Genomic DNA, 288,358 nt, shown 5'->3' with positions numbered 1-288,358 from the left:
GGTATTGTTCCTGACGTTATTTCAGTAACAAAACATTTTCCCCATTTTGTTATATTTTAATGTTTTATATGGACATTCTCAAACTTATACAATATTTAATTATTGTATAAGTTTGAGAATGTCCATATAGAACGAAACTGCAGTACCTACCTTTAGTTACAAATAAAAAGTGGTAAAAAACATAGAAATTTTCATTTCTCTTTTCATTATAATCCCCTACCACATAGTAACGGCTACATCCATCAATTTAATGTTATATTTTGAAAATCATTATCTAGTTTATGCACCAGAAATTATAGATATAAAGTATTAACACTGACAGTTGATCTATCAAAAAGCTAAAGAGCATTTTCACACGTCTTTTGTCAGTATTGATAGATACGTCAGCTCAGGGTTCATCAATGTGAAAACTATCACTTTTGAAAATGAATCAGCTAGTGTTGCCAACATCCCAGCGCGAAATGTTCTCTGTGTGCCACTCATTTAAATTTTACAATTTTCTGACAAGTATTAGATACTTTTTATGTTAATTTGTTTTTCGAGCAAGAAAAACTTTGACCCATGCACTCTTCGTGGACATATGTGTAAAAAGCCATTCGGCTTATTACACATTACGTCCACGAAGAACTGGCGATACTGAATTTTTCTGCAGATAATAAATTTAAAAACAAAATTCGCCCAATGAAATGAAAACAAATTCACGATATCCGAAACATGTAAGATATATGGGAAAAATGGGAATTCAATTGCAGAATTCTAACCAAACTTTTGCAAAGCAACTTCTGGAAAAAATGAGATATCCACTAGAATGGCTAATAGGGAATACGGTATAACCTAGTCTATATACAAATGTAATAATATTAAGAAATAATTGAAATGAGCATGTTACCATCCATGGTCGTATCACGTGCAGTTACCTCATAATGATATCATTGTTTGGCATTTATATTCATTTCAATATGTGTCCTGTGATATTTTTAAACTTTTCTTTGTTGTCTCGAATCTTTGCATCGCCATCTTCTAGGCAGTAGCTAAACTAGAATTATACTTGACACTATTTTCCACTTTCTCGATCTAAACAAAGGGTGCGACATCTAGTAATTACTTTTGAAGATGTATAGTGGTGAAAAGGAAATAATGTTTAACCTCTGGTCTGGTAGAAGTCCATTGTATCTCAAAATGGAGTGCAGTAGATTTGCAAGGAATAAAACTCAAAGACATCTCAACAATTTAACGTCACCACGCGGTGACATTAAATTGTGGAGACGACTATGAGTTTTATTCCTCTCAAAGGAAATGTATAAGCATTGACAGTGGTATAAGCTTTTAACTGTGATGATGATGAAGTAACCAAAAACCTAGCGAGAGGGTTAGGTAAGAAATAAAAGTACTTATTATCTACTATGTATGAGTGTAATATACAATGAATGAATTCAAACTAATATTTCGCATGTCACGACGGGAATTTATCACTGATTACCTTGTTTTCCACAAGGGAATTACCGTGATATTTCGATATTGGCTAGGAACAGACTACCCATTATGTAGAGTAGAGCATTTAACAGGTTTTATATCCAACAGTACGTGGTAGGAATCGCACTTTAAAAGGTAAGACCTCAGTGATCCGTAGCTCACACAAGTTTCCATTCATGAGGGTTGTTATTCGTGAAGGGGCATCAGCTGGTTAACAGAAAAACAGGTTTTACCAGGAATTATCTGGCTATGTATATAATTGATTTCTTGGAAACAACTGAAGTGAAAAATGCAAATTTTGATGGTTTCAAACGTACTTTAATAGTTGTTAACGGTACAAGGTCTATATGTAGCAAATAACGGATGAGGTTGAATATTGTAAACCGAGGCGCAGCCTCGGACGGTTGTGCGGACGCTCGTCCGCACGATTCACAAATCACCTCACCCATCACACTCCCCAGACCTCGCGTCATCCAACTACCCTCTTTTCAAGTGGAATTAATCCACAAGTGCATTGATTCGATTGATTATTTCGATTAAATTGAATAAGTTGGGGAAAGTGGGGGAATCACGGACGCGGGGTAATCGCGGACGTGTATGTTTCACTATGTTAGAAAATAATGAAAGATATTCCGATTAACACAATCGTGAGTACATTCCAGACGTAGTGCAGCGCAGTAAGTGGTGAAATGACGACGCGCTCGTTTTACAAGGTATGTTCGTTTAAAGATTTATCAACAATTTCATATATATTTCTACTAAAATTGAATAGGTGTATAATATTTCAGGCACTACATAGAAATATCACATTATTTTTTCGAATTAACGTATCATTTCACAATGTTGTTAGGGCGTAACCGCGTGCACCACGCTGTTAGGGCGGTAATACCGGCCATCCACAATTACCCCTACACACCGTATAGTTCACATAGTTTATTGTATTCCCTTTTTTCTATTATATATCATTTATTTTCTGTCCTGTATCTATATGGAAATATAATAACCAGTACCCCTATGAAAGATATTTTGAAAAAAAAAATAAAGAGTCAAAAATTGTAAGTACCACTGAAGGTAAAAAAGAAGTTTAGAATCTTAAATTATTTTCCGATGATAGCATTCATACAAAGGCTCAAGAAAAGGATGTACCGTGCAAGAAGAAAAAGGCCAATGAAGGAGATGGGAAGGAAAACGAGTATTATTGCCTAATTTGTGATGGAAAGTATGAAGATCCACCCAATGAAGACTGGATAAAATGCTACAAATGTAATTTATGGACCCACGAAAATGTACAATTATTTGTTAGTTATTAATATGCTTAAACTTAGATACTTCAGTTAAGTTTTCTTTGTATCATTTCTGTCGTTAAGTTTTACCTTGCAAGTAAATAAAACCGAGTAATTATCATTCTGTGTTTTCTTCATCAACTCATCACAGCAATAGTAACAACAATTAGGTAATCATTGGCTGTCGCGGGCCAGATTGATGACACTGGCGGGCCGGATTTAGCCCGCGGGCTATAGTTTGGAGACCCCTGCAATAGACCATCCGCAATTACCTCATGTATTGTGGCGTAATCTCAGACTCCAATGTTTTGTTTTTCTATTAATATTTTATGGAACATTTATCTACGTTGATTATGAGAACATAAGATTGATTAGTTATAGTTAAGTTTTAGTAATACCTTAACTGGTTTTGTTTAATTTGAGTTTTTCCTTAGGTGTTCGCAATTACCCCGCTCTCCCCTATTCATTGATATATGACAGTTTGAAGTATATGTTACCTGATATTATCTTTAGAGCTACCTAAGTTTGTAAAGAACAAACTAAGTATAAACATTGTGAACATCTATTATTATAATTTAGATTAGATTTTGCTTTTGTTGAAAGTCCCGAACATAGTGCGTTGGTTTGTCTATTGTTTAATTCAGTATTCTACAACACATGATGAAGAGTCAATTTCAAATGGTGCGTGAGTAAACTGTGGATTTTCCAAGTGATTAATTGAGTTTAATTCTCGGGCATTTTTCCTCCGTTTCTCTGCAAAATGAGCACCCTCTCGCTCCCGAAAGAATGTTCAATTAAGAACTTTTTAATTTGTCTTCTTACAAAACGCCTCTTCTGTCATTTAAGTATTTTCTTTAATTACACATTTTACGTTTAACTCATTTAATTAGTAATCAAATAGTCGTCTTCTTCTGCTGCATTACTAAGGGCTACAAATTATTTTTAATTAGACTGTGATCAGGTCTTAATAGGGGATCGGAGGATTTTATTACAGTGTTGAAAAAATATATCGAGGAAGTAGAAGATAAACGAATGAAGCCTGGAATATTTTATGAAGATTCATTCACGTTTTTTGTTGAATTGTGGATACCCTCCATTTATACAAAGTTGTAAAACAATTAGTTTTAATAATTATTTTAATGAGATTTAACTGGATGGTTACAGTGAGTGGAGAAATTATTCTGTGTTGTGAATTGTGAGTTATTTTTTGTCTTTGAGAACGCTTTCCAACAGTAAACTGAAAAACAAAAATCTCATTTATAGTAAAAATTATACAATAAACTTATTAATTAGTTTAAATATGGATTTTCATCAAGTATCGGCCAGTTCTCTTTAATTGCCAAGCTGTACTTGACGCGACTAGATACATTAACTGTACGTCGCGTATTCTTTTCGATTTCAATGAAATTGCTACTATACATTCAGAATGACGTTTCGATTTGAATTGAAAATATCTTACTATACCATTAAGGTATTGATATTTCTGAATATCATATATAAATTGTTGGTATTCAAAGTGGAGTTTGAACTGAAGGATTGTTGTCTTATTGTCATGAGGTTACTTGTATGAATCAGTGAAGTGTGGCAAATTGATTTTTAATTTCGGTATCTTGTATCTGTTCACTGTATTGGTTTATTTCATTTCATTTATATTTTCATTTGAGTTGTCTCCGTAGAGTTTGGCTCTTGTCACTGACATAATCATAATACCTATCAAATCAAACCTGTGAATTTCTATAGAAGCATTTGCAAAGTTTTGATATTCAGTCAAAATCATATTTGAATATTTGATTCCATTGGTTCATATTTCATAAGGACATTAAAATGGGTACAGTGACCTATCTTAAGATATGCATATGTCATCAAGAAGTCGTAAGGGAAGCATCGCTGTCCCGCTATCACACTGATAACATTTTCATATTCCAATCAATTTATACAAAACATTGATAAAATATGCACATAAATTTTCCTTTTGAATCAGCACTATCTATTGGTGAAAACACGACCTTTCGTGAGTTTGTTTCTACAGTGAAGTTTGTTTCTACAACAGAACTGTAATTTAGAATTTTCTTTTCAAAATGGAACCATAATATCCTGAAAGATGATGAATATTGACGAACGAGAGCCAAATATTTCACCACAAGTTATTCATTCTGCAGAAAATACCTAAACCTCAACCCATTTTTTCAATATGACAAGTGACAACTGAAAAATCCATACGGTCCTAACGTTGATTTCGGAGAAAACCGATCACTTTTTTTTTCGCTTTCGTAAGTACCAAACACAGAGAAGATCTGCATTACCTATTGAACGCTTGCTGAGCGAAGCAATCTAATCGAGCGTCCAGATATGTATTAATCGATAATAATAATAATAGGTGCATTCGATTTAACACACGGAAAGCTAGAGAAGTGCTCTGAATGACAATTTCTTTTGAAACTCTACGGGCCTGCCCTAGTTTCACTCTTTTTCTAATGGGCACTGCGGGTGGCGACCATAGAACATAAAATATATTTTAGATTTGCGGTGTTTTGAGAAATACTGTAATGTATTACAACCAAAGTACTTTCATATTTCACATTAAATTTCATTGATCGCAAATTAAAATAATTTATACTCGAATGGAGCTCATGACTGAGCAAAAACAAAATGGTAAAAAAATAAATAATTAGAAAGCAAAAAAACTAAAATTAGACAAATGAAGAAAAAGAAAATATAAGTTGCAGATATTGTGCAAAGCAAGACGATCTGTAACAAAGGATGAAGCTGCTGTTACACAACACTCAACGGTGTAACAGGAGGAGAACTGGCCAAATGCGTCGAGTAGGAAGAGGGTAGAGAGAGAAGGAGAGACTGTCATTTTCAAAGTGTTATTGAGGTTATGTTCGTGATTGTAAACATTTGTTGTTAAATATAGGAATACACTACTTACTAGTATTCCTTTACAATATTTCAGGTGTATCGATACTCTATACACCAAAATAGTGAACTTTTATGACATGACAAGCAATATCTAAGTATTGTAGAGAAAAATTTTCCCTAAAACTCTGACAAGATGAAGCTGGTAGGAACAAGTAAGTACCCCCTGAAGGTATTTTCTAACGGATTCTATTGTTTCAGTATTGCTTGAGTAATGACCCAAATAAACCGTGTCACATTCTCACATTTCGAGAGATAACAATGATGTTAGATTGCGGTTTATCTATGCAGTCGTTGCTGAACTTCCTGCCCTTATCCTTCGTTCCATCAAATAAGCTCTCAAATTTGCCAAACTGGATGCCCAGTGATACTTCAGATCCCGATTTGGAAGGAGTAAGTACTAAAGAAATATATTTACTGATTCATCTAAACTGTGCGTGTTTAAGGAACTCAAAGAAAACGGTGACCGGGTGTTTGTGGACTCGCCTCCTGAGTTTTGCCCTCCGCTGGATAAATTGATTGACTTTTCACAAGTCGATGTTATTCTCATATCCAATTATTTGTGTATGATGGCTTTGCCTTTCGTCACAGAAGGAACTGGCTTCAAGGGACGAGTTTATGCCACTGAACCTACACTACAAATAGGAAGGTAAGCTAATATTATTAAGGTAAGCAGATATTAATCGAGTATGTTTGATCTGAATCAAAAAGAGGAAATCTCGGGGACATAACACTCAATAGTATTCCTAGAAAACATCTAACATGACCACTTAGATAAATAGGAAAGCACTCGTCCGACCGTTAACAATTAGAAGTATTTTCTATTATTTATTGACTTCACTGATACAATTTCCATATTTTTACTAGAAATGAGGTAGCTTGTATCATCGGAAAAAATAATTGCTTTACTATGTATAGCATTCGAATTGAAATTATTCACTTCAACATGTTTTCTGCTACTCAAGTTACTACTAAATCATTGAAGAGATGTTCCTGTTATGTCATATCCGTACCTTTATAATTTCTCTAAATGTTAGCATGATCTACCAAAAGAATTTGCTTAAATCCACACTTATTCCTTCAGTCAAGGTTTTTTAGAGAGTGTTGTTGAACATTTTTTTCTTGAATCCAAATTGATTTTTATTAAATATGGTATATATATATATATATATATATATATATATATATATATATATATATATATATATATATATATATATATATATATACATTTTTCAGAAAGTTTAGATATGGAAATCAACCGTGTTAGAGGTCTATAGTTCTCAACTTTAGCTTTATCTCCTTTTCTTATATAGCTTCCAGTAATGGAGGCTTTGTTACTTATTTCCAATAATTTAAACTTGATGTAATTGATACACTTTTCCCAACAAATTTATCCTGATTTTATCATGTTCAAAAGATTATGCATTTTTCATGATCGAAAATGGTTTTATTAGGAAAGTTAACAACACTTAGTAAAGATTTCACTGTTTTTGAAGATTTTGGAGTTACTAATTTCCTTATATTCAGTTGTAGATTTATATATTTCACAACTATTGTATATCAGAGTCATTAAAAAGATTTGAGGTTGGAATTAATTTAACTTGACGATCACTACAGTTCAATTGGATGACTTCAAAGCTACTTATATGTTTACTGGCTAGGCATGTTCACTATGAATATAGCCACTACTGTCTGAATTTTATACTCAATGAATAATCGTCGATGTGAATTTAGATTTTTTTCCTGCATGATTTTTTCTCTTTTCGTGGGATTTGAATGGCCTCCATGTGGTTGTTGGCAACCCCCAGGAAGGCAATGCCATATTTCAAGTGAGATTCAATCAATGATTAATACATCATCTTTGCATTAGATATCAACTGAACTGCATAACGGTCAGATGCTACTTTGCTTTTGGAGACCTCGATATGATTATCAAAATTCAGCCTACCATTAATGTGTAAGTTCAGGAATTTTGTATAGAATTTGCTCTCAAAGATTGGCTTCTTTTAGTGACATAGTTTCAATCTGGCCTCTGAAGCAAGTCACTATGAATCACTTTATCTAAGGAATTTGTGCCCGAACTGTGCTATATTATGGTGGTATGACGGCGACAGTGTAAAATGTTCTGATATATTGATATTTGGCAAATCTTTAATATATGTAGGGTATAAACATTTCGGGCCCATTAATGAGCCTTGAGGTATGCCAGACTTTATGTGAGCTTTTTCATAGATTGTTGTTGTTTTCACTGTATGACTTCCTCCTGACAGGTAGTTATTACACCACTGGAGCGTAACAAATTGTTTTTGTCGCTTCTCATTTCTTTTTTTTTAATATTTTCTATTCAATAAATTTTCATTCAACTCGAATTATTTCATTCAGCTCATTTCAATCTGTATAATAAAACCACATTGGTTTATTTGTTTATTCCAGACTTCTGTTGGAAGAATTGGTAGTGTACATTGAACAGTGTCCAAAATCTACCTTTGCCTCTCAGTGGAAGAATTTTGTACACAAATGTCCATACCCATTGAACGAATCATTCAAACCGAAGTCATGGAGGCATATTTATAACATGAAGCAAGTGAACGCTAGCCTATCAAGGATACAAATGGTTGGATATAACGAAAAAATTGCAAGTGTACCGAAAATGAGAAAATGAGTTTTTTTTTCAATGAAATATTTTTCAGGATGTATATGGTGCCCTACAAGTCATTCCAGCCAGTTCCGGTCTGTGTTTGGGATCCGCGAATTGGGTGATAAGTACAGAACACGAGAAAATAGTGTACCTAAGTGGGTCGAGCACTTTGACTACTCATCCTAGGCCTATGGATCACCACGCACTGAAAAATGCAGATGTTCTTATAATGACTGATCTCACCCAGACCCCCATAAGCAATCCCGATTCCATGTTGGGGGTACTGTGTGTGGTTGTTGGTGAGATTTATTTTCATATAGTTCATTCATTGCAATGTATTGTTTCTGAATTTTTGACATGTAAATGCTACAACCACATATAGAACGAATAAGTAATAGAGATTTCAATTGGTTTACCTAAAAATTCTCTGAAACTAGTATTACTAATAATAAATAATAATAATAATACTTTATTTTCCATGTAGACAATATTCATTGTATAGGAATAGTCAATAAAAAAAGTAAAAATAAAGACAGAGTATAAGAAACATACAAGTAGAAAACATCACCTTAAAACTAAAATACCCTACTTATCTAATCTAAAAATTCATTCAATGAATAAAGACATTGTTCAATTAAAAAACTCTTCAAATTTCTCTTAAACATCACAAAATTATGTTCTTCCCTTAAATGATCGGGCAGTTTGTCGAATATTTTTATTCCAATATATTCTGGTGCAAATGAAGTCACTCTTAGTCTTGCATATGGCACATGAAATCTATTTTTTGCTCTAGTGTCATGGTGATGAACATTTTTATTCATTTTGAAATGTGTTTTGTTTTTGAATATGTATATGCATATTTCAAATATATAAACTGATAAAAGTGTCAAGATGTGATAATTTTTGAAAATTTGTCTGCAATTGTCTGCATTTGTCTGCAAATGTCTCTCCTTGAGACATTTGCAATGCACCGTATAATGCGTTTTTGAGCAATGAATACATTATGAGTCATGGATGACCCACCCCAGAAGCAGACACCATTCCTCAGTCTTGAATCAACTGCTCCTGGTTTTTCTTGAAAATGTTCTGAAGTAAACTCTACCAAAAAAAATAACAGTTGGGTTGAATAAATATGTACATACTGTACCACAGTGGCAAATAAATAAATAATATGTATGTGTATTGAAGTGTTTGTACTGAATATCTTGATGATCTCGCTGTAATATTTTAACCTTATGATTACCTTCTAATTCTCAAACTCTAACATGTTCGTAATCTAATTTTTAGATGTGTTAATTTATTTTAATGAGTATATATTCATATTTTTTACTTCTCAATTTATGACCACCATTGATTTTGGAATCTTAAGATGTTTGTAGCCTGATTTCAATTGTGCCATTTGTTTTGACATGTCTATAAACCTTGTGTTTCTCAAGACGAATAAAGATATTATTATTATCATTATTATATTATATGGATTCAATACCAGTGTGTTAGTCTACGATATTTTCAGCTCATCTAGTTAGTATATTCTTCCTCCACAATATTATCTATATTAAAAAGAACAGTGCTTTGAAGTAATATGTCAAACAGAATTTACCAGCCATGAAATTGACTTGCAACCACATGACACCTCCTTTACTATTGTGGATTTATTTAACTCCAATACGATGAGTATGTTTTATATAAATATCCAGTGTATTTCAAATGAAATTGAACAATTGGAATTCTTTTTAGATAAATTGAATTTTAATGCACTTTGTAGCTTTGAACATTGAGTCAATATTTTATCTACGCAGTGGCTTCAGAGCCATCTTACGGAAATAACGCAAACTGTAAAGGTTAATCATTACTATTCTCATAACATCGCAGTTACATCGGGTGTTCCACAAGGATCACATTTGGGACTACTGCTGTTTAACCTTTTTATTAGCGATATAATTTGATGCTTCCATGAAAGTGCAGCTTTGCCACTTTCTGACGATTTAAATTGTTTTAAAATAAATGAAAGTGAGGCCGATACAATGATTGTACAAAACTATATAGATTGCCCTTTTTTTGTAGGACTAACTTTAAGAGGAGGGGGTAACGTTTTAATACCGTGTTATCCGACAGGAGTAGTATATGATCTCTTCGAGTGTTTATCTGGTAAGATGCAGGAATTGGGCGTATCGAACTGTCCGATGTTCTTCGTGAGCCCCGTGGCAGACATGTCCTTAGCCTACTCTAACATATTAGCTGAGTGGTTGTCGTCTGTTAAACAAAATAAGGTCTACGTTCCAGACGAACCTTTTCCGCATGCCATGCTGGTCAAAAGCAACAAACTGAAACATTTTAAGCATATATTTTCTGACGGCTTCAGTACGGATTTTCAAGAGGTAAGGTCAAGAAGATGGTGGCGTGCGCTTTACTGATTTGAAATGATTTCAGCCCTGCGTTGTTTTTTGCGGACATCCTAGCTTGAGGTATGGAGACGTGGTACAGTTCATAGAGCTGTGGGGGAATAATCCTAGGAATTGTATAGTGTTTACAGGTAAATATGCTCATTTAAATTATTGTTGGTGTGTAAAAAAGCAATAGAATAGATTTATTCATCAATATAACACACAGTGTTTTTAAGTCAAAGAATAGTATATTACAATACAATATATGTATTGTTTTAAATTATTTAGTTTCATCTTCTGACTGATGTGTTTTGTTATGTGTCTATTTTTTTTAACTATTAACATAAGATACACTTTGTCAATAAGACAATAAAGACAAACAGACAATAAAGAATATTTCTCTCTCTCTCATTTTGTCCAATTCTTATGAAGAAAGTATAAATGGAAAATGAACGGTTACCGAATTAATTAAACATCTTAAACTCTAAATTTGTATTTGCAGAGCCAGACTATGACTACATTGAAGCCTTGGCTCCCTATCAACCTTTACAAATCAAGGTTGCCCACTGTGCCATAGACACTTCTCTGAATTTCACCCAAGCCAACAAACTCATCAAGGATCTGAAACCGAAGACGCTCGTTGTTCCAGAATGTTACACACAGCCGCCGGTCTCGGCACCAAATTTGACTGAATTGGTTATCGGGAACCATATTGAAAACTGTTCGGTAATCCCGTACAAATGGGGCGAGGTAAGGATTTGATGCTGAAATTTTGCAGTTTTAGTTATAAAATTATCTAGAGCTTAATATTCCTTTTCCTTTATAAGAAGCTAGAAGAGAAATTGTCAAGTTAAATTATTTCATAATTGTTATAGTCGAAGTAAACGATATTGTGCACATTTAAAGTTGGCGGCACGCTCGAATGTCAAAAAAACCAATGAATAGAAATGAACCGGCTGCAAACTAGTCCACGTGGACTGTAGAATTGACGGTTCATATGGAATTGAATTGAATTTATTTTTATTAAATTAGGATTCCCTAATATACAGGTTAGCTAACTCAAAATATAATATAATCAACAAAATTTATATAAATGATACAATTTTATATAAATAATACAATTTTATATATGTACATAATTTTAACTGAACAAAAAGGAATTTTTCAATTTCCATCCTGAATATATTTTAACAATTCGCTCTTGAAAATCTTTAATGATAGAGTAGATTTAATTGAATCAGGTAAATCATTGAATTGGACAAAACCTTTAAAAAATAAACTGCTCATACTATTTCTTGTATTTGTTCTATTTATATGAATGTGGCTGTTGTGCCTAGTAGAATGGTGATGAATGCCCTTATTGAAAGTTATTATTGATAGCAAGTATGGTGGGATCATTTTATTTAATATTTTATAAATAAAAACCATGGAACAATTAAATAATCTTTTGGATACTGAGAGCCATTGTAGAGCAGATAGCATGGTAGAAATTGGTGTATATCTATTACATTTTAAAATTATTCTCATTCCTCGATTTTGTATTTTTTGTATTTGTTGCACTTTGTTCAAATTAAAAGAGAATAAAATAGATGCACAGTAGTCAAAATGGGGTTGGAGCATATTTCTGTTTCACATTCAACTTTCTGTATACAGAGTGTATCTTTATTAGGCTGGTCGCTTTGAAGTATTGAAAATATTTTAAATTTAGTTTTATTGATGTTCAGGCTCAACAAGTGGTAGCTTAGGCATACTTGGATATTCTGCTTCACAGACTATTGAATATTCCACTGTTATAAAGTAACTAGTTATTGCCCACGTAAAATTTGGTAGTTGTAGTACTAATTAGTACCATGTTGCTGTATCGCTGCTGTTCCAATGTCTTGACAGAATTAGAATCAACAAAATTGTTCTACAGCCCCATCTAGTGGCTAGTTACAGAAACATTGATAGCCTAAAAACATTCTCTACGAAAAATTACTTATACGTATCAAGATCGGTTGAGCGATGTAGAAGTTTACCACTAACCAACCAACAAACATCCATTTTTATATATTAGATTTTCAGGGAGTTCCATCAAACAAATTGCTGACAATAACGGTTACAAGGAAGATATAATCAACGTTTTTTTATGGAGACGTGGCTTACAGAACAAATAATAACTAAAGCAATTTTATTAAAAATAAGACAAACTTTCTGTCTCGGATAGATCACGATTATATAAGTTGAGTTGTGGCCAAACAGGATGAACCTTTACTCAAAGAATAAAAGAGCATATGAGTAGTTTCTTGAATGTGAAGATCAACTCCACATTGGCAAACCATCTTTCACGAGAGGGTCATGAATTCAAACACGTGACTTATTAAATTCGGAACAGAAAGGTTTGAAAGTAATCTTTTGGAATGCTTGGAGATCATTAGATTTATGAAAATCTGAATGACCAAATGGAATTGAATTCTTGCTCTCTTTTGAATCTGCTTTCTAACTTGGAAATTGGTAACTAGTTCATTACATATCTATTTAATGAGTTGGTATTTCTTTTTAATTTCGAGTTAATTTATATCTGGTAAAAACATCATATCATTTTCCTTTCATTTTATACTACATATAGCACTTCGATAACTTTTTTGATATGTTTTACTTTCCAGCTAACAAACTTAATTGACATATCATTATTTCAAATAAAACAGTGTTCTCTTTCAAAAGTTCTTTCTTATTTACAGGTGATCAACTTACCTCTCAAAAGAAAACAGGGACAGGTTTTTGTTGAACCAAGCGTCGCTCAAAAAATCGTTCCTGTTGAGATTAAACCGGGAATTAGTTTATCTACTGTGACTGGTACCCTTAGCGTAAAAGACAATGTGCACAATATTGAGGTTAGTATACACTTTATGCGAGTTTTTTGTAGAAGATAAATAGATAGATATATCCACTGTTTCCAAATACCACAACTCCAACATTCTTCTCGAAAGCGTGTTTCATCAACCAAGTTCGAGTCTTCAGAAGATGCAGTACATCACTTCAGCTGTAGTAGAATGTATACAGTTTCACTTATTTACGAGGTCTTTACAAAAAATGAAGTGAATTCTCATTTTCTGTGGAAAGCTTATACCACTTGTAAACATTTTACTGACTCATAATCGTACATTCAATTAACACACGAAATTTGAACATTCACTCTCTGTCAATAAAATCTCTTCTTCCAACAATAGAGATTATTTATTATTATCATTATTATATTACATATTCGTAATAGCACTGCTTGTTGATTCATTTAATTCATTTATTCAAGATTTGTTGTTGAGGTTTCAAAAATAACATTTGTGTGAAACCCCCTCTGCAGGAAATTTCTTCAGAGTCAAACACCAATAATGTGATAAAGTATGAGTGGGGAACTTTGAACGCTAAGGATTTCGTTCATAAATTGTCACAAGAAGGATTCTCTAATGGCAAAGTGGAACCTTTGGGAGGGAACGTTGTGGTAATTCATCTGGTAAGTAATTGTTGTATACGTATCAATTCCAATGATTTAATTACATTTCTCATTTCAGCAAGATGATGACGCTTTAATTCAGTTAGAAGATAACAGTACTCATGTTGTGTGTAATGGTGATGAAACCCTAAGGACCAAATTGCGTAATGTAGTTATGCAGTGTTTAAAGAATTTTTAGTGATTTATATTCATTTTATTTATTTGTGTTATATTCAATTCAAATCCTTGAATATTAATAATAATGATGAAATATTATATTAGATCTGAGGCAGTTATCTCCTCTTTAACCATAGAACTAAAAACCAGTTTCAGTTCTGTTTTCAAAGCACAAACAACACAACAAGCATAGGACACAAAAACATTAAATTGTCGAAAGTGTCAATACAAATTTGTCGTTCATAAGTAAAAATGGCGACCCTTATGTCACTTGTCAAGTGAATTGTAAAAGTATCAAACCACTTAAGTCTTATTACTTAGAATACAAATAAAAAAGTGTTTAATTAATAATATTACTAATGAACTGTTATATTTGATTGAAAAGGCAATCATCTCTTATTCAACCTTAGAACTAAGACCCAAAGTTTCAGATCTGTTTTCAACGTATAAACAACCACAAAAATTGAGACGTAGTCCAATAGGACACAGAAACGACATGGAATTGTTTATAATGTAAATAAAAATTTGTCCTTCATAAGTAAAAATGGCGGTTTTTTTATATGAACGTCATTTGGTCAAGTGAATTGTGAAAAGGTATCAACAGACTTTAGTCTTATTATTTAGAATAGAAATGAAAATGTTAATAATCTTACTGATGAAATGTTACATTTGAATTAGAAGCCATAGAACTAAATCCCATAGTTTTGGACACCAGTATTTTATTTCTGTTTTCAACAGTAAACAAGCAAATATGGAAAAAGGCATTTAGTCCCACAGAACAACGACATGCAATTGTTTAGAATATCTACACAAATTTGTGGTTCATAAGTAAAAATGGTGACTCTTCTAAGTGGACGTCATTTGTCAAGTGGATTGTAAAAGGCATCAACACACTAGGTCTTATTACTTAGAATGAAAATAAAAAGTGTTTAATTAATGATATTGCTGTTAAAATGTTATATATTACATCTAAAAGGCAGTAATCTCTTTTTTAACCATTGAAGTAAAACCAGAGTTTTCGACAGCAATGTTTTAGTTCTGTTTTCAACACATCAACAATAAACAAGCACAATGAGCAAATATGAAAAAAGGTACCGCAGAATAGAGAAACGACATGAAATTATCTGAAATGTCGATTCAAATTTGAATTTCAATGTGAACGTCATATGTCATAGAAATAAAAAATGTTTGATTGTTAATATTACTGATAGAATGTTATATTCGATTTAAAATGCAATCATATTCTCTTTAACCATAAAACTATAAACATACAAGCGAGAATGCTATAGGCTGCAATAAAAGATCAAATAACATACGGAAAAAAGTTATTGGGAGTATTATTAAACCAATTTCTCTTATAATCAATAGGTTACTCCTGTGACATTTTTTTTCATTAAAACAAAACTGGCACATGCGATTCAATTGCAAAAAGAGATGATGCTGAGCAAACACCTAATTACAGTTTTCGAGCTTTTGTAAGATGCTTGAATCAATCATCACCAAACCATCACAGCGGAGTCCGTCCTATTGTGAGGAAGAGTTCCGATCCTGCTCCACGACAATGCCCGTCCGCACGTTTCACAAATCACTGTCCGAAAATTAAACAAATTGAGCGTCAGGGTGATCACATGCGGTAGATTTCTACGTTTTCGGTATATTTTCAACACAAATTGAAAAATTGCAGTAGATCAATTTTCGCCGGTAGATTTGGATGAAAATTCTATCGCCAAGGCGTCTTGCCTTGGCGATAGAATTTTCTACAGCAAATAACATTAATTCATTGTTTTTAGGTTCTGCCCGCTTCGATACACAGAACACAAATTGGTTACAGACCATAAAACATCCATTTCCCGATTGCTTATTAGTTTTCTGAATATCTCCGACCTCCGAATAAAGGAAGAAGAAGAAAATTATACATAACCCCATTTCACTGTTCGTTTTCAAACACGGAAACATTTTGAATCTTGAAATCTGTAGTACCAAGTGTTCAAAATAACCAACTAGAAAGTAACTTGCTATTGCCAGTGCCTTCTATATTCAGTCATACTATTCAAATGTCTTTACAATCTCCACCTAGTGGTCGAAAACTCAAATTTTAACTATATTGTTGCCCTTCAAATATATTGCAGTAGATTTCAGTAGGTTTTCAATGACACTGTAGGAAGATTTCTCAAGTAAAATGTGGTCATGCTGTCGAGTCTAAGTTCTAAAAATTAATTTCTAACAGACTGAAATTTGCTCAGATGACCAAGCATTGGCATCAGTGTGAATCCAACTGCAGCATAAATAATCCACTATTTCAACACCTTTCACAGGCTGTGTTTATTTTCTCACATTTTTTTTGCGGATGTTGGTGGGTCCTACTTATTACTACTATTCTGAAAAATAGTTTCTTCTTCTGAAGAAACCAACTTGGTTGATGAAACTCGCGTCGAGAAGAGTATTGCAGATCTGGTGTTTGTGAAGAGTATATTTTGAAGAAGTTTGTTCAGCATATAAATATTAAAAAAATTAAAGGAAATAATGCAATAGTATATTCAGAGTAATGAAATGTATTCAAATATTAAAATCTATTTTCTATGAATGCTTCAGTGGCTTTCTCCTTTTTTCCCTGTTACTCTTTTGAAATCGCCCATGTTGGTAGTACTTATCGGAGAACCAATGAGGACCAGATGATTGATTCGGGTTACATCTCCACCACCCAGGTTACTCTTGACATAAAATTGAATGTTCTGTACATTCTGGAATTTGACATACCGCAAATTAACTATTGACCCACCTACATCTTCTGGGGTTATCCTGAAATAAAAATATACATTATGTCTATTTAATAAGAAAAAACATGAAAACTTTTTTTCAAACACACCCCAATTCAATTTATCGGCTGGAACTGGTACCAATATATTCTACAGGGGCTATAAAAACGTACATATGAAAATATTTCAAAACCATTGCAAGTAAAATAATTTTCATTGTGAAAGTAATATACTCTGTTCAAAAAATACATCGAATTGTCATTTTTCTCAATATATATTTATTCATCAATTTATATTTTGTCCCCTTCAAAGTAGCCCCTCTCAGAAATAATACACTTGTTCCAGCGTTTTTCCAATTCTTGAAGCAGTTCTGATATGCACTTTTTGGTATGTCCTTGAGTCCTTTTAGCGATCCATTTTTCTTCTCCTCGATCGTCACAAAACGCCGTCCTTTCAAGGGTCTCCTCAATTTTGGGAACAGGAAAAGTAGCGGGGGGGGCAAATCTGATGAATATGGTGGCTGAGGCAAGATAACGGAGTTACTGGGCGAGCGTCATCATTCACATAAATACTTGAACGTCAACAAATTAAAACTAAACGTGTCTAAAACAAAAGCCATGATTCTGACCACAGTATATAAATATATAAACATAAATTCCTACTCTTTGGAAATTAATAATGAAAAAATAGAATTTGTAACCGAAATTAATACCTGGGAATAATGTTAGACAACTGTTTATCTTATGATGCACATTTCAAATACATAACTGAAAAAATATCAAAGAAACTTCACTTTTTTACTCGAATATCTTATCACTTGTCAGTTTCTTCCAAGGTCACTATACACAATCATTCAGCTTCATTTCGAATATTGTAGTACATTACTATATATATATGGATGTGATCAAAACAAAATTTCGACTTCACAAAAACTACAAAATTGTGGAATGAGAGTCATATTAAAATGTAATCATAATACAAGCATAAAGTTTATGCTTGACGCATTACAATGGTTATCAATAAAAGAAAGGTTCTATAGATCAGCAATGATATTTATTTTCAAGACTATTAATAATATGTTACCATTTTCCATCTTATTTTGATGAATTCATTACTTATCGTGATAGTACTCACAACTACGAGACAAGACAAAGTTATTTTTTTCACTTGCCAAGATGCAGATTAACCAGCTCAATGATTATATTGTTTTATAAAGGTTTAAACCATTTTAATAAGCTGTCAAGAGACAAAACAAAGCGAAAGTATTTATATATTTGAATCTAAACTAAACAACTATATTAAAACAAACACAATTTTGTAGGAAATGATTGAATGATGCAGAACATCAGTAGTCTTAAATCTCAACATTTATTATCATGTATCAGTATGTTTTAAATTGTTAATATAGTCTTATCTAGGTTAGTTAACTTTGAATTTCATTTCCTTTTCTATTTTATTTGTCAACATTTTTAGGTTATAGTCATATGTATGACTCTAGTTAGTAGTTGTTATTATTGTTGTTCATGAACATATTATTATTGTTTACTGATTTATTATTATTATTATTGTATATTATTATATGTTATAGTCATACGTATGACTCTAGTTAGTAGTTATTATTATTGTTGTTCATGGACATATTACTATTGTTTACTGATTTATTATTATTATTGTATGTATATTAGAATTTCCTAAATAAACATATTCATTCATTCATTCACATTTTCTCGACCTTCTGTGTAAAGATTGTACCACTTGTAAACATTTTTCTAACTCAGAGTACAATCACCGTATGCCACTGTCAACATACATAATTTTTAGCACTGAATTTCATTTTTTGAAAGCAGAACATCGCCGAACATGCAAAACACTTTTAACCAACCTCTCACCAACAAACTAACCATACTGAACAGCTGTAACTGTGAACATATGTTCGAGACATGTTAACCAACATTAACAAAATGAAAATCGCGCGCGTGTGAATTATATTAAAACCTAGCCAAAAGTTTGAAAAACTCTTTGGATGTTAATTTTCCAGAAGTTAATAAACACGTGTTTATATGTATGTACTAAAATTGTATACCACATTGAATACTCACTCTATATCTTGAACACTAGTTGAACTATCTGCCCGATCAAAATCCAAAGTTCTTGGTTGATTGATGAAAATTCTAATAGCCTTAGGACCCTTATCAACTGGGGCAGTTATTTTCAAACTATGTATTTTAACAGCCTGGTTGAAAGAAATGGAAATGATCAACTGAAAAAAATAAACTGTGTAAGTTTCAACATCTTGTGATAAATCTGTTTCACAATCAAAACAGTGTAATAAACCAAATTCTAATTGATTCACGCCTTCTATGAATTCTTACCTGTTCATCACAGTCAGACTCAAGATATCCTCCGCCGGAACTCAAACAGTTGGCAAAAGGATGATCATCACTTTCGTTGAGACATTCACATTCTGATTTGGAAATGAAAGGAAGTAAATCCATCTGCCATATGAAACAAAGATGAGATAATCAATAAGAACACTCTTGTGAAACCAAAAAATACTTACGTGACCCACTACTGCTTCTTCGCTATCTTCACTTTCTTCAGTACCATAAAATTGTTTAATTTTATTTTCCAGTCCTACTGGATCTGATCCTTGCAAGCGGTCAATTTTTATCTGAAAGTAAATAATGAGAATGATAGTGTTCCATGCGAGTAAAATTTTATATCAAATAGGCATAACCCATTCAGTTACATTAGTGTACCCTACTTCAGCTTGTTTTATAGCATTTGAAATATTATCTGTAACAAGCAGTTTAGTTAGTTACTTGTTCTTGCATGGAGTCCAGTTAATCATATACATAAATTAAAAGCGAAGTGGGTGCCAAAATTGAGTCTTAATAGACGCCAATATCTATGGGACTCGATTCTGAAACGAAATTGTTACATTTAACCTGGTGATATCTAGAACTTATGTATGAGGCAAACCACTTTAATGCAATACCTCTGATATCATATCTTTCTAATTTATATAGTCTGCTACAGTGGAAGACATCATCAATGGTATGTGCACTGCCACGAGTACAAAGACTCACCAATGACTGACTAACTTTTCTTTCAAGACAAATTTCCGACAATTACAAAAATATTATTTTTAAATTTTATTGCAACTGTCTGCTAACTTTTGAAGAGGTCAATTAACTTCATAGTTAACATTATATAGAATAACAATCCATGTACATCTTCATGTTCTGACTTAATGTACAGGAGAAAAGTCTTTAAACTATGAACTACATACCTTATTACGATAAAAAATAAATGTTGGCATGGCAGAGACACCTTGAGCAGCCGCAGTTTCCTGACACTGATCAACATCAACTTTCAAGAATACTGCTCTAGGATATTTGGCGGCAAGCTGATTAAATATGGGGGCTATTCTCAGGCAAGGTCCGCACCTGGAAGTAAATAAGAGTTGAATGATTTGGGGTTTCCTGATAGAATATCAATATCAACATACCATGTTGCAGTAAAATCGACAACTACAAGTTTTGTAGAAGCGTTAGCCAGTTCAGATTGGAAATGGGATTCGTCTGTTATGGCTTTAACGGATGCCATGTCTGCAAAATTTCATACGCGAGACAAATACACTCCTAACTACTGGGGGCAAAAGGAAACTGTCAAGTTGGTTGTCTCTGCTGTCAAAAAAAAAGAGGTTATGAATTGGACAGAAAATTTGCCCATTCATTCACTACTGTGAACTGTCGAACTATAGCCAATACAAAAGCCACAAAATTCCTACTTTACAGCCAAAAACCAAACAAAAGACAAAATACAAAATCATAGATACATTGTATATTATAGACTATATACAAACATCCCCAATAACAAAATACTTTCATTCGACGCACATTTCACTAACCAACTTATTAGCACCATCTTCTGATAATGTTAACTTGGTTAGCGAAATGCTCGTTGAGAGGAAGTATTTTTGTTCTGGTATGGTGGAGTTTTTTGAGTAGATTCATTTTACTCCAGAAGTTCTAATTGTACCTATCAATCGTGTCATTAATAATTCAAAAACTGAAGTGTTCTCGAAGTGGAAGCTGGAAATAATGCACTGTGTCTGTACATTCTATTATATTCTTAAAAATGTATGAACATGGCTCGTACGAAACTTTTACATTAGGTGTGTTTTGTTTGCGTTAATTTGGTTCTAGATCTGTCATTTTGCATTTTGTCAAAAGTAATTCGCTCTCTCTGCTCGATCAAAATACATTGAGCAGAGATAGCGAATAATTTGTGGCGGGAATGACTTTGGGTGCCAACAAAAAACATTTATATTTTGTGAGCAAAAAATTACCTGGTTTCAAATTAGTGCCAAGATTATAGTTTATTGATTTTTCTACAGTGGCAATGGAATGATCTTTTACTCAATAAAGACTTTTCTAGAGTTACAATTAACTCAAATGAAAAACATACCAAATTTTCCTAGAGTTATTAGTATAGAATTCATAAACTTCAAAGACTTTTTTTAATGCTAACAAATGTATCTTGGATATTTCCACTCTACATCATTGTATAGGTTAATAAATCTATCAGTGTATATATTTCTATTTTCGTAAGGACTTATACGAGTTCACGTTTATAATTCAGGTGTTTTGTAATTGTAATTCATACATTACACTCGCGTACAAAATATCGATGATGCGAATCCAGAAAATTGAGTAATTTCAATCAAGTCATTTAAGTGTGGTGATTTTCCTTCATTGAAGAGAATCGTAATCGTATAATCCTCTAATCAAACATAAAAGACTCATGTCTTTTCCCAGTCACTCATAGACTGGAGTATAGGTACTTCTGAGAATTGTTGGTCGGCTGATACAAATACAAATTGTCTCACATTCTTATCTGGAAGAGACATTCCTCAAGTTTTATGCATAGCTCAATAATTCATAACAGAAATGAAAATAATTTTAGACGGATCATTTAAAAATGCATCGAATAAAATTGTATATGAATAGTTTGCTATATAAACTATAGGCCAATTGCACAGATGACTTTTCTCTGGCCAGAATATAAATAACCCTAAAAACATATAGGTTAGGTTATGTTTACTCTTTTTAATTTTAAGATGTCCCATTACTTTTCAATTTCTTACGGACTCAAATTCTCTAGGGATTTGTTTACCACCAAGAAGCTCTTATTGCGAACAAGAAAATTTACCAAGAAAGGAATTGTTAGAAATTTTTCTGTAGAAAGTGAGTTAATATGATGGGTTTTAAAGGTATCTCCAAGTTGACTCTTTTCAGGAACCCAAGAAAATGACCAACAATCTGAAAATTTTGTTCCATTTCTTGAGAGGATTGACCTGAAACGTTCGGAAGCTAAGAAAAGTATAATAGTACAGGTTCAGTCAGCAAACTCATTCAAAGAATTGCATAATTATTGTAGTTCAATAGGAAAAGTTGAGGGCATGTTTCATTATACATCAGGGGTCGAGCCGCTGGTACTTTATCAAATGAAAAATTATATTTGTTGATTCTCATTGTATTTATTTTTAGCATTTTATTATTGTAGAATTCGAAAAAGAGCTGGACGCGAAGAACATTATGGACACCAGTAATTATTTGAAAGAAAATATGGCCATTCCAACACACTCCCATTTTTTGTGGTTCAGGGCTGCAAATCGAAAATTGGCTAAATTGAAACTGAACCAATCGCCTAAGATTTTTGTTAAAGATGGAACTAAAATATTAGAGGAAGCAGATATAAGAGAGGCTTTGAGTAAATGTGAAGAAGTAAGTATAGTACAGAGCAAACCCTGAGCTCGCAATTTACTACCCATTTAAATTGAATTCAACAGCGGCCATGCTTTAATTGAGAATTCGAAAACTTTACCTTTTGATCAAATATTAACAATGTTTGAAAGTGACATAAATTTAATTTTATTATTTTTCATTCCATTTTGTCCACTAAATAAAGGTACTTTTCAAGTGATATTGTTGAAGAAGTATCAGGGATTGAAATGTTCACTTTTTGCTAATGATCTTAAGATTTACCGCTTCCTCAAATGGAAAACTGAACGGAGTAGCTCTTTCGGTTTATGAAAGATCTTGGTATTCTTTTGGATAGGTAGCTGTCTTTCAAAAACCATATACCAAAGAGGTGCAACCATGTTACAGACTCTGGTTACATTCCAAGAATTGACACAGATTTCTCGCCTACTACTCTAAAGATCCCATATTATAGTTTAATTTGTACTAAACTTGATTATGCTTCTGTCATCGGGTACCCATCGTATTACATATATAAGCAACATCTTGAATCTGTTGAGGACAGATTCTTACATACCATTGCCTTCAATTTGGGTTGTTAAATAGGGAACTATACTTTTTCTGATATCAGAACCAATATTCTATTATCTCCAAAAGAAAATCGACTTCTTGGGAAAGAAAAGTTTTGACTTTCTACTTCTCCATCTGTATCCAACAAAAAAAATGTGGTAAGCTTTTTACATATACCATTTTTCAATTTTAGATTTCAGATCAAATCAAAGTATTGCACAGTATCACCAAATTAAATGAAGTTGGTACTAGACTGAGGTTTCTCACTGCCCATCAAGTAGAAAAAGCTGTTTCTGGTATGTTTCCTTATGCCTGTGCTTATCCATTCGGCTCAAGTGTGAATGGTTACGGTAAAATGGGATGTGACTTGGATCTCATTTTGAGACTAGAAGATAAAAATCTGGATGACAAAAATGTATGTACTGATTTATAAGGAGTGGGATAAACGGCCCTTAAAAAGCTGTATTTTTCATTTTTAGACAGACACAGACAGTAGACTCGTGTTTCATTGCAAACCAGTTACGGGAACAGAAAGATCAGTGACACAAAGGCACATAGAAACCCTTGGCGATATAATACACTTATTCCTTCCAGGTTGCGGAAATGTTCGAAGAATTCTTCAAGCTAGAGTCCCCATAATAAAATACCATCAACAGCTGACCGATGTAGAATGTGATGTATCAATGACGAATATGTTAGTTTCAGTTGAACTTTATTTTAAGCCTTTATGTCAAATTTTTATTCTATTTTCATAAGTTAGAAGGTTTACAGGAATATTAAAAGAATTTTTTAAATGTTTTAGGTCTGGGGTTCACATGTCCGACTTCTTGTACATAATGGGAGAGATGGATGATAGGGTTAGGCCTCTAGTTTTCTGTATCAGAAAATGGGCCAACATAGTAGGAATTACAAATTCTTCTCCCGGAAGGTGGATTACAAACTTTTCGTTGACGCTCTTGGTTTTAGCCTTTCTACAGAGGCCTATAAATTCACCGCCAGTATTGCCATCTTTAAACTATTTAACAAAGTTTGCAGGTGATTGCAGAAAACGTAGACTTTAATTCTTCCCAACTGTTTTTTCAAGAAAATTGTTTCTTTCCAGATTTTTGAAAATGTGAAATCACATTTAAAATTATTTAACATTTATAGTTGTAGGATTGAAATATGGGAGTCTGGAAAATTCGATCGGATCAGTAGGCAGTACAAATTGTATGAAAAGACCATTAAAAAAAAAGATAACTTTGTTCAATTAAAAATCTCTCAAAATTTCTCTTGAATCTCTCAAGCGAAAGCGTTATGGTATTGAAAGATATTTGATAGATCTATGGCAGGAAAAACTAGTCAACTTGAGATATTTCGTTGTGTAATATTTCAGTGATTATTTATTATTCAATTTAATCAAATAAGTTCCATTTGAATCTGTCGGGAGTGGCGATAAGTGAACTATTAATCAGTCGGACACAGCGTTTACCAAAAATAAAATTTATTAATAACACCACCAAATGAACAAACAGAAAATAACAGTGTAACTTCGTGGCTAGGAGAATCAGAGTTAGGATTATTTCCCGGCCGAAATCTCAGAACAGAATGACGGCATCGGCTAAGAAATGTGTTTTGAAATAACTTTCTCACTGACAAAAAATCGAGTCATAAATTTAGTTGAGAAGGGTCAACCACTTGGGCCCTTGTCTTAATCTATAAAAGTGTTAACAATGAGTACCTACTCGAAACATCCCAAGCGGCTTCGTTCTAAAAAACCCAAGCAGATGGATATTTTGTAGGACTGCTCGATAATAGAGTTATGAAAAGTTAACTTTCGAACGAGAATTTATAATACAAAAATTAAAATCAATTACGAAACAAAATGTTTCTAAAGTAAGTAGTTGTAGGAAAAACCCTACATATCATTGCACTTTTGTCAACTTAACAAAAGTCGAATAATTACTTCAGCGTAAAAATCTGGTGAATGGAATACGATGAAGTCGACGAAGGCCGTTTCTGCCTTGGCTAAGATAGTAGTCGGTTGGCGAAAGGTCTGGGGAGTATGGTGGCTGAGGAAGAACTTTGCTCCACGTTGTCGTAGAGCAGGATCGGGCCTCTACTGTTGACCAGTACAGGCTGTTGCTGACGCAGTTTTCGGTACAATTTGTAACAAACTTAACTTTTTTAGTAACGTATTCGTGATTGAGGAAGTTGATTATTTGATTAACGATACCCAGCTATGCTAATCTTCAATCATTCCAGTTGCCAGATATTTTTATATAAACGCAAATTTGAGTCTTTTTTACACGTATTTAGTTGATATATTTGTTGAAATCAGTTCAATTTAAGTTTAAATTAAAACTTGCTTTCCAATTTCAGGATCCAAAGATGAATTTGAAATTGAAACTGGCATCACCTGCAAGTTTTTACGAGATATAAGACAGTTGAAATACACGACACAAAATAAAGAATCAATGGAATCACTATTGTTGGAGTTTTTCGTGTATTATTCCCAATTCGACTTCTCCAACAAGGCAATCTGTCTGAACGAAACCATCGACATCCTCAAACCAGAATATAGCCCTCTGTACATAGTAAACCCACTAGAACGGGGTTTGAATGTTAGCAAAAACGTCAGCCTGGAAGAAGTGGAGAGATTTAGAGCCGAAGTCAAGAACGCGGCTTGGATTTTAGAATCACGAGAAAATAATAAATTGGGGCTTTTATCTATCTTCGAGCACAAAAAGACAACATCTGCAAATACTTTCACGTTCCAGACAAAACCTAACAGGCTCATGAAGGTTAGTGATTTGTTCGAAATTGAAAACGAAGGGGATTTGAAAGAAACAAATAGAAAACAAAATTTCGGTCTCAAGAAAAAATCACGGAATGATAGCATAATTTTGAAAAACAGACAGAGGTAACAGCAATGTTGAATGGATTTTTTTTTATTTATTGAAGTATATATCTACAATAAAGAGACATTGTTTTTTTTAAGTAAGAGAGACGCTGGAGAATTTACAGAAACTTGTCTTGAAAACGATAATATTTACTTTTGTTAACAGTATAACAGCGAGGAATCGCACGTTAAAAGGTAAGACCTCGTTAATCCTTAGCTCGCACAAGTTTCGTCTTTTGAGGGTTGTGGCTCGTAGGGGGGCGACAGCTTGTTAACAGAAACCAAATTTCAACAGTGGAACATTTCCCAACATATTTCTGAGGTTCGGCAAATTCCTTGAAAAATTAAAATATTGCGTCAAAGCCATTTTCTGAGTTTGTTGGACGTGATTTGCAGGTTTTTGTGCCTGACATTTTAACCATGACTGCAATAGACATTATTAAATACCTTGAGGCAATGGACCAGAATCTCTAGTTTTATTTCATCGGTAGTGGATAAAAACACCATTTCTCAGCTTCGCTAAATAAATAAAATTCCTGTATGTCAACAATACATAAACTCACTTGTTCGATTGATGACCTGTTCAATTTATAAAAATTCATATTAAATATACGATAATGAAAATGACTTTTCTCCAATTTCTACTAGGATTTTTATTTGTCACAACTGGTTTCAATTTATTAACCCATTCTCAAGTGAACTGATATTGGTTTAATAACCAGTAGCCAGCTCTGTGAACACAAGAGAAATTGTCATCTGGGGCATACCTGGAACATGCACTTGGAGAAGGCACAATTTCAACCGAAAGAGAAAATGAACATAAATGGATGTTGGCTACCTATACTAATTTGTACACGTAATAAGTCAATTAATGTAACCAATACAAACGAACCACCAGCGATGAAATGAAACCAGAGATGTAAACCTTCAAAGATGTAGTATGTGCTGTCAGGACAACTAGAGCTCTTCGTTCTAATTGTCTATGTTTTGATGGGAAAAATTTTTCTATATATTTTTCATTTTATCTACCAATAACCATTATTAGGATGTAGAAATGTGAAAAAAAAGTATACTAGACGCTTCCATAAAATTCTTAAAAGCCCCACAACGATTCTCAAAAATAAAGGTTGATGATGCTGAAACACCAAGATTTAGCATTATTCTTTTATTTACTGTAACAATTATGCATTTGAATAATTAACTCAATGACAAAAATACATAAATTTCAACAAATGTAAAAAAGCGGCAAGGTAAACAGTGATAAAATTTATGCTGTAATAAAACGACAGAAGTATCACAATATATGTAAAACAATAACTTCACCTAAACTTAGTGTACCAATTTCACTTTTAGTAATAAATTACACATTAAATCACATATTCATTTTGTACCTACAATCTATAATATGGCTGCAGAGTCATTTCACAAATAAACATTTATTGGTGATGATGAAAAAACTAGATCATGAAAGTGTGTCTGAAGACTGTATTAAGGAAAGATACATACGCACTAGTACTGATGTATCTCCCCCGATACAGACACGGTTTGATCTCTGTTAGAGTATTGGTACATGGGATGTTTCTTTCCCGCTTAGGGCTTTGCTCACGAGATGGAGCTGTTACTAGTTAACGATCTTTCTTTTATTTGAAAGTTTCATACATGTAGTAGAGCCGCATTGAAATCAATCAAGTCCCAGACGGTTGGCTCGGATCTTTCCTGCACTGATGAGAGGTAATACGTCGAATGCGGTCTGTAGGTGATCTACTGGAATAATTTTAGCCAGTCCTGCTGCTGGATGAACGAGAAACATCTGCGAGACTAACCTCTTTGGGGTACCTTGCATAAATGTCTGTCGGATATGATTCAATGCCCAGCGTCGTATAAGCCGGGGAAGTAGTTGTTTTCCAGTAGGCATTTACCAAAACCTAAGGCGTAGGTACTTTGGAAGAGATGAATGTTTCGAAATTTCATTTCGAAATATTAATTTTTTCAAACAATCATTTATTGGTGATGATGATGAAACTAGATGATTATTAGTGTCGAATAAAAACAGTTCCATATCCACGCAAGTATTAACACTTATCGATGCGTATTTTAGGGATAATTTTCCGAAAAAATTTCTTTTTCACAATTGCCGATTTCGTGATGCGATCATCTTTTGTGGTAGCTTGGCCGTTAACTTTCCCAGAACTCGGCTCAGGTGACTTTGTCATGACTGGAATAGTCGGGCTGGTAATGTTTGGTCCAATGTGTATGATAATTGGTAAAGCGGGTGACATTGAGGGGGCGATTTTCTTTTGTTTCTGAGAATCAGGCTGTTTGATAATTCTACTTGGGACTGGAGCAACATCTGCAAAAGTCACATAATCACCCTCAATTATTTGTAAATCAATATACAATTGGAGATATTTGAGTTTGTTTTTATTAAGTGATTCAATGATACAATAAAGGTTTTTTCTTAATTTCAAATTATATATTATCAAACCTCAAGTATTCCCATGATTGGTTTCGAATCATTTATATCAATCAGTCAAAACTGTACTTTAATGTTCAAGAAATACAATTTTTGCTGACAAAGTTTTCAGATTAATAAATCTGCAAAAGATATTCAGTGTCTACACGTGTCTACACCGTCATTTGAAGAATAAACAGGAAGTAGATGTGTTATATACGCAGATTTCTCCCAAAGTATTGGATACAGTTAATCACAGGTTTCTTTAGAGGCAGAATTGGAGGCAATTGATTTCTATGGACACAAATTGGATTGGCTTAGTATGTAACACAACACAAGTTGAGAAATTGAATGGATTTATTTATATCCCACGAAATCTATGCCAGTTCAGGGATACCGCAAGGACTCTTTTTAGGGCCATTTCCATTTGATATTTTTGTTTATGATATCAAAAACAAGATTGGTAATTCTGAAGTATCAATGATTGCTGATGAATTGAAAAAATTCAGAACCATTGAATCCACAGCAGACTGCGAAAATATTCAGAAGATTACATCTTTTGCAGAATGGTCTATAGACAAAAAGGAAGTTTCAGCGTCTAATATAAATATGGAAGAGTAGTAAAACATAAAACTAGAACCTTTGGCGTAGAATAAATTCAGAACAAGCACTCTTCCCAGACACCAGAACTGCAATACTATTCTCGACGCGCGTCTCACAAACCAAATTGTTTTCTGCCTATTAGGTGCTTATGAAAATTGTAGTGAAATTATCACATAATCATCAGTGTTTTTGGATTACAGAAAATGCACACCATTAATTACTGACTAGCCCAAAAAATTAAAAATAATTTTTCCACATTTTACTGAACAACTAAGTAAAAAAATTTAAATTTCTATTGAATCACAGAGATAACACTTTGGTGAACATAATGTACTTTTGAGTAAAAACTAAGATATTCATTTATATTATATTTTTTCATCCAACTGGATTATACAAAATCTCACCTTTGGAGTTCTTTCCCAAATCTTTGAGGAGCTGGCATTTCAATAATTCATTCTCCACCTTCAATCTTTTATTTTCCTCTCTCAAGGAACAAATTTCCTCTTCCATCTGCCTCAGGCGAATCTGTTTACGCTTTCGACACCTTGTTTGAGCAGCTCTGTTCATTTCACGAATTTTTTCTTTGGTTTCATTAGTACTGGATCTGTTTTCTGACCCACTATCAATATTGATGACATCTGAGCGTTTCTCTGCCGTCAGGTCTCTAAAAGGTACAACTGATACAAAACGTGATGCCAAAACGGCTTTATCATTTTTCAATTTCTCTTTATTTTGCAGAGTCTTTATTATTTTGTCTTTAACAGTTTCTGTTAAGTTATTGTCTTTCTCGGGCGATTTCAGAGAATTTTCAGGTGTGCTGTCTGAATATATTCCTCCAAGTGTGAAATCACAAGACCGATGTGTAGCATCTTGTTTGGTTTGACAAACAGTAGTTTTCGCTTTACTGCTTTCGATATGCGGTAAAATATGCGGCGTATGTAATGTGTCGTCTGAGTTGTTTGCCTCCGCTACATCCAAAGTTCCACCGCTTTTAACTATATCTGTAGCTTTCTTGAAAATTTCGTCGAAAGGATTCACGTTTTGTAGATCTTGGAAAAGGCCGACCTCTTCGCAATTTCTAATGAATCTTGTAGGAGTTGGAGTCTGATCGGCAGAATCGTTGTTTTTATTAACTAATCCCAAATTCAACATCATATCATGCTTTTTTTGATGACACTCCAAATGATCTTTATTAGTAAAAGTCATTTCACAGCCTTTCACTGTGCATGCAAACGGTTTTTGTTGGGTGTCATTCATTTCCTTCAACAGCTCCTAAGTATTTATGATATTTTGATAACAATATTTTGGAAAAAAATTGAGGTTTAATTTAATATTTACAAATTTTATGAAAACATTTCCCCCGACCAGTGGCGTCATACTATGGACAGGCCATTAAAAACATATAGCAACGGAAAAAGGATGGAGAGATTCACGTTTTGGCATTACGTCACTTAAATTTGACACCATGTTTCACGTGTTGCATATTTCCATTATAATAATTTCCTTTTTTCATTATAGCAGTTCTGAATGAATTGTTAATACCAAAAAAATGTGACGAACATGAGTAAAATGATTCAGTGTGCTTCATTTCATTATTGTTTAATTAGCTACATATAAACGACTGCCGAGTATGCAACACCGATGACGTAGTCACAAGCACATTTTTATGTGCAGTGACGTTATTTCCAAAACTTTGTGATTCGCAGAAGAATGTATGTAAAAGTGAGGTAACGGCCAGTCCATATTGTCATACCTATGGTCCAGACAGGGATTTTTTAAACAAAGTGACAGTGGCTTCACAGAACATCATTCTTCAGAGTTTTCAACACAGAACTCATGTTTTCGGTCTAGAATGCGTTTATGTGTTTATTCTTGATGTTATTTTAGACATATCATTGCTTGACGTAGATAAAAGGCAGAGAACAATTCATTTTGGATATTCTGACCCCAGAAGAACGATAGTTTCCTATTCCATATAATATATGAGATACTGTCTGAGACACAAACGTCGAAAATTCAAATTATTTATTTCTCTGAAACCCGACATGACCCTTCGATATTGGTTCCTTGTTTAGTTCTCACAAAATAGCGGAGGTCACCTAAAATGACTTCCTACGTCCCGAATGTCCCTCTTCTGATTGTTTACTCTTCTGTAACAGAGTTTGAGAGGTCATTAACAGGTTGGTATAATCGAACGACAAACGACACTGAACAAAAGCTGAAATGTTAACAGAAAAAGTTACGTATTTTTTTTGTAAATCTTGATCATTACAGAACGAACATAACTTACTGCACTGTATTATAAATTAGGAACTGCCTAAAGCACACAAGTGTTGGAGGTCCCATATTTTCTCTACCTCTATTTTGATTGGCTTTTGCTTCCTGGTGAGGCGCATTTTCATTTAATCCGACCTGCCCCTTTGAGATAGGCAATGTACTTTTCGTCTGCACAAAATAGCCGGTCGAAGAAATTGGATTATCAGGTCAGAGGCATTGCTCTTCAGTGTCTCTTCTGATTCTTTATTCTTCTGTTGCCAATTTTTTGTGACATTCGTTATTTTAGCACTGATCTCATTCCTGCCAGAAGGTATTCTATACTTCTGCTCGATGCTTGATCGAGCAGAGATAGCGAATGACTATTGACGGAAAATATTGAATCCAGGACAAGTTTAGTGTCAAAAAAACACAGCTGTTCTGTGCCTGGGATGCATAACCACAGGCATAATGCCATTTTTAGTGGCAAATTCAAATGGATACTAAAAGCTATAATTTGAAGATTTTCTTGAATGGTATGATATATGAACCTATAAATTATAGAGAACGTGAAATATGCCGAATTCGAATATTTGCAATGACTCGAGTTGTTATTGATATAGAGCTTATAGAAATGTACCGAACTATTCACGTAGTTGAATATTATTTGGTGAATATAACCTAAAAAGGTTACAGTGAAATAACATTGAAAGTCAGTGAATTATTGTGACATTTCAGAAGCTCTTGCAAGCGGGAGTTTCTACTACAAAGTAGGTTCAATCTCACTTTTCCCGGAGTTTTTGACAAAGTAAAAGCGAATTGGGTTTAAACACCAAAGCTTCTATGCATGCATCTTTAGTTTGGGTAAAGAGGTAACTGGACAAAATTCATTTATATAATATAAATTATTTATTGAGATATAAATTTACAAATTATTTTTCGAAAGTTTTGATATAAACCTTTGATTTGTGATAATCAGCTCACTTTCCTATGACCTGTATCTAGCAGTAGCGTTTCTAATTTTAAATTTATTCCACTTGAAATGTGGGCCTGTAATGTCCAACAGGCTGCAAAAAACATCACTTCGTCTTTGGTTCTTGAATGAGCAATATTTTCCAGGACTAGCTCTTTAACCTGTTTCACAAATAAAAAAATTAGTGAAAATTGAATAATATGTTTATGTTCATTTTGCTTAATTTTGCACTCATTTTTACCCCATTAAATTTGAATGACAAAAAAATGCAAACTTCAGTTTGGTGGAAGTGCAAGATTGTAGTTTAGTCAACAATTTGTCATTTAACATAACTTGAACTATCCACCTCAAGAAATAAATTTGTTTATATAAGGTATTTCAATAAAATATATAAACAACTTACCAAAACTTTTTTTTCAGATAGTCAAAATTAATAAGTGGCCCAAAAATAAAAATTAAATTTCTATAATGGGAGTCGATTTCTACAAAAACCAATTATTTTTTCAGGAATTTCTCTAAAAATTTTGTATTTTTTATTCTTTCTAGTAAGTTATTATGAATAACAATATCCTGGCTTGGTAATGATCTGTTGGTTTTGATTTTTGAATAACTGTACTTATCTGAATGTTTGAGAGACCTAAGTCTGCTTCTAATTTTTGAATTAAAAAATCATCTATATGTTGAAGTTTTCCTTATAAAGAGAAGACATGAAATACGGAATATGCTGAAGTTGTTATTGACTTTCGAGGAGAAAAACTGCAACATATAGTTGATTTTTCAATTCTAAAGACAGAGGCAGATTTTGGTATCTGAAAAATTAGGATAATTATCAAATATAATAAGTTACCGATTAACGGCACATTTTTCTATGTGAAGAATATACTGAACTCACAGAGTAACTTATTAGAGCATACTTGAAACTTGTCCCTTTTACATCTGCAAAAAAATCGTAAACACATCAAATTGATGTGTAAGAATTTAAACAGGTTGTATAACATGAAATGCAATTTATTTTTCAATTGCTCAGAACAGATTAGGCAATTATGATTTCAAAAGTGAGGTGAATATATCTTTTTTTGCTACCTGCTATTCAATAGAATTTTATATGCAAAAGTCATACCAAATTAAATACCTTGAATTCCTCTAGATATGCATCAACTATGTTTTCGATCAAATTAGCAATTCCGTCCATGTTGAGAGAAAGAAAGAGGGTTTCCGAATTTTTATCTACTTTCTCTAGTGCCCTAATCTGTGTTTTAAAGATTCTAAATTGACCTTCTATACTTTTCAAATTCTGAACTACTTCGTATAAGTTAGTAGTTAGTTCTTCCAAAGCAGGTGAATATTTTTTAGGATCAACAGCTTTTTCCACTGCAATCATTTTTACGAACTGAGCTCCACTGATATGCAGAGTGTTCCAGCGTTGAATTGTATTGTAAATATCCGCTGCAATGTCCCTAGCTATACGAATTGAACCTGTCAAATTTTTTTGAGGGGAACATGCCACAGGACTTCTAGTAACTGAAATTCATAGTTGTTATTCACTACATTATTTGGATTATTCATTTCAATACCTTGTAATGGTTGAAACTTGGTCTTTGCCTCTTTCTCCTTCATTTTTACTGTGCTAGTATTGACGTTACACTACAGATTCTTTAAAACTACTGCCATTTTAAAACATTACAATCATTTCATACATAACCACAATAAAGGTTCGTTTACAAACAATCCATCAAACTAACATAACCAAAAATGGGCGACATCTAGGTGTAACAATTCGAACATCTAACTCAGGGAAAACATGTTTCCAAACAGTTTCGGATGTTAGAACCAGAACAAACCAAGAGTGAAAACTTTGGCAGCCCGAAATAATTGTGTCAAAGCTCTTTTCCGGGTTTGTTGGCGGTGATCTGCAAGTTTTTATGCCTGACTGCATATCGGTAGACATCAAAAGCGACGAGACAACGGATACGGTGCTACAGTTGTCCCTAGAAATGTACTAGATATAGTGAAAAATCTGGTTTCCAACCCCTCATTAGCCGTTGTTTAGAAAATATGGGAGTTAATGTGATAAGTGAAATTTATTTAAAAACTCTATTACTTTTAGTGGTGTTTTCCATTTATTTTTTCCATTAAAATAAAATGATTTATTCAAATACTAGTATTTTTAGTTCGTTATTGTTTTAAGATATTTAAAAAAACATTTTTAACTTTTAGTTCGATGTTCCTTAAAAGCTTGTTTTTAAACTATATTTATTATATCTAAACTTTGGGATCAATCAGCCGTATATTGTTTAGAAAAATGGCCATTGATATTTTCCGATTCCGGCGCGCGTTTTGATTTTCAAATAAAGAAAAACATGTAAAGTGAGTTCGAATTATATCAAGGAGGTTACGTACAGCGCCATCTGCCCGCGAGTAGATCAAGCAATAATGTCGATAATTCTATCAAACGGGAATAAATATGAAATTAAAAGGAGAGTTACAAACAAACATACATGTGAAACTAATAATAAAATAAAAAAGCGTGCTAATAATATACATTTTCAGATATGTGAATATGAAAAATCTCTGATGATTTTTATTGATATTATTACACATTAAACAGGGCGTTTAATTGTGAAATATAATATTCCATTCTTTTCATCACTTTGATTTGCTAGTCAATTTCAATACAGATTAAATATTTGGAAAACAATACAAATTTCAATGACCAACATACAAAGAATTTGTTTGCAAAATTTAGTTTTCAAATAACCCCAAATATGGAAGTCAACTGGGTTGAAGTCAGGCAATCTTGCAGGCCAGTTTGGACTTCCCTCTTTTCTTTTTCAATTTTTTGGAAAAAGATCAATTTGAAAATTATTTTGACATTACCCTGTAATCAGGTGAGCCCCCATAATGTTGGGACATATTTTACCACAATATCAAGATCTGCATCATTGAACAAAATAGCTAAAAATCTACTAAGAGTCAAAATTAACTGGTGAATTTCATTTAATGTAGTTTCAAAATTCTGATGTACGGTGTTCAAGTTTTTATAAATAGGATTCTGCCAATAATAACACAAACTCTTTTCAAGTCTTTTTAATGTAAGGTGTAATGTAACAAATCTACGCTATACTGCTTGCATTTGAAGCTATCCTCGGCCACAAATCTGCACATTCCTTAGCTACAGGTCCCGTGATTGCTGATCCTTTCATTTCTCCTTTATTGTTCACGATCACCCCTGCATTATCCTCGAAGTATATAAACACCCCGTCTTTCCTTCGAAATTGTTTGCGCTGCCGTATAACTACAGCTGGCATGACTTTTTTTCGGAGTTCTGGTTTACCTTTCTTGACGGTGGCCACAAACATGTCTCCGCATGCCGCAGCTGGAAGTCGGTTCAACCGACCACCAATACCTTGAACGGCTATGACATAAAGGTTCTTGGCACCTGAAATAGAAGAATCAAGACATGAAAATTGTCAAAAAAAACATTCAGTTTTTGAAGAGAAGAAAATTGTGTCTCTATTTCTCAGAAAATGATCATTTTTACTATAGTGTAGTAAACTAGGTCTTGAGAAAAGTTCATAGCGTGAAATGTCAAGTAATCATCAAATCATTCAGAACATTATTCATTTACTGATTGCACAGGATTATTCCTTTTATAATATCAATATGATTTATATGATCTACAAATCGTGATTGCTTGTCAGAGAAAGCTGATAAAACTACATTTGCTGATCTTCATGTGTACATTGCTTTTAATACACCACCTATTCAAGCTACTTAAATCATGTTGTAAGAGAGTAGCATCGTCTAATGATTCTCTTGGTATGAAAATTTCAAGATCATCTGCTAACGTTTGAAGGTTTGAATTTTCAAAAAATTCTGTAGTCATTTTAACAAAGATGTTGAACAGAATATGTACACAATGAGACCCTTGTGGTACTCCCGACATATGAATGATAGTTGACCTAGCATTTTTTAGTTCATTTAGTTATCAAGCTATCCGATAGTTTAAATAGGGAAGCCTGGTTACATATACAACAGTAGTTCTTTATGTCTTGTCCATTTCCTGATTTATAGAATATTTGAAAAGGAGATATGGACACTCATTTTTAGAGAGTAGTCGGGAATGCCATCATAGCCACCGACTCAACTTTTCCGATAGGAATACTATTTTACTATTTCATCAAAAACTTTTTTAATATATATTGTAGAATTGGGTGTATCCTAATCTATATTAAATGGAAAATGAGAAATAGAACTTGTTTTTTACTACTTGTCTTTGTAACTAATTTTTCTTCATGATCTCCTACCACGTAGTACCGCTACATCTATTAATCAATATTAAATGGGGTGTTATAATCAATATCAGAGGGTTTTCATGAATATACTGTTGAGAAATGATTTGCAAAACAATTTGCAATCTGTTTACTATTTGCTCCCATCACGTTACCATACGACATAGTATCAAGTAAGTCATTTGATATTTTACTATTTATTGAAAAACTACACCAAACTGCAAGTAACTTTGGAGATGATCTCCATTATTTTTCTGGTACTCTTGAACAATTTTGTTACTAAAATACCACAATGAAAACACTCAAATATGTAAAATTGAGCAGGAATGAAAAAAATTAAAGGTTACCTTCAGTTGTCTCTAGCGAAGGGCAAACATAACCAAAAATACTAATAATAAAATCAACACTCACCTGTATTATCAGCACAATTGATAACTGCGCCTACTGGTAACGCCAATGATATTCTGAAATGAGCTCCCGCGGAACCACCACGTCCTAAAATTCAAAACATGTATAAAATTTCCAAAAACAATCACATAACCTAGAATATTTTCCCCAAATATCTTTTGAAGACATTGAAAATAAAGTAAAAACCTCGATCATCCTTTTGTTCGTTTAATATTTTTGAGAAAAATATCTAATGGCAGTAATTGATTACACAGATATTTAGAAAATTATTGAAATATTTGTAGACATACCTCTCTTAGACATCTTGTATTTGTGAAAGAACTAAAAGACAACTGACACAAAACCGCAATAGTATTTCTGAAAAAGTTTGTTCGTTTGTCGAATTATTGTAATCCGACTACCTGTTAACCTTGACTAGTACCACGGATATAAAATACAAGATGATTTCAGGACTTCTTTCTCTCCGATCGCTACAAAGGATGTTTGTGCCGATAATGACGATAATGACTAGAGATGGAAAATACTGTTTCTTCAGTGGAACGTTCAGCCGCGAACGTGACTGGAAAATATTGTGATATACAGCACAAAATAGTAAATAACTATTCTGTGACAAATTGTCACAGATTTCATTCGAATGATATTTCGATTTTTGGGATCACTCGAGTATTCATCATTCGATTCTCAGAATCATTCGATTATGCCTATCACTAGTGAAAATAGTTCACAGCGAAACTGCACGAGAAGGAACGACCTAAAATTGCAGTTATTGTCAATCTGATAATATAATTTCTATAAAGAGAACGATCCTTGACATTCTAGAATATCTCGACTTATCTACCCCTAAGAAAGTTTGAAAATACAAGGTTTCTTTCTTTTAATGGACTTTTTGAAAGCAGGTAACATTCCTGATGAAAACATTATCCATTTCATAAAAAAAAGTTATTGATTATATTGTTCACGTCTTCAAAAATGAAAATGTTACGGGTTGGTTTTCCAATGACATATTCTATCAGCTCAGAGCTACTTCGAAAAGAAACTCACTTATACAATACTAGCTGTTCCCCGTTTTACCCTCATTACCGTGGGTTATTACCTACGTACGTACCTTATGTGTTATTCCAGGTCATGATCTATCTTTATACCAACTTACATTTGAATCTGTTGAGCTGTAAAAAATGTAAATACATACAGTACGCTCATCCATCCTCACAAACTTTGCGCATTTATAATATTAGTAGGAGTAGTATTAGTTGTATTATCAATGTATTTCATTCTAATCCTTTCCGTTTTTTTTTGCCGATGCTATTAATTATTGTATAAGCGAGTACCTATTATTTGTCTGACATTATCATATTAACGTATAACCGAAGCTACTGAACCTAGAATCTTGAAATTTGCAGATAGGTTCTTCGTATGGCGCAAATAAGCATCAAGAAAGGGAATCAGGAATTTCCATTCCCAAAGAGGGAAAATAGGTGTTCAAAGATTATATTGCATATTGTCAGTTTTGAAGTTGGAAACCTGAAGTTTTGGGTTAATAAAAAAAATGTTTTAACTATTTGTTTAAAATGGTCTGTTACGAAACTTGATGTGACAAACCAAGTCTACGAAGCCGCGGGCAACAACTAGTATAATATACATGTGATGTATTCTGTACTTCATAACAATTTGCGGTAATTACGATTTCTATGTATGTGTATGCGAATTTGAAGCCCATCTAACGTCACTCCAGAATTTGGTTAAGAAACTTTGTTTTGAAGATATGGAACGCAGCCTTAACCACTCCTAATTCTAATATTCTTATACTGATACCCGTGATACCTTTCAATACATAAAAGTTTAAAATCAGCCTTCCATTTATTTATTTTTATTTGTATAATGGTTTTAATGGATAAAATATCATTGGAACTTGGAGGTTCGATTATCGATATATCTAAATAAATTTTAATTTAATCAATTTTAGCTCAGGAGCCTTGGCCTAAAGACGTTAAATTATATCAGCCCTATGAAGTTGAGCAAATTTTATTGCCTGATAATGCAAATTGTCTAGCTGTTCAAGCATTTCTGAGAATGTGCCATTTAAACTATGTTGTTGAACCAAGATCTAATGCAGAGGCAATGTCCCCATCCTTGAAAGTCCCCTTTATCAAAGCCGGTAGATTTGTCATATCCGAGTTGGAAGAAATCGTGCAGTTTGTGAACAGAAAGGGAATTACTTTGACCGAAAAATTAGACACTGATCAGAAGGCTGACATGCGAGCTTTCATGTCTTTAATACACAACGTCATGGAAGTTTCTGAAGTAATTGAGACATATTATACATCGTGTCACAGGATTGATGTTGCAAGCGATGTGATCGACTGAATTTTCTTTAATGTCGTTATGTGAAGCCACCATTTTCTTCAGCAATACCACAGTTGACTGAACTGATGGGGACAGCTTTTTCAGTTAATCCATTGACATCTAAAAACGGCCTGCAGAAAAATGTGTGCAGGGAAAATAATTTCTATGGGACATACTTTGTTTTTTCAATTTTGATACAATGTATGTTCTGCTGCAACAGAATTTATTGCACTATTAGTTACAAAACTCGGTGATTTTTGAGAAAAAAAACACAAGCTGAGTAAAAAAAGGTTTTGACTTTTGTCCAACACATCTCTTGTATCATTAACCCTGGGATACACGATATATAAATATTAGTTGAATAGATGGATAGATAGATAGATAAATAGTTTATTTTAACAGTTTGAACGTAAACATGTATCATCAGTACGAAAAAGGCACGTCAATAATAAAGGAGAATTCTCACATTTCAAAGGCATGAAGTAATTACAGAAATTATAAAATGATGTGCTGACAATAATATCTCACAAAAATATATTAATAAGTTTTTTCAGTTTTTCAGAGAAGTAAATTCCTCAATACTGTACGATTCTGCACTTCATAAGAATCCTTTATCTAGCTTCAGAAATCTGCTATATAGTAGCTTCAATATTTCTTGAATCCTTCAGAATACTATTGAAAAATTTCATAGAACTGTAACCGATTTTTTATGTATTGGATAAAAAAAAGTTTTTATTGCTTGTTGTGTAGGCTTGGTTCTTGCGGTGTATTTCAAAATGCTCTAGTTGAATGATCAAAAAATTTTATTGATTCAAAGATATAGATTGCTGGTATGGTCAATAAGAGGTCTGTAAAAAATTAGGTAAATTTTCATTTTTGTCAAAAAGTACATATTTATTCTTCAATTTCTGTGATTTTTGTCTCTATTTTGTGAAAGGTGTGATTGTTTGCATGAAAAGGTGATTTATAAAAAGTTCTCCACAGAAAAGGAAACTTTTTTCTGCCGTTCTTTCTTTATGATTCAAGTTTTCCTGAATATTATAAGATAGTATATATTTTTTTAAGCTATTTCATCAATCTAGTTATTTGGAAACTTTGATTTTTGTTTTTTAGATCAAAAATCTTATCAGTTACTTATTCCCAAAATAAACATGCATACAATTTTGTAACTTGTATTTTCGTCAATACTGTTTTTTTTTTGTCGAACGTAAATCTTTTGAATTATTTAGCATTTGGGTTTAAACTGTGGTTTGAACTGTAATATTGCTTTGTGTTGATTCATATAACGATTTTCTTAAGTATTTCAAATGACATATAGTTTTAGAATTTGCCGAATGGATGATTTTATTTGTATATACTTTTGATGAATTTGACAACTAGTGAAAGAAAATAACGAAAATAATTTTCAGCTTTACATTTGCTGGGTCGATCAAGAAACCTATAATGAAGTAACAAGCTTGAGACACGGTTCGGTTTACCCGTGGCCTTTGAATCATTTTCAGAATTATGTAAAAAGAAACCAAGTGATAAAGAAATTGAAAGCTATTGACTGGTATAAAAAAACCCTGGAAGATGTTTACACCGAAGTAGAGTCTTGTTGTGAAGCTCTCAATATTCGACTCGATGGAAAAATGTATTTTTTTGAAGAAGGGTAAGAATGTTAATGTTTCCCTTTTTGTCCGGATATATCTTAGGTTCAGATCAATGTGGTGAATTTTGAAGATCCCTATTTATTTCCGAAAGAAATATTGTTGTTCAGGTTTCATTATTGTGAATTGTATTTTTATTAAGTAATTTGTTTTTCAATATGCTTCATCGAATGAAAATAATGTCGTTTTTGCAACACTTCCGGTTATACCAGAAGTTGGTACCAACTTCCTCAACTCTGGGATAATTCTTATGTGACACTCCAAAAATGAACCCTTCTCGAGATATTCATTTTCTTACTCAAAAAAACTAGGTATTCGGCTCTCAAGTGTTTCCCCCATAAAATTAAAAAGTTTGACAGAATACATTATTAAGCTATTATTGATTCATCATAATACTTCATTCCTTCATTTTGTAGAAGTAAAATTTCCAAAATGTTATACAAGGTGTTCGGAATCGATGACTAATTCTGAAGATATAAAAATGAGTCAAAACTCAGGTTTTTCAAATGGAACATGGATAGGATATATAAAAATATAGCCCTTTCAATTTATAAAACTGTACTTTATTCTCTTTATTGTCAAAAAAATACATTTTGATTGATGAAGCCTGTAAAATACAATGAAATATTAATAAAATAAGTATATAACATTGAAACTAAAATAAAAGCCAACATAGTAACCTGTTGAAAATAAACTCATGATAATCAAACAGGAAGAGAAAAAAAATAATAGATTTCCACTGAGAAGCTTTTATAATGGGATCAATTGTAATCTGTCACTTGAAATATTTTTTAATAAACTTCTATAAATGAGGAATTCTGTGTTTAATTCTGCTCAAATTAGTGTAAAAAATATTTTTCTCAGGTTATTTGCGAGTAACTAAGATAATAATAATGAGAATAATAATTTGTTTCCATAAATATAATATAAAGTTGTATAGGAAGCTGTCAACACAATAAAATAAAGATACTAAAAGTTAATTATAAAAATTAAATGAGGCGATAGTAAAAGTACAGTCCTGAGATTATTAAAAAATTCTGCTAGTGTATAATAAAAACTTTGTAACAGGTATGCTTTCAATGTTCTTTTGAAATTATACAGTTGCTTTGAAGCCTTCACATATTCAGGAAGATTATTATAAATTTTTAGACCAATGTATTCTGACCCAGAATAAGTCACTTTTAGTTTCGCAAATGGCACATGGATCTGGTGTTTGATTCTCTTATCGTGATGCTGGATACTCTTATTTGATGTAAAATTTGACTTATTTTCAAACACATACACACACATTTCAAATATATAGTCTGATGTAACAGTTAAAATATTATATTTCTTAGTTTTTATTAGTCTGTTCATACTATTTGACTAAGAACTATGTCTAGCCAGGTCTTTTTCGAATAAGATTTTGATATTTTTCAGTATTATGATTTCCTTATTTTATGTCACACATTGAGAAAAAAATTATGAATAACGAATTCACATGAAGTATTTATATAATTATGGTAATGATGATGATAGGAATGAATAGGATTTTGTAGTAATTTCATTTTCTATTTTTAAATTTCAACATGATTTTTTTCAAATTGATTCATATTCATAGTGTCGTGTACAAAATGTTGATGAGATCATGAGAATATTTTCGAAGATTTGACAATTGTCATCGGAAAAGTTCATTTTAGTTAGTTAGACGATTCTAACGAATGTTAAATGAGAATGAATTTGATCTGAGAGCAGTGCCTTGAAAAATTGATTTATGAATGGGACCAGCCACTATATGCTGATAGAAACCTGGTTTTGGTAAAAAAAGAGTATCATATAATATGTTGACTCCTAGAATTTTATGAAATAATCAATATTTTAGCAGTTCTGGTGAAAAGAACTTAGAATGACTAACGTGTCTTGAATATCAAAGCATTATTTTAATACATTTGAAAAAGATAGTGAAGTAAATTGTGTAACAAGGGATGTTGAACCACCCCGTTCATATTGTTCCAAGATAAAAATCCATGTGATTCACGCAAATTTTTTTTGTAGGCCTACAGAATTGGATGCTCTAGTATTTGGCCACCTTTTTACCATTCTAACGACTCCATTACCTAGAAGTGACCTAGCAAATATAGTGAGGAACTATCCTTCTTTGATAGAACTTGTGCAAAGGGTTGAAAAAGGATTTTTTGGGAAAGATGTGAAAGAGTAATTTAAGTTGATTTTATTGTTCATGAATTTAGAATTATATAGTATATTGGCGTTCTTGATGTTTGTCTTCCTTTTTAAAAAATGTTCCTACGTAAACTCCAAATTTCCAGCAAATATCTCAAAATTTAGACTTTAATCGTATAGTTTCGATTTTTTCATAATTTTGAGTTGAAAAGTTGTAATTTCAAGGACTTATTCAACATATCAGTCTTTGGCAGAATCCATGATGAGATATGGTATAATAGCATGGGGTGGTGCTTTCAATAACTACATTAATAGCTTACAAATAGCACAAAACTCAGTTTTGGAGATAATGAAAAAAAATATGGACCTTTTCCAACAGATCATCTATATCAAGAGAATAATTTACCTAATGTAAGATCATTACATAGTTACCAGTGTCTAGTATAGATGTTCTAGAATTTTAATACCACAGTATGAACTAGAGCCGTCGAGAATTTAAATATTGAAATGCCACTCTACAAGAAAAGTCAATACACAAAGATTCTTGTTCTATTATGACCCAAAAATGTACAACCTACTCCCAGTAGAGTTGAAAACAACGAAAAAATTAATGAATTCAAATATGCCCTCAAGCGATTTATAATCAAAAAGTCACAATTCGACATATACTGAAAAAAAGAAATAGATTTCCTGCATTGAACAACAGTTCCTATACCATTTGCATCTTTTCTCATACAAGCATAAAGGTACTCAACTTATATCTACTTCTTTTTGTTTCCTCTATAAATTTTATTTTTGGTCAATGGATTACTATAGTTCATTGTCTTGTGATTGTCATATTGTTCCCATTAAAAGGAGTAATATATAACACAACACAGGCATTCCAATGCCTAGGTGAAAGTTGCTCATTCAAGATAATTGAAATTCAATAACTATGTCATTCAACAAATTTTATATTATCATGAAAATAAATTTGATTTGATTCAATATTCCCAATAATGGCCACCATCAAATAACTACCCCTTGCCGTAATGAGTCAGTTATTTGATGGTGTAATGGCGTTACATGACCTATTGCCTCATTTATAACCCTTACCTCCAGATTCCAGAATAATTTGTAAGATGATGTGTTTTTAGAGAAGATGAAGTGTTTATCTCAAGTATTTCTCCTTTCAGCATTATACATGCATTTCATATGCCAATACATTAGCTTATCTATTTAGGTTTCTCCAGAAAGTGAATGGATGACTATAAATGTAATTTGTTTATGATAATTCCATAAATAAGTTTTTTTCTTGTTAATTTCTCATAATCATTTTTGTTAAAAATTCGTAAAATTCTTATTCAATATGATTAGAGAGTGATGAGAAGGTTTTAAATTGAATCCCAATTTATATATTAGTGTGAAGCTTGATGCATAGAACAGTATGGCCCATACATTAACGATCTCTACAAAATACGCGCTACAGATTTTGATTCTCGGACATGCGTACAAAATTCCCATTTCTCGCCATTTTGTCAGAATCTGTAAAACACAAGAGTTTCTGTCTCAGAGTAACCTCAGGGGTCTCTGTGCATCACTGGTGTGAAGTTAGCCACAGTTTCTGAAATTCTGACTTGCAGGCTGTCAATGTTGAGATGGCACCAGTGTTGTTCCTGTTCGAGGAAAAAAAACAGATTATGTTCCAAAAAGTAAAATTTGACAGATAATTCTATACTTTTGTTTTGAATGAGTAGCTCACAAAAGATCACACTGAAAGGTTGTTAATGGTCATTAAAAGTGACTGTTGACTGAACTAATAACTGGGTTTGTGTAATTGACGAATAAAAACTGACAGAAGGAATGTGCACATGGTCTTCAACTGTCGTTTTTGAGACGTTAACTCAGCGTTCGATACAAAACCCGAGATTAACTATCGGTTTAGCTAGGTCAACTGTCACTTTTGGCGTATAAACAGTACAGGTTACGAAATTTATAAAATCTTTCAACTTTGTAATTTTAAATGACAGAAAGAAACTTTTTTTCACTAAAGTAACACTGGGAACAATCCTGAGCGAAGGTAAAATCGTAAACAGTCTTATCTTCTGCTAATGTTGAAAACACTGGAAAATCAGTAGACTTGAAACTGAAGTTTTTGAAAATATATATGACCCCACAAATTGGGAAATTATATAAAACATGTTTTCTAGACATTTAGTCCCAAATAAATTGGTAGAGCGATATTCCTCAAATACAGAATTTTATCACAGAAAAATTCCCATTTTTGAAACTACAGGATGGTTTTACTAACAGGGCGGCGAATCATTGAATCATCGTGAAATGCCTTACCCAGTTTGATACGAATTTTTATATTTGAGAGAATGGAAAATTTACATTTTTCAAATTACTCTGTAGAATTTGGTGTAATTCTTCTTGATTATCTGTTGTAAAAGATTGAAATCATAAAATTAGCGCGACACACACCGTATCGACTTTGATACACACCAGTGAACTCTTGTTCAAGTGTTCTGATACGGATTCGAAAAAATTGAGAATTTCTATTTTCCAAATTACAATGAGTAACTCCATGAAATTTTGTTTAAGTGCTCTTGATAGGCTATAGTTACAGAGAAGAAGCCCGAAAAAGTCATTATATGGCGAAACACGTGTTGAGTTCTTGAAAAACTGTTTAGTGAAAATTTCACAATAAAGTGTTTTGATGAATACGTTATGGATTTTCATCAAATATCGGCCAATCCCATCCTTTAGTTACAGGGTCATTCATTAAATTATCGTGACTTGTCCTAGATACATTTTTACATTCAGGATAATGAAAAATTAATAGTTTCAGAAGTCAGAACGGCAAAAATAATAATATTGATTTAACGATTCACCCCAAACAACAGCCTATCAAGCAGACTTCCACAAAGTTTCTGTGGAATAATTATCGTAACTTGGAAAATACCATTAATATATTTTGTTAAGTGTTGAAATTCAAGTCGGTACGGTATGTCACCCTAATTTGATTTTTTTTCCAATGAACCCATTGTAATTTGGAAACTACGATTCTTTTATTTTATGACGTATAAAAATCCGAATCAAAGTGGGTGTAGTATGTCACACAGTTTGATGAACTCTGTACCTAGGTCTTATCATGGAGACTTCCACAACATTTTGTGAGAGTAGGTACACATAGATTCGGGAAATACTACATTTTCATTTTCTCGAATATATCCTATCAACTATTGGAAATTTAGATAATTATTTTGAAGATTTTACCTGCTAGTAAAACTATCCTGTAGTCAGTCCTCACATAGTTCAAAAAAATAAGAATTTTCTATGACTGAAATTCTGTAGTTGGACAATATCGCTAACTACCAGTTCATCTGCGAATAAATGCTGATGAAATGCTTTTTTGATATGTTTTTCTCAATTTGTGCTACTATACGTTTACCAAAGAAGTTTTATTCCATTTGAATTAATTTTCGTGTGCAGTTGTCCTATTTAACCTTAGAGAAAAAGTATTTACGAATTTTGGGTAAATATTAATTGTTTAGTAAATCTCATTAGACGAAATCAATAGGTACCTTCTACCTGCCCGTATATCTTGATTTCAAATGAAAACACAGGTAACAGAAATAAACTTACAATGGGAGCTCAGATTTAGTCTAGCCAAGGGTTCTATTTTTACCTAACATTTTGATATTACTTATTAGAAAGGTATGCTAATGAATCTATTCACCCACTGAATCTATGAACAAGAAAAACAATGCAATATTTCGTCAGCAATGTATCCATACTTGCTAGTTAGAAATTATTCCAACGTCAGAATTACTGCTTTTAATAAATGGGATTATGCTTAGAAAGTGACGATGAAGGTAGCTTCGGATATTTAGGTATTATCTATTCTTGACCGTTCGCAAAAAACTAAAATTTTCAACAGCGCGATATGTGACGTTAGAACATTAATTAACATATCTATGCCAGAAGTCTTTTTAAAATCTGGAAAAGAATGGTGACCTAGGTGTACGTTTTTTATGATGAAATTTTTTTGGGTACATTAGGTCTTTCCTATTCTACAACAGTTTATTTGAATACACCGCATTGTAGGATAAAAAAAATGAATGTGACGGTGTTACCTGATTTAATATTTTATCCTTGGAGTTGAGACGTATCAAAATGGAATTTCATGTAATAAAAGTCATATGAAACTAACGAACGAACGAAACTAACTAATGAATTCGCAGATATGAAAATAAATCTAAAAAATTACACAGAAAACTCATTTATTTATCTTCAAATACAATGCTGTGAACGTGAATTTAGCTACAATGTTATTTCGCTACATACAACTTACATAAAATAAATTTTTCATATGTTACATCTATCAAACAACTTAAATATAGATATAAAAAGAAAACAATTCAAATATATTAATCTACGCTAAAACTGTAGAACAATGAAGATATATTCGAAATTTTGATCGAAAAGATCGAAAAATAAATTTTACAATCGTCATTGATTCGGATATTTTCTCTCAGATATGTACATAAAGGCGCACATAGATGTTTCCGTTATATCTGAATTCAAAACGAATTTGAACTACACTATGAAGCAATAACTTGAAGTTTAAATCATATAAAAAGTATGTTCTACAGGTACCGGAACAGTATCCGCTTCAGTTACTTGACCAGAAAGAACAGAGGCAGCGATTAGCATTACCATAAGAGTTAACGCCAAAACATCAGAAACTCTTTCCGTCCTAACCATGAGCCCTGGGGTGGCAACCGGCGTTCCTTCAATGCTCGTTTGTGCAATAATAGGAACTGCCATTACTACAATAGGTTCAGGAGTTTCTTCTGTAATTCCAACTGTCAAATCGTCAACCGGGATGAGATTTAAGGACACCATATTGAACGACTTGTTTATCCAACAAAACACTACAATGATTCAGTTTGAACAAGTCCAATGCTCACTAACACAAATCACATCAACTGGTATTTCTATGAAACGAATGCAGTATTTCATAAACCTCTCGATCACTACTGCTTCAACTCTGTCTGATGGAGATTGAATACTGCATCCCCCACCCCCGTGAGACTGTAGAAGGAGAACTAATTCTTTCATGTATATTGTGGATGCCAACCTCGAAATTTCATGAAAAATTACTGCCTCTCTTACTGCCTTACGCATGGCGTAAGCTTTGGCATCATTTCGCTTTTATGAGTTAGCCTTTCGAATTTTTATAATTTACAACGGCGTTACGTGACCTATTGCCGTATTTATAATTCTTATTTCTAGAATAATTTGTTTCGAAATTACCGGAACTTTACATGGATGTTTTTGTGGGGTGCTCAAGAATTCCAGGAAGGCGATAAAGTACTTTTTTTGTATATATTTATTTGAAAATAATAAAACCGATTATTATTATTATTATTATTGATAAGGTCTTTTATCAAGCGCTTTCTATCCTCAAGTTTAAATAAAACTAAGTGTGATGATTGTCATCACCCGAAAACGGTTGTGGATAGTAACAATCGAAACGTCGCGAAGTAATTTGGCTTGAAATCTCTTAACTTTCTATTTTCAGTTCAATTGTTCTATTTTCACTTGTATTTTATTTCATGATTATTTCATTTCAGGTTTTTTTGCTGTTGTAATTTTCAGCTATTCATTTTTATTTCCTCTTCTTTAATTTTTAATTCTTCTTTTTTAGTTCTTTCAGGGATTTCAAATCATTTTATACAAAATCAGACAATGGAAGTCCGAACTATTGAAAATCATCATGAAACATTGTCAAACACCTTCAAAAAAACATAATCGAATTATTTTGATATTCGAATTGTTTGGATAACCAAATTATCATTCGAATCATAAATCATCGATAATATAGTAGTTGTTCAGTATGTGAATTTAACTTTTTGGATTAAACTGCGATTTTTACTATGAACTAAGAACAAATGTTTTATTTCATTTTTATACATTGAGAATTTATTTTGAGTTTGTGAATTTGTTGTCAAAACAAAAGCTAATCGGTAAAGACAACGGTCATCTTTGCATCTTTGTTGCGAAGTTAGCCACAGTTTCTGATATTCTGACTTCTGACACAGAATGGTAGTGGTAGTGTTTTTCCTGCTAAAAAAAAAACAGTTTGTGTTGAAAAAAGTAACATTTGACAAAAACATTTAACTTGTGAATGAGTAGTACACGAAGCGTTACAGCGAGAGGTTATTAACAGTCATCAAAAGTAATTGTTGACTGAACTAAACTGGGTTTGTGTAGTTGACGTACAAAAATTGACATATAGCATGTGAAAGTGCTCTTCAACTGTCGTGTTTCATACGTAACCTCAGAGTAATGAAGAGAGAGAGAGAGAGAGAGAGAGATATCATTTCTCTGAGTATAGAACACGAGGTTACCTATCGATTTTGATACGTCAACTGTCAGTTCTGGTGCATAGTCTGTCAATTAAAAATTTTGAAAAAGGTAACGAAATTCATAAAAACTTAACTTTGTAGTTTCAAACGACAGAAAGGAACTTTTTGTTAAAGAAGTATCACCAGGAACAATATCGGGTTGGATGAAATCATTAATTAGCATATTTTCTGTAACTCTTCTGCTGATGTTGAATAGGAAAACACACGAAAAACTATTGACTTGAAACTAAAATTTAAAAAAATATATGGCCGCACAAATTATTATAGAAAAAATCGTATTTTCCAAATTATAATGAGTGATTGTGATGTAATGTGATGATTTACACCCAGAATACTTTCAGTGAAAGTCGCGGACGTAGGTTATCACTCATCGTTTTTTGAAAAATATGAATTATTAATTTTCTCATGTATCAAAATTCGCATCAAAGTTGATGCGGTATATCACGCCCATTTGATGATTGAACCTGTAATTGCAGATTGTCAACAGCTGTTTCACACATTTTTTTGAAATGAACTCATCGTAATTTGGAAACTACGATTTTTTTATTTTATGATGTATAAAAATCCGAATCAAAGTGGGTATAGTATGTCACACAGTTTTATGATTCACCCTGAACCTACGGCTTACCATGAAGTCTTTCACAACATTTTGTGGGAGTTCACATCAATTCCGGAAATACTATATTTTTATTTTCTCGAATGTATCGTATCACCTTGAAACAAGAACTCATTCTGAAGACATTCACAATATTCAATAGAGTGTGGTTTTCATAGTAATTTGGAATATATAAAGTTTTCATTTTCAGGAGTGTGAAAACTCGTATTAAACTCGGTACGGTATGTTACTCTAATGTGATGATTTGGAAAATACGATATTTTCTTCATGCCGAATGCAAAAATCCATATCAAAGTAGCCACGACGTTTCACGCTAATTTATCGTTGTAATAATTTTTTTATTTTCGTGAATGTAAAACTCTATCAAAGTATTTATGATTTGTCACGATAAGTAAAACTATCCTGTAGTTCTCACAAAGTTTCAAAAATAAGAATGTTCTAGTAATCCAATTCTGTAGTTGAAGAATATCGCTAAATATCTGTTCATCAGCGAAAAAATGCATAGAAAATGTTTTTTTGATGTTTTTTTTGAATTTGTGCTACTATATATTGATCAAAAAAGTTTTACTTCATGTCAATTAATTTCCGTGTGCAGTTGTCGTATTCAACCTCAGAGAAAAATATTTTTTGTGAGCAAAGGGTAAATCTTATTTGTTTAGTAAATCTTATTAGTCGAAATCAAGCTTTTTCTACCTGCCCGTATATCCTTCCTTATTCCAAATGAAAGCACAGGTATCAAGAATAAAATTCCTAATGAGACTTCAGATTTAGTCTATGCCAGGGGTTTCACTTTTACCTATCAAGTACTTTGTTTGATATTGTATATTAGAAAGTATGCTGATGAATCTTTACCCACAAATCTATGATAAAGAATAATAATGTAATATTTAGTCAGCAATGTATCCATACCTGCTAGTTCGAAAGCATTCCAACGTCAGAATCACTGCTTTTAATAGATGACATTAATCATGCTTAGAAAGTGACAATAAAGATAGCTTCTGGTATCTATCCGATTACTAGGTATATATTATTCATTCTTCACCCTTAGTAAAAATTTTAATAGCACGATATGGGACGTTAGAACTTTAAGTAACATATCAATGAGAGAAGTCTCTCAAAAATCTGTGAATGGGTGGTAAGCCAGGTGTACGTTATTCATCATGAATATTTTTGGGGTTATATTAGGTGAAATTGAATCATTTTGAATTGTCAACCTGTAAAAACAAAGACTATAATGGAATTATTGAGATGGAATTAAGTATATTATTGTTGTTGATTAAACAAAAGCTAACCTGTAACAGCCGAAGTTAGATTCAACTAGTGCGACTTGAACTTTTTAAATGACATACATTATGCATAATGGTGCCGTGCATAAGGGTAGATGTGAGAAAACTGCTGCCTTTAGACGCGTTTTCTAATTTATAGTTACGACTGTGAATTTGACGATGTACAGTTGTGTAACTGTCAATTCACATTTATAATTAGTGTGAATCCACAGTTACAAAAAAGATTTTTGCAATTTACAGTTCAACGAAATTTTAAATTAGTTTCGACAAACAAATAATAATGATTTTAAATATTGAATGATACAGTAACTGATCTTTAATTGAATCTACCAAAATTAAAGGAGCACTATAAAATTTATTTTTGCTTAGAGATATTATGCATAATTGCCAAACAAAACACAATATGTAGGTAGGTATTAGCCATTGAGAAGATTCATAAAACGCTTGTTTCGTAAATATCGTTTATTAAAGCACCTTGTCGATTATTCAGTAAACATTTGAAACCATCTTAGTAATAAAATGTATTCAAAAGCGATTAAGAACCAGAGCCCCATTGTGAAATATGTACACCACAACAATGAAGCTGTGATTCAGAATCTTGGTACAAACCAATGAGTCATTTATTCATTGGAGGGTTTTTCAGAATGGAAAATATACAGGGTGTTCACATAGTCCTACAGTCATAGTTTGAAAACAGAAAATCTCAATTCAATTTTGATATTTAATGCCCAGTTCAGAAAAAATGGAAGTCGTATATCATTTCAAATACTTATCCAATCCTTTATTTTAGTTGAGAATTATTTACGATGTAACAATGCAATTTCCAATGAGCTATGATATTTAATGCAGCATTTCCCTAAATTGCACATGCGCATTCATCATAGTCCATACTATATTATCATGAACAATAAATCAACCTAAACATGTTTAGAGATATCTCTAACACAAGCTGAATTTTGCCAGTTGTGAATACTTTGTACAATACAATTATTTCAAATCATAAATAAAACATATGTAATTTTCAGAACCTGGTGCTGCAGGTTTTTCCGGGTTTTCCTGCAGCTGAAAAAGCAAATGCGCCACTGGAATCAATGAAGTCGCCTTGGAGCGCCAATTAATTTTTATTGTTGTATTTATTTTATTTTTGAAATAATTAAATTTCACATTTTCAGAAACCTTTCAGAATTGACAGAGTGCGCATGTGCAAAAGCAATTTACATTTTCACTAAAAATAGTTGATTGGAATGAAAAAAATAATGAAGGGATTCGCTTCACAAAACTTAGATGCTCTGTGATTTTGTTGCATTAATTGCTTTACTGAAAACCAATAGTAGAAGTAGAGAAAGTCGAAATGAAAATGAAAATTGCATAAAACAATCTTTAGCCATATTCTTCCTATTATTACATGTGTGGAATTAGGGCATAACGACTGTGAACAACCTGTATCAAATTATTATCCTAAGCGTTGTTTCTAAATTTCCTCTGAAACTATTAGTTATAGAAAGTTTCAGGAAAAGATTAGAATTCCTTCAAGGTCATTTCCACAGTAACTAGACTGTTTCTCAACTTCGGAAAATAAAATGAGTCTAGTCTACAATAAGTTATTCCGAACAGCTACTAATTAAAAAATCCGTGTATAGGTTTATGAAAAATAAAATGAATTTTGAAAAAAAAAAAACACGCCGCCCATGCCAAATAAAGAAACTGCCGACGTTCGGTAACTATCCAGTTTTCAAGCAATTTGAATTGACTTCTTACATGCTATAACTTATTCACAAACTGTGGAAATGATCTTGACTGACAGATTAAATAAATACAATATGCAAAAGGTCTTTCCGTTTCATGACCTTTTGGATATCATGATAGAAAAATAGTTTGAGGTTTTAAAATATCCCATCACCATCCCAATCTAAGAGTTATAAAATTGTGTTCGATGAAGTGAAATTCACCGTGATCATTCGAAAATATCGTCGCTCTTCGTTATTCTAATTACATTCTAATTTCACTAACGTTGGTTCACTAATGAAATGATAAATGAATAGAAGAGTTGAAACCTTTGATACACCAACAAAATTAACCTACGTATTAAATCTGAGCAATATGAGCCAACTATGGCACTTGAGCTGTGATACAAGGTTTTTCCTGAAAAAAAATGGCAGTTGATCTCCGAAAGGGGACTTCACAGGAAAAACTTTCGCTGAAAATGAATGACTCCTTGAAAAGGTATTGGAAATTCAACAGTCTATTAATTGTTTTGGAAAGTTCTTCCCCGGTCCCAGATAATTTTGAGGTTTCGAAACAATCTAACTAGTATTGCTGTAAGCAGTATTCGTGTATGGGCCGCTGTATATAGAGCTGCCGGAATTCGAGGTCGTTTTCTTTCTTCTTCTCGCCAAAAGACACAATATTGCTGCCACCACGCACAACATGAGGATGAGACCAGCTATGCAGATGCCAATAGCGAAGCTTCTTTGAGATATGCAAATGCTGTCGGAAGTCTGAAAAATATATTCAGATATATAGATTCGTATGCTTGGAATCGAACCAAATGCGAGGATAACGTTTTTGTGAAAAAATATCACTACTGGACAAAGTTGAAATTAACAACAACCAGAGAGCGTGCATAATTTGAGATTGGATTTTTAGAAAAACATTTATGGGATGAGGATTTCATTATACAGTGCATTAAATTTTTAACCCTGAATAACTTTTGGTACAATGATTTGCAGGAAAAATAAAAAATACGTCAGCCATAGTATACAGGGGCACACATTTTGACATATTCACATTTCAGGTTACTTTCCCTATCGCACCCTCAGAGCATGTCACCATTTTTTTTAATGGATCACCCTATATTGTTTCGCATTATCAGATGCTCCATGGTGAGCAGATTTCAACAAAGTATGAAACATATGGTCTAAAGCTTATGGTTCGGGAGCTACAAATTATTTGAGTTGAAAACCGAAGCGTGATGTTCACGTGATCGCCCAGTGTCAGATGGAAAGGGCAGCGTTCATTGGTGAATTCGCCTTCTTGGTACGAGTTCGGTACCAGCACAGGGTTGTAATCAGTCGTTTGCGTGTTTGTGTGGCGTGCGTTATAGTATATTGTTTAAAATTGTTTTCCAAGATGTCCAGTACAGACACTGCTGATGACACTGTGAGCTATTCTCTGAGTCCAGCCAGGAAACGATCCAAAAAAAGACATTTGAGTGTTGAGATGAAAGAAGTGATTTTAAATGTGTTCAAGAAAGAGATGGAAGAAATTGAGACATCGACTGTCGACGAAGTCGTATCGAAAGTTTCCGATAAAATTGTAGTTGTGTTGCGCTTCGATTTACAATGTTTTACGAAAATATAAACAAAATCATACATTTTCCAAACCGAATACAAATCAGAATCGTCAAACCATTATGAAATCAATAGATGATGCTGATAAACATGCAATCAGGAGGAAAGTGCATGAGTACTTTTTCAGAAATGAAATACCCACGATAGACAAAGTACTCACAGAAATAAATGAAGATGTTTAATTGCCAAGTTATAAGCGGTCAACATTCCATAAAGTATTGAAACATTTGAATTTTGTATGGGAAAACGAGGGCGCAATAGTTTATTATTGGATAGAGAGGAAATTGTGTTATGGAGAAGAGAGTATTTGACCAAAATTAAATATTATAGGGAACAACAGAGAACAATTTATTATATGGATGAAACCTGGGTTAATGCTGGTCATACTACCCCTAAAGTATAGGTCGATGAAACTGTGACCTCATCTAGGAGGGCATTTCTAGATGGACTATCCACCGGATTAACAAATCCATCAGGTAAACTTATATTTATATTAAGACCTGCCTCAATCTCAATATATAAAAAGTAACCCTCGTATTTGTTTTATTTACTTACATACCTGTTCATAATTTCAGGTAAAGGAAAACGGCTTATTATTTGTCACATCGGCAATGAGAATGGGTTTGTTGCTGAAGGGCTGTGGTGTTTCGAGTCGAAGAAAACTGGAGATTATCACGAAGAAATGAACGGTGAATCTTTCGAACAGTGGTTTTCCAAAGTTCTGCCCCATCTGGAGGATAATGCTGTGATTGTAATGGACAATGCACCTTATCATTCGCGACGGTTAGAGAAGATTTCGACAACGTCTTCAAAGAACACCACGTTCAAATTTGCAGATCTCAAAGTACTTTCTGATGAGGCTTTGAAAAGAGTCACAGCGGAGAAATGGGAGACGTGTGTTCGGCATGTGATATCGGAAGTCGAGACAAAGATGTGGAAGCTTGATAACATAATAGAGGCACAAATCGAGCCACTGATAATTCAGGTTGGTGAGGATGACACTACTGATGAAGAGACAAATTCATCCAGTTGAATAATTTTGATTAATATTCCTTTTGAATTTACATAAAATATGTCAATAAAGAAATAATTACGTCTCTTTTCATATAATGCTTGAGTGCGCTGTGAAAAATCCAATGAAAATCTTTTTATATTACACATATTATCTGCATTTTTTCCGTTAAACTGCAAAACTTGTGCATTTCACTCGTTATTATAAAAAAGTTTTCCTAAGTATGATATAGCATTTGCGATCAACAAGATGTTGGTTCTGAATACGACCCTGGCCAATTCTTGGGATTTTCAATATCACGTGCGTAGGGCATGTCAATGTTTACATCAACTCTATCTTGGATATGAATTTGCTTTAGTTAAGTTTGAATTCGATTTTCTCTTCATTTTGTATTTGTCTCATTCTACAATAACGATTAGGGGAACGCGGAGTAATGAGAGCGGTCGGGCAATGGGAGCTATGGTGATTGAACTGAATGCAGGCACATGGCACATTTGCGCGATCGTAAGCACTCGGCTGCTTCCGTCAACTATCTGCAAACTTCGCCTGACGCGCTCGAGCTCGAACCGTTAGTGCCATTCGTTTAGTCACTAGGAACGTTATTATGTTTTTTGCTCCACGCTTACAAGAAATTGCCGATTGCCAGCATCAAGGTAAGCATGAAATTATAGTCTTATATATATATATATATATATATATATATATATATATATATATATATATATATATATATATATATATATATATGCTTATGTTTATTTTGCAGGTTTGTCAATAAGACCTAATGTTCTTTGGGCAATGAATCATATTATTATTATTATTATAACGCTTTTTTTCAATGATATGGAGATATTGATGAAACAACATAATTTCGTGCCTCAACTGATCTACAATGTAGACGAGACTGGTATAACGACCGTCCAGGAGACTGAAAAAATTAAAGCTCCTAAAGGACAAAAACGCGTCGGATCTGTAACATCATGGGAAAGAGCTCAGACGGTCACAGTAATATGTGCTATGAGTGCGTCTGGAAAAAGATGGACCAGCGGGATCCGTTTACACATGTTCACATAATGGCTGGACTAAAGTAAAACATTTGTATGGCTTTATCATTTTATTAAATACACCAAACCTGCTGCTGAAACACCCGTATTGCTAATTTTGGATAATCATAACAGTCATGCTACTCTTGAAGCTTGGGAAATGGCAAAAAAGAACCATGTCATAATTCTAACCATTCCTCCTCATTCATCCCACCGTCTACAACTCATTGACGTTGCATTTCATTCCCCGCTTGAATGAAGCAACGGGAATATTCCCAATGAATCCTGGAGTTTTTTGCGATGATGACTTCATTAATGAGGAATCCAGATCAACTGTGCCGGTGGCTGACGCTCAACAGCAGCCAACGAATATCACTTCTATTCCATAAACGTTAAATCAGGCTGAGTAACCATGTGCTAGCCCTGTAACAAGTCCCTCTATTTTTTGTGGTCTGGAAATTTAACCAGAAATTATTCAGGGAAGTTGCTGTAACTCCATCATCATCAACATCATCAACAAACAGCATTCTGTAATAACAAGTACACCAAATAAAGCAGTTTTTGAAGAAAAAAAGAGGAAAAGAAATGAAAAGGAGAATAAGACATAGACAATTAAGAAAAATTAAGGAAACTGAGATAAAAAAAATTGTGTCAAGGGAAAATGTATCAAAGGTAAATGTATTCAAAAGAAACATACCAAAGATAAAGAGATTAAAAGTAAGAAGACTACAACCAGAAACACAAGGATCAGAAGGGCAACAAAATATTTGTTTGAAAGTGATGATGAAGACTCATCTATTGATCAAGTAGATGAAAATACTATTTGCGATGATGAGTCAGAATATTCTGAAGAGGATAATTTATGTGCAATTTGTTTAGGTACAGGAAAATGTGGAGAGATGTGGTACCGATGCAGAAGTTGCGGAAAATGGGCCCATAAAGAGTGTTCTGGCAGTGATAATCCATATTATACTTATATTTGTGCATTTTGCTTGGATCCGTAAAGTCTACATTTTTTGTTTTCTATTAATAATTTCATATTTTATCTCCGTTTTGTTCGAATTAATTTTGATTTTAATTTGAGTTACTAATAGTTTTATTATGTTGATAGGTATAATAAGTAAGGTGTCATTTATAGTACGTTTTGTTGATTTTTTTTCTTCAGTAATTATAATGGCTCCCTTTTCCCGAATGAGCGGTAAATGAGCTCTCATTAGCCCCATTTATCGGGTAATTGGAGCGACTGACTTTGTAAAACTGTGATTGTACCTTATCTACATGTCTGTAGTTGATTATAACTATGATTAAAGTATTCTCTTATAACAAGGTGAGATTTTATAATAAAAAAATACAAGAATTTTGCGAGGTTTTTATTCAAATTTCCACCTAGGCTCTCATTGCCCTATTCTCCCCTACCTACCAGGTGAAGTTACAATTGGTATTTCTGTTTTTGTGAATTCTTAAGAAGCAATAGTTTATACGCTTCGAGAACGGTGGGAGAAATGGTGGGAATGGAAATAGTGCTAGAGCTGCTGCCTGTATACTCAATGATAATCATCCAGGAAGAAATGTACGACACAAATAGGGGAGACTGGGGCGAGATGAGATAGCTAAGACAAAACTCGTTATACAAGGAAAATTAAAATCTTTAATAACATTCTTTAACAAAAGAGGTAACCATTATACATTTCTCTCTTATAATTAAACGTTGTAGCATGCAAAATCTCAGAATTTTTTTGGTAAATAATGAAAAATTAAACTTGGCAAATTTCCCGTTTTGCCCCATAACTGGGGTAAGATGGGAAACGCTGTGGGGCAAAACGAGTACGCTTTTTAATCGGGTAGACAGCGTTCACAAATGTGTGCCTCTTCATCTTCCTCATCTACTCCGGCACATGAATTATGCGCCCAACCGTTGCACACGCCGCAGATGACCCAACCTTCGGCTGAATCTGAGTATAAGTACCCACAATAGATGCAAGCACAGTCATCATTCTCTTCTTGGGATGAACTATCTTCCGATTCAGTTTCTTTTTGCACCTTTTGGTTTGACGCTTTTTCTGCAGGTTTTCCTTGTCAGTTGTCTTTTTAATCTTCTTTGCAGTCTTTTTTCCAGGCTTCTTTATTTGTTTTTTACTTTTTTCAGTCACTTGATTATCAGTACATAGAAAATGTTATTTTAATCACAAGGGCGGGGCAAAACGGGATAGTATCCCATTATGCCCCGATCATCTTGCCCCGATCCACACGTAGGTAAAAAATATGACGCAATTCTAACCTCAAACTTTACCGGCGAAAAAATCTGGTTTGAATTTAATGTTTTGGACTACTATTATGAGCTCGGGATTGAAATAATACATTAACACAGGTACTTACATGTCTGTACATCAGTTTTCGAATCAAATATCGCGTAAAAACACTTGCAATATTACTTTTTTCTCTCTGCAACGCAAAAACGAGTTCTAACCTGTTCGCTTTGCTTGGACACACTAGCGGAGAGTGGAGTTCGTGCAAATGGCGCTGTCGCCGCTCCGAACATGATTACTATTCAAGCACACAAGCTTACTTCCCGTGCTGCCCCGAACTTCATCTTGCCCCGGTCTCCCCAAGGTTTCGGAATTATTGAACAAATTTATGGAAACCGGATCTGTTAACAATAAAAAGCAATCTGTCTGTTTGAAATCTGTTCATCAAATTTTCAATGAAGGTTCAATCTTCGTAAAGTTTGAAAAAAATTTAAAAATTCATTGATAATATAACCTATGAAGTCGTATGAAAGTCTAATATTGACAGGATTTATTCTAATACCCTGTGTAAGCACCGAGAGCAAATTGGTGTTTGACCTCTTCCCTCTTAACCGAGTTTCACGCGAATCTGCGAGTTAATGAGCCGTGAATATTCCATCATTCCTACGAAGACATACGCACCTTCTCGCTGTACACCGAGTCATCCTCTTGTCCAGCTTTGGCGAGGTCATTGGCTTCGTTCACGTACAGGCCGCTATAGACCTCGATAGTAGCGGGCGTTCCCTCGCCGAAGGCGTCTGAAGAAGGCTGCTGGTCTCCGGCTTGACGACGGATTCTGTTGCTCCCGTCGCCATCGCAGTCCGACGCCTGAGGACAAAGAACTTGTTAATAACTGCCAGACGGTTCAGGACAACGCCCTGTATAACGGTCTAGCCGAATTCCCACCTACGTGGTGTAGATAATTTTTGTGAGACAATAAAGATTATTCATTATTACCATAATTTTAAGTAGTCATGTCGTGAATAAAAATCGGGGATAGTCATTAATGATTTTCGTAACCAACAGAAATTTCTGTTCCCAACTATTCCAGAGTTAATGATAACGCAAATCTGCAACAAAAAAGCTCTCAGAATGTTTTCAATTGATACGTATGTATTTGCTTGTTCTGAGAACTGAAAAAAATACTCAAAAAATTCCAGAACGCCAGGTTATTTTGCAAAACGCAAAATTGTATTATAAAAAAGGTTTCTTGGGCTAACTTGAAGTTACAAATAAATAGGTACAATTCAATTTTTATTATTATTATTCGAAAACCACTATTTCTGTCAGTCAGCAGGATCCTTCTAACATCAGTCCACTGGGAAATAGCATGATAACTGCAGTTGCCAAGAGGCCCACTAGCATCTTCCAAATCGATTTCTGCAACATCAGAGGACTCAGCTCAAATATAAACTCAGTGCACCAACATCTGCAAACAAATAGTCCTCATATTCTTGCACTCACAGAAACCAAAGTCAGTGCTTCAGTAAACCCCGTCAATTTTCTATATCCAGGCTATGGTTTCCACTTCCGATTCAGACGTAACTTTGGAATGTATTTTTATCCGAAGTGATCTCTCATGTCAACGAGAGGAAATGCTTGATCCCCAAAAGTTTAATGTTATGTGGTTCAAAATAATACCACAGAAAATCACTAAATTCATGTGCTGCGTTTATCAACCATCAAGATATACAGAATATAGGGCACTATTCTCTTTACTTGTAAACACCATTGATTTTCTGTAAATCAATCATTTCCATATTCGGTAACTTCAATGTCTGTGAGTGGTTTTGAGATCTGTCAAGGTAAAAACTGACTAAATAAATAAACATTTTTGCCCAGAGTGATATTTGAGAATGGGGAATGTTCCTCAATTTGAGTTATTACAGCAAATGCAAGTTTGAACAAAATAAAGTTGAGTTTAATTATCGAGTTTTTCAAATTGACTTCGAAAAGTATTCAAATTGATGTTTCAAATGTTGGGTTTCAATTTTTGAAGGGATTTGTTTCTAATTCACATATTGGCAACAGCGCCTATATCAAGTTGAAATAATTTATACGTACTTAAATATTCTACTTTGAAAAAGGAAAATTATCTTTATAAATCAACAACTAAGGCAAAATATAAATTATAGTTCAATACCAACACCACAAGTCACATAAACAACAGTTGTTTTGTTATTTATTTATATAGAGGAAGATAGGTTAAGTACATAAAATGTCATATGTCACAGAATGTCTCGGAACTCGGAACATAAGTAAACAGAACAGCACGCCTCTGAAATATGTCCTCTCTGTTTGTCTCATACAGGTATAACAGATTCATTGTCCTTTATTAGCTATAACCGATGTTGCCAAATGGTGAAATAGAAATGAATCCCTTTAAACGTTAAATGCATTACTACATTCCTCTTTTATTTAAATAATTTTTTAAAGAAAAAGGTTGAAATGATAAGTTTAAAATGTGTTGTTTTAGAGCTCTTTTATGAAAACTACTTGATTTTCGTCAGGAGGAACATTCCCCATTAGGCCTGTTGACGAATATTAAAATGCGTTGTTTTAGAGCTCTTTTATGAAAACTACTTGATTTTCGTCAGGAGGAACATTCCCCATTAGGCCTGTTGACGAATATTACCTCTTTAAAGATGATCACTTGGTGATCGAAACACGTGTCGAGGTGTTAAAAATAACGATTTGGTGTTGGGAAAAAACTCCAGTAATATTCATTACTACAACAAAGTTTCCAAACAGTGCATCATAAGTAGGCTTGTTGATTTGTTGAAAACCAGTTATAACTACTAAAAATACCACTTACTTCTTTGTAGATTATATTACGGGGAAAGTATAATTGTTTTGAACTGAAACACTTTGCTACGTACGATACCATAAGAATTTCGAAGATAGACAGCGTCTATAAAGTTTCGAAAGTATTGTTCATGTAAAGAATGTTACGCTTCAGTGCCCAGTAATAATATTACACAACTTCTAACACGAACAAATCCAATCGATTACAAATTTTATTTAATAGGATAGTAGTGATACATTGAAAAAAATAACCTAGAAATGATTGCCCGTTAATGACGTCCACGAACATTCTTTAAAAAGGCAGTAAGGTCAGAATTTATTTTTATTGGGTGATGCGTTGACCGTTATAAGTTAGGTAATTCTACTGGGATTGCACAATGTGTTCGTTACGAAAGAACTTGCAGAGATTCTTCGAGATTGAATAAATACTTTTATGAGGCAGTTTCAAAAGTTCTGTTCAACCGAAATAGGCGCCATTTGAATAAGTGTACTTTTGCGAACGTACCATAAGTCGATTAATTTCGTCAGCATGGAAATATGCTTGGGATTCGATGAAGTCGATGAAGATCGTTTTTTTGCCTGGTTCTGATTGGCGAAAGTTCTACCTGTGAGAAAGCTATCGAAGTGCTTGAAAAGATACTATACAGTGACCATGGTCATTTTTGGTTGGTTTTCGCCTCCAGGAAGTGCCCGGGTGGCTCATCGGTGTCCATCAACTGCCTTGAACGACTCCTGTTGTCTATTAGAGTTCTATGGGTTTTATGTTCCATGTCGTATGACACAATATCGTTATGTATTAGAAGTGATGTACGTTTATAATAAAAAGGAAAACCACTGCGGTATTTTGTCGTTTATTTGAAATATAACGTTCTCCATTTCATGCACAAATAACATTGTCCACCTTTCATCACACGTGACGATCTGATCAGCGAAAGCAGAGAGGAACAGACTTTGAAACGTGACAATTTATGTCGATTGGTCCAATCGAACTTTTTGACCTTTTCAATGTATTTTAAACCATCAAAAACCGCATGGTTGCTGACGCCCAGTTTTCCGCCATCACGCGTACCGTTTGTGATGGGTTAGTCTCCACCAGGGTCTTCAAATCCTCGCCCTGGCAGGAAAACAAAAATTTCCATAGCTCACCCAAAACATTTTTGGTGATCCGAAAATTTAACTTTCAACGTCTACTCATGGGTTAACTTAAAAATCAAGAGAGTAATGTAGAGTTGTTGCATTTAAAAAAAATGCCCTAGTTAGATTTTCATATATTATGAATTCTCACCGTTTTAAAGCATCTTCGTTGATGATAATGATTTCCTTCATGTTTGGATTATGTGGAGAAAGAATAAAGTTTTATGGCCTGATCCTTGACCCACTACTTAGAGCTGATATTCTCTCATTCAACTCTTCAAGAAATGATTTTGCCACTATAAAGTTCGTTCCGCGATCTGAGTGAATAATACAACTCTTGTAACTTTACATCTTTTGAAAGCTTGTCAAAAATGATAGGTTGATAAAGATCTCACCAATTTCAAAGGATTTCTTCACCCCCATACAAATAAATAAGCTTACATAAGCATTATGAACTGATGCATTTCGCTTCCTACCCATCATAGTTTTGAGTAGTTCGAAGTAATGGACCCTGTATGCAAAAATGCACGAGCTTCAGCTTCTCTAACTCCCCCAGCGGGTAAGTCAGCCGCAAGAGGTTCTACATTCTTAGGCTTCAGGCGAAAACAATAATAACACTTGTGTAATTACATTTGTATGCCAAATTGACTTCATTCGATGTAAAGAATCTGTTTCCCAGTATTCTACCGATCCTGCAAAGGTATCATAATGGGAAACCCACTTAGTCCCATCCTGGCAGATATTTTCATGGAACATTTGGAGAGAAAAATATGTCGTGCACCTTTAATAATGTTATTATCCACCGAGGCTTTAGCTAAATCTAGGTGTCACTCTAGTACTAACCCTGAGGTTACACGTTGTCTGTTCAAGGCTAATAGGGCTTGTCTGCTGTCAGTGCAGATAGTTATGTTTTTGCCAGAAATTCCTTTTCTGGTTATTTCTTTTGTGGCGATTGAGATACCGGCCAGTTCTGTTTGGACCACGCTGGTAATTTTTCCTTTTCCCCACTTAATCCTTAGGCTTAGTGATCTGGAGAACACTCCACATCCTGAGCCTTCTTTGGTTTTTGAGCCGTCTGTATATATGCGTATTGCATTTATAGCATCTGAATCTGTGTAGCACATACAGATAATATCATTCATAATTCTTCCACCCACCCGTATCAGCACAAAGTAGCAGCATTCAACAGTATGATCCACAGACTGATATATGTTCCCTTGTCAGAGGCGAATTTCAATAAAGAACCGAATATAATAAAACAAATGGCCGTCAACAATGATTACGATAGTACTCTAATACATTCTTTATTATCAAAAAAGTTATACAGCCAAGCTTTGAAGGAATTAGAAGAGAAGAGGATAAAAGTCATAGAACCGTAAACTACCAAAGTCAACTCGCTACAAATATTTCAGATTTTCTGCACAACAAAGATGTAAATACTGCTTTCAAAACCAAGAACAACTCAGGCATGCACGTTAAGAATAACAAAGATAAAAGTTCAGTTTCAGATGAATCGGGAATGTATAAATCATCATGTGGGTCATGTCCGATGTTTTATATAGGTAAAACTGGAAGAACGTTCAAAACCCGCATAAAGGAACACACAAATCGTTTCCAGAATAGAAAAATAAATTCCACATATGTCACTCATTTAATCACAGAGGGACATGAGTTCAACCCCTCCATTTTCAGAAGTAAGGTTTGAAACTCAACCTGTTGGAGAGTATGGAAATGAACAAATTCAAAAACCCTCAATATCTTATGAACAATCTAACTGAACTAAATAATTCGCCATTATTGAATCTGTTTATTTCCAGGTAAGAATAGTTATGCTTGAGGAAGCTATTGCACACGTGCTAAACAAGTGTCGTGGTTTTTGTGAAACCCTTTATAGGGAAAATAGTACAATAAACTGTATTGATTAGTTTTTTTATCACATTTGTATCCTGTAACTGTCAACTATAACCCACTTACCATCATTTCGCATCCGTTATCAGCCTTCAGACACAACTTGACGTTGCACTGGTAGTACACCGAAGCCGTGTAAGGAAACTTGTGCGCCTGGAAGTGTACAGAAGCCTTAGTCTTGTCTTCCGAATACCGGAACATCCCCATAATTTCCGAGTCCGTAGGACAGCCTTGGTCCGTGATCAGTTTCTGTTCGCTCCAGCCGAGCCCATCGCGGACCAAGCAGTCGGTGACTCGGATTCCGTACGTTTCTTGCTGGTCCAGTGTCACCACCAAAGTCAAGGGGTCTCCGATCTTGACGTTTTCTGCGACCTCTTTCTGGGTGGGATCCCCCGAGAAGATCTTCATGCTGCAACCCGGCATGGGAGCTAGGGCGGTTAGAGGTTGAGCGGAGTGGAGACTGCAAAAGGAAAGGGGGGTGAGTTGTTTTAGAATGTGGAGATATAATAATATTGCCATGTTGGTGCATTCTCCACTCTAATACATTATTGGTAGACAGCTTGAAGATTAGAGGTTTAGAATTGTCAAAAAATATTTGTGTCATTGAGAAAGAAAATTTGAAGGGATTTAGAAAGAAAACAAATGAAGGTGATATTGACAAAAAAAAATATCAAGAATAACAAAATAATCAGATAACTTAGTTGAACAATTGATGTTATTTGTGGATTCCACTGCCCTTAAAGGAAGATTCTGAGTAAGTAAAGGCGATGTCATCTCCTTTTAGGTTGAGTTATATTAGGTTGAAAGTGAGTTGGTCTATTCGACCTTCCACCGCAACCCGAAAGGGTTCATTGTGGCTTATATCTATTCAAACTCGACCAAATAAACCCAGCTTCTTAACGAAACCGATTAGTTCAAATGGTGTAGTTCATCTCTACTCTAGTCTAACAACTATTTAGTTTCAAGCTTCGAATGGTGAATGAACTCTTGAAGTGAGCAAATTCTGAAAGATTTTGCCAGAAATTCATAAATCTTCTTGTCATTCAGGTGTTCAATCTTTGTTTGAAGGTGATTGACAAAGTTACATGATGAATTTCACTAGTTCGGACTTCCACTGTCTAATACATAAAATGATTTGCAATCCTTGAAACAACTAAAAAAAGAAGAATTAAAAATGAATAGCTGAAAATAACAATTATATTTACCAAAATAAACCTGAAATGAAATAATAGTGAAATAAAATACAAGTAAAAATAGAACAATTCAATAAATAAAAATAAAGAAATGAAGAAAGAAAATAAAAATAAAAAGTGGAGAGATTCCAAGTTACGTTAGTTCACGAAGTTTCGATTGTTAGTATCTACAATCGCCTTCGGGTGATGACTGGACTGATTCCTCCGAGGGATGACTATTTATGGGTCGTTCGAGTACTTTCATTTAACCGCGCTTTCCATTTTTTCTTCAGTGGTTCAGTGGGAAATGACCGTTTGGCGGGAGTTGGCCATTTTTCGATTGATGATGGGTTTCCATATGTTGCGTATCTTTACGCTAGCTTGGCTGAATGTTGGACAACATGTATGCGGGTTCCTTGAATTTTCTCTGAGACCAATGTTCCTCTCTGTGTACGATCTCAGCTTGGGACCAATCGATGTTGTCCAAACATCGTCTGCTATTCCTGATTTACTGATTTCCCCTCGCTGTGTGTGTTTCTTGTGCTCGGCAATGCGAACATTCAATGGCCTCTTAGTTTCACCAATATAGGATTTTCCGCACTCACGGGGTATCCGGTAAATGAATTCTTGGAATCGCAGTCCGCGTTTGGTGGCCTGGTTTTCGTGAGGCTGCTACGGATAGTGTTACTGGATCTGAAGCAGGTTCTGATGGTGTACTTGGAACCAATTCTTCTTATCCTCTCCAATAATCCTCTGATGTAGGGAAGTGCAAGCACTGGTTGTATAATTAACTCCTGCTGTCTTTCAGCCAAAGTCTTTTCTACTATCGCTTTGGAGTAGCCATTCCGTTGAAGATCATTTTTGATGATGTCTAGTTCCTTCTCGAGACCTTCCTTCGTATTACAGAGCCCGAAAGCACGGTCTAATAGAGTCTTGATGATTCCTCTTTCAGTCGATTGATGGTGGTTGGATTCGTGGTTCAGATACTGTCCCGTGTGAGTGGGTTTCCTCATCTCGTGTAAAGAATTCGTCCTTCAGTTGGAAATAACAGTTTTGTACACAGCATCCTAGTAATACCATAATTACTATGGGTAGATTCGTTCTCTCTTTCAGGTTCCCGTCTTCGGATAACTTCTTCTGTATAATTTGGAGTGCTTCTTCGACCGGAACGTTGATGTAAAGGCTTTCCACGTCGAAACAAATTAGTTGATCTTCCTGTGTGACTTCAATTGACCCTAGTAGTTCGACAAAATGCCTTGAATTCTTCACAAGAGACGATGTTTTTCCTTGTAATGGTTGTATTACACATATCACATATGCTTACTGCTCAGTGCTAATTAAAAAAAATTAAAATTCAATGTATGGTAGTGCAATGAAATTGGTAAATTGACCAAAATAATGTTAAGAATATTAAGAGTTATCAGCAACTATATGATCTATTATTTTTTCTTTTCTCTATCATTGCTATGATAGTAAATAAGTATTTTTCTAATTATTATCTTACACTAACTGTATAATTTTTGGGAGGGGTGGAAGATAGCCTTTGGGTAACCCTTTTCCTTTTATGTATAAATGTATTTTTTATGCACGATAAACGATACTATTATTATCAGTTTAATGATGCGTATTATGCTCTGTATTGGGTTTTCCTATTTGAAGATAATCGATTGAAATAACTCCATGACTATCTCAAAAAACAGTCGTCATCACTTTTCCAGCCGAAAAAAAAGTTTTTGCTTTTTTTGGAACCTGTTCCTCCTTTGCAGTCCACTGTTTGGACTTTATTTTTGTGTCGGGCCTATCTGAGTTTCATCTGCAGTAATTATTCGGTGCCTAAACTCCGATTTATTGCGCCCAAACTGCGCCAACAGAGCGCTGGAAATGTTAATTTGAACACGTTTTCGGTCTAACGTGAGCAAACGCGGCACTCAAAGCGCAGACAACTTATTCATGCCTAAATGTTGATTCGATATGTGAAAGTGAAGTTAAATGAAAAAGTCAGAATTGAACTCAAAATAACACAAACTGAACTATAACAATAACATCAGTTAATTTCCTAACTACTGCAAAATATATACTTATAGATCGAAGATCGAGAGTTTACAATAACAATATGATGAGTCAAGAACGTATTATCAAAAAGGGAGTCCCACAAGGCTCCATACTAGGGCCTTTTCTGTTCCTAATTTATGACAACGATTTACCTTCATATATGCATCTCAAACTTGAATTACGGACAATATTATACGCTGACGACACGTCATTTTCTGTACATATAGATAGAACCCGTGATGTTGATAACATATCGGCAAATATTTGTGCCTCTGCTAAACAGTGGTTTGACTCTAATAAACTGTATATGAATGAAACAAAGAAATTTGTGTATTTTCAAACTATCGCACTGATGCCATTTCTACATCAGAAAGTATAAACTTTTTGGAGTTCATCTTGACTCGTCTCTTGCCTGGATCACCCACAACAGTAATCTTTGCAACAAACTAGCAAAATCTGTTTATGCCATCAGGCGAATAGCTACAAAGGCTGGTCAGAAAGCAGCTCTAATGACATACTACGCCTTGTTCCACTCAGCAATGAGTTATGGGTTGCTGTGCTGGGGTAATGCAACCTACACCCATCTTTAAAGAGTATTTGTCTTGCAAAAAGCTGCTGTACGTAGCATTGTAAAAGCTGAATATAATGATCACTGTAAGCCTTTGTTTGAGAATACAGGAATCATGACTCTATTCTCACAAATTATCTTTGACAATGTTCTGCATGTCAAAGAAAATTATCACACACTCACAACACACTCGGATATTCACTCCTACAAAACACGCAATGGAAATAATATTGTGTCCCTCTTAAGAAGATTGGATAAAAGCAAAAATCAATTGGCATCACTTGCTTCAATTTACTTCCTGAAAAAATCAAACATCTGCCACTCAGACTTTTCAGAAATACAGTGGAAAAACTTCTCACTAAAATGAGCCTGTATACTCTGAGTGAGTTCAATATTACTCGACTTCAATATTCGTTTGGAGATACCTAGTGCATCTTTTCCACTTTTTATTCCTGTTTCTTTATACGTTAAGAATTTTGAAAATGCATTTCATACTCTACATTTAATTTTATTGTTACATTTACAGCTTCTTTATGTAACGTGCAATGTAATAGGTGACTTGTCCAAAATATTTGTATTTTTTATGGTCGCAATAAAGTTCTATTCTATTCTATTCTATGGGGTGGGCTGTGCATATAGCTGGTACATGCACTCAGCGACCAGCGCATACACAGCAGAATAGGAAATATGCATAAAAAATAAAATGGCCTGATTTTTTTTCCTGGAGCTTTTAAGGTCCTAGTATTACACTCAATTCGTTATTCTCTAATTTTATATGTATTTCATTATTTAAAACATAAATCAAAAAGTGAAACATTTACGAGCGAAATTCAAATTTGAAAAATGCCCCACCATTGGTCGAAATGAAACGTGACGTCATACGGCATGCCATGTCAGTCACCTGTGATTTATTTTCATACATTCAGGTTGTGTTGGAGAGAAAAATTGGTTGTATTGCTATTCTAGCTTAGTTTTCTAATATTTTAATGTCAAGAAATACTAAGCGTCATCAACAGCAATGACGGACAACGGTTTTGTTGAAGCACAGTCGGATAATCTTCCAAAAATAGATGAATTCATGATGACCACATATTTTGAGTCAAACCCGGATTTTACATCTGCTGAGGTTAAGGAAGTAAAAGCTGCAAGGTAATTATTGTAAAACATGGTATTTTTAATCGAGTAAATCTGTTTTTATGCATACATGCACTTATAAAATTATATCCCTCAATATAACCTCAAATGTTGTTTACATTCATTGTATGACATACGTAAATAAGGTTATGAACTTTAAGGTTATGAAACTTCATCTGGTGTACTTTTTATAGTGTTCGGACACATTGGTACCATGCAATATCTATAAAATGGCTTTTTTTCTTCTTCCATGATTATTACGCCATATTTAAACTAAAACACCTTGTTAACTATCATACTAACTCTCAATGTAAACAATAAACTGACAGGACATACCCTATGACGTCACGCCTCAAGCGCGCGAGAAATATGAGCGTTTGAAGTTGTCAAAGTAAACCAATATTTCAAGATTTTATGAAAAAATAATTATTACTCTTACAGAAATGTTTATTTTTTTTTTCTATATCAAAATGAAGTGAATATTGAATAAAAAAAATTAAAAAATTGTCTGCATATTCCCTATTATACGCTATATACCAATCTTTATTATTCTGTGAATTCACAGGAAACGAAACTCCTAATCTGAACGGACTCGTTGAATTCCATAAGATCATCTCAAAATAAATTTACTCTTGACCCCCTTGCAAGGATTATTCTTGCCAGAATTCATATTATGAAGGAAAGCGGTAGAACTGTCAGCTTCATGCATGAAATGCACGAAACCAAGTGTGAATAAGCGAATCTCACCACTGAAATTGACCAGGAAAGCACAAGTTCTTCTCACACGACTGCGAATCGGCTATACAAAAATGACACACCTTTACTTGCTCTTAGGAGAACAACCTCTATGTACTACATGCTAAACAGTACTAACAGTACAACATATACTTGTAGAATGTCCAGAATATGAGGAAACCAGGAGACAGCATAATATAACAAGTCCGCGGCTAATAACCTAGCAGTTGATGATGCAAAAAAAAATATATGTATTTGACAAACACGTTATTTTGACATGTTCATAACCTCTGCTGTCTCTCTCACACCAATTCGGTGGACGTCTAGCACCATTTGGTGAACTTTAGCGATGTATTTGGGATTAGTAGACTACTTACTTTATTCAGAGCTTAACTTGCAACTTGACAAAGTGTTCTGGGGTTTTTTGAAAAAATATGTTCCATGGAAATTACAGTTGCTTAGGTTTTGTTCGTGAAAAACAAATGACACCAAACATAACTCAATCAATCACACTCGTTTTAACATAAATTGTATCATTAACAACTGTGTTATTATTTAATCATTTTTTCCAAGTTGTTCAAGCGTGCAGCAGCATTAAACGTTTTATAACTCGAACTAGTTTGTTGTATAAACCAAATAAATAATTTCAATTGAGAAACTTGGAACGCAACTTACTCGACCTTCAAAGAATCATTCAATACTGTATTATTCCTGGTGTTGTATCTGCATCTGATGTGGAATCCTCTTCCTTGGTTGGTGACCAACTTCAAATGGGGCTGAACGACGATTGTATTGAAATATTCAATGCCTCCGTCATCCTGAAATAAAAAAATTGGCGTAGGTAAATTTGTTTTGAATGGGGAATGGTAAAGAATCAGTCTTTGTTGTTGCTTTGGTTATATTCCTGTGTAAACAGGAAAGTTTTTGAACAATTTATGAGTATTCCTCTCGCTAGGATGATTATGGCGACCGTAAAATGGGCGAAGCGCGCGGTACGTTGCGCAATTATTGGCACTGGCACGTGTTGTTGAATGCTATATCCACCCATGGTGATTCGGTAGAACAGAATGAATAACTTACAACTAATTTGACAGATGTAGCTTCAACAAAATGGCCGTTATGAATTGTCATAGTTGGGAAGTCTCTGTTGGAAGACCCCATATAAAAAGTTGAAACTTCCAAAAACAGAAAAAAAATATTCTTTGAAAATACTGTGACAAATTAATGAACTAACTGTCTTAAACAACAATATTTCACTAATCACAAACTAATTTATTTACAACACTTAGCAACTAACGTTGCAACTAACGTTTATTTTCACCATTTGAATTTCTTGTTTAGCCGCTTGATCCACTTTCTAAACTGCCCTCTTGGGTTGGGAAGCCGTGCTTGTATCGGGAACGGTCCTTTCTAGAAATCTGTAGTCGGTTCGGTTTTGGAGTTTTACCGGCGATTCTCGATTGCATTATTTCGCTAGTTGCACACACACCGATTTTGGACGGCCAGTACAAAATCGGCCGATATTTATTTGGTAGCGGGTGCTTGCACGCTCACCGGATTTTTATCGGTCAAACAATCAGTTGCTTTGTTGTCGTAATTAGCACGCACCACCAAAACGAAGTTAATGCGTAGTAATTACAATTTCACCGAGCATTCGAGACTGGAATGGTCGGTAAAAAACCGGTGAGTATGCAAGAGTGTATTTAGTCAACAATCGCAGCTCTATTCAGTATGGAGTACCTCAGGGAACAATTTTGTGACCACTCCTCTTCAATATTTACGTGAACGGAATGTTTTTGCTGAAGGCTAGGGGAGATATCCTAGGTTTCGCTGATGATACAGCCATTTTTTACGGCGGTAATTCATGGGATGAACTTAGGGACATAGTTGCATCAAACTTTCATATAATCTGGAAATGTCTGAATCATAAATTACTCACAATTAATGTTGATAAAACACACTTCCTACCATTTTTCCGCAATAGGACAACTTCCCATAACTTTGATGATAAAATTCGAGTTAACATTCCAACAGAACAGTTCGTTATCAAATCAGCAACATCTTCGAAATATTTGGGCGTACATATAGATACGCATCTCAAGTGGAACATTCATATCCAATCTCTTTGCCAAAAGCTGAGATTCACTCTCCACAAGTTTAAAGTCCTGGCATCCTCACTACCATGAAAGCAATTGTTTTTTAGTATTATTTTATCACTAACAAGCACGTTTAGAGCTTCTGTGATTTCTTGTTTATTCACACATTAATCTTATATAATTCATGTAAATTGGCAGGATGAATAAACTTTATTATTATTATTACTATTATTATTATCTGCAGATATTCTTCAAAGAGTTGGTTGTCATGAAAGAAAAAAATATTAAAGCGAATAATATTCACATGCAATACCTGTAAAGAATCCTTCTGTTACGTCTAATAAACGAGATTCATGCTGTATGTAAAATGAAATTTATTATAATCGATGAATTCTTTTACTGTGTTCCTCTAGGTCACATGTCTAAACAATCCATGAGCACTGACTAGCAGCAAATAGTTTCTAAACCCATATTTTGTGATGAGAGCCGTACGTAAGATCACGTGGCCTGATAATAAACTAGTTCCGTGAGCCACATGTTAGTTCTCAAGTCAGTTAACGTGTTTAGGAAAGAAAATAATGAGTATAGTGTTAAGGTTCAAGTGTGTTAATAGCAAGACTTTTTTCATTGAACTAATTATGAATCTGTGTGTACAAAGTAACATATAAGTATGTGGCAAAGCTATATTATTATTTCAACTTGATTATTGTTTTTCATTCACGTTGTTACGTTACTTCTTCGTTTTAATAAACCGTGAGAAACCAACAGACAATCACTAACGCGTAAAAATCCTCTGTATATGCATGCATCAAGTTGATTTGCTCCTCGATTTCCTTTTCAATGAAACGGTACCATCAGTATTCTTCGCACTACTTTCCGTGCGTGCAAAACATTTCAATTGACTAATTATTCACAGATGAGCGGTTGTCACGTATACAGTGCATCCTTAAAGTTTTATAAAAATTCATTGGTCGTTTCAAGAAGGTAAATAGAATTGGTAGTGGACAACAGAACCCAAAAACAAAGTCGTTCTCCTCGCTTATCATAGATATTTGGTTCGAGTTTTCTGTCAATCTCAAAGACGGCGACTGAGCTACTCAAGAAATTGGTTGTGTTTTTACGTACAGCAAAGGGTCAGCCAAGATGATGAACTTCCCGTAATTTTCTTAAGCTAGACTGACTTTCCGTCGTGGAATCCAATTTCCACTATTAGATAACACATTGTATAATTTTTGACTTTGATTTGATATCTGCTATTGGATGTCCAGATTCCAAAATAAAAGCATTCGTGGTCCAATACCAGACAGCTCTGTTTCGACCCGCCTGAGTCCCATCATTGGTGCTAGGCTGAACACCATATGCATTGCTGAACGTAATTGTCCCTAAACCTGAGAAAGTAAAGGCGATGAAACTAAAATTTTCTGCTATTGCTATTGCCGTGCGCTATGTTCGGTAAGTTGTTTGACTCATCCGTATCTAAGTTTTGAAATTACATGTTGAATCACATGTGGAAATTCCCCAGAAAATAAACTGACAGATCTGCAAATTTACATTTTACATTTTACATACTTCCAGAATGGAATATAAAATGTTCAAGAGAGAGAATGATGTAGATATAGGTTGGATTGACAAAATGAACTGCTCTTTCAATATTTCCCAGGAAGCTGATAAGGAAGATCTGTACACTTGCTCAGAGCAAATGTGTTTTGTGAGGGATTCTATAGAATGAAGGTTCTTAGCACAGCAGATCGGTAACATAGAGCTATTATATCTACATACAACGACCACTTAGTCGGAGATCAAACCTGGTGAAATGAAGACCTGGTACGGATGTGATGAAAAATTATGAAAGCCTTCAGAACAGTAAATAAATCAGGTGTGTGGACCCAATACTAAATACCCGTAACTATGAGAGGCTCGAGGAGGAGACAATGCAGGAAGGTTGAGTAAACTCAAGTGCATATACTTGCTAGACTCTACTCGCGAAACGACCTCAGGTTTCAATAAATGATTTAAAACAAATGAGGCGAAAAACACATACATAAGAGGAGAGAGTTACATTTGCACTTCCTCATTCTCGTATTGAATTGACAACATTAAAAGAATCCTAGAGATGAATGTTAGGGGTGTATTACTGACCAATTGATCAGTGCTTTGCCATCAGGTGAAAATACTTGATGACGCCTCACCGAACAAGGAGGTACTTTTACGTAGTCTTTTGGATGTTAAGAGCCCTTTCCAAAATTCCTTGAGATAAATAATCCAGGCGTCGATATGAGGATCAATGATACAAGCTGGAGGTGGATAAACTGCATTTCAAGAAGATTTGTCCATTAGGTTTTTTCCAGGACAAAACACAAGCACTACAGGATAATTCTTAAGGCGCTCTCAGAGCGGTGCCTGTGCGAAAGTAGCGATTCACATTGGCTTTGAATCGCTGGAGATTGAATCCATTTGGAAAAATGTTCTCAGGTAGTTTATTCCATACAAACGAAGTTCTTCACAAGGAAGAGTTCTTGAACAAGGAAGTTCTCGGTGTACTGAGTTTAACCTCAAAACAATGAGCAGCCAGAGTCCGTCGCGTGTTTCTGATATGTAGCACTCTTGGTGGAATCAAATGTGCCAAAACACTTGAACACCTCCCGTGAAAATATCTATAGAAAAGAGACAAGTCTCCAACATTTCTTCGATGTTCCAGATTATCGAAGTTGCACGCGATGTCCACGTCTCCAATCAGGCGGATGGCTATTTTCTGAATATATATGAGAAACATATATACATGAGAACAGTACTCATTAGAAGGTCTGTTCTTAACTTTATAAAGCATCAAAAGTTGCTGGGGTGTGTACAGTTTTCTGGTTCAGTATTCCAAGCTTTCGAGAAGCAGTCTTTGCCATTCCAGCCAAGACATATTGGTGTCCATTTTAACCCCCAACAAACTTATCGAAGCAGAAAGCGGAGTTGTCTGATCAGACATTATTATATCCGATTCGGAGACATTAATCTTCTTGGAGAAAACTGATGTCTGGGTTTTTGTGGCATTGAATTGAACCTGGTTAGTTTCACCCCGATTCAAAATCACTTCAAGATCCTCATTAAGATATGCAACCTCCTGCTGCCGGTGAAGATGTGCCTCCATAGCCGATGTCTTGGAATCCAAATGAAATGACGACACAAGTGTGCTGTCGTCAGTAAAGCAATATATTGGATTTTTGGTTTTCTCCAATAAGTCGTTGATATACAATAAAAAGAAGGTTGGAGATAATATGGATCCCTGGGGAATACCAGCGTTGAAAATGAAAGTATTCGAGAGATATCCAACGACGGCCACTCGCAGGGAAGGTTCTTTCAGGAAGCTGAAGTGGAAAATAATAGGGACAGGGTGAGCCTTAGAGCCGTGTTCAAGGAAGAGGTCTTATCTCTAGCGTTATGGAACCTTGTAACGAACGAGTTACTATGTATATTGAACCATAGTTAGAACAGAGTCCAGAAGCATATGAATAACACCCTAAACTGGAATTTGCAAGTATGATATGGTCAGGTGAATATCGGCTACCAATCAATGCAGTCGAGAAAATAGAAAATAAATTGCTCAGGTATTTATAAATGCACCAGGAATCCTATCATTTCTGAGATTCAATGTCCCTTTCCGTAGAACTCGGACAACTTATGCATTCAATATTTCGTTGGTGGTTACAACGAACAGATGCCCTCTCGTGACCATGCTACGTCTGACCAATACATCTAGTGTGCTTGTAATGAGAGATTCTTTTGCTGGTACCTTTTTGGCAACACTGGTTTTGACAGATCACGTGTGAATCGACTTACGAATGAACAACGCTTGCAAATTATTGAATTTTACTATCAAAACTCATGATCGGTGAAGAAAGTGCATCGTGCACTCATTCCAATTTATGGGCAGTTTCGTCGGCCTACTGGGGGAGCTATTTGGAAGCTTGTGACTAAATTTTAAACCCAGTTTACATTATTGGACATTAAACCACCAGCACGCATACGTAGAGTGAGGACCGAAGAAAATATTGCGGCTGTAACCGCCAGTGTTCGTGATGACCGTGAAATGTTGATTCGCCGCCGTTCGCCGGCCCAGTTACTCCACTGAGTGGAAAATTTTGCGAAAGGATTTGGGTGTAAAACCTTATAAGACACAGTTACTGCAAGAATTGAAGTCACACGACCTCCCGCAACGTGTAACATTTGGTGAATGGGCGCTAGCACAGTTGGAGGAAGATCCACATTTTTATCGAAAAGTTGTGTTGAGCGACGTTGAATAGATACGTTAACAAGCAAAATTGCCACATCTAGAGTGAAAACCAGCCACAAGCATTGCAAGAGCTACCGATGCATCCTGAAAAAGTCACTGTTTGGTATGGATTATGGGTCGGTGGCATCATCGGGCCGAACTTCTTCAAAGACGACAATGGCCGGAACGTTACTGTGAATGGCGAGCGCTACCGTGTGATGCTTGAGGACTTTTTGCCCAAAATGGAAGAATTGGACATGCCTGACATGTTGTTTCAACAAGACGGTGCCACATGCCACACGGCACGCGAAAGAATGGCCCAATTAAGAGCCGCCTTCGGTGAACAGAATATCTCACTTTTGGGGACGGTCAATTGGCCGCCTAGATCGTGTGATTTAACGCCTTTGGATTATTTCTTGTGGGGTCATGTTAAGGCTCATGTCTACAGGGATAAACCAGCAACGACTGACGCTCAGGGAGCCAATATTGAAGAATTTATACGTGAAATACCGGTCGATATGTTAGAGAGAGTGTGTCAAAATTGGACCTTGTGCATGGGCCATCTAAAGCCAAGCCGCGTACAACATTTGCATGAAATCTTCTTCAAACATTAAATTATATTGATCGTTCTATGGATTCCAATAAAGATTTCATCAATTTTTTCAAATTTTTTGAGTTGTTTTGGACTCTACCTCAGGGAGTACTTCGTAGAGCAATATTAGATTATTTTTTGAATAAATGTGTTTGATACGGTATACATATTTATTATATTTAGTATTTTCATCTGTTCATGCATATGTTTTTCTATCCATACTTTATATATATTATTATTATCGATTTTATTGCACTATCATATTCAATATCAGATTACATATAGTTCATTGATATTCAACCTCACAGCTTTTGATTAGGTACACAACTAACTCTCATCTTCTTCTTCTTTTCGATTCAATGCAACTAAGACTATCCGGCCAATTACCTCACATGATTTATAATTATTGAAATGTGAAGATTATTTTATATTCATCATCTATGTTATTAGACCTTTGGTCTGTTTGGATACAAATAAATCAATAAATAAATTACATCAAAGGACAAAATATCCTTAGAATTGTGCAAGGACTAGCCCCTTAAATTTTTGCCACATGTTTAATAAACACCTCGTATAGCGATGACAAATTGTAAATTAGATTGCGTGTTCAGAGAATGAATTCTCACGGTAATACAATCCGTTCAAATTATCAGCCATCATTCAAGTACTTATTTATACACTGTAAAAACGTATCCATCCGTTACATACACTTCCATGAGTGGTTCCGAGGAATCGGCTCGTCTTCAGTTGGTTAACCACGCTAAAAATAAAACAAACTGTAAACATTTTTTCACAGAAGGTGGTATCCGCTATCTTTTCATTCGTTACCTTGATGATGATGTCATGCAAGTCATGGCAAGGTAAGATTCAATTTATGACTAACACGACTGTCTATGCTCGAACCTTCATGGCATGTTTTTAATGATTTTAATTCTGTTACGAACAATACAATTTAGGAATTGTAATGGAGGAAACAAAACATCATCGGAGGATGGACTTCAGACCTGATTGCTTTTAGTTAATTTCGAAGATGATCTTTAATAAAAGCCCCCCAAGGTTTCAATTAAATTCTACTTGAGCGGAAACTGGTTTCCTACGAAATAGCTGGTGGTCGGATTTGTCATTAGTATTTATTATTAATATTGAATATACTTGAAAAACACAGTTCAAAATATTTTAAATATTTTCTATTTACTTTAGACGATATATCTATTGACATTACGTACAATGATAACTGATGTGGATCTACTTGAAGTTCCAGTGGAATACCTTTACTGACATAATTACTCCAAGTGAATCAAATTCCTAATAAATGGACAGACTGACCCGTTATTTGATTATATAGTTTGTGTTAAGAATCATCTTGAAACAGAAATATGTGCTATTTTGATCCAATTTCATTTTAGAACTATTTTTTCTGGGCTCTTATAGTCTATAGACAGAATTCATTCTTTTTGTCAGCAAAAAAGTGAGGAGTCAGATTAATTTTTGTTTATTCAGATGCGTGAGATTTGATGCGTCTTTCAATCGGACACAAAAGCATATTTATTTACTTCTCTACCCCGATGAAACTCAAGCTGCCCATAAGAAATACTGTGCTACACGTACACGGGCGTTCACAAAAGTCAAAACGGGCGTCTGGAGTCAACTTGCTGCTGATCTCCGCCGATATGTCATCGCGGCATCCGCCGTACACTAACCACAAACTTGTAGTCGTACCCAACCGCGTACACCGTCGTGTACTTTTTCTCATATTGGTTTCACAGCATTCAATTTTTGATGTCAGTTGCCTCAACTGCAAGTGCGGTTTATATGACCGCAAGTCGACCACAAAAATAATGTAGTTGGGTCAACCGCGAAGTGCAGTCAACGTGGCCACAATGTTGTGGTTGCCTCAACTGCAAATATGTGGTCGGTGTACGGCCGGACTTAGTCCGGCCGTACGCGGTTGGGTATGACTGCAAGTTTGTGGTTAGTGTACGGCGGATGCCGCGATGACATCTCGGCGGAGATCAGCAGCAAATTGAGTGCAGAAGCCCGTTTTGACTTTTGTGAACGCCCGTGTACTGACCAAGCGTCCTCAGTTCAAACAGGATGGAGCCCAGCTCCCTTACCCTTTTAGCTGATTGTTGTCAAGAAAGGACAGATGGGGTAATGACTGGGAGGATGTTGGCGGCATGAAGTTCCAAGACATCAGTGCCGCACTTCACGGGAACGCCCGTGTATGTGTAGTACAGTATTTCTTATGGGCGGCTTAAGTTCGCTGGAACGCCACTGCAATTGTGTGGTCGATCCGACCGCAAAATGTGGCTCGTGTACGAGCGCTCTAAATCGCAGTTGCTAAAATTCTTGAACATTTTGCTTAAAGGACCTTCCGAGATAATAATAAAAATAATTTATTAAACCACTGTGGTATAATATATACATATGGTAAGTCAATTAAATCAAACCATTTACCCTTGGTACATAGTTGAAATGAAGTAAAAAAAATTGTGAACTAATTAAAACGATATGTAGTTAAAACACAAAAGAATAAAAACATAAACATACTTACAAAATCAATTGTCAGTAAGATATATCTTATATTATAATACTAAAATGAATAGTAATTTATTTTCGTCAATGAACGTATGTACATATGGCAGGTTAATTAAAAACAAAAAGCATACTGTAACACTAATAAATAACTTTTATGACATTCACATTAGACTTATTCAGAAAATAACTACATTAAATTATCGTTTAGGTATTCCTGGCGACTATAGTAACACTTTTAAATGAGCAAGGATTTAACATGGAACACTTTTCAATGAGCAAGGATTTAACATGGATATAGATCACATTCTCGAATTTCAGATTTTTAATCGAAGATGGCAGTTCATTATACAGGATGATCCCATTATATAGTGCTGATTTTTGGAATTAAGCTGTCCTGTCGAGGGGTATTCTCAATTGATCAGCGTGACGTGTATGAAAATGTTGAGAGGATCTATTAGTTGTGAGAGTTGTAAGATTTTTTCTAATAAAAACTACACTTTTAAAAATATACAGTGCTGGGACAGACAGCAATTTCATTCTTATGAACACTGGTTTACAACTTTCACGATATTCCATGTCAAAAATTAGTCTCAGAATACGTTTCTGTCCTATAAACACCCTGTTGAAATCCGAACCGCACCCCCAAGACATGATGTTCAAGAAAATATGTGAAAAAGCCATTGCATAATAGATGCTAATCAGACTTTTTTGATCTACACAGTTTTTCATCTGCTTTATTGCAAAAAATGCTTTATTGAGTTTCTTGCAGACACCATCAATATGAGAGTTCCAATTCAAGGCTTCATCCACAATTGTTTACTTCTTGTGACATATCTATTTCATCAATAGAAAACACTGCATTTTGAGTATCATTATTTCTGTTATGAAATTTCATTGTCACTGATTTTGAAGAGTTCAAGACTAGTCCATAGTATGTCCAGTGACTGTAACAGTGGTGTCATCTGCAAACATCGTTATGTGGCAGTCCCTCACATATTCAGGCAAATCATTGATGAATATATTGAATAATAATGGTCCTAAAACTGAGCCCTGAGGAACGCCCATTTTAACAGCATGTTTATCTGACATGTTGCCTCCATATTTGACTGACATACAGCGCCCCTCCATATAAAAGCCTAACCATCTTAATACATTGTTTGGAAGACCAAGTTCAGTCAATTTATTAGACAGAAAATTCCATGACACAGAATCGAATGCCTTTGACAAGTCGAAGAATACACTCATAACAAAGTAACCAGCGTCCAAGTTGGAATATAGATAGATAGATAGATAGCTTTATTGATCCTTTTTGCTACATAATGTGTAGATGGGATAAGTCATAATTGTAGTTATAAACATGCATACATATAAACATACAAAGATATAAACAAACATATAAATAAAATTCTAGGTCTAGATAGAATGCAAGTGAACTACGTTTAACAATAAAAATAATGTTGTCCAGGCATCATATAAAATCCTATGTAATAATATCAATAACATGCTTAGAAACAATAAACAAGGAGAGGTAACAAGGTCATTTTGAAATAAAGTTTTCAAAAGAAATACGATCGCTCATTGCTTACTTCAAGTGTAAATTCGTCTACTGTGTAAAAACCTTTTCTGATAAATTACGTTTCAATTTTTTTTGAAGTTATGAGGAGACAGAGTTTTTATATCGTTTGGCAGTAAATTATACATTCAAATTCCGGCATATTTAGGAGATTTTTCATATTTTGCGTGATGGTGTTTTCGTGTTATGATCATATCTTTTCTTCTTATATTATAGCTATGCATCTCTGTTTTTGTTTGGAAAAGTTCTTTATTTTCATGTACATATGTCAATGTTTTTAAAATGTACAGACTTGCAACTATCAATATTTTATTTTGTTGGAATATATTTCTACATGAAGTTCTAAAGTCTAAATTAAATATCAACCTCAGCAGTGCTGTTTGTTTTATAAAAATCCTGTCTGATCCAGTAGCTAGTACCCAGACCGAAATGTTCTGATACATGACCGAGTGAAATTTGGAATAATAAACTGATATCAGTGAATTTGTATCTAACTTGCACTTAAGAGATTTTATCAGATAGTATGATTGATTCAATTTCTTACATATATAATCTATATGTTCTTGCCATGTGAGGAGTGAGTCAACCATAGTTCCTAAGAATTTTGTCGAGCTGGTCAGTTCTAAAGGTTTATTTTGGAAACTGAGATTGAGATTATGTTGACTTCTCGATGAATTCGCGAATTGCATGTAAACCGTTTTGTTCTGGTTGACAATGAGTCTGTTCTTGTTACGCCACCCATTAAATTCGATTAGAATAGCATTTACCATTTGTGTCATATTGTCAGATGTTTTACTAGAAAGAATGATAGACGTGTCATCTGCATAGAGAAATATTTTTCCATGACTTACATTAAGAGGAAGATTATTTACATATGATAAAAATATTAGTGGCCCAAGAACGCTGCCCTGAGGGGTACTTATTGTAACTGAAAATTTATCTGACTTGATGTTATTCTGCTTTACCTGGAAACATCTATTCGCCAAAAAAGAAACAATTAATTGATTTACATTACCACGAATCCCAAGGTTGAAGAGTTTGTCTGCTACAAATTTGGAGTTTAAAGTGTCGAAGGCCCTGCTCAAGTCAAAGATATGTTGCTGAGAAAGTGATAAGAGGCTGTTTCTATGGAACGATTTTTCCTGAAACGATGCTGGTTGTTACATAATATGTTGTTGATTTCTACATACTCCCTTATTCTGAAGGCTACAATTTTCTCATACAATTTTGAGAGCGAGCATAGTAGAGAGATCTGTCGACACTGGCGAGAGTGGCAAGTGTATCAGGCCGGACTGGTAAATCGGAAAGAAGTCGGAAGCATGTATGACAATTGTGATTACCCACTGGCGATCCTTCACCGATCCTCTTTTTGGACAAAATCAATCCGGAGTCGGATCGGAGAGGTGTATGAAGAAGTGTGTCTCGCCCTTAAGGGTGTTACAGTGAAGATAACATTGAGTCATGAAAAGAACAAATAGATATTTTATATAGGCAGTTATAATTGAAAATATAATGAAATACCCGATTTATTCTCTTAATTTTATTGTTTTCAATAGAGCAATTCTGCAGAAACTCTTTGAACAATTCGCCTTCGTCAGAGGTTTGGTTCTCGCCCAACTCGGTGTAATAATTTTACGTCACGATGTCGACAGGATTCCTTTTAAGAGCATTGCTGAATCTAAAACGGCTTCGCGTAGGATAAAGCATTGTGGGCCGAACTATTACATTCTCTCTAACAAAAAAAGAAATTGAAAAGAAACGAAAGTGGAATGAAATGAACTTGAACAATAGGAGAGCAATGTGACAACAGCAGCAAATTTATCCAGGATGTATTGTGTAATTGCCTTCAAACATAGTGAAAAACAGAGATTTGAATAAACGTTACTTTCAGTTTGCGATATCGAAGTGTGGAATGAAATTCAAATGTATTCCACACTTTCAAGGAAACATATAAATTGGTGCTTGCTAAGGGAACATTGAGATTCAAAACGAGTACTCATCCGAAACACCAGAACTGCAATACTTTTCTCGACGTGCGTCTCACCAACCGGGTTGGCGCTATCAGTACATATTTGGTCTAATTTTTTTCTTTATGAAGTCTAGTTGAAGAAGTTCATTTCATGTTTTGGAAATGTACACCTTCTTTCAAAGAGAAGCTAAGTACAAAAACCACTTATTCATTAATTTTATCTATAATTCTCAGGAATAAAGTATTTTAGCTAACTACTTTTCCATTATTAACAATAAAGAGGATCTTTCAAAGGAAGATAACATAAAGTCGTAATACTATGAAAGAATTGAGTCGTGATACTATGAATGAATCGAGTGCTTCGTCTTTTAATGCATACCTGATGAGGTGGAGAGACAAGTGTTTTGTCCCGAAACGTCGAAGGAAGAAACGTCGTGGAAGCGTTTCATGTAAATATCATCATACGAGTATGTCAATAATCTTTCATATATCACATTTTGTAACATTCCTCTTCATTATAAACAACAAGTCATACCCTACAGAGCCTTTTGGGAAGTCCAAAAGACAAAGTCGAGAATTCGGAAAAGTCTGGAACTTACGAAACTGAATGAAAGGACTGCGATGGAAAATATTATGGACAGACAAAAAGATCTATTAGAGTAAGATATAAGGAACACATAGCACACTTAAAATATGGAAGACCTGAAAAATCAGCAGTCACCCATCATATTTTGCAACAAAACCATTCCATAGACTTCAGTTCATTGTGATTTGTTAGACATGTTAACAACAACAGGCAACTAGAGGCCTATGAGAGTGTAGAAATAAGTAAACATAATATTATAAATAACGATGACGGACAAATACCAAATAGCATACTATGTAGCTTGTTGAAATAATATTATTGGATTTACTGATTACTACATAAGGACACATTGTAAAAATAAATTTAGATAGGCAATATTGTGAAATTAATTCTTTATATGACTGAAAATTGTTTTATATATAGCTATAACATTTAGACATTACATAAGCACATATTGTAAAATAATAGGTAAGGCAAATTGTAAAATTTATTTAGGTGTGGTATACCTGTATGTGTGGTATACCTGAATAGCATAAATAGAGTTAGCTTAGGGAAGTTTTCCAGTTCAATCTTCCTCTTGGAGATGGTCACTTGGTGATCGAGAGACGTGTCGAGGTATTAAAAAAAGATTTGGTGTTGGGAAAAAACTCAAGTAATATTCTTTTATTATAGGCAATTATAATTGAGTATGTACCTAAGTAGATGCCCTAGGCTAGGTAATTATTACTGAGTATGTACCTGAGTAGGCAGTTCTCACTGGTGATTCGAAAGAAACAATTTTTTATCAAACATCAATTTACTCACCAATTCTGTACTCATGGTATTGCACCCTCTGAGAGGGAGACTGTATTTGATCGGGACCTTCCTCTGTAACCATTCGCCCATGCAGGAACTACTTTTCGATAAGCCTCTGGGATAGATCATGCCGTTGAACCTCCCTGATCTGGTGTTGATGCTGATTATTATTTCATCGCTGTTACATTCCACCCGGACATCTGACGCAACTTCTGGGGCGCCTTAAATAAATGAAAAACCAAAATAACTGTATAATCCTTAACTGCGTGTGTGGTATATTGATATAATTAGACACGGCGATAATCTGAAACTTAGCTAGGCCTGTGACTTATGAATGAGGGGAATCAGGAAACCTTTTTTGTAGTAGCAAGGGAAAACCAAAACTATTTGCTCATTATTATTAATACCCTCAAAGTCACCTCAAAAAATCGATACTGATAATTCACATCTATGACCTACTATATTTTACTCAAACCAATCTTTTAAGATAAAAAAGGAACCAAATGGAAGAAGAGGACCTAGTCAGTGGTCGACTAGATCACCGGATCTTATGCCTCTTGACTTTTTCTTTTAAGAAACATAAAATCAACCCGATCCAACAGGCTATGCATGACATAATAAATGCTTATTTCTAAAAAGTGTGGAGAAAGTCTCATTTTCATTTTTGTGAAAAAAAAATAAGTTCTGACATGAATTTAGAGGAGTGAAAAAAGTGCAGTTTGCATTCATCAAAAATTATGACTTTCAATGATCATGTAGTTTATGATTTGATTTATTTGACTCATGTTGCGCCAACAAATAGTTTGAAAGTTTATAACAATTTACTTGTACAAAAAGAGAGGAGTTCGATTTTTTGCGAATATCTCACGAGCTATAGTAGATATCCAAAATAAAAAAAAACTTTGGAACGGATAGTTTTACTCACGCATATGTAGTCGATTCGGCCGTTTCAACAATTTTTTTATTCCGTTGAATATGAATGTTGAGGAATTAACAAATTTGGCACTTGGTGGATGGTTGAATGAATAATAATCCAACAAAAAAAGTTTAGCGCAATTCTTTAATAATAATGCTTTTATTAATTTTTCCAAAATTGAAGGTTTCCTTAAAGACCCCGACAATTTTTGAAATTGGAGACTGGATTTTTTTCCTATTTATCTAAGGCTGTCCAAAAGATCCATCCACAAAAATGCAATTGAATTTCATTTTCAATTTATTCATGAACAATCAAATACTCAAAAATTTTGAAAATATAAATCAGTCATTGATTTTTTTTTCAATATTTCAGTTGATTCATTTTCTTATTGATTTATTTAAAAAAATGTTATGAACAAATGCATTATTTATAAGATAAACGAATCTGATAATAAAATTGTGATTTTATAAAAATTGTTCATTTTTCAAAATCCTGCATAAAAACGCATTTATAAGTTTACTATTTACATTTGCTACTAAATATCAATATAAAAATTCATTATTTTCATTCTGTATTCTGAAAAAATAATAATTTTTTATTTGTTTATTTGACAAACACATTTTTACACTTTCTTTATTTTGCAGAGTAAAAATTATATTGATATAACCATGTACCAATTTAAAAAAAGGAAAAAATGGAAAAGTGCAATAAATGTATTTCAAATCAATACATTTTTTTTTCGAAAAACGATTTTTCAATACTAGTGGTGGTTCGATTCCCAAAAAAATATTTCAATTATCTGATGAACAATCAGTTGTTTATAATAAAGTATTGATGTATCTTTTATAGAGAAGGAAACAAAAAAATTGTTCAATGCTTTATTTATATTTCTAATATAACATTTTTGATTGTTCATAAACAAATAGAAAATTATAATTATTCAACTCTTCAAGCAAGGACCTTTTCCAAAACCAAAAAATCCAGGTTCCAATTTTAATAATTAGGTAAACCTTCAATTCGTGAAAAATTGTTATTTAATAAAAGCATAATCAAAAGGAAAATTCCGAAAGAATTTTCAAAATTGGTTAAGTAGTTTTTGAATCCATCTATTACAAACAAAGTAATCTTCCTTCTCTATAATATCAATATTAGGCTAGAAGAATGTTTGAGTGATTTGACCTTTCCTGCAAAATTCCATTTATAAAAAATCATCGACACGTTTATTAATCGGACTTGTTGATAATCATGTAAAAACGAAGAATCATTTATAAAAAATAATCCTTTCACTGATGTTCACGATTAAATCAGTCGATGGCAACTACAGGCCAATCATTAAAAATAAATTGCTATGACGCATTTATGATTTGATATTATTAGGTTGTACATGAAAAAAATTGTGACAAGTGTGTGCGAACTTAGAAGAACTAATAAATTGTTGGATGTAGCCGTTACTACGTGGAAGGAAATCACACCTTGTTTGATGTATACTCAAAGCATTTTTTTCTGGCTGATCAATTTCTAGTAAAGTGAATGTTAGAAACTTTGTTTAATTATTATTTAGACTTTAGGTTATAATTTAACGATAGCCTTACATTGCCTAATACCTTCTGTGAATATTTGTATACATTTTCCAATGAGTCCCCTTTAAAAACAATGCCAGTGTCGTTTTAATTTGATATGAGATGCCCTTTGAACTTTTGTATTGTACTTAAACTTTTTATATGAATAAGAAAGAGAATCAGTCCCAGTACTGTTCCTTGGGGAACTTCTATTTTGACTTCTGCGGCACTATTGAATTGATTGCCGAATTTTATTTTGTGTAGTCTATTAGTTGAATAATCTTCTAATAAAAGTAGAGTTGGTCCCCGTATACCGTATGGGTATAACTTATTCAAAAGCTTGGCATATGCTACGGTAGCGAAAGCTTTGGCAAGGTCCAGGAAAATCATGAAACATTTTTCAGAGCTAGCCAAGGCCATCACGATTTTTTCAATCAGATCTAATACAGCACTTTCAGTATAAGGGTTTGCGATGAAACCGAATGGACTTTATGATATTACATGATTTTTATTAGGGAAATTATTCTTTTTTTCAATTGTGAGTTCGAAGATTTTCCCAAATTTGTTAATGACAGAGATGGACCTATAATTTTCTACACAATCGTGTTTGGTGGCTTTATAAATAATAGTCACCGATGATTATTTCCACTGATGTGGTAGTTTTTCTTGTCTGTAAGTTAAGTTGATGATGTGTACTAATTGTTCTATCAGATACTTATTTTTTTTTATGTATATGGAGGATATGCTATCGATGCCTGATGAACAGCTATTTTTGAGTTTTGATATCATTTCAATTACTTCATTTTGCGTTACGGCTTCAGAAATATTGTTGATTGTATGGTTGGGTCTTTGAGGAAATTGTTAGATAGAGATCCAACGAAGTCCAATTCATGCAATTTTGCCATCGTTTTAATAGATATGTGACACTGTACATTGTCTTGATGAAGCAGCACTTTCTTTTTTTTAAATGATCCCGTTTTTCCGTTCTGCGATTTTGTCCTTCAAAGGCCCCAATAACGAATTGAGCAAGATGCATCTTTTGGTTTGGTGCAATATTCAGAACAGATCGGATGGTTCCTCTTCGCCATTGGACTGAATGTTTGCCTATAATCGGTACCCTGACGCTGATTGAATCCTTTAGCAACCAGCCTGACCTTATAGCTTTCAACACCTCCATCTGGGATTGTTTTAATTTGAGTGAATCGAGACTGTCTTTCCCAGCTGCTTCAATGGAACAGGAACTCTCAAATTGTTCAAAACTAACAAACATATCCAAATAATTTGTAACATGCTTTGTTACTCCATTATCTATCCACCATTCTAGTGGAATTGTTTCAAAAGAATTCACTTCGTTACATAAACTCATGAGCGCTACTGTTGCACTATCATTTTTTGAATTATCTTCTTTGTTTTTTAACGGTCGTCCGTATGCTATCCACTTCTTACAAAATTTCACCGAGTGTCCTTTACATTCACCTACAAAAGTTACAGATATCGTCCTTCTGTGAACACTTCTTCTTGAAAATTTGAAATTTTCTTTCTACTTTCTTGAAATTTTCACCTTTAGCAATGAGTGCCTCTTATAGTTCTTCATTCTTCTCTATATCTGGTAAGAAATTTCTTTCGTACATACATAATTGTAACGCAATCTCATCAAAAGTTTTGTCATCTTCTTTAGTCAGCAACATCCAACTGGATCTGAATGTTTCAAAAGTGGTAATACATGGAGCGTTTCACAAACCAACATCAAATCTGGCAGACTTGGCTGATTCTTTGCTTTGAGTTCATTATTGAGTTCATTCCACAAGCTCCGCAACTTTGCTATGTGAGTAGAAACATCATCTCCTGACGTCCAGACAGATGCGAAAAAATCGGTACAGATTTTGAACAACTGATCTTTTGATGTAGCTTCACACTGTTGTTTTAGCGCTTCCCAGGTTTCGAAGGCTGTTTCCTTATCCATGATCTTCTGATAGACGGAGTCACTTATTGCAGATGTTATCATTGACTTGGCATAACTGTTGGCTTTATGGTACATATCAAATTTCTCTTTATACTTATACGGTTTTACCAGTTTTCTATCAATAGCATCCAATGCACTTTCATGATAGTCTAGCAGATCGCAGATTTTCTTTTTCCACATGGGCCATTCCTACTCACTGGTTAGGGGTTTAATATGCTTCGCTAAATCCATGTCAGCAGCTTACGAATACCAGCAAATACATAATTGTTCACAAACCGAATTATCATAACCTATTGAAGTTATCTATTTAAATAAATCGTTTTGTTTTGTGAACAAATAACTTTAACTCTTTTGTATTTCTGTAAGTGAGCCTTGGCTTCAACAGTAGTTTTTATTAACATACGAAGTTCCTTTTTATCCATTTTCTTCAAGCCAACAAAAGTTGCTTCACTCAAAATGTTCTATCTCGAAAACTAGTAATCCGACAGCTGTGAAATTTGTACACGTATCTTTTGAAGGTTAGGGTTAACTAAAAATCATATGGATTCAATACTGGTAGCGGCATCTGTGAGTCAGCCTACGAACTTTCCTGCCAACCCAATAAAACTGAACTCATTCCATATTTTCTAGAACAAAGAAGAAGAGAAATATTCAAGACGGAAACTTTTCATAAAAACGGACAATTTGAAACCTTGAAACTATTTTTCAGATTTGAATTATGTCTACGATCATGTTACATAACGAATCAAGTGACTGCAATCGAACCCTCAGTCAACGAAACAAGTGACCCGATGAAACTCATGAACCGAAAATTTACCGCTACCAGAAGTAATCAAGTACCTGATTGGTATAGCAGCTTAGGTACCGCCACTGATTATCACAATATTAGCATTTGGAGGCCACCTCAGGAGTGTGACATAATGCAACGAGAAAAGTGAAATCATTCTTGAATTCGATTGGCGACTATAACATACGACGAGTGTTTTATTTTATACCTACAGATATATCTTGACCCGAATTTCACTTTCGTTTGTGTACAACTAGAATTTTGAAGCAAAATAAGAATGGGTGGGCTTGATTGATCTAGGTTTGCGCAATTTTCTACGTAGAATAGAAGAATCCTCTTTCAACACCTTCATGAAGATATATCTGACTTTCAGTGATATATCAAATAGTGTAAGTAAAGGTCGGAAAAATATTTCATTTCGACGGTATATCGTAGAAAATGTACCGTTGTTCTTGTCTATATTAAGTTATTTGTTTTGAATATTTGTTACGCAATTCAACTATTCTTCTGCTTTCCATAACTGCTTGATGTTTGTTTATTAGATATTTTAAATCTAAATCCTAGTTTCTTTATCCAATTCTGAAGAGTTTTGTCACAGCAGCTCACGTTATGGTCGGAAGTATTCAATTTCTTCATTATGATTTCAATTGAAGGAATTTCATTGCTTTTGTAACAGTTGTATATTGTTTTTTCCATGATTTTATCAGATGAATATCTAAAGGTTTTGGTAATCCTGTATCACATCGCGTCTTGCGTTCATAAGGTTTTTGACTATTGTACATACAGTTACAACAATATCGAATTTCAATATTCAAATCGCGATCAGTTCCTGAACTGAACACGACGGCGATAACCAAGGCCGCATTCCCCAATTTCTATTTGCCACCGTAAGATGACTTCCAATTCAATTCTATGACTCTTCAGCCAATCATAAAACTCGGCTAGTAAAAATTATCCAATGCGAACCGCCAATTCTACAGTCCACGTGGACTAGTTTGCTGACGGTTTATTTCTATGTATTGTTTTTTTTGGCCTTTGAGATTGCCGCTGACTTTAAAAGTGCACAATATCGTTTACTTCGACTATACATAAACACACAAAGTACACACCATACAGAAGTTTTCTTCAATACATTCAGGGTGGACTTTCGAAAATGTAACATAAATCATAACTCTATTGATGATGATAATTAAATAAATTTCACAAACATTTTCACAAACTCGGACAATTTATCTCACTCAATCACTCATTGTTGTATATGAATTGTACTATTACTACCGATGAAGCTACAGTTTTAGCGAACTGGGTTTAGAAATAAAAAAAATGTTTGTGAAAATTGTTCAATTATTTTCTTGGATAGTGCTAAATGGACAGTCTATTCATAATATGAATCATTACTACCAGAGAAAGGACTTTTCGCAAAATTCCAAAAATACGTGGGTAAGTTTTGATCCAAAACCTTCAACTCTCTAAGTGGGGGGTGTCATTCCCAATTTTTTTTAACAGAAGTGGGGGTTTTCGAAAGAGATTTTCGATTTCTTACCTACTTCATAGGTAGAACTGGAAACTATGGCGCCATATGAATCTATTAATTACACACAATGAGTAAAATGAATCTAGTAAAACACTTTTCTCACACCAAAACAAAGTACTGTCTCTTGAGACAATATGTGAAATGGATCTATTGAAAACACTTTTTCCACAACAGAACAAATTACTGTCTCTTGAGACAATATGTACATTAAAATCACTTTTCTCACAACAGAACAAAATACTGTCTCTTGAGGAACAGTAGGTAAAATGAATCTAGCAGAACACTTTTCTCACACCACAAAAAACACTATCTCGTGAGACAATATGTATAATGAATCTATTGAAACCACATTTTCCACGACAGAACAAAATACTGTCTCTTGAGGAACAGTAGGTAAAATGAATCTAGCAGAACACTTTTCTCACACCACAAAAAACACTATCTCGTGAGACAATATGTATAATGAATCTATTGAAACCACATTTTCCACGACAGAACAAAATACTGTCTCTTGAGGAACAGTAGGTGAAATGAATCTAGCAGAACACTTTTCTCACACCACAAAAAACACTATCTCGTGAGACAATATCTATAATGAATCTATTGAAACCACATTTTCCACGACAGAACAGAATACTGTCTCTTGAGGAACAGTAGGTAAAATGAATCTAGCAGAACACTTTTCTCATACCACAAAAAACACTATCTCGTGAGACAATATGTATAATGAATCTATTGAAACCACATTTTCCACGACAGAACAAAATACTGTCTCTTGAGGAACAGTAGGTGAAATGAATCTAGCAGAACACTTTTCTCACACCACAAAAAACACTATCTCGTGAGACAATATGTATAATGAATCTATTGAAACCACATTTTCTACGACAGAACAAAATACTGTCTCTTGAGGAACAGTAGGTGAAATGAATCTAGCAGAACACTTTTCTCACACCACAAAAAACACTATCTCGTGAGACAATATCTATAATGAATCTATTGAAACCACATTTTCCACGACAGAACAGAATACTGTCTCTTGAGGAACAGTAGGTAAAATGAATCTAGCAGAACACTTTTCTCACACCACAAAAAACACTATCTCGTGAGACAATTGAAACCACATTTTCCACGACAGAACAAAATACTGTCTCTTGAGATAATATGTAAAACGAATCTATTGAAACCACTTTTTTCCACCACAAAACAAATTACTGTCTCTTGAGACAATATGTGGAATGAATCTACCAAAAACACTTTTTTCACAACAGAACCAAAAAACACTTTCTTCACACCAGAACGAAGTACTATCTATCGAGGCAATATGTAAAATGAATCTAGTAAAATAATTTTCTCACACCACAACAAAATACTGTCTCTGTGAAATGGATCTACCAAAACAATTTTTCACAATAGAACAAAAAACACTTTCTTCACACCAGAACAAGGTACTATCTAATGAGGCAATATGTAAAATGATTCTACAAAAAACAATTTTTCCACAATAGAATAAAAACATTTTCGTCACACCAGAACAAATTACTATCTATCGGAGCAGTATGTGAAATGAATCTAGTAAAATACTTTTCTCACATCAGATCAAAATACTGTTTCTTAGGACAATATGAATCTATAGAAAACACTTTTTCCACACCAGAACAAAACACTACCTCTTGAGACACAATATTTTCTTCTAGTGTGGCAAAGTATTTCAATAGATTCTTTCCACTCCAGAGGTTCCAATTCTACCCAAAATTTAGGATGTCTTTCGGGTCAACGAAACCAAATCTATACTGCGAATACGCACTAAAATTATGTTATAACATGTCTTTCTGGTTCTTGAAGACATGTTTCCGGAGTTCAGTTTTCCCAAATTTTGTTCAAATTATTGTCAACAAAAAAATATATGAGATAACAAATATCTTTTCATGTACCTATGTGATCATATACATTGTCAATGAAGCAAAACCCATAAAAAATATTTGGAAACGAATAATCAAGGATATTGGCGAAAGTTGGTAAACTTTGAACGGATCTTTTATCTAAGTAGATTGCGAAATACGAATAAATTAAAAATTAGTTTTAAATCCTACACTAAAAAAACTAATATGCATCAAATCTTGAAAGGTAGCATTGGAACCACTGGTGATGCTGATTTAGTTAGCGAAACGCGCGTCAAGAAACAGTATTTCTGTTCTTGTGGGAAAAGTGTTTTTGATAGATACTTATGAAATGTTTTTCTGTTGTATTAGGAATATTAAATTTCACTTCACTTTCAATCAAACAGGGAGCGGTGTGCGAAATGAAAGGTATATAATCGAATGGTGATTAACGCCATGTGTTGTCACTGAGAAATGCACGAAATAAAATCGTTAGAATGGATTTTGTTCACTTCCTGGGTTTTACATTATCTTTACTTTCAAACGAGTGAATTATGAATAGACTGACCCGCTACTTGATGATAATAGATAATAATTAAACTATTTTTACTAATATATTAATTCCTTTTCGATAACCAAGTTGGCAACATGAGGAGATGATTGGTTACATAATTCGTTGAATTCATATGAGTAAGTAACGCTCTTAAGCAGACTTGCTCTTCTGTGTTTCTATATTTATTTCATAAGAAATACTTGTTGATTTTTAAATATTTTTGGAAACGTATATTTATTCTTTACTTAATATTTATTATTGTTGTGGGTACTTACTTGTTGTTTGTGGAATGTTTGCTGCTTGTACGACTGAACTCGTGCAACTCTGAAATTTAGAAAGTTGAGATTCATTAATCAAAAGAAGAGAATGATGTCACATGCATTATGTGAACATCTTATTGAGTGAAAAATACTTTTCCTAATTGAACAGATTCTGGAATGAAATTGAAGCCAGTTTGGTATTGACAGAGGGAATAAATCATTCTCCAAATGTTCTTGTTTTTCAAACATTTTGAAAACTGTTGTTTTACCCCTCCTGAAAAATATACTACAACCGGTGGGACTGTCGAAACGTTAATTTTAAATTCTGTGGTTGTGCATTTTTTACTTTCGTTCATTCTTTATTTGTATTTTTAGTGAACGTTAACAAAGCTGATACGATTTACGTCACTGGCATAATGGGTTTGTTTCATGTTATTGAAAACGATACTGGTTCGCTTATAGACTGATCGAGTTAGGGGTATATTATATTTATCAAGCGTAATCGGTCCCAATATCTGTTTATATTTGCAGAAAAAAGAACAATTCGAAAAGCAGAGTTTAAATTGGCCTCGTCTGTGTTCACCAATAAAATTCATCATGTCTCCAACGGTGTTGCCAAGTGTATTGGGTTTTAATGTCCAATCACAGTTATCCAATTTGACAGACGCCATTTTTGTTGTTATTGTTGTCAACTCAGTGTGAATACAACTGTTATAATCCGATTTGTTTGTTATAATTTTGTAATTAAAGAACGTTTACGTTATTACGTCATTTCCAACCATGGTTTTCGTGTACATTTTATTTCATGTCGAAACTTTTTTCATTAACATAAAAGTTAACGGGTTCATATACACTTACTTCCATTTCTGTGATATCAACATAAAAATATCTACTGCCGTAGATACTATGGAAACACTGTTTTTATTGCGTTTTGTGTTATTTGGATCCCATGCATGATTAATTTTCTCTCCCAATGCATTTCTTGAACTTGTTTTTTAGATTCAGTTGTCGAAAGTGGCTGTGATTTTACTATGAATCACGAATGAACCCGAAACTGTTTATACACTCCGTGAATTTTAAGATTTGGCAATGTTGATTATTTGTATTGGTCAATCGAACAAGACGCGGGAGTAGGCCCGTGACGTCATGGGCCTAGAAAATCCCATTTTCAACAATTAATTATGGGAGAATAACGGTATTTAGAAAGCTGCAACAAAGTGCACTCTTTTTTAATTTGAAATTACTATCAACTGAACTGTAAACCAAATATCATGAAATAAGTCCATTGCGCCTCTGTAATTAGGCGAGATTTTTACAGGCGCAGCTTGTTCGCTGTAAAAATCTTTTGTCGTTTGAATGTTGGTTTATTGACAAAAAGGCACCCATGTCTGATACCTGATGGAAAAACTGCAGCAAATTCCGTCAAGCATGTATGCAAAAAATCGTGGCGATTATATATATTCTACCCTGATATGAAGCTGATAACTATAATTTTGTCGATGTATAAACAGTAGAAAGTTGAAAGGTCTTTTAAAAGAGGTATTACACAGACGTGTCCATTCAGAATTTGTATATATGAAGCATGAAGAATGAAAAGCAACAAAAGACAGTAATTGTTTGTTATTCACTGAAGTCAATAATCATAAATTTACAATTTTTTGACATGGCGTATTGTTGTTCATTGAAATGATAAAAAAGTAACTCACCAATAGAAAAACGAGAGCAACTGAGGTGAAGGAGGCAACGGAGGCAATGTTGAGTTTTCCCATTGTCACCTGAAAATAAAATCAAGCGCTATGAATTTATAGAGATATGTATTTTTGATAAACACCTCACAAGTGAACCAAAATATAGTGCTGTTCATCAGAAATTAATTACTACTTAACTATTCTTGGTCATACAATAAGTTATTCTGCTATAACTCATTTCCATGAAAAAAAAATCAACGTTGTTTGAAGGTGGTTGACAATATTTCTTAGTGAATTTCATTAGTTTGCACTTCCAGAAATTTCTGGAAAATTTCATAAACGGGCCAATACCCCATATAATCAATAACAAATTCATTAATAACTTCAAATCCAGATATGACGATGATGATTATAGTCAGCTAGTCCATTATCAAAAAGTTTAGACTTTGATTCCAATTATCGTTTTAATAATCAGCAAAACACCAACAGCAGTGGCAGAACTTTGTGAAACTAATATTTATGACATGTGAAACAATAAACAAAACACAATAACAAGCTAATAAACCTAACAAGCTAATGAGCAAGACGATATTTGTCCTGGCGAGACAAATATCGTCAGAAAAGGAAGCAAAAACGGATAAAATATCGAGATTTTCTCTTCGAACTCCGCAGACTCTATCCAGATCACTCTGTCAAGATGGTTGTTCTGATTATTGGAGTCCTTGGTGATGTTCTCTCCACTCTGGAATCTTAAAATCATACCGGCTTGCCGTACTAAGGCAGAAATCTTTCTTGGCTCACTGCGCTTGCTCAGGGCATATGATTCTCGGACCCAATGATCATTTATTGGCATACTATGGCATACTATGGAATGTTCTGGTTCTGGGGAATATTAGACCGTAACTGTTACCTGAATAAGATATTCATGATACATAAAAATCATCAGAAGCATGGTGGGAGTGAAGCCCAATATATTTTGTATACCGGGTGTCCCACATTTTATGTGACAGGCAATATCAGGTTTGTTGAAGGAGATACACAAAAATGTTTCATACAAAAGTTTTAGGAGTTCATGAGAGCTATATTTTGATATAATTTTTAAATATACAGGGTGTTTGGTGTAGGTGCTACAGACCAAAATTCCATTTTTTTAAATAGAACGCCCTGTATATCATTACATATTCAGATGCTACGTTAAATTCTGATATCATTTCATATTTGGCTTTTGAAATTCGGTTACGGCGTTGTTGAGTTATTGCACTTTTCCTTAAATATAAAGTTTCAGAAAAACTTATTTACACGAATCCAGTCTATATCTTTTATTAAATTGAACTAGACTACTACTGAATACAAACCATTATTCTCACCTCTACGATACGATATCGATATCAGTTGAATATAATATTGAAATTCTTGAGAATGTGACTAACTTGAGGGTGAATTGCTTTATATTGCACAATTTCATCAAGTAGCTTATGCTTGTTGATGCCATAGTAACAAATGTTGTTGAATTGTATCTACTTGTCAGTTCGATTCAGTGATTCTTTGCAAAACAGTAACTGTGTTCTTTGTGCGAAAACTCCAGTATGCCTTTCGCGTTTAGTCCAAGTGATTGCATTGATATGTTATTAATTTTTGGGGAATGTCAGAAAAACTGCCGTCAAGCACAACGTCTATACCAAGAACGTTTTCCAGACAGACCCATTCCGTCACGAATGACTTTTTCGAGAGTTGCAGAAAAATTGCGAACTGGGTCATTTCCTTCTACTATAAAGCATCGTCATCATACGAGATCTGTTAGAACTGAAGATTTAGAGATCAATGTGTTGGCTTATATTATTATTCATCCACATGTTTCTATCCGTACTCTTGCAGAAGAAGTCGGTGTGAGTCAATCTAATGTACAGAGAATTCTGAAAGAAAATAAATACCACCCATTCAAAATTCAGTTGGTACAAGGTTTGAAACCCACGGACTTTGAACGACGACTTGAATTCATTGCTTGTATTCAGGTAATATTACATGAAAGTCCTAACATATTCAGTCAAATTTTGTGGAGCGATGAATCGCGATTCCACAATAATGGAGTTGTAAATCGACATAACAGTCACTATTGGTCTCAAGAAAATCCCCACTGGGTCCGCGAAAGTAATTTTCAAACTACTTGGGGTATTAATGTATGGTGTGGATTGTTCAATGGCCGCATCATAGGACCTTACTTTTTCAATGAAAATCTCAATGGATTGCGATATTTACATTTTCTAGAAAATGATTTGATCCAGTTGATGGAAGATATTCCCATAGCAGAACGACAAGGAATTTGGTGGAAACAAGATGGTGCTCCTCCTCACAATTCACAGGTTGTTACTGAATATCTGGATAGAACGTACCCAAATAGATGGATTGGTAATAAGGGTCCAATTCGGTGGCCGGCTCGTTCCCCAGTTTTATCACCGCTTGATTTTTTCCTATGGGGTTATTTAAAAGATATTGTTTTCACTACTCCCCCTTTGAATGTGGATGATCTGAAAATGAAAATTCGACTAGCGTGCAGTGATATTACGCCTGATATTATAAGAGCGACTTGTACGAGAGAAGTGATTCGACGTTTCGAAGCCTGTATAATATCTAATGGGCATCACTTTGAACAATTTTTATGACTTATTTCTAGGTACCTACCATTCTTATGAAATGATTTATCAAGTTATATTATTTACATTGTTATTAATTAAAGATTTGTTTTCGAATACACCTCTTTCAATTTCGCAATTGTTTCATATTCAAAATGATTCCTGACTGAATTCCACAACTCAAAATTGAAACCATTACTTCGAACACCCAAAATTTTGACTAATTTTCATGTGATCTGATGCAGAGAGAATAATTGTATGAGATATTTTTAAAAATAATAGTCGTTCTCAAGACTTTACATTTTAAGCAATAACTCAACAACGCCGTAACCGAATTTCAAAAACCAAACATGAAATGATATCAGAATTTAACGTAGCATCTGAATATGTAATGATATACAGGGCGTTCTATTTTAAAAAATGGAATTTTGGTCTGTAGCACCTACACCAAACACCCTGTATATTTAAAAATTATATCAAAATATAGCTCTCATAAACTCCTAAAACTTTTGTATGAAACATTTTTGTGTATCTCCTTCAACAAACCAGATATTGCCTGTCACATAAAATGTGGGACACCTGGTATAATCAATTTTCTCAAAGATAGATTTTATAACATATTTGTAACATTTCAAACATATTTCAAATAACTCTCTATGTAGAAACATTACATTCTTAAAAATAGTTTTTTAGACATGTACAATCGATGGAAATGAGATAATCTACATAAACTATATTCAAGATTAATCATTGGTTAAATCTCCCATATACCTATATTTGAAAGTATCCCATGGTAAAATTGCTTTAGAGAATTGTTCAGTTACAGAGTAGACCTGGTAGATCCGAGGGTTTTAAAAAACTTTGGGTTTAAAAATTTACAATCTGGGGCCGTTTACTTTTTAGACTTTTTTTTGTTGTTAACCACAACCCATAAGGCGTTTTTGCCTGGTCCTGGTTGGTGAAGGTTCTACCGGTGAGAAAGTTACCGAAATGCTTGAAAATACGGTAGTCGATTGGCGAGAGGTCTGGGTGTAGGGTGGGTGAAGCTCTATTCCTTTAATTTTCGGACGGTGCGAACCGGCGTTGTCGTGGAGCAGGATCGGACCCTAATCTGTTGACTAGTGTCGGCCGCTGTTGATGTAATTTTCGGTACATTTTGTCGATTTCCGGTTGATGAAAATTATAATGACCAGCCGCAGACCACCTTATATATAGTTACATATAGTAACTTGAGTTTTCGCCTTTGGGAAGTTTCTAGGTAGCTCATTGGTGTCCAACTACTTTCCTAAACGTCTCCTGTTGTCGTAGAGGATACAGTTTTCACGTCATGATCAGATCTAAAAATGATCTTCTCAGGCTTTTTGATCTTTCTAAAAATTGAAAAAATGAACAGCATCAATGTATATATTACAAACTTCCCTAACGATCAGTACTCGTAAATATACCACCATGGTGATACCATATGGTGATATAAAAACACATGACATTATAACGGACAAAACTTCTGAAACAACCTAAAACTGTAAAAAGTAGTAGATTTTTTGACGTTTGTTTGAAGGTGATTGACAATGTTTCGTGATGAATTTCACTAGTTCGGACTTCCATTGTCTATTATATAAAATGATTTGAAATCCCTGGAACAAGTAAAAAAGAATAATTAAAAAAGAATAGTTGAAAATAACAATTATATTAAGCAACAATAAACCTGAAATGAAATGATAGTAAAATAACCTACAAGTAAAAATATAATAATTGAATAAATAAAAATTAAAGGAATGCAAAAAGAAAATAATAAAAATAAAAAAGTGTAGAGATTCCAAGTCACGTTAGTTCACGACGTTTCGATTGTTGGTATCTACAATCGTCTTCGGGTGATGACTGTCATCACCCGAATCTCTACACTTTTTTATTTTTATTATTTTCTTTTTGCATTCCTTTAATTTTTATTTATTCAATTATTATATTTTTACTTGTAGGTTATTTTACTATCATTTCATTTCAGGTTTATTGTTGCTTAGTATAATTGTTATTTTCAACTATTCTTTTTTAATTATTCTTTTTTACTTGTTTCAGGGATTTCAAATCATTTTATATAATAGACAATGGAAGTCCGAACTAGTGAAATTCAGATTTTTTGACCTCTATCTCCGCCAGACTGGCAACATATTTGTTCAACTTTTTTTTTGTGCTGTGCATCAAGAAAAACTGGTTCTTGTTTTTGGTGTTAGTATACCGTTGTATAAACTGTGATATAAACTGAGATCAGATTTATTTTTGTATTCTAAGGCTGATGTGGTGATACCGTTTGTTTGTGGAACCAAATACCTTTCACAGACATCAATACATAAACTTGTTTTCGGTATCTTGAGAATGAATTTCGAAGTAGTTTCCATAGAATTTAAATTTTACTGGGTGTTTAAATGCTTCTACTCAAATCAGTTTCTATTAATAACGATCAAGTTGATCAGTGAGCGCTGTTTTCTTAAAAACAGTTTCGATGTAATGGAACAGATGAGAAATATACCGGGAGTCTGAAAAGTCTCAGAACCTCTGACTTAAAATGAATCTATTGAAAACACTTTCCCAACAGCAGAACAAAATTATAACCAAGTTGGCATCCTCAGGAGATCATTATGACTAATGACATTATGAAAAATGATCTCCTGAGGATGGTAACTTGGTTAACGAAACGTGCGCCGAGAAACAGTAATTTTGTTCTGGGAAAGTGTTGGGAAAGTGTTTTCAATAGATCCTAATCGAAACTTATTGATACGATATGCCAATTTTAATACAAATCGAAACATTAATCTGTATAGTAACAATTTCACTGAAAACGAAAAGAATACGCGATGTATAGTTAATGCATCTAGCTGCGTCAAGTAAGTCAGGTGACTTGGATCTGCGATCTTATGTCGAAGCACGATAGATTTTGTTAGTAACTAGAATTTATAAAATTATGTATCATCTGGTGATGTTTTGAAGACTATCCATTTTCTTTATCCAACCTATTTAAATCAAAACATTATAATTTGTAATTATAATTCGTCTGTATAGGCATTTATTCACTTCACACAGTTTGAAGGTCTTATTTTTCCTTGCGATGAATCCTTTAACTTGAACCCAAACCATGGACAAAGGAATACTAGAGACGGAGTGTAAAGTATCGTTATCGGTGATGGGACTTGCTTTGTTCCATTGGACATTGTGTCTATGAATATTACTGGAGTTTTTCAGCAACACCAAGCCATTATTTTAACACCTCGGCATGTGTTTCGATCACCAAGTGATCATCTTCAAGAGGAAGGTCAAACTCATTGTGTCTATGATAATTGTACTTTCAAATAAATTTGACAATTGATATTTTGTTTTCATATCGGTGAATTAAGCTGTGATTATTGAAGGAAATGAAATTTAGGAATACATAGAACCTAAAAAATCTTACATGAATATCCACTTTTTTAAAACTCGAAATATTGCTTGATAACAAACTTTTAGTTGAAAAATGGAAGTTTATCGATGAAATTTTGGGATTTTGTAGTATTACTTCAAAGGTTAAATACCATATAAACTAACATCTGAGGTTCGTTTGCGATGAAAACGTGAATCTGTTTTTTATTCATCAGTGAATCTTTCAGTTTTTTTTTATAATTACGATATTAATTTTTTTATCATGTGTTGAATTCGTTATTTTATACGGGTGAATATTTATGCGAGGCTTAGAACTATCAGTTCTGTTTGAGAATGTATGGAACCAATTTCAGAATCAGTTTTGTTATTACTTTTTATTTTAACACTATATCTTCCATTATGAATTGTGAGATTGTGATGTGTCTGTAATTATGCAGTACAGGAAACTTTTTATCAAGATGATTTGGCACGAAGATTGCAGTTCTTTCAAAAATCCATTAGTTTCTGAATAAATTATTTCGACATCTTCAATTATTCTTACAAAAATTTCACGTCAAGAAATAACCGGTTTCACCGAGATATTCAGAAACGTTCCAGCAAAACGAAAGGAGACAATGGTTCCACTTTGGAGAATCGACAAGACATTTTTCAGTTTCGTTTCAACAGTAGGTATTATTACTTTGAAGAACTAGAAGAACTAATGAGTGATTTTTTGCTGGTATCTTTTTGGCAACATTGTTTTTGACAGATCACTCGTGATTCGTGTCTTGTGTCATTGTCAAATTTGTTCAGTTTGGTCTATAATTTAACCATGAATCGACTTACGAATGAACAACGCTTGCAAATTATTGAATTTCATTTTCAAATTCATGCTCGGTGAGGAAAGTGTACTTCTTTCAATTTATGGGCAGTTTCGTCGGCCTACTGAGGTAGCTATTCGGAAGCTGGTGACTAAATTCCGAACCCAGTTTACATTATTGGACATTAAACCACCAACACGCATACGTAGAGTGAGGACAGAAAAAAATATTACGGCTGTATCCGCCAGTGTTCGTGATGACCGTGAACTGTCGATTCGCCGCCGTTCGCAGCAATAGGACCGCTGTTACTCCACAATGTGGACAATTTTGCGAAAGGATTTGGGTGTGAAACCTTATAAGATACAATTGGTGCAAGAATTGCAGCTGTATCTTATAAGGTCTAACATTTGGTGAATGGGCGCTGGCAAAGCGCGGAGGAAGATCCTCATTTTTATCGAAAAATTGTGTCTCTTTTGAGCTCAGTAACCTCGAAAAACCTGGGACTATTCCAAATGAAAAACCAAACTTTGACCGAAAATGTATTTTACGTTTTGAATCGATTGACGAGCAACTTTGTGAGAAAAGAAGTGGAATTCTGGACACGGATCATATCAATTAGAATTCGAAGTCATTTTGGCTGGCAAAAGTACAAGCGTTGCTTCTTGATAATTACTCTTCAAGGAATCAATTAGCTACATAATTCAGAAAAGAATGTGACCTGAATCAAGTGTTCTCTCAATTTTATTTAGCAAAGAGTTTCTGTTCATGTCTCGAGAGCAGTTTGTTAAAAACATCTATTCAAATAGCTAAGTAATATGACTTCAGCTTTGAAAAACGAACATACTTATAAATTTTGAAAAAAGAACCCGAATACTTCATATTGGTTGACACAAGATAAGAATTAGTCACATAACATGATAAACAGTTCATTGAATTGAGTATTCTCTGGGTTTCATTCAAAAGATACCATATTGATCAGCTGATATGATACTATGAAACATTCCATAGCAGGATACCTTGCTAGTCAATTACTGGATGTGGTTTCTCCAACTCAGACTTGGAAAAATTGTCATGTTTCGAAGTCTGTTCTTCTTTGCTCTTGCGCGACCAAAACGACCCTTTTTTGGGTCGGATCGTCACATGTTATGAGAAATAGGTCCTCTACGACAACAGAAGACATTCAGGACAGTGCCTGGATACCGATATCCAGGCACTTCCCAGAGGCAAAAACCCACCAAAAAGCCATGGTTATGGTGGTCAGCGGCTGGTTTGATTCACTATATCTTTCTGCAATCAAGCCAAATCATCACAGCAGAGTCCTATTGTGGGGAAATCGACGAAATGTACTGAAAATTGTATCCGTAGCAGTCGGCACTGCTCAACAGAAGAGGTTATTTTTCTTATCGTATATTTTCACAAGAGTTATTGTAATTTTTGTGTGCAATAAGCATTCATGCTAACGATAAGATAATCGTGGGTCAAAACATTGGTCCTTCGAGCCGGATATTTTTAAAATCAATTAAAAATACATGATAATTTTCAAGTTTTTACTTGAAACTGTAAGTGAACAGTAAACATCGTACTATCGACATCAGTGAAATCTTGCACAATCCGAATCAGCAACATACCAATTCCAGGATTTCAAGTGCTGAAAATCCATTGCGTACAAGCAGCGATTTATTAATCTTTTCAACGAATTCACCGCCAGCAGCATCAATATCTTGTCATAATCGTTAGTGGTCACATTAAATCATTTGGACTATCCTGTCTTATCCTACTCACAGATTGTTTCATTGTTCGAATTATCGTTTCAAACCTTGTAGAGTACAGTAAGAATTAAATCTTGTCCTGTCTACAGTACATCTTGCCAGTTATTTTTCTTATCCTATCTTTTCACGAGAGTTATTGTAATTCTTGTGCATTAAGCATTTATACTTACGATAAAACAATCGTGGGTCGCATTCACTGAGATATTACCAGTTTAAAGTATACTCATGAAAGATAGAATACTCAGAGAGAAATTGGATGATCGTAAAACCAGTGAAGTTCAGTAGTGTGTTGCAGATCCTCGATGTCTTATACACTCGTAGATACGTCTGGGCATTGTCCTGATAAGGTGGTCTATATCTTGTTGGGGTATTTCATTCCACTCTACTTCTAACTCATGTCTAAGTGCTGCCATAGTTTGTGGGGGCTGTAGTAAATTCAGCAGTCTGCGACCCACACATGTTCAATCGGTGAAAGATCGGGCGATCTGGGTGGCCATGGCAAGCGGTTAATATCATGCTGATCCATGAAGTCTAGAGTTACTCTAGCCACATGCAGTCTAGCATTGTCTTGTAGAAATATGGGGTTCTCCATAGCCTCAAGATATGGAAGGACTTCGTGAAAGTAACGAACAGCTATCATGTTGCCTCTAATAAAGACTGAAGGTGTCCTGCTACCATATGCAATGGCACCCCATACTATTAAACCAACAGTATGGTGAAAATGCCTCTCCACTATCAAACTGGGGATCTCGTTTTTCACCACGACGCCTTTATACTCTTGCTCGTTCATCGTGCATACCCAAACAAGAGCGATATTTATTGCTGAAGACTACGCGGTTCCCAATTTATTCTGTCTCTGCACCATTACAATCGGTTGCATCGATGCTCGAGTCAGTGGCAACTGAGAGTCCAAAACTTCTTATTCGCCAATATACTGTACGCATTCTAGAACCTTCCGTGTCTTCAAACCACTGACTAGCAATTGCGCCCTTGTTCCCCTGCGACGATCAGTGACCCTTGCTCTGTGTCCTTGGCCTTTTTCGGTCCATGCCTGATAACATCATAGAATAGTACGCAAAGATCGATTGGTTCTTTTTGAAATTTCTCTAACTGAAAAACCTGCCTCACGTAAGCCAACAAATCGTCCTCTCCCGAAATCACTAAGTTGAGGAATACGAGGAATACGACTAAGGCTTCGCGCTCGAGGCATAGTGTTAACAATACGAAACACTTCACAATAAACTCTTCAATAGTTAAAGCACAAATGAGAATAAAAATTCGAGGAATGGTAACTGCTCACACAAAACAAACCGTTAAACACTGGTCAGAATAGCTTCCCATACGGCTGGAATTTTACTGGCCTCAACATAAATACACATGCAAAACATTATTGAAATGTTTTCAATATAAATGGGTGTTTTCCTTTCTTTGTCACTTAGTATGATATAAAGTTTTAACATTTTATGAGGATATTGTGGCAAACAATCAAATACTTTGCTGAGATTTGGAGACGCCTGTATCTGATGTAGATCTATTACTTCTAAAACCAAATCGTTATTTAGATACATATAATTTTCCGCCATTTTTGTCTTGATGGGCACTTAAACAAATTGTTTTATTTACAATGTTGAAATTGAGTAAAGCATTTAAGATAAGTTCTGGTGTAGTTGACATTTTTCGGAATAGTTGCTCCAAGTTCTTAAGAACGAATGGCTGACATCTTCAGGGTCGCCATCTCGAAAAACAACAATCCATAGCAAGTAATTTCTTCAATTTGACAGAAATATAATATTTTCCAATTGAAGCTTGTTATTTCAATTTCTTTCAGACATTCTGTATGTATAATAGTTTTCAAAGTAGCGTATTCATATCGGAAAAAGAACCAAAACATGAAACATATATCGCGAAGGTCACTAATGAGAAACAGCAATCACCTCATTAACACACGTACATTAATAGTAATAACATTATGTAAACCCTGCCTGGTAATTAATAATTAATGTCTAGTTACTTGGTTGACACAAATACATCGGCGATCAACTCGTAATGCGCTCTTGAAACGAGTCTTCCAAACAAGGCGATGCAATTTGAACCAAAAAAACAACAGCATGTCCAGGGTGATGTCAACGACAGCGTAGGCAAGTAACAGAAATTCACGTAAGGTCATCACACCAACGAAACAGGGATCCACGCAAGCGCAAAAAGAATCAAGGTTCGCGTCTGTGAATTCCCAAATAAAACAAAAACCCGAAGACTTACCGCTGGAAAGTTCCTACGAAGAAAAGAATTTTCAACCCGCAGAAGTTTCACATGTAGGTATACCACGGGAGGTGCTGCTTAATCCCACCTGTTGATTCGAATCCACTGAGCGCACAAAACACGAAAACTTCAATTCACGAACCGAGCAGGGGTCACCATATTGCCGATCGAAACTCTTTTGTCGGTGTCAGCTCTTCGAGAAACTAAAATCACGCGCACCTTCGCAAAGTCGCCGTCCACCGCGATCCGCGATCGAAAGGAAAAGTTGTTTCAGGTGGGCCGCGGGAGACCAGGTAGGCTGTGGATGTTGTCACTGAACTTGAGGTTCGGGTAGAGTCGCGCCCCGTCGTCGGTTCGAATGAAAGAAAAAGTTGGTGGTTTACCAAGGTGATGAGATGAAATCACGTAACCGTGTGTGTTGACAAAGTTGAAGAGGCGACTCATCTTTGTTCCCCTTCCTTCGGGTCGCTTTTTTATAGTTTCCGCTGGTAGTCCCTGTATACTTGTTTGGAGTCCTTTTTTTATTCATTCTATTTTTATAAGGTTATAATAAATGCCTTTGAAAAAGACACGAGGTTGATTCTATTCTCACCAATTTTTTAAAGGCATTCGACCGAGTAAATCACAATTTGTTGTTGCATAAACTAAACGTTTTGGGTATTCAGGACAATATTCTGAAATTGAGTAAACATGATCTTGCCTGCAGAGTCTAATATGTAAAATATGATAACTCAATATCTTTCTCAACCACAATTCCATCTGGGGTACCGCAGGGATCTCATTTAGGACTATTACTTCTCAACCTTTTTGTAAATGACCAGAATGATGTTATTCTCTATGGTGAATTATTACAGTACGGTTTATCTAACTATGCTGGTGTGTAATAAACTTATTTCAATTGAATATAGACAAATTTAATTGACTTATTTTTTTCCGAAACGAAAATCTCATAAATATTCCATATAAAATCAAGTAATTTTGGAAACAACTGGAAACAACAAATACAATCAAAGATTTAGGAATCATTCATGACCCAAAAATGTTATACAAATCCCATATTGCAAATGTTACTTCTGTAGCACCACAATTGTTAGGTTTCTCTCTTAGATCTGCAGAGGAATAATACCGCTCTCTTCCTTTAAAATCATATATTTCTAAATTGTTTGATCAATAATCGAATGTAACTCCGCAATTTGGTCTTTTCATACAATGTTGTTATTGATATGCTTGAAAGTGTTCAAAACAAGTTTTTAAGGTACTCTGCATACAAACTGGGATATCATATTGGTTAATATAACTATAAAACTATATTGGCCATTCTTAACTCAAATACTCTTGGCTCATAGAAGATTAGAATAAGATCCTACACTAATTTACGAAATAATCGATGGTAGCATTATTTCTCCGGAACTTGTTGAACTTATACCTTTGAATATGAATCCAAAGAGAGCAAGAAATACAGAAATATTTCATCATACCATTTCATCTCACCAACAATGGCCAGAATGAGTCTATAGGTAGAATTTTGAGACTTAAAACAAACATTTAAAATGTGGATTTAGAATTTTTAAATTCTTCTTTGGAGTCATTTCAACAGACTGTGGAAAGATTGTAATTTATTGGCTTATTTTTGCCTTCCTTGTTTATATTTTTTCCTTAGATCTACCCAATAGTTATAGTAGGTACATATGAGTGAATTTGTTAATTATATTATAAAAATAGGCAAATATGGGAAAAACTTCATCATGTGGAAGTTCATTCGACGAAAAACGGGAACTTCAAGAATACCAATTGAATTATCACTAGGCGATACATCTTGTGACTGACTACAGGTTATAGTCAATGGTTTTACAATTTTTCTGAATGGTGGGTTTTCTCTCCAATCAAACAAGATAACTCAAGATATATTTTGATACTTGGAGCTACAAAAACACATGACATCAAAACAGATAACACTTTAAAACCAACCTGATGAAATGACATCCGAAATTGACCCTGTTGTTTTAGAATGGACTCTGCAAACATGTTTTTTGATTGAAACAATCTGACTTTCTTGGCCAATAAAAACGAGCAAAGACTTTTTCAATTCTTCAATCGGGCTATCTCTGAACGACCAATTACTTCCGCAAGTCTAATCATGTATTTCCGTTTACCAACACGTATTTTTAAGAAAGCAATAATGTGGTGCTGCAGGTTTTTCCGGGTTTTCCTGCAGCTGAAAAAGCAACTGCGCCACTGGAATCAATGAAGTCGCCCCGGAGCGCCAATTAATTTTTATTGTTGTTTTTATTTTATTTTTATCGTTGTTTTATAATAAAATTACAACTGTTAGGTACACGGTAACCAATCTGTCAATAATCAAACGTTAAACTATCGGATGTCATGGATGCCAAAAGTCAGGTTGACGTAATATACGAAGATTTCGCGAAGACTTTCGATGAAATTATTCCATTCTATTGAAGAAAAAAACAGTCAAGGTTGTTCTCAACTCTTCTCTTATCCAACTGCTCCAATCATATTTGAATTCCAGAACCAATTCATTTTTCAATATAGACTTGCTCAGCACCATATATTTCAACATCTGGAGTGTCGCAAGGGTCTAACTTGGGGCCCTTCCTTTCATAATATTTAGAAATGATCTCACTTCTGAGCTTCCATGTGGAAATTTGCTTTTTTCAGACGATCTAAAGATATTTACAACTATTTCTTACTATGAGACTTGTGTATAGCTACAATTTCAATTGAATATTATAGAAAACATTCGTCAGTCACGTTGATAATGTCGCGGCATCAGCTCTTAAAGCACTTATATTTGTATTACGCAATTGTAAATCTTTCTCTAGAGTTCTTGCTCTGTTACTACTATATTTTCCACTTTGATTTGATATCCTCTCTACAGTGTCCACATTGAAACATTGGAGAAAGTTACAATTTGGCTTCATTACAGTTATTTGTATCAGTTAAATCTATTCTATATAATTTATATTGTCTTGTGAATGAAGAAAATCGCGAAAAACTGATTTTTGCGATTTTTGATCTTAAATAGCTTTGGGCACAGAAAGGTACTTTCGAGACAACTTTCAGAACACCAAACTGAAGGAATACACGAGTTTACAGGTTATTATCTCTCATTTCGAGGTGAAACTCCTAATATGACTGCATTATCTCGACATGTTTCCCAATACAAGTATGGTTTTCGAAAATATACATATCAACATGAACCACATCGTGAAATTTCTTTTCGAGAGACCAAAATTAGTCTTTTCGTTTTATAGGGGAAGCTTTAATAGATTTTCTCGTGAAATGGTGAGATCTGAGGAATCAGCAAATGAATTTCAGAATGATAATGAAAATAATAGGCAAATGAAATTTGGTCTTTATTTCAGAAAAGGAGATAACCAATTGCTGACTAACTAGTTGAATTGCACTCTTTTATGAATAATGTGGTTTGATAAAATAATTTGATATTCGCCACTTGTGTGGGATTGAAACAGAAGATATATTTATTTCACTTAGATGTCTGCAGCGTAATAATTTTTCATAGATGTGTTTGTTTTTCCGCCTAGATATACACATATACATTTTTCTGAAACAACAATAAACAAATTTGACTCAACATTTCAAGAATAAATATTACTAGAGTTTTTTCCCAACACGAAACCGTTTTGTTTTTTTAACACCTCGACACGTGTTTCGATCACTAAGTGATCATCTTCAAGAGGAAGATTAAATTTCCTCTTGAAGATGATCACTTGGTGAGTTGAAATAACGGTTTGGTGTTGGGAAAAAACTACAGCAACATTCATTACTACACCAAAGGTTCCAAACAGTGCATCACAGTGTCAAGAACAATTCACATTCGTCAATAAATGTCTTCTTCTATTAGTTTTCCATCCAGATACAACTGATGAATGACTCCTTCTTTCTTGTCAGTTGAAACGGCTTTGACGGTAGCTTTAGAGGTGCCCAAATCAAAATTCATTTCGGCTCCATCAGCAACGAAAATGTTTTCAGTATCCACCATTTGTCCGTTAACATAAACGTTCAATGCTTGTTTTTCTGAAAATTATCGTTTATTATCAGGATATTTTGAAAATAAAGAAGGACAATCAGTTGACAATGAGAGGAATCGTGGATATAGGGGGTCTTCCAATAGGAACTTCCGAACTTTGACAATTGATACCGGCCATATTGTTGAAGCTACATCTGTTAAATTAGTTGTCATTCATTCTGCTTGTTTTGCCAAATCACCAAGGACGGATATAGCATTCAACAACACGTGCAAATAATGAAACGGTTTCATCAAAGTTGGTGTTCTATTCGGGAAACGTACCACGCGCTTCGCCCATTTTACTGTCGCCACAATCGTCTACCGTGGAGGAGTATTCGCAATGTGGTGGATAAATTCGAATCCACTGGTTCAGTAAACAATCGAACAACACCCTTACATCGACCAAATGCGAGATCTGCTGAAAAAATCGCAGAAGTCTGTGACAGTGTGTAAGATAATTCCACGCTGTCGATTTCGCGTCGCTCATAAGAACTGCCTTTCGCAGACCACACACATGACATCCACATCCACAAAAGCGTTCAATGCATTCTGAAAAAATCGCTGTTTGGTTTGGATTTTGGGCTGGCGGCGACATCGGTCCATATTTCTTTCGAGAACGACGTTGGAAAGGTCATCACTATCAATGGCGAGCACTAACGGTCGATGATTACCAGTTTATTTTGGCCTGAATTGGGTGATCTGGATACCAACGACATGTGGTTTCAACAGGATGACGCTACGTGCCACACAGCTCATGTCACATTGGATATTCTGCACGAGCGCTAGGGCGTGATCATCTCACGTGCTGGTGATGTAAACTGGCTAAAGAGATCGTGTGATTTGATCCCGTTAGACTTTTCCTTGTGAACCAACATATATCATGCCATCGGTAAAATTCATCCTGATTTATGTGCCAGAGTCATGGAAAATTGGACGTTTCAGAGGCGCTACATCCATGCAGAGAAGCCGTGGCGAACATTTGAACGATGTTATATTCCACACATAATGGCATCAACAGGTCTTCTGTATCTGTATCTGTAGAGTAGGGAGGGTGAGTATATGCCCACAGCACTTAGGCTACCTGTGTCCGTACATCCTCCCGAGGAGTTGTCCTCCCAGGTCATCGTCCATCCTGTATTTTCCAGGAAGGTGGACAGGTCGCTGGGAGACATCTCCTTTATATCGGCAGGTGTAGGCCAAAACTCGCCGAACACACACTCTCTTATTGTCGATAACTCCGGACACTCGCATAAGACATGCCCCACAGTTTCATCTTCCTGTTCACATTTCCTGCATAGAGGTGTTTTCACTAGTCCCATACTATGGAGGTGTTTCCTTAGTTGACAGTGGCCAGTCAGAAATCCTACTGTTAAGCGTAGGTTTTTTCTGGTCATTGCCAGATATTTCTTCGGCACCAGCTTCCCAGGGTCGCCCAAGGTGATCCTGGCAAAAATTCATCCATTGATTCCATCCCATCTCTTTAGGGATTGAGCATGGGTGTGACGTTTGCATGAGTTTATTTCGTCAATGAGAAATAATGTGTCCTCCTTAGGTGATATTGGTCTCTTCCAAAAATTATACCAAATGACAAGTGCAAAACAAAACAAAAAATCAGTAAGAATGAATTTCATACTCAGGAATTTCTTTTGGGGTGAACAGGATTGAAAATATTCATCGCCTCTTAAAACGAATTAGACAAAAATTTCTCGAAGATGCAAAGCATCTATCAAAGGAAGATGTTTCGAGTACAAGCTTGAACAATCGGGAATTTTATTGTGAATTGAAGTTTTTCACCAGTTTCACCCCTAAAGTTCAGTAAATTTTGATATACTCACCAAATACCACACGATACCTCATTCCCCCCGCAATAACGGCCCATGATCTGATGGTTTGGGATTGTTTTTCTGTGAATTTTCGTAAAGGCGTTCCATCTACGTATAAACTATAAGCAAATGCAAAATGTGGCAGTGGATCAACTGCCAAGACACATTTGGCTTGCTGTTTTCCAAGATAAAATATTTCTTCTCCAACTAATTTGAACATCCATTCTCTTCGGAGAATTTCCTGAAAACCCCGAAAATATAAATAGTCATACCATTTCATTGGTGGAACGGACATCATTTCATCAAATAGTAAATAACACTCCAGTTGAAACCATCGATTTTTACTATGACATCCAATACGGTAAGAAGTGACGGCATATACCTTGAAACATTACTGTTGTGAACATATCTAACACCTATTTAAACGTTCATCGTTTACAAATGTGCAGAGAATGAAATTCTCCTAATATCTAGAAAAAATCGACAGTATATTCTATCATATGCGGAGAGATTGGAAGAATCCAACACACAAGTCAATAAAAATATTCTCGGACAGTCAAGCGGCGTTGGAAGCTCTTGGCTCCTACCGAGCAACGTCAAAATTGGTAGCAAATTGCCAAAAACGACTCTCTTCGATAGGAACACTTAACAGATTGTCTCTGGTCTGGATCCCAAGCCATACTGGCCTGGAAGGCAATGAGGCATCAGACCAGAACCTGTCATCGGCATCGCTTTACGCTTTGCCAAACAAAGATTGAACACCTAGATGGCAAGAAGATTTATGGCCTTCTGGCAGAATCTTCCAGGATCAAAGTGTTTATTCACCCTTCGAAGCCTGATACCAAACAGTTGTTGGACTGATGAATTACGATGTCTAACAGACCATCTTAGGGGCCACTGTCATTCGAATCATCATATGCAGAGACTTGGACTGTCGGAAGACAGTGTGTGTCACAATAAACCCTTGTGGGTTGCGGTGGAGGGTCGAATAGACCCACTAATTTTGGACCCAACCTAACCTAATCAGACTTTCTATCAATAACATATCCATCACGCATAGAATGCTTCCGCGGTTTTCGGGCTTTGTTCACGAGATGGAGCATGAAGCTGATACTAGTTATCAAACCTTTCTTTTAGACAAAGGTTTCATGCTTATATTCGAGTCGCGTCGAAGTCAGCCGAGTCCCAGACACACAACTGGTCGGGTCGAATCTTTCCTGTACTATTGAGTGGCAAATACCTCGAAACGGGACCGTAGATGATCCACTCACTGAATGAGACGTGGTCTTACTGCTGGATCGATAAAAAGAATATGTGAGACTATCCCCTGTGAGGTTTCTTGCATAATTGTCTGTTGGATATAATTCAATATATAGCTTGGTATTAGCCTGGAAAGTAGTTGTTTTTCGGCAGGTTATTTACTGGAACCTTCTGTGTAGGTACCTTTGAAGAGATTTCTAGATTTCATTTCAAAATATTCATTTTTTATACTTCTGGCCCTTTTTTAGTGACTATGAGGAATTTTTGTACTGCTGTCTGTTTTTGAAAACATACAAACAAGTTTTGAATAAACACAGATGGTATCATTGAAGTGAAAATATTTTTGGAAATATTGCCGACTCTTCTTTTTCCAGACCAGTTATACTAATCCCTCACGCATTTTTTGCCAATGAAGGTAAACAGGTAAAGTATATCAAAATTGGGGGTATGTCTGAGAATCCTCAACTGAAAAGATAAAGAGTCCAAATGACTAATGAGATGTTCACATTCAGTTTTTCAGGGAAAAAGCACAAGCGGAAGAATCAATTCATTTGGAAAAACAATCTCAGTTTATTTCACATTTCTGAATGAAAAAGTTCTCAAACAGTGAAGTTCGAGGTGTACTGAGTTGAAACTCAAAATAATGAGCGGCCCAGTCAGTCGTGTATTTCTGATATGTACCGCTCTTGGTGGAATCAAATGTGTCAAGTCACTTGAACACCTCCCATATATTTTTTTAAACGTGTGAAACAAGAGGCAACTTTCAATTCATTAATAACATTGAAATGAAAAAATACTAGTGATATCAAAACTGACCTTTGTGAAATACCAATATTGATGTTTCTTTGTTGAGACGATTCATCATTTATGTACCTAATGTTTGATTTTGAATGAAAATTGAGTTTGAAGGCCAATAGATCACATCGGAAAAGGATTTCATTTGGAGCACATATATTTTGTCTAAGTTGGCTACTGTGTACTAGTCACTATTGACAGTTGTCATGTCAATGTTTTACGAAGTTACCTCAATCAAATATTGTAAAAACTAAATCGAAAATGAATACAAAGAAAATAGCGAGTGAAACTCAAAAATGGACAATGTAAACAACAACTATAAATGACAAACAATAGTGACATATCCACAGGGTAGCCAACATAGAAAAAATATATGTGCTCTGAAGTCATTTTGTTCCAATATGGATCATTCAATGGTACATTCTTTATCGAGATAGTTTTTCTTCTTTGGTGAATACCAAACTGGCAAAACTGAAATCATTTTGCTCATTCACCAATACTGGATTCTGATACTAATTTGTATACCAAGCTAGGCTTTTCAGATGCACTTGAAAACGATTGCTTTTTCAAATCAACAATTTCATTCAGTAATTCTATCATTGAAATTCCCTCATAATGGATGCTGGAAAAGAATCACTCACATTTCCATCAACTCTGAGTACCCTTTTTCCACTAGTGACTCCGTGTTCAAATTCGACCGTGTGGACGCCATCCAAAAGTGGAACGCTCCAGTATGCTACTAAATCTGTCCTGTCTTTTGAAGTCGAAGAGTTCGAAGATATATTTTTGGCCATTGTTACTGCTGCCGTACTGAGAATCATTTACTATAGATCTGAAATGAAAAGTTGAAAATAAAAATATTTCTGAAGAAAAGATAATTGAAACTTTTTATGTTTTTTACCACTTTCATTTGTAACTAACGTTACTGCAGTTTCGTCCTATGAGGACATTTTCAAACTTATACATTAAAATTTCAAAGAAGTTATAAAGATAAGTTTGAAAATGTCCTTATAGGACGAAACTGCAGTAACGTTAGTTACAAATAAAAGTGGTAATAAACATAGAAAGTTTCAATTCTCTTTTCTTCATTATGATCCACCACATAGTAACGACTACATTCATCAATCTCCACAAATCTCACTTCTAGGGTTCTAACTACAGAATGCTTGTATTAAAGTTGGTGTAATTTCTAGTATGGCGGGTTGCCTGTCTTTGTTCATCTGTCACTGCCTGAACCACTGTCCATGCTGTTTTTGGCTAGTGCATTGGCTTGGGATGTGGCGGTTGAGCAAACCGACCATCAGATGCCTGCTTCCACGTAGCCCCGCTGGATACAGGAATGACAGAATCACTTGTGGTCCTGTTATTCCCTAACTAAATGGCATCCGAACGATGTCTTAATCCAGAGGTGTGTGTATCCGTGCCAAGAGGATGAATGATACTGAGCCTATCAGCTGAGTCTACGGAACCTTCAAGATACCTTGCGCCCTCTCGTCGTAGCATCGCCTTGTCACGGTAACTGATTGATTGATTGATTGATTGATAGCACTTTATTTCCAACAGGCATTCACCCAATTACAGGAAATGTACAAAGGTGTTGATGAAAATATATGCAATAATTAGTAGTATAATTAGTAAAACAAAAAGATTGCTACAACTAAAAGAAAAATAAGTAGAAATAGAAATATATCACAAGGAGCGAAAAGAAAAAGGGATCACAGTTAAAAGGTTCTAGTGAGAATACATTTTAAAATAAGACTTTGAGAACTGTGATTAATATGGCACATATCACATATTGAATTATAGTTGTTACAAAGTATTGACACTGGTGCTTTCAAACTGTTATTTGTTCTGACAAGATCACAGTAAAATGTCGTTTGATATCTGGAATTAAGGCGTGGGGTGCGGATGTTGATCATTTGTAAAAGAGGGGACACGAGATCTTATTGTTTAGCAGTTTGTGAAAAAAAAGGAGATTGTGACAAAAAGTCGTCGTGTATTCAGAGATATTACATTAAACTGATTCAGCAGGATAGAGTAGTCGGTTCCCCTCTGAGGATATATTCCTGTGACCTTGAAAGACAGATATTTAAACAATTTTTTGAACAGCATCAATATGATGTGTGGCAATTGTAAATTGGATACCATATTTATACGCTGTATTCTAGTTTAGACCTCACACAGGCATTAAACAGTGTTATATTCGTATTATTATTTTTGAATTCTCTGGTACTCCCTATAATAAAGTCCAACATTCGATTCGCTGATGAAATAGCCTGGTCGATGTGGGAAGTGAAAGTGAATTTATAATCAAAAGTGATTCCAAGATCTGTCATCTCATTTACTCGACTAACTGGGATGCTGTCAATAACATAAGAAAATTCTATTATATTCTTTTTTCTAGAAAATGATAAAATGTAACATTTCGATATGTTCAAACGTAAATGATTCTTGGAACACCAGTCGAACACTAAATCGATTTCATTTTGTAAAATTAAGCAGTCTTCATAATTGTCAATTACTTTGTATAGCTTTAGATCATCAGCGTAAAGAAGTTTTGGGCAGTTCATCATTTTCGCCAGGTCATCAATGAAAAGCAGAAATAAAAGGGGCCCCAAGTTCAAGCCTTTAGGTACTCCTGAGCTAGGTGTGTACAAAGAGGACTGAAAACCTTCATGTTCTACGTATCTATTGCTTTCTGTCAAAGAAATAGCTTGTAAAAAGATCAATTAAACTTCCAGAAAAGCCAAACGATGATAGTCGCTGAATGAGGATGTAAAAATCAATTTGGTCAATGCGGGGCTCTGCCGTGATTGACTTTCTTTCCCTAGCTACTCGTGGGACTTTTATGGACAGAGTAAACTCAAAAATTCTTTCTGACGCTCAGTCTACAGAGGAGATGGATGTCGAGCTTACGACTCCAACTGACCTCCCTGTTAATTTAGATCAGGAGCGAGAGATTCTCAACTCTTCAACTCCTGATCCAATAACGGAACCTTAAAAAAAAGGTTTGGTGGTACAGCTAGGAAACGACTGAGTCGTCTCCTCAAGAGTGGGGTACATTATGAAACCGTCTTGTACCAAATTCTTGAGCGGCGTATGCAGAATCTGTCTCAAGTGGAGGAACAAACCTCCCATGACCAGGGGCGAAAAAGCCCTGCATAGTTGAATGTAAGGCATCGTCAGGTGTAGCTGGCGTGCAAAAAACCCTCATATGGGAAGGTTGTCGCGGGTATCAAGGTGAGAATCTTGCACCTTGACTATCCGACTACCTCATTATTGATGAAACAGCAGCGCGTATAATTTGTGCCTGCACCGCTGGGAACCGAATCAGGTTTTTAGAGTTCGGCAGAGCCATACTATTACCATCTGAACTGAAAGACCACTCACCATACAAACTAATGCTTCGTTAAGAAGCTGGGTTTATTTGGTCGAGTGTGAAAAGGTGTGAGCCACAATAAACCCATGCGGGTTGCGGTGGAGGGTCGAATAGACCCACTCACTCTAGACCTAACCTAACCTAACCTAGCTCTTTGGTACTAATGCCACGTTTTGACGTCATTGGTGGATTATGGCGGCCACTAGACACGATTTTCTTTTCGAAATCTTCAAAGCATGTTTTTCATCTTCCACGTCGGATTGTGATTCAACTCTTGTATTTTCAATATTTTGATGTTGTTAATAGAGAAAAAACTTGCAAAAAAATCTATCAAAAAAAAAAAAGGAAAAGTATCATCTTCAATACATTTATCCCCCGATTAATTGTAATTTACGTAGTTAACGCGCTGTTTTTCAAACTTTCACAATGCAGGGCTTGGAATTAGATGCTAGGAATACAAAAAAAGTTTTTGCCATCCTCCGTTGAAATTCACGTGGACATCAGTTTTTCGGTTTTACCAAATTTTCTTACAGCAAAAAGTTCTCGTGTATTCGTCCATATCCAATCAATGGGAAAATCGTTTCTCAAATTATAGATATCTATTGAAAACTCGAATTTTAGCCAAATCGACTGAACAGTATTTTTAGTACTTTTTTCAACAAAAGTTTTACATGATTCTTCAACCTAACATAACTTTTTCATCTATGAACCGATTGATATGAATCAACAAATACATGTAACGTGAAGTTACGTCGTCTGTTCAGACGGATAAACAAACAAACAGACAGATAGTCGAAAAAACAGACGTTCAGAACAACAGACGAACAGAAAAACTGATAAACAGGCAAAAATTCGTGATGGAATTGGCCAATACTTGCCAACGTAACACAAGTCGAATAACTCATCAGCATAGAAATTGGTCGATCTGGATTCGATGTAGTCGACGAAGGCCTTTTTTGCCTGGTCCTGATTGAGAAGATAGTAGTCGGTTGGCGAGAGGTCTGGGGAGTATTGTGGGTGAGACAGAACTTCAACGCTCAATTCGTTTAATTTTCGAATGTTGATTTGTGCAACGGCCGTTGACGTGGAGCAGGTTCGGACTTCTCCTGTTGACCACTGCCGGCTGTTGCTGACGCAATCTTCGGTACATTCTGTCGATTTCCTCACTCTGCTGAGTATCACACCAGCCGCTGACCACCATAGTCTTTTTTTGGGAGTTTTTGTCTTTGGGAAGTGCCTGGGTGGCTCAACGATGTCTATCCAATTTTCATCACACGAAACGATTTGATCCAAAAAAGGATCGTTCTGGTTGTGTCGATCGTTTGAATCGTAAAACACCCACTTTTCCAGCATTTTGACCTTCCCAATACGTTTTAAACAATCAAAAATCGCATAAGAGCTGACGATCAGTTCTTCCGCCACCCCACGCACTGTTTAAGATGGGCAAAAATCTCTCAAGGACATCATATAGTTATAAGTTGAAGAGAGGCAAAAAAATTAAAATGTTGAAAGAAATTGTTATGTTGGTATCGGTTTCCAATGGGGTTTTGATATGAACCCAAAAACATATGGAACTATGTTTTATTAATCACCATAACACAATAATGCTCATATCTACAATCATTCCAAAGCCGAGAACAGACAAAGCTACGGACGAAAAACATTGACAAAGCGCTCACTGCGTTTTCAATGTTGCCAACATAACAGAAATGAACAGTAGAATAGTTGAATGAATATCTATAGAGATATGGAGCAACAGAAACAAACGGACAAAACACTTGAAACAACCGTATACAGGGTGTAACTGAATAAGTGTAAAATATTCAAAGAGGTGATTCCTCATCGAAAAAAAGGAAGGATCTTTCATATAAAGAAATTTCATTGCAGCATTCCTTGTTGAGATACAGCCCCTTAAAGGGGGTACATAAAATTTGTATAACAATTTTTTTCACAAGCACTAAAATAGTTACAATATTGAAATCAACCTGACGTTTTGTACTACCAAAAAGACACTTAGCCAGAAATTTATTTGGTTTATCCTATGGTTGTAAGGGGTGGAAAACGCAACCCCTAAAATTTATTTCCAATGTAACTTTTTGTCTTATTATTTTTTTTACCATTTAAAAAATTATTTCCGAGAGCCTGTTTCATTTTGAACAAAAAATGTCTCTTGGGTTTTTTGCAAAAAAAGAACCAGTTTGTAGCAAAAAATTATTTCAGGAACAACTACAGAGATACATCGTAATAAATGCGAAAATACGAAACTAATCTAGTAGGTCGCTATTAGCGATAGTGACAATTAAATTGGTATGACACTGTCAGCTTGTGAATTTTCTAAATTGAATTAATATTTATTGTGTGTTGTTGTTCCGATCTTAGTTTGTTACTTTAATAATTCACTTGTTATTAAAATGGCATACACAAATGAGGAAATGGCTGATATGCATTACGTTTACGGTCTGTCGCAGAGGAATGGGTTTGAAGCTTCTAGAAGATATGCTGAAATGTATCCTCAACAGCAGCATCCTTCACATAGAATGTTTGCTCGACTTCATCAACGATTACGAGAATATGGTTCATTCGACACAAGAACCCAGGATTGTGGTCGCCATCGAGAAGTACGAACACCACAGCTTGAGGAAGCAGTAATTAATTTGATTGAAGAACAACCTACTACCAGTACTAGAAAGATTGCTTTCCAGATAAATGTTGATCATATGACGGTATTTCGAATTTTGAAGGAACAACTCTTATACTCTTACCATCTGAAACGAGTACAGGCACTGTTACCGCGAGACTTTCCGAACCGTCTTGAATTTTGCAATTGGATGCTGGAAATGATTAGAAGAAAATGTGACGATAGAATTCACAGAGGAATGTAGTTTTTCTCGGGACAAGATTATTAATTTTCATAATAACCACATATGGGCTGATGAAAACCCTCACGCTATTGTCGAAACTAACCATCAAGAACAGTTTTCTCTTTACGTGTGGCTCGGAGTTATTGGGGATGATTTAATTGGGCCTCATTTTCTACCTCGTCGATTAAATGGTGAGGCATACGTTCAATTTTTAAGAGAAGTGCATCCAGTACTGCTGGAGGAAGTTCCTTTGGGCATCAGAAGGGATATGTTTTTCATGCATTATGGGGCTCCCGCCCATTTTAGTCAAGTAGCACGTCAGCATTAAACTGAAACATATGTAAATCAGTGGATAGGTCGAGGAGGACAGAAGAACTGGCCCGCCCGATCCCCGGATCTCAATCCTCTCGATTAGGTGAATAGGTGTGAGCCACAATAAACCCTTGCGGGTTGCATAGGAGCGTCGAGTAGACCCATTCACTTGGGACCTTACCCAACCTACATGAAACAGAAAATGGGTTTCAGATTTTTCAATAAAGTATTTCAGTATTATCATAATCTCTTTTCGTGGAGGCGACGTTTGAAAATACGTCATATTTTTAGCTATAGGTATTTCAATGTGACACGGAGAAAATAAAATTGTCGAATTTTGATCAAACGAATTTTAACCAATACTTTGTAACTCATAAGTGAAATATTTCAAAAGAAAATGCAATAGCGCAAGTGATTAGAAAAAATTCTGGAAGCTAGCAATATATAAACTTCAATCATTTCGACGTGACTCTGAAAATACCTTAATATCATATGAAGGGTCACAGTTTTTCAAAACTCGCATTGTATATCTGTCAGATTAGGTTTCAACAAAAATATTGAAAATTAATCCGTGTAAATTTAAAAATTCCTTCTTGTTCCTACAAAACAGTACAAACTGGTTGCTAAGGGTCACTGGTATGTAATCGAAATTGGAAATTCTAGACATTTATTCAACAGTCAGTGCCAAAGGCTTGAACATTTTTTCTCAACTCATCCTTATTTTGAACCGCCCCCTTTACCGGCCCTGTACTTTACGAACGGGCCAAGTCAGGTGTTGCAGAATAACTCGAAAAAACTAAGAAATGTATGTTGCATAGTCTAATAGTCTAAGTTTACCTTGAAAATATCACATAGCACTATTTTCGTACAATACGTTCAATTCTGGCCATGTAATTGTATTCTTATGTTTGTATTGAAAGCCACTAAGTATATCGCTGGGTATCGTCCACCGACATCTAGTTATCAATGCAAACTTTATTGAATTGTTTTCAAGGAAAAATCAATACCTTGAACTTCGTGAATACGATTGTTTCGTTTCAGTGGAATATAATATTTCTGTATAAATTGTAATTTGGAACTCAATATCATGACCTCGAGGAATGAAAGTACTGAGTGTATGTGTTTCAATTTTTGGCTTTCTATCAAAAGTATCAATTAATTACTCAGACTTTTATTTTTTCCCAGTAAACATTTTTTGTGATGAAATGTTATTTCAATTCATTATTTGCCAAACAACCATCTGAGAGAAATCGAAGATATCAAAGTTGCACTCCAATAGATCATTTATTCATACCTCTTAATTCAACTTGAGAGAAATTTTCAGGAAACAACAACAATAAAAAATAGTTTATCAATTTCCTACGCAAAAACTGGCTGAAAATAATATTGATTGGAGTCAAGCAGGGGATAATGAAGTGCTAGGGATTTTTAAGGTTTCACCACTTCATATGAAAGGACTTTTTTTGTACCACTCAAAACTAATTTCAAGTAATAATATTGAGTATACTAAATAATTCAATAAATAATACAATATGAATCATCTTTTCTTAATTTATGCATTTACTGGATATGAAACTCATCCACTTAAGTTGAAATTTTCAAGGTTGAAGAACCAAGTGAAGAAGTATTTTTGAATTGAGGAATTGATTGTATTTTCACAAAGTACAGTGAAAAAAACCTAAATATCTCTGAAAAACACTACACAACTCAGTTCGTTAGCTCCAATTATAGATGCGGCAAAATAATATATGCGAGTTCAATAAAAATTATTGAAGAATGGAGTTGACAGAAATACATCTATTCAACAATAATCAAAATGACGAAATCATCAAAATAGAAGCTATTTTCGAGGAGAATACTTCTCTAATTAGAGAGGAGAGAGTCCGGGCAGAGATGTCGTGGTCAAAAGGAACTTGTAGTGTTTCGTTAGTCACTGCGGCAGACATCTTCACTGGTGTATACGTTGACTTCGAGGACGAAAATTATACGTCGAAGTTTGAGCAACGTCTAACTGGCAAGCACCACCATGCCACCCGGGGTTGAATTCCAAGAAATTTAACCTGATGTTTGGCACTTCAGCGAGAATTGTAATCTAACCTCGTATAGTTGAAAGTCAGCCTCCGATACTTATACTCCCTTTTCATATGTTTTGTTTTTTTTACCTACTAGCGTGTGTAGCGTTTGCACTGTGAGATCCAGGTCCCTGTAGATGTGCTATTTGGTTAAGTATCTGGGAGCGTTAACGACCATCCGCAAGCAGATGTTCATAAACTTTTGGATCTGGAGTCTACATGTTCCTGGACACTGGCCCATGCAGTGGAGGCATACAGGATGACGGGGAGTAGGATTGTCTTCATTAGAACCCGTTTTCTTTGTCACCCGCAGCTTCTGTGTGATATGGGGCCTGAATGTTAGTTTCTTGTCTAGGGTGACCCCAAGGTCGTTCGCAGCCTGTTGAATTTGCTTCCTAGCTTGGGCACATCTGCTGTGTCCACCGAGAAAGCTTGAGTGAGAGAACCATGCCTTGAAGAACTCCTTTTTCCAAGAATCGCCTGGTGGAAAGTTCTTGTCCTACTCTGCATTGGCATTGCTTGTCGGCTGGAGAAGAATCGACTAGGTCACCCGTTGGTTCCGTCTAAATAAAATTAGCTATTTTAGCCACGTGCCCGTCATGCCAGATTCTGCCGAGAACCTTCAAGTAAAGGAATATCGCTCCGGTGTAGTATCCTTTCACAAAATTGTCTTTCGCATAGTCTACTACTCTTGAGGTTGCAGTTCCAGTGTTTTGGCCGGAATCCAACTGTTCATCCAGTAGGATTTTCCGTTCTTAAGTCCAGTCCTCGAGTTTTTCCAAAATGACGAGCTCCACCACCTTGCTTATCGCTGGGATCAAGCTTATCGACCGATAATTGTCAGGTGACGTGGGGTTCTTGTTGGGTTTCATGATGGGGATCATGATGACAGCAAATGGATACGGGAAGTGTTGCAGTCAGAGTATGACACTGATGATGTTCGGTATCGCCGCTATTCCCTTCCTGAGTAGGGCTTTCAGAACCTGGTTCAGAATTTGGCTAGGTCCTAGGGCTTTCCGGATAGCGAGATCTCTGACGATGTCTTCGGAGATTTGGAGTTCAGGGTTTGAGCTGTTGCTCGATGTTTTCCACTCCGTCGATAGATTGGACATCATTATCTTAACACTGTCTCCAGAAAGAATTAGCGGATGCATCGGCTCACTCCTGATTGGAGTAGACGATGCCTTCTTCTATGTGTATTGAGAACCTTCTGCTCTGGAGAGCGTTGTGTTATCTCGTACTCTACTAAGTCTACTGATATATAAATACGAATGAACACGTTGCTTCTCATCAACCAACTCACCCAAAAAGGTGGATAGAAGCAACGAAAAAGCCATTAGAGGACAAAAACAGAAATTCGTTAGTCACCTCGAGATTGACGACAACATCATATCCAGTCCACCAGATAAAGTAGAAGCCTTCCAAGAAAACCTAGAACGCACGTTTCAACTTCCTAAAGATATCCATTTCGACAATCGACACTTAAACCTCATTCAACAACAAGTCCACGCCCATTTGGGGAAACATCCTGGTCAAATCCCCCTTGACCCAAACTGTCCCCTAAGATCCCCCTTCAGTGAGGAAGATATCCTCCAAGCCATCTACCACGGAAAAATTACAGCCCCTGGACCCGATTCTATGAAACGTCGGATTTTGAAAAACCTCCCCGTTTTCGCCCTAACACATCTCAAACACGTCCTGGACACATGTTTGGAACATGCATACTTCCCACTTGCCTGATCCTTAAAGCCCATAAAGACCACACCAATCCTGACTTCTATAGGGCCATCAGTTTTCTCAATGTCCTCGGCAAACTCTTAGAACGTTCAATCACAAACAGACTAAATCACTTCATCCACAAAAACAATATCATCCCTCCACACCAACATGGATTCAGACTAGAACACTCTATCCAAAACGCGCTAGTCGAATTGAATACACACATCTCCCAGAACATCAATTCTTCCTTTGGTACAGTCGCCATCCTCCTAAACACAGAAAAAGCATTCGACAAGTTCTGGCACGCGGGCCTGATCTGGAAACTAATTCAAATCCAACTACCTCCTCACTTCATCTTACCAACGCTTCCTATCTTACCAACCGACAAATCCGTGTAAAAGTCGGTGAAACTCTGTCCCTACCATTCACTCCATTCCATTCACAAAGCCGGAGTCCCCCAAGGTCCTATCCTTGTACCCACCGTATTCTTAATTTATGTGCACGACACACTCTCCACCCAAAAAATTCTGCAATATGCAGTCGATACAACCCTATACACATCAGCAACCAGTACCCGCATCCTACAAACAAAAATCCAAACAATGATTGACCACTATGAGCAATGGTGCAACAAGTGGCGAATCAAAATGAATCCCTTCAAAACCCAAACAATCCTATTTAGACACCCAAACACCACCACCCGTCCCAAACTTAATACCAACGACTTGAACCTCAGACTGTTGGGAGAGAACCTCCATCTCCAAAACTAGGTGTCCTACTTGGGGGTTACCTTTACAAGTACCCTCAACTGGGAGACCGACCTCAGAGAAACTCTTGGCAGAGTCCGGAAAATGGTTGATCTCCTAAAAGCGCTGATAGGCAAGATCGGTAGATGCAACAGTAAGACTCTCTTACACACATACAGAACCTTCATAAGACCGGTCATGGACTACAAAGCCACGATCTACAGCACCCTCTCCCAAAGACAAATCCACCGAATAGTAAGAACCGAGAGAAAGATCCTAAGAAACCTCCCCTTCAGATATCTCTCACACGACTTATACAAGCAAATAGACATCACCCCGATCAATTTGAGATTTCAGGAACTCCAAAGTAGATACGCTACGAGAACTATGAGAAGCCAAAACACCGCGGCCTTACCACTCCATGGAGGCCCCGCGGAGGTGCCAAAAGGATACCACGGAAAAAGCTACCGTTCCCTCCAGCCAGACTCCTGGGGTTAATGGAAAGCCCAACGGAGCAGATCCAGAATATCCTTGAGGAGTATCCATTAGCCATCAGATAGCGGAAAATCACTGCCTGGAACACCCTGAGAACTCAAATGAAACCAACAACACCTCAGACTCTACACAAATCCACACTCCCATGAACACCGACCACAGCCAAGAACCAGGATAACCGATTTTATAATTTATAATACATCTAATATTTCTAAGATAAATATACACTAACACAGATAGGATAATAATTGTAAACCCTGAAGAGGCATAAGCCTATAGCAGGGTCCCAACAAAATATTAAAAAACATCGTTAATTACTAACCCCTAAATAATGAATAAACGTTATCAAGCAATCAAGCAAGGTGCTTTCCAGGCAATCGGCTTCGCAGTCAACGCATACACCTCTAAAGAGTTCCTTTCGACTAAGGCCTACTAGCCAGGATTCTGTATCGTGCATCTGGCCGTGAAAGTCTAGGTTCTAATTATTTATAATTAACAAAAAATCCATCCAATAGGAAGAATATAAGAATTTAATTCAAAACAATACATCGTTCAACAGTAATCTGGATCCACTAAAGCCAGTTTAACGTTTTGGGGGCAGCAACATTCCTTCACAAGTCCCGAATCCTATACTGAAACCATCTCCTTGACAAGAAGCTTTCATTGTAACTGTGTCGCCATCGAGTAGGAACTTCCTCTGAGATCCATCCAGTAAGGTCAAAGGCTTGGTCCCTTTCCAGGAGAGCTCCAGCATGGATCCAAACGAATCTGATGTCTAAAAATGGCACTATATTACAATATGATCAATAAAGCAAAGGGGGTGGAAACACCCCCCTAAAATTTGAAGTTGTAAATCGATTTTAATAATTTTTTTTTTAATGTCAAGTACTAAAAGGTCTACCTTGGAACAAAATTTGAAATGTTTATTAAAGTTTCAGGGCATACTACCATATTTTTTCTTAGTCGAAAATAGGGATTTTTCATTAGCGATTTTTTTATTGAAAAAATCACTACGCCACTGGATTCAGAGTGCCTCTAAATAGGTGTGACTAAAATTTCATGAAAAAAATATTCATTATTAACAAAGTTATGACAACTCAAAAATTCGAAAACTCACACAGCTAACAGTCACAATATATCATTTTTTTTATGATTTCAACAATAAAGTGCCACCAGATGAAAAAAAAAACAAATAGCGTAGATATTTTTAATGAAAATAACGAAATTACATTCACACAATTCAACTAACAATGAAGCAAAAAATTTTAATAAACGTAACTAATAACTAATTATTGAAATGTTTCGATTTAGTGCAACAATTAATTCTAACTCATATCCTAGTAGCCTCTACTAATCCACCACGTATTTCGATACATGTGTCGTAGCGCTTACGAATGTTTCTGAGTACGTTCCTTAGTTCTTTCACATTTATTGCTGCTGAAAATTTGAGTTCACGAGATATGACATTTATGACAAACCAACCAGAAGATAATTTCTTTTTTAAAGCAGTAATATGCTTACCAAATTTTAAATTACTGTCAATGAATATACCAAGAAATTTAGTTGAAGGCTTAGTTTCAATCATGTGTTCATCTAGTATTACTTGTTCAAGTCCCACTTGAATGTTATCAGATTTGTTTTAGAAACATTTTAGCGATAGCATATTCGATTCACACCATTTTTTAATTTTTTCTAAATCTGAGTGGACAGACCGAGTCAGGATCTTTATTACGCCAAAGTACCGTAGTGTCATCCGCAAACAAGGTGAATGCTCTAGATATCAAGTTTTGCTATATCGTTGATATGGAACAGGAATAAAATTGGGCCTAGAACTGACCCCTGAGGAACACCGCGTACAATTTTTCCACTATCAGAAGTGTTGTTGCTCAATGTTATTTTTTGACTTCTACCAGTAATATAATATCTGAACCATTCTAAGGCTGTTCCCCAGAATCCATAATGGAAGGGTTTCTGCAGCAGCAGTTTATGTTCCACGCAATCAAATGCCTTAGAAAGGTCCAGAAATACTGCCGCGCTGCCACTTTTTTATCATTTAGGGTCGTGTAGACGTTATCAAGAAAATGAAAGACGGCGTCATCCATGTTTTTTGTGTGTCGGAAGCCAAACTGTACGGAAGCTATAATTTTATGTTTTTCCAAGAAACCCACTATCCTACTTATGACTAGTTTTCAATGATTTTTGATAACGTTGATAAAACCAGTCAAGAAGCTTCGGAATGGTGCCTTCCAACTTAGTCGAAACCGAAAACACCTCGTCAACTTTGATCAAACGTGAAGGTGATCTTGCGGTGTAGTGTACTGGGTATCTGAGCGTTACGCGGCGTTTAAGAGAGCACATTCGTCGAAAAGTACCAAATAAATCTTATGGAGCAGCTACCTTATTCACCTGATATGGCTCCGGTCGACTTTTATATTTCCAAAACTCATAGATAACATAAAAGAGAATTCGCAGCTAGTGCGAATGCGCGTGCCAAAAAATGCGTTTGAAAAATCTTTTCATGATTGTGTTCTTCAGTGGCGCAAGTGTATTTCAAAGGAAGGAAATACAATAAATTTGGATGTATACTTCATATATTGCGATATATTGACCAATTCCTGGACCTTTTTTTGACAAAGTAGTATAGTTGTGATTCATTGCTCAACGGTAAGTTATAATTAATTCTCACCTCTCCGCTGATGGTTCCACTAGCCATCAAATCTCCAGGATTCACATTACAGCCGGTAATGGTATGATGAGCAAGTTGCTGTTTTGCAGTCCAATACAAATATTTGTAATTTGAACGACATACGGTGGTCGAAACATTGGAACCTTTCGCTAAAACAACAAAAAGTTGGTAAATCCTCTAGAAATAAATAGAAAAATTCAAATGTTTTTGAAGAAATTGATATCTATCGATGTTTCCATAATGAGAGAGTTGTGACAAAATATTTACATCAGTAAAATGTATCTCTGAGTATATATGTTTCAGAGCAATACATAATATCCGATATTTTTTTGTACAGGTACAGTTAATCTCACAAAATTGCAGTTTCTCAATAACTCATTCCATGAGCAAGGTCTGACACTATGGCATTCAAGAACAGTGAAAACTCCCAAAAAAAATCATAGTTCATTCATTCATTTTTATTATTTTTAGTCAAACATATTTTCGATTGTTCTGAGCCCACTTGAAGGATTTACATTGGACATTCTTGAAAGATTGTAGTTTGCCTTATTATAGAAGACAACCCAGCAACCACGTTACATCGCTTGGAGATTTTGTAAGGTCGCATATTACATACAGGAAGATCATCCGAAACTGATGGTCCATATTCATTCATAACGATGAATTTGAAAAGTCGCTTTGTTCATGAAAATGAGATACTGAAATTTTATATTGGGTATATATTTGAATGACCACAACGCGATTACTATAGTTCATTATATTTTATACATTTAAATTCGCCACAAAATAACTTCGCATACAATTTTTTCCTGAGGACATCGCAATGTAAATACGAATTGAATGTTAATAATAGTCTCTTTTGAAACCGTTACTTGGATATTATTCACCTTCTTGCTTTCAACGCCCTCCATTCTCAAAAGTAAGAAGTTAGCAAATGTTGGTATTTTGGAGTACTGGATTCTGGATATCAAAAAAGTCTCATTATTTCTTTGTTATTCATTTAGGTTAGAGCATCTAAATGGAAGTTTTTCGAAACTATCATTCCATCATTGAAAAGAGGCAGTGTTGCCAACTAGTAGAACTATAAAGTCGCTACACATGAATCAAAATTCCGCTACACTGCATCATATTCCGCTACGCTTGTATATCTGACGCAATCAGTTAGATCATGCGCCCTATCCAAAATAAAATACCACAGAACTTACAGTTTGTAGTTTGTGAACCGTTCAGATACCACCAAACTGAACTGTCACTAATGTAAGTAATCAGGATCATGCTAATTTTCAACCGCGCAACTCAGTAGATGGTACCTAATTTTCTAAGTTCACAGCAGTTAATTTTTGAAAGCTGTCGTCTCGACCTGAAATTTCTTAGCTTGAAAAAATGATTTTGAAAAGTAAAAATAAAAATCTATTTGTTCACGTACGTATAGTCACACTGAGCTCTTGAACGGTCATTCGCGATAGGTCTAATCCACCCTTTCAAGTTGGAATCAGATGAACAATGTTGAGAACAAGTTTGTTTTCGAGACTTTTTGTCTCGAAAGAGCTATCAAAGTTGGAATTGACGGGAATGTCCCATTCCCGTCAATTCCAACTTTGATAGCTCTTTCGCTTGAGTCATAATCAGATGAACTATCTTCTATTTTCACTGTAATTTGTTTCATATAAGTTATAATACTTGAGACAATATTACTGAGAAAATATTACACGTGTTTCGATCACCAAATGATCATCTTCAAAGAGGAAGATTAAAAAGAGGAAGATTAAAAGTTTTTAATCTCTTTGAAGATGATCACTTGGTGATCGAAACACGTGTCGAGGTGTTGAAAATAACGATTTGGCGTTGGGAAAAAACTCCAGTAATATTCATTACTACACCAAAGGTTCCAAACAGTGTATCATAAATACTTGAGACAGTCGAGACTTTTAGTTTCAAGATATTGGAGGGTATATAGTTTATGATATGAATGTCTCAGTTGCTGAGGCCATTGAATCGAAAAGAAGAAGGAGAGTGCTGTCCACTGCCTCTTCTTCTTCCATATTTTTTCAATATTGATTAAAGAAAATTTCGCTACTTTATGTTCAAATCCGCTACGCCGCTCTCATCGAGTAAATTCCGCTACAGTAGCGGAATTCCGCTACGGTTGGCAACTCTGAAAAGAAGGGTTATGTACATATGTTATAAATAACAGGTAATGAAATGTGTTTCAATTGATTAAAATCAAAAGGCATGTTTTATTTTGGGGTATATACATTTGTGCGAATTTTATTTTGTTATTGATGAAAAACTTTATGAACATAAAAGTTTTTCAGATAAAAATCTCAAAATTTAATTGAATAACAAATAGGGCGTATGGGTATGAATGTTTCATTTTATTTTTCAGTCTTAACGATAGGAAGAAATGGACACAGAGATTTTTATACCATCTTGGACATTGAACAGATGAAGTGATTGAATTTAGCTCATGTATCAGCCAAACAATTAATGAAGGGAAGGAAGAAACCATGCTGGAATAAAAAAATGTTTGATTTTGATTAGGAAGTCTCAAAAGCACTTCCTATTTATTGTTTTAAAGCGCCTACATGGGGACGTTTCGAATCGATGATTCTGTCAACAGCACATCTGAAATAAATCAATCAGTTACTTAATTTATAGACAAAACGTGGCAAACATTCATCAGCATAGTGCGAGGGATATTTTTTCTGGGTACAGACAATCGCTTGGGGTATTTTCCATAGTACTTAACAGTTAACAAGTTTGCTGGATCATATTTTATCTTCCAAAGGTTCAAACCATGTTGATGATGGATATGAGATATTTATATTCTGAATAAATTGTTTTAATCGAATGCAAACTTACGTGTAATATCCACTTGTAGCTCAATATCGAAGTTGAATTTGTCGGAATGCTTCAAATATGGAAACGGTTCTGGATCTTGAGGATAATTGTCAGTTTTGAACGGTTCCAGAGCAAGTGTTGTGATCACCCAGGGTGAAATTGAAGTACCCAGATTTTTAGCCAAAAAAGGCCCAAGAGGTACATACTCCCATTTCTGGATGTCCCTCGCTGAAAAGAGTTGTGAAAAACAGTTGTCAAACGTTACATTGAGACAAAATCACTTCTACTGAAAACTCACAACGCATGATAATGAATTTTAAAGTTGCAATATATTACTATTATAATGTCTTTTCTGTGGAGAATTTGAAAGCAGAAAGAAATAGTAGGTATATTTAAAAAATACCAGTTATGCCTCAAGATTATATCATCAACCTAACGAAAAAGAAGAAACAGGAAGGATTGGAAAATGTGAAAGAAATGGAATTATTGAAGAGTTAGCAAGTTTTCGGGTCACTCCAATTCTATAAGTGCTATTGGTTGCTGAATGATGTCTCAAAAAGCATCTGCTTCTAGGATTGCTGATATCCTGAAATCCGAATCAGATTACACATCACAGACGAGTATTAGCAGGGTATTAGCTGAGAAAAGCAACATATTTTTCTGTTGGGAATGGGAAATTCAAGTTTTTTCGATTTTATCATATCAATAGACCAATAGACGGAAGCATTCAATAAACAACAATAAAAACCAAAATAAACTTATCAGACGATTGAGAGAAAAAGACGTTTTTTATTTGAAAACCGACAAAGGTAACAAAGTAGTAATTCTGGATAAATCAAACTACTACAAAAGGGTCAATACTCTCATTACTAACGGACATTATGCGAAATTGTCCAGGAACCCGTTACCAAAGACGATTGCCGAAGTAAAAGACGTCCTTAAGAAATGCGACAACATACTTACCCCTCAACTGAAACGGAAGTAACAAGTTTCCAACCCAACGGTTTCGAAACTATATTGCCTCCCAAAAATCCACAAACCGGGAAAATCAATGCGCCCCATCGTGTCAGCTATTGGAGTTCCTACCTACCAAATAGCAAAGTGGCTCACTAAAGAATTTGAAACCTTGTCTATTGCGGAAGCAAGTTTTAGTATAAAAAACTCTTTAGAGTTCATTCAACATACAAAAAACGTGGTGAGATTTTGGTTTCTTTTGATGTTAGTTCCTTATTTCCTAGCGTCCCAATTCCACAGACTTTGCAATACCTCAGGGAATTACTAGAGAAAAATAATTTCAATAATAAAGAAATCGATGAATTCGTTTCTCTTACTAATATGTGTATGAAACAACATCGGTTCCAGGTAGAAGGTTGCTTTTATGAACAACAGGAAGGAACGGCCATGAGAAACCGCTTGTCCCTCTACCTGGCAGACCTGTTGATGAGCAGATTCGAAATGGAAACCAAAGAAAAGTCGAAGTATTTTCCTAGGATTTGGCTAAGGTATGTGGATGATATTTTCGCGATATTCGATACCAAAAAATCGAATATTGACGACTTTGTTTCCATTGTAAATAATGGATGTCAATCAATAAAATTCACGTATGAGTTAGAAAATAAGGGACAACTACCATTTCTTGATGTTTTGGTAATGAGGAGCCAATATGGAGGGTTAGAATACGATATATTTAGAAAAGAAACAAGCACGTACAGGTATATTCCTGACAGTTCACATCACTGTGGACAGCACAAACGTGCTGGGTTGAATTTTTTAGTGCATGTTTGACTTTCCCTCTAACACATGATAGGTTCACAAAAGAAAGACGTACAATACAGGAAATAGCAGCCACTAACGGTTTCTCGAGCGGTATTGTAGATGCCATAATAAGGAAAAAGAAGTTTAGGTTAAGAATGAACGAAATCTCGACTTTCAGAAAGAACAAAAACCAAGATAAATACATCTCAGTTCCATACCACCAATATACGAGGAACTTTGGAAAGATTTTCAAGGAACTAGGTATGAAGGTGGTTTTTAAAACAAGTCATACACTACAGAGCCTTTTGGGAAGTCCAAAAGACAAATCGAGAATTCGGAAAAGTCTGGAATTTACGAAATTGAATGTAAGGACTGCGATGCAAAATATTATGGACAGACAAAAAGATCTATTAGAGTAAGATATAAGGAACACATAACACACTTGAAATATGGAAGACCTGAAAAATCAGCAGTCGCCCATCATATTTTGCAACAAAACCATTCCATAGACATCAGTTCATTGAGATTAGTCAGACAAGTTAATAACAGGCAACTAGATGCCTATGAGAGTGTAGAAATAAGTAAACACAATAATATTATGAATAACGATGACGGACCTATACCAAAGAGCATACTATATAGCTTGTTAAAAAATGATATGAAATAATGTTGTTGGGTTTACTGATTACTACATAAGGACACATTGTAAAAACAAATTTGGATAGGCAATATTGTAAAATTAATTTTTATATAGCTAAAAATTGTTTTACATACAGCTATAACATTCAAACATATATTGTAAAATTATAGATAAGGCAAAATTGTGAGATTAATTTAGGTTGGTATACCTGTATGGTTGGTACGCCTGGATGGTTTACCTGTATGGGTTACCTTTATAGCATAAATAGGATTAGCTCGCAGTAGTTCTTTGTTTTAATCTTCCTCTTTGAAGATGATCACTTGGTGATCGAAAAACGTGTCGAGGTGTTAAAAATAACGATTTGGTGTTGGGAAAAAACTCCAGTAATACTCATTACTACACCAAAGGTTCCAAACAGTGCTACATAAATAGACCTATTTTTAACATATTGAAAGGATTGTTTTTCAAATGTCACACATAAAAAAAATATCTCATAGCCTGAAATATTAAACCAGTGTGAAATAGCACTGGCAATAAATTTATGAGGTTAAACAAACATTATGATATCATAGTGGAAAACTTGTTCTAACAACCGATTGGTTTCAGACTATTCATGGATTCAGAATGAAATGAACTATTTTAAACTCACCACTCCAGTCATTCATGATGACGAATCCAAAAATATGTTCATGCGCTTTCTCAACAGGGATTGGTTCTCCAAGTTTGTTCGATCCTCCTACGAAAAAGCCCATTTCTAATTCAAAATCCATCAATTTGCTTGTCCCAAACACAGGTGGAGTACCTAGAAGTTAATAAACAGGCCGTTATTAAGCTGATCCCCTGTTGGATATCTTGGAAACGGTCGGTTGAATTGGACAAAAGTTTTCGATTTTGGAGCATTAGAAATTTTTTTTATATCAAGAATAACAGTGGTCGTTTTTGAAGTATTCGCCAAAAACTAGAATTGTCGAATTTCGGATGATATGAAAAAAACAGAGGAACTTTCCATACTGTTTCATCAATCAATCAATCAATTTATTTCATAAAAAGCAATGGTTACATTGGAAATTTACAAAAAATAAAGAAATTACAAGAAATAAACAACATAATGAATATTAGCAATAATTTTACATATATAATGTTTGGTTAGTAAGTATAATTCAGAATTCACATCAAAATGTATTTTATTCTTTTAAATATATTTAGAGACAAAATTGTACATATATACATTGAGACTGGTAATTCAGTCAATTCATTATTCCCAGAATTGAAAAACTAGATGATACATGTGTACACATATATGCACATATACATATATATTTCCTGTCATGTCATGTCATATCAATAAGATCGTGTATTTTCATTCGATCTACGCCCGTGATGCATTTCTTTAGACTTTTTTTGAGTATAAAAAAAGGAGATTGTCTGAGTTCTGAACTCAAGGTATTGAAAAGTCTTGGTCCAAGGTAAGAGTGGCATCTTTGCCCAATAGCTTTATAGGATATAGGTATACTTGAGTTTTAGTTTACGTTTGCTCTTGTATGATAGGAATGCGATACTAAAATTAGGCTATCTTTATTTTTGTATTGATCTATCAAAATTTTATGAAAGAATAGCTGTCTGATATCAAAAAATTTTGTTTCATCTTATAGGAGATTTGTAGAGTAATACCGATTTTTTTAAATATTATTTTGATCAACATATTTTGTAAAGTTTGTAATTTATTTAAATGTATGTGCTAGCTACACCTCCCCAGCCTATTATGCCATACGAGAGCCTAGATTCAACGATTGCATAATAAGTTGTGATCAATTCAGGCATATCAAGCATCTTTGATAATACTCTGAATTTATATATTGATTTTCTGAGGGAGTTTGTTACGTTTTCGACATGTATATTCCATCTTAAGTGTCTGTCAACAGTGACACCAAGGTATTTGATTTGGTGTGATTGTTCCGTGATTGTTGAAAAATAACTTTTCATAATTGGGCAAGTTGGAAGCATAACAGCTCAGCGGTAGGAACATAGATGTTTCCAAATTGATGGTGAGTAGTTTGTGATTAAAGCAATCTATCAGGTGGCTGAAATCTTCTTCAATGGTATATTTCAAGTTGTCCCAAGAATCTGCGCTATAAAAGATAGCCGTATCGTCAGCAAAGCTGATGATATTTCCACATGTTTGCACGGTGAGTAAGCTGTTTATATAAATTACGAAGAGGATTGGCCCTAGAACTATTCCTTGTGGAACTCCGCAAAGTACAGTTTTTCCTTCACTTATACATCCGTTTATAGTCACGAATTGTTTTCTTGAGTCCAAATAAGATTGAAAAAATTTTAAAGCATTTCCTCAGTAGCCAAAACTGTGCAATGTTTCCAACAACTGGGAATGATCGACAGTGTCGAACGCTTCAGCAAGGTCGAGAAACAAACAAAGTGACACCCCTCCTTTATCAAGTACATCATACATTTGTCTTGTTAGGAAGGAAATAGTATCCTGAGTCGATTTATCATTTCGTTATATTTGTTATAATCTGAGTGAAAAAACAATTTGCAATTTTACGATTCGTTCATTAGGTTTCATCAACTTCATTTTTTTAAATAATGACCTCAAATTCGCATCCATTTTTGTAGCCGCTGTAATGAAAAATTCAGCTATGTATAACAATACAGGTTATGGGTTTTCATTAATTCTATCACAAATCCTCAATCACTGATTAATGTGAATACTATCTGTTTTCATTTACCTTCGGCAAGTAATGTTTGTCCATGGGGTCTGTGTATTGGTGTTCCAGACACTACTATTGAACTAGCCCGTCCATGATAACCAACCGGCAAATATTTCCTAAAAAAGGAGAAAATCTTCATATGAATTTTCTTTAATTTTCTTACGAGATTGAGTGAAATTTCTGCAATACTAATACCCGCCCCGGCTCCGTACGGGTACAATGCTGATACTAAATAAAGATTCACTCGGAGTCCTATTCCAACACCAAACCGTTATTTTAACACCTCGACACGTGTTTCGACCACCTAGTGACCACCTTCAAGAGAAAGATTGAACTGTTTAATCTACCTCTTGAAGATGATCACTTGGTGATCGAAACACGTGTCGAGGTGTTAAAATAACGTTTTGGAGTTGGGATAGATTTCCAATAATATTCAATTCTACAGCAAAGGTTCCAAACAGTGCATCACAAGTATCAATTTACCCACCGAAAATTACGGACGCAATTTTTTTCCTCGCCGTTGGCGCCCCAGTTGAAATGTTGAAAAATCCTTTCTTACTGCACATCCACAATATAAAAGGAACCCACATACAAAATTTCAACCTCCGAAAGTAAAGCGGTATGGAGAAACAGTGATGAAATATGTCATTTTCTCACGCAATGTACACTATACTTTTTCTACGGTTGCGTTGTTTTCAAGTATTGAAAATTGAAATACATATATAATAATACTTGTATGTCATTAGGTCATTTTTATATTTTATTTAAAATAGTAATTAAAAGTCATATTTGAACAATTTTGTAAAGTAATTCCTGTGGTCGAAGTTGAAGTTGATGGGAAAACGTACTGAGCTTCCCCAGCATTGTTGTGTTCAGGTTCTAATGGCGCTGGAGGTTTAATGGATTCTACAATTCTTTTTGAAATTTTCATTTTGTTAGCTATGGAGTTGTCGATATAAGATTCAGCAACATTGCTGGATTTCCAACTTCCATTACGTTTTAAGTTGAAAGATTTGCCCTTGGATAACTATAATAGTCGCAGATGACCTTCGCAAACAGTGGCCAGTATATAATTCAGGGTTCAGTAATTGCAAAAATTTCGCTATTTCCTTCGCTATGGTGCAAAATTCATTTATCCCCACAGGCTGTTTCGTACATTTGCTATTTTTGTAATTAAAAAAACGTGTTTCATTCGTGCATGGTCGAAGCTTCACATATTTTTTGTAAATTTGGTAGAATTCTCCTTTTGGTTTTACTATCGGGTAATTTTATTAAAAGGACCGAATTAAGATCTTCCATATCATCAATTTTTAATTTTCGAAGTTCATCACAATGTCATGCCCCTGTAAGGCCAATAGCTAAAGCAGCCTGAAATCAAAACCAAACATTTCCATTTGAGACTTTATTATATATTCAATATTGCATGAGTATACCTTGTTTATTTTCTAGGCTCATTATTATTTGTATTGAGAGTTGGTGTTGAGAGATTTTTGTATATATATAAATGATTTTGCTGCAGCACTGTGAGCTAGAGAAACATATACATTTCAATTATTACTCACCAATTAGGCATTAAAGCATTTTCTTTGCTCCTAAACATGATCCCAACATTTGTAGCATGATGAATGGATGAATAGAAGTCTGTGTAATCTCCAATTTTTGCTGGCAAATGCATTATAGCTTCAGCTTGAGTAGTAAATGCTCTGAAAATTGAGTCAATCAGAAATCAATTCATCAAAAATTCACGAGCATATCAGAACGAATTCTGGGTTTTGATAATGATCTTTCTGCGATATCAAAATTAGCGTTTTATCAGAATTTTTGGTTTAGTATGATAGAAACCTTGGGCATGCACATATTGGAAAAAGTTGCCAATTGAAATCATTGTTTTGGATAGGAAAGAAATGAATGTAAACTGCAAAGCGTGTGCATCTTCCTGAAAATGTCTGAACATCCGACAACCTCAACATCGATCAAACCACTGGAATCCACTGGATGCTCTTCAGAATACTACTGTGGCTGCTATAAAGGATATTCCAGAAGATGTTACAAGCTACCTGGGAGGACTAGAGAGCGTCTCCTGGCTGGTGGATGCAGTTATAGTACCCTGCTGCAATAGAAGATTGTCTGCCTTGAAAGTGTCATAGGAGACCTAAAATCCACACATTTGTGTTGCTCACCTACCTACCGAAGATAGTCCTCACTAGATAGGGAGAATCCATGCTTTATTGTATATCAACGACTTATTGAAAAAAAACAAGATACCATCATATTGCTTTGCTGACGACAGCACACTTGTCTGGTCATTCCATTTGGATTTCAGGACATCAGCTGCGGATGCACACTTTCATCAGTAGCAGGAGGTTGCATATCTTATTGAGAATCTAGAGACAATTTCGAACTGGGGTGGAAGTAACCAGGTTTCATTCAATGCCCCATAAAAAACCAGGCATTGGTTTTGAAAAAAAATAAATGTTTTCGAACCCGATATAATACTGTCTGGACAGACAATTCCGCTCTCTGCTTCGATAAGTTCGTTGGGAGTTCAAATTGATACCAATATGTCTTGGCACAATCATGTCGCTGGAACACTGCTCCGAATCAGAAAACTGTACAAACCTCAGCAAGTTTTGATGCCATATGGAGCTCAGATCATTCATTCTTTGGAGTATGGTTCACAAGAAAAGAGCCATCCGCCTGATTGGAGACACGAATATTACTTGCACCTTTGATAGCCTGAAACATCGAAGAATGGTTGGAGATTTGTCTCTCTTTTACAGATACTTCCACGGGAGGTGTTCAAGTGACTTGGTACATTTGATTCCACCAAGAGCGGTACATATCAGAAATATGCGACGGACTGTGGCTGCTCATCGTTTTCAGATTCAATTCAGTGCACCTCAAACTTCATTGTTTAAGGTCTCTTTCATTCGGAAAACTGCGTTTATGTGGAATCAACTTCCTGAGAACGTTTTTCCAAATGAATTTAATCGCCAGCGCTTCAAATCCAACGTGAATCGCTACTTTCACACAGGAACCGCGTTTAGAGCGTCTTGAGAATTTTCCTGTAGTACTTGTCCTTGAAAAATGGTTCGTCAACCTTGCACTATGGACTCACCAACCAACATCTTGGTACCAATTTGTATTGATTCTCTGTTGGATATTTGGCCTAATATTCTGAAAAATCTATTGAAAAAACAAAATTCTCCACACCAAAACAAAACTACTGTATCTCGACGGTCCTTTCGCTGACCAAGGTGAAATGAAAAAAAACAAAATTTTGGGTGACAGCTGGTTTCTACAAAAGCGTTGAAGGGCCACACAAAAATATTTTTTTCGATTTGTATAATTCTGACTTTCATCTCAGAATTCTGAGTTGCAAGTCGGAATTCTGACTTGTATCTCAGAATTCTGATTTGTATCTCAGAATTCTGAGTTGCAAGTTAGAATTCTGACTTGTATCTCAGAATTCTGACTTGCAAGTCAGAATTTTGACTTGTATCTCAGAATTCTGACTTGTATCTCAGAATTCTGACTTGTATCTCAGAATTCTGGGAAAATGGGCATTTAAGAAAAACAAATGAACATCGTCGGAGTGCGCTCAGTGAAGAGATCAAAATAAATGTTCTTCTCTCTGTCGAAGAAAATCCCCATGTCCCCACTAGGCATATAGCTCGGGAACTCGAAATTAGCCAGTCTTCAGTGGCAAGAGTTCTTGTAGCTGCAAAATGTCATCCATATAAAATAACAATCCTCCAGGAACTTACTGATCCAGATAGAAGACTTCAGTTTTGCGAAAAAATGATGGATCTACTAGACAGGAATGTTGTACATAAAGAAAACTTATATTTTCTGACGAATCAACGTTTTTGTTGAATGGTGTGGTAAATCGTCAAAATTGTCGTTATTGGGCAGACAGAAATCCACACTGGATGAGCGAAGGCCACACTCAACATCCAGAAAAAGTCAATGTTTGGGCAGGGATCGTTGGTGATCGAGTTATAGGAACGATTTTCTTCCAAGAAAATCTTACTGGAGCAAGATATTTAGAATTCTTGCAGAAGGACCTAGTTCCGAATTTGGCTATTTTGTTCCCTTGTCCTATAGAAGCTGACGTGCCAAATAGAAACATCTGGTTTCAACAGGACAGCGCGCCCCCTCATTTTGCAAGACCTGTCCGTGAGTACCTGAATGATGTATATCCAGGCAGATGGATTGGAAGAAGAGGACCTTATGAATGGCCACATAGGTCTCCGGACTCAACACCTTTGGACTTTTTCTTATAGGGTTACTTGAAGAGCAAAGTTTTTAAAACCAAACCGGAAAATATTGAGGATTTAAAAGAAGGAATAAGACAGGAGTGTAGGCTAATTTCCGGCGAAGTAATCAGAAATGTTCAAAACGAGTTTCAGTTACGTTTAGGGTATTGTCAGTTAGTAAATGGACATTTTGAACACTTGTTAACAAAAGACTATTGATTTTGAATTCATTTTTTGAATTAGATAATGTTTGTTGAATATCTTTCAAAAGACAAGGAGTAAAAAAATGAAATTTGGCAGGCATGTGCAACTTATTGAAGTCATTAAAAAAAGGGTTGTCATTTAAAAAAAAATATCGATGACGTTATATCTCATATTTGAGACACACTGTATAATTTTTATTGCATTGAAATAAGGGCACTTTAAAATACTAATCGACGTGTCCGAGCATATTTCCGAAAGAAACAACACCTTTGATTTAGTGAATTTGTTCCATGTTAGAGACTCGCACTGTTTAAAGTATCATTTATATCTTTTTTGAATATCGAGATTGCGTCAAAAAAAAATCTGCTGAAACAAGATATTCACTGGCAATCCGACAAAGTCGATAAATAGGACTATTATGTCTTAGATTTGACTGAGGTGTTGGAGAAACATAAAGAACGTTGTATTAGGAGATAGCTTGGATAAAAATTGAATACAGTTAACTTTTCCATTGATACAAGTCAGAATTCTGACTTGTATCTCAGGGAATAATAATGATACATTCAGTATTATAAGGCAGTTTTTTGCATTTATCAAAATATGAAGATAATGAAATTTTTCTCATTGTTTGAATCGCTTCTTTCGATATAACTGGAGATACAATTGCATTTCTTCTGCGAAGAATCCTGCACTGACACCTATCGGATACAATCCCACGCCTTTCGTAGTATTAGCCAGGGGAGTAGTTGTGTTCTGACGATCTCACTCCATTAAACTACTGTGTAGGTAAGTGAAGACTGGCACACACAAGTCACTTATAAGTCAGAATTCTGAGATACAAGTCAGAATTCTGAAATACAAGTCAGAATTCTGAAATACAAGTCAGAATTCTGACTTGCAAGTCAGAATTCTGAGATACAAGTCAGAATTCTGACTTGCAAGTCAGAATTCTGAGATACAAGTCAAAATTCTGACTTACTAGTCAGAATTCTGAGATGAAAGTCAGAATTATACAAATCGAAAAAAATATTTTTGTGTGGCCCTTCAACGCTTTCGTAGGTTTCATCATGAGACAATCAAAGTAATTTCCATCAGTATCGTGTCATACATAAAATGATTTGTTTATCGTCATGAGTATACGATCATAGAGTGTTTAGAAGAACATGTCGTCAGATTCAAATACTCCGTTTGAAGTGTTAGCTGCCATAAAAAAATCAAAGATTTCTAAAAATTCAATTACCTTTTCATGAGATCCGGATTACCTCTAATTGCAGGATTACCCTCAGACAGGATACTCTGGATAGTTTCTCTAGCTTCTTTCCATGCTTTCCATGACAATCCCATGAAGCTATTCAAGGTTTGCTAAAATTATTAATAAAAATTCGATGTGATTATTTCCATTATTTCGATGATGGTTTTGAGATATCGATGACTGTTTTAGGTTGACCATTTACATTATTGGTGGTTAGAATACTTTCTTTCGTGATGAATATCCATTACATAATTGAGAAATATAAAGAAAAACGCTAGACAAGACGAAAGGAATTGGAGACACATGAGTTCGCTCACCAATTTTAAGCCCACCAAGTGCCTGGATGCTGGTGATTGATCTGACCTGTTTATTTTTATGGCGGAGTTACTATTTTTCTTCATTCAATATATTATCGATACGCCCTTAGATTTTTTCATCTAGTTACATAGTTTTCAACAAATCAAAGGTCACAGGTTTATAGAGGCGATATTTCTTCGTATTTTCAGAATTTTGTTGAGAATATGCTGATACCTATTTTATTTAGTCAAGTTTATTTTCACAATTTTCAAAAACACTCAACATTATATGAAATGTTCAAAAACTATTTTGAATATTTCGAATTATGATTTCGAATTTGCAATTCAAGACAGTTTACCATCAATGAAAATATTTCCTCGAATATGAAATGAAAAAGAAATTAAAAGATCGATTTTATAAAATCCCATGGTACAGGCCGAAGAGCAGATGGGAGATTAGGGTATTTAACCGTTCCTCTTTTCTTCATAGATAAACCTTGCTTAATGGGAGGAGTTAAGCAGAAATAACAGTCATCTGTATGATTGGTAGGCTCACGCCAAACCATAGGTACTGCAAAAGCCATTGCCCGGTTTTTATTTTTCAGCCACTCTCGCAATATGACGGAACAAGAATTACAACATATATGAGGAGCCCATGATTTATCTTGGTCCCCAACTTTCACACCAAAATAATGTTCATAGGCTGTCTTAACGATAGGTGTCATTTTACGTTTCTGAGCCTTAAATGTTATTTCACCACATATATAGCAAAAGCTATCGACAGAATTCACACACTTTCGAGGCATTTCAGATCAGCACTTAAATTAATTTAAAAATCAACTTCACACTATAATTTCAATAGCAAGCACGTGCGTACAATTGAAAAACTCACATAGGTTATGTTTACTACTTAAGAACAGCTGATGAGAGGGGTGTTATGTAAACAAACATGTGTACCAACTGTTGGTGATAAAATATTTCATTTGTTGAAAACTCAATATACATATATATAATATAATGATACTATATCTTGAAAACAAGAGCTAATATATAATTTTTATGGTCACTTTCGGTTTTAACACGTGGAAATACATTAAAATCATCTAATTTCAACCTCGAAACAAAAACTTTGTTGTGTTGTGTTATTTAGTTGGAAGTCTCAAAATTCTACAATGCATTTAAGTTAAATGATAAAACAAATTCGTTCAATTATACCCAGTTGATAATAATGTTTTTGAAGCATACTTACTTCTTTGAAAACATGTTGATTGTTCTGAAGTTCTGGTCCAGTGAATAAATGGGATACTTCGCTCAGATCGAGGATGGAATCTGCAATCGCCACACCGATCCTAGGGATTGGCTGTAATGAAATAAATATATCATCATGAACTAACAAGTGGAATCCAAGAAGCCAAGTACGAATTCTATGATGACCGAGGTAAATAAAAGGGGATCCAAGAAAAAGCCATGAAGGTATGAGATGAATTTCAAGAAATTGGAATGAAACATTGAAAGCAAAAATGAATTGTTGAAGTTGAAGACAAACGAAATTGAAGTCCAGGAAACAAAAGGCAATTGAAGTTGTCAAAGCATTTGTAGGAATTGAAATTTTTTCTGCAGAAATATCAAAGTACGAATGTGCTCATCTGCTACATGGGGTGATTTTGAATCGACCTCGAAACATAAAAAAAAATTAAATCATCTAAAGGAACAATTCGTTAAGGTCAGTCTCAACTCCCTACACTGTAGGTTGATGGACTGACACCCATCAGAAAACAACTACTCCCCTGGCTAATACCACGAAGGGCGTTGGATTATATCCGACAGGCGTTAGTGCAGGATTCTTCACTGAAATTATTCCTCCATATGCTGTTGGCAATACAACTGCCGCAATAGATTTTCAATTATTGGAACACACTTGCAGACCGATTTCGGGCTGTTTGGCAACTCGACGGTCCCAGTATTGAACCTTGTGGTGCGCCTTTTTTTATTTCGCCTTCTGATGAGGATGATGAGTTTTTCACAATCTCACTTCATCCTGTGAGATAATTCTCGTACCATTTATGAGTAATTCTACGGATGCCATAGTGATATAGTTTTTTAGCATGACCCAAACAGTCAGTCTTTAGCAAAGTCACAGAACACTGCTGCTGATGATTCTTTTTTGTGAAGGAGAATCGTAGATTCACTATCAGAGAAGTTGCTGAGGATGTAGGCATATCTGACTGAACTGAATTAATAAATAATATTCAAAATATACCGACTTCTGGTCACCTTGATAAACACTGAATTTAATATAAAAAATCTCACATTGACTTAGCTTCGCCATCTAGCGAATAAAAACATAAACATTCCACTAATTGGTCCATCTTAATACAGATACCAGCAATATTCTACTACGAGCTTACATTTAAGTCCGATAGATGGCAGGACAAATACTTACGCCTTCATGGGTATGCTCAAAACATTAATAAAATGTATAGGTAGCAATTCAATCAATCAAAGTTCACTTCGAAATATACTTACGTTGTTTGTCGTAGAAAATACTCCATATGGCAAATTCTCAATAGGAAAGTCACAATATTTAGAGTAGTTCAGGAAACACTTCATGTTAACTTGATGTGAAAAAGTGTTAACAAAACACAAGCTTCCACAACACTAATGACAAGCAGTTTGAATCGTGATATCAAGGTCTTGTTTATCTGGCTTAGAACTGGTATTTAATGTATGTGAATGGATATATTAATATTCAAAATCACGGAAACTCGTTTGTGTATGTTGATGAAGGAAATGGAAAATATCGATGAAATATGGATGAGCTAAATTGAATGCCACTATTGCATAACTTGATATTGAGTGTCTGCTGAAGTTTTTTAATTTCATTAAGAAGCAACAAAAAAGCAACTGAGTAATGCAATTTTAACTTTCTCAGACCTTTTGTTCTAATGAAAAACCCTCGGTATGTTTTTTGTTCTGTCAAAGAATGACATTTTGATCACAAAAGTAGGTATACGATTTTGTTAAAAAGGAAAACCAAGAGTCATGAGAGATTAATGAATCAATATTCAATAAAATGTTCAATTCATTCACAGACAGTGCTCATTAGTTATTTTATAATAAATGTTACGTTAATAATCAAATGTTTCCAACACGTTAAAAATATACTCTCACACTAAAATTAATACTGATAAAACTGATACCAAAAAAACACCCACATTACCGGAAAGTCATCAGAAAAAATTGAAAGAGACTGATTACTAGCTAAACGAAACGTCATTGGACGACATGGACGATGAATTGTGTCCAAGAGTTTATATGGAGAAAACGTCTAGAAATTTCAAATCGAGAATTTCAGAACACATTAAAAAATTTTTAAATAAAAAACAATTCCATCTATGCATATCACCATACTTTGAATATGAAGTACGACATTACATAAAGAATATAAAGAACAAAAATCAAAACTGCTGTAATCCCTGGAAAGCGATAACTAAGAACAATCAAATTCACTATCGCAAGTGGCCAATAATAAGTTGATCATTTACCCCTCATTGAGTTTGTTTCCAAAAAAGCTTAGCTGGTAGAACTCTGTCTGTAAAATACGGAGATACAACATCTTCTCTCATTCAGGTTCCATCAGGGGTACCGCAGATATCCCATATGGACCCACTGCTGTTCAACTTGTTTGTATCGGACATAGAGTTTGTTTTCAAATTTTCAGAATTTTTTATGTTTGCAAATGATCTCAAACTTTATCGAGCAATTATTTGCCGGAAAGATGCTGAATTAGTTCAAAAAGATCTCGAAGCCTTTTCCATGTGGTGTAGAAATAATTTTTCAGAGGTGAACATTGATAAGTGTCAAATCATTACGTTCGCTAAAATTAGAAGTCCAATATTCTTTGAACATCCATTGAATATATAGTTCTTAAAAGAGAAACATTTATTCGCGATCTGGGAGTTAAATTTGCTAACGAAATTAATTTTAATCTTCAAGTATCAGAAATTGTGGCAAAAAGTCTCAAAATGCTGGGTTTTGTGTTGAGAATTTCTACTGATTTTTCAATTAAAACAAAAATGATTTTATATTGTGCTTTCGTAAGATCCATTCTTGAATATTGTTCGGTTATATGGGGCCCATACTATAATGTAAATATCGATTTAATTGAGAATGTTCAAAAGAAATTCTCAAAGAATTGCGCTTTTCACTTTGGTATTCAACGAAATGAATATGAGTACAGTCAACTCTCAACCAAGTCAAATATAAAATCATTGGAAGAAGAATTCCTATGAACTTGAGTTCTCTCTTCAAATTAATAAATAGTTAGATAAACTGACCAGAACTACTTCAAGTGACAACTTTTCATATTAAACAAAAAGATACGAGAAATTCTGATATTTTTCATATACATTTTTTCCATACCAATTATGTTTTCAACAGTCCGATGCCTCGAATTTTGAAGCTGGGAAATCAATCATATAACTTCATAATAACTTATAGATCTATTTTATGTATCACTTAAGGTCTTTAAAAAAGGTTATAGCGTTTTCGAAGCTTTTCTTTAACTTACCATTTTCTTTGTACCAGATTTGCTACACATTTTTTCTTGTGAATACCAGAATTGTTTCATCTTCCAGTAATATAGTCACTAGACATAAGGATTCATTAATATTTTGTATTTCACAGTTTGCTGAATGTTTTGTAAAATTGTATATTGTAATATAGATGTCAGCCATGAGTATTCAAGAATACTTTGTAGTTCCTCACACTTATTAATCACTCATAGTTCTCATAATTCACCTGCTCACCGAAAATTGATTATTGAGACCAATATTTTTTTCGAAATCTACCTGTTTGCCTAGTTTTGTTGACAGCTTATTATGTTCTGTAATTTATGTAATAATCTTGTGAAAAAGTAACCCTTAAATATTGTCATGGATAGTATAAAAAATCTCATGTTATGCCAACTTTCGTGACAACACTATATATGCACTATGATTGAAATATAAAATGTATAATATTCAGATGGACCACGCTGTAATGTTAGTCCATTATTATTATCTTTTCCTCCTGCCAAAGATTATGTAATTGTTGTGTACAACTGTAGTCTGGAAAACATAGTATGCACAGAAAGGAACAAGAATAAAAAACAAACAATTAAACTTACTATAGTATAATTTTTTCCAACACATTTTATATATTTTTTATTTATAGTATACACATTTATTACAATACTGAAAATGTTTCGATTCTTCTTTATGGTATAGAAGCCATAACTAAATGATTTATTGATATTTTTTAAATTAACAGTATATAATATGGAAGACGATAATGATTTTGTTGCTATTATAGAGCCGCATAAACTTATGAAGTTACTCTAAAGATTTACTTTCTGTATACTTACTGAAACATTATTTGAAACTGAGTTACACTTTACTACTGAATTTACAAAGTTGACTATTTTGTTTGCATAATTTCCATCAGTTTTTTTTTTCATATATGTTTCAATTCATATTTTGTAACAGTAAGTAATCAAATCTTCAAATTGTACATATTCATAACGTTGATGAGTTCAGTTGAATTTTTTAGCGAATCGATATATTGTATTAGAAACTATATAAGTGGGTCAATGAATAATATAATTTTGGCAGTTTCAACAATTTTTGAATTTTTGTACATTTGCAAACTCCTGATATATCAATTATTGAATTGACTAACATCAAATCACAACATTAATGAAAAAGATGATTAAACCATTGAAAAATCAACAATTATATATAATCTCGGAATAAATAGTAAAAGTATATAGACATCAATTTGATCAATATGAAAATCAACAATAATATTCTCATATATACGAAGTCGTAAATGTGACTGACGTTTCCTATTTTGTCTTATGTCTCAACATCTCAAAAGAGAAAACAGTCATGATCAAAAAATGAAAATATCGAGTAAAAAGTTGAATCATAGCAAAACATAGAGCCTGACATGTTATTTTTAATCGATATTTCATCTCTTATTTCGTCTGATTTATTTTCGAAATCTAAGTTTTGATCTTGTCATTTCCTCAATATTTCGAATTTTTCTAGAGGTTTAGATATTTTGTTCAAGATTTCGAGTTGTTCACGATCTCTTCTTTTCATCGAAATCTTCACTTTCTTAAAGATCTTTTTCGAATTATCAAGATCTCGACTTTTTCTTGATACCCCGAATTATAACCAAAATTTGTATTATATTTCTCTTCCACTCGAGATTTCGATTTTTGCAGAACTCGACGTTTTCTCAATATCTTAATTTTTTACTGAATATTTCGAATTTTTTCAAAATCACGCCTTTTTCAAGATCTCATTTTCAAGATATCAACATTCTCAGTAAATCGAACTATACTTAAGGTATCGATTTTTTCCTGTGTTCCTAATTTTATTCAATATTCCGATTGTTTTTCAAAATCTTGACTTTTTCAAGACAATGACTTTTTGTCAGTACCTCGATTTTCATTCAAATCTCAATTTTTCCTCAATATCTCACAGTAAGGTCTTGATTGTTAAGTTCTTATATTTCCAGATCGCAATTTTTTCTCAATATCTCGAGTTTTACTAAAAATTTTTTATTTTCTCGAAATTTATATTTTTTTAGAATTTGACATTTCCTGGATTTCAACTTTTGCTTGGTATCTAAAACTTTACTCAATATTTACTCAATATTTTTCCAATATCTCGACTTTCATTCAATATCTAGAATTTAATCAAGATTTCAACTTTCCAGATTTCGATTTTTACCCAATATCTCGATTTTTACTCAAGAATTCGATTTTTTCATGGCCTCATTTTTGCTAGGTACCTCGAGTTCTACTCAATATCTCGATTTTTCCAATATTTATGACGGATTTTCCTAGAGAACCCATCTTTTTGCTCTAGACCTTGACTTTTTCAAGACCTTGACTTTTTCTTAGTACCTCGATCCTCGATTCTCATTATAAATCTCGATTTCTTTTCAACACCTCACTTTAGCTCAATATCTTGAATTTTAATAAGATTTTGGCTTTTTCTCGAGATTTTCACTTCATCTGAAGATCTATAAAACATCGTGAGCATATATCTATTCCTACGATTTTCAATTCCATTCTTGAAAGCTTGATTACATTTCAATTATTAATCGAATGAAGAACAAATTTTTTCTTTACCAAGACGATGAGCTGTGTCACAAGTCAATCGCAATCAAGGTTGCGTGTTTTGTACTTAAAATTGCCTCCGTATCCACTGTATTTTCCACATTTGTCCCCCAGCGACTATTATCTATTATCAAACCTTTAAATATATTCGTCCTTGAGAGATATGGTTCCAATAAAGTAGTAAACAAACTACAATGTCGAAAACATAAGATTACGAAGTAATAGTCAAAATCTGGAATAAAAGTTCAGATTTCAAGATGACTTCGAAATTTCCGAAAAAGTAGACAGACAACAAAAGGTTTGAACCTCCTAAAATATGATCCTGATTTCTCAACAGCATTTTCAGTATCGACTTACATTTCAAAATCTCAGCTATTTTCCCAACAACTCGAAAATTTTTAAATTCAAAAAAGTGTATTGATATGTTATTTTCAGGAATTTTGAACTTTTGCAACAAGTATAAATCTCCCAGACAGTTGAAGCAGTGGCTATTTTACGACTTCGTAGATTTTCAAATTTTTTACAATAAATAACATTTGAATAAAGTGGAATAATAATATGATAAATAGACTACATAGATATACATGTTACTTGCAACAATCAACATTATAGTCAGTTAATAAATATATGGAAGCACCTCGTTTTGGAAGGTTTTAATGTACTTGCCTCTGAACAAGCATGAATAAACTCTAATGTCAAATCAACATTTTCTATACACATGAATTATTGCGTCAGCTACACATTTTATCCACCTAATTCAAATTATATCTTTTAAATGACATATACTTCAAGATTTTTATACATTCAGTGATATGGCGAAATGGATATGATATCACTTACTTCAAAAAGACATCTACAACATATTTCTGAAAAGGTTACCAAATCCTCTCATATATGGAACCCAACCACCACGTAAGCTTTATGAGGAAGACTTCTTTATTCACACAGAACACACAGAATGTACGTTTTTATACGTCATGATTCATCCACTATTCCATCTTTCAATCTAGGTATCTAGGTATCGTAAATATATATTATTCATTCTCAAGTTTTTTAATTCCTAATCAATCTGTGGCAATACTAATCTATAGGTCATACTAATCTATGGGTCTTTTAGGAATTAGTTCAACGGAAACTGAATGATTTATCACTGTATTTGGATATCTACTTAGATGAAAGGATCAGAACATTCTATTGGTGTTTGGCATATCACATCATGCATATTTTAGCGAAACTGATATGAATATCACTACGATAAAATCTCATTCCAACAATCCATCATGTTCTTGAAGTTGAAATGTCATCTATAATCTGATATTCTGCGAACGCAGAAACAATTTGGAAATGTATCTGGGAAGGTTCAAGTGTATCTGGGCCAGATTAAAGTGCCCAAAATGTTTTGGACACTTAAGCTGACTCAGATACAATTTAAATGGCACAGATACATTCACAAACTGTTTTGAACACGTCAACTGACCCCAGATACACTTCAACTGACCCAGATTCAGTTCTAAAGCATTATGAACACTTTAACTAAGCCAAATATATTTCCGAAATGTTTTGAATACTTTATTTGACCAAGATACACTTCAACCGACCCAGATACATTTCAAGAATGTTTCAGATAATTTAACTGATCCAGATAGGTACACTTTAACTGACCCAGATACATTTCTGAAATGTTTTGAACACTTCAACTGACCAAGATACATTTTAACTGACCCAGATTCATTTCTAAAGCATTATGAACACTTTAACTGAGCCAGATATATTTCTGAAATGTTTGAATACTTTATTTAACCAAGATACACTTCAACCGACCCAGATACATTTCAAGAATGTTTCAGATAATTTAACTGATCCAGATAGGTACACTTTAACTGACCCAGATACATTTCTAAAATGTTTTGAACACTTCAACTGACCAAGATATATTTTAATTGACCCAGATTCATTTCTAAAGCATTATGAACACTTTAACTGAGCTAGATATATTTCTGAAATGTTTGAATACTTTATTTGACCAAGATACACTTCAACCGACCCAGATACATTTCAAGAATGTTTCAGATAATTTAACTGATCCAGATAGGTACACTTTAACTGACCCAAATATATTTCTAAAATGTTTTGAACACTTCAACTGACCAAGATACATTTTAACTGACCCAGATTCATTTCCAAAGCGTTTTGAAAATTTTAACTGACCCAGATATATTTCCGAAATAATTTGAATACTTTATTCAATCCAGATATACTTCAAGCGACCCAAATACAATTCATGAATGATTTAGATAATTTAACTGATTCAGAAACACTTTAACTGACCCAAATATATTTCCGAAAAGTTATGAACACTTCAAGTGACCCAGATACATTTCACCTGACCCAGATTCATTTCCAAAGCGTTTTAAATACTTTATCTAACCCAGATACATTTCCAAAATGTTTTGAACACTTCAACTTCTCAAAAAAGACCAAGCTTTCATAAGAAGTTGAATAACTCATCTTAGGCAATAACAAAAGCCGTTCAGGAGTTCATCACATTTGCATATAGATGTCACTTTTCTGGAAATGAAAATTTTTCCTGTTATACTTGCCCCATAAATAAATTCATGAAAGCCATAGAATAACTTTTGTTAAAGTACCCTCTTCCATATTTCCAAGATTTTCGTTTGCCCCGTCTACAACTGACGGAAAAAGCTAGTAACCGGCAAAAAAAATAATTTTCTGCTCAAGAACCATAAAAATCATATATTTTTATAGTTCTTTTCGCATATTTTTTTTGTTTGTCCATTTGGAACGCCCTGTATCATCAATGCGAATGCTCTTCTTTCGGAATTTCGATATTTGAAAGAAATACAGTTTTTGAACACATAGAAAAGGGCACGAATAATATAAAGTTCGAATGAAAATGAATAATATTAATCTCATTTGAACAAAGAAACCTACATTCAGTTCCTTAACTACTAGGTCAAGATTGAGGGAAAATTTGGTAACCTTTAAAAAACCTTCGAAGCTCTTCATTTTGAAGTGAAACTTTCTGTCACGTTGACACATCGAGAGGTAGAGATGTATTTAGTTACGATGAACTAGCCTATTTCCATCTACTTCAACTATAATCTCCAAAATGAACGGCTTCGGTTGAACACCAAACAATATACATGGAAAACATTAATTTTCAACAGCGGATTTACATGTCTTGACCAAGCCGGTCCATTTCGTTAAGCAGGAAGTCGATGTCCGCTTCAGTTACGGCAGCAGAAGAGATAATGTTCCTGTAGAAGTTGGGTCTTCTGTCGTCTGGTTGGTAACCCGTCATTAGAGTTCCTTCTTCCATCATTTTTGCTTTCAATCGCGGACACATCTGGAAAATGGAAACCGAAATTTGTCTAACAACCATGAAACAACAAGAAGATTTGGAAAGACAGTAAAAATCAAACTAATACTCAGTAGAATGAGATGAAATACAGAAATAGTTGACTTTCTCCCTGCAAAACCTCGCTAGTCAAGTTTTCTTCAGTAAACACAGGCCCAATAACAATAATGTAAAAAAATCCAGCACAAATAAGAACTTCATGCAGATTACAACTCATTCAGTTCTAATCATCTTCTGATGAAGCTAAGTTGGTTACAGAAATGCGCGTCGATAAAAAGTGCTCCAGATTTAGTGTATGCTCACTTCAGCTGTTATATTTCGAAAAGTTCAAGTGGTAAACATGGATCTCAAATCCATGTTTGGATATGAAATCAAGTAATGTGAGTGTAAATAAATTTACCTCTCCAAGTTTTCTTTCTCTCTCGGGTCCATGGGGTTCTTTGCGGAGGCGCTTAGGAATGTACCAGAAGGACACGTTGACCATTTCTGGTTCCATAATGAGATAGAATTTGTCTGGCTGTTCCTTGATGCGTTTCACCATGTACTCAGAAAGTTCCATCAGTCTGTCCATGTGCTGCTCGAAGCCTTCATCGCCCTAGAAAAAAAAAAAAGAGTTTTTGATTTGCGTTTGTAGACTTTTTAGATACCTGTGAACGAGGAATTATGAATATTTCAATGGAGATAGGTTGTGGAATACAGGCAGGACCGTAGCGAAAAGAAAAACCGGTGGGGGGGGGGAAATCCAAAATTTTTCCAACCCCACCAGCAAAATTTTCCAACTTTCGAAAAAATGAAAGCCGACGGATTAGTTCCAACTATAATATATTGATTTTCTTACTTAGCTATCCAAAGATTTGCTGAATGTTTTTGCCCGTTATGGTATGCACAAACAAAAATAAATTTTAGTAATTATTCTACTTTGCTCCAAGGTCCTTGGTCTTCCACCATATCGACCATGTATAGGAATATTCAATACAAATGAAAAGTAACAACACGAATAATATTGTGCTTATTGTTTTCTACTATTATTTTTTCTATCTTCATGGCCCGAAATTTCCCAACTATTCCAAGTCGAAAAATCAGCGAAAAGAAGTTATGCATGTTGGGAAATTCTGACCTTCTCCTGGTTCTTTTCCTTTTCTTATTACCTCTTCCTTTCTCCTCTCTCATTTTTATTTTTTTAATCTTTATTTATTTGTTTACTATTATTTTTTTCAATCTCCACGGCCCAAAATTCCCCATCTTTTTCCTAAGTCGAAAAAGCAGAAGAGGGAAGCTTCCCCTCATCCCCCCATGACGACGGCCTTGTTTCCAAATTAATGAAACTGTATACGAATTCTAAATCATACGTCATACTTGATCAACTAATATAACTTATACGGGATGAAACTTTCAGTTTCGGAAATTGTTTTATACGTTGAATTGTTTTAGAGATAGACAGGGCCGTCGCGATGTGGGATATGGGGGGGAAGATAGAAAAAATAATAGTTGAAAACAATAAACACAATATTATTTATGTGTTGTTTCCTTTCATTTGTATTGAATATTTCTATACATAATGGATATGGTGGAAAACCAAGAACCTTGATCCAAAGTAAGGTAACTAATCCCTCGGCTTTCATTTTTTCGACAGTTTTGAAATTTTGCTGGTGGGGTTGGGAAAATTTGGAATCCCTCCCCGCCCCGGTTTTTCTTTTCACTACGGCCCTGGTTGGAAACATATGAAAACATATTTGTATTATTAATTTCAGGACATAATATGTTCTGAGAGATATAGAAGGCCTAAGTTAATTCATCGGTTGTACAACAAACACCCTATCATTAAAAAAATTATACGCAGCTGATCATAAAATACAAAATGTTCTACTACGTCTTCTTCTTTTCTACTTTTCTATGTCTTCAACCACAAATTTTTTTTGTGTTCACTTCTCTCTTCATCTCTGAAGAGGAGACGAAACTCTATTTAGGTTTTGAGTCATTAAATCATGAAAAAATGCTGATCGATAGTTGTATATATCCGATAATTCAATTTTGTTTATGTACACTTTTACGCACATTGGTTAACATATCCCCAGTGGCGCAATTGGTTAGCGCACGGTACTTATAAGACAGTAGTCGTGAGCGATGCCGGGGTTGTGAGTTCGAGCCTCACCTGGGGAATGATTTTTTTTATATTTCCTTTTCAGCTGAAACTTTTTCTCTGTAGGATAACGAATTACATCGACTTAGTTTTTAATTACACACTTACCTTAGCTCTCCATTGTAGCCACAACTTGAAGATGTCGTTATGACGGCCGCACTGAATAACTTTGTCGCCAGTGTCGTACCGAATGTCATATAACTTGTCCTGCATGAACAGGTAATCAGCAGACATCTGATTGCAACTCATGAGTAGCCCCTGCAAATTTGAAATGACGGTTAACCATTCATTCAATAAATTTCAGCCCATTATCAATTTGTAGAAAAGCGTTCAAGCGTTCAAGAAGCGAATTCATTTTTCAACAATTAGTTATCTCAGAGGCCTTACTTTAGAAAGAAACGCTTATGTAATAGGTTTGATTTTGAACTAAAGGATAACTATCAATTGACAGTATTTTGAGAATAACTTACATCTTCTTTGAAGTGTATCGTTGAACACTGTAACAGAGCACCCATCAATTTGTGAGGATTCCATGTCACTGAATCGGCCCTGGAAGATAAATAAGGACATTTTGATTAATTCAAATGGTTACTTGAGTGTGATACTGCAAAACTGTAGACTTTTCCAACTGGAAGGTGAAAGAATAATAAGTCCCTTTGGGGAGTAGGCAGTACACAGAATTTGAGAAGTTTGAAAAGTTTCAAACTAGATAAATTCTGGAATCAAAATAATCACTGGTCTGACCCCTCTGGACCTGTACGTTGAGGAGGCTGTGTTGATGGCCATGTTACGATTGCGCACGGCTGCTGGAAACCTCGAAGTAGCAATGGGTCAATTGAGGCTACGGCGAGAAGCGGTTACTGCGCAACCTCTGCTGCAGGCAACCAGTGATGCAATTGAACCTAAGTTTGTATTTAATGAACCCTACAAAATACAAACAAAACAGAACACAGAGTCAGATGCTACAAATGCAATACGGATTTATACAGATGACTCAAAAACCAAAGAAGGCTCAGGATGTGGAGTGTACTCCAGATCACTAAGCCTAAGGATTAAGTGGGGAATGGGAAGAAATACCAGCGTGGTCCAAACAGAGCTGGCTGGTATCTCAATCGCCACAAAAGAAATAACCAAGAAAAGAATTTCTGGCAAAAACCTAACAATCTGCACTGATAGCAGACAAGCACTATTAGCCTTGAACAGACACTGTGTTACTTCAGGGCTAGCACTAGAGTGCCACCAAGATTTAGCCAAAGCCTCGGTGGATAATAACATTATCCTTAGGTGGGTTAAAGGACACGAGAGGAGTAAAGGTAATCACTTTGCCGATTCTTTAGCCAAGGAAGCGGCTGGATTAAGAATTTTAGGACCCAGTGACACCTTCGACCTGATGACTTCGACAATTGCGGTACTAGCCAAATGTCGCACCCATGCTCAATCCCTAAAGAGTTGGGATAGAATCAAAATATACAATCTTGCCAGGATCACCCTGTGCGACCCTGGGAAGCTGGCGCCGAAGAAATATCTGGCGATGACCAGGAAAAATCTACGCCTAACAGTAGGATGTCTGACTAACCATTATCAATTAAAAAAATACCTCCATAATATGGGGCTAGTGGACACACTTCTATGCAGGATGTGTAAACAGGAAGATGAGACTGTCAGGCATGTCCTATGCGGTGCCCGGAGTTATCGTCAATGAGAGAGTGTGTGTTCAGCGAGTCTTGGCCTACACCTCCAGATGTAAAGGAGATGTCTGGTACTTAACTCTCCACCTTCCCGGAAAGGACAGGATGGACGATGACCTAGAAGGACAACTCTTCGGAAGGATGTACAATGAGTCACATGTGGCGTAAGTGCTGTGGGCCTACACTAACCCTCCCTACACTACATATACAGATCAAAAATAGACTGGTTATCATCAACTTCTAGAAGTAGTTCTTCTAACACATCGAAAAATGCATTTTCGAAAGTGGAAAGTGGTTGATGTATTTTGGATTTCTCTGACTGCAGTGATAGTTGAAATTTTCCACCAGTCGGGGAATTTATGAAACATGCTCAAATCTAGTTATTTCAAATTTCACAAATATTTGGATAGAATTCTACAATGCTTGAATAATCGTTTCGCGAAATTCAGAATATAAATATTAAAAAAAATTCATCACTATACAAGCTGGTTCAATTTGATAATGTAATACATAATTATGAGATTTGAACGAAAATTTTCAAAGTGAATCGCCATTTGGTAGAAAACCAGAGATAAAGTCTTTTTTTGTAACAGCTGGAGAGTTCCCATGTAATCAGGGATTAAGCTCAGGGCAGATTTCAGACAAGCTTTTGCTTTCTGTGTTTGCAATTTTCGAAAGCTCGCTGCATTATTTACAGGTTCAATTAATTTCCTTCCTGATTTCATATTCTGGTTGAGAGTTATTGAAGTAATTTATTAATATAAAGGAGAATTGCACAAAAATTATTTTAAATTTGGTGATGGTGGAAAAACAAATAATTTAGCGTTTGTTCGACTTAATACTTGTTATTACTTGTTTCAAAAGTTTTGTCCTTTTTAATGAGTCTACTTTAAACTATATTATATCAGTGAACATTTATTTGTATGAATGTTTCATGATGGATTTCATTAGTTCGAACTTCTATTGTCTAATAATATATAAAATGATTTGAAATCCATAAAAGAACCAATACAAATTAAAAAGATTTACAGTGGAATAAAATACATGTAAAAAATAGAACACTTGAAAAATTAAAAAAAAATAAAAAATTAAGAGATTTCAAACCAAGTTACTTCATGACATTTATAATTTTTTTATGGATAGGTAAAAAAAAACAATGTATGGAATACAATATATATATATATATATATATATATATATATATATATATATATATATATATATATATACAGGTCAAAGTCAATAATGATCTCATCAACTCATCAGAAAAAACTAAATTTCTTGGCATATGCATAGATAGTGATATGTCATTTCAATCTAGCATTAATCAAGTGAATAATAAACTTAACAGCGCATACTATGCCCTAAGACAGTTAACTTCAATTTTTAATAAATCTCAGCTGTTAAATGTTTATTATGCCATATTCTATCCTAATATTTCCAACAATATAGCAGTGTGGGGCTGTTCTTCTGATATAAACAGAATTTTTGTCTCCCAAAAAAAAGTTATTCGTTTGATATTCAATCTTGCCTATAGAGATTCGTGCAAACAAATTTTTATTGAAAATAGAATCATGTGTTTACCTTGTATATATATTTATAAATGCGTTTGTTTGTTTATGAAGAAATATGACACGCACCTTCAAAACTCAGATTTTCATACCTATCCTACTAGACAAAAGAATAAAATCAGATTAAAAAAGCACTCGACTGCATTTTTCGAAAATTGCCCTTCCTATGCAGGGACAAAATTTTATAACAAACTTCCGGTTGAGGTACGGACGGACGAAACCCCAGGTATTTTCAAAGCAAAACTGAAAGAGTTTTTGATTTTCAGATGTTTCTACAGTGTCGTCGAATATGTGAACAAAAGTGATTGAAATGCTCATATGTGTATTGCTTATGTGTATTGTTTAAGCATTTTGAAAGTTTTAAAAGTTTTAAAAGTTTGTTCAAAATTTTAAATAAAAAATTTCTATGTTTATTGTTTCGTCATATCTGTATTTTGAAGTTTATTTATCTATATTTTTCACTGACTTGTCCTATATCACATTGTGATCCTAAAGGAATTATTTATATATATATATATATATATATATATATATATATATATATATATATATATATATATATATATATATATAATCCACCCTCGTACCAATCAAAAGAAAGAATTCAATTTCTGATCTCACAAATGACTCAATCAGAAGTTGCTCAATTTGTGTTCTTGTAAGTAAATATTGAGTTTATTTCTATAAGCTACCGCGGAGAGTGATTTTAGTGAATTGGGAATTCGATTATAAAGCCTGGCCACATTATAAGAGAAGGATCCACGAAATGAAGTAGTTCTGTGGCGGGGTGGTTGATTGATTTCTGAATCTCAGATTCAAATTCTATATCTCATTTTGTCGTGAAGATAACTGGGTACTTTTCTTGTTATAATCTTATGGTAGGTGATACAAGCATAAATTATGAGTCGAGCTTCCATTTTTAGCCATCTCAGTCTCTCCAAATGATGAGACACGTGTTGTCCCCTCCTAGCTCCTGTGATGAGTCTGATGCATGCGTTTTGTAGGGTATGTATTCTCTTTTCATCATATCATCATCATCATATTCATCATGGAAAGAATCTACCAGAATACCAACAGAATTACGGAATTTCTCACTTTACCTGTTTCGCAATGGGGAATATTCCTCCTGACGAAAATCAAGTAGTTTTCATAAAAGAACTCTAAAACAACGCATTTAAAGTTATCAGTTAAATCTTTTTCTTTAAAAAATTATTTAAATACTTAAAAGAGAGAAATGAAATAATGCATTCAACATTTAAAGGGATTCGTTTCTATTTCACCATTTGGCAATATCGATCATAGCTAATAAAGGACAATGAATCTGTTACCTGTATGAGACAAACAAAGATGACATATTTCAGAGGCGTGCTGTTTTGTTTACTTATCTACCGAGTTCCGAGACATTCTGTGACATATGACATTTTGTGCACCTAACCTATCTTCCTCTATATAAATAAATAACAAAACAACTGTTCTTTATGTGGCTTGTGGAGGTGGTATTGAACTATAATTTATATTTTGCCTCAATTGTTGATTTATAAAGATAATTTTCCTTTTTTTTAAGTAGAATATCTAGGTACGCATAAATTATTTCAACTTGATATAGGCGCTGTTGCCAATATGTGAATTAGAAACAAATCCCTTTGACAATGAAAACCCAACATTTGAAACATCAATTTGAATACTTTTCGAAGTGAATTTGAAAAACTCATGAATTAAACTCAACTTTATTTCGTTCAAACTTGCATTTGCTGTAATAACCCAAATTGAGGAACATTCCCCATTCTCTTTAATGACCTTACACTGTTATTTCGGTAACTAATTATCTTTGAAATTCAAATGACTAATTCACGACCCATACAAAAAACAATAATGTTCAAATGTTTTCCTTTCCGTCACTTTCCTTAACATTAGCAGAGAAAAAACATTGAAAAGCCTCCAGCGGCGAGGGCCTGCCCTATAAAATCAATAATCGGATCAAGGTTTCCCGCTCGCAAAGCCCTCGATAAGCTCTAAAGTGTGCATCAATTTGCATCAGAACTACTTATGGGTTTTAAAAACACACTTCTCTCTATCAAAGTGCCGAAAGCACTCGGGGGTGAAACAATCTCGATTGACTTAAACTCATCCATTATGAAAGCGCCGACAGCTTATGGTTCAATAAATAGAAGGTAGGTGTTACCTGGGCGATTATAAACGATTTCTGTGAAGCGTGTGACATTTGGGCGGTTTAAGAGTAATAGGGGAGTGTACCCGGTAAACATTGTATTTGCAAAATGTTGGTTATACAGTGTCACCATTAAAGTGCGCACCATATGGAAAACATGTTTTTTCGAAAAGTTTCAATGAAGTTTAACTTCGGCACTTGTTTGTGCTTTAAATTTAACTTAAAATGATGCGGCCAACTGCGACCCATCGACGTCAAAATTGAAAAAGTGCATTTCTAGATCGAATTTAACAAAAAGTTACTTGAAAAAGTTGTGTCTACGGCAAATTTATATCCACATGTCAAATTTTATGCAACTAGGATAAAGTTAAGTTTAGCTTATTTTTGACAGATATCCCCTTCATTTAAAAAAACAAGTTCAGTTAATTGTCATCAATTCATGTATACATAACAAACTCATCATGGAGTTTAACTTTTCTGATAAGTTTTTACTTATACGGACATTTTTAGAGAGAAATTAAAAATGTGCTATGAAAATTTTAACATGACTACACAACTTTTTGATTGTTCTCTCAACTTTTTATTTTTAATTTTTTTTTCATTTCTTTATTTTTATTTATTTTTGTTCAATTGTTCTATTTTACTTGTATTTATTTCACTATTATTTCATTCCAGGTTTATTTTGCTTAATATAATTGTCATTTTCAGCTATTCATTTTCAATTCTTTTTTTTTTAGTTGTTTCAGGGATTTCAAATCATTTTATATAGTAGACAATGGAAGTCCGAACTAGTGAAATTCATGCATAAAATTTGGCATATGGATATAAAATTGCCGTAGACACAACTTTTTCAGTAACTTTTTGTTGAATTCGATCTAGAAATACACTTTTTCAATTTTTTTCAAAAAAAAAGTTGAATTTGACAAACACTGAACGTCAGTGGGTCGCAGTTGGCCGCATCATTTCAAGTTAAATTTGAAGCACAAACAAGTGCCGAAGTTAAACTTCATTGAATGAAACTTTTCGAAAAAAAAGTTTGCCGTATGGTGCGCACTTTAATGGTGACAGTGTATGACGGTTTTCGTAAAATGTTTCAGGTAGACCAGAATAGTTCTAAACAATTTCGTTTGTGATGAGATGATCATAGAAATTATTCATATATTTTTCCTTTTAAAAGGCGAAAGACAAACACTACAGGAAAATCTTCAAGGCGCTCTTAGAGCGGTGCTCTAAGAGATTAAATCCATTTGAAAAAACGTTCTCCAAATAAAAGAGTTCTTAAACAGTGAAGTTTGAGGTGTATTGAGTTGAACCTCGAAACGATGAGCAGTCACAATCCGTCACGTATTTCTGATATGTACCGCTCTTGGTAGAATTAAATGTGCCAAGTCACTAAACCACTTGCCGTGGAAGTGTCTATAGAAGAGAAACAAATCTCCAACCTTTTCTCGATATTCCAGGCTATCAAGATTGCAAATGATGAATTTCACTAGTTCGGACTTCCATTGTCTACTATGTGAAATGATTTGAAATCCCTCCAGTCATCACCCGAAGACGATTGTAGATACTAACAATCGAAACATCGTGAACTAACGTGACTTGGAATCTCTCAACTTTTTATTTTTATTTTCTTTTTTCATTTGTTTATTTTTATTTATTTTTGTTCAATTGTTCCAGGGATTTCAAATCATTTCATATAGTAGACAATGGAAGTCCGAACTAGTGAAATTCATCATGAAACACTGTCAATCACCTTCAAACAAAAATTGCGAATGATATTCGCGTCTCCAATCACACGATGGCTCTATTTTGGATGGAATCCAGCAGCTTCAGGGTATGTTTGTGGGCGGAGCTTCATACATGAGAACCATACTCCAAAGAAGGTCGGATCTGAGCTTCATAAAGCATGGAAAGTTGCTGAGGTGTGTACAGTTTTCTGGTTCGGAACAGTGATCCAACCTTCTGAGAAGCAGCCTTCACAATTCCAGCGATATGATTGTGCCAAGACATATTTGTGTCCATTTCAACACCCAACAAACTTATCGAAGCAGGAAGCAGAACTATCTGACCTGACACTATTATTTCCGATTCGGAAACATTTATTCTATTAGAGAAAACCGATGCCTCGATTTTTGTGGCATTGAATTGAACCTGGTTACTTTCAGTCTAATTCGAAATGATTTTAAGATCCTCATTAGGATATTGAACCTCCTGCTGCCGCTGAAGATGTTCATCCGCAGCCGATATCCTGGAATCCAAATGTATTGACGAGACAAGGGTGCTGTCATCAGCAAAGGAATATATTGGATTCTTGGTTATTTCCAATGAGTCGTTGATATACAATTAAAAGAGGGTTGGTTGAACCTTCGTCATCTGGAAACATGGAAGATTGGGCAAACACGACATCAAAACAGTCTTCAAACCCACGAGGAAGATACAACGAAGCCTCAGGTTGGCTAAAGGCAAAAGAGACCCATTATCAGCAGCAGGGGTCTATCGCATACCGTGCACGTGTGATAAGGTATATATCGGAACCACCAAACGATCCATGGGAACAAAACTTAAAGAGCATTAAAGAAACTGTAGACTAGGCCAAACGGACAAGTCAGCTGTGGCAGAACACGCACTTAGTGAAGGAGACCACAGAATATGGAACCCCATTTCAAGGAATTCGAGAATAACGAACAGGACAACAGGCAGCGAGATTAATGTTCCAGGTTCAAGTGCAGGTACGACTACAGGTACAAGAGCAGGTACGAGTACAGGTACAAATACAGGTGCAGATACAACGGATTACCTGACAAGGCATAAATACGCTTCACGAAGCCTAAAAGGGTAGTCATCGGACAGCAAGCCATGATGGTTAAACCTCTGAGAAGCTAGCCACTCGCGCCAGCGAAACGTCAGGAAGAAATTCCAAAAATCCACGGCTTTGAAACTCGAAAAGCAATGACACTATTATGAATCTTTTTGAAACAACGCATAAATGAAATTTTCAGGACCGTTGTATGGAAGATTTTCGCTTTGGGATGTGTGATGTATGGATTTTTCATGCTTGAAATATTTAGTAGAATTCTAAAGATTTGACTTTCTTTGATTTCTGAAATATGAATTTTTTCTGAGATATTCAATATGTTTAATTTTCGTATTATTACAAACAGAAAATAAAAAAAAAATTTGAAGGCGAAAGTAAATTGTCATACAACATCATTTTTGTTCAAGGCCACATTGAAAATGCAAAAAACATCAGTTATTTAAATTATCTATAGAACGGATTATATTACATGTGTAAAGACTCATACAGGATACATTTGTTATGGTATAATTTTGGGTTGAGTAGGTACATGCTTTTTCAATTTCCAAAAGGCGAAAGTATTTTGCTTTTATCTGGTTTGAAGGTCTGTGGTTTTGGCTGTTCAAGTCGATGTGTATATTTTTCATGATATTGTGTGACAAATTTTACCATACTCAAAATTTGCATCATACTCTGTATATACTTTTCGAGACGAAAATATGATTCAGCGTATGTTAGTTCACGCTCTCACAACCGGAACTTTTGAGTTGTAGTCCCAAATATATATTTATATAAGGCAACTGGTGTGCCTTCTTATATCAAGTAGATTAGTTTTAAAATACCATTTTCTCCATCTTCATAAAAAATATATGAATCTTCCAAAGAAATTAAGGAAGTAATCAATTTCAAGAAAGAAAATCTATACAAAGATGTGTAGATAATGCAAAGAAGTGACTCAGACACAAATTGGAAGAAAAACCCTCTTGAAACAGCTACTTTAATATAAACATTGAACAACAGCAAGAAAAATATTTTCGAAACAAATACTTTTATATGAACACTGAATTATACAAAAACACTTTTCTCTATTTAGTGTGTATTCCATTGAATGAAGAGAAGTGTTTTTCGTATAACTCAGTGTTCATATCAAAGTATTTGTTTCTAAAATATTTTTCTTTCATGTAATTCAATGTTTACTAATATGAAAGTAGCATTTTTGAGAGTTTGTGTCTGAAAGTTACTTCTTTGCATGATCTGCACATCTTTGTATATACTTGTAGTTACTTTTTTTGAAATCGATTGCTTCCTCCCTTCCTTTGAAAGATTTCCACATTTTTTTGCATAGATATGGAAAAGTAGAAAGCTTAAAACTTCCCAAACATTCCCAAAGAATAATCTCTCCTAAAAATATCCCAGTTTTAATTTAAAATTTTTCTGATCTGTCGATCTGTCGACGAGTTTTGGAGTATCTGTACAATATTTAGCTTATTCTCAAACATTCCACTCCATACTGTGTAACAATATCGTATAACTGTCTCAACAAGAGATTTGAGAACGAAAATTGAGTTTTTTATGTGAGGATATCTCTGAGTTTGTACATAACTGCATAACTTTCATGAAAAAATCTGCCAAAAATAACATTTTCCATCTGAGTAACCGAATGGAGAAAAAACAATAATAATCTGTCTTTTTATTCTCAGATTATTCCCATATTCTTGTGGGTATTTCACATTGCTAAAACTACAATAAACCACGGGATTAATAAAACAATGACAGGCTCACGTTTTATTACAAGCAAGTGCCTCTACTAATTCATCACTTTCGAGCTTAAAAAGCTCGAGTTGTGATTAATGATGCTGTAATTAATAAGGGCCCGTCACTCCCTAATTGCGGTTTTAAATGGAGCGGAGTTGGAGAGTAATAAAATGAGATTGTTAAAAAAGTCATTGTTTGAAGCTGATTTATTTTCTTACGAATCAGCTTGATTTTATTATTTGAAATATACCGGGTATTGGTCAATGAAATGCAAAATATGTATTATTCTTCGAAAATTAGATCCCTTACGAAATGATATACTTATGCCAATGAACAACACAATGATCAAAACATTTTTCAAATGCATTTTTTTTATTCGACTGCGAATTTTTTCTCATGTCATCTATCGATTGAAAACGGGTGTCTCAAAACAGTAATTTGAGCTTGCAAAAAGGAAAAGTCAGCCAGGGCCATCTCAGGTCCATACAGTCACCGTATTCATAATATTTGTTCAGTTTCTGGCCAGAAATTCGTTCAAAACGATAGCTTTGTGAGATGATACGTTATAGTGGTGTAAAATTCATGAGTTTCCCTCCCAAATATTTGGTCTTTCCCAACGAATTTTCTCTAGCATAACGCTCAGATACCTAATATCCTTTTTTTTACTGTCTCCACCTTCTGATAAGATTTCTGAGTGCACAACACCCCGCTCTTAACACTTTCGGTCGACTTCTCTTGGTTTCTTTACAGCTGGAAGGTTCCATTCCGATGCTAGTTGACTGGTTTGCATACCGAATTTGTATGGGGTCAAACAAATCCATGATTTGTTTGGCCCCTAAGCTTCAACAATCAAACCAAGTGGGGAGTCCAAAATCTGGAGATTTACGATACCTTTGATCTCCAGAACAAAATTCAGTTCAATCGTTCCCTAACTATGTGGAAACTGGCTTTCAAAATTAACTAAAAATATCTGCTGATTTCGTAGACCTGCCAGAGGCATACAACACTATGTGGCGACAAGGAGTTATATATAAATAATACGAGCTATCCCATGCAGAAAGATGACTGATGTTATCAATGCCATGCCATCCAACAGATCTTTCCAAGTCATTAAGGCCTACAAGACCAGTATAAAAGTGAAACTGAATGAGGGCCTTCCACAAGGATCGATGCTTGCTCCCCTGCTCTTCAGCATTTACATAGCAGAGATGCCCGAAACAACATCAAAGAAGTTTGGTTACGCAGATGACTTGGCGCCTGCCACACGCCATAGGGAGTTTGAGATAATTAAGCGAATTCTTACAAATGACTTTGTACCCTTGGGAGATATTTTGACGATTGGAGATTGCAACCCAATGCCGCAAAGACCTCAGTATCGTGCTTCCACCTAAACAACAGGATGGCTAACTACCAACTCAAAATCAACTTTGAAGACTGACTTCTCAGTAACAATAAACACCCAAAGTACTTGGATGTCATATTCGACAGAACGCTAAGCTTCAAAGAATATCCTATTGAGACAGCTGCAAAAGTTAGAACCCGAAATAATATCCTGCATGCTATGTAAACTATGCGGTACCACATGGGGTTCCACACTCAGATCGACAGCACTGGGTTTAGTGTACCCCGTAGCGGAATACTGTGCACCGGTGTGGATCAACAGTCCACACATCAAACGTGTTGAAGCCCAACTCAATCAAGCTATGCGTACCATATGAGGCACAGTCAAGGCCACGCTCACTTGTTGGCTACCCACACTAAGCCACATAGCTCCTCCACACTCTTTCCCCGAGAGAAGGAGCCTACGTAACAATCACAACCTACCATACTGCTATCCATCTCAAACCTTATACAACTTAGTAAATACTACACTAATCAACCTACGAGTTCATGAACACCAAGGTCGATACATGACCAGAACAGCAGCAGCAACACCGATGCCATCAACACGCTGACACACCATGGACTCCCCGTGGAGAATCCAGAAGGATACCTACGAAGAAGCTCCTGTTTCCCCGAGCAAGACTCCTAGCAGCAATGCAAGATCCGTCGGAGCAGATCCAAGACATCTTGGAGGAGTATCCACAGAGAATCAGATAGCGGACAGCTACATCCTAGAAGGATCTGAAATCGTACAACATCCTATTCCAGCCTAACAACCTGAATCTATGTAAAAACTGACCACCGCAATGGACCGGGACCACTCCAACGGAACCACGGAACTACCTCCAACCATCAAGAGGCATAAGCATATAGCAGGCCCCCCTTAAAACCCTATCTCAAACTAAATGTAGTTTGACCCAAATTTGAATATATGTTTTTGAATTGAATTGAACTCCTCCACAAATTTGCCGAGAACACTCTCTGTATGTTCTATGTATTCTCCGATCCAAACTTGGAATAAACGACAGAACCATAAATAGGTTACGCTCATGAAAACCCTCTCTGAGAACGGCAGAGACTCTTATCGAAGAAAACTCCAACATGATTGAGCGGTGGAAAGAAGACGAAGAAGAAGGCCAGACCTGCAAACCGGGATATGTCCTGCGTTACAAGCAAGCCAGAGGTTTTGACCAACCAACCCAAATTGTGACTGCGGCGCTGAAAGACCAACTATTGAACACCTGGTAGAGGACTGTCAAATCAATTCCTTCAGTGGCAACCCATTCGATGTCCTGATTGCGACAAGAAAGTCGATAGAATGTATTCGTAACCTTAGAGTTTGTGAAATGTTAAGAAATGTGAAATGAAAATGTTACTTTTGTTACTTACTTACCTGTGATGTAGTCATACGCTGAATAAATAAATCGAACAACTCACACCAGGGATTTTCCTCGTTCGAAAGTTTTGAGGTCCTTAGGTGGAAACTGACTTAGTCTGTATTTTATTAATAATGTGGATAGCTACTCAAATTTGATTTACCTTTCAATTCCAGTCAGCCGTGGATGCCTGTATTTTTTTGATAGCAGAAGTCCACCACCCCATGCAGCCTGAAAAATAATAACACATATGATCAGGAATAATGAATCCTCTACTTATTTGAGATTAGTGATATATGAGATGAGGTTGATAATATTTTTTTCCTCCAGGCTCTCTGAGTATAATTTCGAAATCATAAATTTCTACAATTTAAACATTTTATAAGTTGAATGGCAGGTGGAATATGTAATTGTTTAATGATGATGTGGACATAAATAAAATCTCTGAAAACTAAGATATGGTTTTTCAAATACTTGGAAAGCTTCAATATGATTTTCATCAGTATCATTACCGGTATTATTATTATCGACCATGATAACGATAAAAATAATAATGAAAATGATAATAATGTTAATAATAATGAAAGTTCTTCATTTTCTCGACATAGTTTGGTATAAAATTTCTCCCACTCAATCGAAAACAAACAGTTGACGAGGGTGTTTGACAATAAGATATTGTTCAGAGTTGCTGCCTCGCAAAAAAATTAACGTTTATGAAATTCCATAGAATTATGAGTTAATTAATTAAATGAAGATATCGGTCATGTATGAGATTTCTTGCTTCAGTTTATCCATGAGAGATTTTTATTATCCAGAAGTCTATAAACAAAGTTTCATAAGTGATATTCTCGTCCATTGCGTATTTATAGCTAACCATTCTAATCAATAAAGGATTTGGTATGGGTTTTGTAACACAACTCTAAGTCTCATATAGAAGTATTGTACTTCTTGTATTCGTGCGGATGATATTTGTGAATCTAGAAATGGATCACATAAATCAAAATAGATGAAATAATGGCATCCCATTGGGACATATTTGATTTTCTGTTGAAATAGTGCCTCTGAAAATATAACTTCTTACATGAACTATATACGCGTCTGATTACCAGGCTTATATGTTTCGAACATTTCAGATTATGGTTGATATTTGATCTTAGAACATGAACATAGTTAGTGAAAGTGATATCATGTCTATCGACTTGTAACTTCACACAGAAATAGTGATACTGTCACATGTATGGCATGAAATAGTGATACTGTCACAAGTATGGCAGTATCACTATTTCTCGGGTTTGAAGGCAGTCAATTTTTGGAACTTCTTCATGACGTTTCGCTAGCGCGAGGGGCTAGCTTCTTTAGAGGTTTATACGTCCTGAGTAATCTCCGATGACTGGTCGGGGGCAATGAATTCCGTGTTTTCAAGCAGAATTCTGTGGTTTCCTTTGCCAAGTGCGTTCGTTTGGCCTAGTCTGCACTTTCTTTCATGTTTCTTCAGCCTTGTTTCCATTGATCTATTGGTGGTTCCGATGTATACCTTTCCACAAGTGTTCGGTATGCCATGAACCCCTGCTGCTGATAGTGAGTCCCTTTTGTCTTCAGCCGACCTGAAGCTTTATTATATCTTCTTGATGGGTTTGAGAACCGTTTTGATGTTGTGTTTTCCCAAGAGTTTCCGATTGTGTCTGTGACCCTAGGAATATATTATGGTAGTAGATGTGTCCTTGCAATTATGTGAGGCTTTTCCCAGTTTTGAGCCGTAGAACTCTTCAGTTTCACGGCTTTGTTGATCTCGGTACAAGCACAGGTAGTATCACACCAGACTACCTGAATGATAATACTATTAATAATAATAATAATGTTTTTTTTTCACCGTAGTGTGCGCTGGTCAGGCCCTATCCCCCGAAGCCCCGATACATTCGGGAGGGTGCGCCAGCATAATCAACCAATGACCACTCCCCACACCGTGGGGTAAGTGATCATTGGGTCCGAGAATCATGTGCCCTGAGCAAACGCAGTGAGCCAAGAATGACAGCCTTCTGCATCTGTGCGGCTAAGATTTCTGCCTTAGTGCGGCAAGCCGGTATGATTTTGAGATTCGAGAGTAGAGAAGACATCATTCCACCAAGGACTCCAACAATCAGAACGACCATCTTGACAGAGTGATCTGGATAGAGTCTGCGGAGTTCGAAGAGAAAATTCTCGATATTTTATCCGTTTTTCCTCCTCTTTTCTGACGATATTCGTCTCGCCAGGAGCTGAAAACTCCACGACAAATATCGTTTTGGTCTGGTGATCGAGAAGGACTACATCAGGCTTATTAGCTTGTATTAGCCTGAGGGTGGGGAACGAATAGTTCCAATAAATTCGGCACTTCTCGTTCCCCACAACGGATTATGTCGATGGATATAGGCCGAGACCGCATATGCTGGACATGCTGATAGCAAGTGCATTAGGGTCTCGGGTGCCTCGCGGCAGGCCCTGCACCTTGTGTCAGGAACCTCTATACCCATCACGCGACTGCGGTAGACTAAGGTGTTGAAGACACCATCCTGGCAAGCCATGATGGACCCCTCAGTTTCCGACTTCAGCCCACTCGACCTGAGAAAAGCGAACGTCAGGCGCTTTGATAAGCCAAGGTCTTCAATATTATTGAAGAAGACCCCATGCATTGGCTTATCCCTGTGTCTCCGCAGAAGTAAGGTGATCTCTGCAGCTTTTATCTGAGCTTTTTGCTGAACGGGTTCCAACTCGGTGACAGAATTATAATCACCTCGTTCAGAGTCGAAAACTATACCGAGTTCATCAGCTGCTCGAGCAGCTGCCCTAAGGAGAAATGCTCCAATTCCTGCTCTCTCATGGTCACGGACCATGCAGAGAAGGGAATCCGAACTCCTGACGACTTTACAGGCTGTATCCAGTACCATTCTGTCATGTAGACACTCCAAACTCAAAAGTCCACGACCTCCCTGTTGTCGGGGGAAGTACAACCGTGGAACGGACGATTTGGGATGCAAACTCCTATAGAGATGCATCATTTTTCGGGTCCTTACGTCGAGTTGATACAGCTCCTCCCGAGTCCACTTCACTACTTCAAACGAGTAGAGTAAGATTGGAACGGCAAGCATATTTGTTGCAGCAACTTTGTTCTTCCCCGACAGCTCCGATGACCAGATCTGTCGAAGTTGTGCTGATACTTGCCGCGGAGAGAGTTTTTCACTGCGGTTACCTCTTGTGAGTGGCGTTGTTCCACCCCAAGGTAAGTATACGTCTCTCCGGCATCCAGATGGTGTAGCATGCTTCCATCTACGAGCTGCACATCCTCTCCGTAGTCCCCGCATCGTCCTCTTTTGAGATGAACCATTGCACATTTGTCTATCCCGAATTTCATACCGATAGCATGCGTGTACTCTTCCACCACCCTCAAGGACTGATGGAGATCCTTCTCTCCAGAGGCATAAAGTTTAAGATCATCCATATAAAACAGATGGGTGACCTTGTGCCTCCGGTTTCCGGGGGTGCCACAGTTATACCCTCGAGTGTTTCTGAGCGCAACGGATAATGGCAATAGTGAGATGCAGAATAGAAGGGGACTGAGGGAATCACCCTGAAATACACCCCTTCTGAAAGTGACCCACCCTGTTTGGACTCTTGCTTGACCAAATGTTATGGTGAAGCGAGTTCGCCAAAGTGGTATCAGTTGTTCAATGCATCTCACTATGTTGTCGGGTACCTGAGCAAATGCAAGATGAGCTCATGCGAAATTGTATCAAATGCCTTACGGTAATCGATCCAGGCCATAGAGAGGTTACGCTTATATTGTATCGAGTCCTGCGTTACACATCTATCGATGAGCAGGTTCTCTTTACATCCAGCGACTCCTCTCTTCGACCCTCTCTGCTCATATATCCGTTCAAACACTCGGTCAACTGCGGTGAGTATTCGTGTGTATAAGATGCTTGTAAACAACTTATAACACGAATTCAAGCATGTTATCGGTCTGTAATTCTTAGGAATCGACAAATCTCCGCTTTTGGGGATGAGAACGGTCCGCCCCTCGACAAACCAATCCGGAATCGGCTGCTCTCCGTCCAGCCATAAGTTGAAAACTCTGGCCAGATGGCGGTGGGTACTTGGAAGTTGTTTCCACCAATAAGTGTTCAGCCCATCTGGGCCTGGAGCAGCAAAGTTCTTGGAACCAACAAGGGCTCTTCGAACGTCATCCGGGGTTATCGGGTTGCGCAGTTCATTGAGCTCAGGCTGTCGAAGCTCTCTGTTGAAAGCTTTGAACTGCGCTAGGGCTGGAGTGTCTAAGTTGAGTGGCTGCGGGTGTTCATAGATATCCTTCCAGAAGGATTCCACCTGATCAGCAGTCGGCGGATTATCCACAACACGTGGAGGCTCTTGGAATAAGCGAGAAGGTTTCTCGCGGAACCTAAGATTTTCCGCGATGCTTCTCGCTCGCCTTACTAGTGACTTCTTAGCAGCCACTAGCATACGTATCCTATCAAGGCAATGCTGTTTGGTGGTCAACAGCACGCCTTGGCTTAAAGTGTGATGGATACGTCGTAAATTGGCGGCTATTCGCCGCCAAGGAAAATACAAAAAAAGGCTATCCAACTTTGAAAATAGAATCTACATAAACATGCTTTACGTGATTTACCTATGCCAAGTACAGGTATTACGTCCTTGGTATAAACTTCAAGGACGAATTAATCGACCTTGATTTCCAGCAGGAACCATGGACAGGAAATACAGGCCAAGTAACCGGACTGTTAAATATTCCTGGTGAGGTAATAGGGTGCCCTGGGATGAAACCCAGAGCATGTCATTGAGAAGGGTATTAATTATCTTTTGCTCAGAGGCTTCTGCACCCAAGATATGGTAGCCATCCAGCCATCCAAATTTCCCTATCGGGCAAGAAGGGTATGACGAATATTATCGCCTGCTCCGCCTTCTTTCCGGGAGATTCGGATACCATACCTCCTCTAGCTGTTATACGACTACAGCAAGAGGAACAAACTTCAAATCGTAATGAGATGTGACGCCGATTCACACCATACAGTGTGGGGCAGCACGTATATAAACCATAGAGGTGAGTTAACCTTCGATTATATACTGGGGGAAGGGCTATCTGTAATCAATGAGGGCTCGGAACCCAACTTTTGTCACTAGTAATAGGCAAGAGGTATTCGACTCAACTATCAGCTCACATTCTATGTATCTTGTTCTAACATCGAGCATAAAATTCTGCAGACCCCGAAAAATAGCTTTCACACAGTTATCCCCGGGCGTGAAAGTTCACAAAATCATTTTTATTGAGACTCTAAGAAACTTACATCAACATGTAACCACATCCCGTACTTCTTGCAGATATCAGCAATATCGTTAATGGGATCGAAGGCTCCCAAAACTGTGGTTCCGGACGTACAGCAAACGAAGAATGGAATATGCCCCCTATTTTTCCTATCTCTGACGAGACGTTCCAGTTCAGAGGGAATCATGCGGCCGTTTTCGTCTGATGGTACCATGACGCAGTTGTCGGTGCCCAAACCACACACTGATGCACAAGATTTGACGGAGTAGTGACTCTGGAAATCAAAAGAATAATGTAACACATTCAGTTTTTGAGAATCCATCAGAGAAATGAGTGGTGTCAATATCATTACTAGCGAGCAAACCAACATGTACATATCGCGATTGTAGATGTGTCTAGAAGAAATGGTGAATTCTATCAGGAAAAGAAGTGAATGTTGTTGAGGCTTCACAACGTTGAACTGTTTCTGTCTTGTGTTATGACTTTGAAGGTTATTATTTTTAATAATATTATAATTTCAGTAAATTCGGGTGGCTATAATTTCAATAAATGAATAGAAACTATAGCATTTTTTTGAAACCAGCACGTATCGGCTCGTATCAAGTATATCAAGTATTGGCCAAGCTCGTATCGAGTATTGTGGTCAAGAAAAATCAGATTCAGAAACAATATATGCTCCAGGTAATTATGACTGAGTAGGTACCTGAGCTGGTAGTTCTCACTAGTCATTTTGTGTGGTACATAAAAGTAAAAATGAAGAATTAGAATTTTTAGGGATGAAGTTTGTGAAGATCAAGTCGTTTCCGGTATAGTTTGAGAAAATATAACATTGTTAATATAATGTAAACATCGAATCTTACCTGATCTGAGGTATACATCACAAGTTGTCCTTGTATAGTAGCAATTCCTTTCTCTTTGTAGTTGGGGAACATTTTGTGTCTTGCAGCCAAAAAGGCATAAAGATTTGATATAGATCCACCTGAAAAGTGAATCAAAATCAATTATCACAAACTCAGTGTGACATTTCTCAATTCATTTGAAAAATATTCGTTTGTCTCGAACTTTCTCAATCTTAAATTGGTGAAATTTCTACGAAGTTTGCTTTAATTAGTATATACTTTGTGAAAATGTATACTGGGAAAAAGTAAGGTACTGTATTATGAATAACATAATATTCACGTACGAGGTTTGTTAAAAAAATAAGGTAAATTTTGAAATTTCGTGGCCTGTGTACATTCGGTTAGCAATTTTTTATTTTTTTAAGCACACGATACGGACCTTTGAACAATAAATTTTTTTTAACCCATTAAATATCATTATTCAGAAAAAAATTACACCTTCTAGACACTTGAATGAATAAAAACCCATGAAAAAAAATCCTGTAAGTAATTATTTTATTAGATATACTTTAGTTGGACAACCAATTTTTACAAGTTTTAAATTTACATAAAAACCCTGATAATTTCCAAACTAAAATCCCCAAATTTTTGGAGCTTTCATTGAAAGCCTTGAAAAATTTTGGTTTTTCACATTGTTATCGATAATCAAAGACGTTAAAAAATGAAAAATTCAATTGGAGCAATAATATATTTTTTTTCAAATTCCTATTATTTAAAGTTACATGAGAATGGTTTTCCATAATTTCTAGCTCTATTTCTTAGAAAAATTGTTACATACAAATGTATTGTTTATAAGATATTTGAAATTTTTTGGGGGGATTTTTATCAGTGATGAATATTATGATTTTTGAAAAAAAAACCGTTTTAAAAAAAAATTATCTCTTAAAAACGCATTTGTTGATTAACAATTTTTTTCTACCAAATTTGAATATTAGGGAACGATTTTTTAAAAATCATAATTTCTATTTCTCTTTGACATTCTGAAGGTTTTTGTTTTTATTTATATATTCTTTATTTATAATAATAATAATAATAATATCTTTATTCGTCTTGAGAAACACAAGGTTTATAGACATGTCAAAACAAATGGCGCAATTGAAATCAGGCTATATACATTGATTTATTTAATGTATAATTTATTTTAAACAAATCAATTTTCACGATATATTTTTTTTAATACAACCAAAAAACTAAACGAAAATAGACATGTGTCACCAAACGCAAAAAAATCAAAATATAAAAAAATGTGGAAAATGGTGAAAATTTTTTTTACAAAAAGTAACACATCGTTGTTTTTGTTTCATTTGGTTGAATTTGAAAAAATATATCGTAGAAATTATTTATTTATTTGAAACAAATTGTTTATTGAATGAATAAAGAAAATATATAATTAAAAAGTTTTTTTTCAGAATATCAAAGAGAAATAGAAATTATGATTTTCAAAAAAAATGTTCTTCAGTGTCAATAATAATAATAATATTTATTAGCAAAAATAAATTGCTGATCAAGAAATGCGTTTTTTAAGCAATATGAAAAATTTTTTGAGAACGATTTTGTTTTTAAAATTCATAATATTCATCACTGATGAAAATCTTCCCCAAAAAATTTCAAATATCTTATGAACAATTCATTTGTTCATAACACTTTTTCAAACAAATAGAACTAAAAATTATGAAAAATCATTATGTAACTTTAAATGATGAGAAAACGAATAAATTTGAACATTGAAAAAAATATTTTCATTGCTTTAATTGCATTTTTCCTTTTTCAACGTCTTTGATTATCAATAACAAAGTGGAACAAGAACCGTTTTTGAAGGCTTTCGAAAAAAACTCCAAGAAGTGTAAAAAAATTGACGTTTTTTGTTTTAAAATTATCAGGGTTTTTATGTAAATTTAAAACTTGTGGAAATTAGTTAATTAACTAAAATATGTCTAATAAAATAATCAGAGGAGAATTTTTCTTCATGGATTTTCGTTTATTCAAGTGTCTGGAATGTATGTGAATTTTTTTCTCTCAATAAGGATATTAATTAATGATAATTTTTAGCGTGTGCAGGACGCGCATCACCCACTTTAAGCGCTATTTTCACCTCTAAATTGTAATTATAAATATGATTTTTGAGAAAAATGAAAATCCACCTAATTTTTTGAAAAAACCTCGTAACTTCCAAAAAAAATTCTGTATCGTCACCTGGTGCCAATATCGAATCTCCTTTTCGCCAGTTTTTCCCGATGATTTCTCGCATATGCGTCATGACCACGTTTTCCATCAATATGAAGACAGGTGCAATTTCGTAGGTGAACATGTTTGTGTTTGCTGTTGCTGTCAGCCATTCTCCCGCCATCGAAATCAAATCCAGCCCGCATGATAGTTGGTTGAAGAAATGAGGATGTCCTGAAACAAGGTGATACTCAGAATTTTTCAACTAGATTAGATCACATTAACCTAATAAAAAATATTTTGTGACTCTACAATGTGGACAGCTGACGTAAAATGAATTTTCTTCTTCAAAAAATATGATGTTTCCGAAGGAGTTGCGCGTTAGAAGGAAATCTCTTAGCTTGCAAGTTTCGTGCAGTTACAACTAACGTCATTAAGGAGGCAGCTATAAATATTTTCATGATGTCCGAGTGCAGGATAAAATAAAGAAGATAAGGCCCATGATACACATTAGAAATGGAGGAGGAAACTAAAGGTAAGGTTCTTATGAAATGATTTTAACGAAGACCACGTACATTGACTTCTCCTTATGTAGCTGCAAGAGTGAAGTGATCGTTGTGACTTTGATATGGCCCTTTTGGGAATTAATTCTTTCTTGGTGATACCGAAAGTCACCTCGTTTAGTATTGAAAAGTGAACCGACGTTTCCAATCACTGGAGAGGTTGCCTTATAAAATTATCTAGTTTCTGTTCTTCCATTGTCCCGTACCATTAAGAGAAGAAGATTCGAACTCTTGATGGATTCACAGGATTCATCTACTTCACCATCTTGTTATGGAGATCCTCAGAAGAGTACCACCTCACTGTAGGTAGGTAGGTAGGTCTAAAGTGAGTGGGTCTATTCGACCTTCCACCGCAACCCATAAGGGTTTATTGTGGCTCACATCTATTCAGACTCGGCCAAATAAACCCAGTTTTTTAACGAAGCCGATTAGTTTGTATGGCGAGTGGTCTTTCAGGTCAGATGGTGAGAGTATCGATCTGGCGAACTTAAAGAAACTGATTTGGTCCCCAGCGGAGCAGGCAGAAAGTATGTGCTCTGCAGTTTCATCATTTTCCAGACAGAGGCGATACACACTGCCTTCCGACAGTCCAAGTCTCTGCATGTGATGATTCAAATTACAGTGAACTGTAAGAAGGCCTGTTAGACATCGTAGTTCATCCCTACTGTAGTTCAACAACTGTTTGGAATCAAGCTTCGAAGGGTGAATAAACGGGTGTTTGTTTGGCAAATCCCAAAGCGATGCCAATGACAGGTTCTGGTCCAATGAAGCCGCTTGCAGCACCCTTTTTTGCAAGAGAGTCAGCAGCTTCATTGGCTTCATTGCCTTCCAGGCCAGTATGGCCAGGAATCCAGACCAGAGGCAATCTGTGGAGTCTTCCTATCGAGGAGAGTCTTTTTTGGCAGTTTGCTACCAATTTAGACGTTGATCGGTAGGAGCCAAGAGCTTCCAACGCCGCTTGACTGTCCGAGAATATTTTTATTGACTTGTGAGTGAGGTTTAATGTATCCAATCTCTCGCTTGAAATACAATCCGCTTGAAATACAATCGCATAAGTTCCTATGTAGATAGATAACTCTGTCCTGGTTCTGCGACTGAAAACACCTGCACCAGAACCGGAAGGTGTTTTTGATCCATCTGTTAACCAACAACTATCTGCTCACAATATTTCCTTCTTCCGCAGGATCCAGTCGTAGTTGACAGTTGGAGGCATAAAGTCAGAGGTCATTTCCAGAATGCTGTGACTTCCAATGTCAACCAACAGTCTGTTGCACTCTGCATTGAATTGATTTGTGCATTTGGCAATGTGCAAAAGTCTGTATGCAGTCCATCTAGCCTCTCTTTCCAGAAAAATGTGGAGAGGAGGTAGATCTAGAAGGATCTCCATGGCCGCTGACGGTGTGGTACTGATGGCACCACTGATAGCCAGACAAGCCTGTTTCTGTAAGCCAGAGAGCTTCGCTTGGGTCGTTTTCTGTAAAGCCTTCGGCCACCAAGCAATTGCACCATAAGTGATCATTGGTCTGACAATCATCACATAAATCCAATGGATTTATTTGAGACCTAAACCCCAAGTTTTACCACAAATCCTTCAACATGTCCATAGAGACAGTTCGGCTTTGTGTAAAACTTTTTCCAAGTGAGCGTTCCAGGTGCGTCTTTTATCAAGGACAATGCCAAGATATTTCTCCTCCGTTCCAAATGAAATGACTACATCATTGAGGTCCAATTTCCTTCTCTTGGTGAAGGGGATCAACACAGCTTTGCTGGGGTCGACAGACATCTGCTCCCTCAAGCACCAACTGTGAACAACGTCCAACGCGCTTTGGAGGATATTATAAGCTATCCTTCCCGACGTGGACCTTGCCAGGATGACGAAGTCATCTGCATAAGCTTGCAGATCAACTTTTCTTCTGTCGAGGGCATCAGGCAGACTATCCACCAGGAGCAACCACAGAAGGGGAGATAGTATCCCACCTTGAGGGCAGCCTCTGGTGACCCTGAACCTGATAGCCTCGCCTTGAAGAGTCGTAGTTGTAGTTCTGTTTACTAGCATGGCATAGATCCAGCCAGTTATGGTCGATTCTATACCCTTTCTAGCCAGAGACAATCCTATAGAGTTAGGTAGTGCATTGTCAAATGCTTCTTGAATATCAAGAAATACAGCAACCCCAAGGGATTGGGAGGTTTTCTCAACGAGGTTGTTAAATGCTGAATCTGTCGATTTGCCGGTATGATAAGCATACTGGTGGTTATTCAGGGGGGATGCATATAATGCTACCCTCCTGATATGTCCGTCCAGTATCCTCTCAAGTTCTTTCAGCAGGAAGGATGTAAGGCTAATTGGTCGTAACGATTTGGGGTGTGGGTCCCTCTGGCCCACTTTAGGTATATATACCACCCTTGTTGTCAACCATCTGGGTGGTATATAGTTCCACGCCAGACTAGCTCTATGCAATTTTGTGAGAATAGGTAAAATTATTTCCAGTTCTTTATGAAGAAGAGCTGAAAATATACCATCCTCTCCGGGATATTTGAAGGGCTGAAGAGACTTAATAGCCCATTCAACTGCCGGTGCTGTAATAACCTTTTTTGCGACTTCCCAGTCGTTCTTTTTTGGGCGTTTAGCGCCCTCGAAGCTGGGCGGTCTGTTATTATCAAGAGTCAGATTTCCAGGAAAGTGGTTTTCTATCAAAAGCTTTAACGTTTCTTTACTAGAGGTCGTAAATTTTCCATCGGGTCGTTTAAGTGACCCAATTTCAGCAGTCGGCTCTCTAGAGAAAATTTTGTGAGTTCTTGTGCTGCAAGGTAAAGCAGAGATACTCCCACAGAACTTCAGTTTCGCCTTTCTAATTTTCTTTTTGTATGTGGTTAGAGTGGTTTTATAAAGCTGCCAGTTACCTGACTCTTTAGCTCGATTGAATAGTCGTCGAACTTCTTTTCTTTTACTGTCAAGGCTTTTGTTCCACCAAGAAGAGTTGCGGTTATCTCTTTTGACCCTCAGTGGACAGTTCTCATGTTGTTGAAGATGGTATGACTATAAGAAATAATAAGTTGTATAATTTTTTGGGGATTTGAAGTCGACTTGGCACTCGCAGTGGAGTCAAATCGGAAAGGCAATCATATTTGCAGCACCAACCTTGATTTTCTCAAAAATGTCGGTAACCAGAACTGCCAGAGAGTTGTTTACTGACTCTACCTTTTGTGAGTGGCGTTATTTCCCACGAGACAAACCATCTGGACTCAAGATGGTGCAATATGTTTTCGTCTACGAGCTGCAAAGTAACGAGCATCATTCAGGGTTATCAGGTTGCGCAGTTTATTGTGATCAGGCCGGGAAAGCTCTCTACAAAAAGCTTGGAACTGAGATAGAGCTGATATGTTCAAGATGATAGGCTGTGGATGTTCATAAGTGTCCTTCCAGAAGGATTCCACCTGATCAGCGATCATAGGGTAATTTACAACATGCGGAGTCTCTTGGGAATAAGTGAGAAGGTATTCCGCGATAGTCAGCCCAAAACTAACTTTTTAGAAGCCATTAGCATTTGTAACACACCAAAACTTCAGCTTACTAATGCTTCAGTTCAGGGTGTTTTGGACCCTGCGAGCTTGAAAGTTCTGTTGGCCGCTCTGCAGTTCATCATATATTGGATAACGGAAGAAGTTAGACTGAGACCCCTGTACCAAGTTTTAAAACTATAATACTGTGATACCACCTGAGTAGAAGGTGAAATGAGCCTTTTTTTTCCTTACTTTCAGTTTTTACCGAACGTACTTCGAAAATTATTATTACACTTGGTTTTCATTGAGATATAAATAAGGAAATGAGTTATCATTCGAAAACTTGCGAATTTTCCACTCAAATTCACGTCAAGAGATCACCCGATGATAAATTGTCTCCAGCATGAAAACAGGTTTTTCATTTCCTGATTCCTTTCAGAGATCATGATCATTCACGTGCGGAGGATTCGATACATTTCATTCCCAACAAACCCGGCGCAATTTTTACGGAGAGAAGCATCTTTTATGATGTTTACCCCCGAAAGGAGATTAAGGGTAATCCAATAGGTCACGTGCCACCGGTGAAGGGTGTGCAAGAGCCGGGAGTAATGTCTTTGTTTCAAGTCCACTGACATTCAATTATTCTGAGCAATAGCCCAGCATAATGGTAGATTGATGGCTGGGATGTAAAGGATGTTGGACGAGAGACCGGGATTTGAAACAAGGAATTGCGAGTGAAGGAAGATTGGACGATTTTCCCGGAAACAAATAACCACAGCGAAGTTTTTGATGTTGATATATTGGGGGAATTTCGATACTGGAAGTAAAACTAGTCCATTAAAATAATACATTTTTAGGCCTTAACGTGCGTTTTCCCGAGAACACAATTTAACTTTGTTGATATGTAGGGGGGATGGATATAAGCTTGAGTTCAAATTTGTGAGGTCGCAACCATTGTCCCCCAGCCGCCATCTTGGAAAAAGGGCTGCAAAGTATCGCTGAATCTCGTAAACTAGCAATCCTACAGAAAATTTTATGGGTCATTATTTGTAACAAATTAAATTGTCTACAGCTCTAAATCATGAAACATGAATGAACATGAAAAAAACAAAAATAAGTAAACATTTAAAAAAAAATTTGGGCGCTATAGTTTTTTCTGGTGATTTTACAATAAAATATAACCATACAAATATTTCGAAGGATTTTTCAACGAATGATTTCCACTTCAAATTTGTTCAATTTCATCAGTTTATCTGGGTTTTACAGTGTTCCGAAGTTGATCGGGTTCTTGAATACTCGTAAGAATACGATAAAAACGAACCATTACGCTTGGTTTTCATTATATATTTTTTTATTCATATAGTTCATCATAAAATGTTACATTAAGGCAAGCTATTCGATGATCCCTCAGATATTCTTGATGGTCTTGCCGATTTCATCAGTGGTTCTTATATAGTGTCAACATCAAGTGACCATGCGAACAACAGTAGTGATATTCCCAGCTTAGTGATCAAAAACTTCAGTATTTGAGATCATACCCTAAAAAAATTAAAGCCTAAATTTACTGCGGGACCTGATCATATTCCAGTATCCATCAGCTCTGGTAGAACCACTAACAAATTGATTAATATATGCGTGAAAACATCAACTGTACCATCAATATGGAAAATTTCGAAAGTCTGCCCAATTTTCAAAAAAGGAGATAAAAGTGAGATGGAAAATTACTGGCCAATTTCTATCATATACAACTTTTGTGAAGTGTTGAGATGTTTCTTGAGAATAAAATCTATTGTCATGTCAGCAACATTATTAGCCCCAATCAACACGGTTTCATGAAAGGACGTTCAACCACCACGAATCTTGTAACAATCACTCATTGTATTGCAGAGGGTATTAATTGTCAGTCTCAGACTGATGTCATCTACACTGATTTTCCTGAAGCGTTCGACAGACTAGACCATAGTGTCCTGCTTAACAAGCTTTCGACTTTTGGGTTATCCAATGAACTAATTACCCCCTTCAAATCGTATTTTTACAACGGTAAGCAGTACGTCCAACTCAATGGCCTCAAGTCTATCGGATATATAGCCAATTGAAGCGAAAATATTGAATACCTCATCATTCAAGCACAAAACAAGACACCTCCATTTCATGAAAAAACGAAAGAAAAAACTTCCAGTGTTGCTCAAATCATTTATTTATGTACTTTGGAAGAGAAAACACAGTTTACCTTGAAGCATGAAACAAGTAAAAAAATTAGCTTTCCTGTTCATAATGGTCACCCGACAGAAGGGAAAAATATCTGATATTCACATGTACCTCATAATACCCATTCAAGCCAACCTCAATCATATTAATGAGAGCTTTGGAAAAGAAAAAACAAATTTTTGTTTTTGTAAGTAACCACTCTGATTTTTTCAGCAACTGCTTTCGTTTTGATTTTCATAGGCTTCTAATCTGGCCTGTTCTAGATTTTTTTTTCTGTCAGCTCTCTCTATAGCTACTTGTCGTCAGGGCCGTAGCGAAAAGAAATACCAGGGGGGGGAGTAAATACAAATTTTCCCAACTCCACCAGCAAAATTTCCCAACTTTCGAAAAAATGAAAGCCAAAGGATAAGTTGCTACTATAATATATTAATTTTCTTACTTAGCTATGCAAAGATTGGCTGAATGCTTATGCCGTATGCACAAACAAAAATAAATTTTGGTAATTATAAAAATAATAATGGGAATTATTCTACTTGGGACCAAGGTCCTTGTTCGTCCACCATATCCACCATGTATAAGAATATTCAATACAAATGAAATGAAACAACACTTAAAAAATATGGTGCTTATTGTTTTCTACTATTATTTTTTCTATCTTCACGGCCCGAAATTTCCCAATTTTTCCAAGTCGAAAAAACAGCGAAAAGTTGGGAATTTTGTAAAATTGTCACTTCAAAATTTGTGCACTGTTCAGGACTTTTCTCTTATTTGGGAGGAATTGAACTTTTTTGAAGTTTTGAAACAACTTAGAATTTCAAAGTACGGGATCTCCAAGTTATGCATGTTGGGAAATCCCACCCTTCTTCTGGTTCTTTTCCTTTTCTTATCACCTCTCCTTTTCTTTTCTCTCATTTTTATTTTTTTAAATTTTTTTTCATTTTTTTACTATTATTTTTTTCTATCTTCACGGCCCAAAATTTCCCAACTTTTTCCCAAGTTGAAAAAGCAGGGGGGGAGGTTCCCTCCCGTTCCCCCCATGGCGACGGCCTTGCTTGTCGTTACAACTCTTGCATACAAAAAATAATTTCATTGTGTTTCATTTTTTCGATTATTTTAAAGGGGAATTTTGCCTCTATGATATTGCTTTCAACGAAAATTTGTCAGCACCGACATATATTTAATGCCATTTCTGTATGCTATGGTATAATATTATTATTTAGGTAAAAGGTTACTATAGTAGCTACTAAAATAAATAATGTCAGAGCCTAGATTCTTCGTCGAGTCTATGGAATGGTAAAACGTATGTCATTGTAAGATGTATGAATCTTATTTTCTAGTTTGTTCATAGAATATGTGATCAAAGGGAAAATATATCATTTACGTCAAACATAAGATGTTGAATCTTTGATATTGCGAGAAACTTGTCAACTACAACAACTATTTTCAGTTCATCAACACCTTTGATAAGAAATTCTCTTATCGGTACCAACATGTTATCAGGGATATTTGTTTATTCGTCTGAGTAGGCTGGTATCACCAGCAAATATTTGTTTGTTAATTAAACCTTTGATCTCCTTGAAAACATATGCGGGGCACTCCACGTTCAATTAGTTCATGACGTTTTCAAGCATTAATTGACTCATATACGAGTAGGATATGACTGTCACGCAATCATGTTACAAGGTTAATACTGCTGGAGTTTTTTCCCAACACCAAACCGTTATTTTAACATCTCCATACGTGTTTCGATCACCAAGTGATCATCTTCAAGAAGAAGATTAAACTGTTCGATCTTAATTCGAAAAAAATAAAAATTGTATGCAGAAATATTATAACGTGGTCTGTCAAAAAATAAGTGAAGAATTTCATAGATAGTTACATCTGGGGGTCAAAATCTGCCCTTTTCCTAATTGAAAAGTACCCACATCTTGGAGTTTTACTTCTGTAATTTGTTTCATTCTCAAATTTCCTCGGCGGATAAAATTCTCGATTTCAATTTTATTTTCAGATTGTGGAAGGTGGAAATATTCAAATTAGAGAGTAAAAATAAAGTTTTTCAATGAAGGTTACTTCTTGTATTCATTGCAGATACATTTCATGTAAAAATAAAGTGTGGTTGGCAGATTCCAACATGCACATCAGAAAATTACCCGAACATTTTTTACACGTTCAAACAATTATCGTCAAAGAGATCAAGTCTGTCAGGATCCATACTCGTGAGAATTCAATTCTCAAGAATGCAACATATGGCATCATTTAGTAAATCCTGAGCTTAGGATATACTGAAAAGCTTCTACGACGTCGAAAAAGGGGGAGTTGAGTGGCAGGAATCGCGCTGTTCTGTACTAATCTGTGTCTGAATGGAGCAGGAATCATGTCCAGCGGCTCGGAAAATAACACGGTACAGACATGTTCGATATGCGAACTTAGGCTCGACAAACGTTCTCAACATTTAGAGTTTTATTTTTTACTAGGTGTTGTCCGCGACTTCATTCGCGTATACTTCAATAACTTCAGGTACTTCATATGATGGCTGACGTTCATGCGCTCTAGAAAAATATCAGTTAAAATCCGAGAGCATAGATCTAAATATTTTAGATGGACCTGTGAGTTCCTCAGGGTTTGATGCTGGGTCCGTTTATTTTTTTTTATATTCATAGACGATCTACCTGACCATATTAGTTCAGATTCTGTAGTTCTCTATGCAGGTGATACTACATTGGCAACTGATTTAGATAGTCCTAAAGACTTACATAAAAACTGAAAAACTTAGCAGAAGAATGGGGATGATTACACACAGACGACACGCAGCTATACTTTTCCTTTAACCCATCAGATACTGCAGTAGCAGAATATTCCCTCAACTATGATCTGCAAAAACTTTTTGAAATATCAAATGAACATTTATTGAAAATCAATCCAAAAAAATCCATGGCTCTACTTTTTTGTAATGATAGAATCAGAGAAGAATTGCAGGCATCTTTGAACATTAGTATAGCTATTGAGATTATTTCTTTCAGAACATCCGCTAGAAATCTGGGTTTGTTAATTGACAATAAACTCAAATTCACGGAGCATGTCACGTCAAAGTTGAGAATTGGCTATGCTAATTTGAAAATGATCTACCCCCAGAGAAAATTTCTAAATCAAAGCACAAAGAAAGAACTATGTGATTCAATTGTTCTCTCACACATGAACTTCTGTGATAGCATATATGGGCCGTGTTTAGATAATAGAGATTCTGGGCGCATTCAGAAATTACAAAATTCTTGTGTAAGGTTGATATTTGGTATAAGGCGAAGACAGAGAGGGTCGCATAAAATGAAGGAAATGAGTTGGATGAATATGTATACTCGAAGACTACTTCATACAACCTGTTTCTTCTATAAAATCTTAAAATACGAAAAACCTCCTTATTTACACAAAAAAATCATCTTTAGAAGCCATGTTCATAATGTAAATATTCGTAAAAGAGGAATTATAACTATACCCTCCCATAAGAAAGAGATATTCAAACGTTCCTTCACATACTGCACGGAAAATCATCTGAATAAATTTCGGAACACTGACTTCACTAAATCGATGGCGTCATTCAAAATAATGGTAAAAGAGAAGCTATCTCAACATTAAGATATTTAGTACTCACCTGACAGTTTTCATAATGTTCGAAATATAATAATCTCAATCTTAGTCTCAGTATATGACCTCTGGGCCTCAACAGCACCTGATCTAGTATCAGAAAGCTGACAATAGGCCAATTAATCTGTATATCACAAAATATATGTATTATTATACTGGTCATGTAATTGTGAATTCGGGTTAATAAACGTCTTATTATTATTATTATTATTACGGGAAACTCATCCGGCAGAGTGCGCTGAGTGTTTGTCACATTGGTCATTAGCTGTCAAAGTTTCCACCGTTATTTATTGATTTATTTGAAAGTTTCTTATTTAAATTGCTTGCAATTCAAGATGGCGTATCGCTCAGTTGAAGGAGGAGTTGCAGAGGAGAGATGCAACCCTAGGAGAGAAGAAAGCTGATCTAGTGGAAAGGTTCATAATTTTGCATATTTGAACAACTCTCTCATTATAAAGACAGTTTTTTGCATTCAATTTGCTCCCAAAAAATATATTAATGAAAAAAACCACATATTTTGTGTTTTTTTCACTAATAATCAATGAACATTATTCTAACCTCAAAAAAATGCAAGTTTTAAGGTTCAATTTTGTTTTCTGATTAGAGGCTTATGATAGACATTTTAATTTCGAGAATATCCCTCAAGAGAGATCTGTATAATAAAGAACAGATATTTTGTTCATTAGAAATTCATCATTGGAAAATAATCTGAATAAAGTTGGTGTTTGTGTGGACTGGCTGATTAGGTGGCTTTCCTTATCAGTATTATCTTCCTCGGGGTGGAAAGTAACTTCTAAGGCAATTTCTCGTTGGAGGTCTAGATAATTTATATCTGAAAATTAAATGGAATATAGTGGTGGTTGAGCAGTCAATATAATGAATTTATTTATTGGTTACTTACCATTGAGAGGAAGCTGGTTATCTTTATCTTCGAAAATTTCAGATGACTCACTACTAGCTGGCTTCAAATCACGTTTAGCATTCCTTTTTTCTAATCTCAACATCCGTGGACTGATAGAATTCGAAGTATAGCGAAATATGAAGTGAACAGCTGATTTTTTTAAAAATTTTCTTTGGAGTGAAAATCCTATAAAATTTTATAAAATTAATATCACTTATAAGTAAGTAGAATTAATGCTACTTACCAGTTGTCTTTGAAGTAGTCTCAAAATCAGAATCTTTGAAATGTTCACCACATAACCTAGAATGATCAGTACATTTGAACTTTACTATCCTCAAAGATTTTTCCCATTTTTTTCTCATAACAGTATCTTCACGAAACTTATAAATTCCCATTTCTTTGCACCCGAAAGAAGCACAACGACCCATTTCTCTGAATAAAAACGAAAAATCACATATAACCAATGTATCTTTTGATGACAAACACTTAGCGCCCTCTATGTACAACAAATTGACAGTTTGCTTCCCCATTCATGAGTTGGTGTGAGAAATTTTTTTTGATAGTGAATGCAGAAAAAACAGTTTGTTTGTATTTCCATTCTTTATGGAGACTGTGACTAGTATTCAAGTGGTTGTCAGAAATAGTACGATTTATCTTTCTGAAGTTACGAAACTCCTTGGAACTTATATAGATAGTGAAATGAGTTGGGGACATAGTATTCATACCATAAGAAAAAGTGAACGCAAGTTATTATAGTATATTGCAATTGAAAAATTTGTTTGATACCAATCAGCTCATCAATGTATATTATGCTCGCATCTATACTCACATATCGTGGAATCAATACTACAAATCGGATATTTCGGAAAAAACTCAAATTAACGATTTGTTATGATTTTGGCAGAATATGAAGGTCAAATTAAATGCCATTTTACTACCATTTCTGATTCTGAATATTATTTATTTATCACTGAAAATATTTTTGATGTTGATTTAGATATATAATGCCTCCAGGACAGAGATATCAACCTGCCTATTAGGAACCTATGCGCCTATATTTCAAGTGGAAATTTATGCTGGTGAATTGTGTGAGGAGAGATTGGAAGAATTCTGTCAATAGAAATATTCTCGGACAGTCAAGCGGCGTTGGAAGCTCTTGGTTTCTACCGAGCAACGTCTAAATTGTTAGCAAATTGCTGAAAACGACTCTCCTCGATAGGAAGACTTAACAGATTGTCTCTGGTCTGGATTCCTAGCCATACTGGCCTGGAAGGCAAAAAGGTTGCTGACTCCCTTGCAAAGGAGGGTGCTGCACGCAGCTTCATTGGACCAGAACCTGTCATTTGCATCGCTGGCAAGAAGATTTATAGACTTCTGGCAGAATCTTCCAGGATTGGCTCACTCCAAGGCGTTCATTCACCCATTGAATCTTGATACCAAACAGTTGTTGGACTGAAGTAGAAATGAACTACGATATCTAACAGGCCTTCTTATAGGTCACTGTCATTTGAATCATCACATGCAGAGACTTGGACTGTCGGAAGACAGTGTGTGTCGCCTCTGTTTGGAAAATGATGAAACAGCAGAGCACATACTTTGTGCCTGCCCCGCTGGGGACCGAATCAGGTTTTCAGAGTTTGGCAGAGCCGTACTCTTACCATCTGAACTGAAAGACCACTCACCATACAAACTAATCGGCTTCGTTGAGAAGCTGGGGTTATTTGATCGAGTGTGAATAGGTGTGAGCCACAATAAACCCTTGTGGGTTGCGGTACAGAGTCGAATAGACCCACTCACTTTGGACCTAACCCTTACCCCTAGTAGATACACAATGTTCAAATATATGATGGATTTCTTTGTTTTATATTCAATTTAGAAAATACGGCTTGTAAATAAAAGTTTCATTCGGGATCTATTATTGTATGAACAATAATGCACCCCAAAAATTGTTCCATTTTACGAAAAAGAATTACAAATTTGATAGAAACAAACAAATCAATGTGTTGAACAGCTGGATATGTGAACTTGCCCAGTAATGGAATGGATTTTTTCTTCATCTAATTTTGAAAATTCTAAGTAGCACCTCTAACAGTTATTGTCTGCAACAGTCACCTAGTTGTAATTTATTGTGCACCTAACCTAATGGAATTTGTCGTTGCAGTTATCCATATTTTACTAAATTTCTAGTTACCTAGTTGTAGTACTATCCCCACGATATCATGTAACATCAACATCTGAGGATGCTTCAGTAACTTAAGCAGAATATTTGTTCCCAAAAAAGAATTTTTGGACTCATTTTCAGCCTGAAACCAGATGAATCGTGTCGAACATATACCCAACTAGAAATGTAGATCTCATCAGAATTTTTGCACATAGCTCATCATTTTATGAAAAAAGGTCCTCATACAATAAATAAACCCTCCTCCAAAAACTGAAAGGATATTTGCAAAATGAAAATGTGTTTCCTTGTATGTATGATTATACATTGAATAAATATTTCTATGTGTAGGTGTACAAATCTATTCAATAATAATATTTTAATTTCAATATTGTTGATTGTTAATGTGTCTACCATCACATGGTTTTCATTTGTGACTCATCCTATATCATGCTGTATATGACCTGAAAGGATTGAATGAAGATTATTATTATTATTATGGTACTTCAGGTGGAAGTAAGAAAAAAAGCTTTTGGGTGGTCCCTCTATTCATTGAGCTGTTTGGGATGGGGGGTACTGGTTTGCTGAAGTTGGATGGATCTTTGGATTTGGGATTCCTGATAGTCGTTTTGGCAATGAGCGGATTTGAGTTCGTCTAGTTCCTTGGATCTACTGTGGCTATCAAACATTTCCAACATTTAGAGTTTTATTTTTTACTTTGTGTTGTCCACTACTTCTTTTACACATACTTCAGGTACTTCATACACTTCAGGTGGAACATGGTATTCCGTATATGCCTTGTGCCTCATTGGGTATTGTGTCTTAGGTGTTCGTAGAGGAGTGGAAATTTAATTGTTTGCTGTGAATACTGTTCTTATATCGTGCTTCTTCAGAATTTGACTCACTCTGTCGGTAACTATATGAATATAAAGAAGAAAAGCTTTGGAGTGCATGGAAGAAATAGTCTATCCTCTGACCAACCTGATAAATCTTTCTATGGAACAAGGAATGTTCCCTGAGAAATTAAAAGTTACAATCGTTACCCCAATCTTTAAAAAAGGAGACTCAAATAGCTATGAGAACTATAGAGGAGTAAGTCTTCTCTGTAGTGTATCCAAGTTATACGGAATGAATATTAAAAATCAGTTACCATCGTTTCTCCTCAAAAATGAATTACTTTCGACAAACCAGCATGGTTTCATGCAAAATAAAAGCACGGAAACAGCTTTGTATGATTTCATAGAACACATAGTAATAGCCTTGGATAACAAACTACAAATTTGTGGTTTGTTCATCGATTTTTCTAGAGCATTTGACTGTGTGGATCACTATGTACTAATCCAGAAAATGCATCGCTATAGGGTTCGTGGAGTTGCCCAAGATTGGATGAGGTCCTATCTAGAGAACAGGTCACAAACAGTGATAATTCAAGGTGTTCACAGTCAGTTCTTGGCCTGCAAGCAAGGAGTTCCACAGGGTTCTGTACTCGGACCACTGCTTTTTCTTATTTATGCGAACGACTTGATACAATACCTAAATAGTCTTTCAAAGGTACATATAGTTGCATATGCAGACGATACAACTGTTCTGGTCACTGATTGTAATACATTAGCACTTGCAGAAACTACAGAATCCATATATGAAAAAATAATGGAATGGGCTGATAAAAATCATCTATCACTATCACTATCACTAAATATCAGCAAAACAGCATTAGTCAAATTTTCATTGCAGAACACCACAGAAACTTTTAAAATATATGAAGATAGCCAAATAGAAGTGACATCCAAAGCAGAAACAAAAATGCTAGGACCAACTCTAGATTATAAGCTCAGTTGGGGTTCTCATATAGATTCACTATGTGATAAACTACGAAAGAACTGTTATGCACTGGTATTTATGTCGAATCATTGTGGAAGAGAGGTTCTTCTAAATCTGTATTATGCAACTATTGGCTGTCACTTGCACTATGGGATCTTGAATTGGGGTATGAGCTCCACTGCTGAACGAGTATTCATTTTACAAAAGCGCGCGATCAGAATAATCGCTAGTTTGGGATGGCGACACTCATGTAGAAGCTCATTCAAAGAACTGGAAATACTCACAGTTGCTGGTCTGTATATATACGAGATGTGTCTCTTCGTTTAAAAGAATAAAGAAAAATTTTGCGCAAACCAGCAAGATCACCCATACGCAACTAGAGCTAGGGGGTTGTTGATAGCGAATCCTCACCGAACTTCCCTCTATCGGAGGAGTCACCTATACCTTGGGCCCAAATCATATAACAAGCTAGATGTTTCTATTAAGAACTCAATGAACATCTGCATATTCAAAAGACAATCGAAAAAATATCTCATTGAAAGAAACTGCTACACCGTTGACGAGTTTTAATAGTTACTCTCGATAAAAAAATTGTAATTACCTTTATATGAACAGTGTAGTGTCTGTCATGTTTTGTTGTTTCATATTTATATTTCTATATATATTTGTTTTTAGTTATGGACGTCTTCCTTGTTACTGTATGTAAATGTTTATTATAATGATTTCATATTGTTCAACGAGTGAAATAACTATTATTATTATTATTAGTGTTCCCTCTGTTCATCGAGCTGTGTGGGATGTGGGGTGTGGGTTTGCTGAAGTTGGATGGATCTTTGGATTTGGGATAGTCGTTTTGGCAAAGGGCGGATTTGAGTCTGTCTAGTTCCTTGAATCTATTTTGGCTGCCAGTGAGTTTGATAGGCCTGTGAAGAGAGACTTTAGAACGAAATTCAATTGGGGTGGATGATGATGAGACTTGGCATTGACGTAGCATTTACTTAGGGTAGGTTTTCGGTGGACAGTATGAGAAAAGGAATTATTTTTTATGAGAACGTTTGAGAATGGAAGTACGTTGATATAGTCGACTTCCATCGTGAATTTTTAGATGGGAATGTGATCGGAGTTGATCGAAATCATGAGGCCATATAACAAAGACATCAGCTACGTATCGAATCTAACACGTAGATTTGAGATCAAACATGTCAATGGTTCTGGTTTCAAAGTCTTCCGTATGAAGGTTTGCAAGAACTGGATAGAGTGGAAAACTCAGGGTGGTTCTCACACCTGTTTGTGAAATTTGCCCTGGAAAAGGAAATGCTTGATACTCAGTCGCTGATGAGGTTGGGAGTATTTTGGGGAATTTGGTGTTTTGTTTGAAGGATGCAGAATCTTTCGGATAGTGGGATATCTGTGAAAAGGAATACCATGTCAGAAATTACAAGGATGTCTGTTTGTTGGATATTTAAGAGTTTCAGGATTTCAATGCAGTAATTAGGAATTTTGGATATATAATGAGGACTATTCGACTAGTGGCTGGAGAGTATTAGCAAGGTCGTGTGTTGGAGATCCGAAAGCACTGACGATAGAACGAAGCTGAATGTTTGGTAGAGATATTTTTGGTGTACGAGAAGATTTTTCTCTTGGAATAATACCTCCCTTCTTGTCAGCGGGAATGTTAAAGTTGTTGATGAGTGGTCTTCTCTTCAAAGTATGTTGTGGGATCTCTGGTTGTGGGTTGATATTCCGGGGAGTACACTAATGTCGTCATCTTGTCGATGTAGTCGGTGGTGTTGAGTACTACAGTGGCTTCATCTTCGTCTGCCGGAGGAATAATTATGTCTGGATTATTTTTGGGGATAGAGTGGAGTGCTATGAATAAGTTGAAGCCTTTTAACGAAATACTATGGGTGTTATCGTCCAGCGGGGTATTGGAGAAGTTCTGTACTAAGACTGGAGGGTTGGGTGTGACTGACTGGGGTTTTTATAAGTGATGCTGGCTTTTTTCTGAGTAATGATCTTGGTGTCACTGATATGTCCGGCATTTCCATGATGGTCATCCTCGTAAAGGTCATAGCTGCGCCACTGCTCTGCTGCACATCGTGGATGACATTATTAGGGCTACCGATGAGGGTCTTTGTTCTGTACTTGTGCTTCTTGATTTTAGTCGAGCTTTTGACACACCAAAAAATGATCTTCTTCTCGCCATTTCAAACTATATGGGATTATCGGGTAGTGCTATCAGACTTCTTGAATGTTACATCAAAAACAGGGAACAAAAAGTGTGCCAGGGTGTAATCTATTCAGCTATCTAAAACTAAAGTCAGGTGTGCCACAGGGTTCAATATTCGGTCCACTATTGTTTAAAATGTATTCATCAAACATGTTGCGTAGTCTAGAATACTGTAAATATCACCTTTATGTTGGTGAAACTCAACTCTATCACAGCTTTCTCTCTCAAAATGTAGAAAACGCATGTACACTCATCAACAATGATCTCGAGTCATTTATTGAATTGGCAGGAGATCACTGTCTACTACTAAATGCCACTAAATCGATTATCATCCTTTTCGGATGTCAATATATGTCAAGTGATCAACCTATTACCAAAAGAAAAAAGAAATTCAGAACTTTCTGTTTCACGGAAAAGATTCAAACTCCTTCTGTTCGAAAGCCAGCTTTAAGTATAAACTGCCCCAACCCAGAATAAGTCTCAGTAATGGACGCCTTCTCCAGCATTTTAATAGATATTTGAACAATCCCAATTTTTTTTCATGTATTATTTTCTTTTTGTCTTAGCTTAGGTAGAATATTTTTGGGGTTGAGTGGAAGAACAACTTAGTAGCACCTGTGCTTACTAAGTTGAACTTCGCCTTTTGTTATATCAGTAACTAGCTCTGTAATTTATCTGAATATTTGTTTGTAACTACAGCTGGGAAACAATAAAAACGATTATTATTATTATTCCTGAGAAAACTGTTCAGAATGACAGGATGCATTTATGAGTTTGGTAACATTCTGCAATATCGATATAAGGATAAGTTGATGAAGTAAATATTGTATCTGATGTCTTGGATGGTCCTCCGAAATGAGTGCAAATCTGGAATAGTCAAAAATGCTACTTGTATCTAAAATGGCTTGGGAATTACATGATGTGTTCTGCAAGCTTTGAGGAAGGAAAGGTCACATGGAAGTTTGACCTTTCAAATGAGGAGTGGAGATTAGATTCCCTCGTCCTTTAGTGTTTTCCCGATAGCTGTCGACGTTTAAAATGTATTTGATGATTGCAGATAATATGAAATTTTGCCGAAATTCTTCTTTCCGTTAACCAGCTGTCATCCCCATACGAACAACAACCCTCGAAACTTGTGCAACTGAAAGATTAACGAGGTCTTACCTCCCAACGTGCGAAAGCTAGCACGGGTAGGAATCGTGCGATACAGCGAGAAAGGACATTCAACATTTTTGAAAGCTTTAATCAGGCCAATATACGGACGATTGGTTTTTTATACGACGGTATTATCGACGTATATCGCAGCTAGCTCCCTCAGCTGCTAAACCCTCGAAAATAAACACGAAAGTTTGCACCCCGCTGCCAGAGAAGTGTAATTAAGGGCACTCAAAGCGGCCCCGTCTTTATCCGCGATCGAGTCAGTGTCCCACGCCGGATTAATAGGGCCCTTCGACATGCCGTCGGATGCTGGCGGAATGTTCGGATCAGAGGATGCTGCATTCCGGTTGAGACATATTTTTCTCAATGCTAGTTGTGTCAGTGGACATTATGGGTTTATGCTAATGCATTGTTGTCAGAGATATACCGGAATGACATTATGATCTTTAACGATAAAACCGACATGAATTGAAGTAAATAATTGCCAGACAATGATGTCTTGCATAATGAAGAACAATAGTGAGGAATTGTGTTGAAGAGGCTGCAAAAAGAACTTCAATTGAATTGAATCGGCTCAGTAGTACGACATCGCATATTCTAATTTTCTTAACTGGTGAAGACTTGAAAATGTTGAAGGAAATTTCAGCGAAACCGTTTTCTTAGCCTATCTAGAAGAGAAGTCAAAAATATGGAACTCGTCAACTTTGTGGAGCAAAATTTCAATGATAAAGTCGAGTGCGCTCGTTAAAAATGGTGTTAGTACAAGCAAATATTTTAAGTAATAGCATCCTTAAAGCGGAAAATGAAAGTTATGGGCCCAAAAAATCAAAAACTCTTACGTTTGAACTAGTCCAGATGTTTTTAAATGAGGCGCAAGATAAAAAATATTTGATGATGAAAATTGCTACTATTTTCGGAATATATGGAGCCTGTTGGCGTGAAGAGCTTTACCATTTATTATTAGAAGACATTGAATTAATGGATAAATCATTGATTGTTCAAATTCCAAATTCAGAAACGAAACAAAAATAGGTCGTTCTTTTTGCATTGTTAAAAAAATCATTGACTATTTTAATAAATACGTTGCATTACGCCCTCCTGTAATCAATCATCAAGGTTTTTTTTCTGAAATACTCATATTATAAATGCAGTGTCAACCCAGTTGGTATAAACACGTTTAGGAAAATGCTCTCTACCGTTGTTGAGTTTCCGAACCTCCTGGAACCAAAGGAATATACAGATCACTATTTTAGAAGGTCTTCTGCTTCTTTGCTAGCAGAATCAGGAGCAAATATAACGAATATTAAGAAGCATGGATGATGGAACTCTACAACAGTAGCTGAGGGTTACATCGATCAATATATTTCTTAAAAAAAGGCTATCTATTGCTAAAAGAATAATCCCAACAGCTAGCTCCAGCGTTACAGCATCATCCTCTGTACTTCACGAATTAAATGTCAATGTCCATGAAATTGTCAACTCAGCTAGTTTAAATATATTACAAGGCTTTTCAATATCGCAAGGTATCAATATCAGCAGTTTTTCTGTAACAGTTCAATTGTAACAGTTCAATTGTATCTATATCTATTATCCATAATAAAAGTTTCAGTTGTATGTTTCAGTTGTATGATTTCCTATTTGGTATGGAAAACTAATGGGATTTATATTTGTGATAAAAAGTTATTTTGAGGCATTCATAGTGATTTAGGTCAGGTAGTATATTTACCAAAAAGGATTTCCAAATTTTATTAAAACAACGATAAAAATAAAAACAATAATAAAAATTAATTGGCGCTCCGGGGCGACTTCATTGATTCCAGTTGCGCAATTGCTTTTTCAGCTGCAGGAAAACCCGGAAAAACCTGCAGCACAACATCATCTGAAGATCTTGATCTGCCAATGTCCTCTCTCTTATAAAACAAAATGTAGAGTGTCTCCAGAGGCTCCAAAAGATTCAATGCATCGCCAGAACACTTCGTGACACGACCATCGTCAAACTTAAACCAGTCCGTTTCGTCTTTGACCAAGGCGTAATAATGACCAAATTCAACGCCAGAACCACCGTGAACAATGACTGCATGAATATTATAATAGTGGTCTGTTAGATTGAAATGTTAATCCATTTCGAACCTTCCAAAGAGTTTCTTGCTTCCGTCAGAGGTTGAGTCGTGTTTGAAGATCATCAGTGTTATTATTAGATTGACTGGTGCCTCACATATACTTGTTTCCTTATAACAGTCACTTAGTTTGGCGCATGTTTGGCAATACAGTCGATCATCACTTGTTGAAAATTCCATTTTCAGATGATTTAACGATAATCTTTGCAAGGACTGTTTATTAGTCATATTAGGAAAAGCTAGATGAAGATGGTATAGGTTACTATTGCCTCAGATTTCTGCAAATGCATTAAGGTCATTTGCATTCTCCCGCAGTCCTGTATTTATTCGATGAAGCGAATAATCTAGAGCTCGTTCGCTTGTAGGGAAAAGTTGGAATGTTCAAATCCTTCAACAATATTATTAATATAAATTATGAAGAATCAAGGACAAGTGAATATCAACAGTTAATATAACAGTTAATATCTTCAACATGATGCCTTCCTGTAGTACATGAAAATATCCACACCAGAAGATATGTACCTAATTACCTTTTCTCAGTACTGTCTTGAAGAAAAAAGTGAATTGATCTCATAGATGTGACATGAAACAACAAGTTTCGCATAAACATAAATCTCCAATATTTTGCCTTTGAATCAACTCAAGACATTTAGTTTTTACGGTCAACTTCCAAATCGCAATCGCCGCGTTTCCATCGATTTCACATTTCACTCTGCAGCGCACATCTAGTGTGACATGAATTAGGTCTTCAGTTCGAAACGGCCTAGGGGTGGGATGGCATTTTAAGCCTGGTGGAGCGGGGACCTATATCCACCCCCGCATTCAACTCCGCAATCTGTCTCCTCGAAGTCATTTCAATATCCACTCCCGTGCAGACGTTGCTTATCTTTTTATGTTGGTAGTTATTCAAAAAGAGGAAGCGGGAGCAGATGCTTTCCACGCGTTGGAGATATAACTTTCATATTAATTTCCCTTTTGCTCGCCCTCACCGCCGTAGAGGAGAAAAGAGACATTGCTTGGAAGAATGCTAGGACCGAAAATTCGCAAGAGTTTGTTAAAAAAATAATGTGAACAGTAGAAAGGAGTGAACAATGGGTATGGAATTTGTGGAGACAACGAATTATGTATTATGATTTGAAATAGAAGCGAATTGAATAACGGCTGAAATAGCAAAAGAAAAGTCAATGATACTAAGGTTGTTTCAAAAGTGTTGTCCGTTTTATTGCCATGTGTTCTGGAGCTCCATAACCCAATATCTCAATATTCTACTGTGTCTTGGTATACAGGGGTGCGCAAAAGTCCGGAATCAAATTAATATTTTTTAATCAGTATTTTAGGAAAAAAACGCTGAAACACATCAGTTGATTTCACGTTGTACGCATTTTTTGGCAATAAAATGAATGTTTTTCAACCCCTTAGCTGCAAACCTCCCCAACATTTTTTTTTCAAATGCAAAACTATGTCTTGTATGGGTTCATTGAAAAGCTCGTAAAAAATTGAATCTGAACATACCCTTTATTTTTTTTACTCATGCGGTTACCAGAAAATGAGAAAAAACTAAAAAATTTAGAAATACCTACTTAGTGCTTGCTATCTACGGGTGAATTAAAGTTGCAAAAAACAAATAAGTGCGGATGATGTACATGCTCAACAATTGCTAAGGATCACCAGTACCTACTTTCTAAAAGTTTACAAATTTTAAGAACAGACCAACCGGGCCAGGCACCGCAACAAATTCTATTGATTTATGTGTAAAACTGATAACGTAATATAGCATCAACAATCTGTGGATTTTATTTTTTCACCAAAATCTTACACATAAAATTAGTTCCATCCCAAGCAATTGTTGACCAGTGTACCTCAAAAAGAGAAAAAGATTGAATTGAAGGGGTTATATTTTTATTTTTAATATTATATTTTTATATTTTTATTTTTATTTTTAGTGTTCCATGTGAGTGCAATTTATTACCATTCATTCAAAGTAGAACTCATGTGAATGATATCTGATTTTTATTCCACAACGAATGTTTGAAATACAAACTGAGTAGAGAAAAGTATCTTCTGTATAATTCAGTGTTCATATAGAAGTATTTGTTTCGAAAGAATTTTTTTCTTTCGTGTAATTCAATGTTTATATGAAAGTAGCTGTTTCAGGAGGACTTTCTTTCAGTTTGTGTCTGAAAGTTACTTCTTTGCATGATCTACACATCCATGTATAGAGTTTCTTATTTTCAGATTGATTACATCCTTCCTTTTTTTGGAAGATGTAATCTTCCACCCATATAAGGTATGTCTTGTCCAAGAGCTCTTGGAAGATGACTATTATAGGCGTTTGTAATTTTGTGAGGAAATAATGAGGCGATGTGACAAGAATAATGGGTTTCCACTCAACATATTCTTTTCGGACGAAGCTACTTTTTATTCACATGGAGTAGTTAACAGGCACAACTATCGATTCTGGAGTTAGGAAAACCCACACTGGATATGCGAAGCTCGTACGCAGCGTCCTCAGAAAGTAAATGTATGGGCAGGCATCATCAACAACAGAATATTAGGGCCATACTTTTTTACTGATTTAGCTGTTATGTTTCCCAATGAAACAGATCCATATATTCCCACTGAAACACTTTGGTTCCAACAGGACGGCGGTCCCCCACATTTTGGTATTAATGCCAGAGAATATCTCGATGACATATTTGCAGGACACTGGATTGGACGACGTGGTACAATTGAATGGCCGCCAAAATCCCCAGACTTTACGGCATTAGATTATTTTTATTGGGGATATATGGAAGACAAGGTTTATCAAAATAGGCCGGCTAATATTGAAGATCTAAAGAGCAGAATTAGAGTGGTATCACATAACATACCGGCTGAGGCCATTCGGAATTCCGTAGACGGGTTTTACCATCGCCTAGGAGCCTGCCAAGTGGAGGCAAGGGTGGAGGCCAATTTCAGCATCTGTTACGTTAATTCACCCGTAGATAGCACTGAGTTAGGCATTTGTAACTTTTCAAGAGAGTTTTTTCTCTTTTCGTGGTAACCGCATGAGTAAAGAAAATAAAGGGTATGGTCAAATTCCATTTTTTACGAGCTTTTTAATGAGCCCATACACGACATAGGTTTGCATTTGAAAAAAAAAGTTGTGGAGGGTTGCAGCTAAGGGGTTGGAAAAAAAATTCATTTTATTCCAAAAAAATGCGTACAACGTGAAATCAACTGAAGTGTTTCAGCGTTTTTTTTCTAAAATACTGGTTAAAAAGATATTAATTTTATTCCGGACTTTTGCGCACCCCTGTATAATGATCAATAGTAAATGTTGTACTCCGTGCATCGATGCTGTTCATTTTTTCGAAATTTTATTTTTTTTTCACCTTTTATGCTTATTACTATATGATGTAATGGAGAATATGCTAGTCTTCTGGATCTATACCTAACAACCAATCCAGAAAGTTACACAGTCACCGTAAGGTCTCCATTGGGATATTCTGACCACAAACTCATTTCAGTGTTGAGTGAATTACCGATGAATGTTTGGTATCACCGATCAGCTAAAGGGGAGGGTTTTCAAGACCATTTTCGAACTTTCCCCTGGCTAGCGATGTTTGTTTCAGCTCCAAATATCCATCATACATGGATGCATATATTTCTTTTTCAATGAATCGACCTTCTAACGGCAAACCATGGTTCAACAAATATTGCGAGCGAACTGTAGCCTTCAAAAATCTCGCCTAGCAGCAGTGGCGCAAAAATCCCTGTGCCGGAAACCGAACTAGGTTTGTTAATGCTCCTACATTTGTGAATTCTGCTGCAATTTGAATAAATATATTTCATTTTCTTAGGAATCACACGTTAAAAGGTAAGACCTCGTTAGTCCTTAGCTCGTACAAGTTTCTCAACTTGTCGTTCGTATGGGGGCTACAGCTGCAGAGACCGCCCCCACGAGTCGCCGTCAGGCGGCTCCGGCAAGTATATTATTCTAGAGTGTACTAACCATATATTCTCTTTCAGCAAAACCGCGATTTCGCTTTTCAAATCACATTCTCTCAGCTTCACTGAGAAACGCCCGTCTACCATAATTCTGGCCGCCGTTAGTTTTGGGGGCCCCTATGCAAAAATTCAGTTAGGAATACCGCGACAAACAAGAGCCAAATAATAATTAAAACGCGAAGTTAGGTAGGGAAATAAAAGCACCTAAAGGCTGGTTTCCAACCAAAAAGAGGTTAGATATCAATCTTGCTGAAGTGCCTAGCAGCTGGATTGAGGACCGTTTCCTTAAGAATCGGGGGTGGAAGGAAAGGGTCGCCAGGTCCAAACCTGCGGAAATGATTCCGTAAGGAGGGAGCTTGCGACCTGGGCACACAACCCGGGAGGGGGCATGGGGATTTTCAATTAGGGAATATCATTGACTTTAGGTCGATGATGGTCACTATCTTGCACTGACGAGTGGTTAAGGAGCCCGAAACAGGTCTCCAAGTGTGGTCGTTCCAAAATTTGAAGGTCGACTATTTCAGTTGTATTGCCAATTGCATATGCAGGAAATTTTCTGTGAAGATTCCTGCACTGACGCCTGTCGGATATAATCCAATGCCGTTCCTGGTATTAGCCTGGGAAGTAGTTGTTTTCTGATAGGCATCAGTCCATTCATCCTACTTTGTAGGTATATCCGAGACTGGCTTGAACATTTAGAGTTCATTTCTTTAGATTTAATGATATTTTTATTGAACTATCTACTTTGAGATGGTGTGAAAAAAATAACATTACTGTGGAAAAATCAGTCAGAAAATTCAAATGAGTGCTGACTTTGGAAAAAAGTGTTTTGAAAATATTGATATTTCGATGAAGCATAATTTAAGCAAAACTGAACCCTTAATATGATAATCGAAAGATACTGTGTTCAGTATTCGAAAACATGAGTTTCCGTCAAATTTCATATGAAACAGAAGAACTTTCATAACGATTTCATGAAACCAAAACTATTAATATCATTTTCCACTAGATTTTTCCGTAGTATGTTCAAAGTTTCGTGAGATTTTTCTCACAAGGGTGATGGTAAGTTTCTATAAAATGTTTTATGAATAGCAACATTCATAACGATTTCATGAAACCAAAACTATCAATATCATTTTCCACTAGATTTTTCCGTAGCATTGTTGAAGTTTCGTGAGGTTTTCCTCACAAGGGTGATGGTAAGTTTCTATAAAATGTTTTATGAATAGCAACATAGTGTTTCCCTGTTGGAGTTTTGAATTGAATGCAATCAAGGCCGTTTTGAGGCGACAATAAGCCTCAGAGGATAGTGACGCGTGCCACTGAAAACACTCGATACTCCTGCCATTCATAAGACAGTGGCGTACCAAAGAAATATGAACAAAAAAATTCAACTCAAATTATCATTCCATCAGCATTCTTTGGGAAAAATCAATAATGAAGATGTTTTCAGAAAGTTGAAAAATGTTCATGTATGGTAGTTAATATACGTCATATATCTAAAGTTTAGTATTCAACTAGAAAAAAATTAACAGCCAATTTTCACGAGAGATGAATTGAATCATCATCGTTGGTGACAGAACGATGTTTCACAAACAATTCTGAAATGGTGAAAATTACTTTTGAAACCTATACGAAACACGATGTCTTCTATGATTTACTAGCTGAACACTTTGCGTCCCACCAGTCGATTTTCTGGGAAAGATGAAGTGTCCGTCATCGTACTTAAAAAGTGCGCAAATGAACTCGCACCAGTATTTTATAAACTCTTCAACCTGTCATACAAGGAAGGGGTTTCTCCCCCTTGTTGGAAGATTGCGCATTCAGCCTATTTCCACAAAGGGATGCACATGTGAAAGTAACCAGGTTCCATTCAATACCAGAAAAACCCAAGCATCGGTTTTTTCCAAAAAGATAAATGTCTCCGAACCGGAAATAATGAAGACTAGACAGACTCCACTTTCTGCTTCGATAATTTTTAGAGGTTGAAATGGATACAAATTTGTCTTGGCTCATCATGTCGATGGAATTGCAAAGGCTGCTTCTCAAAAACTTGGAACACTGTTCCAAACCAGACAACTGTACACACCTCAGCAACTTTTGAAGCCTTATAAAGCTGAGATCAGACCTTCTTTGGAGAATTATTCTCTAGTATGGAGCTCCGCCCCCAAACATACCTTGAAGCATATGGATTCCATCCAGAAAAGAGCCATCCGCCTGATTGGAGACGCGAAAATCATTTGCAACCTTTATCTGTTAAAAAATCTGTTAAAATCTTGGAAATTACGTCTTTGAAACTCAAAATTTCGACTGCAGTCTCTAAATTTCCACTTCAAACTCGAAATTATGATCTCAAATTAGAAATTACAACTTCAATATCAAAAGTTAGACTTTTATAATAATAATTTTATCCATTTACCATTCAATTAAATTTGCAGTGCTTAAAAAACATATGAGGATTTATAAGAGAATGAGGAATGTTCCTCAATTTGGGTTATTACAGCAAATGCAAGTTTGAACAAAATAAAGTTGACTTTAATTCATGAGTTTTTCAAATTCACTTCAAAAAGTATTCAAATTGATGTTCCAAATGTCGGGTTTTAATTTTTAAAGGGATTTGTTTCTAATTCACATATTGGCAATAGCGCCTATATCAAGTTGAAATAATTTATACGTACCTAGATATTCTACTTTAAAAAAGGAAAATTATCTTTATAAATCAACAATTAGGGAAAAATATAAATTATAGTTCAATACCACCTCCACAAGCCACATAAACAACAGTTGTTTTGTTATTTAATTATATAGAGGAAGATAGGTTAGATGCATAAAATGTCATATGTCACAGAATATCTCGGAGCTCGGAACATAAGTAAACAGAACAGCACGCCTCTGAAATATGTCATCTTTGTTTGTCTCATACAGGTAACAGATTCATTGTCCTTTATTAGCTATAACCGATGTTGCCAAATGGTGAAATAGAAACGAATCCCTTTAAATGTTGAATGCATTATTTCATTCCTCTTTTTTTAAGTATTTAAATATTTTTTTTAGAAGAAGGTTGAAATGATGAGTTTAAAATACGTTGTTTTAGAGCTTTTTTATGAAAACTACTTTATTTTCGTCAGGAGGAACATTCTCCATTGTCAGTAGATTTATCAGTTAAGCAAATAAATAAATTAAAACCCACAAAGGTTCAGCCTGTGCGTGGTTATCAAAATTATTTGTGACAGTGGCACCTCTACAATTTGAAATTCCTGCTTTAATATTGAATGTTCGTAATTTCGAAATCAATTTTCAAATGTCGAGATCAAAGTAGAAATTTCAAGTTTGAAGTCATAATTTCCAAGAAACAGATAACAAAAATATATTGTCTTTCTGTGCCTTCTTATAATATCAACAGGAAGAATAATTCTATTTTTGTCAAGGTTGTTTTCATATACTGTGTGTAATTTCTTTGTCATAAAACTCCGCTAAATATTTCTTCATTTGTAAACTATGTTATCACTACCTACTTCTCTCTTCGATGAATCCAGACGTTATAAGATTATATTTTTTGAAAAAACTTTCGATGGAATGACATTTTCAAGTGAAAATATCTGTCTTAGTAATATCAGGTCCAATTCAGATGTAATATTGATCAAATATTAATCAACATTGAGAAAATTTTGAAAAATTATTGGAAATAATGGTTGCAAACATGGGAATAGAATCGAATTCAAAGGAAATGTAGGTCTTATTAGGACACATTTCAAGTAGAGTTGAAAAATGGAGGTGTTCTTCTGCTGAAATCAAACACTTCTCACCCTCTATATTAATTTCAATAACTCTACGCCTATGCAAGCAAAGCAAACTTGCAAGTCCTGTTGCTCAATCAAATCTCTGTTTGCTTTTGTAGCGCGGAGTGGTTTGTAATTCAATGATAATATGTTATCTACCCCTGAGCAGATTGTGGCTGGCATAATAATAGATTGGGGTGCATCTTTTTACTTGGGCTTACATAAATTTTCCAGATTATTGCGGATGCATCCTGGTTGCGATAAGCCAACGATGTGGTTAATCTGGCTTGATTGAAAAATTTAATTACGATTTGGTAAATGTTCTTGGGCGGTGTTTTGAGTAGGCTGTAATACTTTTTTTACTGAATATTTCCAACAATGATCGGTTCGATGGGCAGTGAGTGGTCTATCTACACAGACTTGATGATCACAGGAAATAATCCTGTAGTGTAAGTTCTGGAGACCTTGAAGGCCATGAGGATATCCATTGTTATGTTACTGTGTAGCGTTTATAAAAACCTACTGTACTGTTCATTTAATTTTTATTTCACCGAAAGTAATCCTAATTGATTTTGAAGAAAATTTCCTGAGGAGTAGGCAATCAAATTTACACCTTTTGCCTGGCTAATATTTTCATTTATTGGAGACATAAATATGATAATTAGTTTCTGGTACAGATTGATAAATTTTTCTTTCCAATAGGACCGATTTATTCGGATCCCTTCGAGGTAGGTTTTCTATTTTCGTTAAACCGAAAGTCAGGAATGAGGTGTTGCCAAAATTATTTGGGTGAATTCCTCGAAATAGACTTGCGCGGTAGGTGATCCTTCATCATGAGAACGGCAAGGAGAGGTGCCATTTTGGAAAAGAGGGGTGATGAACGAGAATCTCGAGAAAGGATTTGTTTAGTGGTGAGCCGTGTGGTCCAATTTCAAGAATTTGAACGATATTGTTTCGGACATAGTTTCATATATATATTTCGACAGTTCCATAAAAGGTTGCAATTCCTGATGATTCTACAGGGTCAGAACCACTTTTCTAGAACGAGCGACGCCATTTCTTTGAAAACGTTATTCGATTGGTTAACGGAACCCTTCGTTTAGGAAGGTATGAAAATTCATTTCGATCCTTTCAGTTGCATATGAGATTCACCTTTTAGTGAATCGAAGTTTTGTATGAATTTTCATTATAGAAATAGGTTTATCAGGGTTTTGGTATTGGAGACTTTTTTCAATAGTTTTTCTGCAGAAGCACTTCTACAGAACTTGTCTGGAACCATTAAAGAGGGTAGAACAAGGGCTTCTATCCCTGATTGCCTTACGGAATACATTTTCAGTTAATTTACTGAATGGTGGGTTTTTCATTCGTCCAGTTCGATAAATGTCATTGTCCACGTCCACAAGATAGTCTAAGTCCATTTTATCAATTAGAAAAGTACGTGTTCCAAGTCTGTCCCGTTCCTGGTCGAAGAAAACTGCAGCTACAGCTCAACGAGAAACTAACAGGCAAATATTACTTACACTTGACTCATTTTTCCGAAAATAACTACTTTTTGCATTAGAAATACTGATTTTCTGATATGGTACAATTATTGAATTTTGAGTTGATCCATTCATAATTTAAACCTGAACTGAGTATACTCTGGTGACGTCATTTTTAACACCATTTCTATTAATTATTTTTTTATGACATGAATCTTATAAGTAATACTTTTCCTAATATTTTTACCTGGACTATCCTTAGGTAAATGAAAGCGTACTTTTACCTACGATCATCATTGAGTTATTATAATTTGTTTTACACATATTTAAATGACAAATTTGGAGCACATTCAGATTTTGATTTCTACCCTTATTCAATTTACCAGCCAGTGTTTTGTGAATATCAATTATCTTCAGAATATCTGATTTTTATAGATTCACTTCATTGCTGTGATTTGAAGAACTCAATTTGATTAGATTTGGTTTCACAGTCGGCCAGATCATGTGTCATTTATTTTATAATAATAATGATAATACTCTTTATTCCTTTTAGATCATACAATTATGATGCAGGAAATGTTAAATATAAGTATATTAAAACAACAATATTCAGATTTGAATGTAACGGAGTTACATCAAGTAAAAAACAATTATTATATTCAATATACATTCAAATACGTATAAATAATACACAAATTATGTACAGTCATTTTTCTAGAAGTCTCCCACTGAATAAATTGTCCGATCAATTAAAAACTCTTTGAGGTTCATTTTAAACTTTTTGATATCGGAGAAATTTTTTAGAGTAGAAGGTAGGCAATTGAAAAGTCTTGCTCCGGCCAAAAAGGGAGGCTTTTCATAGGTTGAAGTCCTATGTTGTTCAATTTTAATTAAAATTCCCGATCTTGTGGGATATCGATGGCACTGAGAATTGGACTCGTAGTCATTCATATTTTTCCACGTATAGACTAAACAACCATAGATATAGATTACTGGGAAAGTCAAAATTTCATTTTGTTTAAATGAGAGCCTACATGATTCGATTCTATCTAGATTGAAAATCAGGCGAAAAATTCTTTTCCGAGCTATAAAAACACGATCCGCTCCTATACAATTTCCCCACAAGATGACATTGTATGACAGTGTAGAATACACGTTAATCAAAGATTTCACATCCAAAACTTGACGTAGTTGCAATAGTGCATAAAAGCTGCTATTAAGTTTTCCAATTACATGGTTTGAATGAAATTTCCAAGATAAATTTGTGTCAATGTGAACACCCAAAATTTGGTTGTTTCACATGGAAGAATTGTGACATTATTGACTTAAACCTGTATATGATTAATAAATATTTTTTTAACAAAAAATTCTATCAATATTGATTTTTCTACATTTACGACAAGCTCATTATCATGACACCATGTCGTGAAATTATTGCTGATAATATTCAGCCTCTCTTCGAGCTCTTCATAGCCTCAGGACTATCTGCTGCTGCAGAAATCGATGTGTCATCAGCATAAAGTACAATTGAGGATGTTCCAATATACTCTGGCAGGTCATTAATGTATATCAGAAATATAAGCGGCTCCAAAATGGATCCCTGGGAAACTCTAAGTGAAGTGTCAACTATGTCCGAATCAACACCATTCCATCTTAACGTATACCCTTCTGTACCTAATATATGAAAATATCCAGTTTCAAAATATTTCACGAATTCTTATAGTACATAACTTTTTCGATAGAATATCAGAGTTAATAGAGTCAAATACCTTAGATAAATCGAAGAAGAGCGCAACGACATACTTTCATCATTTTTCTTAAATATGGGAATGATTTTTGTTATTTTTAAAGTATCTGAAAATGTTTCTTCTTCGACAGACTTATTTATTACGTAACTGAGTGGTTCCGAAATAGGATGTGTGGCACCAACACACAATTATTCAATTGCTGAAATTTCAGGAAACTGAAAAGTTTTTTGAGCGAAACCCATAGTGCATACCGACGAAGAGCTGCCGTACGCATTGTGCCTATCTTTCGAGTAAATCTATTATAATTTTTGTATTACATGAAAGATAAGGCCACAACTGTTGGTGTTGCAATGAAAGGTATAAACAACAGCAAGTTATGTTTTTTGTTCCCTTCGAAAAAATACATGAACCGTTCAATCAATCTACCGTTGTGTAACGTTGGGATATGTCTGTTTGAAAGTTTTTCATGCTTTCATCTATTTGAGTTGGGTTAGGATTTGGATTTTGAAAATGTTTGATGCCTGACCTGACCTCCTCAGTTTGAGGAGTGCCTTAACGAAAATGAATTGAAGACTATGTCAAATGCAGTGATTTCATCACGAGGGGGAAAATGTTGTTGCTGTTAATTAATTTTTTTCACTTAGTATGTTAAAATAATTGATCATGGTTTGTTTGTAAAAAAAGACGATTTTGACATTGACAATAATTTGAAAAGTATTAAAATGAAGATATTGACTTGAAACTTTTGATTCCTGGTTTATTTCTACTTTAAATCAAAGGAATTCACAGTAGGACTGACTAGTCCGAACAATGCACAACCTGTTTTCTTGATCTGGAGATTCTCACTGTCCCATGTTTATATATATTTGAAGCCATATTATACGTTCATAAAAGTAAAGATAAACACACTACTGGGGCAATGAAACACGGATACAATACCAAAAGCAATGAGATCATTAGAACAGCTAAAAGGAATTTGGTGAATACTAAAAAACAATCCGAAGCATTTTATGGCAAAATATGTAATACTCTTCCGCAAGAGTGGAAAAACTTTTCAATTAAAAAACTCACATTTAAGGTGAATCGGGCACTTGTTAAGCCAAGCATTTTACAAAATAAATGATGTCTTTGACGCAGTTTGGAAAGTTTAACAATTTAATGAAATGACACTTTTGTAGCTAGTTTTCTCTTATATTTCAAATGTGAATTTAAATATTGTGTAAATTTTTTGTTTGACTGATGTACTATTTTATTATGAAGACCAATATATCCTTATTTTATCTTATTTTACATTTTCGTGTTTACATTCAAATGGACTATGGAAGGTGCTACAGACTATGTACATTATAAATTCGTTTCAAAATGTTGGCATTCTGTGTGTATGAAACCGCAATATATCTTTTCCTAGCTCCCTTGCCAAAACGGCTTGAGATAAAGCTAAAAATGTCTTTCCGCATTATCAGTTTGTTTTTTCGACCCTCCGTCAATTTCACGCAGGAAACATTCCCTCGCAGGAAGTGTCTGAAGTTGCTACAATATCGGTCCGATAGCTTGCGGCACCCCACTTTGCTCAATAGGCTGTTAATAGCTCACCCGCAGATATCTAACACTGATTCAATTATTATCTCCTGCAGGACTGTTTAGGAAATATTTACCCTGCCTGCGAGATTTGACAACTTGTCTCATATCATTAACTCGCTTGTGTAACACGAGTGCGGGTATACGAATAAGTGGAGGTTGAATCCTGTCAATTAATCTAAAATTCAATACAATGATAATAATGAATAAGCTGGAACTTCAACTAGCGTTTCCTAATATGACTTATAACTAGTTTGTACAAAGCTTATTGCTAAAATAATCTGAAAATGTAATTTTTAACGCATGACGATCAACTGTATTGCCAAACAGCCTATTCCCAAAAATGGCAAGAAAAATCTTCCAAATAACTATAGACCAGTCGCTTTGCTATCAGTGATATCAAAAATTACGGAGAAAGTCCTAAACCACCATATCTAAAATATACATATCTTCAAAATCTTGAGCGATCATTATAGCTCTCGGAAACAAAGATCAATAGGCGACCTTCTATCGTATGTCTTCCATATTTGGAATAACGCAATCGAGAAACATGGAGAATCAAGAGCTGATATTTTAAGGCCTTTGACCGTGTGTAACACGAGGGTTTGCTGACCAAACTTCGATGCTAGTCGGATAATGTTCGTGTATGTCTCTACAGCTTTCTGAAAAAACGTTCCCTGCAAGTAGCCGCCAGGAATCCATATTGTCTCCAATCCTCTTTTCATTGTATATCAACGACTTATTGAAAAAACCAGGAGTCCAATATATTGCTTTGTTGACAACAGCACACTTGTCTCGTCATTCCATTTGGATTCCAGGACATCGACTACGGAGGCACATCTTCACCGGCAGCAGGAGGTTGCATATCTCAATGAGGATCTGGAAGTGATTTCAAATTGGGGTGAAAGCAACTAGGATGAATTCAATGACACAAAAACTCTGGCATCGGTTTTCTCAAAGAAGATAAATGTCTCAGAACCGGATATAATAATGTCAAGACAGAGAATTCCGCTTTCTGCTTCGATTGTTGAGGGTTAAAATGGACACCAATAAGTCTTGGCACAATCATGTCGCTGGAATTGTAAAGGCTGCTTCTCAAAAGCTTGGAAAACTGTTCCAAACCAGACAACTGTACACACCTCAGCAACTTTTCCATCTGGAGAACTGCGTTCATGTTGAATTAACTTTCTGAATGTTTTTCCAAATGGCTTTAATCTCCAGCGATCCAAATCCAATGTGAATCGCTACTTTCGCACAGGCACCCCTCTGAGAGCGCCTCAAGGATTTTTCTGTACTGATTGTGTTTTGTCCTTTAAAGAAAACGGCTAGTGTGAATCACTATAACTTTCTATAACCGGGCCAAACCATCACAGCAAAGTCCTATTGTGAAGAAATCGGCGAAATGTACCGAAAAAGTCCGATTCACGATAACGCTCGTCCGCACATTTCCCAAATCATCGTCCGAAAATTAAACGCATTGAGCGTCAAAGTTCTGCCTCACCCACCTTTCCTTATTCTCAGACCTCTCGCCAACCGACTAACATCTCTTCAAGCACTTCGAAAACTTTCTGACTGGTAGAACCTTCGCCAATCGGGACCAGACAAAAAAGGGTCTTCGTTGACTCCATCGAATCCCAAGCATATTTCATACTGACGAAATTAATCGACTCATGTTACGTTGGCAATAGTGTGCTGAGATATAACAATTCAAAATAGACTCTTGAAAACGGACTCTTGAAATAACGTCATATTTTATCAGTTCTGGTTTTATAAATATTGATATTCATGAAGTGACACAAATGGTATATGTCAATATTAGAGAATGTGGTTACCCCTTTTGAACATTATACTTATTCATTGAGTTATCACCCATTTCGGTTCTTCTGTAAGAGTCCAATAAGAAATCCAAAAAGCATAGGATACATAAAATTCATAAAGAAGAAAAGACAATTGAAACTTTCTGTTTTTTACCACTTTTATTTGTAATGTTACTGCACTTTCGTCCTATAAGGACATTTTCAAACTTATACATTAAACTAACAATGATTAATTACATTAGCCCGTCTATAACACCACTGTAGGTAATAACAGGGGTACTTAGCTTGATTGAGTACCTAACTTTTGTTTACTAGTGACAATGTAGATATTCTAATTTGAAAACCGGTGAGTAAACTAAATCGATTTGATCATTTAACAGTGCCAAAGTTAAAGTGGACAAGTTGGAGAAATCTGGAGTTTATGAGCTTAACTGTAACAGTGTTTATGTGGGACAATGTGGTCGAAATTTCCAAAAACGTTCCCGAATCTAAACGATACGTAAATTTTGCACTAGGCAAGGAAGGGTTGCAAACTCAATTATTTGGAATCCTTGGAAATTCACAAGCATTAACATTGCGGTTGCAACCTGTTAAATGATCAAATCGATTTAGTTCACTCACCAGTTTTCAAATTAGCATATCCACATTGTCACTAGTAAACAAAATTCAGGTACTCAATCAAGCTAAATACCTCTAATATTTCCTATAGTGTTGCTATGTAAGGGCTAATGTAATCAACCATTGTTAGTTTAATGCATAAGTTTGAAACTGTATTAACGTTGGTTACAAATAAAAGTGGTAAAAAACATAGAAAGTTTCAATTCTCTTTTCTTCATAATGATTTCCTACCACGTAATAAAGGCTGCATCCATCAATTTATTGAAAAAAAATTGTTTGATTAGACCTGAAAAAAAAATTAAATATTTAGGAATTATCTTGGACCCATATCTGGGATAGGATGAGCACATTAATTACTCAGTTACAAAATTGCGATGTATTCTATATAGATTCAAGCAAATAAAACCCTACCTCGACTATCAACAGAGAAAAATTGTTTACCAGAGTTTGGTTGAATCACATTTGAATTATGGGGTAATAGAATGGGGAGGAGTATCGCGGAGCCACCTAAATATGCTTGGAGTTTCTCAAAAAAAAATTTTTCAGAAGGGTTACCATTATCTAGCTCCTAAAGTTTATAACTTCATTCCAGAATCTATAAAAAATTTAAAACCGCAGGAAAAATTCAAAACAGAATTAAAAAAAATTATTTTAACAACTGACAGGAAAAAAATTCATACACTTTTTGAAGTTTAACTATACTAAGCTCACACAATTCCATCTTATTCAACTACTACTATACCTACACAAATTAGAGAAATGATTTATACCCCCCTACATTTAATTCATATTTGCTAAGGCTATGATTTTGTGCGTAAGTATGTGAACATGTTTATGTGCACGTATATACGTGTATTTAGGTATATGTGTCTACGGTACAAAAGAGTGGTCCTTTATCACATATCTCCTAGTAATTGTATTTAATATGTGGAGAATTAATGATATTCACTTACACCAAATTGTTTTTATGTATTAATCATTAATATTAATATTCGTCTTTTTATATAACCTATTTCTTAAAATTTGCATTTGATTGCGTTATATGTATGTATATCATTATATTGCACTTGTATTTTATTTTTCAACAACACACAGGGTTCTAAACCCTCAGTGGATTTTAAATTTATTCGTCGCTAATTTTAAGATGTAAACCTCATTTTGTATGCAACATGTACAGATGACGAATAAAAATATTGTATTGTTGTAATACATATATTTTTTGCTCTTAATAATTTACACGCATCTCAACATCTGTTGTTAAGTTATGCTTTAGGAAACTCACCCGTTTTTACTTGATATTTTAGGGTGGTAGCACAGTCGTGAATCAGCTGTTGAAGCGATACTCCTTGTTCAGGAACTCTCAGATCCAGCAGTTTAATCATATCTTCGGGATGATGGAAATCCAGAATTTTTTCTTTGCGATCATTTGTAGCCTTCACGTGGTCCAACAGGACGTCTACAACTTTCTGCAGAAACTCTCTAGTTGTTTTTTCGCTCTCTACCTTGTACGGTAAAATATCTGAAAAAATGAATAATTTTTTAATTTGTTGTCAGTAAGTACTTCAGCACTCAGTGCTGGTATGAAGTATGAAGTTTCATTAACAAGTGATTTCTAACAGGTATAGAATAGTATTATGATAATAATATAGTATTTTATTCAGATCGATATGACTATTACAAATTATATACATAAAGTTTTCCAAAAGAGACTTTCGAACTTTGACAATAGATAATGACAATCTTTCCCACACAACCACCCACGCCACAGCCAGTACTTGTAATTCCCTACAGAGGATTGTCGAAAAGGATATAAGAAGGATCGGGTCCAAGTATAACATCAGAACCTGCTTCAGATCTGGGAACACTATCCGTAGCAGCCTCACGAAAACCAGGCCACCCAACGCGGACTGCGATTCCGATTACCGGATACCCTGCGAGTGCGGAGAATGATACATTGGTGAAACTAAGAGGTCATTGAAAGTTCGCATTGCCGAGCACAAGAAACACACACAGCGAGGAGAAATCAGCAAATCAAGAATAGCAGAGCATGTTTGGACTCATCAACATAACATCAAGTGGGCTCAAGCTGAAATCATCCACAAGTAGGAATACTGGTTTAGGAGAAAATTCGAAGAAGGCACATATATGTTGTCCAACAACGCATTTAGCCAAGCTAGCGTAGAGATACGCAACATATCGAAACCTCCAATCAAGCGGAACATAACCAACTCCCGCCAAACGGTAGCTTCCTCTAAAACCGATAAAGCGGTGAGAGGGAAGAGGGGATAGGTGAAAGCACTCGAATGACCTATAAATAGTCAGATTTTGGAGAAATAAGTCCAGTCATCACCGAAGACGATTATGGATACTAACAACCGAAACGTCGTGTAGTAACTTGATTTGGAATCTTTTAATTTTGATTTTTCATTTCATTGTAATTCCAGTTTTTTTTGCTCGATATAGTAGATCATCAGCACAGATTCTGTGACACCAGCCAATGAGAGCGTAGCAATTTGTCACATGGCCAGTTTATTCGGTTGGTCATGCGTACGACGGGTAATCGAGCAGCGTTATCGCGGTTTGAAAGATGATGATTCGAGTGTGCTTGGAATAATATAAAAACAATAATATACAAGTTGTGTGTGGTGTTAAAGAAAAAACATGGCTGCCAGCGTTAAAGAAAAAAACGTGGCGGCAATGCAACGGGCATTGAGTGGAGTGTACAGGGGTGCGTCATAAATTATTTTCATTTGAACAAGTCTATATATGTGTAACCGCTACATACTTGACCAACTGTGCTAAGCGTAGTTGGTATGTGGTGGTTTTTTCTTCAACGCTGGCAGCCATGTTTTTTTAAACCACACATACCATGTATATTATTGTTTTCATATTATTCCAAGCGCGCTCGAATAGTTATCTTTCAAACCGCGATAACGCTGCTCGATTGTCTGTCGTATGCGTGACCAACCGGTCACAACAAACTGGTCATGTGACAAATTGCTACGTTCTCATTGGCTGGTGTCACCGAATCAGTGTTGGTGATCTACTCAATATAATTGTTATTCTCCAAGAACTTTTTTTCATAGATTCTTTCAGGGATTTGAAATCAATTCATATTATATTAGACAATGGAAGTTCGAACTAATGAAATGCACCACGAAACATTGTCAGACACCTTCAATTAATGGCCATCTTGTTGGAGCTACAAAATGGGTGTTCTGTTCGGGCAGCGTACCGCGCGGTTTGACCATTTTACTGTCTCCATAATCGTCCTACCGAGAGGACGATTCGCGATGTGGTGGATGAATTCGAGTCCACTGGTTCAGTAAACGATCGACCAACACGTGTATGTCGACGAAACCCAAGATCTACTGGAAACATTGCCGATGTCTGTGAGAGTGTGCAGGGGAATCCAAGGGAGTCGATTTCGCGTCGCTCACAAAAACTCGGCCTTTGAAAGACCACAACTTTGCGAATTTTGCGTCGTAACTTGGGCCTGAACCCGTACAAAATTCAACTGAGTCACGAACCGAAGCAAAACGACCATTGACAACGACGTGTGTTCACTGAATGGGCACTGGAGCAGTTGGCAACTGGCCCTGAATTTTACCGAAAAATCATCATTAGCGATGAGTTTACTCGAGATTTTTCCCAACACCAAACCGTTATTTTAACACCTCGACACGTGTTTCGATCACCAAATGATCATCTACGAAAGAAAGATCTTTCCCTTGAGGATGATCACTTGGTAATCGAAACATGTATCGAGGTGTTGAAATAATGATTTGGTGTTTGGAAAAAACCTAGTGATCACCTTCAAGAGAAAGATGAAACTGTTTAATCTACATCTTGAAGATGATCACGTGGTGATCGAAACACGTGTTGCGTTGTTGAAATAATAATAATAATTCTTGGCTCACTGCGCTTGCTCAGGGCACATGATTCTCGGACCCAATGACCACTTATCCCACGGTGTGGGGAGTGGTTATTGGTTGATAATGCTGGCGCGCCCTCCCGAATGTATCGGGGCTTCGGGGGATAGGGCCTGACCAGCGCACACTACGGTGGAAAAATAATAATAATAATGATAACAATGATAATAGCGTTTATTGACCAACAGATTCCTATGTACAGAGTAAAACTAACATACTTGAAGAAATAATAATATTTGATATAAGATTAATACTACACAATGATCACTTACCCCACGGTGTGGGGAGTGGTGACCTGGATCTGGTGATCTGGAAACCATTGGCTTGAATTGGATGATCTGGACAGCATGTGGTTTCAACAGAACGGCGCTACGTGCCACATTGCTCATGTAACATGAGCTACATTGGATATTCTGCACGAGATATTTGACGACATGATCATCTCATGTAGAGGTGATGTAAACTAGCCACCAAGATCGTGAGTTTTGATCCCGTTAGACTTTTTCTTGTGGGGTGTTCTTATTTGTATCTGTAGAGTAGCACTTAGGCCACATGTGACCCATTGAACATCCTCCCGAGGAGTTGTCCTCCTAGGTCATCTTTTTTCCTGTCCTTTCCAGGAAGGTGGACAGGTCACTGAGAGACATCTCTTTTCTATCGGCAGGTGTAAGCCAAGACTCGCCGAACACACACCCTCTCATTGACGATAACTCCGGACATAACATGGGACATGCCTGACAGTCTCATCTTCCTGTTCACACATCCTGCATAGAGGTGTGTCTACTAGCCCCATATTATGGAGGTGTTTCCTTAGTTGACAGTGGCCAGTCAGAAATCCTACTGTTGAGCGTAGATTTTTCCTGGTCATCGCCAGATGTATGGTTTTCTTAAATCCCAGGTATATGTGAAAAAGCTACCAACAACAGCGGTCTTTAAAGCCATCATAACCCGTGCAATCGGCCATATTCAGCCTGATTTATTTGCCACACTTTATTTTATTAAAAATCAAAGATAGGAAGCACTTAATGAAAGACCAACATGTAGAAATGAATTTTATTTTTTTGGCAGTTTCCCAAAAACTTGGACATTGTACTCTAAACCGTGGTTTTTCTGCGAATGAAATTCCAATGTGACGAAGGTATGATTAATGCCCCCTTCTTTTATCAGTACTGTAGAATCTTTGGATGTTTGTTTTCCACCGAGAGCCAAAATACAGTAAATTTTCTGATCTCCATACCAAGAAGTCTGAAAAATAAATGCATTGGTAAATCGATGATTTCTGAAGGCAAAGTTTTGAACTTGATCAAGAATATGATTGAGTGAGATGAATGAAGTAAAAGGAAAAGAGTGTTTTGTGTAAAATTATTTTTATGAGAATGGGAATATTTCTGAAATTCAATTATATAGGAATTAACTCGTTTAGGAAGTCATGACAATATGCAACATAACATTGGAATCAAAACCAGCCAAGTCACCAATTTCATAATTTCAGTTTTCAAATCATAATACGGATATATTCCACACCAATGCTAATTTTCCTAATTTTCTTGCCATAACAATATTGATTGATAACCTTATCATGGCTATTGATTGATTTGATGAATAGAAGTTTCAGGTGTATGAATTATATTTGTATCAAAATTTGAACTGTGTTAATGATGGTTCATAGATAACATTTTGATTTAATTCGAGAAAAACATCAGAAAATAGGTATTATAGATTGAGATAACAGTCAGAATGACGAAGGCTTTATTCAAAATTCAAGATATAACTTGATTGAAACAGGGTTTATTACTAGAAAAAATGTAGATGACTATAATTTTCCACACTGAAATGGCAAAGTGATTCTACAAAACTACTAAGTGTTGTTATCAGATTGGCTATATACTATATACTATATACTTTATACTAGATACTAGTATAGTACTATATACTATACTAGTACTATGTTACTGTATCACTGCTGTTCCAATGATTTGACAGAATCAGAATCAACGAACTTAGGCGTGAGCAGCGTTATAGAACAGTGCTTTCAAAAAATTGTTCTACAGGGCCATCTAGTAATGAATTACAGAAAAATTGATAGCCTAAAAACTTCCTCTTTGAAGAATTACTCATACATGTCAAGTTTCATCACGATCGGTTGAGCTATGTAGAAGTTTATCATCTACCAACCAACCAAACAACCAACAAACATCCATTTTTATATATTAGATACTATATATTATATACTTTATACTAGATACTATGTACTATATACTATACTAGTACTATGTTGCTGTATCACTGCTGTTCCAATGATTTGACAGAATCAGAATCAACGAACTTAGGCGTGCGCAGCGTTATAGCACAGTGATTTCAAAAATTGTTCTACAGCGTCATCTAGTAATGAGTTACAGTAAAATTGATAGCCTAAAAACTTTCTCTTTGAAGAATTACTCATACATGTCAAGTTTCATCACGATCGATTGAGTTTATCACTTACCAACCAAACAACCAACCAACCAACAAACATCCATTTTTATATAGTAGATACTATATACTATATACTATAAACTATATACTATATACTATATACTATATACTATATACTATATACTATATACTACCTTATAATAGTTTGGCGTTGATCATCACCCGTTAAAAATTTTATTTTCAGATGATATAAAAATAAGCTTTGCACGGATTGGTTATCAGTCATATAAGGAAACGCTAGTTGAAGTTTCAGAAAGTCACATACGTTTTTGCTACCTCTTAAACATGTACTACAAAATAAACAAGAAAGGATTTTTGCAGCAAAAGATATACAAATACAAGACGAGATAGACTGTATGAAATCATTCAATCCAGAGCGGTCAGGGGTATTGATTCTGCTATTTTGCTGCTCACGAAGAGTATTCCACAAGAACCCCAAGAATTCAGAACAATCCTCTTGTTGCCCGAACGAGTATCTAGTGGACTTCAAAGACTCTAGGAAATCGGTTGGTGGGAAAGATGATACATTCTTACGAAACTGCAGCTGCATGCGTCAAACTAACTGACTATTATAAGACAACATGTTTATCTGAGGCACCAGTCACTGGTGATCTTCAAACATGACTCAACCTCTGATGGAAGCCCCAAACTCTTACGAAGGTTCGAAATAGATGAACACTACAATATAGCAGGCCACTATTATAATCTTCATGCAGTCATTGTTAACAGTGGTTCTGGAGTTGATTATGGACATTATTACGCATTGGTCAGAGACGTAACAGACTAGTCATATCACTAAATATTGTGGTGATATCTTGAAGTTATTGGATCCTCTGAAGACACCCCACATATCATTCTATGAAAGAGAGGACATTGGCAGATCAAAATATTTAGATGCAGGTTTTTCAGGGTTTTCCTGCAGCTGAAATAGCAAATGCGCCACTGGAATCAATGAAGTCGCCCCGTAGCGCCAATTAATTTTTGTTGTTGTTGTTTCATAATTTCATAATTTGTATCACTTTCAATAAAACTGTGTTGTATTGAAGTATACTGTATGAAACTCTTGTTCAACCTTTGCTATTATTGAATTACCTGTTAACTTTTTTGATTGGACTGTATATTTTTGACATAGTAATTGTGATATATTTCAAAAGTCAGCAAATTGTTCTGCGAACAATATTCTCTTCCAACGTACCTACAATTTGGGTTCAGGCATATGCCTGCCGAAAAATAACTACTTTTCCGACTGATACCATGATCGGCATTAAATTATTTCCCACAGACATTTTCGCAATATAACTCACAGATGTCAGTCTTGTAGATGTTTTTTGTTCATCCAACAGCAGAACCACGCTGAAATCAATCAAGTATATCAGCTACAGCCGGTTTCAAAGATATAATTCCATGTCCATCGTGGTATTAGCCGGGAAAGTAGGTGTTTTCCAGCAGTCTATCACCAGAACCTATTGTGTGGATACGTTGAAAAAGATGAATTTTTTGAGTTCCATTTAGAAATATTCATTTCCTTATACATAGTAGATAGACTGAGAAGTTTTTAGGCTAACACACAGATGGCACTGCTGGTATCAAATCCATAAGATTCTTATTTAACCCCAACTTTCAATAGACACGGGTACAAATTCCACAGCTGTCTGACTTTTAGTTTGTGGGAGAGAACATTTTTGAGTGAAGTAACTTTTGGTAGTTTGAAGAAAATGGATAAAACGGAATTTCGTATGATAAAGCATTGCTTTTTGGCGAAAAAATACTGCTGAAGCCAAGTCTGAATGATGAATATCATTCGGACTTTGCACCAAGAAAATCAACCGTTGAGAAGTTTGCTAAGTTCAAACGAGGTTACATGAGCACCGAGGTTGATGCAGGCAGTGGACACCCCCAAGAGCCTGTTACCAACGAAAACATTCAAAAATGTCCACAAAATTATTTTGAAATACCTCAAACTGCGAAAGCTCGGTTCATAATGGGTGGATCCAACCATCATCCAAAACAGAAACGAACCATCATCAACAGCCTAGTGACCGGCTACGGCAGAAAATACATAATCCGCGCTACGCCTCCAAGGGAGAAGAAGAACATCATGGGTGAAGTGCATCCTCAAGGCACTGTCTACCTGCCATACAAAGAAAGTGTCACCAATCGATTCGAGAAAACTTTAAAGAAGGAGACAATTAACAACGTCTTCAAACCCACGAAGATCGGAGTATCAGCAAAGGACAGCAGAGATCTACTCAGATCAGCGGAAGTTTAAGGGATTTTTTGTAACTGTGGTAAAGTTTATATCGGTCAGACTAAAAGGAGCATTGGTACCCGCCTGGTGGAGAACACGTGGGGTTGCCAATTAGGACAGGCCAAAAAGTCTGAACATGCATTGTCCGACGGGGAACATAAGATCATTTTCGAACATACCGAGGGGATAGCAACTTCAAATCATTATTCAACAAGAATGTATTTAGAAGCCATAGAATAACATAAACATCAAGAGGATTTCAACTGGAACGAAGAGAGAACTTATCTACCGAGGATCTGGCTCACAGCTTTGAAAGGCGCCACAACGGAACCAAGTCACCCAAATCGCGCGGGAAGTACGCGCGAATCCGCCATTACAGAAAGTGCGCGGAAAATCAGCACTATAAATGACATGGCAGAAATGAGAGCTACAGTTTCAGTTCGTACGAAAAGAAGAGTACCTCCACCATGCCACTGAATGGATGAAACATATCTTCATCACTTCACAGCAGAATTAAAACGATCTTCATCTGAGTGGACTGTACGTGGTGAACCGGCTCCAAAAGGTCATGGTATGAGTATTTTGAGATGCGCCTGGTATAATATTCATCGACTTTCTTGCAGAGGGTAAAACTACAACAGCGACTATCACATAGCATTATTAGAGCGTTTGAAGGACGAAATCGCGAAAAACTTTCTCATTTGAAGAAAAAGAAACTGCTGTTTCATCGTGTCACAAATAAATGGAAATGATGGCGGAACTGCATGAACTGGGCCTTGAATTGCTTCTGTGTCCGCCGTATTCGCCAGATCTGGCCCTCATTGACTTTTTCTGTTCTCAGACCTCGAGAGAATGCTACTGGAAAGAAATTCAGCGCCGACGAACAGGTAATTGTCGAAACTGAGGCCTATTTTGAGGCTGAAAACAAATTCTACTTTAAAAATGGTATCGAAAGATTGTATGCCCTCGAAGGCAACTATATTGAATAATGAAGTCAAATATTATCAAAATAATTTTTTTTCTATGTTAGCCTATGAACTTTTCAGCCCAAATGTTATGTTTCTCTACTCGATACAGTCTTCAGACTTTTCATAATTTTTGAAATTCACCTTTTTTGAAATCTTCAAGCTTTTTATAATTTTTGAATAGTCATAAATCCACCATTTTCGAAATCTTCAAGCCGGTTTTTACACTTCTTGGAATATAAATTAGATATCCAAAAGAAAAAGGGTATGCGATGGAATTAGACGACTTGATGAAAATTCACAACGTTTTCAGGTAACTCGCTGTGATATAGCAAAACAGGAGTAGCGGTTTTGTAAATTATTCAGTGAAAATCTCACAACAAAGTGTTTCTTGAAAAGAAGAAAAAAGACTTTCAACAAGGGTTATAAATTACTTTGTCGTATCTTTGACAGTTTTGTTGTTATATGTAAAAACATTGAAAGAATATTCGACCAAAATCATTAAGTACGGACTACATATCATTATACACTCCAAATCCTTTTTATCCCGTGACTTTTATTTATTTTTTCAATCATTTATTTTCAATATTCATTATTTAATTTTTATTTTCCACGTGATCTATTCTAATGATTTTTATCTTATACACCATTCCAATGGCTCTGCCATCGCAAAAATGTAAATACTTACCCTTTGCTTTTTTATACATCACAGTAAACATATATTTCCATGTAACACATATATTATTTTGTATATGTTAAATATTTGATATGTACTTATTTTAGAATCATTTTTTCAATTTTAGTGTTCCAATAAGGAGAAAGTGTTAAATTAAATCATGTTTCGCCACGTACAAACAGCTTTTGATGAATTTTGCTCTTTTTTCTTATAATTGTTTATTATATATGTATGTTGTGAGTAGACGTATGCGCGAATCACTAAATTAGATATTCATATTTGCAGTTATTTTATCAACTTACATCACCTCAATCATATACACTATTTTGTACTTTCATCATTATTATTATATTATGTTATATTATAAAACTGAATTGAAGGGGTTATATTTTTAGGAGTACTTAACTTTTGGGAAAGAAAGTTTTTGGCTTTCTACTACTCAATCTTGATACAAAAAAATGATGAGGGATTCTTCCAAAGAAAGGAAGAAAGTAATCAATTTGAAAATAAGTAACTCTATACATGAAAGTTACTTCTTTGCATGATCTACACATCCATGTATAGAGTTACTTATTTTCAAATTGATTATTTCCTTTCTTTCTTTGGAAGTTTCCCTCATGCATTTTTTGTATCAAGATGGCGTAGTAGAAAGCCAAAAACTTTCTTTCCCAAAAATTATAAAACTGTTGTGTAGTATATTGTTTTCATGAACTGAATGCTCTGAAACTTTGTTGTTTATAATTTCATGATACACAAAGAAAAGGAAAGTTAATTTTGCCAAAAATATAACAGTTTCTGAGAACAATTAATTTTGATGTATGAATCGTACTATTTGAATGTTGAACGGGACTATTTACTACTGATATTCTTCAAGATATTATAAACTTCGATAGCGAATAAAATCGAATCTTCGTTTTAATTTTTGCTGAAACTTTTCAGTTCTGAAAAAATATCTAATAATAAGGTTAGCAAGATGCAACTTTGTCTGCTACAAAAGAACATAGTCCTTATTTCTCCACGAGAAAGACTCACTGTTATCGTTTTCAACTGTAAATTTCGATATTTGTGTCTTACTGGAAAGCATTCAGATACTGTCAATGAGAATCTGGGAAATAAGGTAAATATCCGTGTTGAGGGAACCCGACGATTTTGAAAAATTTTTTGAGTGTACTTACCAATTTTGATGCGTTGATAACGAATCCGAAAGGAAAAAGCGGTGCTTTTTCCTTTCGGATGAGTAGTTTATTTTGTACTTCGAAGGACCATAACTTTGTAAATGAGGAAGAGCGCCGCTTTTTTCTTTCAAAATCGCCGGGTGCCCTCAAAACGGATATTACCGGAAATAATGCTGGATAGGGAAAATATTCGCATTGAAGTAACTGCAAACTTGATATATTTCCTCTTTGAACGGAAACCGGTGTTACAGTCTCAACTCACCGTTGTGTTTCTACCAACCAAAGGGAGCCTTGACAATTGCACGTGATCCAAAAACACCATATCCCCTATTAATGCTCTGCTACAGTTGCCTTCGTGTAGTTCAAATTGCTCTTTTGGGGCATTATTTCCATGTACGATTTGTAAGGCAAGTACCAAAGCCCAAACAACAACCAAGAACCGGCTCATTTTGTTCACCTTGAGGAAAATTCCTATTATCATCCGTTTCCACTGAAAACTATTTCTAGATATGATCTCATACATTTCGTTCTGAATAATACCAAAAACGGTGACAGTATGCGATTGTTCAAAGATGAGTACGTATTGTATTCAAAACGTTTTCTGAAAATAGCGTGTTATTGCAAATTACCTGAAAATGTTTGTCAGCCTCATCTACTTGAGAGAAAAGATATGTATAATATCAATCGAATATTTATTTGACTTCAGTGACATTGAAGGAAAACTGTCAATCATGCGTAAGCATATGATCAACCATACATGTGATCCAAGGATTGGAACAAAATCGAAGAGAGCGAGATGGGGATATGATTGTTCTCTAAAATATAATCACACAACATACTAAATCATGAAGGAAGTCCAAGACACACCAGGAAGGAGTTGAAACAACATGAGGCAGAGGTCGGCAAGTAGTTTTAGGTGGGGTCCGGATACTGTGCGAAAATTTTAACGGGGTCCAGAAATAAAACAATTAATAATAATAAAGTGCTACATATCACTTTGGGTTTCAAATCACATTCCGAATAATAAAAAAATACAAGACCTCTTATTAATGTGAGAAACGACACTGTTTTTTTTTATTTTTTATATTTTGGTTCTCGATAGGTACAGCAAATCCGAAGTGTAACTTTTAGGTCAGCGTCTGTTAATTTCGAACGATATTTGTTTTTCAAAAAATCCAGCTTTGAGAAAGATGATTCACATATGTATGTCGAGCCAAATATAGTGGCCATATTGATTGCTAGTCTTTTACAATTTTCATATTTTTCCGGGACATGTTTGGCCCAAAATTCTTCAAAGACACATCTTCTTGCAAATCAATTATCTCCATTCAAAGTGATGGCTTTGACAGATTTAACAACTTCAAATCAAATCAAATCAAAATATACTCTATTGTCAGAAGATTTTGTATTCCATCGACAGAGTTTTGTAGGTATAAATATAATCATAAATAATAGTGTATTGATAAAAACTGGCAATTAATAAAAGTTTGAATAAAACAGCTACAAATACAATAAAAATAAATATAAAATGGAGTATACTTTTGAAATGATTCATTAAAATACTCTTGCAAGCTATAATAGGGTCTATCAGCTAGCAAATTTCTAACTGCTTTCTTAAATTGTACGTTGGTCAGATTTGGTCAATCACTTACCATCCATCAATTTATTAAAAAGATTCATTATCTGGAGATAAAAATGATGGATGGTTTCGTTTTTCAGAAAAATATATTTTGTCAGGTGTGGAGATCTGTATCACTTCTCTAATGAAGAGGTCTGCTAATGGCAAAATAATAGATATCACCGAAAATCTGGGACAAACATTCAAATATTATATCATTCTAATTGTGTCAGATCAAGAGATTAACCTGAGAATTAGGAATATACAGGGTGAGTCAACAAGATTCCCTCGGCACATTGCTATCAGAGGAAACAATTTTTCCAATCTCCAGCGATTCAAATCCAATGTGAGTCGCTACTTTCGCACAGGCACGGCTCTGAGAGCGCCTTGTGCTTGTGTTTTGTCCTCAAAAAAATCATCATGATTCAAAAGCCATGAATTGTTTTTCCACAATACTGATGCACTTTGCCACAGTAATTGAAAAAAATAGTGAGCAAAATCTTGACATTTGCTCGAATTTGGCGTGTTTTTGGTTTCGGCTCTTCTGGGCATTTCGGCATTGGGACAACTAGACTTTGGTTTCGGTGTCATAAATGTATACTCATGAATCGTCATCAGTTAGGACCCTTTTCAGCAAATCTGGATCGCCGTTGACGTCATTCTACAACATTTACATTCACAACATGAGCGATGCTCATGCGACGGTTTTTTATCAAAATTCATCAACTTTCTCATTAGTCAGTGGGTTATGCTTGAAGACTGGCAGTAAAGAATTCTAAAGAAATGAACTTGGAACGTTCCAGCCAGTCTCAGATACACCTACACAGTAGCTTGAATGGACTGACGCCTCCTAAGAAAACAACTACTCCCCTGGCTAATACCACGAAGGGCGTTGGATTATATCTGACAGGCGTCAGTGCAGGAATCTTCACAGAACATTTCCTGCATATTTTGAGGTTTTGACGTTCGTCTCATCAAACGACAATCATTAATTTTCCAGTTCCTATTAATTTTTGACCAGGACTTTTCCCGAAAACATATACCTATATGAACATACGTCCTAAACCATAAATTTCAATAACGTTGAATCACGTCACTAGCTAATAACATTATCTTCTTGGAGGACTAAGAATTCGAAAAACTATTTGTCACACTCATCTTCAGTATAAGTAATCAGATCATATCTCTCCCTCTTGAAAATTTAGTATAAATAGAATACATTTTATGTTTCTGATCATTGAAAGTTGATAGAAGACTTTGTAAGAACTCTTATCAAAAAAATGATTAAAACATTTGTCGTGGTTTTCGCCATCGCTTGTCAATTTGCTTTCGGAATTGTAGATCCGAAAGAACAATTCGAAATTAGAGAAGGAAATTGCTCAAATGCAAGATTACGTGACTTGGTGTTCGAGGATAATGTTGATTTGATGGGAATTCCTTTCATCACGAGAAATACAACAGTAAGTAACAGTGACAGATTAATTTTCACATATCTCGACAGATTAAAAAATATTGATTCTGATTCATTAAATTAAAATTCTCCAATGATATAATAATTGAGATTTTTCATACATATGACCCCACTTTTCTCATTTGCAACTGCAAATTTTTGGATTGAAGAAAGAAACAAGCAGCCAAAACTTTTTGGTATTCTGTTGTCAAGGATTTACAAAATTGTTGTACAGTTGGGTGTATAAGTATCATTCAAGATACTCTGTTAACCGTGATTTTGACGGTTCTTTCATTTTCTTTTCTTGTCTAACTCAAACTGAAGAATCCCAAAAATGTTTTTAAACACATTCTACTCTGTTTTATCCATTTTGGTTAGATTGAATGACCTCATTTGTGTGCAGCTGAGGACAGGTAGTCAGATTTTAATAATGTTAATTTCCTTTTCGTTTTCATTGTGTTCTACGGTGTTTTTGATATTTATTGTCCCCCTTCATGCCCCAATAGGCAACTTGTTGACTCCGGTGATGGCAAAGTTCTTTATGGAAAAATTCGAACAACTGGCGATATATACAGCTGCAAAAATTTTGTTTCATTATAGATTCTAAATTACGTTTTAAAGCAAAAGTACCAAAAAAACTTCGAGAGACCCACGCATCGTTTGAAAGTGATGAAAATGTTGAGCGGTATTATGATATTGTCCCATTTCATTCACTGTGACATTGCGTATGGTTCATGTATAGATTGAAGAGACATACGTCGAATCCAAAAAGTTCAAAATTGTCTTCGAATGATGTATCACATTAGGAGGAGAGAAAGAATTTCTTATAAGCTGAAGGACGCAGGATGGTTGAGTATGTATAACAGACACAAATTACACGCTCTCACTTTTTACTATAAAATACTATAATTCAAAAATCCTGAATATTTATATAGAAAAGTTATATAGTTGTATAGGACAGATGTGCATAACGTCAATCTTCGGAAAAAAAAATATGATCCATATTCCTGCAACCAATAAAGAAATTCATAAAAGGTAATTTACCTACCACCTTCACGGAAATTGCCTGGATAATCCCAAGTTCTCTACAGCAATTAACATTTTCAAAAAAAATGCCAGAAAACATTTGTTTGAGAAGCAATGAAATAATTTTCTTTTAGAATATTTCCCTTATTATATTCGAGATCTATTTATATCCTGGTGTAACTATAACTAGATTGTTTATTTACTTTTGTTGTGGTTTATATGGAAGACTTGGTTTTAAGACCTAGCATAATCCATTTATTCACCTCGTTATGTGATCTGAAGAATATTTTAAGTTACGGTAAATGATAAATCATTATTATTATTAATATTGATATGAGCACCCAATACGACCCAGTAGAGAAAACGTCAAAGTTACTCTATTTCAAAGATGTTACAGACCATATTGAGAAGGTTCTGGATAACTATCAAAAAGAGTATGAGGTCAACAGTAGACCCCAGAGAGCCTTAAGCAACACCTGGTGTATACAGGATCTCTTGTACCTCTGCGGTCCGTCTACATTGGAATCACTGAAATGAGAATACAAAAATAGTTCAATAAAAAAGAAAAAGAAATCACTATGAATAAAATCTCGCTACCTTTCTTCAGTACATAGAAATAAGCCCAGTTATTCCAACCAATAGTATCCGCTCTGAAAACAAACCGATCACTGCACCCGTTACTTCATTATCTTTGAGAGTGTATACCGCAGTAATAGGCGAAACGTCAGGCATAAAAACCTGCCGTACACAGCTGAAAACCTGCAGTAACAAGGCTGAAAAAAGTTTTGACACCGAAACATTTTTCTCTGTTGTTTTTTGAGAATCATGCTCACCACAATATATTAGAACAGACAATATTCATGAAGTAACATCTGTTTTCTTTGCATTTTGTTATTACAATGAAAAAATGTTCACCTTCCCGTTTCCTTCCAACATTGTCATATCTTTTCATAAGTACCTATATTTCATGACTTTTGTCGAGGTATGTTTTTTTCATCTTTGCATAATTTGGTTTCATTTATCCTTCATCTTCATGTAGCTTTTGCGAGAAATGCTAGTGAAAATGACATTTCAAAAAATATATCATACCTATTATAAAAAAGGATATACAAGAATGTTTCAGAATTGATATTTCATGTCGTAATATCCCAAATTACTCTCCAAATGAATAAATAAAATAAAAAACTTGTATTGTATTCACCTGTTTGTAACATGAAAATAATTTTTCAGAGCACTTGGTATGGTGATCAAATTATTTACTGTATATTGGCATTGAGTCAAAACCCAGAATCGAATGGATCCACTGTGTTTATAAAAGAAGGAGGTGTCAATCATTCATACGTCACTTTAGAATTTCATTCTACGAAAAACCATGGTTTGGAATACAATATTAAGGTCTTTGGAAAACTCCGATGAATTTTAGAGTCTGAAATGTTATTGAAAATTATATATAAGTAATGAATGTGTCTTTTTTTTTCACATAAAATATATTTAACCCAACAAAGAAGTATGAAAGAAATTCAATACTCATTGACAATGAAAAAGTGGGTATTCACCGACAAAATGGATGAATTGATTATTGGCAGACCTCAAGTACATTCACATATTTCGTAACATTTTTGCGATATTTCGATACTTACACTGAATGGTCCTTAAAAATGAAAATATAAAGTGGATTTTTGCCGAAGATCTGCTAGTCCAGTCATTATAGTAAGTTCACCTCGGAATTCGAGATACCCAGCTGTAAGTCTGTAAATACTTGTATATTGACACCCTTAAAGTTGTCTCAAAACCTACATATGGTAGGGTGTACGCAACTATTAAATTTCAAGGTCAAAGGTCACAAAAATCGGTTTCTTGCGCTTTTTTTGTAAATATCTCATTTCCTATTGGTTTTTTGCCATTTGTATTCATTATCAATATTGTAGAATACAAAATTCTCTACAAATTTTGTTCAAAAAAATTCTTCATACGGTGAACCGTTTTCGAAATAAAGGGCGGAGAGCGCGCGGTCACAGGATCACTTCAGGTCAACCGGTGCCTCCGTTCGAAAACGCGCCATATATAGTTGATGAACTATCGATAAATCAATGATTATAAATATTTGTCAATTTTTAAAAACTATTATATTATATTTTATAATTTTTTTCCTAACCTATCCACTTTTTATTCAGTATTAATTTATTCAACAACACTTACCTGCCCATGTAATTGCAGAATTGTTAATGAAAATATAGAAATTATATTTGAGTTTTAACGTGATTAATAACTTCTTACATGATGAAAAAAGAACAAATAAATTATGAATTAATCTTTTTATTAAAAAATATTCAACACATTTATTTTTATTGAAGGTAAAAAATGTAATAAAGGTACAAAAACTACAATTTATAATTTTAATCATCTTCATCGTCGTCTTCCGGCTGCTGTTAAATTTCAAACTGGTCTTCATTATCGCCTTCAACGACATTTGTCTCAAGTTCTTCCATGATTTCGGGTTCCATCTTCGGTTATGTCGCTCTGATATGGTAGAGCATTGAGACAAGCTTGCCCATTACATTGGCCATAAGCTAAAGAGCATTGCAAGCCCGCTTTCCTGCATCCGCATCGCGAACCACAACCACTCTTGCAGTTGCAGAAAATTGTATTTAGCAAATCTTCTGGAGCAGGTGGTAAAATTGTCATGATAGGCTTCAGAAAATCGTTTCGCATTGCCCTACCCCATACCTGGGGTTCCAAATCATGCCCTAACAAAGTTTGAACTTGATAATATACACGTTTGAAATGTTGATGAGCAGCTGCACTTGTTGGTGGAATATTTGAAAGCTGCACAGGTTTATTTAGTTTTGCAGACTTGACGTAATGCATATAACGAAGATGATCGAGACTTTTCACAGATTTCGGAGCATTATAGACTACCAATAAGGTTTGAGTTCCAGTCTCTAATAATCTCTGGGCCGAACAATTTTCTTCCTCAAATGCTGCAGCTAGTTCATCCAAATTTGTCAGTTTCTCAAAAACTTTTAAAAATTATTTTTTTTCTTTTTAAAAAGCGCAGAAGTTGTATGACAGCCACTTAATGCGTGCAGAAATAAAATATGTGTTTTGGAATGAGGATAATTATCAAAACTTTTAGCCGAGTATATCTCCGTTTTTACATTTCCTTTCCCAACTTTTTTAAAGAAAATTTCTTGTTCGTAAGACAGTGTACGCCCAATTAAAATGACAAGTAAATCAATATCTTGTCCTATTATAACTGCAGTTTTTTCAGACTTTGATTCTTCAATTGTAGTTTCAACAATAAGAACATCCGCATCATCTTTTGCTTGTTTAGTAGTAATATTTGCAGCTTGTAATTTTCCAATTAACATATTAATGAATTTTTCTTGAGTAACTGGTACAACCATTGTTTCATCGAAACAGACTTCATACGTTTTTGAAAGTGCAGCAGTTCTTCTCTGCTGCTCCATAGCGTTTACGTTTTTACTGTAGTCTGAATATCCGTCAAATACAACAATTATTTTGGAACTGTAATGGCTTTGTGAATATAATTCATCTAGTTATCAAAAATAATAGAAAAAGTATCTTCTCTGCTCCATACAACATGATGAAGAAGAAATCCGCCATCAATAATTTACGTCACATTATTTTCATTGAGAACAAAATCAATTGGGCTCATGTTGTCATACAATGACGATTTTGTTGTTTTTCTCATGCCATCATTATCAAATAGAGCTGTTCGATACGGACTCAATTCATATTGAAGGTTGACCTAAAGTGATCCTGTGACCGCGCGCTCTCCGCCCTCTATCTCAAAAACGGTTCACCGTAGGAAAAATTTTTTCGAACAAAATTTATAGAGAATTTTGTATTCTACAATATTGATCATGAATACAAATGGCAAAAAACCCATAGGAAATGAGATATTTACAAAAAAAGCGCAAAAAACCGATTTTTGTGACCTTTTACCTTGAAATTTAATAGTTGCGTACACCCTAAAATATGTAGGTTTTCAGACAACTTTTAGGGTGTCAATATACAAGTATTTACAGACTGACAGCTGGGTATCCCGAATTCCGAGATTCCTACCTAATTTAAGCTTAAATGACTGGAGTATGCCGTATATGTAGTTCATTCCAGAATTTTTTTGATTGTCAACATTGGTATACCCATATCACGAAATCGAAGTTTTTCTTTGATAATCCCGAGAATTTTGGTAAATAAATGATAATGTATATTATTGTTCATCATGTGATGAAATTGGCTGACTTTTGATGAAAATACAAAAAGTATTCAAGTAAAACTTCGTTGCGAAATTTTCACTGGACAGTTTTCAAAACCGTAATAAGTGTTTCGCTACACAATGTTTTCCTCAACCGTTTCCATATTCCGTTTTGTGAAGTCTTCAGTGGATTTCACTTGAATATATAGGTTATACGTTTCAATATCAAGTGTTTTTGTAGCACCATATCTCGAAAAGTCTTTATTCTATTGTGTCGTTGTATATACTGATCGACTGAGGATTTTGTTCTCTATACACTGATGCTATTCCTTTTTGCCCAAATTTAATTTTTTTTTATCTCTTTCAGCTTATTGAACAGAAATTGTTCTCTTTCTAGTTCTGTTCTTCTTTGCTTTTGCGCAAATGAAACGATCTTTTCTGGATTGGATATAAGAATATAAAAAATCGCTGATCGAATGTACCTATTCAGCCTGCAAAATTTGAAAATTATACTTATTTTTTGAACAGCTCAAGTATAGTATTTCCAATACCAATTGGAACAGCACAAAGGAGGAATTCCCGCTTCGACATAGGCGTCGGCATATTATTTTTCAGTGGTAGTTTATCAGTTACTTATTCTTACAATCATAGCAATTGATCACTCCATGAAAAAGTTATCTCAACTAAATTTTTCCACCATGGGTAATTATGAAAAACTTCGAAATTTAAGGTAGTTGATTTTTGAGTCGAAAACTCTAAGATATAATGAAAACACAAATAATCACATCGAATTTTCGTCAAACATATATTTTCAAAATAATAGAGGCCAACAAAATTGCTAGAAAAATCAAAATTCTTCTTCGCTATATTCGGATGAGGTGGGATCATCATCGGGTTGAATAACGATCGGATTTATGGAACTTTGCACATAATATTTGTTCTCTTCTTTAATAACATGGGCCACACATCACTATTACCTACTTCATTCACCATTCGCCTTATATTGTCAAGCACCACAGCATTCAAAGTCGGTGACTGATTACATTTCCGCAAGCTTTCTTTCATTGTGGCCCAAACCATTTCAATTGGATTGAACACACAATAGTATGGAGGCAAACGTAAGAGAATATGACCACGTGTTTCACACATCGAATCAATAATATACTCTTTTTTTAAATTACGTTGTTTCATGGTCGCCAGTAATACCTTTTTCGTTGGAATCTTTTCGGGTATTTCCATGTCATGATTTCGCATGAAATCAACAATATCTGCTTTTTTGTGATATTGTTTGGTATTGCAGTCAATAACCGAGAATTATACGAAGCGTTATTCATAACAATAACCGAGTTTGGAGGAATATTTGGGAGAAGCTGTTCACTGAATCAGGTTTCGAATAAAGCCGCAGTCATATCTTCGTGGTAATCAGCAGACGAATCTTTTATATTTTTGGCCGACAGAAGCAAAGCTTTAGGTACGAAACCACTTTTATTTTCGGCATGCAAAATTATAAAACGTTTTCCCCTTGAAGAACTTGTGTTCAAAGCACAATACTTGGTTTCGTCTACCCAGCCATATATGACAACATCATGGGTGTCAAACCAAGTTTCGTCGAGGTAGATTATATGTCTGCTGGTTTCTCGGTAGCTTTTCATTCGGCTCAAATATTCTTGTCGCAGTTGAACAATGCGTGTCGATTCCATTATGACCATCCGAATGTTCAATTTTTTAAATTTAAAACCACAAGACAATAAGACACCTCGTAGAGTTTCTAAAGATTTGTAATTGTAATCGGGATAGTCGAGTAATTTATACCAAATCATTTCCAAGGTTGGGACTTCATTTTTTTGGTATATACCATAAATTGTTCGCTGAATCACATCTTTTGTAGCACCATCAACCAACGTTTGCGAATTTTTTATTCCTTTGTTTTCATTTCACTGCATGGTCAATGACATCTCCTATTTTAATGACTCGAAGAACTGTCGAACGAGATAGTTTCGTTAACTCGCATATTCTATTCACAATAGCATTCTGTGAAGTGTGACAGTTTTCCATCTTCAAGCATTCATGAATATTTAAAATTACTCGCTGAATTTGAACATGTATGTCCTTATTTTCCAATTCCGGATCCCTGTTCATTGACACAGATTCCTCACACGTAATGTTATCATTTGTTTCAAAAGGTCTCCAGAAAGCCATATTGATGAAAGTACCCAAAAACACTAATATTTTCACAAAAATCTGTTCAAACGATGAAATTGGAACCTTTGGTGTAAAAGTTGAAAACTTTTTCTAGAGATCAATTACCCTAACATCAAGCTGATATTTTTGCACTTGACGCGCGTTTTGCTAACAAGGTGAGCATCTTCAGGAGAAGCAAACTTATACTGAATCTAAAGACAAGGGTTAGCTGTTTATATACCCAAAGTTTTTTGGTCCGATGTGGACTTTGTTTGTTGAATGATGATTATCCTAATTGATTTTTTGGTTATATGATGGAATCGGCCGATACTTGATGAAAATCCATAACTAACGTATTCCAAAAACACTTTATTGTGAGATTTTCACTAAATTGTTTTACAAAAACGCAACACGTGTTTCGCCATACAATAGCTTCATCTGGCGTGTCTTTCAACTAATTCTACACATTCAATACTAAATATATATATAGTTTATGGAGTACCTGAAATCAAAGTACCTGTAAACGAAGTACCTGAATTTTAAGTAGCTGATATTTTACCTGAGTTTCTAACGAATTAAATTACCTGCACTTATGTTCCATTTTCACATTTGAAAAAATATATTCAGTAACGGAGAGTTATTGAGTTCTAATTGATCATTCAGTAAATTACCCGAATTCCTGAATCTATTGATTTCTAAACATTCTAGATGATTAAGTTTCAAACTCTTCTCTTCTAAATGTAACACCTCGTACTCATGATTGAACTCGTGTCCTTCTGCTAAAAGATGGTTTGCAAATGTGGAATTGGTCTTTCTATTTACAAAACTACTCCTATGTTCTTTAATTCGTTGGAAAAATGTTCTTCCTGTTTGCCCAATATACAGTTTTGGACAGGAGCCACAAGTCAGCTTACCTATATACTCCTGATCTATCCGACACCAAAGTTTTGTCCTTATTGTTTTTAATAAATTTACTTAGGTTATTATTCGTTCTATAAGCTACGTTTACGCCTTCTTTCTTCAAAAAACGGGCAATATTCCTGTTTGGTTCCCCCACATATGTCAATGTCTTATAACTCACGTTATCGCATCTTGAATATGGGTAGACCAGATCCATGGCTTGCTTTTGTCGTTTTTTGGAAAGAATGGAGTTTACAATATCTACCTTATAACCGTTATTAATCGCGATTTGTTTGATCAAATTCAGCTCTTTCTGGAAATCCCTATCAGACAGTGGAATATTCAATAATCTGTGAATCATACTATTGAATGCAGCAACTTTATGCTGGTACGGGTGTGTGGAGGAATTATGTATGATAATGTCCTTTGATTTTTTGGTGAATAACTGGTGGAATCACTACCTGCAAATTAATTTGTCCGCTTTTTAATCTACTATTGATAAGAGTTTTGCAGAAAGTGATTTGGAGAAGGTGCGACTGTGGTTGAATGATAATTTACTGAGCCTTAACCTACCTAAAACAAAATGCATAACATTCTCTCCAACTACTATTGATCAACCTTCAGAACTCATACTAAAATTACATAATTACAATGTTCAAATGTCAAAAAATTGACAATATGAAATATTTAGGTGTTATTATAGACAAACATATAAGATGGAATGATCACGTTACATATATTATAAAAAAAATTCGAATATTATTTCATAAATTCTATTCCTTGAGAGATATTCTTACGAATGAAACGCTTATGATGTTATATAATGCACTAGCCGACTCAATTATAACATATTGCATAACAGCTTGGGGTGGAACATTTAAAACTATACTTCAAAATCTTCAAACGGCTCAAAATATGTTACTGAAATTGATCTTCAGAAAAATGGACTTATTTCACTGTTTCATTATACAAAGAAGTGGTGAATGTCGTGAAATGTCGTGAGCTCTACGAATACCAGTGCCTTAAAAAGATGTTTTTTCAAAATAACACTTTTGAAAATCATAACAGTAGAATAACCAGATCAAAATCTAACCAAAATATCTATTCACAATTTTTCAAAAAAACAATTACTCAAATATCGTTCGTTTATTTCGCACCTAAATTATACAATGCCCTTCCAGTTGAACTGAAATCTATAAAAAAAATTAATAAATACAAGCAAGACATAAAAAAATGTATAATGAGTCATCCCGAAAAATTCGATGTTCTCTTCCAATAAACTGTCTTTCCCCTCCTCTCTTCGTCATCCTCGCTTTCTTTTCGTTTGTTTACTCTTAAACTCGTTGATTAAACATTTATTGTACTATATGAAGAAAGCAGTTGAGATTGGGTCATAGCACAGGCATTTCATGCCTAGATGTCCTTGTCTCCTACTGATATATTCTTCGCTATTAATAATTTTTAATAGTTGATAAATGTACACTTCACTTATTGGAATAAATGGAAAAAGTGTAGAAAGGGCAAACTTTTCAGTTTACCCTGATAAGTTAGTGTGTAAAATCAAATTATTTTTCACAAAAAAATATTCTATTCATCAGTAACTTGTTGTATTTAACAATTTTGCCTATCAAAAAATTGCAAAGAAATAATACAATCCTTATCTTCACGTTTCGGAGGCCAAAATCTGCCTCCTTCTTCAGAAATGGACAAAAAATTCTAAGAAATTGGCGGTTTTTCCTTTTTGATTATTTATTTCTCAACTTCTTCGACAGATGTCAAAAGAGTTTTGAAATATGAAATTATGTCAATGTTGTTGATTGACAACTGAAACATTCGATGTAATACAAGGTGTTCAGTCTGTTGCCATTTCGCCACTATCCAAATTTTCCTTCAAGATGGGTAGCCAAGTACGGTCTATTTCTAAGGAACTGTTTGAAATAGAATTCTCTTCAGATATGAGAATATACGCTGATTCTTTTAGCTTACGTCGCTCAGAGTGAGACTTATTTGTAATCATTCTTGTCTTGTTCCATTCAACTCGATGTTCACCGTCTGATTTTAAAATGTGTTCTGGCAATTTAGATCCTGCCAATTGTCTATTTTTGATGTAATCTCGATGTTCTTTCTCACGCACTTTCAATGGTCTCGAAGTTTCACCAATATAACTTTTTCCAGAAGAACAAGGTATCTCATGAATGCAATTTTTTGGTTTTCCTTAAGTGTTGTTGGCTTTTGTATGTGTGAGTATAGATCTCAGTGTATTTTCTGTTTTAAAAGTAGTTCTAACAATTGTTAAGAAATTGGAAATGGGTGTTATTTAAAATTTTTAAAACTAGATAAGGTAAGCATCAGCGAAAAATCCATTCTATAACTGGGCAGGTTCACATACCTAATTGTTCAAGATATTGGGTTGATTGTTATTTTTATTGTAGAACGAAACAATTTTTGCAGTGCATTATTGTCAAAACAATAATAATTCGCAAATAAACAATTTATTTACATGCCTGATTTCCTGAGTTGAATATAAAACAAACAAAAACGCCATTCTTTTAAAAAATATTATATTTGAACATTATGTATCTTAATCGACATCAAAAATTTGTTTAGTGCTGAATAGATAAAAACATTTTATTCTACCAAAATCATTGATGCATTGAATTTATTGGAGCCTCTGGAGACACCCTACATTTTGTTTTATAAGAGAGAGGACATTGTTAGATCAAGATCTTCAGATGATGTGGTGCTGCAGGTTTTTCCGGGTTTTCCTGCAGCTGAAAAAGCAAATGCGCCACTGGAATCAATGAAGTCGCCCCGGAGCGCCAATTAATTTTTATTGTTGTTTTTATTTTATTTCTATCGTTGTTTTAATAAAATGTTTAAGTTTAATAAAATAATGAATATAGAAAAAAAAATAAATAAAAAACGTTAACTTGAGTTTTCCCCGAAAAAGCTGATTTGAAGTTTTCACCCCACGGAATATAGAGCAAAAATAAACATCCCATTTCATTCTTGAAGGAACATTCAATATACATATGAGAATATCGCAGTGAGATTACGAAATATGTGAATGTGCTTGAGATCTGCCAATGACATTGGCATCTCTTGAAGATGATCACTTGGTGATCGAAACACGTGCCGCGATGTTAAAATAACGGTTTGGTGTTGGGAAAAACTCCAGCAATATTCATTACTACAACAAAGGTTCCAAACAGTGCGTCAGAAGTATATTGGGTTAGGTTGAATAGTGTTTGTGGGAAAAAAGACAAATTTATTACTTATATATTTTACAATAACATTTCAGAAAGGTTGACTCGGTTTGATACTGTAGTATTCATCGGAATCTTCCAAAGACCTGTACATTGTATTCCAAACCATGGTTTTTTGAGGAATGAAATTCTAATGTAACGTATGTGCGATTGACACCTCCTTCTTTTATAAAAACAGTGGTTCCCTTCGAAGCTGGTTTTTGACTCAGTGCCAATATACAGAAAATAGTTTGATCACCATGCCAAGAGCTCTGAAAAATTTTTACATATTACAAACGGGTGAAAACAACAAGATTTTTGTTATTCGTCCATTTGCAGAGTTATTTGGGATATCGTGACATGAAATATTAATTTTAAAACATTCTCTGGGATTTCTTTCTGTGAAATAGGTTTCTATATAAAAAAATGATATATTTTATTCAACTCTGTCACTAGCAGTTCTTGCAAAAGCTTCTCGAAGATAAAGGATAAATGAAACCAAATTATACAAGGATGAAAAAAGGCTCACCTTGACATTCCTCATGTAATATAAATATCTGAATACATGAAAATTTTGAAAGTGACCGAAAGGTGGAAAATGATTCATTGAAATGACAAAATGCAAAGACAGTGAATTGTAAGCTCATGATTTTTTCTGTCTCTAAGATATTGAGGTAATACAAAATATAATTCTCAAAACAGAGAAAGAATGTTTTTGTGTCAGAACTTTGTTGGCAGTGTCTTGCAGGTTTATATGCCTGACTACGAGATATTATCAAAAATGATAAGGCAACGTGTGAAGTGATCGGGGTGTTTTCACAGCAACTAAACGTACTCATTTCTATTCAAATGAAGACAGGTAGCCATATTTTATCTATGATGATTCCCTTCTCCTTTTTATTGAAATGTTTCTTCGAATGAAATAATGTGAATGTCCTCTTTCAGTACATGTACAGCTTCAGCTGATTTTCTGGCTTGCCCAAGAAGACATTTTCTTTTGTATTCAGAAATCAGAGTACTTATAATTATTCCAGTGGTTACAATGTAGACGGACCCTCAGAGGTACAATCTCGTACACCCCAAGTATTGCTCAAGCCTCTCTGGGGTCTACAGTTGACCTCATACTGTTTTTGGTAGTTTTCGTCTCCAGAATTGTTTGAATCTGGTCTGTAACATCTTCCGCATGGAAAAGAAAAGTTTTTCCAATTATGAGCCTGTCTAGAGAAGCTTTGACGTTTTTTTCCTGGGTTGTATCGCTCGCTAATATTCTTCTTCGCTGTACCCATTTAGTGTGAAAATATTTTTCAGGTAATTGAGTTTCTCGTGGAGACTGATTACTCCTCTCTTATGTAGTTGTTGTTGGTTAGGAATTTTACGTTCGATTGCTCTGTATTGCTCGCTGTTCGAATTTTTTCATAAAGAAGTTTGCCATCACCAGACTCAATGGACTACTCATTGCGGCATATAGGAAGGCAATAGAAATCCAAAAACACAGTGAGACGCAATGAAAACTAAGAGGAAATCAACATTGTTAAAATCTGGGTACCTGTCCTCAGCTACACACAAATGATGCTGTTCAATCTAACCAAAAGAAATAAAACAGGAGACAAATTACGAAAACACAGCCTTCCTTCGGTCGTGGAAATTTATACTCTCTGAGGTTCATTTAGAAAGACTAGGATGCATTTCGAAAAATTTTTGGGAATCTTCAGTTTTAGTTAGACAAAAAGGGAAGATAAAGAAAATGTCAAAATAACGCTTTACAGAGTTTCTTGAATGATACTTATATGCCTGACTGTACAACAATTTTGTGAATACTATAACAACAAAATACCAAAAAGTTTTGGCAGCTTGTTTATCTCTTCTATCCAAAAATTTGCAATTGTGAATGAGAAAATTGGGGTCGTTTATATGAGAAATCTCAGAAGTTGATTCAAAATGAGAGAATACTTAAAAATTGTACAAAAAATTGTACGATATTCAACTAGTAATTTCAACAGTATTTTATGTGCAGATTACGGAAAAAATTGTAAAAAAATTCTATCACCTATAGGTAAGTCACAAATTTCACCTGAAATTTTCTTATTAAATGGGTTTTTATAGGTTCGGTATTTTATAGCCTATATAAGCGGTAAATTGAGTCTGAATTATGGAGCTTTTATGATGAACAAGTAACTACACCCTGTAGTGTTTCATTTTCATTGTACCGATTTAGAGAAAGGGAATTTGTCCCTTTCTTTACACAAGAGTGTGACTTAGTTTTCTGCAACAATGTACCCGGCGTCATGGAAATGTTCAACATAACGTATGAACCAGAGATTCATCAAAAAGAAGTTTGAAAGCTGTACTTCTTCATAATGGGAACCAACATGCTTATGTTCCTGTTGGACACTCAGTCCATTTGAAAGAATGCTACGAAAATTTTGAATTAGTTCTTGATAAGCACAGCTACTCTGATCATAAGTGGACCATTTGTGGAGACTTGAAAGTTATTTCAATGTTACTAGATCAGCAAAGTGGTTACACTAAGTTTTCTATGTGAATAGGATAGCCATGACAGGAAACAACACTATGTCAAGCAGGTGTGGCCAATAAGAAAGGGTCTTATTCCTGGAGTTAAAAATGTTGAAAAACAAAGTTCAGTGAATCCTAAAAAATCTTACTCCCACCACTCCATATCAAATTGGGGCTAATGAAACAGTTTGTGAAAGCATTAGACAAAGAAGGAGATTGTTTCAAGTATCTTTGTGAATAGTTTCCTGGTCTATCCGATGCTAAACTAAAAGAAGGAGTCTTCGTTGGGCCTGATATAAGAAAACTTTCAAAAGATGAAAGCTTTGTCACTAAAATGGAAAGAAACAAATGGAGAATTTCGATATAATGAACCTGAATCAATATTTCCTTAATCTGTCGAGATATGTGAAAATTAATCTCTCACTATTACTTACTGTTGTATTTCTCGTGATGAAAGGAATTCTCGTCAAATGAACATGATCCTCGAACACCAAGTCACCTAATCTTGCATATGTGCAATTTCCTTCTCTAATTTCGAATTGTTCTCTCGGATCTACAATTCCGTGAGCAAATTGACAAGCGATGGCGAAAACCACGACAAATGTTTTGATCATTTTATTGATTAGAGTTCTTACTGGGTCCCCTATTATCTTTAAATGATCAGCAACATAAAATGTGTTCTATTTATACTGAATTCTCAAGAGGGAGAGATATGATTTGATTACTTATACTGGAAATGAATGTGACAAATATAGTTTTTCAAAGTCTTAGTCGTCCTGGAAGATAACGTAATTCGTAATATTGCACAACACTATTGAAACGAATGGTTTTGGACCTACGTTCATATAGGTATATTTTTTCGCGAAAAGTTCTGGTAAAAACTCAATAAAAATCAATGGGAACTAGATGAGACGAACGTCAAACGTCTGAGCTGTGAAATCAATCTACCATTTTATGTTTAAACTCGGTGTGCTCTGATGAAGTTGTTTAATCTTCGAGTATTATTGAATGAAAATTATTTTACTCTTCAAAAAAATTGACCGTAGTTAACACTGTGGTGTAATTTGAATAAAATGAAACGTCGTATACAGGATGCTGATTTATTTTTGTACCCATTTAAAAAAAAGTGGGTACAAAAATAAATCTTCGCTTAAATGGCCATAACATCAAATCTAGATGTATTTTCTGATGCTGAACAACTTTTTTGAATAACATTTTCAGAAATTTCTCAAAATAAGAGTACTTTACTCCTGTCTCAAAATCAAATATTTGAAGGCGCCTCGTACATTACGTCTGTTTTACTTTATTTTGTTGTCAGCCAGAGTTTAGGTTTCAAGGGTGACGTTGCTATTGCTTCGGTTTCGATTTCTTCCATAAAGAGATTGGCAACAACGGGTGAGGTATGTCGATGACATCTTTGTGATTTGGTCTCATGGTCACCAGGAACTTTCCAGGTTTTTTAATCATTTGAATGAAATCCATCCACGCATTAAATTTACGAAAGAAGTTGAAGAAGGCAACCAGCTCGCATTTCTCGATGTACTGATTATGAAAAAGCCAGACGGAACATTAGGTCACACGGTATATCGAAAGTCAACACACACGAACAGGTACCTAAACGCAAATTCACACCACCACCCAAAACAAATTCACTCGGTGGCAAAAACACTCATTACACGTTCGAGGAGGCTGGCAGACAACGATCACAGACAACAAGAGTTGAACACCATCGAAACAACTCTACAAATGAATAACTACTCAGAAAGAAGTATAAAAGCGGCTGCCAAGACCACACGGAAACAACAAAAAACTCGAGATACACTGGTCATAACAACCACACTACCATATATTGCAGGAACAACAGATAAAATCAGCAGAATTCTTCACCGACATAACATATCAACTTCGTTCGTACCAGAACGAACAATAAGGTCCATGCTTCGTAATCCCAAGGATCAGATACCACTGGAATCACAAGGAGTGTATGAAGTACCATGCCATGATTGTGACAGGACTTACATCGGCCAGACCAACAGACGAATCAACATTCGCAAAGATGAACACAAACTAGCAGTGAAGGGAAAAGTCACCACGTCTTCTCTCTTCCAACACGTACTTCAAACAGGACATAACATAAATTTCGACAACACAAAAATGCTAGCAAGCAACGAAAACTTTTACTCACGAACAATCAGAGAGGCAATCGAAATTGAAAAACGACCTAATAATATGAACAAGAGGGATGATGCGCAAAGATTACCATCAACATGGAGATCCGTTTTATCACTTCGCACAAGCAATCAGACTGCTCAACTCCAGAGGCAAAACTCGGTATATGACAATACAGGTACAATAACAGAGACAGGAGAGGCAGCTCAGGTAATAAGACCAAAACAGGTAGTCGAGCAAACACAGGTAGTGGCAGCAACGCAGGTAAAGGGAAACATCCATCCCTATAAATTGAGACACAGAGTTCGAATTAATCAGTCTAGTTGAAAAAAAACCAGACATCACCAGAAGATGGCAAATGAGACTTTGCCGAAACGTTGTGAAAATAATCCTTATGGGGAGAAAATACACAGAACACGGAGCGAAACCCGAGAAAACAGCTCATCATACTTTATATATATATATATATATATATATATATATATATATATATATATATATATATATATATATATATCATGTGTATGATCTCAAAGGATAAAAAAGTTTATTATTATTATTCACAGTTTAGTCTTATGGTAAGGACATCGACAAAATGTACCAATTTTGGCTTTCGCGGCATTCGAGAGTCGATCAGAAATGAAAAATGCGCTTAGTTCTTTGAGATAAATGAGCTGATTTGATTTCAAACTGATGAATTCATTTCTCCATGTGGAGTGGAGAGAAGTTGCCTAATCCCGATACCAATAAAAACATGTCTTTAGTTTCCAGTTTCAGTTTTTGCTGGAATTATTTATCAGGAAATTCGTATAATCATCACAGAATATTAAAGAAATAAAATTAGGTATCGGTTTTTGCTGGGACTAGTTATCAGGAACTTCGTATAATCATCACATCATCCATATTTTTCAGTGGTTGCATATAGAACCCAAAAACCAGTTATTCGTTATCCAGCAGACTAATTTTTAGAACACGTAAATATCACTCAATTTCCTATAAACTCAAAGAATGCAACTAGCTGAACATGGAAAATAGAATTGAGTATTACATAAAATCATGAAATGGAGTTTTTCCATATTTATGACAGTTTCGATAGTAGCACATTCTTGAAAATTATCAAATAATCTCAAGAGAATATTTTTGTTGACATCACTTGACATCAAATAGTTCAATAGGTATATTAAATGAAAAAGAGTAATAGATTTTTTACCATATATTTCTCGGCTGAAATTTTACAAAGCTCTACTCTATATTCTTCTTGAATAAATGTATTTTCATATTCCATAAATTAATTTGCAAAGACCTGGACAATGTATTCCAAACCGTGATTTTTTGTAGAGTGGAATTCCAAGGTAACAAAATTGCGACCAAGACCTCCTTCTTTCACAAACACAGTTGATCGTTTCGATGCTGTTTTTGGACTCAACGCCAGTATACAGTAAATATTCCTATTTCCATGCCAATGCGTCTGTAAAATAAATAAATTAATTCGAAACACGATATTAACAAAAAAAAATGTGGTGGGTGTTTGAATATGTTCAATATTTATTTGTCAGAAGAAGCAAATTGCCATTTAGAAGAATGCTAAAAAAGTAGTTGTGGATTATATTTCTTACCAGTCATGACTCTCATTAAGTTTGCATTTTGTATGTATGTTGTATGTTTCAGTATATTTATAACTCTCAATGAGTATGAATTTTGAAACAGTATATTCCAAAATATTTTTGGCTCTCATTGAGTTTGAGTGTTGTAGTATATTCAGTATAATCATGATTCTCATCGAGTTTGGAATTCTAAAAAGTATATTCCAGTATATTCATAACTTTCATCGAGTTTGAATTTTCAAAAAATTCATTTCAGTATATTTATGACTCTCATTAAGCTCCAATTTTGAAACAGTATATTTCAGTATATTCATGACTATCATTAAATTTGAATTTTTGAAACGGTATATTTCAGTATATTTGTGACTCTCATTAAGTTTGAATTTTTGAACTATAACTTCCAGTATATTTATGACTCTAATTAGGTTTGAATTTTGAAACAATATATTCCTATACATCTATGACTCAAAATAAGTTTGGATTTTTGAACAGTATCTTCTAGTATATTCGTGACTCTCATTAGGTTTGAATTTTTGAACTATTACTTTCAGTATATTCATGGCTCTAATCAGGTTTGAATTTTGAAACAGTATATTACAGTATATTTGTGATTTTCAATAAATTTGAATTCTGAAACAGCATACTCCAGTATATTGATGACTCTCATTAAGTTTGAATTTTTGAACTATAACTTATAGTATATTTATGATATTAAGTTTGAATTTTGAAACAATATCTTTCAGTATATTTATGACTCTCAATAAGTTCAAATTTTGAAACAGTATAATTCAGTATATTCATGTCTATTATTGAATTTGAATTTTGAAACAGTATATTTGTGACACTCATTAAGTTTGAATTTTTGAACCATGACTTCTAGTATATTTATGACCCTAATTGAGTTTCAATTTTAAAACAATATATTCCAGTATATTTATGACTCTCAATGAGTTTGAATTTCAAAATAGTGTATTCCAGTACATTTATGATTCAAAATAAGTTTGAATTTTAAAACAGTATATTCCAGTATATTTATGACTGACATTATGTTTGAATTTTGAAACAGTATGTCCCAAAGTGACTTACCGTTGTATTCCTTGTCATAAATTGGATCCTTGTCAGGTGAACGTGATCTTGGAACACCAAATCACTCATCACTACATTTTTGCAGTATCCATCTCCAATTTCGAACTGCTCTCTCGGATTATTCACTCCGTAAACGAATTTACAGCTGAGAGCACAAGCCACAAAAATCAAGAACGTAAGCTTCATTGTCTTGGTTGAACTATTTCTGAGTGATCGAAATACATTACTTGATCGCAGTGAGAAGACTAAGGAATTTTTTTATTTTATATATTATTGTCAAGAGGTTCCCGATATCATTGTGCAACATTGTGAAATTAATAACCTGAAGGTAAAGGTGATGAATAGTTTCGTTTAATTGGAAAATATTTTATAATATAATTTGACTCCAAAGTTTTTCGTTGAAATGTGTACAAAGCAGAATTCTTCGGAGAAAATTGAAATTTTCAAGTCACTGAGTGCTTCATTTCCTCATTTTTCAAAGTCATTGACTACTCCATCCTCAATTATTCTGTGATAAGGCCGAATCTAACTTAAACCAGTATAACTAATTACATCACGTTACAATCATTCGACAGGATCACTAGTTATATTATGGATATCAAGATATCGCTATAAAAGTAAAGCGCGGCAAAGTTCAGCTTGTCACGTGTAGGAAGAGCTTTTTGAATTTTTGTATGACCTGTCTACTGAAAGCGCGTTAGAAGACGGTGAGATTACAAACTTGCGATAATAATCACGTAGTGTACCAGAATAGTCCCAGAAGTATCTGCCCTGACCTAGAGATGACGGTAGTTGTTTGAAAAATATCATCGTATTGGAAAGTACACAAACTAGAAAGCATAAAGTTTGAAGACGTTTCGTTATTTATTATTTGTTTGGCAGACATTAATAGCTAACGCTGGATGGTGGATACTTCTAGTAGTAACATCGGTGCGGCAGTACAACTTCAGCAGGAAAATTGGAAACCATTGGCATTTTTCTCTTCAAAATTATCAAATGCTCTAACAAAATACAGTACTTAAGATAGAGAACTCCTAGCGATTCATGAGTCAATAAAACGCTTCCGTTTCATGCTCGAAGGACGTGAATTTGTGATATATTCTGATCATAAACCTTTGATGTTTGCATTTAACCAGAAACTACTTCTCCCAGAAAAACCCGATACCTCGATTTCATTAGTCAGTTTTCAACAGACATTAGGCATATTTCTGGATCCAAAAATACTGTTGATGACGACTTATCAAGAGTTTCGGACATAACTCAACAAAATTTTATGTACCTTAGCAAATGGAAAGAAGAACAGGATCAAGATGATGAACTTCAGAAACTTTTGTCAGGAAAAACATCTCTCCAACTAAAAAAATACAAATCTCTGGATGTGTCAGTAGGATCTATTGTGATGTTTTTACTTAACATATCAGACCATATTCTTTTGCTTCTCAACTTTTTTACTAGATTTATTTTGTTCTTCTTGCAACGTGTTTTTCTCGGGTGTATCTGTGCATGAGAATTGCAGCTTTTCTCATTCTTCGAATACTTGTACTTATATTTATTGGAGCTGCCTTTGGGTATGGCTGAACATTTTCTAGGGTTGTTCATTTTCTTTATTGCTGGTTCACATTGACTGGCAGAGGTAGACGGAACGGGATCAGGTTGAGTGGTGGACATTGCTTGTTCTTGACGATCTCTTTCTAGGTTAATAGATGCTGGATCTGGACGGTCGGTTACAGACGATGGTGAAAACTCATCGTCGCTAAAAATGTTGGGGTTATATGGGAAGATGCCAGTCTTTTTAAAACCATTAATAATAGTCATACTTGTCTGAGTTAAAGGCAATGAATTAGCGACTATCGTAAATGGTTATAGTCTACCCTGAATTGTTTTGTAGCTATGAATCTTGTGCAGAGGCGCAATATTTTTTGAACGGTCCGAATACTGAGACGTCCATCCATTTAACTATTGAGTTGAGTACACACCCCTTGAATTTTCCTTTTATACGTCCGCATTCTAAAACGGGAGGAAAATATAAGTCACTATTATTTTAAATCACGGGGTAAGTTGAGCAACAGTTGCTCAACATACCCCAACCCCAGTATTTGAATTTAAAGTGAGGTTATGAAAAAACTGTATTATTTTAAACAAAATCCATAATAGGTATCAAAAATACATGAAATTAATGAAACTTTAACACTTACTTGATTGAAAATGAATAACATTTGGCCTGTACAGATGAAATTTACACAGACACGATTTTTTCACTTTTTGTTCGCAAAATAAACAAAGCGCTCGCATGCCTTACTCGATCGTCAATTCGCCACTAGCGGTCGCGTGATCTGTTCCCCTCCCGCGCCCCCGCATTTCTTTCATTTGACGTGCTAGCGTCCGGTGTATAGTTTCGGAGATATTTTGATTGCCCAACTTACCCCAATGCTCAACTAGCCCCGCCCTACCCTACAATATCCCAAACTCAAGGTTTGAACACATAAATATTGATATCATCGGAACTTTGCCACCTTCAAATGGTTTCTCTCATTGCCTAACAAGCATAGACCGATTTTTCTAATGGGTAGAAGCATTTCCTATGGAAGACACACGTGGTGAAACACGGATGGATCACTAGATTTGAAGTACCTTCCAGAATAACCACAGATCCAGGAAGACAGTTCGAGAGTTCCTTATTTTCTGAATTTTGCGAAGTAATGGGTTTAAATCACTTGAGAACTACACCAAACCATCCAAGTTCTAATGAAATGATTGAAAAGTTCGACAGAACTATGAAAGCTGCCCTCAAATGCCATTCTGGGAAGTGGACTTTGACTGGTTTTTGTCACTATATAAGCCATCTTATCAACAGCGAAACTTGTTTAAAGAAATCGGTATGTTCTTGATCTCAAAAGGAAAATTAACCTTTGTATGTCACTAGTTTTGAATCATCTTGACCATTTCTATTTCATTTATGGTCCTTGTTCAAATGAAGATGGTAAGAATCGTATACAAAAAGGGTGTAATAGTTTTGAATACTCATTTTTAGAATATGTAAATATGACTTCGTACGAACTCGAAGAATGCAAATACAACAAGTTGAACATGAAAAATAGAATGCAGTATGAACTACATAAAATCATGAAATGGTAGTGTTTCCATATTTACGACAGATTCGATAGCAGCACATTTTTGAAAACTATCAAATATTTTCAATAGAACATTTTTGTTGACTATTACTGGAGTTTTTTCCCAACACAAAATCGTTATTTTTAACACAGTTTTAATCTTCCTCTTTGAAGATGATCACTTGGTGATCGAAACACGTGTGGAGGTGTTGAAAATAACGATTTTGTGTTGGGAAAAAATTCCAGTAATATTCATTACTACACCAAAGGTTCCAAACAGTGCATCATATATTTTTGTTGACGTCAACTGGCTCTTTCATAGGCAACAAAGTAACTTTTTACAGTGAAGCTGAAGCAACAATGTTCGTGGTTGAAATAGTTCAATAGGTATATTGGATGAAACACAGTAACATATTTTTCACCATATATTTCTCTGCTGAAATTTTACAATGCTCTATTCTACATTCCTCCTAAATGAATGTATTCATATTTCATTAATTAATTTCCAAAGACCTGGACACTGTATTCCAAACCGTGATTTTTTGTAGAGTGGAATTCCAAAGTAACAAAAGAGTGACCAAGACCTCCTTCTTTCACAAACACAGTTGATCCTTTCGATGCCGGTTTTGCACTCAACGCCAGTATACAGTAAATATTCTTATCTCCATGCCATTGCGTCTGTAAAATAAATGAATTAATTCGAAATATTTGAATATGTTCAATATTATTTTTTAGAAGAATTATATTTATTCAATGGATGAGAGTTTTGTTCAGAGTATCAATCATTTTCAGATAATATGTGAATAAAATTTCAAAAAGTCGTAGAGTATTGGAATTTTGAAAAATTTCAAATATGACAACATATTGCAAACAGGATGCAAGAGATATCTGAAAACAGATTCACAACACAGAACAAGTCTAGTGTGTTGACTTCTATAGTTCAATAATTCCACCTGATAGAGATTTCTTCATGTAGATTTCAACCTTCTGTTTTTCTCATATATTAGAGTTCAGTTCGGTATTTATAATTACCAAAATGTTAATTGTTTCCTTTTGTTTTTGACGGAAACTATAAAGCGGGTTCTCTCCTCTCCTTATAGATTGCACATGTATTTGTTGAGCTTCTAATGCCTATTAGCAGACTTTTTATTGCTTCAAAAGTCTTAGCCCTCAATTTCGAGTTAACTTTCAGTTTGCAAAGAATTTTCTTCTTTCGGAAAGTTACTCTCTTTTTTATAATGTTGGAAAAGTAGAAATCTTTGAGAAGTTTTTCCAGAACAAAATGAATTTATTGTCTGTTAGAGTCGAATTCGACTGAAATGGTACATCAGAATGTGTGAAGTGAGTTTTCATCTGATAAACAATATTATCAGTCCTGATAAACTCGTTCGTTAGTCAAGAATAGATAAATACTTTCGAAATTTTCAAGCCATGAAGAATTGAATGGAAAACTGCCATTTACAAGAATGCTAAAAAATAGATGGATTTTATTTCTTACCATTAATGACTCTCATAAAGTTTGAATTTTGAAACAGTATGTTTCAGTATATTTTTGAATCTCATTGAGTTTGAATGTTGAAACAGTATATTACAGTATACTCATGACTCTCATCAAGTTCGAAATTCTAAATAGTATATTCCAGTTCATTTATGATCCTCATTAAGTTTGAATTTTCAAACAATTTATTTCACTATATTTATGACTCTCAATAAGTTCGAATTTTGAGATTGTACATTCCAGTATATTCATGACTCTCGTTAAATTTGAATTTTGAAACAGTATATTCCAGTATAATCATGACTCTCATTAAGTTCGAAATTCTAAACAGAATATTCCAGTTTACTTATGATCCTCAATAGGTTTGAATTTTCAAACAATTAATTTCAGTATATTTATGACTCTCATTAAGTTCGAATTTTGGAACAGTATATTTCAGTATATTCATGACTCTCGTTAAATTTGAATTTTGAAACAGTATATTCCAGTAAAATCATGACTCTCATCAAGTTCGAAATTCTAAACAGAATATTCCAGTTTATTTATGATCCTCATTAAGTTTGAATTTTCAAACAATTTATTTCAGTTATTTATAATTCTCATTAAATTTGAATTTTGAAACAGTATATTCCAGTAAAATCATGACTCTCATCAAGTTCGAAATTCTAAACAGAATATTCCAGTTTATTTATGATCCTCATTAAGTTTGAATTTTCAAACAATTTATTTCAGTATATTTATGATTCTCATTGAATTTGAATTTTGAAACAGTATATTCCAGTATATTCGTGACTCTCATTAAGTTTGAATTTTGGAACCATAACAGTTAGTATATTTAGGACTCTAATTAGGTTTGAATTTCAAAACAATATATTCCAGTATATTGATGACTCAGAATAAGTTTGAATTCTGAATCAGTATATTTCAGTTTATTTATGACTCTCATTAAGTTCGAATTCTCAAACAATTTATCTCAGTATATTTATGACTCCCATTAGTTCGAATTTTGAAACAGTAAATTTCAGTATATTCATGACTCTCATTAAATTTCAATTTTGAAACAGTTTATTCCAGTATATTTGTGACTCTCATTAAGTTTGAATTTTTGAACAATAACTTCTAGTGTATTTATGACTTTAATGAAGTTTGAATTTTGAAACAGTATATTCCAGTATATTTATGACTCTCAATAAGTTTGAATTCCGAAACAGTATATGTATTTCAGTTTATTAATGACTCTCATCATGTTTGAATCCTTAAACAATTTATTTCAGTATATTTATGACTCTCATTAAGTTCGAATTTCGAAACAGTATATTTCAGTATATTCATGACTCAATAATTTTGAATTTTGAAACAGTATATTACAGTATATTCGTGACTCTCATTAAGTTTGAATTTTTGAATTGTAACTTCTAGTATATTTATGACTCTAATTGAGTTTGAATTTTGAAACAATATAGTCCAGGATATTTATGACTCAAAATAAGTTTGAATTTTGAAACAGTATAAGTTGTCCAGTATATTTATCACTTTCATTGAGTTTGGATTTGAAACAATGTATCCCAAAGTGACTTACCGTTGTATTCCTTGTCATAAATGGGATCCTAGTCAGGTGAACGTGATCTTGGAACACCAAATCACCCATTACTGCATTTGTGCAGTATCCATCTCTAATTTCGAACTGCTCTCTTGGATCATTCACTCCGTGAACGAATTTACAGCTGAGACCACAAGCCACAAAAATCAAATAAATAAGCTTCATTGCCTTGGTTGAACTATTTCTGAATGATCGAAATCTGGAACTTGATCGCAGTGAGAAGATTAACGAAATTTTCTATTTTATATATTATTGTCAAGAGGTTCCCGATAACATTGCGAAAGTGTTATTATCTGAAAATTGAGATAATACATAAGTTTTTTTTCATTGGAAAATATCTTATAATATAATTTATTCTCAATGTTTTTGTTGAAATGTGTAGGAAACAGAATTCTTCGAAGGAAAGTGAGATTCTCAAACCTCTTAATGCTTCAATTCCTTATTTTTTGAAGTCATTGATGACTCTAGGAAGTTTACTCAAACTCCTGAAAGGTCAACAGGCCAAATCTAATCTAAACCAGTATAACTAATTATATCACGACGTGCCCGGTGTGGCCATATGAAAGAAGTCGAGTTCCATTCATACATGTTTTAATTGTATTTAAAATCGATCATAAAGTTTTAGAACTATCTCTAATGGTTTGTGTTTTATTTTAAAAAAAGTCCTAATTGGAAAATTATTGGTAGCAGAGTTTAAACGAGGCCGTACGAGCTGTCAAGATGAGCATCACAGTGGGTCAACCAAATGACGTGACGACTCCGAAATAGTGAAGAAAATCCTCAAAGCGGTACAAAATGGTCGTCGACTGAAAGTGCGGGAGCTAACAGACTCGGTAGGCATTTCAAAAAGTGCGGAACATCGTATATTATCTGAAAGTTTGGACATGAGAAAACTGTGTGCATGATAGGTGCCACGTTTACTCACACTCGAGCAAAAACAGTGTCGTAAAGATGTTTCAATTGAGTGTTTAGCAAAGTTTCACAGCAACAAAGCAGAATTCTTGCGTCGTTTCGCAACCATGCAGGAAACATGGGTTTATCACTTTACACCAGAGATAAAAGGACAATTGAAACAGTGAATTCAGAAGGAAGAGCCGGCTCCAAAGAAGGGGAAGACCGTTTCATCTGCAGACAAGGTTATGACATCCGTTTTTGAGATGCGCGTGGGATGATTTTCATTGACTATCTTAAAAAAGATAAAACCATCAACGACGAGTATTATGCAAACATTATGCAACATTGGAGTGGAGAAATTAAGCAAAAACGGCCGCATTCGGTTAGGAAAAAGTGTTGTTTTATCAAGACAATGCACCAGCTCACAAATCCATTATCGCAATGACCAAAATCAACAGATCAATGTTTAAATTGCTACTTCATGTACCTTCTTCGCCAGAAATCAGCACTCTCGGATTATTTTCTGTTCCCAAACTGGGAAAAATAGCTCAGTGGTCAACGATGAAGAGGTAATGTCGACAGTTGATGGCTATTTTGAGGGTCAAGATAGTTCTTATTATAAAAACGGTATCGAATTTACTGAACGTTGCTAGGGTGTATTTTGCCGAATGATAATTTTGAAATACTAGCAGTAGAGGGATGCAATGAAACACCACTAACAAGTTACCCAGCTAGGTCAGTGGTCGTAGGTTCGATTAATGATAATAAAAAAAATGGTTGTTCTTTCTCGCGCCACCTAATTTTGGCCAAAAAAAAAGGAAACTGCCTTGATAACTGAGGAACCCCCTACTGCATTATATCAGTAAAATTTCAATCATAAATAATCTCAAATATGTCTTTATACAAATATCTAAAAAAAAAAAAGATTCAGCTTCAGCACTGGGGAAATATCAGATGGTAAAGAAATATTCAACATTAATTTAAACAAACATGTATATTTGTATGGAAAAGCACAATACGAAAGGTACAGAATACCCTGACAGAATCTTAAATTAATTGTGGTTGAACTCCCACAGTATGGGCTGAAAAACTATTAGTATCAGAACTACTGATGCAAAGCAAATAATATTGACAGTTGTGAATGTAGGGGATGCTGATTTGTGACGTCACTTCAGAGTACCCAAATAATGATAATAATCTTACTGAATAATAATCAACATATAAATGAATATCCCAGAAACATTTGAATAAATATCTAAAGAAATATCTTAGCTGTTTGAACACCCTCCTTCCGGGGTATTAGGGTTGCTACGATGGCTGCAGTCAGCTCCGAAAGAGTCTAGGACGGTCTTCAGTCAGTTGTAATGGCTAAGAGCTGCTCTCGCTTGTGATACCACCACACCGGTGGTGTCTTATACGGAATAGTTGACCCTATAGAGGCACAAGAGTGGAAGAATCCAATGAAGAGAACTGATGAGGAAAACGAAACCCAAGCTGGCGGTTCTATGGGCCTTCATAGTCGATGGCTCAGCCGGAGTCAAACACCCTAAAGAGTGAACATATAAAAATATACGCGGTAGAACAAATATGGTTCATATGTGCATTTACAAACCTCTCAGTTGAGGGTGTTTTCACTAACAGATGGTAATTGATTTGGTCCCAGTGTAGAAAGAATCCAACAACAACCTGGTTTCAACGGAAGTGGGCGGTGGAGATGGTCCAAACATATGAATAATCAATTAATACATCGAACTCTTATCAGCCTTTCTATGAAATTACAGTATCTGAGTATGACAGAATGATTAGAGAAGATATTTTCAAGAAACACTTGAAATTAAAATAACATGACTCTACGACAAGGTCGTAATCTCCCTGACTCGTCGATGGCTTTGTTCTTGCTTTGTTGCATTGTGGTGTATATTGATCGATAGAAAATTTTGAACTTCATACATTGATGATGTTCCAAATATAAATTTTTTGCCTATTCCAGCTTACGAATATATGATTTTTGGCCAATTTTCTCTACGAATTCAAATTCAACCAGAGCGCTGCCGAAACAGCACTGTTCGAAGTTGGTTTACGTAATTTCGTTACGGGGATTTTAGCCTCGGAGATGAGCCGTATGATGAGCACGTATGATGAAAAGTGGCTCCTCTACGACAACAGGAGACGTTGATTGGAAACCGATGAGCCACCCAGGCACTTACCAAAGGCGAAAACTCATGAAAAACCGACTATGGTTACAGTTTGGTGGTCAGCGGCTAGTGTACTTCACTATAACTTTCTGCAACAGAGCAAAACCATCACAGGGGGATGTGAGGAAATCGACGAAAAGTACCGAAAAATGCATCAGCAGCAGTCGGTTCTGATCAACAGAAGAGGTCGGATCCAACTCCACCTCAACGCCCGTCCGCACGATTCACAACGTCCGAGAATTGAACGCCTCACCCATCATACTCCTCAGACCTCTCACCAACCGACTACTATCTTCTCAAGCTCTTCGATCAATTTCTCAGCGGTAAAACCTTCACCAATGAAGGCCAGACAGAAACGGCCTCCGTCGGCTTCATCGAATCCCAAGTACCCAAATGTTATGCTGACGGAATTATTCGGTCATTTCGATTGAAATGAATAGGTATTCACTGAAATATTGCAGTTTGAAGTAGTTTCATAAGAATTGACAAAACTTTTGAAACAATTCAATAGTACTTATAAATATGGATTGAAAATCAAAATGCTTTGTCAACATTTATTAAGTTATTATATCTTCACGATTATAGAAGTTTGACAAATCTAACTGTATTCACTCTCTTCCAAAAATCTGAACTTTGTACTCTAATCCATGGTTTTTCATTGAGTTGAATTCTAATGTAACATGGCTTTCATTCACGCCTCCTTCCTTTATATAAACAGTAGATCCTTTGGATTGTCCTTTCTCACTTAGAGCCAGGATACAGTAAATTTTCAAATGGCCATGGCAGGAAGACTGAAAAGGAAGTGAGCGTATAACAAAAAATTGTTGATATATTTCATGAGATGAATAATGAGTCTGATATAATTTTACAATAAGTCAGTATTTCACAGTGAAATGAATTAAAGCAGTATCTCTCTCAGAAAGTTTTTTCACTTGTGAAAAAAACCTTTTTTGGCATTTGAAAGAATTCTGTAAACATCCCTACACTGAACGAGGTAATGGTTTCGATTGAATGTCTTCCGAAGAAAGAGTCATAGTTCTCTTTTGTGGAAAAAACATGAATTTTTCGTGATTTTTTGTATTTCATCACGATATATTGGTCGTTTTAATGTATTTTTTAAATTAATACCTATATCATATCTCATAGAAAATTTTATGAACGGAAGTCAATATTATTTAAAGTTTCAATAAATAAAAAGCCTAATGATTGAGAAATACCTGTGATATTCTTTTTTTAAAAAATTCACAGGGCCAATTTTATCAAGTACGAGAATGTTTGATTGAAATGGAAGTATTTTTACAACATTTAGATCTTCCTTGTGCTTGTGCTTCTTCAATTTCCTCAAGTTTGTCTTTCATTGCTTCAAGTATTTGATTTGTGATAATTCCATTTAGTTTCTAGGAATTTTGAATATAGCACTCTTGTGAAATTCACAGATCCAAGATCATTTGAAAAAGATTGTTATTTGTTACATTGAATGCTACACAATTCTCAGTTGTTTCTTCACCCTTTATTATTTATTGTACATTGGAAAAACTAATTTTAAATTGAATTTTTCCAATAGCATTTCGATAATAATCGAAGAATGAATGAAACGACGCACAAAAAAGCTAGGATCGAATTCAACACTGATTCAGTATACGAAAAATAAGTTCATTTTGAGTTTGTCATCATAGTACTAATTGAATGGTATAAGGGATATTAGAGGTGAAATTCAAGTTTACGAAATTATCAATCAGGAACTTCGAATGTGTCAAACTGAATCCATATTTATGAAGAAACTATAGAATACAAAGATGATTATTTTGTATGAAAATGGTGTATAATAGAGTATACAAAAAACATCCATGCTAACAAAGGAAACTGTGACTCTAGCCAACAAAAATGTTCAAAATTGTCACGATTATTTTCAAAATTCCCTATCGTTTCACACAAACTTCTCAATGAAAGTTATGTATCTTTATAATTATTTCATTTTTGAGTGCACAAGTTTTTCGAAAGCATTCTGAATACAGTGACGTAGTTTTTTTTATAAAAATATCACTTACACGAATTCTATTCTTCATTTTGGACAGTGAAAACGTATCTTAATATGCCCTGAGAATTTAAATGGATACTTAAAATTTTCTCCCATAGCAAACCTTTCTTTGCTTGACAGAAACAAACTGGTTGAAATCTCTTAATGAATAAAGTTTCTACAGGAGTGTTTGCAATATAATTGGGTCACACTGTATATCAAGCTATTGACACTTAGATTTAACTCGATAAGTATTATTTCAAACCTTTTTTTGTGTGAAGAGCAAATATAGAAATGTATTATAAAGTTACTTACCGCTGCAGTTCTGGTAACAAATGGTAACCTTGTCAGATGAACGTGATCCCGGAATATCAAGTCTCCTATTGAAGTTCTGTTGCAATCCCCTTCTCTAAGTTCGAACTGTTCCTTCGAAACAATCGCAGTGTTTGTGATATGAACAGTGATGGCAAAAGCCCAAGCAATAATGATGAAACGACCCATTTCGTTAGATCGGTTGTCTAACCTCGAAATAATATTTTTTCGAGAGAACTTGCTTTTATACTAAATTTTCTACAGGTAACATTACTCCTAAGTTTATAGTGAATGAAAATTTATTGATTGTAGCATATTGTATTCAAAAACTATTTACACTGAAGTGATTGTTGATTTGAATTACTTGGAAATGTTATTAGATTTTATTTGCGCTGTGATAACAATAGAGAAAACAACAATTTTCACACAAATGAGGGAGTCAGTCATAGATGAACAAAAAGTTATTTTTCACTTTTTAGTCAAAAGCGTAAATTCAGCAATTCACTTGGGATGGCAAAGACCACCGGGGGGTCTACCGCTTACATGATGAAGAACCTGTTACAGTTACTAACAGTCTGAATGTTTGGGGGACAATTGCCCCTCAAACACCCCAATTTGTAGGTACCTAATACTACTCCTCCAAAGGTGTTTATATTATATTATGTTACTGGCGACCCGACCCGGGTGCAATGCTGATAGTATTTATAGGCAAGCTCCCCGGCCGGTACCGCCGCAACCGTTATGTCACTGCACTTTAAATCTGTAATGCCTTCGAAAATATTCATTGAAATTACATGCTGTGAATAAGGAGCCATATCGATCTGTATTAAATGCACAATGTATTTAATGTACTTGATTGAATGAGGATTAATGTTGTATTGCTCGAAATCGCTTCGTGAATGAGCCATTGATAAAAATGGTTATTGTGGGTTATCCCTAGAAAATTGCCAAAAACGACTCTCTTCGATAGGAAGAGTTAAGAGATTGTCTCTGGTCTGAATTCCTGGCCATACTGACTTGGAAGGCAATGAGGTTACTGACTTCCTTGCAAAGGAGAGTGCTGCCAGCAGCTTCATCGGACTCGAATTTGTCAGTAGCATTTAGGCTTTGCCAAACAAACATTGAACACCTGAATAGCAAGAAGATTTATGGACTTCTGGCAGAATCTTCCAGTTGAACTACAGTAGGGATGAACTACGATGTCTAACAGGCCTTTTTACAGGTCATTGCATATGTTGATGAGCCGTTTCAATAATGAGCAATTCCTCCAAATTATTTGAAAAAGTATTATATTCCAATATTTACAGTCCAATCCAAAAGAGTATATCATATGAGCTTGTAGGAAACACGTCGTGTATATCCAATCACGCATGTCTGGCAAGGAGCTTTGGATAATAAATTGCAGGTTGATATTAGTTATACAGACATGCAAATAGTTATTTATGTATCAAGGGAATTAGGAGGGCCTTAATTATCGATGGCAAAGTTTGCGTCCCGAGGGCCTCTGGCCCGAGGGACAGCAATTGCCTGAGGTTATTAAGGCTCATTAATTCCCGTGGTACATAGATAATTTTATTTCTGACCGATTTCAATAAAATTTTGTTCATTTTTGAAACGGAAAAATGTACCAATTCATTACCTTCCCGGTATATTTGAATCAGGTACCGTTGATTATAGTAGAGTTTTCTTGTTGCTAGGTTGTTGCTATGTTACTTGTTTATAAACTGAACTTTGTTATCAAGCTGTGTTTGCGGTGAAAACGTGTTTTCTACCCCAAATATAATGGAGGATATTTTGAAAAAAGCTGAACAAGCAAGAGAATCATTAATTCCATCGAAAAGTGAAGCCGTATACCAAAAAGAATACAAGATATATCTGGACTGGCTGACACGGAAAAATGTTATGCAAAAAATTTGTCACTGAAACTGTATTTCTGGCATATTTTCAAGAACTGGTAAGGAATTTTCTATGTTTTTCGGTAGATTTGGTAGTAATTGTGTTTATTCGTTTCAGTCAGAAACGTATAGTCCGAATTCTTTATGGACTAAATGGTCAATGCTAAAATCGATGGTGACTATACATGAGAAACGAGATATCACCAAGTTCAATGAACTACAGGCTCTTTTGAAACGGAAGAGTAAGAGTTATAAGCCGAAAAAGTCTGCTGTTTTATCTCCTAAAGATGTTATCAGATTCCTAAAGGACGCTCCTACTGATATTCATTTATTGCATAAGGTAATTTTTTTCTTATTTTCCTTTTTGTGTGTATTTATTTCCTTTTTTTTGTTATAGGTTGTTTTGATTATGGGTTATTTTGGAGGATGCAGAAGTCAGGAACTTTTGAATATGAAGATATCGGATATAGAGGACCGGGATTCCGTTATGGTAGTGAACGTACCGGAAAGTAAAACTGGTGTATCGAAGAAATTTACAGTTGTGGATGAAAAAGAGTTCTCCGCTTTGCCTTTATTAAGACTTTATATGTCTTTGCGTCCTAAAGGTATTGAACGATTTTTTTTGAGCTTCCGACAAAATAAATGTACATCTCAGCCAATTGGAAAAAACATGTTTGGGAAAATCCCCAGCAAAATCGCAATGTATTTAGGATTGCCAAACTCATCTTCCTATACGGGACATTGCCTTCGTCGCACTTCTGCTACTGCTCTAGCCAATGCAGGAGCAACTATGACTAACTTAAAAAGACACGGAGGTTGGAAAAGTTCCACGGTGGCGAAGGGGTATTTGGAGGATAGCATCGAATTGAGAAATTAAACGGCGCGTATGTTGTCTACTTTGTCATCAGAAGAGGCAGGTACCTCGACTGTAGTGAACAGAAGCTCCAGCCATACAAAAGAAGAAATTGTTTCCAGTGGCGGAAGTAATTTTCAGGGAACATTTCAAAATTGTACATTTATTATTTGTAATGACGTGAATAAATAAAATATGGTTCAGTTTTCATTTCTATTTATTTTTACTTGTGAAAGGTAGAGGGAATTATAAAATCTATAATGTCCCAAGGGAGTTATGACCCTCTTTATTGATAGCGTAACTATGACGATATAAGCTTATAATATCCCGGTCAGAAATAAAAGCTTTTGATGAAATCGATTTCTTTATTCTTGACAAGCGTCTATCAGAATTTGATTTTACAGTAAGTTTGGTGAAACTTATCAATTTCTACCAAATCACCCACTGGATAGTTTATGGAGAATGAAGGCTTTTTATATGATTTATATACTCCCAATTCCGGAGTGTCCTAAGGCTCGGATTTGGGACCTCTTCTGTTCCTAATGTCTATTATTGATTCAAGTAAAACAATAAACATTCAAAACTGCTCTACGCTGCTCATTCAGAGTAAAAGTGCAGACTTACATTACGAATGAGATTTGATATTTGATTGGTGTTCCAATGATCGTTTGAATCTCAACACTGCTAAATGTCATGTATTGTCTTTTTCTAGAAAGGAAAGGCCAATACAGTTCACTAATGAAATTGATAACAATACCATCAGTCGAGTTAATGAAATGAAAGGCCTTGGCGTTGATTTTGATCAGAAATTAGATTTTGTTTCATTTATAGATCAAGCTGTTTGATCCGCTAGTCGAATGTTGGGCTACATAATGAGGAACACTTTCAGACGTTTTAAAACATTAGTTTCAAATACAAGCGGTAATAAAACATAGTAAGTTTCATTTCTCAATTTTCATGATACAATTTGTAATCAACTCAATCATTTTATTAAACCGTAGTCAAATGCCAACCAGAGATAATACCAGTATTCTAGTTTCTGCATTGAAAACAATGGAAACAATTCGAGCACCAGCTCGAGCATTATAAGCGCTACTTCATCCCTTGGATTATGTCTACCGCAGTAGTAGACGAAACGTCAGGCAGACCATGGCCAAAAAACCCGAAAAATAGCTTTGACACAATTTTATATCAGTTCAATTTTAATGGTGATCTTTTGAATTTGAATGATTTCAAAAATAGCATTGTAATTGGCAATAGGAAAATGATTTTTTTCTGTGTCGTAGTAAAAATTCATCATTTTCGGACAATTGATATTCAAGAGTAACTTCCAAAACTATCGCAATTCCCGAACGTAACACCCAGCGCTGATGATAAATCACGATAAGCAAACAGGCAAGAGGTATTTCAATTACGTATTAGAGACACCGAATAATTTTCAATTCCCGGCATTCCCGTCCGCTCCCGACTCGTGGGGTCGGACCGGGTAACATCTGCTCGGAGAGGCACAGCTTGTTTTGTTCGAGAGGGTTCGTTGGTGTGTATTGGGAAAAGATGCTGCACCAGTGGCAGCTGAGATATCGAGCAGAAACAAGAAATGAAGCCAAATATACCCGAAAAACGACATTAGTTGAATCAAGATGGGCTTTCTTGTATAGAGCTTATAATTTTTGGTCCTAAGAGCCGGATTGGTCAACCTTTCCTTTCTTCTTTGTGATTTGAATCTGTTTTAAAAAATCTGTTTAAAATCTGTTTTTCCGTTAATCAGCTGTCGCCTCCATACGAACGACAACTCTCAGAAGTTGAGAAATTTGTGCGAGCTAAGGACTGACGAGGTTTTACCTTTTACCGTGTGATTCCTAACCCGGAATACCAAGACCATTTATGTAACAAGGTCACATAATCATCCTTTGTTTGGGCTAGTACCCGGCTCAACCCAGAGATGACGGTAGTTGTTTGAAAAAACTTTCACTGTATCAGAAAGTACACAATCTATAAAGGAGAATCCCGTGGTGGCCGTGGTAGTGGACTGACGTGCTGATAACGTCCGCCCACAAAGAAGGTACGCGGATGCCTTGTGCTATCGTGGAGCTCCTTTTTGTGTTGTGTTAGTCCATTGTGTTAATTACTGAAATGTGTGAGTGTCTTTGAAAAAAATGATGAATAAAGGGCCCCCTTTATTCACGCCGGTATCAAGGTCGGGTGGTTCGGATCACCACGTAAAGGAGAAGCATTGGTCATATTCGCCTGAGGATAGAAAGCATCCAAAATAGGGCTATAAAGCATATGTTTCAAGTTTGAAGACGCTGTGTTGTTTAGTATTTATTTGGCAGCCATCAATGGCGAACGTTTCCGATGAATTTGTGAAAATGAAGAGAATTGGTCATCGTTATGTGATACAATACTTTCATTTGAAAGTCATCAGCCCAACCAATACAAAAAGTGAACTGGACTCTACTCTGGATGAGTCTGCTCCCTCATTTACAGAATTAAAATATTGGTAGGCAGAGTTTAAACCAGGTCGTTCGAGCTGCCAAAACAAGCATCGCAATGGTCGACTAAATGAGGTGATGACTCCAGAAACGGTAAAGAAAATTCATAAAGCGGTACTAAATAATCGTCGACTAAAAGAGCACGAGCTAGCAGCCTTAGTAGACATTTCAGAATATGCGGTACATCGTATGATGGATGAATGGATGGGCATGGATGGAACATGGGTCCATCACTTTAAACCCGAGGCAAAAGAACAATCAAAACAGTGGAGTCAAACATGAGAACCGACTCCAAAGAAGGCGAAGACCGTTCCATCTGCAGGCAAGGTCATGGCATCAGTTTTTTGGAATGCGCGTGGGATAATTTTCATCGACCATTTTGAAAAATGTAAAACTATCAACGGCGAGTATTATGCGAACTTATAGCAACGTTTGAGTGGAGAAATCAAGCAAAAACGGCAGCATTTGACTAAGAAGACAGTGTTGTTTCATCAAGACAATGCACTAGCTCATTAATCATTTATCGCAATGACCAAAGTTAACGAATTGAAGTTTGAATTGCTACCTCATGCATCCTATTCGCAAGATTTAGCCCCTTCGGATTATTTTCTGTTCCCAAACTTGAAAAAATGGCTCAGTGGTCAAAGACTTTCCAATGTTTCTTATAAAAACGGTATCGAACGTAGCTAGGAATAGTGTATAGAGCTGCAAGGAGATTATTTTGAAAAATATTTTTTTCTCAAAATATTTTTGTTTTTTTTGTTGAACCGGATACTTCTGGTCCACCCCCGTATGAACCTCATCGAATACATTGGTTCCGGCCTGGTTACCTACGTAGGTGGCTGCTAGTTCGTTTAATCCATGTCTTTCTTTTATTTCTATCAGCTTTTTGTGATATTTCAATAAATACTACATGGATCAATAAGTCCCGAGACTAACCCAGAGATGGCGCTCTTAGTAAACCAGTAACCACGTCTTTCTAGAGTACTAACCTTTGCTTGAAACGTGTCGAAATTTTAAGTCGATCGGACCAGAAACAGCTGAGTTATCGAGGTTAGAGTAAAGTCGTTTTGTAGTTTGTTTAAAAAATGGAAAAAACCGAGTTTCGTGTTCTGATAAAACTTCGTTTTTTAATGGGTAAAAACACCGTGCAAGCGAAAGAATGGATTGAAAAATGTTACCCGGACTCTTGTCCATCAAAAGCAACGATTTGTCGGTGGTTTGTCGAGTTTAAACGTGGTCGTACCGACACAAATGACGCAAAACGCTCGGGTAGACCTGTGGAAGCTGTTACACCGGAAAATGTGAGAAAAGTGACAAAAATTGTAATGAAAGATCGTAAAGTGAAGCTCCGTGAGATTGCTGAGATGACACAGATATCATATGGAAGTGTATTTACTATCCTTCATGAAAAATTGAGCATGAAAAAGGTTTTTTCTAAGTGGGTGCCGCGATTGCTTTCGATGAAACAAAAACAGCAACGAGTCGATGATTCAGAAAGCTGTTTATCGCTATTTACTCGCAAAAAAAAAGATTTCTTGCGTCGTTACGTGACCATGGACGAAACATGGATACATCACTACACTCCAGAGTCAAAGCGGCAGTCATCTGAGTGGCGCACAGCTGGCGAAAGCCGTCCGAAACGTCCGAAAACGCAGCAGTCAGCTGGCAAAGTGATGGCGTCAGTTTTTTGGGATGCGCATGGCGTGATTTTCATTGACTACCTCGAAAAAGGTAAATCGATCAACAGTGATTATTATATTGACTTACTGGTACGTTTGAAGGAGGAAATCGCAAAAAAACGACCGCACATGCAGAGAAAAAAAATCCTTTTTCACCAAGACAATGCACCTTGCCTCAGTTCGATGAAAACAATGGCAAAATTAAACGAATTGGGCTTTGATCTGCTTCCCCACCCCCCATACTCACCAGATTTAGCCCCCAGTGACTACTGGCTCTTTGCTGATCTTAAAAAAATGCTCCAGGGAAAAAGATTTGGCTCAAATGAGGAGGTCATCGCTGAAACTGAAACTTATTTTGAAGCGAAAGATACATTTTTTTATAAACATGGTATTGAAAAATTGGAAAAGCGTTGGAACCATTGTATCACCCTAAAAGGAGATTATGTTGATGAATAAAAAAAAAATTTGTAAAAAAATGTTGTTTTCATTGTTAGTCTCGGGACTTATTGATCCATGTGTTACATAGAATTATAGACTCCACTTTGACCACGAACTACGTGCCATCTCTGAAGGCAGGCGTTTTTGACACGACCGTCCTCAGCCGCGATCGGATGAAACAATGGGTGATATGAGGTAGAATAAACTGATTTTTTCTGATAGTCACAAACTGTGAAAACTCTATCTCTCTCTCTCTATGTTTGAGCGATTGGCAAATTGTGTGGGATCCAATGCGATATCACTAATGCCTAAGGTTGTCTCAATCTCACGATAGGTCACATGACGATCTTGCAATATCAGTTCGCGCACAGCATTAATGGTTTTCGATTTTGGACGACCTTCACGAAATTCGTCTTGGAGTGACGAACCACGATTGAATTCACCACGATTGAATTCACCATACCATCTATAAACACTGGTCCTTGATGAAACTTTATCGCCAAAAATCGCCATGCACTGTTGCTGTGTTAATCCACGTCAAAAGTTGTAAAAACTAATCGCACGAAAATGTGCGAACAATTCAATTCCATTTTTGGGCTGAGATGAATCTTTTAAGTGACTGTGAACAACAGAAATAGCACGCGTATGTCAAAACGTTCTGTGTACGTATAACCTCAAAAATGTCCAACTTTACGATGGAGCTGTCAGTTGCCAGATTGCAACACTATGGTTGCTAAATCCCGAAACATAAGAGGCAACCTATCGTACCTCACACTATCAAAGAAAGTGTAACTTCTCACCAATTCAAATTTGAACCAAAAAGATTGATAGAAGAACTTTTCTATAAAATTATAAATAATGGTTGAAAGAAGATACATCAATCTCGTTGTCTTTTATTTTACTGTGTATAATTTTTGTATTTTTGAATATGTATGTATATGAAGCAATATCCCGGATGTAATAGAATATTTTTTGCAATATTAAGAACCTTATTCGTCAAAGTCAACAAGAAAATGAAAAGGATTATCTTACATTCCACGTATAAGCTGACAAGTTTCTGTGGTACCTACTCTCCTATTATTTTGTCAATTCATACAATCGTTTGTAGAATTATTATTATAATTTGCGATAAATTAACATATCTATGATAACTTGTGGTTTCTTATGTGGGTAAAATGAAATTTGACAAATATGAACGGTTTTAATATGAAAGTTTAAGGTGGTTATAAACAGCCGGAAAATGGGTAAAGTTGAGTGATAAAGTATAGGTAATGATTATTTCAAAATGGGTGAAAAGTTTGGCGTTAAAGTCACACAGCTGAATAATCTCATTCAATCAGAAAAATCCTTTGAGAAACGCAGCAGCACTACTGATTTTACACTTGGAAACCACCTCAAAGGAAGAAAAATTTTAAAAACTAACAAATCGTGGTCCACAAAATGCTCGAACTCCAATTCCTGGAGTACAACTGACCTCTCAGATCACAAACTAACTTAGTCATTTTAAACATTTTCGAACCACTAGAAAATCCACATCGGTGAGCCACTGGACCCTCACTCAAACCGCGAAGGGAGCGTTCGGTTTAATTAAAAATCCCTTGGGCCCTTTTTGGACGATTATATTCGAACTATTTGTTACAACGTGCACTTGCTCTCTTGGAATTTCTATTCAGGAAGATTACAACAGCAGATGGCTACGGAATTTTCATTTAAACATATCAAACTGGTGATATTTTTGACTTAAAATTGAGGTACGTTCATGTTATAATTATTTACATGATGAATCGCGGAGTTGAATCTATGGAAACAGGTGCAAGAAAGAAACTGGGCATGTTAGTATAAATTCTAGCTTCAAGAATAGATAGATTCGGAATTTTAAACACTGGTCCTGTGTCTTATACTATGTAATATCTTGACCAGCCACGAGGATGTTCATATAAATCCTTCTGGGTGTTATTGGCCAGACGCAAGGTCATAAAAAATACATACTTATCAGAGTTCAACCAAACGGACAGACAAACATATCAGCCGAAACCTTGAAATCTATAGATTGCAAGTCAAGCAAAATATGGGTTCTCCGTTGAACCAGTGGTGCGGGCAGTTTTGGGGCAGTGTTCATAGAGTCTTTGCCTGGGACAGTGGTTTGGGGGTGTCTCTGACTTCTGAAGATCTTTCTCAACTGCTACTAAAGTCCTCTTCGTGCAGAGGCCTAACTCAAGATTTTTATGGTAATTGCCTCTCATCCAGAATTTGATGTGGAGAAATCTGCATCTGATGACAACAGCTGCCAAATTTAGTTGAGAAAAACAATCAGGGCATAGCGAGACGGTTTTCAAGGGTTGACAAACAAATAAGAGTAAGTCTAGTTGTTACACTGGTGAGCCCAGTCAAAGTTCACGTTACTACACTCTTCTGTTGACCAATGCCAGCTGCTGCTAACCCCATATAGTACATATTACAATTTTTTGCAGTGAGTACTGATGGAAGTTTTCAGAAATGTATCTATAAAGACCCTATATTATTGGTAAATTCCTATTATTGATGAATTCATTTCTCTCACTAATCTGTGTATGAAACAAAACCTTTTCCAGGTAGAAAATTACGTTTATGAACAACAAGAGGGAACGGCTATAGGTAATCCCTTGTCCCCCTACCTGGCAAACCTGTTCATGAGTAAAGAAAAATCAGAGTATTTCCCTAGGATATGACCGAGGTATGTGGATGATGCTTTTGCGATATTCGATAACAACAAATCGACTATTGAAAACTTTGTTTCATTTTTTAATAACAGACTTCCATCAATAAAATTCACGTATGAGTTAGAAAATAAGGGACAACTTCCATTTCTTGACGTTTTGGTAATGAGGAGCCAATGGAGAAATTTGGAATACGATGTATCCAGGAAGGAAACAAGCACGTACAGGTATATTCCTGACAGTTCACATCACTGTGGACGGTAAAAACGTGTTGGGCTGAATTTTCTAGTACATCAATTTTTTATATTTCCTCTTACACATGAGAGGTTCACGCAAGAAACACGGACAATACAGGAAATTGTTGTCAGTAACGGTTTCTCAAGGGGTATTGTAGATGATATTGAAAGGAAGAAAAAGTTTGGGTTAAGAATGAACGAAATCTCGACTTTTAGAAAAGACGAAAACCAAGACAAATATATCTCAGTTCCATAACACCAATATACGAAGAACTTTGGAAAGATTTCCAAGGAACTAGGTATGAAAGTGTATTTAAAACAAGTCATACACTACAGAGCCTTTTAGGAAGTACCAAGGACAAAGTCGAGAATTCGTAAAAGTCTGGAATTTACAAAATTTAATGTAAGGATTGCGGTGCAAAATATTATGGACAGACTAAAAGATCTATCAATATAAGGAACACTTAAGTGTTGGGGTTTATCCCCTTGAGTTTGAACTCCAATTATTCTAAACAAGAAAAACTCCAGTGTTTGCTGTCTGTATTTGTTGTTCACCTTCTTAGACGATTACAACTGAACCTTCGCGGACTGTATCCTATTTTACTCTGATCTGAATCGCATAAAAGTTATCGTTAATACCACTTGAAAATATCTAAAACATGTTGGAGAAATATACCTACATACATAAGGGTGATGCAGTTGTTAGATAACGAAAAACATTCACATATCAATACAAGACAGTCAAAGTTGTCAGATCTTGAACGTCTACACAAAATATAGAAAGTTATAATATTCTGAACACTAAGCACACCTTAAATATGGAAAATCACAAAATACAGCAATCGCCCATCATATTTTCCAACAAAACTATTCCACATACTTCACTTCATAAAGATTAGTTAGACAAGTTAACAACAACAGGCATCTAGATGCCTATGAAAGTGTGAAAATGAGTAAACATATTACCTGATAGTATACTGATAGTATACCTGATAGTATACTATATAGCTTGTTGAAATAATTTTTATTATAATATTTACTTGACTGTTAAATAAGGCAATGTTGTGAGATTAATTTAAGACTAATAGATAAGGCAAAATGTAAAATAATTTGAGATAATTAAGACGTAGGTACCTAGCAGAGGTATCTATGGTATAAATATGGACAATAATGTATGTAAATTAGTTTAATCTTAATCTTAACGGTTTGGTGTTGGAATTAAACTACAGTAATATGCTAGTATTATGTTAATCCAAGTCACAACATTCTCCAGCTCACTCTTATTCGTGTCAAAAATGGTAAAATAATCAACTGATCCAAGTGCGTGGAAAGTAATCCGTCTCTCTTTCTGTTTCCATGTCAATTCTGTGAGGATTGCGATGAAAAAATAATATGTTGGTATATAAGCGGTATATAATAATTCGTTACAAGGAGCATATTCAGTGTTATAGACTCGAGATTATTAGGGAAGATAGCGATTCCAGGAGTAGTTTTTGTCATGCTCTGATGATGTTAACTTGGTTAGCGAAACGCACGTCGAAGGAAAGAATTTTTGTTCTGATGAGTGTGGAATATTTCCACAACAGACGTTTCGAATTCTACTTCCACTGTTTGTAAAAAGGGTAGATTCCTATTGCATCACTTCTGTTATGACAATAATACTCTGTTATGACAAAAAATACTCACTTTTCTTGTATTCTCTTCGATTAATCAAGTCGACAACTCAGATATATCACTAATTTTCAAAGAGTAAATGTCGTCTCTACTTATATTTTGTAGCTTTGTAACCCTTCACAGATTATTCAACACAATCAATTCACATAAACTGCTAGTTTGCCTTTTTATTTTTTATATTTTTTATCAGTGAAACTTGGTATTTCCCTGTGTCTATCAATCATAAACTATGGCGCTTCTCAATCTTATCTCAGATCTGTTGAAACGTGATTAATGCGACCCATCGAACTCTGCAGTATTTTTCTCAAGACATATCCCTATTTTCCCTTATTATTAATAGCGCATTCAAAGCCAAGCTGTATCCCGAGGGACTATTTCCGTTCGCTGGGAATGACGAGAGTAATACCGGTAATACCACACTAAATAAACCAGGGAAGTGGAATTAGCCTTGAAAAATTGCAATGGTTTTCCGTTAGCTTATAACACACTATGAGGGCGTAGGTGTCTCAGATGAGGGGATTTTTTCGAAGAAAATATTTTTCGAAAGTGAACATGTTGTTATTCGATGTAAAAAGTCAGGATAAGCAAATAAACACGAAACATTTTCAGGAACGAGAGTGGTTTTGAATGGGGAATGTTCCTCAATTTGGGTTATTACAGCAAATGCAAGTTTGAACAAAATAAAGTTGAGTTTAATTCATGAGTTTTTCAAATTCACTTCGGAAAGTATTCAAATTGATATTTCAAATGTTGAGTTTTCATTTTTGAAGGGATTTGTTTCTAATTCACATATTGGCAACAGCGCCTATATCAAGTTGAAATAATTTATACGTACCTAGATATTCTACTTTGAAAAAGGAAAATTATCTTTATAAATCAACAATTAAGGCAAAATATAAATTATAGTTCATCACCACCTCCACAAGCCACTTAAACAACAGTTGTTTTGTTATTTGTTTATATAGAGGAAGATAGGTTAGGTGTACGAAATGTCATATGTCATCTTTGTTTGTCTCATACAGGTAACAAATTCATTGTCCTTCATTAGCTATAATCGATGTTGCCAAATGGTGAAATAGAAACGAATCCCTTTAAATGTTGAATGCATTATTTCATTCCTCTTCTTCAAGTATTTAAATAATTTTTCAAAGAAAAAGGTTGAAATGATAAGTTTAAAATGCGTTGTTTTAGAGCTCTTTTATGGAAACTACTTGATTTTCGTCAGGAGGAACATTTCCCATTGAAGTGATTCGTAGAAAACATGATTTTTGAAAATGAACTGATCGAAGTGGCAACCATTCTTGACGTAACGAAACAATCAATTGCCTTTTTTCGATATCTAAAATGAACTATTGATAATTTGGTGTCGGAAAAGTACAACCTTTTAGAAAATTTGCAAAATCAATCTTTTTCTAAAGGATAAAACACAAGCACTACAGGAAAATTCTTGAGGGGCTCTCAAAGCGGTGCCTGTGCCAAAGTAGCGATTCAAATCCAATGTGAACATTTGGAAAAACATTCTTAGGAAGTTTATTTCAGATAAACGCAGTCCTCCAGATGAAAGAGTTCTTGAACAGTAAAGTAAGAGGTGCACTGAGTTGAACCTCAAAACGATGAGCAGCCACAGTCTGTCGCGTATTTTTGATATGTACTGCACTTGGTGGAATAGAATGTGCCAAGTCACTTGAACACCTCCTGTGAAAGTATCTCTAGAAGAGAGACCTTTGTCCGTGATGTTCGCGTGTCCAATCAGGCGAATGGCTCTTTTCTGAATGAAATCCAGCAGCTTCAGGGTATGTTTGGGGTCAAACCTCCATACATGAGAACAATACTCCAAAGAAGGTTTGATCTGAGCTTTATAGAGCATCAAAAGTTGCTGATGTGTGTACAGTTTTCTGGTTCAGAACAGTGTTTCAAGCGTTTGAGAAGCAGCCTTTGCAATTCCAGCGACATGATTGGCCAAGACATATTGTTGTCCATTTTAACCCCCAACAAACTCATCGAAGCAGAAAGCGGAATTGTCTGATCTGACATTATTATATCCGGTTCGGAATAATAAATCTTCTTGGAGAATACCGATGCCTGGGTTTTTGTGGCATTGAATTGAACCTGGTTACTTTCACCCCAATTAGAAATCACTTCTATATCCTCATTAAGATATGCAACCTCCTGCTGCCGGTGAAGATGTGCCTCCGTAGCCGATGGCCTGAAATCCAAATGAAATGACGAGATATGTTCTTGTGTTTTATCCTTGAAACATCGTAGATTAATACAATGAAAACAAGTTTTCAACAGATCGCCATAGATTAGTTACAAACTGACCTATTTATTTGCATTAAGAATGCCTCATTACCCCGGTAGTATGCCTATGGTGAGGTTTTCTTCCGTATCTCAGGGTATTAGGATATATCTCCGAGAGATTTCCTGAAGAAAAATGGAAATGGGTTTATGGAACGTCTTAGATTCAGAGCCGTATGAGAACTGGATTCGAGGGAATGCAGTTCGCAAGAATGATTAATGAATGGTATGAAAAATATCGAAAAAACATTTAGAAGCAGTTATGTTATTGGAGAGAAAAATGTTTTCTGCATGTCACGAATGAATTCTCATGAAACTTTAAATATATGAGTATAGAGTATAGAAAAATGGAAAAGTTAGTACAGATATATTCATAAAATTGCTGAAAAGTAGTTTTCTCACTTCATGAGATTCACCTAGAGATTGGGAGCTTTTCTTGTAAGAAAAATTTTGTGCGGATCAAAACTCTTTCATGGATACCTGTCTGTGTTTGATAACTATTCCAATTCCATAAAAGGATCAAACACAGAAAATGCAAATGCAATACTTGATTTTTTAGAGCACACAGTAAAAGCCATGGACGAATCAACGAAGTGCTTGGCGGCCTTCCTTGATCTCGCCAAAGCTTTCGATACCGTTTCCCATAGCAAACTTCTTGATAAACTGACAAAATATGGTATACACGGCTCAGTACTTTTGAGGAATTATTTATCTGGGAGATACCAAGTAGTGAAAATTGAAAAAGAAATTAACTCAGAGTTGAAGGTCGAAATAGGAGTACCACAAGAAACGGTATTGGGTCCGATATTGTTTCGTGTTTATATAAACAGTATCGCTAATTATCACAGGTAAGAAATGGAAAGAAGAGAAATAAAAAGCGAAGTCGTATTTGAAAAAAGTATTATTATAGTTAATCCACAATTCACTGAGTTCGAATATCACGAAAACCAAATACATAACTTTCTCCCCATTCATAGTTGATCAACCATCCCAATTTATTCTTAAAATATATACTTCCGCTTGTGATAACGATACATGCAGTTGTTCGATTTTAGAAAAAACATTTTCGATAGAATACTTAGGTATTATAAAAGACCAAGATATACGCTGGTGTGAACACATATGTCATGCGACAAAAAGGATAACAGCCTTAAGTCACACATTTTATATCCTGAGAGACATTCTCTCAAGAAAAAACGTACAACAGTCTCGCTGAATCAATCATCAGATACTGCATAGTCGCATGGGGTGATGCTTTTATTATCACATTACAATCTTTACAGACAGCACAAAACATCTTGATTAGGATCATACTGAAAAAAAAAGATTAACTCTATTACTCTATGAAGATACCAACCTGCTCAATATAAAAACACTCTTCATTTATCAATCATTACTACGAATGTATAGTACGCATAAAAAATTCACGTTGAAAACAACAAGGATGATCAGGTCTACTCTCAACAATAACCTCCAAGTTCACTCTTTCAAAAAATATTTATCCCAAAGATCATTTATGTATTTCGGTCCAAAATTTTTCAACCTTATTCCACCCGACCTTAGAGAAATAAAAAATCCCAAAACTTTCAAAATACAAGTGAAAAAATTTATATGACTCAACCTCGATAAATACTCTACCTCAGCTTTTTCTAAATTTCCATTGGAAATGTCTAGAAGATTACTCATTGGATATCCAGTAGGATATCGTATTGATAGAAAATTTGTGCCAACCGCTGAATTCACTAGATGAATATAATCTTGGTCATTTAATAACCTTAAGTATACTTGAGGTTATTCAATATATTGAAGAATTAATAAATAAATGACTTATTCCATTGGAAAGAATAATAAGTGATTTTGAATAGAAAAAAGTCGTGAAGAAACACTTGCAGGTGAAAACTTTGAAATGAAAGCTACGAAGGGGCTATATATGACGAAGAGCGAGTATTATTTTACAATTTATTTACAAAGATCTCATTTATGGGTCCACAAAAACAGCACGAGTGGTGCCAGCACTTCAAAGGGTTTTCTCTACGACTTTTGTGCCAATCAGACTGCTTCTTTTTTCTATATGAGCTATCCTTGCTAGCCCCTGGATTATAGGAATAGGATTATTTACTCTCAGTGATGAATAGCAAAAGTTACTTGATCTGTTTTGATCTTCAGTTCCTCTTTTTTTCTTTTTACGCTACTCTCCCCTACTCTACTTACCAATAAGTAAATTATTGAAATAGAAGCAAGACAATTACCGTTTTCACAGATTTTTTGCTGAGTCAATTTGTTCTGCTATCCTGGTATGAACAAGGAATTACATAAATTGAAATAACATTTCAAAGTAAAAGTTAATCTGGTGTGACACATTGTATTCTGAATATTTATTTTTCAATTAAACTTTCAACGTCTCCGATAGCCGTGATCGTCTAGTGGTTAGGACCCCACGTTGTGGCCGTGGTAACCCAGGTTCGAATCCTGGTCACGGCAATGTGAAAACATTGTCACGGAGGAGACTTTTTTTATTTAATTTTTTTTAAGTTTCTAAAACATTTGGCTGGAAATTGTTGAATCCAATGATGTTCAGATTCACTACCAGAAATATTTTGCACAAAACTATTTTTATTGAAGAAATCTCTTCTGAAAAATATTCTTTTTCCAATTAAAGGAACTAACAATATTGAAAGACGACATATAGAACTCCTCAAAGTACTGATTTTTGCCTCGCTTTGTTTTCCTCAAATGTTATTTTATGGTAAAATTTATTCCAAAGTCGAGCAATGTTGTGTTATGAAAAATTAATAAAAAAGACGCCCGAGCAGGGACTTGAACCCTGGACCCTTGGATTAAAAGTCCAATGCTCTACCGACTGAGCTACCCGGGCTGATACTAAGAATTGAAGTGATATGGTATTCAACTCAAAAAATATTCTGAAACAAATTCATTTTTGAAAATTACAACTTGATAATTGTATGAAAACTATTTTACGGGTTTTCTGACCGTGGTCTGCAGGTTTTTATGCCTGACGCGTCGTCTACTGCTGTGGTAGAGCCAAAAAACCAGTAAAATGTATTTCACACATGTGTTCAAGTAAAAACTAAATGAGAATTTAAGCATTAGCAATTGGGTAATACAAATAAGATCAATTTCTCACACATTCGATGGTTCAGAAATATCAATTTGTTTCGGACAATTTGGAAACGATTACAAAAGATTATCAATCACAACTATAACCGATGGAAAATCTACAACACTATAAATAAACTTACACAACCACAACCCGAGTGTGGAATATTCTTCATAAATCACATTTTTTCTTTCATGAGTGAAATGATTATTAGATGAAATGGATTCAATTTCAAAAAATCTCCGAAATACGAATATTCGGCACAAGAAAGAAGCATATGAATGAAAAAGTTGTGAATATATATCTTTTTCTGATGAACTATATTATTTTATACAATAATAAATTGAGAATTTGTCGTTTCTGATCATTTGTTTTTATTTAGTCTGGTAACATTACTTGGCGTTCAGCTGGTATCGCGGGGAATCCCCGGTCAGATACCTCGGGACTTCCCCTTAATAGAAATCCAATCAAAGTATCACATGCAGACGCGGTCTCGCTTTATGTTCCTATATTTTTAAAAGTATTTGAAGTGAGAATGAATAATTGTGTTACCGAGTTTTAAAACGATAATACGTGTTCAATAAGTTAAATTTCATATTTAAAAATGATGTCAATATTATTTATTTTATATCCTCGATTTTTTGTGTAAAATCTACCTTTTTTTTTATTTCCATATACGTATTATAATGTATTGAACATATATTACGTTAGTGAAATACTACAGTAGGTAATATACAAAGTAATATTTTTATATATCATATTCATCCAATTTTCTTTTAAAGGAAGTAGTCCACTTCTTATGAGTTAATTATTCTTGCGGATAGAAACAAGTACCTTCAGAAGTTACAATATTGGGACATTTTTCATAATTTATCAATCATGTCAGGCTTAGGCACTAAGAGAGATAGAGATAGAGAGAGAAAATGGGAATCTGATTCAGCAAAAGGAAAAAAGAAAATTTGTGTTTCTTCAGTTAAAGTAAAGTCAGTAAAATAACCGCAGTGTCAGTGACTTTGACTGGGGTTTCAATACGGCGACCTAGACATGATGTTTTTCATTAGTTTTGAGTTGTTTTTTTATTTTTAGTTTTGTTGTTGGTTGTTCCGAAAAAGTACATAAATAAAAGTGTTAAGGGTTTCTCAATTATTTTTTTTATTTCAAGTGTTGTTTTTAATGTATAAGCCCTTCTTCTTGCACTATCAGAGGGCCTCGGGAAATCTACATAGCCCACATTGAATTTAGGTCTTGCACCGCCACTGGTCCTAGCGATACATAAAATATATGAAAAATTACTCAGAGTGCGTTCTTTGGATAGCAGTGAATCCGCTTACAAAGTAGAATATCAACCTTTGTCTCTAAATTCGTTATCAGCTTTGGAAACAGCATCACAAGATGATACAAGGATATAAAACGTACATATATCAGATATCAATGACAATTAAACAGAATCCACCATAATCCACTTTTGTATATCTAACAAAACAGTAAATCCCCAGAAGGCTTTGAGACGATTAAATAAACTGGATATAGTCACAGGTGCAATCGACTAAATTGCCCATTGATAGAGATTTCAGCTGTCTCATTAATCATTCACATTCCCAGGCGAGATACACCATATGATACTGTGAATTTCTATGTTCAGGCACGAATAGGGTTGCCTCATTTGTGTTTTTTGCATATTCTCATTTGTTTTGGAATAACAGTTGACGTTATGATGAAGGCAGCATTTGATATAGTTTAATAAATCAACCGTTTTGACATTCTCAAGTTGATAACTAGTTTGACAATTTTCCTTCTCGCGTTTCCAATAGAAGTACATTCTTGAGATGTGATGATATATTTTCAGAAATAGTTCTAGAGTGCCGCCAAAGGATCCAGTCTCTCGCAGCGTATAATAAAAAAAATGCTGCATTACTTCTAATCAAAAATATCGCTAACGATTATCATTGCGTCACCTGCCACCAAAAGACCAACCAAGAGTTTCCCCCCGTTTCTGACCTACCTCCCATTATTATCATTTTAAACAATGGTCGTTTGTTCTCTAGATGGAACCCCCTTTATTAAAAGCCTGGCAAAGAAAACAATAGAAGAGACGATGCAGAAATAATTTGGGAAACAATCGACTGTTTTGCTAAAGACCTGCTGATGTTCCACAAAATTTCAAAGTTAGAATAAACGAGTTTATGAAAATGGAGGTTTTGTAGAGAGAGCACTTTAATCATCTCTGATGACACTCAAAGAAAACTTGAGAAAGAAATTTAGAAAAAAAAGGATCTCTACTGGAAGACATAAGAAGATCATTTACAACGAATATCTTGACATGTTGATGTGATATCTTTTTACGAGCTTTAATTCAGTGGAAGCTATTTTCCGGGCTTTTTGGCCGTGGTCTGCAGATGTTTATGACTGAAGTTTTGTCTACTACTGCGGTAGAATAATCTAAGGCGATGTGGTCGCAGTGTCTGAGTTGGTTCCCGTTCTGGCAAATACGATGCTGATATTTGACTCTGATCTATATTATTTTTAGTGGGCGTAGTTTGGTTTCTCCTAATTGGATTACCCGACCTTGTTTGTGTACCTGTGAGGACTGGTAGAAATATTTCATTGACATTCATTGTATATTACTGGAGTTTTTTCCCAACACCAAACCGTTATTTTAACACCTCCCCACGTGTTTTGATCACCAAGTGAGATCATCTTCAAGAGGATGACCAGCTTGATCTTCTTCTTGAAGATGATCAATTGGTGATCGAAACACGGGTCGAGGTGTTAAAATAACGCTTTGGTGTTGGTAAAAACTCCAGTAATATTCATTACTATACCAAAGGTTCCAAACACTGCAGAAAAAGGACATTCATTGCCTGTTCTTTTCCATTGAAATGTCAATTTCAATTTCCAGGGCTTTTCATGATGAGCGTTAATTAGCCGTTTCTGGCAAACTATTCAACGGATCAACCTGAAAATTCCACAGTATGCATAAGTCAATATGACCTACACGCCTAAAATATTTTAGATGAAGCGGCGTTGTCGCTTCTACTATAAAGTGACGGCTTCTTTGATTTTTCAAATGGAACACCCCGTATATAATATCATATTATGATCCATTATCACTTTGTTAACAAATTCATATACTATTTTCCGATACCTATCTATTACCGTTTAAAAGATATAAATTAATTTCGATATTTTTTTTACCAAACATGAACTTTTATAAATGCTGATAATCTTGAACTCTCTTGCACTAAAACGATCAAATTTGAAATGGAGTGGAGTGATACTATGAGGATCTTCACTCCGAGTGATATTTTCATTTGCCTCATATAGGGTCTTCAAAAAATTCAGATACTTTGATCTCATGAAAAAATGGGTGGAACTCAATTTTTTCAAATGGAACACCCTGTATATTTCAACATTTTTGAGCTCTACATCCAATTTTATATTAACTTTGTTCAGATAATACTATTTCTATTTTGAACCGTTTTCGAAATAAACTGTTTCGAACGGAAATTGACATGGTTTCCTTGTTCATCACTCATTTTTGTAAAACAGATTTCGTTTGATGTTTCTCAATTAGTCACAGATATTACAATGAAAATATAATTATTAAAATACTCCTCAACAATCGAATGAAACTTCTCTTCAAACAATAGTTTTTTAACGCTGAAACACGAACTGAAAATAATAAACCCATAAATTAATGAGTTAATTTAATCGTCAGTGTATTTCAGAATATGTTCAAACACATCTCCACCTCTACTTAAACAAACATGTAATCTCTTCAAAAGATTGTCAAACTATTGAAAGCAGTTGTAACTCTCGATTTCATATCTTCCATTGTTGTTATTGGGTAGAGTAAACCATATTTTTAATGAAACCCCTCAAGAAATAATCTAATGGATTGCCATCTGGTGTTCTAGGAGGCCAACGAAAAGGTTCATTATTACCAATCCATCTGTCTTCGGAGATTTCGGTTAAAGCTTCGCTGACTGAATGAGAATTATGGGGTGGAGCACCATCCATTTGGTACCATACACGTTCTCTTCCTGGTCTATTATTTAAAATCATTTGAATTTCATTCCTCAGTAAATCTTCATATTTTGATGCATTCAAATTATCATCATAAAACTCGATATAAAAAATTGACTCATTCTTTATGGCACAAAATACATTGAATTGTCATCTTTCTTGAAAACCCCTTTGTCGGACAACATGGGGATTTTCTGGCGCCCAATAATGACTGTTGTGTCTATTGAAAACTACATTTTTTGTGAACTTGGCCTCATCTGTCCATATGATATTGTCAAGGAAATGTTCACCCTCTTGAGTCTTGACAAGTAACCATCCAAAGAATACCACTCTACGAGGTAAATCAGTCTCTTGCAAATGTTGGACACAGTAGAACTTATAGGGATGCCATTTATGCTTATTAAGAATTCGACAAATTGTCACTTATGGTATACCTATCTCCCTTTCAGCCTCATGCAGAGAAGCATTTGGAAATGCATGAAAGTATCCCAAAACTGTTATACCATTGTCATCATCATCCACTTTAGTCTTCTTACGAATGATTTTTGGACGGAAGGTTCCATTCAACCTACAGTTTTTTGGTAGTTGATTTATCACATTATTTATTATTCGGCTTCGGAAGTTGTGGATATCTTTCATGAAATACTCGGCATGTTCTACTTGCAATTCTATTGCACTCACCATAAATTATTAATAAATTCAAGCACACTATTAAAAAATATTAATGTGTACTGTTGAACGTTAGAGACCAATACCTCAATGTATACAAATTGTAACTTTTTGTAAGGTAGGTACATACCAATTTCGAATTGACTGATCTGAGACAGTTAAAAAACTGGATCAAAAAGAAATATTACTGAGTTAAGAAAAAATGTTGAATATCCAAAATAAGTGATGAATTCAAAAAAACGAGCAAGAAAACCACGTCAGTTTCCGTTTGAAATAGTTTATCTCGAAAACGGTTCAAAATAGAAATAGTATTATCTGAACAAAGTTGATCTGAAATTGGATGTAGAGCTCAAACGTGAGCCAAGATTGGCTCACGTTTATTCACCCTTCGAAGCTTGATAGCAAACATTTGTTGGACTACAGTAGGGATGAACAGGCCTTCTAATAGACCTTCTAACAGGCCTTCTTACAGGTCACTGTCATTTGATGCATATGCAGAGACTCGGACTGTCGGAAGACAGTGTGTGTCGCCTCTGTTTTGAAAATGATGAAACAGCAAAGCACATACTTTGTGCTTGCCCCGCTATGGAGTAAATCAGGTTTTTAGAGTTTGGCAAAGCCGTACTCTTGCCAACTGACCTGAAAGACCACTTACAATACAAACTAATCGGCTTCGTTAAGAAGCTGGGTTCATTTGGTCGAGTGTTTTTTCCTAACACTAAATCGTTATTTTTTACACCTCGACACGTGTTTCGATCACCAGGTGATCATCTTGAAGAGGAAGATCAAGAGGAAGAAAAAACTCCAGTAATATCCATTTTTTTATTCGCTATATTATCTGAATTGATTTTCTTTGGACAACTGACATGATAAATGAGCGTTTGACAACCAAATTTATTAATACTCAATTATAATAAATAAAAAAATTGTATGTCACTTTTTTATATATAGCTGTTTCAATAATTCTTTTCTGCTTCAGAAAAAAAAATATAACGTTGGTCAATATTTGTTTATAACAAATTGTTAAACTAATAAACAAATAAATGATAAATAAAACATTCTTTTTGCCAAAGTGAAAAATATGATTTTTGAAAGCAAAATTATTTCTTAACTAATTATTCATTCAATCGAATATAAAAATATTGATTTTAAACAATTGAAAATCAAAATTAAGGAAACATTTTTTCTGAAAGATCATAATTATCTCTAGACAACAGAATAGCAAAAAATTTTTTAAAAATATTGAATTTTTCTATTTGTTTGAAACAATGTAATAAACAAATTACGTAAAAAATTCATATCCTATGTTAATAACTGTCACTGTTTAATGTGAAAACAGACATAGCTTAATATCAATTGAAAAAAAAATTGTCAATAATTTTTAGATATTTCATTTTGCAATAGTTATAAAAAATCATAATTAACAAATTAATACATTTTTATGAACTTTCATCGCAGGATCCTATGGTGTATATATGCCAAAAGGACTCCACGAAGTTTAAAATTTATAGGCCAATTATTCAAACCTTTCATCCCATTATTTATGCTAACGGAAATTGGGAAAAAATTTGTTAGTTAACAATTGAATAACTTTTTGAAAAGGTGATGAAACTTTTTTTTCTACGGGACTTGATTCATTCGAGTGTTAAGAAGATACTAGATTTTTTCAAATTTTTAAAATGACATTTTATGTTATAAAAAAATTATTTCTTTTTATAAACTCTCTTTAGCGGCAACGCGCGCATGCCGTAACAGCCGGGCGGAACCCTATTTTCAACGTCAAATTAAAATTACAAATAATGGAGATTTTCGGGAGTCGGAACTTTTTTATCGGAAATTTTCTCCTCTTTAACGAGCTTTTTTCAAAATTGCTCAAATAATGATATATTTTGAGTTATTAACGAAAAACTAAATACCATTTTTTTTAAATCTTATTTTGTTAATAACAATTGCAATTTTATACCTGCACCAAAATCCTTCAAAAACATTTTTCTAGAGGTGATTCCGAATCGTATGAGCTATCACTCATATTTTTAGGATCTTCATCTCTATTTTTCATGTTTTTGAACTTGTTGATTAGACTAAGACTCGAAAACATAATTTGGGTGAGACAGAATGAGGCCGACAATTTCATTTTTTCATTCATTATATTATTTGATTGAGTCAATGACGTGGATTCACTGATATGTTACCACACTTTTTTGCATATGATTTTTTTGACAAATCAACTGTGATTTCTCATTGATCTTCAGAACTTTATTTGTTTCAAATATTGTATCTGAAGTGGAGATATCAACTTTGGTTAACTCGAAAGCTCTGATATATGAATCCAGTATTACTACGACTCGGTAAAAGAAGTTGCATAAATGAAATTGATATCAAGATTGCTGAATTGGTTTTCCTATCAATAGAATTATAGTTTGTGGATTACTACAAAACAAATGAAATAATAAATGGTCACAATTTGAAACCTTCCTTGACAATCTAAAGGCTGAACTTGGAGAAAAACGGTCACATTTGCAGAAAAAGAAAATCCTGTTTCACCAAGACCACACGCCGTCTCACGCATCAGCGATTGCCATGGTGAAAATCCACGAATTACGGTTTGACCTGCTTGACCATCCGCCTTACACATCAGACCTAGCCCCAAGCAGCTTTTTTTTTGTTCCCCCGTCTGAAAATTGGGCTCGGAGGACACAGATTTTCGTCAAATGAAGAGGCAATCACTTTCGTGGGCAATTGTTTGCAGAAAAAATCGTCAAGTACTATTTGTACGGGTTACAGAGTTCGCAAGACAGAAAAAATGAACTTGTATCTTTGTTAAGTTGCGAAATTTTCGAACCACCCTCGTCTTTCTTGAAAAGCTAAAAATACTCCTCGGAACTTTCCCCGTTTTTCAATGTTTCATATTATTTTATGGGAGAAAGAATATTGTTAATAATAACCTGGAAACGAGTATAACCTTCAGAGTCCCTTTAATTAATATCTGGGCCTCGCCCTTTCCGATCCTCTCCGAAAACTGGGCAAATGAAAATTTAGTGAGCTTAGAAAACTACAGATACTGAAAAAGTCACTCACCGTTGTACTTGAGGTTACCGGTCGCGGCACTTAACTTGTAATTCGAGGAATTCGTAGCCATGGCGGAAACAGCAGCTTCTGGAATCTGCGTGGCGTCTAAAGCTCGGATGGAGAGCCCTGCCAAAAGGTCACAACTAGGTGACCCAATTCGCGGCGGGCGCGCGCACTGTGACGTCAACGTGGGAGGCTCGTCTCCAAGGGTGGAGCCAGTCCAAGGGTTGAGCTCTTCGCAGTGTCGGCCCTTTGGCAACGAGCGATTATTGTTCGAAACTGTTGAAGTTTTAACGAATTCCATAAATTTTCACTTGGCGTGGCTGGTAATAAAGCACCCTCTGGAACGAGCAACAGGAAAATTGGGTTTTTCGTATCATATGATTACAGCATTGTTGGTTTTTTTGGCGAAAGGATTTGGGCAAAATAGTTATTATAAGTTGAGCCTCCCCTGTTTAGCGAATAGAAACCCATTCTCTGACGTAGTTAAAGCATTTTCCCACACCTTTGTCTCGTTTCAAAGATTCAGAAGTCCTAAATCAACGTATGTCATCTACTGAAAACACTTTCCATCCACTATGTTTGAAGAAAACTCATCTCCTCGATAAATAATAATCATTCTTTGGTCGAAGGGAATATAACCAGCCATTTTTCCCATGATTTCATCGAGGATATCAAAGATATAAGATTTGAGAGGTGTAAGATTTTATAAATTGATGCATGTACCTACGTGGTAGGAGATCTTCATGAAATATGAGAAATGAAACTTTCTATGTTTTTATACCATTTGTATTTGTAACCAACATTGCTGCAATTTCGTCCTATGAGAACAATCATCTCCTACCACGTAGTAACGGCTACATCCATCAATTTATTGAAAGAAGCAAGTACAGCTAGACAAGTCACATACTACTTTGAACTGAAAATGAAGTATCATCGCAGAACTTATGGTTCAAGAAGAAAAATTACCCCGAAATACAAAAACACTGTTCTCAAAAAGGAAGAATCTTCAAGAGTATCTGAATTCATAGTTTCACCCAATAAGTCGTTGATATACAGTAAAATGAGGCTTAGGGACAATATGGATCCCTGGGGAACATCAGCGCTGATGGTGAAAATATTCGAGAGATACCCATCGATGGCCTCTTGAAGAGAACATTTTTTCAAGAAGTTGGAGAGCCATACACAAAAAAATGATCCATAGCCAAAGCCATAGCTTCAAAGTTTGGCTAGCAACCCTTTATGCCCCCTACGGTCAAATACTTTAGAAATCTCAAACACTACGGCTCTTGACTCTCGATTGCGTTATTCCCAATATAATAATAATAATAATATACTTTATTGTCATTAAGAATAAATCTTGTGGAGAAAGCTTGTGAAAAGTATATACAAATGTAAGTATAGAAATATAAAATGTGAATATAAAAACACTTACAAAAAACCAAAGTTAGAACATACACTATAGTTCAATATTGAAATTTTGTCTCAACATGGTTGTGTACAGATTTGTTCAAAAATATCATCAACACCTAAATAATAGACTTATAAACATATACAGTGTCACACATAAAGTCCGCATCAAATGGGATTTTTTTTGTTCATCACTTCAAGCAACTTTTGATATCTTCATTAGGTTGTGCTTCAAAAATGATGCCAAATGACATGCATATGACCGATCAAGTGATTTTTCTTCCCTGTCAAATTTGACATTTTTTCCAAAAAATGTTCAGAAAAGCAGTTATTGCTCGAAATTTAGAAAATCGGTAAAGAGAAAAGATGATTGTTTTTTAATTTTTACCCATATACCAATTTTTAGCTCTCTAGTACAAATTCAGTTTTTCGAAAATTTGACATTTACCGATTTCTCAAATTTAGCCAAACCTCAACAAAGTTATTGCTTTATGCCTAACTTATCTTTCCAACGCATTTTTATTACCAATTGCAATTCTAAATACAACTTATTTCGCAAAAATTTAAAACACCAGAAAAAATTATGCCAAAAATGACGCAAAGTTGATACAGTTTTTAAAAACAGATAAATATTTCACTTCATTTCTACTTTTTGCGAAATAGCTTGATACATAAGCATAATTAAAAAACAATATCAATGAAAAGTCAATAATTTATTCTTTACTGCACTTTTCAAACAGTTAAACTTTGATTTACTAATTACGAATGAAGAATATCCTGAAAGGGATACAGACTATGTCCTCCTACTCCACAATTTCGGTTTCTTGTCTCTGAACTCACGTTGAATATTGTGAAGCATTATATTTCTCTATAACTAAATCGAAAAAAAGTTATATGTGGAGATTTATTGTATCAAATTCATTTTTCTATTCCCCAGTTTTAGTTCAAGATACCACTGTATCTGTATCTGTAGAGTGAGGAGGGTGAGTGTGTGCCCACGGTACTTAGGCCTCATGTGATCCATTGTACATCTTCCCAAAGAGTTGTCCTCATAGTTTATCGTCCATCCTGTCCTTTCCAGGAAGGTGAACAGGTCACTTTATATAGGCAGGTGTATGCCAAGACTCGCCGAACACACACTCTCTTATTGACGATAACTCAGGACATCAGCATAGGACATGCCTGATAATCTCATCTTCCTGTTCACATATCCAGCATAGAGGTGTGTCCACTAGCCCCATTTTGTGGAGGTGTTTTCTTAGTTGACAGTGGCCAGTTAGAAAACCTACTGTTAGGCGTAGATTTTTCCTGGTCATCGCCAGATATTTCTTCGGCGCCAGCTTCCCAGGCAAGATTGTATCCTTTGATTTCATCCCATCGCTTAAGGGATTGGGCATGGGTGTGAAGTTTGGCTAGTTCCGCTATTGTCGAAGTCATCAGACCGTAGGTGCCACTGGGTCCTAAAATTCTTAGTTCAGCCGCTTCCTTGGCTAAAGAGTCGGCAATGCGATTACCTTCACTCCTGTCATGCCCTTTAATCCACCTCAGCATAATGTTTAGCTTTGGCTAAATCTTGGTGACAGTCTAGTTCTAGCCCTGAAGTAACACGTTATCTGTTCAAGGCTAATAAGGCTCGTCTGGTATCAGTGCAGATTGTTTTGCCAGAAATTCATTTCCTGGTTACTTCTTGCGTGGCAATTGAGATACCAGCCAGTTCTGTTTGAACCACGCTAGTATTTGTTCCTATTCCCCACCTAATCCTTATCCTTAGCCTTTTTTTGGTTTTTGAGCCGTCTGTATATATACGTAATGCATTCGTAGCATCTGACTCTGTGTTCTGTTTTATTTGTATTTTGTTGAGTTTACTAAACATAAACCTGAGTTCAATTGCATCCCTGGTTGCCTGCAGCAGAGGTTGCGCAGTAAGCGCTTCTCGCCATAGGCTCAGCCTCAATTGACCCATTCCTACTTCGAAGTTTACACCAGTCGTGCGCAATCGTAACATGACCATTACCGCAACCTACTTAACGTACAGGTCCAGAGGGGTCAGACCAGTAATTAATTCCTTTTTCGCGGTTGGTGTTCTCATGGCTTCTGTGATGTTCAAACAAGCCAATTGCTGAATTTGATTTACTTTTTGGATGGCCATTGCTTATACTCCACTGTCCTCCGACATTGCTCATAAGCCACATATGATCTTTTTGCTCCACTCTGTTTAAAATCTGTTTAAAATCTGTTTTTCCGTTAACCAGCTGTCGCACCCCTACGAACGACAACCCTCAGAAGTCGAAACTTGTGCGAGCCAAGGATTAACGAGGTCTTACCTTTTAACGTGTGATTCCTAACACGGGTTGTCGGTAGCAAGTGAAGATCGATCGTTCAGACTAGGGCTTGAACCACCGACCAACACGGCAGTCAATTCGAATGAGTGAACAAAGCACCCACGCCGAACCGCTTGGCTACCGACTGTAGGTGAGAGTTCCATGTTAACTTCCTGTTGAGGATAGTACCAAGGTATTTTACCTCTTCAGAGGAGTTTAGCTTGCTTTTGAAGACTTCGGGAGGTTTTAAGCCCGATAAACTTCTTTTTCTGGTGAAAAGGATCATCTCAGTCTTCTTGGGATTGATCGACAGTGATTCAAGATACCACATAACTTTTTATTGTGATAACTATTAAACAATGGTCCTACGAAGATCTCCTGTCATTTTGATATGTCAAAACTTCATGCCAAGGCTGTGACTTATTCTTTTGTTCACTCTTCTAGAAAGCTGATATAGTGTCTAAATTCGGTTCATAATTTTGAAAGTATAATATCAATCACAATGATCACATAAATAGAACTTAGTTTTTTTCAACTACATTCTTTTTTATGTATACCATTATTACGCATATTTGTAATTCAGATAATAGTAATAAATTATTTATTATTTGTTCTAAGTTGCGTGCTTATATACTAGACCTTAGAATGTCGTGTAGTTGGGTGTTTGTGTCCGTTGGAAATAAATGACTATCTGCCTATCATTCTATCCATAAAATATTCTTTGTATATTAATGGTCATAACTTACCGAAATGTCAACTTCCATGATCACCTGGATTAGATAATAATAAATAGACCAAGACGATTAAATTCAAACTGTCATAGGTTCCAACAAGTCTGATTGACCTTTTTAAGTGTTACTAGTACCGAGTTTGCATGAAGATATTAATGAACTGGTAAATTCATAACTAACGCGGTCATTGCGAATAATCTTAATTTAGATCGTTATATAAACAGGGTGACCAATGTTAGAGATCTCAAGACAATACAAATAAATAATTTGATGTTAAAGATAAATTGATGGACGTAGCCGTTACTACGTGGTAGGAGATCATAATGAAAAGAGAAATGAAAATTTCTATGTTTTCTACCACTTTTATTTGTAACTAACGTTACTGCAGTTTCGTCCTATATGGACATTCTCAAACATATATATATATATATATATATATATATATATATATATATATATATATATATATATATATATATATATATATATATTTATATATAATAGGTAATAATAGGTATAATATATATAATGAGGTAATAGGTATAATCATTCTATTTTCAAGTTTTTTTCAATTCAAAATCATTCAATTCCTTCATCAATCTTATACATTTGTATGGAAAATTATCAGATATAAGTGCTCAACCCAAATTCCAACTTGTTATGGACTGACCACAAATTTCACAAAAATCTGTTTAGAAAGTTTTATCAACTGTTTATTTTCCAATAAAACATATGGTTCTTTCAAGTGGGTCATTTGAAAATGAATTTTCAACTTCTCTCATTGAAAATAGAGTTTAACTGAAAAGTCTACCCTCATATAACTTCCATTCTGAACTGTCAGTTTGATTCATTGGGCTATAAATAATTTCATTACTATTTCCTCAGTTTGCTGGAGTTTTCATCGTTACTTAATCTGAACTTCTTATTAAACTTCGAAAGATGGGAACTCAAATAAGTTTGGAAGTTATTGGAA

At 35.1% G+C, this 288,358-nt stretch overlaps 14 protein-coding genes, 2 long non-coding RNA genes and 3 other non-coding genes across 27 annotated transcripts; 6 read left to right on the top strand and 13 right to left on the bottom strand.

Annotated features, from left to right (window-relative positions):
• Window positions 1-1,355: 1,355 nt before the first annotated feature.
• On the top strand, window positions 1,356-14,452 carry IntS9 (integrator complex subunit 9). 3 transcript variants are annotated; one of them, XM_074186226.1, is made up of 11 exons: window positions 1,356-1,374; window positions 5,877-6,068; window positions 6,122-6,324; window positions 8,112-8,313; window positions 8,369-8,615; window positions 10,381-10,694; window positions 10,747-10,849; window positions 11,203-11,450; window positions 13,421-13,573; window positions 14,041-14,190; window positions 14,249-14,452. In XM_074186226.1, the coding sequence occupies exons 2-11, from the start codon at window positions 5,937-5,939 to the stop codon at window positions 14,366-14,368; spliced, it is 1,872 nt and encodes a 623-aa protein (XP_074042327.1). In that variant the 5' UTR covers window positions 1,356-1,374; window positions 5,877-5,936; the 3' UTR covers window positions 14,369-14,452. The 3 variants fall into 3 exon arrangements, with proteins under 3 accessions (XP_074042327.1, XP_074042326.1, XP_023024832.1); XM_074186225.1 differs by lacking the exon at window positions 1,356-1,374 and adding an exon at window positions 3,334-3,437; XM_023169064.2 differs by lacking the exon at window positions 1,356-1,374 and adding an exon at window positions 5,615-5,820.
• Window positions 14,453-16,865: 2,413 nt separating this feature from the next.
• On the bottom strand, window positions 16,866-20,771 carry Txl (Thioredoxin-like). Its single transcript, XM_023169063.2, has 6 exons — window positions 20,614-20,771; window positions 20,395-20,551; window positions 19,663-19,773; window positions 19,475-19,597; window positions 19,202-19,362; window positions 16,866-17,145 (listed from the first exon to the last, which is right to left on the bottom strand). Exons 1-6 carry the CDS (start codon window positions 20,709-20,711, stop codon window positions 16,935-16,937), a joined length of 861 nt encoding a protein of 286 aa, XP_023024831.1. The 5' UTR covers window positions 20,712-20,771; the 3' UTR covers window positions 16,866-16,934.
• A 1,400-nt stretch (window positions 20,772-22,171) lies between these two features.
• MTPAP (mitochondrial poly(A) polymerase) lies at window positions 22,172-26,402 on the top strand. Its single transcript, XM_023169062.2, has 7 exons — window positions 22,172-22,354; window positions 22,406-22,602; window positions 22,658-22,894; window positions 23,634-23,855; window positions 23,920-24,134; window positions 24,243-24,475; window positions 25,802-26,402. The coding sequence occupies exons 1-7, from the start codon at window positions 22,204-22,206 to the stop codon at window positions 26,344-26,346; spliced, it is 1,800 nt and encodes a 599-aa protein (XP_023024830.2). The 5' UTR covers window positions 22,172-22,203; the 3' UTR covers window positions 26,347-26,402.
• Window positions 26,403-27,471: 1,069 nt separating this feature from the next.
• Window positions 27,472-30,770, bottom strand: Atf-2 (Activating transcription factor-2). Its single transcript, XM_023169060.2, has 2 exons — window positions 29,781-30,770; window positions 27,472-28,671 (listed from the first exon to the last, which is right to left on the bottom strand). The coding sequence occupies exons 1-2, from the start codon at window positions 30,631-30,633 to the stop codon at window positions 28,394-28,396; spliced, it is 1,131 nt and encodes a 376-aa protein (XP_023024828.2). The 5' UTR covers window positions 30,634-30,770; the 3' UTR covers window positions 27,472-28,393.
• Window positions 30,771-32,510: 1,740 nt separating this feature from the next.
• Window positions 32,511-34,339, bottom strand: LOC111512903 (cyclin-dependent kinase 2-interacting protein). 2 transcript variants are annotated; one of them, XM_023169058.2, is made up of 3 exons: window positions 34,177-34,338; window positions 33,735-34,123; window positions 32,511-32,763 (listed from the first exon to the last, which is right to left on the bottom strand). In XM_023169058.2, the coding sequence occupies exons 1-3, from the start codon at window positions 34,217-34,219 to the stop codon at window positions 32,605-32,607; spliced, it is 591 nt and encodes a 196-aa protein (XP_023024826.2). In that variant the 5' UTR covers window positions 34,220-34,338; the 3' UTR covers window positions 32,511-32,604. The 2 variants fall into 2 exon arrangements, with proteins under 2 accessions (XP_023024826.2, XP_074042329.1); XM_074186228.1 differs by lacking the exon at window positions 32,511-32,763 and adding an exon at window positions 33,043-33,084 and having other exon boundaries at window positions 34,177-34,339.
• A 1,335-nt stretch (window positions 34,340-35,674) lies between these two features.
• RpL23 (Ribosomal protein L23) lies at window positions 35,675-37,723 on the bottom strand. Its single transcript, XM_023169057.2, has 3 exons — window positions 37,593-37,723; window positions 37,306-37,389; window positions 35,675-36,041 (listed from the first exon to the last, which is right to left on the bottom strand). The coding sequence occupies exons 1-3, from the start codon at window positions 37,603-37,605 to the stop codon at window positions 35,716-35,718; spliced, it is 423 nt and encodes a 140-aa protein (XP_023024825.1). The 5' UTR covers window positions 37,606-37,723; the 3' UTR covers window positions 35,675-35,715.
• Window positions 37,724-39,065: 1,342 nt separating this feature from the next.
• On the top strand, window positions 39,066-43,544 carry LOC111512900 (metaxin-2). Its single transcript, XM_023169056.2, has 4 exons — window positions 39,066-39,217; window positions 39,266-39,603; window positions 41,055-41,296; window positions 43,329-43,544. The coding sequence occupies exons 1-4, from the start codon at window positions 39,181-39,183 to the stop codon at window positions 43,489-43,491; spliced, it is 780 nt and encodes a 259-aa protein (XP_023024824.2). The 5' UTR covers window positions 39,066-39,180; the 3' UTR covers window positions 43,492-43,544.
• Window positions 43,545-53,440: 9,896 nt separating this feature from the next.
• On the bottom strand, window positions 53,441-107,770 carry pio (zona pellucida domain-containing protein piopio). Its single transcript, XM_074186500.1, has 8 exons — window positions 107,387-107,770; window positions 96,539-96,607; window positions 94,848-94,896; window positions 85,390-85,601; window positions 71,646-71,788; window positions 65,376-65,769; window positions 60,105-60,290; window positions 53,441-54,270 (listed from the first exon to the last, which is right to left on the bottom strand). The coding sequence occupies exons 2-8, from the start codon at window positions 96,599-96,601 to the stop codon at window positions 54,076-54,078; spliced, it is 1,242 nt and encodes a 413-aa protein (XP_074042601.1). The 5' UTR covers window positions 96,602-96,607; window positions 107,387-107,770; the 3' UTR covers window positions 53,441-54,075.
• A 2,980-nt stretch (window positions 107,771-110,750) lies between these two features.
• Window positions 110,751-122,834, bottom strand: LOC111512678 (fas apoptotic inhibitory molecule 1). 3 transcript variants are annotated; one of them, XM_074186454.1, is made up of 5 exons: window positions 122,705-122,817; window positions 115,957-116,147; window positions 113,273-113,501; window positions 111,201-111,445; window positions 110,751-111,121 (listed from the first exon to the last, which is right to left on the bottom strand). In XM_074186454.1, exons 2-4 carry the CDS (start codon window positions 116,134-116,136, stop codon window positions 111,249-111,251), a joined length of 606 nt encoding a protein of 201 aa, XP_074042555.1. In that variant the 5' UTR covers window positions 116,137-116,147; window positions 122,705-122,817; the 3' UTR covers window positions 110,751-111,121; window positions 111,201-111,248. The 3 variants fall into 3 exon arrangements, with proteins under 3 accessions (XP_074042555.1, XP_074042556.1, XP_074042554.1); XM_074186455.1 differs by having other exon boundaries at window positions 110,751-111,445; window positions 122,742-122,834; XM_074186453.1 differs by having other exon boundaries at window positions 110,751-111,445.
• Window positions 122,835-127,411: 4,577 nt separating this feature from the next.
• On the bottom strand, window positions 127,412-146,267 carry Faa (fumarylacetoacetate hydrolase). The gene is made up of 9 exons (XM_074186452.1): window positions 146,085-146,267; window positions 144,808-144,918; window positions 143,251-143,372; window positions 139,110-139,250; window positions 137,566-137,663; window positions 135,471-135,623; window positions 132,448-132,654; window positions 129,586-129,734; window positions 127,412-127,674 (listed from the first exon to the last, which is right to left on the bottom strand). Exons 1-9 carry the CDS (start codon window positions 146,166-146,168, stop codon window positions 127,483-127,485), a joined length of 1,257 nt encoding a protein of 418 aa, XP_074042553.1. The 5' UTR covers window positions 146,169-146,267; the 3' UTR covers window positions 127,412-127,482.
• On the bottom strand, window positions 144,808-287,541 carry Gad1 (glutamate decarboxylase). Of its 2 annotated transcripts, none has more exons than XM_074186450.1 (12): window positions 287,401-287,541; window positions 282,933-283,264; window positions 213,948-214,184; window positions 177,389-177,592; window positions 175,157-175,275; window positions 174,319-174,570; window positions 169,146-169,213; window positions 156,719-156,797; window positions 156,357-156,506; window positions 154,509-154,703; window positions 151,570-154,096; window positions 144,808-144,918 (listed from the first exon to the last, which is right to left on the bottom strand). In XM_074186450.1, the coding sequence occupies exons 2-11, from the start codon at window positions 283,225-283,227 to the stop codon at window positions 153,923-153,925; spliced, it is 1,773 nt and encodes a 590-aa protein (XP_074042551.1). In that variant the 5' UTR covers window positions 283,228-283,264; window positions 287,401-287,541; the 3' UTR covers window positions 144,808-144,918; window positions 151,570-153,922. The 2 variants fall into 2 exon arrangements, with proteins under 2 accessions (XP_074042551.1, XP_074042552.1); XM_074186451.1 differs by lacking the exon at window positions 144,808-144,918 and adding an exon at window positions 146,405-148,206.
• TRNAI-UAU (transfer RNA isoleucine (anticodon UAU)) lies at window positions 156,177-156,268 on the top strand. The gene is given in 2 exon segments: window positions 156,177-156,214; window positions 156,233-156,268. It is a non-coding gene; the product is annotated as a tRNA-Ile (tRNA).
• On the bottom strand, window positions 217,637-224,923 carry LOC141487221 (uncharacterized). Of its 3 annotated transcripts, none has more exons than XR_012468269.1 (3): window positions 224,766-224,923; window positions 224,399-224,626; window positions 217,637-217,842 (listed from the first exon to the last, which is right to left on the bottom strand). XR_012468269.1 is itself a non-coding variant. In XM_074186035.1 (3 exons), the coding sequence occupies exons 2-3, from the start codon at window positions 224,582-224,584 to the stop codon at window positions 217,651-217,653; spliced, it is 378 nt and encodes a 125-aa protein (XP_074042136.1). In that variant the 5' UTR covers window positions 224,585-224,593; window positions 224,766-224,905; the 3' UTR covers window positions 217,637-217,650. The 3 variants fall into 3 exon arrangements, 1 of the variants encoding a protein (XP_074042136.1); XR_012468268.1 differs by having other exon boundaries at window positions 224,399-224,633; window positions 224,766-224,916; XM_074186035.1 differs by having other exon boundaries at window positions 224,399-224,593; window positions 224,766-224,905.
• Window positions 238,781-242,217, bottom strand: LOC141487211 (uncharacterized). Its single transcript, XR_012468262.1, has 2 exons — window positions 241,727-242,217; window positions 238,781-239,050 (listed from the first exon to the last, which is right to left on the bottom strand). It is a non-coding gene; the product is annotated as an uncharacterized lncRNA (long non-coding RNA).
• Window positions 249,674-252,593, bottom strand: LOC111502600 (uncharacterized). The gene is made up of 2 exons (XM_023156711.2): window positions 252,339-252,593; window positions 249,674-249,939 (listed from the first exon to the last, which is right to left on the bottom strand). Exons 1-2 carry the CDS (start codon window positions 252,522-252,524, stop codon window positions 249,760-249,762), a joined length of 366 nt encoding a protein of 121 aa, XP_023012479.2. The 5' UTR covers window positions 252,525-252,593; the 3' UTR covers window positions 249,674-249,759.
• Window positions 259,221-260,735, top strand: LOC141487336 (uncharacterized). Its single transcript, XM_074186276.1, has 3 exons — window positions 259,221-259,731; window positions 259,791-260,012; window positions 260,070-260,735. The coding sequence occupies exons 1-3, from the start codon at window positions 259,675-259,677 to the stop codon at window positions 260,547-260,549; spliced, it is 759 nt and encodes a 252-aa protein (XP_074042377.1). The 5' UTR covers window positions 259,221-259,674; the 3' UTR covers window positions 260,550-260,735.
• On the bottom strand, window positions 263,916-269,901 carry LOC141487201 (uncharacterized). Its single transcript, XR_012468259.1, has 2 exons — window positions 269,756-269,901; window positions 263,916-265,042 (listed from the first exon to the last, which is right to left on the bottom strand). It is a non-coding gene; the product is annotated as an uncharacterized lncRNA (long non-coding RNA).
• TRNAH-GUG (transfer RNA histidin (anticodon GUG)) lies at window positions 274,451-274,522 on the top strand. Its single transcript has one exon. It is a non-coding gene; the product is annotated as a tRNA-His (tRNA).
• On the bottom strand, window positions 274,844-274,916 carry TRNAK-UUU (transfer RNA lysine (anticodon UUU)). Its single transcript has one exon. It is a non-coding gene; the product is annotated as a tRNA-Lys (tRNA).
• Window positions 287,542-288,358: the final 817 nt, after the last annotated feature.

The sequence above is a fragment of the Leptinotarsa decemlineata genome, unplaced genomic scaffold (genome assembly GCF_025532065.1).
Source record: "Leptinotarsa decemlineata unplaced genomic scaffold, Ldec_3_MD MMD2_tig00078422_RagTag_RagTag, whole genome shotgun sequence".
Taxonomy (NCBI): Eukaryota; Metazoa; Arthropoda; class Insecta; order Coleoptera; family Chrysomelidae; genus Leptinotarsa; species Leptinotarsa decemlineata.
Note: the sequence above shows the minus strand (reverse complement) of the source record. Positions and strands in the feature narration are given on the sequence as shown.

Excerpts from the sequence above, each read along its gene's own strand:
- Txl (XM_023169063.2), bottom strand. The coding sequence starts at position 20,711 with ATGGCATCCGTTAAAGCCATAACAGACGAATCCCATTTCCAATCTGAA. Across the intron at positions 20,552-20,613 it reads GTCGATTTTACTGCAACATG|GTGCGGACCTTGCCTGAGAA; the intron begins GTATGTTGATAT and ends ATTTACTTCCAG. Across the intron at positions 19,363-19,474 it reads AGTCTGACTGTGATGAACAG|TTGATCATTTCCATTTCTTT; the intron begins GTAAGAATTCAT and ends TATTTTTTTCAG.
- LOC111502600 (XM_023156711.2), bottom strand. The coding sequence starts at position 252,524 with ATGAAGCTTATTTATTTGATTTTTGTGGCTTGTGGTCTCAGCTGTAAA. Across the intron at positions 249,940-252,338 it reads TTATGACAAGGAATACAACG|ACGCAATGGCATGGAGATAA; the intron begins GTAAGTCACTTT and ends TTTATTTTACAG.
- pio (XM_074186500.1), bottom strand. The coding sequence starts at position 96,601 with ATGGGAAAACTCAACATTGCCTCCGTTGCCTCCTTCACCTCAGTTGCT. Across the intron at positions 94,897-96,538 it reads TTGCTCTCGTTTTTCTATTG|AGTTGCACGAGTTCAGTCGT; the intron begins GTGAGTTACTTT and ends TCTAAATTTCAG. Across the intron at positions 71,789-85,389 it reads ATACCATGAGTACAGAATTG|GATGACGGAGGCATTGAATA; the intron begins GTGAGTAAATTG and ends TTTTTATTTCAG.
- Atf-2 (XM_023169060.2), bottom strand. The coding sequence starts at position 30,633 with ATGAATGACACCCAACAAAAACCGTTTGCATGCACAGTGAAAGGCTGT. Across the intron at positions 28,672-29,780 it reads TTTGGGAAAGAACTCCAAAG|ATGTTGCTCCAGTCCCAAGT; the intron begins GTGAGATTTTGT and ends TGACTTTTGCAG.
- Faa (XM_074186452.1), bottom strand. The coding sequence starts at position 146,168 with ATGAAGTGTTTCCTGAACTACTCTAAATATTGTGACTTTCCTATTGAG. Across the intron at positions 135,624-137,565 it reads ACAAACATTACTTGCCGAAG|GTACTCCACCTGTGTTTGGG; the intron begins GTAAATGAAAAC and ends ATTAACTTCTAG. Across the intron at positions 132,655-135,470 it reads CATCATGAATGACTGGAGTG|CGAGGGACATCCAGAAATGG; the intron begins GTGAGTTTAAAA and ends AACTCTTTTCAG.
- LOC141487336 (XM_074186276.1), top strand. The coding sequence starts at position 259,675 with ATGTTATGCAAAAAATTTGTCACTGAAACTGTATTTCTGGCATATTTT. Across the intron at positions 259,732-259,790 it reads TGGCATATTTTCAAGAACTG|TCAGAAACGTATAGTCCGAA; the intron begins GTAAGGAATTTT and ends TATTCGTTTCAG. Across the intron at positions 260,013-260,069 it reads ATATTCATTTATTGCATAAG|GTTGTTTTGATTATGGGTTA; the intron begins GTAATTTTTTTC and ends TTTTTGTTATAG.
- Gad1 (XM_074186450.1), bottom strand. The coding sequence starts at position 283,227 with ATGGAATTCGTTAAAACTTCAACAGTTTCGAACAATAATCGCTCGTTG. Across the intron at positions 214,185-282,932 it reads CGGTAACCTCAAGTACAACG|ATATTTTACCGTACAAGGTA; the intron begins GTGAGTGACTTT and ends TCATTTTTTCAG. Across the intron at positions 156,798-169,145 it reads CGGCTGACTGGAATTGAAAG|GGCCGATTCAGTGACATGGA; the intron begins GTAAATCAAATT and ends TTTATCTTCCAG.
- RpL23 (XM_023169057.2), bottom strand. Across the intron at positions 36,042-37,305 it reads CAATTGTGCTGATAATACAG|GTGCCAAGAACCTTTATGTC; the intron begins GTGAGTGTTGAT and ends CTTCTATTTCAG.
- IntS9 (XM_074186225.1), top strand. The coding sequence starts at position 3,414 with ATGATGAAGAGTCAATTTCAAATG. Across the intron at positions 6,069-6,121 it reads CAGATCCCGATTTGGAAGGA|GAACTCAAAGAAAACGGTGA; the intron begins GTAAGTACTAAA and ends TGCGTGTTTAAG. Across the intron at positions 11,451-13,420 it reads TCCCGTACAAATGGGGCGAG|GTGATCAACTTACCTCTCAA; the intron begins GTAAGGATTTGA and ends TCTTATTTACAG.
- LOC111512903 (XM_023169058.2), bottom strand. The coding sequence starts at position 34,219 with ATGAAGGAGAAAGAGGCAAAGACCAAGTTTCAACCATTACAAG. Across the intron at positions 34,124-34,176 it reads CAAGTTTCAACCATTACAAG|TTACTAGAAGTCCTGTGGCA; the intron begins GTATTGAAATGA and ends TATGAATTTCAG. Across the intron at positions 32,764-33,734 it reads CATATCTAGAGGAATTCAAG|GTTAAAGAGCTAGTCCTGGA; the intron begins GTATTTAATTTG and ends TTTGTGAAACAG.
- MTPAP (XM_023169062.2), top strand. The coding sequence starts at position 22,204 with ATGTTTACTCTTTTTAATTTTAAGATGTCCCATTACTTTTCAATTTCT. Across the intron at positions 22,355-22,405 it reads TAGAAATTTTTCTGTAGAAA|GAACCCAAGAAAATGACCAA; the intron begins GTGAGTTAATAT and ends GACTCTTTTCAG. Across the intron at positions 24,476-25,801 it reads CTATTTAACAAAGTTTGCAG|GATCCAAAGATGAATTTGAA; the intron begins GTGATTGCAGAA and ends TTCCAATTTCAG.
- LOC141487221 (XM_074186035.1), bottom strand. The coding sequence starts at position 224,584 with ATGAGCCGGTTCTTGGTTGTTGTTTGGGCTTTGGTACTTGCCTTACAA. Across the intron at positions 217,843-224,398 it reads TGGTTGGTAGAAACACAACG|ACTTCTTGGTATGGAGATCA; the intron begins GTGAGTTGAGAC and ends TTTATTTTTCAG.
- LOC111512678 (XM_074186455.1), bottom strand. The coding sequence starts at position 116,136 with ATGATTCTCAGTACGGCAGCAGTAACAATGGCCAAAAATATATCTTCG. Across the intron at positions 113,502-115,956 it reads TACTCAGAGTTGATGGAAAT|GAAATTCTCCGAAGAGAATG; the intron begins GTGAGTGATTCT and ends CGGGGTTTTCAG. Across the intron at positions 111,446-113,272 it reads GAGGTATCGTGTGGTATTTG|AAAAACAAGCATTGAACGTT; the intron begins GTGAGTATATCA and ends GATAATTTTCAG.
- LOC111512900 (XM_023169056.2), top strand. The coding sequence starts at position 39,181 with ATGGTTTTAATGGATAAAATATCATTGGAACTTGGAG. Across the intron at positions 39,218-39,265 it reads AATATCATTGGAACTTGGAG|CTCAGGAGCCTTGGCCTAAA; the intron begins GTTCGATTATCG and ends AATCAATTTTAG. Across the intron at positions 39,604-41,054 it reads ACGTCATGGAAGTTTCTGAA|CTTTACATTTGCTGGGTCGA; the intron begins GTAATTGAGACA and ends AATAATTTTCAG.